Raw genomic sequence first — 276,827 nt, 5'->3', positions numbered from 1 at the left:
TTAGGAGAGCTGCACCCAAGCTCCTCTCCTCTCCCTCTTTTCCCAGTACAAGAGGAAGTCCACCAGTGGGGTCTCCTACTCCCTCTTTGCCCTGGTGATGCTGGGCAATTCCCTGTATGGGCTCAGTGTGCTCCTGAAGAACCCAGAGCCAGGCCAGGGCCAAGGTGATTACATCCTGCACCACCTGCCCTGGCTGGTGGGCAGCCTGGGTGTGCTGGCCCTGGATGTGGTTGTATCCTTTCCCCTGAGCTGGATCCATCCTGCAGGGCCTGCAGGGAGTGGGATTTAGGGCTGGGCAGGAGGGAGGGTGCTGCTGCTCCCTGGGGATCTGTGCTGCTGCTCCTCAGGGATCTGTGCTACTGCTCCCTCAGGGATGTGTGCTGCTGCTCCCTCAGGGATGTGTGCTGCTGCTCCCTGGGGATGTGTGCTGCTGCTCCTCAGGGATGTGTGCTGCTGCTCCCTCAGGGATGTGTGCTGCTGCTCCTTAGGGATCTGTGCTGCTGCTCCTCAGGGATCTGTGCTGCTGCTCCCTCAGGGATGTGTGCTGCTGCTCCTCAGGGATGTGTGCTGCTGCTCCCTGGGGATGTGTGCTGCTGCTCCTTAGGGATCTGTGCTGCTGCTCCTCAGGGATCTGTGCTGCTGCTCCCTCAGGGATGTGTGCTGCTGCTCCTCAGGGATGTGTGCTGCTGCTCCCTCAGGGATGTGTGCTGCTGCTCCCTCAGGGATGTGTGCTGCTGCTCCCTCAGGGATGTGTGCTGCTGCTCCTTAGGGATCTGTGCTGCTGCTCCATCAGGGATGTGTGCTGCTGCTCCCTGGGGAATCTGTGCTGCTGCTCCCTCAGGGATGTGTGCTGCTGCTCCATCAGGGATGTGTGCTGCTGCTCCCTGGGGATCTGTGCTGCTGCTCCCTCAGGGATGTGTGCTGCTGCTCCCTGGGGATCTGTGCTGCTGCTCCCTCAGGGATGTGTGCTGCTCTTCTGGCTGGGAAATGCTCAGCCCCTGCTTTGCACTGAGCTCCCTGTGCTGCTCCCACCTCTCCTGGCACAATCTCGGGCTGCTGACCCCCAGAGCATCCCCAGCTGCCCCTGTGAGTGTGCAGAGCCTTGACCTCTCCCCAGATCTCCTTCCAGTTCCTGGCCTACAGGAAAGGACGGCCTGGCAGCCTCGAGGAGAGGGGGGCTCTCCTGGGGGAGCCAGAGGAGAGCCCTGAGAGCTGACAGAGGGACCTGCCCTGCACGGAGAGGAGGAGGAGGATGCACATGAGGAAGGCACGTGCCTTAGGGCTGGCCAGACCAGCCCCTCCATCCTGGTGGCTCCTGGCAGAAGAGGCCCTGAGCCTGTGGGTGACACGTTGTGCTGCCAAGGTGGTGGCAGAGGATGCTGCTGGGACACCTGGTGCCTCTGATACCAATGATGCTTTCAGGATAAAAGGGAATTTTTGGATACCTCAGCTGCTCTTTGCTGCTCCAGTGCCCCACAGCTGAGCCTGGGCACTGCTGTGTCTGCCAGGGCTGATCTGGAGCTTCCTTGGTGCTGGAAAACGTGGGGAGGGGACAGAGTGACTGACCTGCCACAGACACAGCCCTGTGGCCTCACAGCTGCCCCCCCAGCTCCTTCTGGAGACACACGGGGCTGGATCCAGTGGGGAAGGAGCAGCAGAACCAAAGTGCTCAGTCCACACCTGTTTTAATTGGCACGGCTCACCCATCTATAAAACACATCTTTCCCCACCTGCCTGCCTTGGTTTCATTTTGCTGCTTTGCTTGGCAGCTCCTGCCTCTTTCCTAATGAGTCTCACAGTCCCATTCTCTGACTTGTCATTTTTTGCCTCACCCATGTTTTAATTGCATGGATTCCTTGGGGAAGTTGCTCCATTGCTGTTCCCCAGCAGAAGAGCAGAGCTGCTCCCTCTGCTTTTCAGTTCCTGCCCTCTATCCTTGATGAATTTATCAACCTGACAAATTTATCCTCAGTCTGATGAGTTTATCCTCATTCTGATGAATTTATCCTCAACCTGTTGAGTTTATCCCTGGCACTGATGGGTTTATCTGCCACACTGATGGGTTTATCCCCTCTGGGGGCCCTGAGCTCAGCCAGTGCTCCCTCCTCGAGCAGGGAAGGTCAGGAATCAGGGCTGGGCTGGGCTGGCAGCAGCTGTGGGCCCAGCAGGAGAGAGTGGAGCTGTAGCCAGGCTCCCTCCCTTGGGCTGAGCTCCTCTGCTGGGGATGAGCAGCTCAGTCTGCCTGGGAAAATGAGGAAAAGCAACCAAAGCTTGGAGACCCTTCAGGAAAGCAATCACAGCTTGGCCTTGTGAAAACCAGAACTTTCCTTTTCCTGCAGTTCCTATCAGCTCTTCCTTTTGCTTCCCTTCCCCTCTCCAGTTCCCCTCCTGATACCCAGCATTGTGTCCCTTTTGGCTTTATCATTAATTTATGATTCCTCAGCCAGTCCATGCCATTTGTCCTTCCCAAGGAAGTTGCTCTGCTTTGTCCTCACACTGAGGACACCAATCCCTGGATCTCACATTAAATGGGATTCCAGCTGCTCAGTTCCCCCCAGGCTGCAGCTGCAGGTTCATGGAAACACAAACTGGGCAGTTCTTGGGGCTGACCCAGCTGTCTTCAGAAAGGAAATGTTTTTTACACTCTCTCTGAGCCCTTTGAAACAAGTGAGTGACTTTTTACTGGGTTAATTCACAGCTCCTGGGGATGAGCTTGGAGCAAAGGTGAGCCAGTTCCTAAACCTGGGAGATGGGAGAGAGGTCTGGGTGGGGATGCCCTGCTGGGTGCTGTGATCCCAAAAATCCACCCTGCACCCCACCATGTGTTTTGGGGTCAGGGGCTGTTCCTGTTTTAGGGCCAAATTGTTCTCCAGGAGACTGACAGAGTCTAGGAAGGTGGCACTGGAAAGAGAACTTTTCCAAGATTTCTCCAAAATTCAGGAACAGTTTGCTGCAGGATTTCAGGGCATTTTCACTTCACATTTCAAGCACTTCTATGGGCCTGCTCAAGAGTCAGCAAACGTCACAAATCCCACATCTCTGTTTGCAAACAGCCTTTATCTCAGGTAGCTGCATAGGAAGGACAACAAAATGTGGTTCCTGTGTTGAGGAAATTTGTAGGACCTCTCCCCTTGAATTCTTCTTCCAGTTATCCACATTTATATAAATTACTGAAAATCAAACAAGCAAGAAAGTGCAGCAAGGTAACTCAGTTGGCTGAAACTGAAAGTGGGTTTGCAGGATGGTTTTGCTCTGGCAATAGAAAAGAATTCACAATTCTGCCCCTCCAGATTCACAGGCACAGGGGCTGCTCACCTCATCCTGAAGCAGCAGCATTTCCTGTCCTGTAGAACAATTCAGATCCTGTTTTAATCCAAACCATGAGCAAATCCCTCATCTCTGCCACTCACAACACTGAATAATTATCACATATTGGCTTTTCTTAAAGCTGGACAAAGAACCTCTGCCATAAGGAAGAATTTGTTTATATATACATTTTATATATATAAATATAAACATCATATGGAAGGGGACATCACACCCCCTTCCACACAAACATTTCTGGAGTGAGACCAAAAACCAAACCCCAAGTAACCCTGCAAGGAAGGAAATTGAAACAAGGAGGACACGATCACACAAACATCTTTCTGGGATTTTTTTTTGTTGTTTTTATTGTTTTAGTCTTTTTTTTTTCCTTTTATTTTTTTCCATTTTTTAGTATGGAGGCTCAAGTATCAGATGTAGATTCAATTTAAGCTTTACAAAAAAAAACAAAAAATCAAAACAAAAACCCCTTTTGCATTCCATAAAAATTGACAGAAAAGCGCCTTGGAACCAGGCTATAGAAGAGCAGAACTTTCAGCAGGTCTCGAAATCACCATCTCCTGCACATCTGGGTTACTCAGTATTGTACAACCCCCAGAACACCCTCTCTTCCCTCCCTCCCTCCCTCCAGCCAGCCCCTGTGCCCAGCCCCCAAACATCCGTGGAATAGATTATTTTTCTTTTTTTTTTTCGGTTTTTTTTTTTTTGTTTTTCCAGTTCTTCCTCTTTCACACACCACAGTATTTAATAAATTTTTGTTTTACATTTTTTACACCAATGTAACAAAAGGCAGGAGGGGGTGAGGGAGGAAAAGACATACGATGATCTGTGGTGATGCATATAAATGGGGGAGGGTGGGAAAGGGGGGAGGAGGAAAAAAAAATAATACATGGACTTCTACAGGAACATAGCCTAAGGTCTTAATAGTAAAATGTGGTGCAAAGTAGGCGTCAGAGACTGAAAAAGTTTGTACAGCTTTATTCATGGGGAGAGGATGGCGCTGCATGGAGAGTATTGGATGCAAATCGTGACGTGACCAACAGAAAAGGGCGGGGATGATTCTCTAGGAAAGGAATCTAACGAGTGCATGGCATGGCTGGTTAGCACTGACAGGACTTTAACTTTGCTGCTTCCTCTTCAAAGCCTCCACCAGGTCGTTTTTAAGAGCTTCTTGTTTTGATTTGTCTGCAAAAGTCTGCACAGACCTGTGGGGAGGAAGGAAAGGGGGTCAGAGGCAGGGAAGGGCTGGGAGCAGAACGGGAGGCAGGAGGAAGGAGAAGCCCCTGAGCCAGGCTCAGCTGTGCCTGCTGGAGGCCAGGAAGCAGAAATGACCACTCTGAGAACACAAAGCCAAACTCACTCTGGCAAGGAAGGCACCCAAGGCTGCCCCAGCAGCTCCGCTCAGCCCCGGCTGCCACAGGAGAGTCCCAAGGTTTCTGTCACAGACTGCAGAGCCCAGCACCCCAGAGAGCCAGGGGGGCCAGAGCTCCTGCTCCTGCTGCCCCCAGGGCCAGAGAGAACCCAGCCCCACCCAGAGAAGGGCCAGGCTGGGGAGCTCTGACCCTTCTGGTCACCCAGGGTCACCCCAGAACCCACACCAGCCTCTGCACCGCTGGAAATGGCAGCTGGAGGTTCTGCTCTCAAATCTGCCTTTCTTTGTACCTTCCCTAAGGAATGAGTGATCAAAGCAGCTGAAGAAGAACAGAGACACTGTCACAGGGTTATTGCAGGGATTCCCTTTGCCTGAAGTACAGAGGAACAGCTCCACCTGTCAGGAATCACCTGGGATCGCTGCCCTGGGAGATGCCTGGGGAGGAACCTCTGATTTCAATAAGACAATGAGAAATTCCCACTTTTAAAAAGGCCCCTCTTAAATAAATTGATAGAATGGGTTCTATCCAGGACCAAACTTTTCCAGAGTGGCTACCACAGAGAAGTGGTAGGATGCAGTTGGGTGGAATTTCTCCCCACTTAAATCACATTTCACAGCCTTTACAGCACCTGGGAGAGTGGAAGAGCTCCCTGTCCATGGCAGGGGGTTGGAACTGGATGAGCTTTAAGGGCCCTTCCAACCCAAACCAGTCTGGGATTCTGTCATTCAGAGCAACCTCATTTTCCCTGGTTGCTGTCTCCTGTAAACAAGGCTGCTCTTTGTGGTGGTGATTTTCCAACCATTTTTGTAACAGCATTTCCATTCTCTTGTCTCTGGACACTTCTGCTGCTTTAATAAAAACATATACATTTATATTTGCATTTGTCACAGGCTGAAGAAGTAGTTCTTGGCCACCATCAACAAATAGTGAGTTTCCCCCTTTGTCAGATGAAAGAACATCTGTAACTGGTTAGGAAGGGGAGTGGAAGGTTAAGGAGGCTCAGGTTAGTCACTGCCCTGACACTCAGAGCTCCAGAGCAACGAGCACAGCACCAGATCCCTCTGGAGGCCGTGCAAGGGGAGGCTGCCCATGGCTGAGTGAGCCTGAGCAGGACTGAGCTCCAAGGCAGCTCAAACCCCAGCGGGCTCACGGGGAAGGTGTGTGGGTGAGCACACCTTTACTCTGAACTCATGGCAAGAACCAGAATCTTTTTATTTCCAAACTGTGACACTCCCAGGATTTCACTCTGCAGGGAGCACACTGGGATTACAGGGAATTTCTTCATGGAAGTGGAGAACCAGAGGTGTAAAAACTGCTGGTGCCCAAGGGGGCAGAGTCCTGGGAATGCTGGATGGAATCAGCCCAATCCCACAGCACTCCACATGCTCCTTTCCTGCTCCCAAGCCAGAGTGCAAAGTGGGAAATCCTGCCCCAGTTCCGAGCGTGAGGATTCCATGAGGGAGGAGAAAACACTGAAAACAGAAGCCAGCACTGAGGCAGCCCCAGGAGGATTCCATGAGGGAGGAGAAAACACTGAAAACAGAACCCAGCACTGAGGCAGCCCCAGGAGGCTGGGCTGGCTGCTCCCTGTGGGATTAGGGGTTAGTTCTTCCCGTTACCATGCAGGGGCTGGGCTGGTGAGTCCTGGTTTAGTGCTGGCTCACACCTCACAGGCAGCAGGGGTACCTGGATTGGTTTAGTTATCAGGCTGGATGTAGATCTGGCGCTGGGTCAACACTTGAGAAAGTTCCCTCTGCAACTGCTTATACTTTTGGTTGTCAGGAATAGCATCGATAGATCTACAGAGAGCAGTGGGAAACCAGGGAGCAAACAGGGAAAAGAACAGTCAGAAGAACTTGGTAACACAGAGCTGGGGCCTGGGAAGCTCCAGGGAGGAGAAGGGGACACACACACAGGAGAGAAGGAGCAGGGACAGGCTGGAGGGGCTCTGGGGGGCTCCTGCACACAGGGCCAGGACTCTGAGGGATGGGGACACAGCAGAGATCCAACCACAGCAGCTCAAGGCAACATTCACAAGAGAAAGGTCCTATTACAGATTCCCTCTGGTGTAATTAAAGCTTCCTTTAATTATTAATTATTAATTCCTAAACCCTGCTCAGCACAAAGGAAACTGAGGCTGGTCTGACCTGGGCTTGGGGCAGAACCCAGAACCCTCCCACAGGTCCTGCTCTGCCCATACAGCAGCACCAATATTGAATTAACACCATTTTTTCTCTCTTCTTCCACATCTCAGTGTGTGAGGGAAGAGCAGAGCATTTATTTGTGCCCTTTGGTTATTGTACATTACCACACTGTGCTGGGAGGTCTCTCTGTACTTTAAAATGAAGTGATTTGGCATCACAGTGATTTCCTCTGTGAGCACAAGAATTACCAGCTTGGGATTTCCATGTCCAACTCCTGTCCAGGAATGAGCAGGGGCTGAACAGCACAGCACAGTTTCCCCACAGAAAGGCACAGGGAATTTAATCTCTTCTCATACACTGTATTTTGGCCAGTGGTGTTGAGAGAACAACAGAATTTAAAACAAACTCTAAATACCACAAACCACTCGTGTCATGACTTAATTCTGGGACTATTTTTAAGGACAGTAGAAAAAGAAGACAGAATTTAAGGACTGTGAAGATTAAAACCAATGAAAAATAATCCAGAAATACAAGTGTTAGTTGGGCTGTTTGGCTCCTGGTGAGGAAACAAGGGATTAAAACATTGCTTCAGATTTCTGCAACAGAGGAGTTCCCTGAACTCCACACAACAAAAACTGTCCCACAGCACAGGGAGGGGAAAACCAAGGCTGGGGTGGCACTGCAGGGATGCAAAGGGTCCCCACCCACTGCAGGTCCCTTACCTCAGCCCATTCACGATGTCCTTTGTCTTTCCAAAATAAATCTCATTCAGTGTACTTCTGATTTTGTTTTCCATGTCCTGGAAAAGAAAACAGCACAGCAGCTCTTCAGTGCCCTCAGTCTGCAGGGCTGCTGCAGCACCAGGGCCACTCTGAGCCCAGAGCCCTGGCCCAGCCCCTGCTCCCATCCCAGCACTGGGGCTTTGGCACTGCCACATTTTCTGGAAAAATCCCTTTGCCAGGATTTCTTCTCCTGGGAAGCTGAGGAGCCTCAGAGAAAAAAGGAAAACAATATTATCTGATTGCTCCTCCTGTGTTTTGCTGCTTTGGAATGTGGTTTGGAGATTGTTTATCCAACAGGTGCTTGTTTGATTGGTTTCATGTGAATTGTTTTGACTTAATGACCAATCACCATCAGCTGTATCAGGACTGGAGCATCACAAGTTTTAATTATCATTCTTTGTAACCTTCTGTCTGTGTCCTTTCTCTATTCTGTAGTATAGTTTGAGTATAGCATAATATATAATATAATATGATATAATATAATATGCTATAATATGACATAATATAATATAATATGATATGATATAATATAATATGATATGATATAATATATGATAGGATATATGATATAATATAATATGATATAATATAATATGATATAATATAATATGATATGATATAATGATATAATATAGTATAGTATAATATAATATAATATAATATAATATAATATAATATAATATAATATAATGTGATATAATATGATATATAATGATATGATATAATATAATATATCACAATATATCACAATATATCACATTACATCACATAATGTAATATATTATAATATAATATAATATAATATAATATAATATAATATAATATAATATAATATAATATAATATAATATAATATAATATAATATAATATAATATAATATAATATAATATAATATAATATAATATAATATAATGTGATATAATATGATATATAATGATATGATATAATATAATATATCACAATATATCACAAGATATCACATTACATCACATAATGTAATATATTATCATATAATATATTATAATCATATATAATATAATAATGAATTAGCCTTCTAAGAACACGGGGTCAGATTTCTCAACTCCTCCTTGGTGCTGGGGGCCCAGCAAACCCCTCAGGGCTGTGCTCCTGCTCTCCCCAGCCATGGGAGCTCTGTGCACCACCAGAGGGCAGCTTCTCCCCAGCTCTGCACTCAGGGAAATGCACCAGCCCAGCCTGGCCTGGCCCTGCCAGGATAACCAAGAGCCCAGAGCTCTGTGCTCAGGGTGGCTTGGAATCCTTGACTTGCTCTTTACAGCTGCCCCACAGAGCTCTGAGAGACATCTTGCAACAAAGCAGCTTTTTTTTTTTCATTGCTTTCACTCAAGCAAACAATTTTTAAAAAGGGATTAAAAAATAAGCAGCTGCCTTTCTTTAATTTCCCAGTTCCCTAAAAATGCATCAGAGTTGAGAATTTCCTCCTTTCTTGGCCATAACAATGAAGGAAATCTGGAACACCCTCGGTCAGGATGGTGCAGTGAAACACAAAGTGGTGCTGCACCCTCTGAGCAGCTGCCACAAAACCCAACAGCAAACCCAATTCCAGGGGCTTTCATAAGCACTTGATACACACTGGACTGTCAGCCCAAGGGACAGTGCTGTAGCAACCTGTTAGAAATAATAATTCCCCCCAGAAGTGGCTGCAAAAGCAAATCTGAGGGCAGGAAGTTGTTCACTGGTGCTCAGGAAGGGAACACCCATTCTCTCACCACTGCGGGGCTGAGCAGGGCACAAGGGGCAGCTTTGGGGTGGCTTTGTACCCACAGACAGCTGGGGGGGGATGGAAGGAGCAGCACTGAGCCACCACACACCCAGCAACAACAGGAATCAGTAAGTTATTAGTAACAAAATTCAAGGAATGGGAGCAGCTGTGGGCAGAGAAGCTGCACTCACCTCTACCAAGCGGCCGATGTTGGCTATGTGTGGGGAGGAGTCACTCACAGTCTCATCCTTCTCCATCTGCAAAGGAAAGCACAGATCCATCCATCACAGGGAGCTGGGGCAGGGGGAATCACCACCTCCCCCGTGTGCACACACAGCACAAGGGGCTGAGAAACTCCCCCACAGGCACAGGCTGGCAGGGGAGATGTGGGGAATAACAAACCAGGAATGGGAAGAGTCCCTGCTGCAGAGAGGGCCACGAGAGCCACCCCCTCCCCACCACAGAACAGCCAAGTGTCCTTTGCAGGGGAAATTCAGAGCTGGGACAACTCAGGAGTGCAGAGACAGCATAGCCCCAGTGCAGGACTCCTGAGGCAGCTGAGATCTCCCAGCCCAGCAGCAGCACTGGGAGCTGCAGCATCCCCTTGATTCCATCTGACTGTGCCTGATGGAGCCCCCAGCCCTGCCCTGCCATGGCCTGTGTGCTCTGGGTGCACCACTTCTGGGTTTCCCTGGCTCTGCACTGAAGGCACTTGGGTCAGTAATTCATGTTCACACTCAGGTGTTTATTATAATTTCTGATCAGTGAAACAGTCTCAGTACTGTGAGTTCAGCAGCTTTTCATTAGAAGGCACAAAATGGCCAGCAATCTCTTGGTACAAGGGCTTTTAAGACTAAACTGTCCAATTAAGAACTGACACCTGGATTATTTTCCCTTTTAACCCAATAACTGATCCCACAGAGCTGCAATGGGGACTTTTCTGCCCAATTACAAAATCCCACCCAAATCCATGAGGAAGAAGGAAGAAGAAGCATGAAGAAGAAACCCAGGACAGCACCCTGTGCCCTCCATCTTGCTGCCATCCACAACACACTAAAAACCCCAAACCCTCAATTTCTCACCCAGTGATACACATACACTATTCTCTATAATCTATTTCACACTTTTGTGGATTCCAGTCTATCTTGAAGTCTGGGAAACTTTCTCCATGAATGAGGGTCACAGTCAGTGCTGCCCTGGGGGTCAGGGCACAGACACAGAATTATTCCCTGTGGTGCCCTGGGTTTCCTCAGTGTGCTCAGCAAAGTCCATCCTGCCCAGCTCCTGTGGCCAGGACACAGGCAAGTGCTGAACTGTGAACATCAGGAACCTCAGCAGGATCTGCTGAGACAGCAAGAAAACAACACTGGGAGACAAATGCAGTGGGAAGAACACTCTTCAAAGGGTTTCACTAATCCCACTGAATTCTCTCATCCATCTGCTCCTATCCCTCCCTCAGGGCACAGTTTAAAACCTGGGCCAGCCACAGGTTTGTTCTAATAAGCCAAGGCTGGAACAGGCTTGGGGAAGCGTGGAATTTAACTGGACCCCTGAAGGCAAAGGACAACCTGGGAGAGAGAGGGGGAGAAGGAGCAGCAGGACGTTTCATTTTGCCTTCAGACTGTTCCATGGAATGGAGACACTGCCTGGAGAAGGGTCCAGCAGCACTGCAGGACAGTGCAGACCTGACCCACACAAACACATCCATGGGGAGCTGGAACCTTCAGCAAAGTGCCCCAGTCTGGGGCAGAGGGGCAGGCACTGCCACGGGCTCCCTGCCTGCCTCCTCACACCTGGACAGGCCCAGCTCTGCTTAAGGAGCAGAATCTGAAAATAGATTTTTTTTTTTAATAAAAAAACCCCGTATATTATTACATCTCCATAAAAACTGCTGCCAGAAGGAAAACATTTTTATGTGCTCTGGAAGGCCAGATGTTACAAGAGGCTGTTTAATGGAGTGCAGAGTCAGGATCAGCCATGTCCTACAAACAGTTGGGGTTTGTTGAGTTGTTGGGGCTTTTAAAGGTTCCTTCCTGTGGCTGGCACTGCTCAGGCAGCAGCAGAATTTCTGCTGCTTAAATAAAGCTGGGCTTGCTCTGAGGGGAAATTCTCTCTGCAGGCTGAGTTCAGGAGCTGCTCATCCTCCCAGGAACATCAGCTCATCCTCATCCTCCCAGGAACATCAGCTCATCCTCCCTCTGGCACTGCCCACTTCCAAACCCAGAGGGAGCCCAGGGGGAGCCCAGTCCCAGTCCCAGCTCAGTCCCAGTTTCAGCCCTATCCCAGCTCAGTCCCAGCTCAATCCCAGTCTCAGCCCAGTCCCAGCCCCAGCTCTGTCCCAGCTCAGTCCCAGTCCCCAGTCCCAGCTCAGTCCCAGCCCAGTCCCAGCCCAGTCCCAGTTTCAGCCCTATCCCAGCCCAGACCCAGACCCAGACCCAGCCCAGTTCCAGCCCAGTCCCAGTCCCAGTCCCAGCCCAGTCCCAGCCCAGTCCCAATCCCAGCCCAGTCCCAGCCCAGTCCCAGTCCCAATCCCAGCCTCAGCCCAGTCCCAGGCCCTGGTTCCTCTCCTGGCTGCCCCAGCCCTCTGCTCCAGGCTGACTCACAGGGACCCTCACTACTCTCACTGCTCTGGGCTCCCTGCTCCCTTGGGATGTTCCCTGCACGGAATAAAGCAGCTGCCTGGGCTTTCTGTAAACATTATGTGGAGGAATAATGTGAAGAGGGACGTTTAAGCTGGATAAACATTTTGTTTCATCGTGAAAGTGTCTGAAAAGACCAGCAAAGGTAGAAGGGAACTCATCCTCCATTTTGCTCTGGAAAGCCAACAACACCCACAGCTGCTCTGGCCACGGAGCAGAGTGAAAATCCCTTTAATGAAACACAAACAGCAGTGTGTGCCAGGGGCTCCCAAAGCCACAGGCAGGCTGAAGGCTCCAGGTGGAAAATATGTGGAATTATTTGGATATCAGTGAGGCAAAATGTGGCCTGCCCCTCCAGCACTCATTTCAAACCACAGGCAATAAGTGAAGGCTGTGATCTCTGCAGGGCTTGCAGCCTTGTAGGAATCAGCTGAGGACTGAGCCCACCCCTCCACAGAGTAACCAAATTTCCCATTCCCTTTGCCAAACTGTCCAGGCAAAACCAGGGGCAAACCTGGGCATGCTGCACAACCCTCACCTGCCCCCACTGCTCTGCTCCCTTCTTCTCATTTATTACAGAACTGAACCTCTGTGAGACCCACAGGGAGCTCAAGGCCCCCCAGTGCCAGCCCTGCCATGGCAGGGACCCCTTCCCCTGTCCCAGGCTCTGAGCCTGCCTGGGGCACTGCCAGGGATCCAGGGGCAGCCTGGAGCTGCCAGGGCCTGCCCACCCTCATGATGGAGGCAGAAATAATTCCCTGGACAGCCCCTGGCAGCACATCCCTGCTGTCCCTGCCCTACAGAGACTCCAGGGCACTGCAACTGCTGAGGGGGAGCTCAAGGATCACAAGAAGATCCCAGTGGTGGGAAAACAAAGTTACAACATCTGGAAGTCGGTGGGATGGGCTTTCCCATGATGGGAATGGATGAGTGTCCTGATTGCTGAGCACAGGGGTCTCCCTGGGTGATAAATGGAGAATGGCTCTGCTGGGGTTTCACTGAGCAGCAGCAGATGCCAGGCCAGGGACTGCTCTGTCTTCATCCAGCTCTGCAAAACCTTCTGCCCTCACTAGAGAGAGTTCTAAGTTCAAAAATCAACCTCTGTGCTCCCTTCATCCCAAATGCCAGGCCTCAGGAATCAGCCTCCTCATCATCATCATCCTCAGGAATGGATTCTTTCAGCTCCTCTATTGAGTTCCCTGTGACTCTACACCCTCCCCTTCCCACATCTCCCCATGTACATACACTCCAGGATGGAGCCAAGGTCCTGCTCAGCACATTCACCTCCCCAGGCTCCTCCTGGCCAGGACACCTCAGGAGGCACCTGCTGGTGGTGCTGCTGCTGCCAGGAGGGGCTGCAGAGCCCTGAGCACAGTGCAGGGCTGACAGCCTGCCAGGGAAGGGGAACCCTCCCCACCTCCTGTGCACAAGGGAAGCAGATCCCACAGCTGCTCTGCCCCCCAACAAAGGGCAGCCCAATGAGCTGCAAGAGACACGAGCAGCTCCAAGGTACACACAGGGCCAGGAGCCCCAGAGCTGCCAGGGAACAACATCTGCCAAACATCTGGCCTCAATCAGCAGCGCTGGGAGGTACCTGCAGTCCCCAGAGAACTGCAAGGTAATTGAAAAGCTGCTGGCACGTTTCATTTCCCTGCAAGCCCTGCTCCTCTCTGGCACTGTTCATGCAGAAAGAACAGCATTGATTCCTAAAAATTCCAGCCAAACCCCCTGGGCAAAGGGGAGGCTGTGCCACACTCTGCAGCCAGGACATAATGAGCTTCCAGTGTCAAGATGTCACCTCAGCTTTAACTGTCCCAAAGTTTTCAGGGCAGAATTAATCCATGGATCCTCAGTGCCTGGAGCTGGCTAAGAACTGCTCTCACTCTCTGCAGGTAAGTGAACCTCTGCACACACATGAAGCAATTATGCCAATTATGCCTTTATACAGGTAAATTGTGCAAAGGAGTGGGTGTGACAGCACACAGGGGTCTGTGTTGCACACTCCTGTGTGTGTATAAACCTTTATACAGGTAAATTGTGCAAAGGAGTGGATGTGACAGCACCCAGGGGTTTGTGCTGCACCTCCTGTGTGTGTATAAACACCCATTGCTCTACTGCATCAGGACAGAATCTGAAATTCTGTAATTGAACTGACACAGCCAAAGCCTGAAATTCCAAAATCCACCAGGTCAAGTAAATTAAAGCTACACCAAGGGGAGTTTTCAGCTTCCCAAAACTGAATCCTCTATGTCTCCCCCTTTCCTTATTCTCTCCAATGACAAATGTAAAATGTTCATTTCTTCATAGAAACAGAGACAATTCTTATTGTAGCAGACAAAAACTGCACTGGGGAAACCAAGGGAAAGCAGTTGAAGGCACTGGAAGGGAGATGTCAACTCCCAGTGTATAAATAAAGCAGACACAGGCCAGGGATGTGACCTCTGTACCTGCCCAGGAGGGACCAGCACAGAATCCCACAATCCTGGAATGGTTTGGGTTGGAAGGATCAAATCCCATCCAGTGCCACCCCTGCCATGGCAGGGACACCTTCACTGCTCCAAACCCCATCCAGGCTGGCCTGGGCACCCCCAGGGATCCAGGGGCAGCCACAGCAACAACACAGGGTCTTGAGAGAGGAAAAAATCCTTTTCAAAACTGAGTGCAACATTTAGGAACAGCCCAAGTGGAGCCTTACAGGAAGGAGCCTGGGGATGTTCAAGACAGGCAGAGCTTTTCCAAATGGCCTTGACAAAGGCAACAGAACCCCCTGGTTGTGTGGCTGCAGGGCAGCAATCTCACCTGCAGAAAACAGCTTTTCCCAGAGCCCCACTGCAGCTCCAAGCCCAGCCCCAGCACGTGGCACCCCCTGAGCTGCTCCTCTGGCCAGCAGGTCAATCAATCCTCCCTCAGCAATGGATGGAAAGCCAGCAATGCCCTGCCTGCAGCCAGGAGGCCACAGGGGCTTTGGAGGAACCAAAGCTTTTGGCTCTGAGCAGAGCACTGAGGCTGCTGTGCCATCACCTCAAAAGCTTCCTCCCAAACACAAGCACATCTGCTGCCCTCATTTAGGATCAAAGGTGGCCAAGCAAATGCTGACTTGACCAAAACCGTGTAAATTTACCATGGACAAAGTTTTATCAAAACATCACTGATACCTGTCATAGTGAAACTGTAACAGTTCAAGAGGAAACTCAAACCAGCTCTTGGTGCCTCATTTTGCTGCAGGCTGCATGAAAGGCTGATCAAAAAAGGAGAAGTAAAACTTGCAGAGCTTGGGTGATGTGGCATAGTGGATTAAGAGCCAAGTCCAAGCCCTGCCCTGTCACTACAGGACATGAGAGAACACAAGCTCACACTGCTGCTCTCAAGGTGAATTAAAAAGGGAAGTTTATTTTCTGACTCTAACATTTATAGTTTTCTAAGAGTGACAGTGGATTGGAGGGTGGCAGTGCCACCTCTCCAATGACACTGGACAGACCAACAGTCCATCAACTTCTCCTCCTCCATAAAGGAATGGAAAACAATGAGTTATTTACAGAAAGTGTAAAGTGAGAAAGTTCACTACAAGAATGTCAACTTCAGAAGGCTTAGAAAATCTTCAAAAACCAGAGTGACACTGCACTCAGGAGTTCAGTCCAGCTGCAGGTGAACTTCAGCTGGGGACAAACAGCTCCTCCTCAGCCAGAACAGCTGCAGGCAGTGTGGAGAGGGCAGGTAATGAAAGGTGAAGATTCTGCAGGTAATGGAAGGTGAAGATTCTGCAGGTAATGAAAGGTGAAGTTTCTGCAGGTAATGAAAGGTGAAGTTTCTGCAGGTAATGGAAGGTGAAGTTTCTGCAGGTAATGAAAGGTGAAGTTTCTGCAGGTAATGGAAGGTGAAGTTTCTGCAGTTCCAGTCCCCAGTGCCTGCAGGATCCTCTCAGAGCCCAGGCTGGGATGTGCCCCAGGCCCCTGTTTGTGCATCCTCCCCAGCACTGCTCCTGCCACTGCACCACATCTGCACCCAAGGTTCTGCTGTGCAATGATAGCAGAGGCATCAATCTCCACTGCAGCTTGGACAGGAAAGTCAAACCAAACCAGGGCCAGCACTCAGGCCAAGGTGCACTGAGGACAGCCCTGTGCACAGCCCTTGTTTGCCTTGGCCCAGCTGTGCTCAGGGCCATGGCCAGAGTCAAGCCCTTGGCCTGCACTTCACAGCTCCCATTTCCAGCATCAGCAGGGCTGGGATTAAATATTTGTCCGGGTCACCATAACTGGGGTATAATTACTGCAAAAAGAGTCAAAAAAAGGCTCAAAACTGTCTCCAGATGCCTTTTTTCCTTCACTTGCTTTTCCATCAGCCTCTTCAATGTCAACAACGTGGAAAGAAAAATCACCCAGGCTGGGGCAAGCTGTGCAAGACTAACCCAGCTTCAGTCCCTCTCTGCAATCCCAGACCCTCCTTGGCTTCACCTGGCTCAAACCTGCTCAGAACCAGGAGGTTTTGAACAGAGTCTGCATTGTCCTTTGTATGGAAAGCCCCAGCCTGCCCTGGGAAGGCTCATAAAGGAGTTTCAGCTGCTGCCAATCTCTCCAGTCACTCATGACCTTACAATGTGCCTCCTGTCCTGCACAGTTTATTACTCTGCTCCATCAGTGACTGCAGAGCCCAGAGCAAGCCCAGCTCATCAGCAGGAGGAGAAGGCCCTGGCAGGTGGTGGGGCAGAGCAGCCCATCCAAGGCACCCAGCTCAGCAGATCCTGCCTGTCAGGGCCTGGGGAAACCTCCCTGCTGCAAAGCAGCTCTGAGGAGGCAGACAGAGTCATTAATGCTGGCACAAAACCCCCAGATGTTCAGGACAGACTTATCTTACTTTTTTTAGATTTTTTTAAATCAGTGTTCTGGTACTGCAGGGAGAAAGCACTAAAGGAAGACACCATGTAATTGATGTCCTTAAAAAATCTTACTGTCAGTGCAAAATACAGGTTTGTTCTCAGTGGTTTAGCTGGCTTTTAAAAGAGAGTAAGGAAAGATGCCATGCTGTATTTTTATAGTCCTATTGGAATCTTCCAGTGAGAAAGTGGGCAAATCTTACAGATAAAAAAATCTGCAACACACATGGAAGAATAAAAATTCAGGAACACCAAAAGCCACACTGAGACTTACAAGCAAGCCTGAACTCCTGCTGGATGTTTTGTATTTTTAATTGCAAGCCCCTGTGTGCCAAGCACAGCTCAAGGGGCTCTCTGGCAATCACCCACTGCATTCCCCATTTCACTGGGCTGCAGAACAGCAGGAGCAGAGATGTTGGTGCAGCACCTCCCAAAGCCAGGGCTCTGTGCCTGCCCAGGTGTGAGGAGGACACAGCCTTACCTGTCTGGTGAGGCTCCCCCCCAGGTTCATGGTACCAGAGCCAGTTTTGTTGGTCTGCAGCCACAGCATCACTGTGGAGGTCAGCTTGTAATGGGCAGTGCGGCCACTGGACTTCTCCTGCAAGTGCAAGGGGACAAAGAGGGACAGAGACAGAGGTTAAAATCCCCCCTAAAGCTAAATGGGGGCTGGCACACCCCACAAACAACAGGCCAGGTAAATTTAATCCCCCTCATGCAGCACAGGCTCTTGCAGACAATTCTAAGTGTGCTCATTCCTCTAATTTTCCAAAGCAAATCCAGTTAGAGCAATTCACTCTCCTAATACCTTGTTTTTATTACCTAATTAGTGATATTTATCTGTAGCTCTTTATGTTAAAAAAAACCCCCACATCTCAGGATCACATGCACAGAAAGTAACATACTTTCAATTCTTCTGGGATTCTTTTTGATTACAGCCCTGACTTATCTCTATCCAAATTGCTTCGGGGTATTTTCAAAAATTAACAAGGGAAAGAAGTTTACAGGCCTGACACAGTCCTGCATTGTTCAGTGGAACACCTGTGCTCCTTAATTGTCTGGAATTAACTGGGTTTTGTTTTCACTGGGGTGTATCAGCTCCCCAGAGGCTGTACCTGAACCTCCACCACGTGGATGGAATCCCAGCATCCCTTAATCTTCTTTGATCCATCTCCAGCTTTCTTAATGAGGATCACCCCAGCAAAGCCATGATCCAGATCCCAGAGGTAGACAGAGGAGACTCCACCTTCAAAATACCTGCAGGAGGCAACCCAGAGGCAAGTTAAAAGCAAGCAGGAGAGTCAGATATCAATAATAATCATCTTAAATAAGCAGAATTTCTAAGTCCTAATCCAGATTTGTTTTTTCTTTCAGGACAGCACACTCTCTCAGTTACACACCCAGAAACACAGCACTTCAAATCACTTCATAATGCAGACTTTAATTACAAAACAACTGCACATGTCTCTGAAGGAGAATAAAGGTCTGGGGAGAACCAGAGCTATTTACAGATTTCTACAGGACTTGAGCAAACAATTCCTCTGATTCCAATTACCTACAACAGCTGCTAAAAGCACGAGCTACAAAGTGGGCTCAGAGTAAGGCTTTATTTTACAATCTGGTCTTTTTCCCCTCTTCTCCCTTGCTATTGGCAAAGTCTGGAAGTTCTTTACAGCAAAGTTCACTAATTAAGACAAAAGGGAGCAAGTAAGTAACTTTATGTTGCTGCCTCAAAAGTCTGTGTGAAGCTGACACTGATTTACTGCAAAGGGAGCTGAACTGGAACCAGGGATCTCAGAAATGTAGAGATGCTGTTGAAGTTTTATTATTCCAGCATCAGGTATGGGGAACAAGAGAAAAGCCAGACTGCCTCAATCTCAGGTGTCTTTTGCTGAAAGTAACTCAGGAAACCAACCAAAAATGGGATCTGCAGAGCCCCATTCCCTCTGGGTGCCACTGGTGCAGATGGAAATGCACTTCATGAAATAATGGTAAACAACTCATCTGTTGGAAGAAAGGAGGAATTCTGTCTTCTAGAAAACTGGAATTGCAACCACAGCATTTTATCCCTTCCTTTCTCAATTTAGCAAAGCCATGAGGAGGATGAAGGAAAAGGGAAGAATAAAAACTCTATGGCACACAACTCTCACATCTCAGGGGTGACCATGGCACACAAGGATCATGTGAAAGGGGGAGAGGAAACTTCATAAACTTCATCAACAACACAAAATGTTGGTAGTCAGACTTTTCATTGCCTGCAGGAGGGCAAAATCTCATTATCCAAAGGCATGAGGAGCAGCCAGGAGTGCAGATTAACCTGCATCATGCCTGCCTGTCACACACACCTGGCAGTGACCATCACTCCTGCCACAGAGGAAATCATCCCTCATGAAAAAATCATCAACCCTTCCCACTCCGTGCTTCCTCCTTCCTAACCCTGGGCCTTCCAGTTGGGACTGGTGCTTAAAAGGCAATTTACTGCAATTTGGAGTGCATGGATTACCCCTAAGCACATGGATTAAAGCACACCAACCCCTCCCTTGCCAGCAGGCAGGAGAAAAGGCACTGGAAGTGAACTCCAGTGACACTTCCAGCACATTCCCTGCACCCACAGACCAGCTCAATCCCTTGTTTCCAGAGGGCAGTCACCCAAGAGCCCCAATTCTCTTTAATTGCAGACACCCAAACCTTTACCCAAACCAATGCTGACCTCAAGGAGGTAAATAATTTCCTATAAACTCACCACAGCCTTTTATTTCTAATGGGTGGCTCTGCCTCTCCTGGCCAAGCCCAGCCCAGCCCAGGCAGTTCAGGACCCACTGTCCTGGGGCATTGCCAAGCAATGATAACACAGCACTGGAAAAGCAAAGCCCAGCCACACTAAAGCCAGGCTTCCACCAGGAAACTTCAACCTAACAAACCAACACACACCCTCTTTACACCCCCTGGGGAATTCACAAATGGATTTTGGTTAAATTCCAGTCCTGCAGTGAGCCTCAGCTCCAACCTAAGCCACCCTTCCTTCGGCAGTGGGAATCAGAGGCCAGAGAGAAGCAGCTATTGTCCCTTCTCAGAGGGAGATTGCTTTCAACAAATATATATAATATATCCTTTTTCATACACAGAATCAGTGAATTCACTCCAAATGAGCTGGCAGTCACTGAGAACACTGCAGTGTGCACAGACAGTTTCCCCATTACTCACTTTATGACCTTGCTATGAGCATGAAACATTAATTAAGAGAGGGACCGAAACAAGGTTTTGGGAAATTTCTTCTTACCTACTGTACTTTGATCCTAATGACATGAAACAGGAAAAAATAATCTTTATGTGGTTCACCTTTATGAGATCTTACATAAAGGCTTTTGTGGGTATTTTAAGAATGTGCTAAAATGTTGTCTGAAACCACATGAAGCCGTGAGAGGAACCTCCCGCCAGAACCAACAGCGCACACATGGAAACGCTTTCAGTGCCTTTGGAGATCTAATGAATCAAATATAGAATTAATATTGTTTTAAATACCAACATGCACTTCCAATAAAGCTGCTCTGCCATGGCCAGGCCCAGGAACTGGAGGCTGGAGCAACAATGCCAGTGACTGAATCCAAGGCACGCCAGGATTTACATTATCCAAAGGCTCCCAAATCCCCTCCTCCTTCATGGGGAGGGAATAAATACAACTGATCACTGCACTGCCTGTCACCTTCAAACAGCACTGGAGTGGGATTTCTGAACCTCTGAAAGTCACTGTTGGATATGAGGGAACATTCCTGGTTTTTTTTAAGTAAAAATAAAGAGGTGCCACAGGCTAATTGGTCCGTAATAGAAAACGGGATGATAGATTGGGAGGAATTTAAATTGACATTGGTGGATTTAGATTTGCTGCAGGAGGGCTGGGCTTCCTCCAAGAAACCCCTTCACCATGGACTGAAATGCAGCACACACTAAAATCCAAGCAGAAGAGGAACCAGCTTGGGAAAGGCCTCAGGAAGGCACAAACTGGGACCTTCTCTGGTAAAGAAACAGATGGAGAAGGCAGGGCACAGCCCCAGAGTCACACACAGCTCCTGCACTGAACATCTCCTGCCTCAGTGTCCTGTTGAGATGTCCCTGCCCTGGTCCTCCTGCACAGCTGTGCCTGGAGAAGGCAATCTGTCTCCTTTGGGAGCTGCAATCACAGGATCCTTGAGGCTGGAAAAGCCCTCTGAGGTCACCAAGCCCAACCTTGAGCCCGGCACCACCACGTTCAGCACCAACCCACACTCCCCACAGGTTTTCTGAACACTTCCAGGGCTGGGGACTCCACCACTGCCCTGGACATCCTGTTCCAATGCTTTACAGCCCTTTCCCTGAATTTTTTTTTCCCTAATATCCAACTTAAACCTCCAGGAGCTGGCACAAGCTGGGAGGCCATTTCCTTTTATCCCCTGGGAGAAGAGACTGACCCCCACATGGCTGCACTGACTCTCCCAAAACAACCAGCAGATGCTTTTGGGATGCTCAGGAGGCCTCAAGTAGGAGCAATTCCTGTTGTGGTACCTCAAAAACACCCCAAGGGACAAACCATTCTCACAGGACAGCTTCAGAGCAGAGCAATCACTGCTCTCTGCCTAAGGACACCATCAGCCCAGGATGTTTCAATCAAGATCAATCAGGCTTTACCTACAGACAAAACTTTGTTATAAAACAATGAAAAATTTGTTTTATGGTTGTCATATCCCTTTAGTAACAAGAAAAACACTGATATCATAGTTGATAACTATGATAAATGATATCATAGTTGGGTTCAGTTAGAAGGACCTCAAAAGATCATCAAGACCAAGTGACATCCCTGTCCTTGGAGAGGACAGCCAGTGCTCTATCTCTGGGAAAATAACTTTTATAAGGCTGCCCAGGAAGGTGACTAAAAGGCAAAAGGCCCAAAGCAATCATTCATTCTCTTCACAGAATTCAGAACAGCAGTTCACTCAAAATCAATTATAGTTTTAATGTCATGATCAAACACTGAGGTTTTATATCTGTTACTCATCAACCACAGAACTCCTGGAAAAAGCTGTTTTATACAAAAAATGTCACACTTAAGACTGACCTACTTTACAAATGCAAGAATAAAAGAAAATATTTAAGCTAAGAGTGATCCAAAGCTTTATGAAGTGTTTGAAGTTGGAGCGGGTGGAGACACAGGATGGAAACTTGTCTGAGGAGCAGGAGCTGGACCCATGAAATAGAGGCTGTGGCCAGAACAAAGCTGCAACTTCAAGAGGGATGTGATAGGGGAGGAAATCCCCAGCTCCCAGCAGAGCCCTCAGGGAAGCAGGGCACATTAATCACTTTGGTTCCGCACTGAAGGACAGCCCAGGAAGGCCCCATGACCCTCCTGATAATGTTCCTCCCCTCCCAGCCTCACCAAGAGATCCTGGCCACTGTGTGGAGAAAATGACTTTCCACCACACAGCAATAAAAACAAGCTCTGACTTTCAATTACACCTCAGAACCAAATCGTTCATCCATAAAAACATTTGTGTATTTTCCAGTAAGAAGCTGAGAGCCAGAGACAAAAAGTCTGTGGCTTATGGCTCTCCCAACCCCCTGATGCCAAAGCACCAGCACCTGGAACCTCAGCCTGGCTCGGAAACCTTCCAAAGCTTGCACTGCGTTTCAAACTGGCTCATTTAAAGCAGAAAAATATATTTTCTTTTATTCCCTAAAGGTCACCTAGTTATTTCTTCCAGCTCCAGAAGCTCAGCACAGAAAGGGAAAAGTCTCCAGCTATTTACATCAACAGACTTCCAAGAAAACTGGCATTTAAAAATCCTACCCCAAAGGAAAATACTGAGCATTCAGCTCACATGTTTTTACAAGAGTGACAATGACTGATGTCACAGCGTGAGCAGCTGGTGTCTCACAGCAACCCAAAACATTTCCTAAATGCTGAGGTGAGGAAGCACATTCCAGCTCTCCTGGGAGCAGGAACTGGAGTGCCAAGTGACAACTCCCACCCTGTCACCTCCAGCCAGCACAGGAATCACAACTGAAATATGAAGGAAGTGGCAAATTTGAGCAACCCACCTTTCATCAAACCCCAAACACTGCTCAGGTGTTCAACAAATGCCCTGCAACCTCACACTCAAGGAGGAGGAACAGATTCTTCAGGACATCAGCTGTTCCTCAATAATTGTAGCCTCCATCCAGCTGTGAGTGCTGAGGCTCAGGATCTTTTAATGAGGGGACAGGAATGAGCAGGATGTGACACTGCAAGTCCAGGGCATTTACAGCTCCTCTCTCCTTCCCTGGCCCCAGGAGCACAATGGGGGAGCCCCTCCACAATCCCACCCAGAGATTAAAATGAAGAAGGTAAAATGTCTGTGCACAGCCCAGGGGTTTTACACCCCACTTGATGAACTCAGCCCAAATTATGCTTGGGGGCTCTGTACAGGTATTTTACAGGAATTCTTTCCAGCATACACAGGTGCAAAAATCCCTGGAGCAAACATACCAATCCACTTAGGTATGTGTAACTTCAATGCCAGTTGTACTTAAAAGCACATCTGGACCACGGTGGGATGACTCAAAGTGCTCAGCAGAGCTGTGAAGTGCAGGAACTCTGCAAGGAAGGACAACAGTACCTAAACAATGGGATCCTGAAGGCTAAAAGTCTCCCAGAAGGTCCCAGTTTGTGCTTTCTAGCACCTTTCATTATTTAATGAATGTGCACTGCTCACGTTTTCCTTCCCATCTCACTGCTCCTGGCAGATGGAAATGAATGACCAAATCCCTTTGGAGAAGTCACCTGGAAACTGTTCCATGAGCAGGACAAGGGGTGCCCAAAGGAGGGAGAGCCTCATTACCTGCAGGAATCTCCCACTGATCCCAAACCCTTCTCCCATGGCCATCCCTGGGCAGCACAGACACTGCCCCAGCCACCCCCAGTGTGCCACACTCCACACTCTGCCAGCTGAAACCCAAACGTGGACAGCAGGGAACAGACAGCAGAAATCTTCTGTGCTGTGGTTTAAGGCTGGCAAAATCTTTGGAGGCTGCAGATCTCACATGACATCAGTTCTGTGACACAATTCTGTATCAGGTCTGCCACAAGAAGCCTGCTGCTGTTTAAGTTGCTCTGTCCTCAAATTCCACCATTAAAGCACTGCACATTTGTGAGGGCATGAGGTAAATTTCTGTCCATACAATACTGGTTGTCTCATTATTAGAGACAACCAGTTCAAAAATTCCAGCTCACAACAAACTGACAGTTCAAAATTCCATCTCCTTTTTGAATGTAAGTCATTCCTTCCTGGGGATTTAAAGCCTTCAGAGAGCAGTGTTTGAGGACAGTGCTGCATCATCAGTGCTGACCTCCTAATCCAAGTGTTCAGTTTTTATGTAATTACAGAGAACCCTGGGAACCCAAGGGAAAAACTCCTCCTCCATCCAACATCTCGGATTCAGAAGATAAGAATGCAGTGTGTGCAGAGCTGCTCCAAAATGGAACTCCCAAAGAAGAAAAATCAGATGAAAAGCAACTGATTTCGTTTTCCAGCATGCCAGTACATTTAATTTTCCCCTCTTTCTAAGAAGATTCTCTAATATTTATCAACAACTTCAATATTAATTCTGCTCTGAGCTGCCCATGGGCACGCTGAGGAGGGGATCCCAACCCAAGGAAAAATAATTTCCTTGGGAAAACAGCATGGCTGTGACTGTAAAAGCACACAGACATGAAAGCAGAGAAAGTCTTGGTGGTTTAGACCTGTCTTAGGAGATCTCATCTCACCCTTATTAGGCTGGCCCAAGGCAGGAATCTCCCCTGCTGCCCCAGCCTGTGGTGCACATCCCCAGGCAGTTTCCTCAGTGCTGGGATGCACAACAAACCCATCTGGATTCAATCTGCAGGGCCCTGGCTGTGCAAGCCCCAGGAACCCCCATGCCCAGGAGAAAGGCAGCACAAAGGGCTGCAGCAGTAATGAGGAACAGGGAGCTGATGGCAATAAAGTCACTTCAAAGCTTTGCAGGGGCTCCAGCTCAGGCAGCCCAGGTTTGCATCTGAGCACAGGCACAGGGCTCACAAAGGGCTCACAGCCTAAAGCCCTCAGTGAGCTCCAGCCCCATCCAACCTGGCCTGGGACACTTTCCAGGGGTTGGGCACCCACAGTTTCCTTCTCTGGGCACCCTGTGCCAGGCCAGGCTGGGCTGAAAACCCCTGCTCACACCTCTTGCATCTGCTCTTTACTTGGTGGAGCTGGGGCTGCTCCATGCACAAAGCACAGCAAAGCTGGTCACAGATGGATGCAGCAGCTCATACAAACCCTGGGAGAAGTGCAGAGGAATTTGTGAGCTGGCCCGGGCTCCTCTGAGAGAATCCTGGGGTCTGTCAGGGGAGAACTCCAATGGCACCACAGCAGATCTCAGGAACAGCCACAGCCCAAGGGCAGCACCAACAGAGGTTTCCATTTTTTCTTATCAGGACAAGTGGACTAAGGCAGTGCCAGAGGTTGTTCAAGCACACAATCCAAAATAAACCAGGAAAAAGTTCTTTAGCTGTTTTTACCCTATCCAGCAGTTTATGGGACATGTGAACATGCTCAGAGCAGATGATGGCACAAAATGAGACATCCCTGAGCCCAGCAAAGCCAGGCTGTTCCACGAGATTAAACAGAGTAATAAAAATGAAAAATACACCCAGCCCTGAGCACTCTAAAAACCAAAGGGCCAACTCATCTGTCACTGGGACTTCACTGCCGTACCTGGTCAAAGGCTCCTAAACCCACACATTGCTGAGGCCAGGGCCCAGGAACTCCTCCTCAGAGCAGGGAGAGGCACTGGGTGCTCACCTGGCTGCAAAGAGACATCCCTGGGTTCCATCCACAGGACAGCAATGTCCCCATGCAAAGAGCACAGCCCTGGGTGCCACCTCAGCACTGCTAACACTGTCCAAAACTGGGATAACTGTCCTGGACCAGATTCCAATCAAAATTCAATAATAAAAGGATTACACACAACAAAGACATTTCAGAGGTCAATCCTCTCCCAGACCTCCTTCCACTCCTACCAAATTCCTGGTCCAGAGCTCTAATATAACAAACTGAAAATGGATCAACATCAAAACAGAGACAGAAGCAGAAGTTCAAAAGGTTTCATTCTCACTCTGTTGAGGAAACTCAAAATCTTAATCAATACAAACATTTTCCAGGAACAGAATGATTAAGATGATGTTTTATCTTTTTCTAAAGCTGTTAAAAATCAAAAGACCAATAAATCCAATTTAAGCCACAGAAAAAAGGAGGAATAGCTTTCTAAATGTATGTCAGTCACTAAACCAGTCCAAAGTTGCCAAAGCTCATCCTGTTTGCAGACAGATCAGCAGCATCCTTCCCAGGGGAGGTCTATTTAATCACTTCAGAAATTATTTCTTCCAGACAACAAAGAGCCATTAGATTACTTAATTAAAGGCCTGATTATCTCCAACCCAAAACAAGGGAAGGCAGAATCTAAAATAGAGAGATTTAAGCAGCTGCCCTGGTCCTCATTATGCTTTGATTTCAATCAAGCACACACACGTCAAGCAAAGGGCAATAAATTACAACCATGTGTTGGAAGAAATTATCTTCACCATATTGGAAGTGGAAAGCCAAGGCTCTAACTGAGTGGTGTAAGATATTAGACTTCCATCTGGGAATAATAACCTACTGAACACAAACATGCCAGAGCATTAGCTCCAGGCACTGCTGGAGTTAAAGCTGGCAGCAGGAGATGGAAATGGAACAGTTGTTTTTTGGGAAAGTGACATGGATTTTGGTAAAACAGATAACCAAGAAACATGCTTGTTGTTTAACACAGAGGACAGAGAGGGAACTGAAAACTGGTGTAATTCCTCTTTAACCCAAATAGCTCCAGAAAGGAAAGGTGGGAAACTCCAGAGATACTAAAGGTAGTATGTACACTAAACCAGGCACTTAAGGCCAGTTCAGCACTGGTTCACAGGAACTGAAGGTTCAGCAGAATTATTGTTCTCCATCTTTCATGACTTTATTACATGCAGTACTACAAGACTTCCCCAAACTCAATTTCACACTACAGTCGCCCAGTGGCCATTAAGCTTTTGGGGACAAAATTGAATATTAAGGTCTCTAGCAAGCAAATCTGAGTGGATTATTGCACACAAACTGTTAACAGACCCACGCCAGGCTGTTTCCCTCAAAACACCCACAGCAGCAGGTGCCAGCCCCTTGGGAAATGGCAAACACAATGCAGTGACTCACTGAACGTAGGTGGAGACTTACCACACCTGATGAAAAGAGAAATCTAAAAAGGAAAGGTGTGTGGGCCAAGTGGGACTGACACAAGGAAGAACTGAAGCAATCTCAAGTGCTGGGAGAGGCCTGAGATGAATCCTGTGAGATATCAGCACTTTCTGTGCTAAAGGGGAGCTGATCCAGGGGAGGCTGGGACCACAGGGGGAGAGCAGAGTGGGATGGAGATGTTCCCAAAAATGCTCATTTATCTACAGAGGCTGGGATGAGCTGCACCAGGTGTGTTTGGAAGCTCAGGAGGGAAGTGAGCCCTGTGCACAGCAACTGCTGAGAGACCTGGGGCTGTCCAGCCTGGAGAGAGGAGCTCTGGGGTCACCTGAGTGGGGCCCTCCAGGGCCTGAAGGAGCTCTCAGAAAAGATGGAGAGACACCTTGGACAAGAGGGAATGGCTTCCCACTGCCACAGGGCAGGGCTGGATGGGATATTGGGTGAAATTCCTCTCTGTGAGGGTGGGCAGACCCTGCCCAGAGCAGCTGTGGCTGCCCCTGGATCCCTGGCAGTGCCCAAGGACAGGCTGGACAGGGCTGGGAGCAGCCTGGGACAGTGGAAGGTGTCTAGCAAGTCTGGACACAAAGGAACTACTTGCTTTGAAAAACCCAGCAGAAACTCTCATCATAGGAATAAAAAGCCTGAACAGCCCAGGAAATTCAGGCAGGCTGGATGTGGTGCTCCCTGTGAGTGCTGTGATTAATTTTGTATTCACTGTTACCTCTCTTTCATAAAACAGCAGCTGTGGCTACAGAGGCAGCTCAGGAACATTCTCTGCCCCACAGAGGGACAGAAGAGCCTCTTAAGGGACTGCTGGTGAGGAGCTGATCTGTCAGATTTGAGGCTTCTCCCTCAGCACCATTTTCATCCTCTTCATCTGCAGCCACTGCACTTAAACTGGCATTTTTAAAGAATTTGTAAAGTATCAATTAGCCTGGTGTCCCCAGTGAAGGATCTGTGTGAGCAGGCAACCTCACCAGAGAGAGCAGAAACAATGAAAGCCCCTGCAGGACAACTCAAAATGTAGATTTTCTGCACACTGCCTACAGACTGAGCCCTGTTCCTGGAGGGTGAACCTGGCATAGATCTCCCCATCTAACAGTAACCAGAATTTCCACAAAAAACACAGTCCTGAGGGCTGCCAGCACGCTTAGCTCTGATTAATCCATCAAGGAGCCTGAAGTATCTCCCAGAGTGGAGAAGCTCTGCTGTGCCTGGCTCTGGAGCTGGGAAGGACACTGGCCCAGGATGCCCTGAGCCCTCCCTGCCCAGCTGCAGGAGCTGCCAGGACAGTGACACTGCCAGGACAGTGACACCTCCAGGGACCCTGCCTGGCCCAGCCCCACTGCTGCTCTACAGGCACTGCCAGGGACAGCTGCCAGCTCCAGCAGCCAGGCAGTGACACCCCTGCCACCACAGAGTGACATCCCTGCCAGTGCCAGCCCTGCCCAGGCAGTGACTGCAACCCTGCCACCCATGGGGTGACAGCCCTGCCACCTAGGCAATGACATCCTTGGCACCCAGGGAGTGACATCCCTGCTACACAGGGAGTGACAGCCTGGCCACCCACGGGGTGACATCCCTGCCACTGTCACTGCCAGCCCTCCACCACAGCCCTGCCACTGCCACTGCCATCCCTGCCACACAGGGAGCAACATCCCTGCCACCATGGGGTGACATCCCTGCCACCCATGGAGTGACATCCCTGCTACACAGGGAGTGACAGCCCTGCCACACAGGGAGTGACATCCCTGCCATCCATGGGGTGACACCCCTGCCACACAGGGAGTGACATCCCTGCCATCCATGGGGTGACACCCCTGCCACACAGGGAGTGACATCCTTGCCACTGCCACTGCCAGCCCTGCCCAGGCAGTGCCATCCCTGGCACCCAGGCAGTGACATCCCTGCCACCTGTGGAGTGACACCCCTGCCACTGCCACCCCTCCACCACAGCCCTGCCCAGGGTAGATTTTGGTAAAACAGATAACCAAGATTACTCCAGCAGCTCCAGCAGCCATGGAGTGACAGCCCTGCCACCCATGGGGTGACATCCCTGCCACCATGGGGTGACATCCCTGCCACTGCCAGCCCTGCCCAGGCAGTGACATCCCTGGCACCCAGGCAGTGACACCCCTGCCACCCATGGAGTGACACCCCTGCCATCCATGGGGTGACATCTCTGCCACCCATGGAGTGACATCCCTGCCACTGCCACCTCTCCACCAGCAGCTCCAGCACTGCTCCATGAGGAATTGCTGCAGCCATTCCCCACCCAAGGTGCTGTTGGCAAGAGCAGCACTGAGAGAAGCTGCCATTTGTTGTGACCTCTGAATTTCCACCCTTTGATCTCCAAGTAAAAATTAAGCTTCTGCTGTCAAAATACAAAAATCCAACTGTCTTGTTCAGAAACCTGCAGAGCCCAACTGCAAGAGCAAAAGCCTGTTTCTACATCTCTGTTGGAGGTAAGGTACAAATCCTGATTTTAAGCACAACAAACCCTTCAGACACTGAGGTTAAGTTTCCTTAACTTTGCAAATTCTTTCCACAAATGCCACAATTTTCTTACACTGCTCAGCCAAACATTAAACCACCCCTGTCCTCTTTTCCTCCTCCACTTTTGGGATCACAACAGGCACTGAAGGGTTCTGTGCTGGCACCTGTGCCCATGGTCTGACCTGTCCTCCTGGCTTTGATCCCTCCTGGGTCCCCTGTGACCATTCCTGCCTGTAAAAGCTGCACTGACAGACAGAAAGATGGAATTTGGAACAATCACACCTTTCCCTTCCACACAATACATGGAGATTGTTATATAAAGGTACTGCTGTACCCCACGCTGAGCAGGGCTCAGCAGATTCACCTCAGTCACAAACCTGTCCTGTGCTTGCCTTTCAGCCAATCCAAGCTGTTCAAAGAAGTTTTTGTATCCAGCCATGACTTCATGGTCATCTGAGCAGAGAGGGATTTAAAAAGACAACCTTGGTTCCATAAACCTCCCCATTTTTGTCTCAGGGTATTAAAAATCTTATTGGTACCTGCTCTGTTCTGCATCTGGGAAGTAACTGCAAATTTGCCTTTGCTGAATATGCAAAATTCCTTTCTTCCACTCAGTTCAGACACCAATAACAAGTGTTACTTACAAGACAAGTTGGAGAGCTATGAAAATAATGCATGAAAAGTAAAGATTTGATACCTGTAACAGAAGTGTGATGTTTAACACACTTGGACAGGCTGTATTTACACTGAGCAACAGAACCCAGCAAGGCAAGTCCCTTTTAATGTGCTTCTGTCAGCACTGTAACATGATGAACTACATCTAAGGCTGTGTTTTATCTCCCTTTTCAGGCAACAAGAGCAGCAATGAAGTTTCCTCACTTTTTTCATGGCTTTAGGCACCTCCCTAAGAGTGTGTCCCAGTGAAGGACACACTGGTTCATTTTGCTTTCCAACACGCACTTGCTGTGCAGTTTTAGCATCACTTTCCACCCCAGCACTGCTCAGGAGACCACAGAGCCCACAGCTGAAGCTGATCCCATCCCAAGGATGTGGAGGTAAGTGCAGTGCAGGACCAGCACAGTCCCAATTTACAGAAAATTGTTCAGCTGGTAACTCACCCAGCCAGCTTCTTCTTGCTGCTTTAAAAAGCCACTGCCCAACCTTCATTGACCCCACACAGGATCTGTTAATTCCTTTGTTTTACACCTCTTTCACAGGACAGGGCCTGAACCAAGCACCCTGCAGCAGGAGCAGATCAATCCCTGCCCAGCTGCTGCCCTTCAGTGCCTGTCCTTTCACTGGGACATGTGAGAGCTGCTGCTGCACACAGAGATTTTTTAAGAGTACAGCCTTGAGGGAATGGAAAATGCAGATGGTTTAAGCCAGAACTTAGAGATCAAAGAGAAGCCAGGTCATGCCAGGACAGAGACAGCATCAATCTGCTCAAGGGGGAAGGAGGTGGGAAAGCACCTCAGCACCAGCTGACAGATTTCATCACGTCTGGCATCACAAACCCAGCTCTGCCTCCCCCCAGGGGACACAGACAGACAGACAGACAGGGCCCAGAGGGTAGGACTGACATACAAGTCTCTGTACTGGTCGAAGGCATTGTTGGCTTCCACCTCCAGCTTGCGCAGGCGAGCCGAGGGCATGGCACCGTCCTCCAGGGGAGGGTCGTACTTGTTGCTCCACGGTGACCTGCAGGGACAGAGGAAGGGACAGTCACACCAGGGGACAGTGCTCACAGGGGCTCTTCAGGTGAGGGAAGAGACAAGAATGTTGACTCCATGTTCAGAAGGCTTGATTTATTATTTTATTATATATATATATATATGTATGTATATATATTACATTATAACTAACTAAAAAGAACAGAAGGAAAGGTTTTCTCTTAGAAGGCTGGCTAAGGATAGAATGGAAAAGAATGATAACAAAGGCAGCTGGCTCGGACAGAGAGTGAGAGCCAGCTCTGCTGTGACTGGTCACTAAATCCAAACATCCACAGGAGACCAGTCCCAGATGCACCTGTTGCATTCCACAGCAGCAGATAACCATTGTTTGCATTTTGTTCCTGAGGCCTCAGCTCCTCAGAAGGGAAAAATCCTAAGAAAGGATTTTTAGTGAAAAGATGTCTGTGACACACCAGGGGACAGAAAAACAGACAGCAGTGTCTTGGGCTGGAAATGGGGCTGTGCATTCTATTCCTGTCTGTGGGGCAGTTATCTTCTGTTCATTGGGCAGTTTTAATTTATCTCTCCCACAGCCAAACCTCCCTCCAGGAGATCTCTGCTGTCCATGGCCACTGAGTGTCCCTGCATGGCTGATAAAATTCCATCATCCCATGGGGAGTTGCTCCGCCCAGGGGAGGAGCCAAGCATTCCTACCTGGATCCAATCTGAGCTTTGGGACACCAGGGCAGCCTTTGCCCCCTGCATTGCCAGAGGAGCAGCTTTGTGCTGCCCTGCATGGCCAGAGGAGCCCAGGCCCATCTGCAGCAGCCCTGGAGCTGCAGAGGAAAACTCCCCCCTTGTGCAGGATCCCTGCTGCAGCAGAGCCACAGCTGGCACTGCAGGAGGGCTGAGCCACCATGGAATGGGGCTGGGACACCCCCTGACACACAGGGGGTCAGATCAGATTCTCACTCTGACAATAGTTTTTTTTTTTATTATTTGTATTATAACATTTGTATTTTAAGTTTTCCTAGTAAAGAGCTGTTATTCCTACTCCCATATCTTTACCTGAGAGTCCCATAATTTCAAAATTATAATAATTTGGAAGGAGGGGGTTTACATTTTCCATTTCAGGGGAGGCTCCTGCCTTCCTCAGCAGACACCTGGCTTTCCAAACTGAGACAAGGAGACAGAGCCTGCTCACAGCCCCGAGGCTGCCAGAGCTGCCAGGAGCATCTGGAAACACTCCCAGGGATTGCTGGGGTGTCTGTGCAGGGCCAGGAGTCAGCCTGGATGGTCCTTGGGGGTCCCTTCCAGCTCAGGGTATTCCATGGCTCTGAAAGGTTTAATATTGATGGGTCTGAGCTCATCCACAGATGCTGAACTTCCACAAAAACCCAAAATGTGCCCAGAGCAATCTACCTGTAAGAGCTGCACTCTCCACAGCCATTTCCAACACTGGCAAAAAGGGGGAACTCAGCCCTCAGAACTCACCTGGGGGCCATTCCCTGGCTTCAGGTTTTCTATATTAAAAAAATCAGATTTCAATCTGTTCCTTTGCATACTTATATTATTCAACAACAAGGCTTCAGCTGCTGAACATTAAATATTAAAAACTCTTTTCATGCAAATACAAATTGATTGTGTAGTTTATTTGGGATCTGACAGCATTTGAGCCAAACACTCCTGGCTATGATTAAGGTCCACATTTTCCTCCACTACTCTGCTTTGAAATAAACTCTACCTTTAGCATAACATAAGAAACCCTTTGAACAGTCTGAAGGATTTAACAGGGTTTTTTAAAGCTGCAGGTTTTACTACAATTTCTGCAGGTGTGGAGGAGATTTTTGTGTTCTTAATGAAAGATTGGGTATTAAAAGATTAATGGAACCCTCTGCCCATCTGCTTGAGGCTTTTATAACTCTCATTCTAGAAACCTGCATTTTGCTTTTCATTTCCCCTTGGAGTAACCAACTTACACATATCACACTGCTGGCTCAGAGAAAAGCTCCTCCACCCTTTCTCTCCTCTTTCCCAGCCCCTGGCTGCAGCACCAGGTCCCAGTCCTGGCCACAGGGAAAGGTTTTTTCTCTTTGTCACTCATTTCTCAGAAAGGCAGCGGGGTCTGGTACCTGTGTGATGCAAAGCACAAAGCCCCAGCCTCTGCTTTGCTCCCACAGCTCCTGCCAAACACACTTGACAGGAAAGGGGACACCAGGGAAAGTGGAGGAGTTGTGTCACATCCACCCAAGTGATGCTTTCAGGTCATGGTTCTATCTCATGGCTGTCTCCAGCTCTGGGCCCTCACCACAAGAAGGACCTGGAGGGGCTGGAGCGTGTCCAGGGCAGGGAATGGAGCACCAGGAGAGGCTGAGGGAGCTGGGCAGGGGCTCAGCCTGGAGCAAAGGAGGCTCAGGGGGCCCTTGTGGCTCTGCACAGCTCCTGACAGGAGGGGACAGCCAGGGGGGTCGGGCTGTGCTCCAGGGAACAGGGACAGGAGCAGAGGAATGGCCTCAGGATGGGCCAGGGCAGCTCAGGGTGGACACCAGGAGGAATTTCTGCATGGAAAGGGTGCTCAGGCCTTGGAACAGCCCAGGGAGGTTTGGGGTGCCCATCCCTGGATGCGTCCAGGGAAGACTGGACATGGCACTCAGAGCTCTGAGATGGGGACTGGTCAAGGTTGTACTCAATGGTTTTGGAGAGTTTTTCCAACCTCAGTAATTCTGGGGTTTTGTGATTTTAAACAGCTGCATAAAATGTGGCTGCTCTGGAGAGGAGTCACCAGCCACAGGATCCAGCTGGGTCAGGCTGGGAGGGCCCACAGGGCCTCATCTGGTGCCAGCTCCCTGCTCCAGCAGGGCTGAGCCCAGATGGGTCTGGAGCAGCCCCAGGCAGGGACACTCAGAGCCTCTCTGGGCACTGTGTCCCACAGTGTGCCAAGTTCCTGCTCCTCCTGTTCAGCTGGAGCTCCCTGGATCATTCCCTGCCCGTTCCTCTGGTCCCAGGGAGCAGAGCCTGCTCAGAGCCCTCCCTGCAGACAGGGACACACAGGGATGAGCTGCTCCCTTCTCAGCTCTTTCTTCACTCCTAAAACCTCTGAAATCTGGGGCAGAGTCACATAAACCCCCCCTGGTGCTACCCTGGTGCTCCCAGGTGGCTGAGCTGCTGCACAGGGTGAGCAGGAGCTCCTGCAGAACCCCTGGGAGATGCTCCAAGTGCAAACACCAAACTCTCCCCAGGCTGCAGAATGGCACTGGGGGCAGCCAGAACAGACCCTGCCAGCCAGCAGCTTGTGCCATTTTCATCCCATTCCAGCTGGAGCCAGCAGCAGCTTTACCAACAAAAAAACCTTCTAACACAGCCCTGTATTTTTTATTTTTGTGGAAATGCACTCACAACACATTTAAACACTTAACTGGAGGCTATTTGAAGAAAGACAGATGGACAAGCACTTAAATTTCAAAAGTCAGACCTCTAATTTCCCCAAAAGAGAATGGTTTGTGTTTCAGCTAACAAGTTTCATTGTTGTTGGCCCCAAATTCCCCATAAGGATTCCATTTAACAGAGTGATCAAACACACTTCGAGTGGAAATGTATGGACAAAGTCAGGGACCTTGAAGTCTAATATTAAAAAATAAAATTAATAAAAGCTCTGACTTCACAATGTGGATTCCATGACTGTTTGATATCCTTCAAAAACCTCTGCTATTCCAGGAGCACTCACAGAAGTACCTGTGAGACTCCCACAAGCAGGATTTAATAATATGAAGAAAATAAAAATTATCTATTTATGAAGATTCAAGGAGACTCCAAAATCCACCTTTTAGTCTGATCCACATTTGTCATGGAGCAAACCAAGTCTGTCTAAACATAAGGAAAGACTAAACTGTGATGGGCTAAGCATTAGGATATTCACTTCCCACAGCAGCATTTTTTCCAGGCAAATTCCCAGTGAAATTGCAAAGCCACTGGAAAAAGCCAGCCCTATAAAACTGGAATCCCATGAGGAAGTCTGAGCACCCAGCCCCACCTCTCCTGCTGAAGGACAGTGAGGCTCAGCTGACCAGGGAGTGCTTGGAAATACCTGGATTAAAAATATTTCTTGCTAAAAGAAATGCAATTAGCAATCTGTCCAATAGGAAGGGAAGGTGTTTAGCTGGGAGAGTGCAGGAATTGGGGATGCAGCACGTGTCAGGCAGGGAACAACATTCCCTGGGACTGCTAATCGAGCATGTGGCTCTGGAAAATGGCTGTGGAAATATCAAAAGCTTTTAAAAGCCCAGTGAACTCCTCCTAGACCTTGGCCTAATTGATTAAATTAGTGCAAGAGGCACTTCCCAGTAACAAGTGCAGATTTGATGAGGTGAAGCAGTGTCTGGACACAGGCACAGAATGGGATTAACATGCACAGGGCAGTGCTGCTGGGGTTTCAAAGGCTTCTGCTGTGTGCTGAAGGAAAGAATTTACTCCATGAATCAGAGCTGGGACCAATCAATTCCAGAAGGAAGAATCACTTCAATCCAGAATGCCTGAATCAAAAGCCTTAGGAGCAGGATTCTTCCCTGCCAGCAATTAACACATGGTGCCTGTTCTGGAGGAACAAATGAAAGAGCTTTTCTGAAACCTCATTACTTAATAAGTCCCGAAAATTTCAAAGTGATTTCAAAAAGCAAATTCCTCCTGCTTCCTTGCAGCTATTTAACACCTTCTGAGAAAGAGATGGAGCAAATTTCAGAGGCAAGAGTGACACTGACCTTAGAGGAAGGGCTGTCATGTGCCATAATTAAACACAGGGTTCATTAGTGATTGCACAATGTCCCATTAGTGTCTAACCAGTGCCTTTCCTGTGTCCACATCAGCAGCCTGAGCAGGATGCACAGGGGCTGCAAGAAACATCACAGCTTCAGGGAGAAAGCATCTCTTGAAGGATCCACAAGAAATTCAGGATTTAATTCTCCCTCCTGCCAGAGGGGCTGCAGTTGTGGGTGCATCTCATGGGGGGCAGCAGCTCTGAACTCTGATTTTATTTACTAATTCAGAGCTGATAACATGCAAGTAGCTGCTAATGTGGATCTAACAGCTGGGGCACACAAAATTAATGCAAAATGCTTTTATAGAAGGCACCAGGCTCTTCTGTGGAAGATTGGAATAGTTTCTAAATATGAGATTAGTGCCCTAAAGAATGTGAGTGACACTCCACCTTGGGGTCCTGCTCACTTGCTGGCCCCCTGCAATAGGTTATATTTTAAAAACTCAATAGGATTTACACTCAGCCACAATCCAGAGGCACTGTCAAACTCTGCATCCACTCTCATTCTCCATCTCTTGTTTCCAGGACAAAATGTATCTCAGCATGTTCTCTGTGTAAATCATCCACACACACGCGCTTCACATTAGAGAGGGACCTTCCCTGCAACTCTCAGCAACTGAACCAATTCATCTCAAATGCTCTGCAACCTCAGCTGCTTCTACAGTGATGCCTGAGCCAGAGAAAAAAGATTTGTTGAAAAATATTTTCTGAATCTCCACTTTGAAACACAATTCTTGAAACATTCTGGCCAGATGAATGTAAAATCCTACATCAAATCTACACAGAGCAAAGTGAGAGTCTTCCTGGAGATAATTCCAAGCACTAAAATGTAAATTATGAAAGGAGAGACAAGTGGAAGCCTGAGAATCATCCCCAGAAGCAGCAGGATGGCTGAGCTGGTAATTCAGTGTGGGCTCCTTACCTGACAGCCCAGCACCCTTTGTTAAGGGGAAGAATAAAAGTGCTGCAGGAGTCACAAAGGTTTCTGGCCTGTAAACTCATTATTCTTATATTAAATATCTGGAACTCTGCCACTGTCACTACAGCCATTAAGGAAAGTCAGCAATGTGAGAAAGGGAAGGGGTGATTTTAACATCAATTAAAAACATCATCCTAATGGCAAGGTAGAGGAAAACACATTAAAAGAGAGACTGTGCTCAAAGTGGCAGCCAAAACACTGAAACCTGATTGTACCATTCCAGCACTGCAGTCCCTCCTTCTCCAAAATTAATTATAATTATACACAGCTCATAGGGTTCAAGTATTTCCATTGGTTTTGTCTCCAGTCCTCAGAATATAGCAGCTATTTTGGTAGACGGGGATTCCTTTTCTTTGGTAAAAACTTGGGCCAAGATTTTCAAACAGAACTAATGACACTGAGTCCAAAGTCAGTCAATTTCTTGTAAAATATGGAGTGAAAGAGCCTCTCCCAGCTGGCAAATCCACCCTGTTTTGTACAAGCTGAAGATGATTTTGTTTAAACCCACAGCTTGCATCATTTCTTTTCTGTCATTATCCATTCCAGAGATTTTATAACTTTGCAATGGTCTCATTTCCTACCAAGGCCATTTCTGCTAGAGAATTGACTGGTTTCAATCCAGAATACAGAAAACAAAGAGAAATCCATCAGTCATCCCCTTTAGCACGATAACAACAGCACATTTTGGGCTCTAAATCTTTAAGTGATTGGTATTTTTTTGGCTGAAAAGAAGAGGGAGAAGGGCCTGTCCGTGGGTGCCATTCAGAGAGCAGCAGGCAGCCCCAGCTCTGGGTACTCACCTGTAGGAGTCCCCATCTCTGTTGTAGTCACACAATAGATAATCCTTCCCCACCACCTTGTCCCGTGCAATCTTCAAGGGCTGATCCACAGAGGAGAGGAGATCTTCACACAGGCTGGGGACCTGCAGGGGGGGACAAGCAAAGGGAGGGGAGAGAGGGCAGCACGTTAACGTTGGAAGGCACTGGCACCCCTAAGAACAGATTTGGTTATTTACAGCCCACATCTGTCCCAAAGCCAAAACTGTTCAAGAAATCATTTCACAACAAATCCCTGTTGTGCTCCCATCTCCAGTAATTTCAGGTGTCATGACCAAAGCACTGGTGTGGCCCTGAACACCTGAACACACACAGACACACACACACAGACACACAGATACAGTTGCAGAGACACACAGACAGACAGACAGACAGACACACACACACACACACACATTCTCTCCAATTCACTCTGTGCCAAAGCAGCCAGGGCAGTGGCTGTCCAGGGCTGGTAGATAAAGGTAAATATTTACAGAGCAGTGGGAATGAGGGAGCTGCTGAAGGAATCCACCATCCCCAAGCTCATCTCCCATTTCTCAGAGCAGTTTCCAGTGGCCAAGCACGACCAGGCTGGCTAAGGAGAATGAACTTGTCTCTGTGTGTGCACATGTCAAATCCCACACACCTCCTGCACCCTGCACAGCCCCTCAGGGATCCAGGAGCAGCTGCCCCCCTGCCCTGCCCATGGACAAAGACAAGCTCTGCTCCCAGCCTGGCACAGGGCCTGGGATGCCCTGCAGGGACATGGGGCTCCCTGTCCTGCACACACCTCAGGCCATGTGCACCCTGCGCCCAGCCCAGGGACCAGCACCCATCACTGCTGCCATCAAACACCCAGGGCAGGAGTGAATCCTGCAGGAACACAGCCCAGATCTCACTGCCAGGGAAATGGACTGGAGCAAAATGTCCCTTCCCAACAACTCAACAGGACCACAGTGTGACCGTGTTCACAGGGGTCTGAGGATGAGGGAAGAGATGAGGATCTGACTCCATGTTTCAGAAGGCTTGATTTATTATTTTATTATATATATTACATTAAAACTATACTAAAAGAATAGAAGAAAGGATTTCATCAGAATAAGCTAAGAATAGAAAAAGAAAGAATGATAACAAAAGCTTCTGTTTCAGACAAAGTCCAAGCCAGCTGACTGTGATTGGCCATTAATTAGAAACAACCACATGAGACCAATCACAGATGCACCTGTTGCATTCCACAGCAGCAGATAATCATTGTTTACATTTTGTTCCTGAGGCCTCTCAGCTTCTCAGGAGGAAAAATCATAAGGAAAGGCTTTTTCATAAAAGATGTCTGTGACACCACAGCACAACTGGTAAGTTCCTGAACAGATTGGTAACAATAAAACAACAATTTATTGCTAATAAAACAAGAAAGGAATAAGCAGTGTGGAATGTCCTCTACAGATCACTCTGCATCACAGAGATGAAAACCTGACTGAGAGATGAGCACAAAAGGCAATCAAGGGCAAAATTAATCATGGAGTGATGAATTCACAACTCATAAGAAATGAAAAGGGGAGGGAGGGAGGAATAAAGAAAACATGGAAATGTGCTTTCTTCTCTTCAAGCCACTGATTCAGTGAATGGATTAGCACCATTTCAAAGAAAAGAAGCCCGGAGGAGAAAAAACAAATTTGGGGTGCAACAGCCCCGAAATGATTTTAATGCACCAGACAGGACAGAGGAGATCAAACTGCCTGGAACAAAAACATTCCTAATCCCAAGTACAAGGCAGTAACACGCAGAGGATGACAGTCAGAGTGAGCAGGGACACACATAAACCAATGTGACTATGAAAAATAAATTTAAAAAAAATCCTAAATGGAAATGACAAAACAAACTGTGGCTGCCTCATCCCTGGAAGTGTCCAAGGCCAGGCTGGATCAACCTGGGATAGTGGAAGGTGTCCCTGCCCCTGGCAGGGGTGGCACTGGATGGGTTTTAAGGCCCCTCCAACCCAAACCATTCCAAGGCTCTAAGATGAGACCAGCAAGTGATGCAACACCTGACCCCCACAATCAATCCTTAAACACACAAAAAATCAGAGGCAAAAAAGACATGGTTGGCAAAGTGCTGAAAAAGCTGCAATATTCATCTGAATGTTTTATTTTGGTCTCTACAGGCTGTAACATGGCCATGAGTGAGAACTGCAGAGCCCAGGGCAGGTCAGGGTTTCACTCAGCTCGGGGCTCTCAGAGCTCCTCCTCTGGTACCAGGTCTGGCTGAGGAAGCCTCAAACCCTCAACACATTCCTGGGTAAACACAAGTGGACAAGCAACAGCAGCTTTTAGGGGAATTCCTTCTTTTCCTGAGACCAGACACCCCAAATACTTCCAGGGGCTGATCCAAATCAGCAGTGTGGGCACAAGGCAGGTGAGATGATCAGTCTGTGTCTGTGAGCACATCTGGTGGAATCCCCTCTGTCCCTTCCTTCTCCTCCCCACTGACCATTCATTTTGGGCTGAGAGCATCTCAGTGTGCCTGCCTGGCCTCAGACAGAGCCCAGCCCTGGAGCTGGGTGCAGAGGTGACAGTGGAACATCCCTTGGCCAGCAGCCCCCCAGCACAAGGACATGCCCAGGGACAGACTCTGCCTCTGGGATGAGCAGCTATGATGGAAACACAACTGGGGGAAGTGGCTTTTCCCCAGCCTCTGCTTCCACTGTGGTTCTTTGGGCACAGCCCACACCCCACGTGTGCTAAGGGAGCAGGAGAGCCTCACTGTGCACTCCTCCAACCCCAAATACCCACACAAAGCCTCTCACAAAAACCCCAACCCGAGGCTGAGATGATTCCCCTGCAGAAAAGCTGAATTTACAGCCCTTATAAAAAAACCCTCACAAGTAACTTCTAGATTTAACTCTCTTTTAAGAACAGCACGTGCCTGGTGTGGGGTTTCTGCAGGGCTCAGAGCACAATCCCATATTGACTAGAAGGAACTTGTAACCCATTGTTTTTTTAAGATGCAATCTACTGAACTGAACTTATCTGTGGGTGATTTGGTAACAAATATTTATGAGCAGGGTCTTTCCCAATTTCTGAGGGCCGTGGTTATTCCTACAGCCATAACAGTGACTGCATTATATCACATACTTACTGCAATATAATACTGCTCTGTACTATAACCTCCACTGTAAAACAAGCTGTACACCCCATCTCCTTGTACAGACACTCCACAGGACTTCAGGCAATCTATTCTTTTCCTCTTCTCATCTTTCAGAATAAAACACAAGAAAACCCACTCATCTAGTTTGGAAATATTAGAAAATTTTGACAGCATTTATAAAAAGAACAGATATTCCAGCTGATGGAACTCTTAGTGTAATTCTAATTATTGGAAAAGCACCCAAGTGTGGTACAGTTGCCCCCAGAATGTTATTTTTATACCATTTATTACATCAACTGCACTTTCTAAGAATGAATTTACAATTTATGCCCGCTGCCTTTCCTCTTCTACTCTTGTAAATTGCTTACAAGGCAAAGGCAGTAATTTGAACAAGGTAATTTGCAGCTTTAAACACTTCAGGCTTATGTTCATGAGATTATGATTCCGACTGAATTTAGGTCCTTTGGATTCTTTTCCATGTCGAGTGTTGAATCTTACTAAAACATTTAAACTGAACCTTACTAAAACATTTCAATTACTGTTGTGCACATTCAGACCCTTGCAGGATTCAGTTTATTCTCTGATCCCAGCAAAGGCAACTCTGCTTGGAAGGCATCTGATGCTCTCAGTTTTCATCAACAGTGGATTTGTGTTGTTAATTTTTCTTGTTAAGGTTGTTCTGTGTTAACTGAAGAGCCAGAACTCACTCAGGTGCCTGAGCACTTATCTACAGCAGTCCTTACATGTGGATTTTTGACTTCAATTTAGAAACACAATTAAGCCACTGCTCAGGGCAAACTGAAACAGCAAAGCAGTGATCTGGTTCCATTCATCACTGCACTACAAATAAATGTCACTGTGCTGCCAACACTGGAGGCTGAGGTTCTTTTAAAGCAAAGCCTGGGCTCCCACCTTTGTTCTGACACAATCTGTTCCCACTGCAGGCACTGCAAGGTCACATGCAGAACACAATCTGCACCTTGTATCTCCAGCTAGAGGCCAGCATCGATGTCACCTGGCCCCAGGGCACCCTTGTTCCCCAGATCAGCTCTCAGCCATCTCCTCTGGCTACTCAGGGAGTGAGACCACCCTCAGTGTAAATTGGAAAGAAAAAAAGGAGGAGATTGGGGCTCAGCCTGGAAGAACAGCAGCATCATTCAGAAGGAACAGGGCACAGTGTTTGGGGGATATTTTTTTCCAAGGAGATACACAAAGGGTGTGTAGTGCAGAGGAAAGAAAACCTGGATGAGAAAGTGAGGGAAACGTGTCAAACAAGGATGCTGTTGTCCTGTGAAACCAAACTCTCCTGCAGAGCTGCCCAGGTATGTGGACAGTGTTTTAATTAAGGCAACTGCTCTGCTATCAAGACAAATAATCACTTGTGCCAAGTGGAAACCATACCCTTTTTGGAGTAGCTAAGCTCAGTCATTCCTTCTGAACTCACTTCATGGTTCAAGCAGCTCATTAGCAATTAAACAATTGCTTCTGCATTATTTTTTAAAGTATTTTTAAACAATATCTAAAAACAAATTCAAAGAGGAGTTATACCTCAGTTCTCCACCTGTGACACACAGCCCCCATCCTTGCTTTGACCACAGTGAATTGCATCAAATTCTGCACTTCACACACTCAGGACAGCCAATGTTGGCTGTGCCCACTCCAGCTGAGCACACCCAGGGGCTGTTTTCTTCTGCAGCCTTGACTGAAATGTACCACATCTAGCACTGAAACAGGAACACTCCTGGTGTACCAGTCCTAAGAAAGAGTCTTTTTCCATGTTTATTCAGAGGTCAGCATTACTGACCACCACAGGAACCTTACACACTGGAAAACTCTGCTAAATGCAGCAAAATTAAAGATTATACATTATTTTCCTTAAAGAAGCTGAAGGAACAAGGAGAAATGACTTCAAACTGAAAGAGATTAGGTTTACTTTGGAAATTAGAAACAAATTCTCTGTGAGGGTGGGCAGGCCCTGGCACAGGGTGCCCCTGGATCCCTGGCAGTGCCCAAGGCCAGGCTGGGCAGGGCTGGGAGCACCTGGGACAGTGGAAGGTGTCCCTGCCATGGCAGGGGGACACTGGGTGATCTTTAAGGACCCTTCCAACACAAACATTTCTACAATTCTGGGAAGATGAGGCAAACTTCAATTAGCTAAGGAGCCACTCAGATCCATCCTGTTTTGAATCTGAACCTGCAGGAATCTGAACATGCCTGTGAGGAGAGCAGTTTTTAATAGAAAGCCCCATCCCACCAGGAAGGTGAGGATTTTGATCACTTGTGAATTTTCAACATTAAAGGAAGTCAGAAGAGCTGTTCCTGTATTTGGGGAAACCACTCAAACACAGATGAGCCCGTGGAAGCTCCCAGACCCTCTCACAAAATAACCCTTCTGGCACACCTCCAGCCCAGATCCTTCCTCTAATCCAGCATTATTCTGATGGTTCAGAGTCCTTGCAGAGCCCCAGAGTTTCCTGTTCCTGCAGAAGGCAGGCACAGCCCAGTGAATGCTGTGGGAGCTCGAGAAGGAAGCCTGGCTCCACTCATCCTGGGCCTGAAGCCACCAGTGAAGTCACTCCCACAAATCCACACAGTGCTAAACCTTAATTGGATCCATCACAGGTCCAAAGGCCACACAACCATCAAGCTTTGTTTAGGAAATGGCACTTAAATGGACTTTTGTGTTCAGACAAGATATAATTGATACTGGAAACAGCTCAGTGTTATTATTCATGTCCTTGCATTGAATTCCAGCACTGCAAGAACTGGCAAAACCAGAATTAAACCAAATGAGCTTTTCTGGAAAGACAGATGTTGCAAATGCAGGTTTGTCCAGCTAACTGTGTCATGGCAGACATGTCACATTAATTACAAAATGTTACATTTAAAAAAGGTGAGAACCATTCATAAAACAGGATCCCTGGCTTTCCTCCTGTGCCTTGCAGGATAAAACAGGGCTTTTGCTGGATTGCCCTTGTGAAACAAAGGCAGCCATCTGGCAGGCACAGCTGAGTGCCCTGGGCTGTGCCTGTGACCTGCAGGTGAAGCTCCAGGATCCTGTTACCAGCCCCAGGAGCCATCACAGGGTATCAGTGTCCTGGGAAGTCCTGAGTGTTTGTGAAGGGTCCAGCTGGGGGTGGAGACATCCAGCAACAATTCAGGGATATGCAGGACATTCTTTCTGCAGTATTTCTCTGTCCCAGCTTTCCCCTCCATCCTTCAGAGAGAGGTTAGGGAGGTTTCCATCTTCACACACACTCCCTTCCAATGATATTTAAACTGATATTTTAAGTGTCTCTTAACACCAGCAGGAGCCTGGAAGACAAAAAGGCTTAAAAATAGAAAGAATAAATGATATAAGGCCAGAATTGAAACTCCCTTTTCCAATGTCATGCCAGGAAATGGGGTTGCTAGCTCTAAGCCAAGCATCACATTAACAGTTTACATATATTAATTGCTATCTCCAACTACCATCAAGATATTCAAGGTAATCTTTGCTGGCTGGAAAAGCTCCTGCTTACAGCCACTCACCAAATGGAAAAACTGGCTCTCAACCACCATACATTTATTTAGAGAGCCAGAGCCCCTTTCTTTAGCCAACAATCTTCATGTTAGAAACCTGCCTGGCTGCTGGGAGCTCATCCCACAGGTCAGCAAGTCCAAGCAGAACAGCAGGTCAAAGACTCAGCTTTGAGCCCACAGGGCTGTCAAAGCACTTCTGCTTCCACCACCTCTTTTTCAGCTTTCACTGGATCTGATTTTTTGTTTAAAACATCCTCCAGCCTCACCAGACGCCCAGCTGGCCATCTGCATCCAATTATTTTATCTCTCCCTGCAATGCTGCTCAGTGCTCAGGCTCTTGGACTCCAAACACAAAAAGCTCCAGTCACATTCTCATGTTCTTTATGGTGTGTGCAGCCCAAGCAGTGCAGTTTGCCTGAGGGTAAGTTCTGTAGCTTCATATATCTTCAGTGACTGAAGGCATGCAAGCAGATTTGGGACTTGCCTGGAGCTCACATGAAGCAACAGCCTGAACTGTGCTCAAATATTTCAAAATCATCAGTTTATACATTTTAAGATTCATCACCCCAGGATTTTCTAAAAAAGTAACACATTCTACTAAAAACACTTCAGTATTCCCCTGTGATGAGAAAGGAGAGCTGATCACCTCCCAGATCTTTAACTGCAAACAGAGCCTTCAAAAATAACCAAAGCAAAGTTATGAGTGCTGTGTCTTTAAAGAGCTCTCACTTTAATTCTTCAATGGCAGCATTGCTTGGTTCTGTTCTTCAGGAAAGCTTCCACTTTTGGGAATGACTGCTGCTCCAATACCAGGCTTACTGGGGGAGGAGAGGGAGAAGCTGAGGCTGTGAGCAACTCTCCCTCCCTCTCCTGGCCAGCCTGTCCATCCTGTGAGGACCATTTTCTGTCCCCACTTCATGCCAGGCAGCTGATTTTCCTGAGTCAGCTAGATTCTTCATCTAATTTGCATTATACACACCCAGGCAGACATCCAAATGAAACACTCAGCAGGAAATTTGTACTTGCTAAGGGAACCTGCTTAACTCTCACCAAGACTAAGAGTGTGTCACAGACATCTTTTATGAAAAATCCTTTCCTTGGGATTTTTCCTCCTGAGAAGCTGGGAGGCCTCAGGAACAAAATGTAAACATTGATTATCTGCTGCTGTGGAATGCAACAGGTGCATCTGTGATTGGTCTCATGTGGTTGTTTCTAATTAATGGCCAATCACAGTCAGCTGGCTCAGACTCTCTGAGCCACAAGCCTTTGTTATCATTCTTTCTTTTTCTATTCTTAGCCAGCCTTCTGATGGAATCCTTTCTTATATTCTCTTAGTATAGTTTTAATATAATATATATCATAAAATAATATATCAGCCTTCTGAAACATGGAGTCAGATCCTCATCTCTTCCCTCAATGTGAGACCCTGTGATCACTGTCACAAAGAGTGCATCCACTTCCACACTCCAGTCAAAGCCCCAAGGCAACCCTGTCACAGATCTGTGATGTGCTGCACATGGCCCATGAGGACAATAAATCCACTTTCCTTCCACCTCTGCCCTCAAAGATGTCACTGAAGCTGTGTGAAGAAAATACCCCAAAAGGACTCTGGAGACACCCTCACCCACCTCGTCCTGGGCTGTCCCAGCAAGGGACCCTCCATGGCAGCACTGCCCAGGAGCTGATCCTTCTTTGGGGTTTCTCCTGGAAAGAGCCCAGCTAAAAGCACAGAGGGCTGACCTTCTGTGCAGCTACCTTCAGAGAAGGAAATAGGAGAGCAATTGCCACGGACTGCTCTGACCTTCCAGGGTGAGCTGCTGGCCACTCAAAGTGAGCTCCACCAGGTTCCCTCCCTCAGTCAGAGTGACTCCATGAGCCACACAAACCTCCCTCAGCTGATGCCAGGACATTTCCCTCCCTCACAGTGACTCCATGAGCCACACAAACCTCCCTCAGCTGATCCCAGGACATTTCCCTCCCTCACAGTGATTCCATGAGCCACACCAACCTCCCTGAGCTGATGCCAGGACATTTCCCTCCCTCACAGTGACTCCATGAGCCACACAAACCTCCCTCAGCTGGTCCCAGGGCATTTCCCTCCCTCACAGCTCCTGACACTCACAGTGACTCCATGAGCCACACAAACCTCCCTCAGCTGGTGCCAGGACATTTCCCTCCCTCACAGACACTCACAGTGACTCCATGAGCCACACAAACCTCCCTGAGCTGATCCCAGGACATTTCCCTCCCTCACAGCTCCTGACACTCACAGTGACTCCATGAGCCACACGAACCTCCCTCAGCTGATCCCAGGACATTTCCCTCCCTCACAGCTCCTGACACTCACAGTGACTCCATGAGCCACACAAACCTCCCTCAGCTGATCTCAGGACATTTCCCTCCCTCACAGTGACTCCATGAGCCACACAAACCTCCCTCAGCTGATCTCAGGACATTTCCCTCCCTCACAGTGACTCCATGAGCCACACCAACCTCCCTCAGCTGATCCCAGGACATTTCCCTCCCTCACAGCTCCCTCCCTCACAGCGACTCCATGAGCCACACCAACCTCCCTCAGCTGGTCCCAGGACATTTCCCTCCCTCACAGCTCCCTCCCTCACAGTGACTCCATGAGCCACACAAACCTCCCTCAGCTGATCCCAGGACATTTCCAAGCAAAGAACACCCCAGAGTCCCTTTCCAGCAGGTTTTGAGAACAGATGTGATCCACAGCAGGGTTCCCTGGGGAACACAGTGAATCAGCAGCTCCAGGACAATGTGAGGCAGCAAGGAGGTGACACAGCATTTTTGTGACACATTTAACATCTGAACTAATGCTCCAAGTGCTGTCACTACACACAGAATAATTTAGGTTGGAAAAGACCTTGAAGTTCATCGAGTACAACCTCTGACCTGGAGCATCCTTACAACAAACCCATGGAAGAGCAGAGCAATCACCTTCCTCTCTTCTCTTCTGGGATCTTCCTTTCAGCTTGGACTTGGCCCACAGGTAGCTGCTCCAAGGCTCACAGTTCCCAGAGGAGCAACATGGAAAATTATTCCAGTTTAAATTAGTTGTCCTTAAAAAGGCATGTGCCTGCAGCAAACTTTGTAGAGATTCAGAAGTCCTCTTGCACATTCTGACAGCCTCTGAGCAGGGCATTTACAAATAATGACTAATTGAACCCCGAGCAGAGCATTCCATGCCAAGGCCCATTCCCAGCACCATGCACAGCTTCTTTCAGGCAGACTTCTGAGGGCTGTGATTGACAAGGTCCCTAATGAACTCTAATTGAAGCCTCAGCAGTCTGAAAAACCCAACAACAGATGTGGTGAAAGGGCAAACCACAAACTGTTTTGCTAATGAATGAAAAGTGTCTGGGCTGATGAGGGCCAGTGACCCAAAAATTCTCTTTTTCCACCCACCCTTTTACTTCTGTTCAAGTTTGGGCCATTTCCCTTGCCAGCACAACACTTGGGGGCAGTCATGGACAGCCCTGGATGTACTCCATGAATTCAGCTGGGTACCAAGATGCTCCTGCATGAGCCACAGGCAGCAGAACGTGGATGGAGTAAGAGGGACCTCAGGAAGGGAGCTTGGTGTGGTTATCCTTCCTAGCAGGAACACCAGCCCAGTGTTTTAAGTGATTTTAAACTGCCACGGGGCAGGGTTAGATGGGATATTGGGAAGGAATTCCTTCCTGTGAGGGTCTGGCACAGGTGCCCAGAGAAGCTGTGGCTGCCCCTGGATCCCTGGAGTGTCCAAGGCCAGGCTGGACAGGGCTGGGAGTGAGGTGCTCTCATGGAAGGTGTCCCTGCCCATGGCAGGGGGTGGGACTGGATGAGCTTTAAGGTCCCTCCCAGCACAAACCATTCTGGGACTCTGGGAAGGAGATGCCTGTTCCTTACTGTGTCAGTTTTGCAAAACTCGTTACACACAATGACATTTCTGAGCCATCTTCTCTCCTTTCAGTGGATCTTAAGCAAGCAGCCACCATCAGCTGGAGATTAAATCCTATAAAAACACCATGGCTCACTGAGCTCAGACTTCAAGTAATACCCTAAACTTCACCCCAAATATTGACATGAGCCTCTGCTTCCCACCTCCTGCACTGTGGCAGTGGACTGAGCAAGGAAACTGTTGAAGATTGCAATGCAAGTTGTTTTCCATCACCATCTGTATGGCAGATTACCTTGGTCAAGTGGGCAGTTTGCTTTATCTCTCTCTTTTGAGTGACCACATTCACACCTCCCTGGGGGGGGACATCTGCTGATAACAGACTATTGAATGTCACTGCATGACTGATAAGAACTACAGCATCCCATTGGGAGATGCTCCACCCAGAGGGGGGAGCCAAGCATTGCTACCCAGATATAATCCAGAGATTTTTGAGGCACCAGCACGGCTTCTCCCCAGGATTCCCCAGAGGAACAGCAGCTGCCTCTTCTTCCACTGGATCTTCAGAGGAAGAATACATCCTTCTCTGCAGGACCCCTGCTCCAGCAGAACCACCCCTGACACTGCAGGAGGGCTGAGCCACAATTCCAGTGGGACTGCTGCCAACACCCTGACCCACAGGGTGTCAGGTTGGGTTCTGACCCTGTCAGTGTTGTTCTAGTGTACTGCATTGTTTATTTTATCTTTTTTTTTTTCTTTTCCCTATTAAAGAACTGTTATTTCCCGCTCCCATATTTTTGCCTGAGAGCCCCTTAATTTAAAATTTACAGCAATTGGGAGGGGTGGGGAGGGTTTACATTCTCCATGTCAGGGGAGGCTCCTGCCTTCCTTAGCAGACACCTGTTTTTCCAAACCAAGACAGAAACCCAGCACAAGGGAGCCAAGAAGTCAGGGTGCCATGTTTTACAGTTCTTCCTCTCAGTTTAATGAACCTGCTCATACTCATTGAGCATTTGGAGTCTGCCCTTTCTCCTCAAGGAGGTTCTTGCCTGCTAATGGGACAGGCAGCAAAATCAAAATGACAGATGTAAAGGCTGGGATGAAATTTGCCAAAAAAAGGTCCAAAATCTATTTACTCCAGTCTGGCTCCTGGTGTTTCTGGAGCCTTAGAGGTGGCAGAGCACACACTGCTCTTGTCTAACCAGGGCACACTCCAGGAGCTCAGGCTGAGAGTGGCTGCAGAACAGCTCTACAGGTGTCTCAGCAATAAAGGAACTGTGCTGGATTTAATAAATTATTCCATCTCAGCCCCAGAGGAGGGGCTGCAATGCCTCATGTGGGGGACACAGACCCTCCTCCTAACAGCCCCCAAATTGCTCTGGTTCATGTTACACTGTGAAAGGGAGCCCAGGGAGTGTGTTGCTGATGGAAAGCATGTAGAGCACTAATGAGCACCATCCAAAAGTAATTCCAGCATTTAGAGGTACCCAGCAATTTTCTGAGTCATTAAAAAACCTCAGACCAATTACACATCAAGCTTACCATGGCTGACCAAACAACTCCTTGTTTGGAGTGGTCCTGGGAGCTGCTCAGACCCCAACACCAGCTCAGTCCTCCCAATTTCATCACAAAACCAACCATGTCACACCAGATCAGATCAGAGATTTAGTTACTTGTGTCCCACCTCCAGCCACAGCCACAAAAATGATGCTTTAGGTTGCCAAGGGTTTTGGGGGCACAGATGTAGCCAATTATTAAATGGTTTCAAGAGAGAGAAATAATCCTTTCCTGCAGGGAATAATTTCTTTTCTGACCCCCAGAGCTCTCTTACCTGTACCTTGGCTTACATAAGTAAAAGAAATGTTTGATAAATTGAAGTCAGCCACAACTTTTTGACCACAGCTTACCAACACCAGCTTTAGAAGCACTTCCCAACCAAACCTCTACATGGTGAGCAGCTGCTCTTCTGCACAAATTTAGAAGCTTAGAAATAAGCAATGCATTTGGACTGGACAATAGAATACAGGTTTCCCACTAGCAGACTCTGTACAGATTAAATCCATATTTCAGTAACACCTTCAGTTACTCAGAGGCAACTGTGCCACACTCTGTTTGAAGGGACATTTGGCACTGACCAGGTTATTATAGCCCAAACATGCATCACAGGATGGGCCACTTGTAAGGAGCCTAGAAATCCTTCTTACATCAGTTTTCCTCCCTAGCAGTGTGCAAAGGACAACAAAAAGTTCCAGGGACAAGCAGAATAAAAGATATCAGACACAAAATGGTCAGCCAGGTTTGGTTTTTGACACTAGACTGCAGAACATCTGAGAAAGCACAAATTATAAATAGATTTGGGTGTTCTCCAGATGCCCAGCCCTTCTCAGCAGTGTCTCTGCAGCCTGTGGGGCAGCACAGCCACTGCAGCTCCCAGAGCTGCACACAGCAGGTTGTTTATCAGGAGATAATACCCAGGTGCAAGGCCTGCACCCATCTGCACTCACTGTCCCAAATTCCAACAGCAGCCTCCAAGCTGGCACCTGGGCTGAGCTCATTAGGAGAGCTGCTAATGACTGCTCACACTCACTCAGTGTCCCTGCACACACAGCCCCAAACAACCCCTGCATTCCTGACATTGCCTGGCCAGTGGTTGTTTGCTCAACCTTGCCCAAAGACAAGGGGACAGACACATCACCAGACTGCCACTGTCACATTTTCTGGAAAAATCCCTTTGCCAGGATTTCTTCTCTTGGGAAGCTGAGGAGCCTCAGAGAAAAATGAAAATAATAATGATCTGATTGCTTCTCCTGTGTTTTGCTGCTTTGGAATGTGATTGGAGATTGTTTATCCAACAGGTGCTTGTTTGATTGGTTTCATGTGAATTGTTTTGACTTAATGACCAATCCCAGCCAGCTGTGTTGGGACTCTGGCAGCAGTCATGAGTTTTCATGATCATTCTTTGTAACCTTCTGTAAATATCCTTTCTCTATTCTTTAGTATAGTTTTAGTATAGGGGAAGGGAAGGGAAGGGAAGGGAAGGGAAGGGAAGGGAAGGGAAGGGAAGGGAAGGGAAGGGAAGGGAAGGGAAGGGAAGGGAAGGGAAGGGAAGGGAAGGGAAGGGAAGGGAAGGGAAGGAATAAATTTGTCTTCTAAGAACATGGAGTCAGATTCTCAATTCCTCCATCGTCCTGGGGACCCTGAAAATACCACACCAGACGTTCCAGACGCCCCAGAGAAGTTTTTACATCCCAGCCCTTTGTCAGCAGGCACTTCCTGGGAAGCAGCCAGTACTCACCAAGTCAATGAGGTCACTGAGATTCTTCTCTATCTGCTGTGGAGGCAGGCGCCTCATCAAATCCAAGGCACAATCCAGCTGCTGGTCACTCTGCAGGAACAAGAAAAGAAGAGCCCTTGGTCACAAGGTGGTCAGGAAACACAACACACAGCTCCAGCAGCAGCATGCTTTGCATTAATACAAATAGAATTCTCTACATTTGATGGTGGATTATTGACTTGGCAATTTAACACCGTGCAGTTGATAGAAAGGAGGGCAGTCTTTACCTCACCAAACTCCTTCCAGTGTTTCTGAAAGTGTTTAATGTTGTGTTGTTGTGTTGTTTTATCCACACTATCTCAATAATAACCTGGGTTAGGGAACTGAAAGTTCCTTCTCCCCAAGCAGGTTTAACACTTCCTCCTTTGCACTGATCAGCTTGAGATAACCAGCACCCAAGGCAAACTCTGTTCCACCACAGAGCTCCCTCTGCCCTGCAGCTTTATCAGAAAACCAGAGTGAAATATGTACATAAAGCATTATCATTATTTCCTTCTACAAAGCACACACCAAGAGCTGCCTGTATCTAAGAAATCAGTTATTTATTTAGAGCCAACACAGCAGCTTTCTGCAAAGGGCTCACTGTAGCTGCTCTCACACCAATGCTGACACAAAGAAACAACCTTAAACTCCACTTCAGTGTTAGAAAATGTGACTAGACACTTGAGGAGCTGAACCATGGTCCTGACATAACCTTTAGCTGTCCTTTCCACCAACAGACACAAACAGACCCTTTCCTGCTGACCTAACAGCACCCAAAACCTGCCCAAGTTCCTTTGATCCCAGGTCAGGTGAAGCACAACCAGTTTGCTCTCACTGCTCCCCCCCTCCTTTTTCTCTTCGCCATTTCCAGCCACCCAAATCCCACCAGCTGAGGTTTAATTTCACCCTCCCGTGTTCTGCCAAGCTCCCAAAGTCTTATTTAACAACAGCTCCAATACTAACACAGTTCCATTATCACATTATCCAACAGAGCAGCCCCCAGGACAGGGAGAAACAGGAAGCTGAGTTTCCTGCAATTAAGGCAAACCTGTGGAATGAGGGAAGGGGGGAATTTTGGGGACATCCATTAGGAAGCTGTCCATTAGATGGCCATGGGAAGGGAATTTTTAGCTACTGAACACCCAGACCACAAGGACAGAGACTCTGGAGGTGGCCTGTGCCTGCCCAGCTGGGCAGCCATGCCAGGAGGGATCTCCCTTGCCAGGTACTGTCCGTACCTCCTGCTGTCCCCCCACCCAGGAAGGAAACTGGTGCATTGTCACAGACACTGCCACAGGGTCCTGCTCCTCACTTGTGATCATGGGGACACTCAGGGAAGTGCTCTGCCCTCCTCTGCCAGCAAGAATTGTTTAAAAGACAAAAAAGCCTAGAGAAGGATGTTAAAAACCACCACTAAAGCTGCAACCCCAGAGTGAGTATTTTACAGGGAAGCAAGCTGAAAATAAAGTACACAGCATGGAGGAGAATGCACACTTGCAGTGTTTATGGACTAACCAGGAGAACCTGCAGTGACCATTTTTACCCAAAATATCCAGTAACAGCTGTGAAATACACGAGCAGGATTGTTTAAGGCAGAGATCCTCCAAGGGGTTCAGACACAGCTGACATCCCTGGCTGTGTGCAATGGAAAAACAAAAATATGCAGGCCCATACAGTGCCTGGTACAGTGCATTTCCCTGGTAGCAGGAGGGAAAAGCAAGGCTGAGCCGCAGGACTCCTCAGCTTCTCACAGAGCACTCAGGTAATTAAACAGCTTGCCAGCAGATCTCCTAAAGCACCAAAATAAAGGCAGGTTCTGCTGCAGTTGTGTCCCTAAATCCATGATTATTCAGCCACTTTAATCCAGCATAAATCCAGCTGGAATGGTCAGAAAGGCAACACAAGCTGGCGAATCACAGAGCAAAGTGGTACCTTGGGGTACATCCTAGTTCAGAACTGAGCAGGGAAGTGAAGAACCAGGATCTTTGCTCCTGGTTCCTTCTATGCAGGTGAGGATTTAAAGGCAGGAGTGTGGTCAAACCCAGCCTCTGGCTCAGCCTCTGCCCAGCTGCAGGAGATGGAGGCAGTGACACACAGGGACAGGGAGCACATCCAGGTGCCAGCAGCACACAGTGACACTCTGTGTCACAGAGGGGGAACATCCCAGCCTGTGCTGCCACTGCAGCTCTGAGAGTGGCCCTGGATCAGAGGAGCTGAAACCCCCCAGAGTCCCCCACAACCAGCAGAGGAAGGGGCTCTGGGGAATCAGGACATGTCACACCCCACTGCCACTGACACAAAAATCCTTTCACTAGGATGTTTCTCCTGAGAACCCTCAGAAAAGAAATGTAAACAATAACTCTCTGATGGCTGTGGGATGTGGGCTGCAGATGCTTCACCAACAGGTGCCTCTTTGATTGGTCTCATGTGGATTGTTTTTACTTGATGACCAATCATGGTCCAGCTGTGTCAAGACTCTGGTCAATCACAAGATTTCATTATTCATTCTTTTCTAACCTTCTGATGAAATCCCTTCTCTTTCTTTAGTACAGTTTTAGTATATAATTATTATATTAATTATATTATATTAATTATATTATATTAATTATATTATATTAATTATATTAATTATATTCCATTATATTATATTCCATTATATTATATTCCATTATATTATATTATATTATATTATATTATATTATATTATATTATATTATATTATATTATATTATATTATATTATATTATATTATATTATATTATATTATATTATATTATATTATATTATATTATATTCCTTTCTCTTTCTTTAGTAGTTTTCATATATAATTACAATATATAATATAGTATAGTATTAATATCAGATAATATAGTATAGTATTAATATAGCATAGAATAGCACAGTATAATATAATACAATGCAGTATAATATAACATTATATTACATTACATTATATTCCATTCTCTTTTTAGTATAGTTTTAGTATATAATTATAATATATAAGATATAGTATATAAAATAATATATAATATAGTATAGTATAATATCTAATATATAATATCAACCTTCCGAAACATGGAGTCAAGATTCTCACAAACACCCCACCTACTTCTCTCAACTTCACCTGTCCTGGATTCCCACTTGCTTAATTCCTCTGTAAAACCACATGCTCATCAAGACCAGGTTTCCTACCAGGCCTCCAGACAGAACATTTCCATGGAATTTCTGCCTTTACCCAGGGGAGGCTGCAGCTCTCTGGGCAGGGGATCAGACAGGCTGTCTCCCAGGCTGGGCTGCTCCCACAGCCCAGCTCTTTGAGCCTGCAGCACTTAATGAGCTCAGTGTTTACCTGACAGGAGGTCCCTTTCCACCATTCCTGTTTCATCCAGCCCAGAACCTCCTGTGGAGGAGCAGGGAGTTCAGACAGAAATTCCAAATGAGGTTTTATTACAGCTGAAGTCACTGAAGGATTTAGAGATCATAGGAATCTCAAAAGACTAAAAATATTAGCTTAGATGAAAGCTCTTTAATAAGTTTCCTTTAAAGATGTTTGCCTATCTAGAATCTCCACTTAAGCACCTGTTACAGCATTCCCATGGCACTGCCCCAGGGAAAAAGGTTATGAGGATGTCTGTACTGGTTATTTTACAGCTTCCTTTGTCTGCACCTCCTCTTCTGTTTGGTCTCTTTGCTGTATTTAGCTTATTTACAAAAGGGAAACCCTCTCACAACAGCCACAGGTCATCTGGGCACTGTGTGTTAAAGCTCAAATGTGCTGAAAAATTAATAACAATAATTGTATAAAGGTGCAGTTGTAAAGGAGCATAGCTGTGCACCTTAGTTTTAAAGGCTGAGTGTGGGCAGACGTCATTCAGCGCAGAAAACACAAATAAAAAAATGCCAGGTAGTTACTACAGGTATGGAAATCACAAAAAATGAAACAGGCAACAAGCTGGACTTCCTTTTGACTCCACTTGCCATGTCCAAAGGCCAGAGCTCCTGGGGCACAGGGTGTGCTGGAGCCCCCAGCAAACAGGAGCGGAGCCAACCCACCCAAAGCTGGGAGCAGAGAGCTGCTCCTGGCACCTGCAGCCCTGGCACAGCCCTGGCACTGGCCACGGAGCTCTTCTGCTCCAGGAGGCACATCCAGAGCCTCTCCAGCTCCAGCAGAAGCAGGAACACTTCACTCAAGTGTTCACCTGTTTGCTCTTTACACAGACACCAGCACTTGGCCGAGTTACTACAGGTATTCTGCATTTCTAAAATATTTTTACAAGTGCTTTTGACAGCACACACTTACAAAAACCCACAGGCTCCATTCCCAAGCGTGGCAATGGACAGTTCTCTACTGCCAGCTACCTGAGACTTCACCTATATTCCATCTTCCAGGAGGGCTTACACAAACCTGCAGCTCTCCCAAGGCCATTCCACTTGAAAGGAGGTAAAACACTCATTTAAAGCTCCTGGCTTGGCACTCAGCAGGAATTTGCTCCCTTTATCACAAAGGACTGAATCTCCCTCCACACCTCTGCTGGGACATTCCTGCTCATCTGAGCCTGCTGAGCACAAACAGAGCTGGGCAGTGCTTTCAAACAGAAACTCAGGCTGGTTTCACTTCTGGACTCTATTTCTTACCAGCCCCACTGGCAACGTCCTGAGCCAAGAGCTGAGACAGCTCCGTGCTACAGCAGTGGGAGCTCCTCCCACTTCAGCCCTTCCTGGGAAATAAATAAAATTAAAAATAATCATTTGGGCCACCAAATATTTTCCACCATAAAATAATAATAACAATAGTAACAGTAATAATAATAATAATAATAATAATAATAATAATAATAATAATAATAATAATAATAATAATAATAATAATAATAATAATAATAATAATAAATATATTTATATAATCATATAATATATTAAAATATAATATATTAAAATATAACATCATATGTTAAATAATATAAGATATAATATCATATCATATATCATATATCATATATAATATCATATACAATATCATATATAATATCATATCATATAGTACCATATTACATTATATTATAATTATTATATAATTCAGGCCACCTACTCTTTTCCACCAGCAAACCCAGTACAACATTTCTGCTCCAGGCATGATGGTGCTCCCAACTCCCTTCTCCATCTCTGATATCAGCTGAGAACAACTGAGGGACCCAGAAATTACTCAAGTGAAAAAGCCCCACCCCTGATGTGGCAGATAAACATCTTGGGACAATTCACACCCAAGTTCCAGCCAAGAGCAGCATTTGAAAGGTTACACAAATTCAAAGTACAGGCAGCATCTGAATGTTCAGACAGCAAAAATATAAGGTAAAAACCTCGTGAGACACTGCAACCAGAACATCTGCTCAGTGCCATGCAATTCAGAGCAAGCACACACCAGAGCACTCTGGTCACTGGTCAGTTTGCAGGCAAAATATCTCTGTAAATTAATCCAGGGCCAGAAAGACACAACCAGCAAATGACTCTTTTTCCTTCCTTTCAAGCTGCAGACATACCCAGGATTGTAAATCACATATTTCCTGTCAGTTCTCCCAACAGGAATGTCTGACTAATATTTCAGCTTTGTGGTACTACAGCACTAAGTTTTTTTTTAATTGAAACAGATACCCAGCTTCCCCTCCTGCTTGTCATTTTAATCCCTGCCAACTTGCAGAGCTGCAAGGGCAGAAGATTCCCTTTTCCAATGACACAACTGGACAGACACACAACTGCTAGAAGCTGCAGCAAGGCCTGAATTATTGTAACCCCTGGGAAATAAAAAGTACAGTAGTATGTTAAGTTGCAAGGTTTCCTTTTCAGCTGTCAGCATTCACTTTTTAGGATATTAGATGGGAACTGTCTGACCTGGGAAATCCCAGAGAAGTTCTGCACTCATGACATTTCCATCAGCTGCACATATTCCTCACAATCTGGTTTTCCATATGACTTTTCCCTTGACTATTAACCCTCCTCTGGCAGCTCCTATCTAAAACCATTTGTAATGGACTCATAAATCACAGCTCTGTGACAGCAAGGTGTGCTGGGGAGGACCAGCAATAGCACAGTTAGGAAACAATCAAAGGTAATAAAACCTGAACACAGACTCTGCTGTGGACTGTCATAAAAGGTCAAAGATTATTAAAAAACAAGACACTGATGCAGACCTCATTCTCCTTCTCTCCAGCCACTTTTGCCTTTGTCTGGTTTTGGTTGGGGTGTGCAGTGGTTTTTATTATCTCCAACACGTCTGAGCACATGGAATGCTCAGGAACCAGCTCAGCCCAATTTGCTGTGGTCAAGCCCAAACAGCCCCAAGTGCTGCCACCACTCCTCCCAGGAATACCAAGTGAGAAGGATCAGAGATTAAAATAAAAGCAAGAAGTGATGGATCAGAAGGCTTTAGCAGAGGCTGCTGTGCTCTGGCTGCCCCAGGTCCCCTGTAATCTGTATTTATTTACACGTCACAGCTTCTGAGTCAGCAGATCCTCCTTGGAGATGTTTTCCTGCACATTATTCACCTCATTCTGCAGTGCTCCAGCTTCTGAGTACAACTGAGCAGCACCAGCCCCAGTTAATGACAGAACACACTCTCACAACTTGTTCCCTGAGTTCAGGTGCTGGTGTTGTACACACTGCAAACACAGCCAAAAAAAACCCACAAAAACACTGAGCAGCTTTTGTCCTCCTCTGCTCCAGGAATGGAACTCAGGTGAAGTTCAGAGGGACAAGAGGGACCTCTTTGAAGAGGTTCTCTAGGAACAAGCAGCTCATCCATCTGCCCTGCAGCCTCATGAGGAGGAACTAAAATAATCCATGGGCAGGAGAGAGGCAAGGCAGCTTCACTGTCTTTGGCACCAGTGCTGCTGACACAGGACACTTCTCACCATGCCAGGCTGCCAACACAGCCAGGGCAAGTCCTGCACAGATTAAAGGAGCAGCCATGGGCTTCTAGGGCAGCCACCACAGAGATCTTCTCCTCCTCAGACAAGCTCAAGGATCAGTGTTTTGCCAAATCTTGGTTATCCCTTTAGCCTCCAGCAGCTCTTCCAAGCATCCTGTGTCTGATTTCCCTTCCTCATCCCCACCTCCAAACCAGGCCAGCTCCCTGCCCACAGGACAAGCCCCAACCCCCCAGCCCAACTCTAAAACAATCATCAAGTGGGTTCTAATACACTGAAGGCACTCCCATCTATGAGCCTCTAAATAATCCATAATAATGTTCAAAAACATTTTACACCCAGGGAGGAGGAGCTACAACCCCTGAGAGCCTGGAGCAGGGCACTTGTCTGCAATTCCCTGTTTACCAGTAAGGTTCAGGCATCTCCAGGAGCACATTCTGCAGCTGTGGGTGTTTTCTGAAGGTGTTCTCTGAGCAGATGCAGTTCCTGTTAGCATATCTACAGAGAAAAATTAACAATTCCTTGGCACCTCCTTCCCAGCAAGGATGTATTTCCAGGTGGCACAAACTTGGGTCTACTCTCAAAACTAATGTATCCCTTTAGTTTATACAAATCCAGGGCAGGTCTCCATCATGTGCCCAAGGAAAAGAGGCATCACACACCAACAGGAGAGCAGGATGGAGCAGCACCAAGGCTTTCTGGGAACAGCTTCTCATCCCGACCTTTTGCCAGGATCACTAATGATTTCTGCACCAGCATTTGTCTTCTGGGTAACAGAAACAATGTTTTATTTATTAAACTTGTCATTGAACATGACAATGCAATTTACTGGCTTTCATCTGGTGCCAAGAATTCCTGTGAAGCATAAAGTTTGCAAAAAGTCACTTCCCCATAAATCGTGGCAGTGAGTGACTATGCAACCTGCTAGCCCCACATGAAAGAGGAAAGTGGGGCTGCAGATAAAAGTTGCACAGATTGCAAAAAAAAAAAACATGCTTAACTTCTAATAAATGGGTTAAAGACATTGAAGTTGCCTGTAGAACTGACCAACTTTGCCAACAGGTTTTATGATTAATGTTACTGTACAGTGGGGGATTTTCCCCATTTTCAGTCTCAATTTCACAAAAATAACATTTTCTTTGTTAGCTCTAACTAGAGATAGGAAATCTTAGCTAAACAAAACGCAAATAACCTGTTAGAGCACAGCACTGAGGGACAAGGACTTGGCCTGATTTTGCAAGCTTTCCTGAGGCAGCTGCAACACCTGGTTTCACTACGAGGAGAGATGAACACAAACGTGTTTGTGCCCCAAAATGTTTTGAAATCACCCAATGCAGTAGGTCTGAGTCAGTTCACAAGCCTGGTGACCTGTTTTTCACACTGTCTTCCTGCCTTCCACTCAAATCTTCTGAGGAAGAGCCCCAGTCCATCCCTAGAGAAGGGCTGCCTAATTTTTACAGGGGTCACTTCTTTCATTTTTTTTAATTGAAACCATAATTACTACAAATACAGCAGCTCTGAGATTCAGCACTGCCATTTGCCATCCTGACCATCTGCAAACATGTCATTTGTGATGCTTTCTTTTAATCCTGCTAATGCCCAATGACCTTTTCAAATGCTCTTTTCTTCTATGCACTCCTGTTTGCTTCATGTTCCAATCAGGCTGGTCACAGAAGTTTTAGACCTGCTCAATTAAAATTGAGAAGTTTTTATGTTGTGCAGAAAGAGCAAAGTTGGGCAAGTTGGTTTTGGCCTGGCAGATCCAGGTTCTCCTTGCAGTCAACTGCAACTTAAATGCAGTTTTGTGAGAAATCACATCAAAAACATTTGAGAAAATACACACTATGGAGCAGGCACTGTGTCTGAAGGTGACTGTGCTTACTGACAGCAGAACTAACAGTGTCAACATCCCAAATTCAGGATTTGCTCTATCCCAGCTCTCTGTGGAGCCAACAGCTGCCTGGCTTGAGGTGCAAACTCAGCACTTTGCAGCTCCTGGAGGCTGCAGCCAGGGTTGTAAATTCAGGAGATAACTCTGGCGAGTAACCGGATGCCTGGCAAGGCAGGCAGGGGACAGAGGATCTCTCATTAGCCCTCTTCCCTCAAAGTTCTGCCATTCCTCAAAGGTCAGGAAAGTAGGTTAATATGCCTGGTGCTTGGGTCACACATGAGATGGCTCAGCGAGTGCCCTGCAGGGCTCTTCCCAGCTGGGGAAAGGGGATTCTGCCTCAGGACACCCCAAATATTCTGCAGGGTTGGCTGAGGGCCCTTCCCAGCTGGGAAAAGAGGATTCTGCTGGGTCAGAGCCTCAGGACACCCCAATATTCCACAGGGTCAGCTGAGGGCCCTTCCCAGCTGGAGCAAAGGGATTCTCAGCCCAGTTCTGCCCCAGGAATTCCAGGTTTAAAGCAGGAAGCTCCTGGCTTTGCACACCTACAGCCATAGGAATATCACACCTAACAGCACATTCACAGCTGCCACAATTCCTTCCTCTGCTGGAATTCCCAGACCTGCCCATCCCTGCAGGTTTTTCATGCCTTCCTCATCACTTCTGAACCCACCTGAGCACACAGGCAGCCAGCTCCACAGGCTCTGGTGCCATTCCCAGCAGGGTGACACTTTCTGTGGCAGCAGGGCTCACCTGGCACACCTGTGCCAGCTTCAACCCCCAGCAGGTTTTTCCTGCAGTTAACAGTTACTCCACCTTGTCACTCTGCACCTTCCCAAGCTCTGCATCAGCCCTGCCTGGACTCATGGCTACCTCAAGCTGCTTTTGGCCACCCAGAGGAGCAGCATCAATGCTGAGCCAAGATCACACCCAAACCTCTCTCTGCGGGGTGGCAGCACCTGGTGGATAAATACAGCTGCAGTCAGCACAATGCAGCTGATATTGTACCTCATCCCTCCATTTCATGCCTCTCTCCTCCCTTGCATTAACACCAAAAGCCCCAGCTCTTGTTTCCTGAGGTGTCTCAGGTTGCAAGCCCAGGCTGGCAGCCAGGCCTGACAGAAGCTTTTTAAATCCTGGTATTTACCAAGGCAAAAATGTCCAGGGAAGGCAGGTAACACAACATCACTGTCAAACTCAGCAGTTTGTCTAATGGAAAAGAGAAAAAAAGTATCACCTAAAGAAACACAAACAGAACTCCCTGAGAGAATAAAGAGTATTTTATTTATGGTGGCTTCAGGCAACCACTAAGCTTCTGCCTTCAGTGCAGTCTCAAACATTTTTCCTTCCTCACAAAATCCTCTTACTTAAGTGCTGTTTCCAGCCTTGTTTCAGCTGATGCTGCTAAAACTGAGAGCTCCTGAGTTCTGCTTTCACCCAGGCCCTTAACACACCCACTGCAACAAGGACGTGACTGAAATTCCAAGGGAGCACAGCAGGAAAGGTCTGGGCTCCACTCTGTGAGGAGGACGTCCCTTCAGGGAAGGACAGGACAGTCCCCTTCAGAGGCAGAGAAGGACAGGACAGTCCCCTTTGTGGCCAGGGAGGGAGAGTCCTGTCCCCTTCAGGGCCAGGGAGGGACAGTCCCCTTCAGGGAAGGACAGGACAGTCCCCTTCAGAGGTAGAGAAGGACAGGACAGTCCCCTCCAGAGCCAGGGAGGGACAGCTTAGTCCCCTCCAGAGTCAGGCAGGGACACATCAGGGAGGGACAGTCCCCTCCAGAGCCAGGGAAGGACAGTCCTGTCCCCTCCAGAGCCCTTCAGGGCCAGGGAAGGACACATCAGGGACAGACAGTCCCCTCCAGAGCCAGGGAAGGACAGTCCTGTCCCTTCCAGAGCCAGGGAGGGACAGTCCTGTCCCCTCCAGATCAGGGAAGGACAGTCCTGTCCCCTTCATGGCCAGGGAAGGACAGAGCCCCTCCAGAGGCAGGGAAGGACAGTCCTGTCCCCTCCAGAGGCAGGGAGGAACAGGACAGTCCCCTCCAGAGGCAGAGAAGGACAGTCCTGTCCCCTCCAGAGGCAGGGAGGGACAGTTTAGTCCCCTCCAGGGCAGGACAGGACAGTCCCCTTCAAATCAGGGAAGGACAGTCCTGTCCCCTCCAGAGGCGGGGAGGAACAGGACAGTCCCCTATACAGCCAGGGAAGCACAGAGCCCCTCCAAGCCAGGGAGGGACAGTCCTGTCCCCTCCAGATCAGGGAAGGACAGTCCAGTCCCCTCCAGGGCCAGGGAGGCTCTGCAGCAGGGCTGCAACCCCTGCCCTCCAGTCCCCAGGGGTTAAACCCAGAGCCAGGGCGCCCAAAGCAAGCCTGCACTGGAATAATGCAGCTCCACTGATGAAAAAAAGGAACTTAGTGAGGTTTAATCTGCACAGAGCCAGGAATAAAGAAGGCAACTTCTGAGCAGGGCAGCCAGATAAGTCAAGTGGCTGCAAATCCATTTCCTAATTCTTCAGGCCGGCTTGGAAGGTGTGGCACAAAGAGCAGGAGCTCAAAGCAAGCTGCACATTTCCTTCTAAAGCCTCAGAGAGGGAGGGAGGGCAAAACAGCAGCACCAGAGAATACAAGGAAATGAATCCAGTGCTGGGTGCCAAGGCTCAGACCACCACTCCAGGAAACACAGCACCAGGTGGTACCTAATGCAACTAAAGTCATTCTAAATAGAAGATAACTTTGGGCACAAAACAACAGAATAGAGCCTCGCTCAAAACTTCACTGCATCAAAAACACAAGAGAAGGACAGGGTTCCACTGCATCTGCCATTCCAGGGGAGAATTACAATGATTTAGCTGAGAAACAAGCCAAGCTCCTTCCTTAAATGATAAACCCTGTCAGATAACCAGCAGAGCTTTAAAACTTCCTCAATACCACATTTCCCCTCGTGCCACACCAAGGAAGTCTCAAATGTCTCATCCAGCACACGGCCAAGAGCTGCAACTCCCCAGCACAGCCTGTCTGCAACATCTGCTCCCATCCTGCCTTAGGACGAGGGACTAAGAAGGGAATTTTGGCCTCTGCACCAGGTCCAGGACCCCTGAATTATTGAGGTCAAATCACAAGAGTTTCTCACCCTCCCAGTGTTCCACTCACACCTTAACCAGGTTCCCACCACAGCACTTGGGCACTGCTCAGAGGAACCCCTCAGTCACAGACTATTGAATATTTAAGAAGGCATCACACCAAAGAGGAAGAAAAGGATCAGTTTATACTCCACTCACCCCCACTGCACTGCCCTGAGCTCCTGATCCTCAACTTAGAGAAGCTTTTTAATTATCACAACCTATCAGCAAACATAATTTGGGCTAAAGCCCAACTAGAGAGAGCAGGAAGCCTGGGAAAAGCTTGTGTTGGTCAGATATATTAATTACTCCTTCAGGGATGAAGCCTCTGCTGCAAAGAAATTCAAATTTGAAATCTCATGTTTTTAAGTGAGGTTTTTTTTGCCCTTATTCCTGGAAATGGCAAAGGCTCAGGAAGAACTGAAGCATACACAAGCTTTGGGCCTTTCTCCTTGCATTAAGGAGAGACACAAAAATTTATTTGCTTGAGGCTTTTGAAATTCTTCAGAACTCCCAGCATGAATCAGTGGGAAAGCAGGAAATTTTATCATGCACTTTAAAAATCAGTTTATGAATCACTTTAGAAAGGGACTGACTAAAACATATTGATAAAAACAGAAGATCAGCATCTCCTTTGAGTATCTTCTACTTGGACAATCACCTCCTTCACCTGGAAATAGAAGTTATTAAAGCACATTGGATCAAACCAGGGTAAAACAGGGCTGAGCATGGACCAGCCTGGACCAGATGGCCTTAAAGGTCCTTCCAACCCAAACTATCCTGGGATTTCACAGCCCTAAACCAGGCACAGGCACCTCTCAGAACCTCACATTTCTCCAGTAAAGCTGCTCCCTTCAGCAGGCACTGAAAAGAGTTTTATTTTACCTTGAGGTGGGTCTGTCAGGGTGTGAACCAGCTCAAATTGCAGCAAAACATTTCTCTACAAGTTCACTTTGCAGGGTAAGGAGCTCCTTGGATTTGACCAAACACCCCCTCAAAGGGCAGGCACAAGGACAAACAGGGGCACAGGATACTGCTACAGAAGTACCCTGAGCCTAAATTTGAATTTTAAGGCTTTGGGGTGACCTGACTGGGGCTTTCCAGTGCCTGAAGGAGCTGTGAGGAAGGATGGTGACAGACTATGGACAGGACACAGGGAATGGCTCCCACTGCCAGAGGGCAGGGATGGGTGGGAAGGAAGGAATTGTTCCCTGTGAGGGTGGGCAGGCCCTGGCACAGGGTGCCCACTGGATCCCTGGCAGTGCCCAAGGTCCAAGTGCAGGCTGGATGGGCCTGGAGCAGCCTGGGACAGTGGAATGGGATGGGCTTCAAGGTCCCTCCCACATCAAACCATTCCACATTCTCTGATGCCCCAATCGCAAACTGGAGCAGCAGAGAGCACTGGGCAGTGCTGCATGATGATGATGATGATGAGCACCCCAGCCATCCTTCACCAGGGAAGTCAGGGATGGATGGAAAGCAAAGCTGACAGCTGTGGAAGCAGAAATTGAGAAGGGCAGCATTGTCACTTTTCCAAAGAACGTAATTTCTCAACTCAACTCCACTAACAAGGACTAAAAATAGCCCCCCAAAAGAGCTGAGCTGCACTTTCATTCTGTTTCACTCCCAGATGTGAACTAGCCTCGTATCAGCATGTATATTTACCATATGAGGAAATCCTGTTTGAACAACTTCAGCTGCTGAATGCTTCCCCTGCCCAGCAAACCACAGCTGAAGCATCACTGCAAGGGCAGCATTCCCCCTCCCAGAGATCCCCTCTGACTTGATTATTTTGGGGCATTTGCAGTTTAAGATCACATTGAGCTAAGCTCACACACTTGGCTGGCCTGATCCAACACAGACTCCACAAAAGAGCTGAAGTTGGTGTTTCTCAAAGGCACGAGGTGCACAGGACTTGCTGTGGGTACTGAAAACATCCCCCCACCCTCACAGCACACGGTGGAGGTACAAAAAGGACATGACCAGGTCACAGATGGGCTCTGATTCCACACAAACAAATCCTGTCCTGAAAATCTGAGTGACCCTGAGCAGCACAGGAGGTTTGTGCTGGTGTCACTGTCACCTCACACACCCTGGGCTGGGCTTCACTGCTCCTTATCTGCCTCACAAATCCTACACAGATGATGCCCAGCCAGCACTGCACTAGGCAGCCTGAATTTATGGATGATTAAATCATAAATTTTGCTAAAATTGTCCTCCTTTTCCCCAAGAATTGCATAGCAGAAGAAATCCTTGCTAACATGATCAGGCCAGTTTACATAACCTGGAAATTAAGGGTTTTATTTTTACAAAGAGTAACTGGATCCCATCCATTTGTAACCCACAATTCCAGAAAATCTCAGCAGATCCACTCTCCCAAGTGCTGCTTTGCCCTGAACTGTGCATTCCATTTATTTTTAGCACAGGAGACTCCATCCATCCATCCATCCATCCATCCATCCAGGCAGTTTTCAAGCTCCATGTGCTGCCCTGCCCTGTTTCCCTGAGCACCTGACTGAAATGTGGGCACAGCTCTGAGCTCTCCAAGGAGACAAAGCTCTGCTCTACACAAATATTGGTAACCCTGAGGTATCAGGAAGGTGTTTCACCCAATATCCTGCACCACACCACCTGCTCTCTGCAGTGGAAGGGCCATTCCATCCTCTCAGTGCTCCACTTCTGCTCTCAGAGCACCAAAAGCAAAGCTCCTGGAAGAACCCCAAACACTGGGTTTGCACATGAGCTGAAAATGGAGGCTTGCAGGTTCATCCCTGGAGTCCTTTTAACACTGGAAACCACCACAAGAGTGTTGGAAGTTCTGAGCCAATTTTTCCTATGCCCAGTGGTCTCCACAACTAAACATGAAAAAAACAGAAGGCAGCAAAACCTGGTGACACTCAGGAAATTTCCAAAGGATTTGTGCTGCACCTCCTCCAAACAACTGGCACAGTTACATTTAAACCCTGACTGGATGTTTTTATACCCCTTCAAAGTTAGTACCACTGTTGTTACTTTCCATGAAGCCTCCTTGTTTTCTCTGAGCTCTTTTCCTGTGACAATTTTTTGCAGGGGCATAAGTTAGGAGAGTTTGCTGGAATCCCAGTTTGAGATTCCAAGGCAGGTCCTGCACACACAGATGTCAGTGTGTTAAAATCAGGCCCACAGCTGGAATGAGATGCTCTGTGCTGGACTCAGGTGCAGCACCTGCTCCTGTCTGGACCAACACGGAACAGAACTTTGATCATAACTGTTCTTCACCTTTCACCTGACATTAAAATCTTTATCCTGCATGACACAGCTCGCTCCAGCTCCAGAGAAAGAACATAAGGCATTGCCTCTGGAATTCCTATGGATGAAGGCAAGAAGTGAAGGATTACACTGATGTGGTTAAACTGCTGTAGAGCCAGGCTGTGGGGTGTTCCTTTGTGAGCTAAACACATTTGAACATTGCTGAATTGTCCTGCTGGAAACCCTGACTCACAAATCCCCAGGAGCATGAAGTGATGTGATTCCCTCCAAGTGCCTGAGGAGCTCGGGAACAGCCCCTGAGCAGAGCAGGGCCCGGGCAGCGGCTGGAGGCTGCTCCCTCTGCACAGCACCGAAGGGGAATCGAGAGGGTTCGTGCCCCGGGCTAATCCACTCGGGAAACACAGCGAGACAGATCAGGGCACACGGCTGAGCCAACCGGGGCTTCTCCGGGGGAAGGGAAAGCTCCCAGCCCTGAGGAGGAGCAGCACCCAGGGCTGCAGCCCCTTTGCTCTCCACATTTCACAGCTCCAGGCGAGCCCGGCACACGCAGGGCAGGGGCAGCTCCGGGCGGGGGACACAGCCCGGCCACGGGAACCACGGGCCCGGCGGGGGACACAGCCCGGCCCCGGGAACCACGGGCCCGGCGGGGGACACAGCCGGGCTTTGGGCACGGGAGCCACGGCCACGGGCCGGGGACACAGCCCGGGCTCGGGAGCCACAGCCCTGCTTTGGGCACGGGAGCCACGGGCCCGGCGGGGGACACAGCCCGGGCTCGGACACGGCAGCCACGGGCCCGGCAGGGGACACAGCCCGGACTCGGGCACGGCAGCCACAGCCACGGCCCAGCGCTCCCAGCGCCCCAGGCGGCACCGTTCTCCGCCAAAGCGGAAGCACTGCCCGTGTCATTCCACATCCTTCCCCCTGGAAGCACCGCCCGGTACCGGGACCGGCGGGCTGGCAGTGACCGGGCAGCGCAGCCCCGGGCGAGCCCCCCGCCCCCGGGCCCTGCGGAGCGCCGGGCAGAGCCTCCGCCAGCCCCAGCCCCCCCCGGCAGCGCCCTCAGGCCGGGCCAGCCCTCCCTGCGCCCCGGCGGCACCGCCCGGGCCGTCCCTCCCTCCGTCCCCACCGCCCGGGGGAGGCCGGGCGAGGCCCCCCGGTGCGAGGGGGCGGTGTGGGCGCAGGACCCGGCGCGGGGGGCGGTGCGGAAGGGCGGGGGCCGCGGGCGGGGGCGCGGGGCCGGCCCGCTCTCACCATGTCGGCTGGGCGGGTGCGCGGGGCGGTAGAACGGCGGCGCCTCCCGGTCCGTCCCTGTCGCTTCGACGCCGCGGCCCGTCCGCTTCCGCCGCCGCCCGGCAGTGAACATCCGGGTCAGCGCGGCCGGCCCCGCCCCCGCGCCGCTCCCCGCCAATCAGCGCGCGGCTCGCCGGCCATCGCCAAGTATGGATGCGCGGCGGCGGGGCGGGGGGGCGGGGCGGAGCGAACCACGCCACCGGCGCGGGGGGGACGCGGCGCACGGCGGCACCAACTGCGGCGCGGGGGTGAGCGCGGCGGCCAATCAGAGCCCGGGGGCCGGCCCGGGGGCGGGGCCTGCGGGGGGCGCGCCCGCAGCTCGGGCCCGGCCCTCAGTCGGTCCCGGAGCCTCTGCGCGGGAACATCGCTCCCTAAATGCACTTGTGGAAGTTTAAACCAAAGGCAGCACGAGGCAGGCGGGCTGCACGGCAAACGCCGCCCAGAAAAGATAACGAGCAGCAAACTCGTAACCCTAAAGGTGCGTTTTACACAGGTAAACTGCACTTTACATGCTTGTAATGTATCTGCCAGGTCTGAAGTGATGTGGAAGAATGAGCAACCTCCAGCTGCTTAAGGCCAGGGGTAATTATTAATTATTTTTAAAAGGAAATGATGCATTATTTTAAAAGGAATTATTAGTTATTTCTAAAAGGATGTGTGTTGGATGGGAGGTGCCTGCTGGAAGGCAGGCAGGTGCTGACACAGGCTGCTGTGCCAGCGATAACGGGATCTCAGATTTGTCAGGGCACAAAGGGACCTCAGGGGACACCTGATCCAACCCCCACCAAGGCAGAGTGCCCTGGAGGTGACCTGAAGCAGGATCTCCAAAAACAGGGTATATGCACTAATAAAACATTTCTATTCTGCTCAGACTGCCCCAAAATAAAGCATTTTTTCCTATTACTGGGGTGATTCCCACTACAGTGATTTCAGGTAAGACATCCCAACTGCAGACTCCTGACCTGGCCTCAGTATGGGAATCTCAGAGCTACACCAGACAATGATCCCAGGAAAACATAAAAATCCATTAAGCACCAAGAGCTTCCTCTGCAGCTTCTTTTGGAACAGGTCAGGCCGGGTTTCACCCCAGTTTTATTGCCAGGACCCCAAAAAACCCCATTGGGCCTGTCTGTGCTGCAGATGTGCCCTGGGGAGCCAAAAGCTCTTCCCTGGCATTGCTGCAGGAGCTGGGAGTGCCAACATGGGGTGAAAAATGGCTTTTTGTGGGTGTCACAGACTGGGGTGTCACACAGCTTGTCCCCTGGGTGTCACAGACTGGGGTGTCACACAGGGCTTTTCCTGGGTGTCACAGACAGGGGTGTCACACAGCTTGTCCCCTGGGTGTCACAGACTGGGGTGTCACACAGGGCTTTTCCTGGATGTCACAGACTGGGGTGTCACACAGGGCTGTCACTTGGGTGTCACAGGGGTGTCACACAGCTTGTCCCCTGGGTGTCACAGACAGCGGTGTCACACAGCTTGTCCCCTGGTGTCACAGACAGCGGTGTCACACAGCTTGTCCCCTGGTGTCACAGACAGGGGTGTCACAGACAGGGGTGTCACAGACAGGGGTGTCACACAGCTTGTCCCCTGGTGTCACAGACAGGGGTGTCACAGACAGGGGTGTCACACAGCTTGTCCCCTGGTGTCACAGACTGGGGTGTCACACAGCTTGTCCCCTGGTGTCACAGACAGGGGTGTCACAGACAGGGGTGTCACAGACAGGGGTGTCACACAGCTTGTCCCCTGGTGTCACAGACAGCGGTGTCACACAGCTTGTCCCCTGGTGTCACAGACAGGGGTGTCACAGACAGGGGTGTCACAGACAGGGGTGTCACACAGCTTGTCCCCTGGTGTCACAGACAGGGGTGTCACAGACAGGGGTGTCACACAGCTTGTCCCCTGGTGTCACAGACTGGGGTGTCACACAGCTTGTCCCCCGGTGTCACAGACAGGGGTGTCACACAGGGCTGTCCCCTGGTGTCACAGACAGGGGTGTCACACAGCTTGTCTCTTGGCTGTCACAGACTGGGGTGTCACACAGGGCTTTTCCTGGATGTCACAGACTGGGGTGTCACACAGCTTGTCCCCTGGTGTCACAGACAGGGGTGTCACAGACAGGGGTGTCACACAGCTTGGCCCCTGGTGTCACAGACAGGGGTGTCACAGACAGGGGTGTCACAGACAGGGGTGTCACACAGCTTGTTCCCTGGGTGTCACAGGGGTGTCACACAGGGCTGTCCCTTGGCTGTCACAGACAGGGGTGTCACAGACTGGGGTGTCACACAGCTTGTCCCCTGGGTGTCAAACACTGGGGTGTCACACAGCTTGTCCCCTGGTGTCACAGACTGGGGTGTCACACAGCTTGTCCCCTGGGTGTCAAACACTGGGGTGTCACACAGCTTGTCCCCCGGTGTCACAGACAGCCCCGTTCCCAGGGAAGCACACAGATGGCCCCGGCTCGGGTTACAAAGGCGAGGCAGGCCTGCAGCACACGGATTTGCACCACAATGGAGCCCATGCACACAGAACAGCTCTCAGGGGTGGCACGAATAAACGAGCCCGGAAGGGCGGAGAGAAAACAGGAGAACCATGTCAGGAAAAACAGGAGCTGTATTACTGCACAGAAACACAAAACCACATCCAACTCCATCCAGAGCCACAACCAAACAACCCCAAAGGTGGGAAATTAGGAAATTATCCCTCCCCAGCTGGGAGAGCAGCCCTATGACCTCAGAAGGCTCAACAGAGTCCAAATTCAGTTCTTTGCCACCACTCCTCAGCCCAACCTCCTTCACTCTGCTTTGTAAGATGGAGCAATCCCAAATGGCTCCCATTTTGCAGCTCCCAGATCCTCCTCCAGCCCTTGCATTCCCTCTGAGCTGCCTCCCAACAGTAATTAAGAAAAGCAAACCTGTTCATTACAGGCCAAATTATTCATTCTTTATCCAAGGATCCACACATCTAATGCTCCTCAGGGCTGGGAGGCCAGAACTGATAAATTTGGAAATGCCTGTTGTAAAATTCTCTCTTTCAGTCCCAAAATTCATGCAAAGTACTCCATGACAACTCCACTTGTAGCAGCTTTTAGTTGGAACACAAACAGCTCCTAGCTGCTGGCTGGAGCAGCACAGCAATAGCAGAATTGGGCAGCCCAGTGTATTTCAAACAATTTGAGCTCTAAATGAACGTGGAGGCCAAGAGGATGTTTTTCTTAGTGGAAGAAATACAAGCATCCTGGATTTTGTTCTCCTGCTAATAGGTACAAAGAAGAATAAACAGCTGCTTTTTGTTTTCCCAAAAACATTTGCATTAAGAAGATCTGCAGATTCATTTGGGAAATGGATGTCACATCTTTTTTTTTTTTTTTTTTTTTTCAAATGAGGAGCAGCTGTTTGCTTTGCTTGTTTAGAGCAGGCCAATTTCAGGGATTTTTGGTTGTTTATTAAGATGTAGGGCCAGCCTGCTGCAGTTTGGGGTAGGGAGTGGATCCCAGCAGGCAGAAGGTCCATAATTGTCACCCCATCCCACTTGCTGTGGGATTTATGGAGGGTCAGCACCAAATTCAGGGATATCCCATAATCCAAGCTGTGAGGTGAGTTCCCTGTGCCTCAAGCATTCCCAGAGCTGGAAATGCATCACCCACTCCAGCAAAGAGCTCCCCAAAGAGCTCTGCAGGCACTGCCCTGTCTGAAAGGAGGGTCCATAAACAAAGGGAGCAAACAATGATGTCAGATGACATCTTAAGGGCCCCACAACATCAGATTCATGTGCAATTAATAACAAAGCTTTTGATCCTGCAATCAGCAGCTCTAAAAGCCATGTGCTTTCCCTGTACATTTGATTACATTCGAGGAAGGAAAAGGGTAAACACTTATTAGCATTACAAAGTGCTTTTCACATTCAGCCAGAACTTCCTGAAGCATTTGTGGTCCAGCACGATGTGGTTTTTATTTTATCCTCCTGCATGTGTGGTGAAATGCTATTTGTTTTGTTTATTCCAGCATTTATCCAGGACCAAGGGTGACTGTGAGAACATGCTGAGGAACAGGGTCTGAGAGAAAACTTTCATGCTTCACTGAATAGTCATTTTTTGTAATAAAAAAAGCAAAATCTTGACTTTTTTTTTTTCTTTCTTTTTTTTTTTTTTTTTTTTTTTGGTCAGAATGCCCATTTTCTTTCATGGCACTTGAAAGATAAGTAAACTTTTATTAGGAGTTCTCATAAATTGAATTTATTGCTGCAAGAGTCTTCCAGCAATGGTAAAGTTTAGCTTGCTGGGTTTTATTAGTCAGAGTCAGTAAAACAGCAGCATCACTTGGTTTGAGGCTGAAAACCAAGTGTTTCTTGGAAACTAATATAGGAAAAAGGTACCTCCAACACTACCCAATGTCTTGGAATTCTATGTTGAAGCCACAGATAGTTCTCACTATGGAGATCTCTGTACACAGTGTCAAAATAGCACACAAACAATAAAAAAGTGCCCCATCCTGAATCCAAAGCAGCTTTGCTGAGTGTGTTCTTGGAATTGAAAGTTTTTAGAGTTTCCCCATTTCCTGCACGAACTGATGAGTAACTCCAAATACCAGGTTTAATGAAAAACAACATCTCACCCATTTGGTGGGAGGTTTGAGGCATTCCCCTCCCTGCACTGAGAATGTTGAACCAGACTTTTCTCCACTCCAGCAGCACCCAAGCAGATCTGCTCCTTTGGTTAAGGGAGAGGATAAAGGCAGCAGCACCCAAGGTGTCCAAACACTGCAGGACTGCAGTGTTAGCTTAGCTGCAGCTCCCAGGACACAGTTCATTCCTCTTCCTGCAGCTGCTCCTTTAACTTTGCATTTCCAGCTCAGAAAACTTGAGAGACAAAGTCTTTACCCTGAGCAAAGAGAGGATTGAGGGCATTCTTGTCAAACTTGGTCATTAACTCGCAATAATGTCTGTGGCTTTTCATTAAAAAAGAATCAAGGAGAAGCTGATTAAACACAGCAGAAAGAAACAAAACTTTCCATTCCCTTACTTTTTCCTTGACACGTTGCAGTTCATTTGAAGCCTGCTAATATACCAGCCAAAAGAATTGTAAGGGCCTGCCTGGATTCTTTCTTAATACAATGGTCATGGTTCAGTAGTTAGAATCTGTGTGGAATTAGCCAGAGACATGGAAGAATGGAAAAACATACTGCAAGGCTAAAACCCAGCACTTGTTCATGGGCTGATTCATTAGAAAACCTCATCAATACAGCACAAGGTTTCTCTTTCTGCTATTCTAAAAAATGTCCACGAAATAGTACAGAAAATAAAGACATGAAATGTCAGAGCACTGCTTTTGCCTGGAATTTCAGAGCTGGCAAAAACTCAGGTCAGGGTTTCCATGCAAGTGCTCTCCTGCTGAGCTTTTTGGGGCAAAGCTCATGTTCACAGCAAAAGCAGCCTGGAGCAGAATTAGCACAAGGAGCTGTGCCACATCTTGTCCCATTTCTCCAAGTTCTGCTTCAAGCAGCCACACCTGACAGCTGGAACCATGAACAGCACACACACACAATCCCACAGAGTGGTGTGGGAACGCAGCAGCAGCAGCACAAACTGTGCTCATGGATGTGGTGTGGCCCCATGCAAAGCCTGAGGGTGTGATGGTGTCACAGGGGTCCCAGGATGAGGGGAGAGATGAGGATGTGACTCCATGTTCCAGAAGGCTGATTTATTATTTTATGATATATTAAAACTATACTAAAAGAATAGAAGAAAGGATTCCATCAGAAGGCTGGCTAAGAATAGAAAAAGAAAGAATGACAACAAAAGTTTCTGTTTCAGAAAAAGTCCGAGCCAGCTGACTGTGATTGGCCATTAATTAGAAACAACCACATGAGACCAATCCCAGATGCACCTGTTGCATTCCACAGCAGCAGATAACCATTGTTTACATTTTGTTCCTGAGGCCTCTCAGCTTCTCAGTGTTGGGGAAGATGAAACAGGAAAGCCTTATAAATATGATTGTCTGGCAAAAGATTTTGAGAATATTGAAATTATAAGCGAGATTGAAATGAAAGCAAGCTATGAGATCCCTCAGTTACTGAACAACAAAAAAACAATGGTGTGGCTGGCTGAAGGTGATCCCCTTTTGATAAAATAAGGCCCTCTGCTTGCAAGCAAATCCAAGGCTCAGAGCAGACCCTACAGCTTGGCAGAAAGGGCCCAAAGAGGAGATTTTAGGGTTTAAAATGGAGCACAGTGTGGTAATGTAGTGATTCTTATAGGCTGTATGGAAATGCTGTAAGATTTGTATCTTGTGCTAGATTGGTTAGTGAGAATCAGAATATTCTACACAGAAGATGATTCATGGTATTGTAACAGGAACTTCTCTCCCTTGCCTCTTACCCCGTTTATTCTCTTACCCCTTTTCCTCTCTGATGCTTTTGCTCTCTTGCTGCTCTCACCCTCTCACCCTCTCTCCCCCTCTCCTCTCTCAGCCCTGCTCCAGCTGTGTTTGGCAGCTCCCAGCAGGTCCCTGCACTTGGCCCTTTGCAATGAACCCCAAGATCCAGATTTGGCTGCAGAGATCTCTGCTCTCCATCCATCCCCACCATCCTGCCCTACACTCAGGAGGAAAAACCCCAAGGGAAGGAATTTCCATCCAAGCTGTCTGTGACAGGAGGGATGTTGCACTGCAGCACAGCCTGTCCCTGCTGATGCACTCAGCTCAGCCTCAGAGCATTGCTCACCCCACAGCATCCACGTGCTGCCCACAGAAAATCAATAAGGACAGCACAGGAGGCTTAATGGAGTTGCTGGCACCTTTCCCATCCCAGGGCAAAGTCCTGCTCAGGAGGGGTTTCTTTCTCCTCAGACTTTTTTTGTTGCTCAGAGAGCTAAAAGGTTTTCAAATAGAGAAAGAAGCATCAGTGTCTGTTGGTGAATGTGGCTTATGTTTGGAGGAAAAACCCAACACAGCAGAGTAGAGATTGAGAGCTGGAGGTTCCCACCCAGGTCTGAGCTCTCTGTAACATGAAAGAATTGTTCTGGAAGTACAGGAAACAAGGGAGTGGGGGCCCACACTGAGCCTGTGTCAACCATTACAAGCAGATAACTCCTACACTGCTGCCTTCCTGTGCAGATCTTGGCAGAAAAATAAATAAAAAATAGATGTGTGGGAGGTGATTCATGTTATTTAAATCTATGGGAGAAGCTGCATGTGTACTCTTTGGAAAAGAGGAGAGCAAGAGTGTGTTGGTATCCAGTGGGGAAATGACACAAGGGATGCTTGAAAAAGTAGGATAAGAGGTGATATTCTCATGCTGGGGAAGGTTCAAGATTTACAAGAAACTTGCTGGGAACTTTTGAAACAAAAACTCCTCCTGCTCTATGGACAAACCAGAGGTAAGAGTTGAAAGGAAATGTGTTCTGTGGAAAGGGTTTGAATTCCAGCTGTGCAGTTCCAGAGAGCTCCTCACCTCCAAGGCAGCAATGGAACCACAGAACCCTTCTGGCTGCAAAAGCCCTCCCAGACCATCCAGTCCATGCTGTGACAATCCCCACCTTGTCCCCAGCCCAGAGCACTCAGTGCCACCTCCAGGTGTTCCCTGGACACCTGCAGGGATGGGCACTCCAAACCTCCCTAAGCAGTTCCAAGGCCTGAGCACCCTTTCCATGCAGAAATTCCTCCTGGTGTCCCCCCTGAGCTGCCCTGGCCCAGCCTGAGGCCGTTCCTCTGCTCCTGTCCCTGTTCCCTGGAGCACAGCCCGACCCCTGGGCTGTCCCCTCCTGTCAGGAGCTGTGCAGAGCCACAAGGGCCCCCTGAGCCTCCTTTGCTCCAGGCTGAGCCCCTGCCCAGCTCCCTCAGCCTCTCCTGGGGCTCCATTCCCTGCCCTGGACACGCTCCAGCCCCTCCAGGTCCTTCCTGTGGTGAGGGCCCAGAACTCCACAGCACTCCTCTGCATGGATCTTCCACAGGACACAAGGAAACAGCAGTTTGAAGAATAAAAAGGGTGCTAATTCATCTGAGATCCCCAGTGCTGCCTCTGCCTTATCAAACCCAAGCTGTGCCTAACTCCTAGTGAGCAGTTCTTAAGCCAGGTATTGTTAACAAAACTGGGGATCCAAGGGCTGAACCTGCTCAAACCTGAAGGTGACTTCCACCAGAGAAATCCAGGGCTCATTTTGAACCTTTCTGCCTTCATTTCCTCCATTTATTCCTACACTTATTTACTGGAAAGAAAGGAGAGGAGAGCACAAGGGAGGGAAGGAATCCTGGCCTGTAAAATGCAAGGAAGGTTTTTCAAAACCACATGTTCCAAACATCACCTTGGAGTCCCACAATAATAAATACTTGATATTACACTGCAAGGGCCCCACTGCCAAGTAACTATAGCAATGAAAAGGAAAGCCTGGCCTTGGACACATTCCCTCCTGCCTTAATTTGTCCCTGAGGTGGGGAAGGGGTGCAGAGAATGTGCTCTAGATCCTTCATGGATAACGTTTTCCAGAGCCCCCTCTGATGACTCTGGGATTTGAAAGCAGCAGAATGAACTCTCCAAAGGAAGCTGAACATTCAAAACAATGACCCTGAGCTATTCTCTCCCCTTGGGAAGGTTGAATGCACCAGGTCCTGAGGTGAGGCTGTCAGGATCCACTGAGACACAGCAACACAAGCCTTTATGAAGTGCCTCACAATGCAGCTGCTCAACAGTTCCTTCATCCCAAAAATCTGCATTTTCCAGGCACCCAGCAGCCTGAAAATGAGTAAGTGTGAAGTGAGACTACACTGAGCATTTGTTTTTGCCAACACAAGGCCACATTTCTGGGCTGGTTTGAAACCCTGCCTTCTGGAATTTAATTTTCAGGATGCAAATGAAATAATTATTTTGGAGGCTTCGAGTTATCTTTCCCCTCATGATATTTTCCAGAGCTGTTTGGAAACGGGAGGGTGGAGCTGGCACTGCTGGGGCAGTGGTTTCAGAGAGCACTTCTGGAGCTATTTGGGGAAAAAACTGCTGGATCATGTTGGTATTTTTATAAGGAACTCGATGAGTGGTTCTATTTTGGATACCAACCATGCAGCAATGCAGATTGATTTGAGCAAATTGCAGGGGGAGGAAGAGAAAAGGAAGATCCCCTTTGCAGAACAAGGGCTGCCTTCTCCAGGGAAACCTCCTTGACCTACAGGGGCTCACTAAAACAGTGCCTTTAAATAAATTTATAAAAGCCATTTTGGTCTTGTAAGGAAGAGAAAATAATTAATTGGTTAATTGTGATTGTGATATGTGAAGGAATTGAACCAAACCAATGAAAAATAAAACCTTTCCATCCCAGATCAATTTATAGAAGCCATTTTGGTTTTATAAGGAAGAGAAAATAATTAATTGGTTAATTGAACCAAACCAATGAAAAGTAAAACCTTTCCATCCCAGATCAAAGATAAATTTATAGAAGCCATTTTGGTCTTATAAGGAAGAGAAAATAATTAATTGTTTAATTGTGATTGTGATATGTGAAGGAATTGAACCAAACCAATGAAAAATAAAACCTTTCCATCCCAGATCAAAGATAAATTTATAAAAACCATTTTGGTTTTATAAGGAAGAGAAAATAATGGTTAATTGTGATTGTGATATGTGAAGGAATTGAACCAAACCAATGAAAAGTAAAACCTTTCCATCCTGGATCAAAGATAAATTTATAAAAGCCATTTTGGTCTTATAAGGAAGAGAAAATAATTAATTGGTTAATTGTGATTGTGATATGTGAAGGAATTGAACCAAACCAATGAAAAATAAAACCTTTCCATCCCTGATCAATTTATAGAAGCCATTTTGATTTTGTAAGGAAGAGAAAATAATTAATTGGTTAATTGTGATTGTGATATGTGAAGGAATTGAACCAAACCAATGAAAAGTAAAACCTTTCCATCCTCTATCAAAGATAAATTTATAAAAGCCATTTTGGTTTTATAAGGAAGAGAAAATAATTAATTGGTTAATTGAACCAAACCAATGAAAAATAAAACCTTTCCATCCTCTATCAAAGATAAATTTATAAAAGCCATTTTGGTTTTAGAAGGAAGAGAAAATAATGGTTAATTGTGATTGTGATATGTGAAGGAATTGAACCAAACCAATGAAAAATAAAACCTTTCCATCCCAGATCAATTTATAGAAGCCATTTTGGTTTTATAAGGAAGAGAAAATAATTAATTGGTTAATTGAACCAAACCAATGAAAAATAAAACCTTTCCATCCTAGATCAAAGATAAATTTATAAAAGCCATTTTGTTTTATAAGGAAGAGAAAATAATTAATTGGTTAATTGTGATATGTGAAGGAAGTGAACCAAACCAATGAGAAGTAAAACCTTTCCATCCCAGATCAAAGATAAATTTATAGAAGCCATTTTGGTCTTGTAAGGAAGAGAAAATAATTAATTGGTTAATTGTGATTGTGATATGTGAAGGAATTGAACCAAACCAATGAAAAATAAAACCTTTCCATCCCAGATCAAAGATAAATTTATAAAAGCCATTTTGGTCTTATAAGGAAGAGAAAATAATTAATTGGTTAATTGAACCAAACCAATGAAAAGTAAAACCTTTCCATCCTAGATCAAAGATAAATTTTTGAAGCCATTTTGGTCTTATAAGGAAGAGAAAATAATTAATTGGTTAATTGAACCAAACCAATGAAAAATAAAACCTTTCCATCCCTGATCAATTTATAGAAGCCATTTTGATTTTGTAAGGAAGAGAAAATAATTAATTGGTTAATTGTGATTGTGATATGTGAAGGAATTGAACCAAACCAATGAAAAATAAAACCTTTCAATTCTAGATCCAAACCAGTTGTACTTTTAAGATAAATTAGACCTATACCAACAATAACTTCATGAAATTTTTGCCAACTTCATGAATTTTTCTCTTCTGTTTGTGGCTTTGGTCTGTAATTGACTTGCAAAAGAACTTCCAGTTTTATGAAGCAGCAGAGCCTCCTCCACCTCCATAAAGAAAATTGAACTTGCAGAAATCAAAACAAGTAATCACAGCTAAAAATTGCCTCCCAGTGTGAATGGGGACATCAGCACTCAACAAACACCCTGGGTTTTTTTCACAAGGCTTCTGGAGGATGCCTGCCAGGCAGCCTACACACCATTTGCACCACAAGAATTCACTTTAGGAGGTTTAGAGACAGCCAGAGTTGTTACTGGCCCCACAAAAGCTGTAACAGGATGGGCTGAAGGCCCAGAGGTCAGTGGGAACTCTTCCCACAACTTCCTCCCACAAAATTAGGAAATATTTAGGTACTTATTAGGAAATAGATAGGTATTTATACCTATAGAGTGAAGTTAAAAAATATAAAAATATACCTAGGGTGAAATTCTTCCCTGTGAGGGTGGGCAGGCCCTGGCACAGGGTGCCCACAGCAGCTGTGGCTGCCCCTGGATCCCTGGCAGTGCCCAAGGCCAGGCTGGACAGGGCTTGGAACAACCTGGGACAGTGGGAGGTGTCCCTGCCATGGCAGGGGGTGGCACTGGATGAACTTTAATATTCCTCCCAACCCAAACCATTCTGCAATTCTGTGATTCTCATTATCAACCTATTGTGTGGAATAACTTCTTGCATGGGACTGAATGATCTTGCTGAAATTATTTGGCTCCTTTTCTCAAATAAACAAGAATGTGGGGGGCCCAGATTGCTCTTGCTGGGATATTGATAGGGATTGACACCAGCTGTCACACACCTGCACCTCATTTCAGGCCCTGAAGAGCAGCCGAGGCCAGAGAGTCAAAATCCCTGAATTATTAGGGCTGGAGGGGATTTCTGGAGATCCCTCATTTCAGCCTCCCTGCCAAGGCAGGCACACCTGGGGCAGGTGACACAGGAATGCGTCCAGGTGCCTTTGGAATGTCTCCAGCGAGGGAGACTCCCCGCGCTCCCTGCGCACCTGTCCGGAGCTCTGCCACCCTCCCGGGCTGTCATTGTCCTGCTGAGGGGACACAGGAGCTGTGCAGGACAGGGAACCCCTGCAGGGAGTGTGTGTGTGCAGTGCTGTACCCACCGCTGCAGTGAACACCCGGCCCTGCAGCACGGCCCGGCTCTTACCATGGCTGAGGCGAGAGCCCTGCGGGCAGGGGCGCGGCGGGCGCGGGCCCAGCACAGGCGCCTGCGAGGAGGGAGGGATGCTGCCATAGCCTGAGGGAGGCGAGGGCTAACAAGGACACAGCGGGAGCTCTAGACGGAGAGATGGAGCTGGGGACGTGGCGAGCCCGGTCTTACGGGGGTAAATGGCGTTTGGGCCGGATCCTACGGGGAAAAAGGGGATTTCGGGCCGAGCCCAAGGTCGGGCGCGGCGGCCATGACACCCTCCAGTTGGTTGCCATGGCAGCGACAGCGAAACCTCGCGAGACCTGCCGGTGCGGCCGATAGGTGGAGCACGAGCTCTCGCGAGAGTTGCGCGGGGGAGGAGGTGAGGGGACGGGCAAGATGGCGTCGGAGGGCGACCTGGGCAGGAAGTGGGACCGGTGTGTGGCAGACTCCGCCGTCAAGCTGGGTAAGGGCGGTGCGGACACGGCGGAGCGGGAGGGCCCGGGGAAGAGCGGTGGTGGTCCCCCCGGGCTCCCCGAACCCGCGTGAGCCGCCGCCGGCGTGTCCCCGCGGCGCGGGGCCCGCTGTCCCCCGCCGCCCCAGGTTCGCCTTAGGGCGGTTGTGAGCCCGCGAGGGGCTCGGGGTGTCCGGAGGATCCGCCCTCATGGCTGCCCCCGGCGTCGGGCAGAGCCGGCGGCCGCGGGCCTGGCAAGGTGACCTTGGCCGCGGGCTCGGACCCTTGGCGGGCCCGCTCCCATTGCTGCGCCCCGGCCCGGCCCCGGCTTACCGCGCTCCGGCCGGCTCTGACCTCGGGCCGCTCCCGGTGCTGAGGGCGAGCGGTGTCCGCGGGAATTCGGGATCCGAGGAGATCTGGGCGGAATGAATGAGCGGCGGGCAGGCACCCACGGCTCCCGGCGTGCCCGGCCTCCGGCTCTGCGGCGCCGGTGGCTTTGGGTCGGTGTGTGCGGAGCTGCTCCCCCCGCTCCGGTGGCTTTGGGTCGGTGTGTGCGGAGCTGCTCCCCCCGCTCTGTGTGCGAGGGGCTGCGTTTGTTAAAGACGATAGGCAGCGTGACACGCTGAGGGCTTTGGCACGTGTCACTTGTACAGCGTGTGGAGTGTGACATTGAGAGGCGCCGTCCCTGTCCCAGCCCTGAGCTCTGCCTGTTCGCCAAGCAGGGGAACAGTTCTGGTGGTTTTTTTCCCGTATTTATTTGTCCTTAAAGTGAGAGTTATGTGCCTCAGTTTTCTGCAGCAAAGCATTGCCGAGGTTTCCCCGAGCGCTGTGAGGAGTAGGGGTGGTGGCTCTGGTGGCAGCACCGCGCTCACCCTGTGACCGCCGGCGGAGTGACACCAGGCACCGCCTGTGGCTTCACAAAATGTGTTTACAAAGCCAAATCTTCAAATGCAGTGTCTGACACAACGTGTCGTTCCCTGCTGGTGCAGATGTCTCTTTTAGAACCATAAATAATATCTGGGAAATGGGAATGTTTATTTCTTGAGGCTGCAGGGGCCTTGTGCTTGAAAGCTGATGAGGAGCTCAGGGGTTTTAGTTGCCTAATACTTTTCCATTAGAAAAGATGTTTAATAATTTTAAGTAAACTGAAACTTCCATTGTTTATAGCAGACCTTTGAAAAGTGTCAAGTGCTCCAGAGCAGTGTTTTTCCTTATGAAATTCTACTCAGGTTTGTCTGACAAACATATCTGGACATGTTTATGTTTCCATAGCATTGGTTGCTTTATCATAAAATATTAAGTATGCCAAATTATAAACAAGAACTTGTTCCACGCTGCAGCTGTAATGTCAGGATCCTGTGCATCCTCTGCCCTGGAGGCTGAAGGAAGTGGATGCAGGGTTGATTTCACAGAATCCCAGAGTGGTTTGTGCTGGAAGGGACCTTACAACTCATCTTGTCCCACCCCTGCCATGGCAGGGACACCTCCCACTGTCCCAGGTGCTCCCAGCCCTGCCCAGCCTGGCCTTGGGCACTGCCAGGGATCCAGGGGAGCCGCAGCTGCTCTGGGAAATCCTCCCAGGGAAGCATTTTTTCACATTATCCAACCATATCCTGCCTCTGTCACTGGGAAGCCATTCCCCCTTGTCCTGTCTCCAGGCCCTTGCAAACAGTTCCTTTCCCTCTTTGCTGGCAGCTCCCTTCAGGTACTGGAAGGCTGCAATGAGGTCACCCCAAAACCTTCTTTTTTTCCAGGCTGAACAATCTCAATTCTCTCAGCCTTTCCTCCCAGCAGAGCTGCTCCATCCCTCTGCTCATCCTGGTGCCTCCTCTGGGCTCTCTGCAGCAGCTCCAGGGCCTTCCAGGGCTGGGCTCTCCCCTGAGTGGGGCAGAGGGGCAGGGTCCCCCCTTTGCTGGGCTCTCCCCTGGGTGGGGCAGAGGGGCAGGGTCCCCCCTTTGCTGCTGCCCACGCTGGGGGCTCACCCAGGGCATGAGGAGTTTGTGCCCAGCTCTCACCCACAGCACCCCCAGCTGCTCCTCTCCTGGGCTCCTCTTCATCCCTCAGCCTGGATTCCTGCTGGGGGCTGTCCTGACCCTCCTGCAGGGAAATCCTGCTCATGGCATTCCCATGGGCCCCTCCTGGAGCCTGCCCAGCTCCCTCTGCACAGCCCTGGCCTTCAGGTGTGTGCAGCCCTCACCCTGGTGCCTGTCCCTGCCCTCAGCCTGGTGTCTGTCCCCTCCTGTCCCCTGCCCTCACCCTGGTGCCTGTCCCTGCCCTCAGCCTGCTGCCTGTCCCCTGCCCTCACCCTGCTGCCTGTCCCCTCCTGTCCCCTGCCCTCAGCCTGGTGTCTGTCCCCTGCCCTCAGCCTGGTGTCTGTCCCCTCCTGTCCCCTGCCCTCACCCTGGTGCCCGTCCCCTGCCCTCACCCTGGTGTCTGTCCCTGCCCTCCTGGCTCTGCTGTGTCCTTTCATTTGGATTTGGTGTTTTCCTGCAGCCTGAAGGGGCAGCAGAAGAACGAGAACCTGCCTTGCCTTGTGCTCTGGGCTCTGCTCTGAGCATTCCCAGTGCTGGCATCACCAGGGTGCTGAGGAGGGAGCTCAGTGAAGTTGCTGTTTTCCAGCAGGCTGCCCAGAGGGGTCTGTGGTAGATAGGGAAAAGGCTCTGTGGAAAACCACGCGATGTCACGGAAAGGCAGGACCCTTTGTGTCGGTTTCTCGGCTGTTTAGGTGGCCTGGAAAGGCCCGGGGTGGCCTTGGACAGCCCACGCTTCAAAGGACGAGAAGAGGCTTCAGATCTTTTCTCGGTCTCGGTGTTTATTAATTGTTTATCTAAAAGATTTTCTCTTGGCCTGACAGAGTCTGCACAGCAGCCAGCCATGAGCACACTGAGAGCCCCCGGGGCGGTCACCTATCTTTATACTCGAAATTACATATACAATATTTATCATTTTTCCCCAATACCTTTTACCCTTATTAACCGGTGCACTTTTAGTAATAACCAATCCCAAAGTGCCAACACCACCACAGAAGATGGAGGCCAAGAAGAAGAAGAAGAAGGACAGGACACGCCCCAATTCCTCCATCTTACTTCTTTAGACCCCCCTGTACAGAAATCCTAAACCCTGTGTTTCACTCTAACTAACTTATCCCTTCACCATTCACCCCAGTGAAATCCTCCCATCCTCATACAGGTGTCGTCTCCCGTGCAGGATCAAAGTCCAGCCACCAGACACTTCTGGAACATTCCAGGACTCCCGAGCCCCCCAAGGGTGGTCTCGGTCACTCTGCACATCAGTCCTGAGGTGCTGAGATCCCACACCTTTGTTCCTCTAAGATAAGAGATTACCCTAGGAATGTTGCCCCACTAACAGTAATGCCAATAACTTTCCATTAATTACCCAGTACTTTTCCATTCCTTACTAACCATAGATAAGAAGGACAAACCCCCTTTTGATGTAGAGACCACTTAGACTATAAGACCCCACGAGAAGAAGTAACAAACGCCATTTGACCGTCCACCACATTGGTGTCTGTGTGTGTCACTGGCCCGAGCGGCCCTGGAGAGTGGGCTGTCGTGCTGATCCTCAGAACCAGGTCGCCTGCCTTGCTCCAGAAGACAACAAGGGTCCCCTGTGCTGCCTCTCTTTATTTCCCCACAGCCAGGGGTGGGCTCACACACGTGGTTCTGTTCCTGTGGCAGGGCACATTTCTGGTTTTGTGCTTTTGCAGTGGATCAGTGTTGAAGTGAAGGGAGAACGACCATCCTTTAATGCATCGAACTCCAATTTACTGATCGATCAGCCACTTTAAATAACAGTGTTAACGAACTTCTGTGGAGAGATTTATTAATAATTGGTTAGCTGAGAAAGGCCATACTGACATACTGGACTTGATGATCTTATAGGTCTCTTCCAGTCTTGAACTTGTGTGATTCTGTGACATAATGCCGCTGGTTAAGCTGAAGGAGGAAAGTCAGCAGTCAGCAAGCTGAAAGGAGAGGTCAGCAGTCAGTGACCTTGCTGCAACATGAGGATAGGGAGTAGAGATTATTCCTGAATATATCCTGAGAATATGTAGAAAGTATCAAAAGTAGAACCATAGGAATGCAGAAGTAGGCGTAGTATTGGAAAATAGGCTCCCAATATTCCCAGTTAGATTGTGCCTGGGCCAGTCTGACCCTCGCTGCTGGGCCAAAGGCAGCAACTGCGGTGTGTCACTCCAGAGATACCTTGGCTTGCTGGTGGTTGCAGCTGGGCACTGAACAAGTCCAGGCTTGTTGGAACCCCGTTACCTCAGGAGGAATGGCTTCAGGCGATGGTGAAGAGAAAAAGGAGAGGATTCTGCTGGAGGTTTAATGTCCAGAGGTTTATTCCATGGTTACAGAGGTCTGAACGTGAGCAACTGCTCCAACAGAATCCCGGCCGCATGGTCTGATCACCTTTTTAAGCTCAGGGACAGGGGGAGGGGAGGTACAGGTGAGCCACCAACCAGGTGAGAGGGGCAGGGTCTCAGGGGAAGATGACACCCAGTCAGGCCAATGACCCCTGGGCATAGGGGCATCCTTTGAACTTGACCAACCACACGACGCCTTGCTGGAATGTTCAGCCTGATTGACAGGACTCACTCAGCATGGGGGCAAGGGGGAAGGGAGAGAGGTATAGGCACACCTGGGGGGATGACCTGGAAGGCCAAAATGGGACATTACAGCACACCACAACAGCGTAGGTGCTGATATGTAACTGACCAACTGAGCTCAACTTTTGCAATATGTATGAAGCTCATTATGAACTGTATTTAACCCGCCGTACTGATCAATAAAATTGGGCCTGTGATGATCAAATTGATGTCCTGCTCTCCTTCCGTCGACAAACTTCATGCATATTCCAAAATCCAGGTTCATTATAGGCTAACAGAGAAAACTCTAACCACTCCTTTTGTTTTACAATACCATTAATTGTTTACACAAAACAAAACCAGTGTTCCCACTGTGATATGAGAGGTTCCCAAAACTTCCATATCTGTTCCCAGGGTGCCATCTTTTCCCAGAGAGGGTGTTTCACTTGTTATGGGAAGACTGCCTGAGAACCTTATTGTTTATAAAGTGATGCATGAGAGAGCCTAATTGTTTGTAGTAATTAGCCTGGGAACTGCTTTTGGAACTGCTTTGCAACTACCTTTTACTTTTCTCTCACTGTATGGCTTCATGGCCTTTTTCTTTAAGCCATGCTTGAACTAAACTCCCGACAGATCAGTAGCTGCAGCATTTGTGCTGGCAGCCTCCTGCATGAATGGTGTGCTGACAACACACATTTTTCTGTGGCATCCCAGTGGGAATGATTGTTTTCTCTGCTGGGACATTAAAACTGTGAGTGGTTGGCTTGATTGGTTTTGTAATATTACTGCAAACTTTGCTGGAGTTTCCAATATAAATTACCAAGGGTGGAAAGAAGGAAGGAAAGAAATTAATTTGTTACTTGAGGATTTAGTTGTTACAGGGCTTGGTAAACTTTGTCAGCCTTTCCCTTTGGTGGCCACAATTTCCTTCCCAAACACTCCTTTACATCCCTCCCAAGTGCCACAGCCAGGGAGCAGAAACAATCATTGTGATTAGCCCAGTGTTTCCCATTGCAGATTCTCTAAATAAAGCACTGAATTCCTGGAGCTGTGCATTCACAACATTTCCCAGTGTCTGTGAGAGCTGTGGACAGATAACTCCTGTGGGTTGGTTTGAGGGCTGGTGGGACATGGCAAACAGAAAAGGGTGAGAAGGGGAGGCTGAGCTCCCAGGCTGGCTTTATTTTAAAGCAAAAATGTGCTTTAAATTCCAGCTGGGGCTGTGCTGCCTGTCCTCAGCCCATCAGGATTCCCTGGGTAAGGCAGGGTCTGTCCTCAGCTCTGCTTGGAGTTGTGCAATCCTGTTTTAGTTGGAGACCAGGCTCCTGAAAAAAACTTGATCTCCTGCCACTAAAGCTTCCAAAATAAATATTTATCTTGTGTTGCATCTTTTGAAATGCTGTATTATGGTTTTGAGCTCTTGGTCACTACCTGTGTGGATCTTGTAATTTAGTATTAACTTGTTCCTGTTAGCTCCAAACAGAGGATGTTGTCAGGCGTTGTTAGGACAGGATTTCATTTACAGAGGAGCTGAACCTTTTGATGCCTGCTCAGAACATTGAGCCATTGTTACATGGAGCTGGTGGTCACCTCGTTTTTATTAGCATGATATTTATTTGTTTTGCTAATGAGGAGGCTGTACCCAGGGGGTTTTGTTCCTCTGCCATTCCAGAGGCAGTTGTGAGCTCAGTGTTTGTGTGCAGAGGGCTGGCTTGTGCTTTCTTAGCTGACCTGGAGGTTTCTGATAGCCAGGTCCTGCTGCCTCTGCACCATCCTCAGGGCTTTTCACCCAGCAGTCATTTAAATAATTTAACTTTCTGTTCCTTTTTGTCATTCTGATTTTGATGCAGAAAACTCCTTGTTACTTTCTAACAGAAAACCTGGTTGTTTGGCAGGTGGGAACAGAGACTTGAACTGGCCTGGCTTGCTTTTCCTTGCCAGCTTGCAAACCCTGCACAGTCCCTGTGTCCTCTCCAGCCTTCACAGCCAATTCTTCTGTTGAAGTGAGGGGAGAACGACTAATCTTTTGATGCATCCAACTTGATTTATTGATCGATCAGCCAGCTTAAATAATAGCGTTAACGAACTTCATGCATATTTTAAAATACAGGTTTATGATAGGCTAACAAAGAAAATTCTAACTACACTTTTTGTTTTACTACACTGTTGATTGTTTACACAAAACAAAACTAGTGTTCTCACTATGATATGAATGGTTTCCAAAACTTCTACATCTGTTCTCAAGGTGCCATCTTTTCCCAGAAAAAGTGTTACACTTGTTATGAGAAGACTGCTTGAGAACTTTATTGTTTATACAATGATGCTTTAAAAAGTTTAATTGTTTATAAAAGTCAAGCTGAGAACTGTTTCACAACTACTTATTACTTTTCTCTCAATTGCATAGCTTCATAACCTTTTTCTTCAAGCCATGCCTGAACTAAACTCTCCACATTCTTCCTTTTCCTCAGTAGAGCTCTGCAGAGGAGGCTGATGAAGCAAACACTGCCATGGTCTTCCTCCACCCTGCAGGCTCCCAACCCTGTTCAAAGGGTTGGTTGGTTTGTTTAACTGATTGAGAGTTCATGGCTGTTTATTTGGAAGGACAATTACTCCCAGAAGATTGGCAGAGGTGTTTTTTTGTTGAAAGGCTGTAATTTTGGACAAATTATTATTATGTGCTGTTTCCAGGGGCCAGAGAGGCCATAAAGGGCAGTGTGGAAGAGAGGGAGGTTTATGTGCCCTCATGCCTTGGTTTGTTTTGAAGCTGTTGTTGTTTTAAATGAGTTGAAGGCTGTAATTTTCCTGATACTGGAGGTAATCCTAGGGAAGCTGTTTGCTTCTTGACTTGTGTGTGTGTGTGTGTGTGTGTGTGTGTGTGAAGTTGCTGTGTTGAAGTTCATTTTTTTTTTCAGGACAGAAATGTTTTGATGTATATCTGTGATTGACCAGAATTCAGCCTGGAAGCTTGTAAATAACCCAGTGTAGTGATTTCATTTTCCTCTAATCCTCTGTTTTGACATCTGAAAATAAAATGCTTCTAATTTCCATTTAATAGGGATTTTTTTAAAAAGAAAAGGGCACTTTGAATTCTGCAACTGTTAACATCATTTCTTCTGCCTTTCATCATCTGGTCTGCTTGAATAGCTGTTCTGTTAATGGCAGGGATGAAATTGTATTGTTTGTGTCATTGCACAGATTGGATCTTTCAGAAAGAATCATTGTATGGATTGTAATGTCAGTATTTTTAAATAATCCTTCATATGGTTATGAGTAGGATAAAGTCAGTCTATATAATGATAAAACTTGATTACACTTTCTGAAAACTGGATTAGACTTTGTCTAAATATACAAAAATCCTGAAATTCCTGTTTTGAAGTGTTTCTTTGCTTGGCAGTTGTATCATGGCCATCCAGTCCTGGCTACCAGGCCAGAAGGTTTGTTCCAAACTCCTTTGGGGTTTTATTTTTTTGTTTTTGGTGCTGGAGAACATGGATTTTCTGTGAGCACACAGCTGCGTTGTTGTGTGAGCTTTTCCTGGTCTCACAGAAGATCCAGCTCTGCTGGTTGTGTCTTGCAGCAGAGCCAGTAGTGTAAATATGAGCTGCTCATGGCTCAGGCTGTGCAGGGAGGCAGCACAGACAATAAAAAATGTTTTCCTTGGAAGAGGTGGGCAGTGCTGTTCTGAGAACAGGCTTTTAGTCCAAAATCTGACAGCGATTTTTAGTAATGCTGTTAGCAGAGCTCTGAATGCAATGTCCATTTACAAATTAAGGTATTGTCTTCTGTTGGAAGGAAAGGCCAGGAAACTCTTGAGGAGCCCAGGTGTCCCCTGAGTGCATTGTGCCCTGCTGTTGCCTTGGCTGCCTCTGGGTGTGCCCTGCTGGGCTGTGCCCCTCCAGCTGTGCCAGCCTGCTCTGGGTGGCACTTGGAGCCACCAAGGCAGCCTGAGAGCAGAGCTGTGGCAATGCACCTGCAGCCTCTGCTGTCGCAGACATTTTTCCACAGAAATCCTTTCTTTCAGATTTCTGTGTCTTCTGGAAGGCAGAGGTCTCAGAAGGGAAGGTAAACAATTGTTATCAGCTGCTGTGGAATGCAATAGGATTCACCTTGATTGGCTCATTTCCTATGTTTATAATTAAGGGCCAATCACCAGTGCAAGCTAGGGGACTGAGTCCCTGGACACAACTTTGTTTGGGATTCTTTCTATCTATTCTTAGCTTAGCTAGCAGCTCTGCAAACCTCTCTCTATATTCTATTTAGTATAGTCATAATGTATTATATATAATATCTTAATAAATCAAGCCTTCTGATCAAGATACAAGATTCACCGTCTCTCTATCACCAGCTGCGACCCACTCAGGTGCAGTAATATCCTGCAAAACCCAAACCTGAGCTCTGCTCCAGGGAAATGAGCCCAGAACACCCCAACTTCCTGAACCTCAGCATTGGTGAGGTGCCAGCTCTGCCTTTGGTGGAGGTGGCATGGGGTGGCAGTGCCCAGGGGACAGGTGTCCAATGTTTTACACTTACTGAGGAATTTACTTGCTGTGCCAACTATGTCTAATTATGGACAGAACAGGACAATTTGGACTAGTGACCTGAGACATGCAGTGCTAACAAAACTTCAGTCTGAAGCCTGTTCTTTTTTAACCATTTCTTAAAAACCCTCTAATTTTATGAATTCCAACAACAGGGACTACAGCCAAGTGATATCCTGGAGTTTGCTCCTTGAGAACTCACAGCTCTAGGTGGGAACAAGACTTTGCTGGTTTTTATATCAGAAACAATTATCTGAGAAAGTCCTTTCAGGGCTGCTGGCACATCTTTGGTGACAATAAATGAACAGGGGGAGGTTTGAGAAGGATCAGGCTCCTTTTCCCTTCATGTCAGTTTCTTGGCTGTTTGATGACCTGGAAAGGCCCGGGGTGGCCTTGGACAGCCCGCGCTTCAAAGGACGAGAAGAGGCTTCAGGTCTTTTCTCGGTCTCGGTGTTTATTAATTGTTTATCTAAAAGATTTTCTCTCGGCCTGACAGAGTCTGCTCAGCAGCCAGCCATGAGCACACTGAGAGCCCCCGGGGCGGTCACCTATCTTTATACTCAAAATTACGTATACAATATTTATCATTTTTCCCCAATACCTTTTACCCTTATTAACCAGTACACTTTTAGTAATAACCAATCCCAAAGTGCCAACATCACCACAGAAGATGGAGGCCAAGAAGAAGAAGAAGAAGAAGAGGACACGCCCCAATTCCTCCATCTTACTTCTTTAGACCCCCCTGTACAGAAATCTTAAACCCTGTGTTTCACTCTAACTAACTTATCCCTTCACCATTCACCCAGTGAAATCCTCCCATCCTCATACAGGTGTCGTCTCCCGTGCAGGATCAAAGTCCAGCCACCAGACACTTCTGGAACATTCCAGGACTCCTGAGCCCCCCAAGGGTGGTCTCGGTCACTCTGCACATCAGTCCTGAGGTGCTGAGATCCCACACCTTCACTCCTGCCACTGAGACACCCCTGAAACTCTCCTTGCTCCCAGTTCTGTTTCTGAGCTGGGCCAGCAGACGTCAGTGCTGGCCAGCCTGTGCTGGCTGGGTGTGAGGCAGCAGCACTGCCAGCCCTCCCAGCTGGGCTGCAAAAGCCCTGAGAGTGGAGTTTACTCCTGCTAAATCCTTCTTTTCAGTAATGCTATTGTTTTTATTAGCAGAACGTGTAACTGCAGTAAGATAAGATAAAGTTTCCTGTCAGAGGGGCATTTTCTGTGTTATGAGAAAATTGCTGATTTCTTACCCAGGAGCTTCTAAAGCAAGCACAGCCCTGATTTGTCTAAAAGCTTGGTGCATCACTGATCACAGAATCCCAGAAAGGTTTGGGGTGGGAGGCATCTAAAGCTCATCCAGTCCAACCTGGCCCTGGACACTTCCAGGGATGGGGCAGTCCCAGCTTCTCTGGGAAATCTGTGCCACCTTCACAGGGGAGCTGCACTGGGTGAGAGCAGCTTCCACTCCTGTCCCCTTCCCCTTTTAAAGGAGGGAGAAAACATTTGTGCCTTCAGGTCTCACAGTTCATTCACCAGTCTGTGGTGTGGGGTTGGAGTTTCTGGTGTAGTGTCCCTGTGAGGTGAGGTTGGAGTTTCTGGGGTCACTGTGAGGTGAGGTTGGAGTTTCTGTGCAGTGTCCCTGGGTTGTGAGGTTGGAGTTTCTGTGCAGTGTCCCTGTGAGGTGAGGTTGGAGTTTCTGGGGTCACTGTGAGGTGAGGTTGGAGTTTCTGTGCAGTGTCCCTGGGTTGTGAGGTTGGAGTTTCTGGTGTCCCTGGGCTGTGAGGTTGGAGTTTCTGCTGTCACTGTGGGGTGAGGTTGGAGTTTCTGCTGTCACTGTGGGGTGAGGTTGGAGTTTCTGGTGTCCCTGGGCTGTGAGGTTGGAGTTTCTGGGGTCACTGTGTGGTGAGGTTGGAGTTTCTGGTGTCCCTGGGCTGTGAGGTTGGAGTTTCTGGTGTCCCTGGGCTGTGAGGTTGGAGTTTCTGGGGTCACTGTGGTTCCTTGGGACCTCACAGATGTCCCTTGGTGCTGCTGCAGTGCCCCTGCAGCAGTGCTGGTGTTTGTTACCCAGGGTTTGCCTTTGGGCAGCACTTGACCTGACCCTGAGTGCTTCAGGGTGAAAGCAACTTGGGATTTTTGATTATAATGATATTTGGATATTAATATTTTGTTATTCCAGTTTTTCTCTGTTACTGCAGTCAGATGCTGGTATAAAACAAAACTCTCTTTTTTTCTGCTTCTTTCTTGGGTACTTGGTTTATAATTTCACTGTGTTTTCTTCTCGTGTCCCTGCTCATTTTTCTGTCTGCTCTGCAAACAATCCACACCACAGGGGAGATGGGAATGAAAGCTTCAGAGTTGGTGTTTGAAGAAAATCTGATTCCTGCCACTAAGACCTTGCAGAGAGTCTGCTTAAAATGAATTCTCTCTGTAAATAAGTGATTTCATGGTCTTGGATTTCTGACTGGTGCTAAGTGCTGCCCTGTGAGGGCCCTGGTTATGAAGGCAGCTTCCCTCCACATTTTTACAGAGCAATTCTTTCTGGATCTTGTCAGAGTGGGATTGGAGGCTGAAGCTCTCAGTTTTGTGTTGGTGTGTGTGGAATGACAAAGGAAAAGAAGAGTTTTCATTTTGGGATTAAGTAATTGAAAAGCTTCCAGCTGCTATAGTAACAGCAGCACATCTGCCAGATGTCAGTGAGCAGATTTTAATCCCTCTATTTTAAGTTTCAGGCTGCTGGAGCAGAGTACATCTAGGTGTGGCTGTGTTAGTGGCTGCCTCAGCCTGCAGCTACTTGGGTAGCCCAGGGAAGAACCGTGTAGTATCACTGTTGGAGTGACTGCTGATTCAATTTATAGAAAAAGCTTTTCCCAGATGTTCTTGCAGGGCAGGAGCCCATCCTGAAGATTTGTGTTTCTCTCTGAGACACTTTTATGATGTCCTGTTGGGTATACAGCGTGTGCTCTCCTGCGTGTTAGATTGATTGGAGGCACTGGGAGGTTTTTCTTGGAAGGTGGAGGAGCCAAAAAAGGAGAAAGAAAAAGTTTTGGTGCCTGGGCTTGCTGCCTAATGCCAATTCAAGGTGGCTGTGCTGCATGGGGGGAGCAGGGCTGAGGTGTCCCCACAAGTGTCCTGTCCCCTGTTGACACTGTAAATGAGTTTAGGCTGCAGTGATGAATGTGGGCTGGAAGAGGCTGTTTTTCTAGTTAAACATTTTAAACTGTCAGAGAAGGTGAAAAATGGCTTGTACTCTTTCCTGTGGCCTTTTCCTCCAAAATCTGTCGGGCAAGAAAGGGAGGGAAAATGTGCCTGGTGTGGATCAAGCCCTTTGCTTTGCCATGTTCGTTTGTTTTCATTGTAAGATAAACCTTTCATGTTTTATTGTTGTGGAGTTAAAGGCTGGCCTGGAGGTGCTGATCTCTAGGAGGAACAGCTGGAGCATCCCCTGCTCAGGTGGGAGGCTCTTTGAAGAGACATGTTGCCTCTTTAAGAGGAAATGGAGCATGTGAGAACTTCAACCTGTAAAAGTCATCAGCAGCTCTGCCATTGTTTATCTCTGCTGTAACTTTATATAGAATTAAAGTGAAATGCATTGCTTTGCTCCCGAGGCAAGATGGTTTTGCTCCCCCTTGGTCTTGGAGACACAGGAAATGACCACATAACCACAAATACTTTCTAGTGGAATGAGGATGAGTGACAAACTTCCCACAGAAAGAGGTTCTTAGCCAGACAGGCTGAGGAATTAAATGTAGCTGAAGGCTCTGGTTTTGAGTTAAAACCAGCTCCTAACTGTTCAACACAAATAAAAAAGAGCAAAAGCTGTGCATGCAGTGCCTGGTGTGGGGGGAGAGCTGGTGTTCCTCATGGTCAGGGTGTTGTGATCACAGGCTGTGACCCAGGCTGGTGTTCCTCATGGTCAGGGTGTTGTGATCACAGGCTGTGACCCAGGCTGGTGTTCCTCATGGTCAGGTGTTGTGATCACAGGCTGTGCCTCAGGACAGGGGTGACCCAAGCTGCCTGTGAGTTTAAGAAAGCTCAGGTGCTTTTTTTGGCTTTGTTTTCAAGCTGTTTTCCTGCACAGAAGGCCAGAACCCATTAGCTGTCAGATCTCCTCCTTCACTTCTCTGTAGCATTTTCATTACTTAATGCAAGGTCTTAGCTGTCCTCTCATCATTTTTGGTACTCATTGTTGGTGTAGACTCCTTACAGCTGGAATAAAGTGCAGTGATAGCCTCTGAAATTGCACAAAAATGCATTTGCATGAAGAACAACAATCCTTTCAAATGAGCTGCTTCAGAAAAAGCTTCCTTAAGGCAGAGTAGCTTTTCCTAAGCCAGTGATGCTGGACCACATCTGTTTAGCAGTGGTGTTGGTGTGGGGGAAGGCCTAGTTTGTGTTTTAGACTTAGTCTGAATTGCAGTTGACATAAATAATAAATTCTTCACCTTTTAAGTGTATCCTGCAGCTTCCCCCATGGCCAACAGGAAGCAGCAGTGATGGCAGTGAGTGCAGCCCTTACAGAGGGGCTGTAATGTCAGAGGACATCTCAGGGAGGTGAAGAGAATACAAGATAATGATAATTAAATGGAAAGAAACTGTATTAATTATAGCTGCTTCCTTAGTGCAGGGTTGTGTTAAGGCACAGAGCAGTTCAGCACCAGGCTGGTGAGAGGAGTGTGGGTTTGTCTGGTGACATGGAAAATGTGGTGACATTAGAAACTGCCCAGGCTCTGCATGGAGATGATGCAGGATTTGTCATCCTGTAAATCATTTCTCATTGATTAGCTAAGCTGTTTGGATTGGCAGAGGGGATCTTGTAGGGACAGGAAGTGTAGGACAAGGATTGCTCCCTCATGGCAGGGCTGCTGAGCTGGGAACTTCAGACAGTCCTGGTGCTGTGTGAGCAGAGAGAATCCCCCCAGCAAATCCTCATCAGCCCTGAGCAGCCCAAAACTGAACTGGCAACTTCAGACAGTCCTGGTGCTTGTGAGCAGAGAGAATCCCCCCAGAAAATCCTCATCAGAGGATCCATCCCCTGTGGATCTCTGAGCAGCCCAAAACTGAACTGGGCACTTCAGACAGCCCTGGTGCTGTGAGAGCAGAGAGAATGCCCACAGAAAATCCTCATCAGCCCTGAGCACCCAAAGCTGAACTGGCACCTCAGACAGTCCTGGTGCTGTGTGAGCAGAGAGAATGCCCACAGAAAATCCTCATCAGCTGTGAGCAACCCAAAGCTGGGCTGGCACCTCAGACAGTCCTGGTGCTGTGTGAGCAGAGAGAATCCCCCCAGCAGATCCTTATCAGAGGATCCATCCCCTGTGGATCTCTGAGCAGCCCAAAACTGAACTGGGCACCTCAGACAGTCCTGGTGCTTGTGAGCAGAGAGAATGCCCACAGAAAATCCTCATCAGAGGATCCCCCGTGGATCTCCGAGCAGCCCAAGGCTGACCAGCTCAGGCTGTGGGGATGGGCTGGCAGAGGATCCAGGGCACCAAGCAGGGTGGCTCCTGCAGGATGGTCATTATCTTGGTGGCACAAAGACTGTGAGTGGAGCACAGGGAGGGCAGGAGGGCTCTGCTGGGGGTTGGAGGCTGAGCTGTGCCCGGTGTCTGTTCCAGGGTGGGCATTGCTCAGTGCACAGCTCTGAATCAGCTGCTCCAGGAGTCCCTCACAGTGTGAAAGGCACAAACCCCCGGGCTCTGAGCAGACACCTGAGTACCCCAGGCTTTCCCTGAGCTGTGCAATGATCAGGGTGTTAATGATCACTGCCTGACCCTCAGTGCAGCTCTGGGATGGCTGGGGGGTTATGTCAGGATTGCCTGGCAGGCAGTCAGAGCTCTCCCTGCATGTTTTGTGAGCCTACTCCACATTGTAATGAGCTGGTAAAGCAGTTACCTCTGGCACAACTGCAGATCTGTAGTAAAGTGAAAAGGGTTTGCAACCCTTTTTCCAGCTCTCAGTAAATACAGAGTACAGTGCTAACAGAGTGAAGGTGGGGTGCTTTGCTCAGATCATGTTTGCTTACCTCTGTCCTGATATTCAGGGGTTTATCGTCAACAAAAACCGTGGGATGCTCAGTTAATGTACAAGGTGGTGCATCCTAATTACTGAGGATGTCAAGTATTCTTTGCTAATCTGTTCTTCACTAGAAACTATCAACGTACTTTTTACAAGGAAAAAAAATTGAAGAGCACAAAGAAACATAAAAAAAACCCCAGCATCCTATATGCCATGAGAGTACAGGATTCCTTGGCATTGTTCTGTACTCAGCCCACTGACTAATGCATTCAACAGGACCATGTGCTTTTAGGAATATAAAAAAATGATGTATTTTAATTAGCAAACTCATAACATTTCATTTCTTGTATTGAAAGGAGAGAGTTGAAACTTATAACAGGACGTGTTTGCTGCACCATAAACCTGAAGCTGTTGGTTTGTTTTTTTAATGAGGATGTGCAGGACTGATCTTTTTTTTCTTTCTTCAAACTTTTGTACTTCCGTGCCTTATCTAAAATTCTTCTCTTCACTGGACATAATTAAAGGTAGAATTTGCCCACTCAGCCTGAAGTTCTCACTATGATATTTATTGGGTCTGAGAGGAGTTTTGCAGACTTGCCTGACGTTTTACACAAAATCATTACCTCACCTTCAAGGAAAGTGAAAGATTATTTTTAAATATGCTGAGTTTTTTTTAGTGGTGCTGAATAATTTTGTTTCAACCGCTGCAGTTATTTCTGTGTATAATATAAGGATGTGAAAAGTCATTCATTCCTAATGTGTTTAAATATGCTCCATAATGAATGTTGGGGATGTGAAAGATAAGCAGCCTGGAGCTTTCTTTGTAAGGTATAGGGTAACACAAAGCTTCAAAGTTCTGCTGCCCTGGGGACACACATTGAAGCACTTAAAGGAGTGAGATAAACGAAATACAATGAGATATTCATCTGCACAATGTGAAGCTCAAGGACACAATAAGTTTTCATTTAAAGTGTTTCTCATTTGCTGACAATGAGCCAAATAAATTTTAATTCCACATTGGAGATGGTGACAGAAATTCAGGAACTTTCTCTAGGATGAGAGTCTGTTTTTTTCCCCAGCTATTTCTGATAATGCACTTATTACATATGTTGGGATTCTAATGTGAACTTATTCATATGTTGGGATTTCTGATCATGTACTTATTACAGATGTTGGGATTCTAATGTGAACTTATTCATATGTTGGGATTTCTGATCATGTACTTATTACATATGTTGGGATTCTAATGTGAACTTACTCATATGTTGGGATTTCTGATCATGTACTTATTACATATGTGGGATTCTAAAGCTGCTCACAGTTACTTAAGAAAACAACAATTGGTTTTTTCAGTTTTTTTATGTAAGAACTCTCTGGTTGGGTGTGCTGAAATAACATGTAGCTGGATAGTCATAGTCTGAGATTCCTGAGTTGGAATCTTTACTGTAAAGAACTAAATCATTTTCCATGACTTTGCTTTATTTTTGTCCTCACCTGCTGCATTTCTTCTTACAGGTGCTGGATTTGGACTAGGAATTGTTTTCTCAGTCATCTTCTTCAAGAGTAAGTACCCTCTTAATTTTATTAATTAATCTTGGCTGCCTGGCTTCCCTCTGTCCATCTGTTGGAGGTGCAGCTAGAAGCCTTTGAGCCTTAATAGAAGTTAATCAGCTTGTTAGACCAATTCTGCCATTGTTTGGCCTGTCTTTTCCATGAAATGGAGTTCCCAAAACTTCTGGCTGTTGTGTAACAAGGTTGTTACCCCTGGCACCTCCCTGAGCTCCCCCTGTGCTCAGCTCAGATCCTGGAATGGCTGAGCCTGAGCCAAATCACTGGGGCTGTGCCCAGACATCAGTTTGTGCCAGCCTCACCAGGGCTTGAAAACAGAATCAGTTTCAGTAATACCTTGAATTCACACATTAATTTCTGTTAAATTCTAAACATGTTACTGTTCCTCTTCTTCTGTAGTGGGCTGGTTTGGAGGATTTTAGAACTAGAATGCATCTTCTAGTAATTTGTTTTTTCTTGGTGCTTACAGAACAATATATAACAACAGCTTTCCTTGACTTCACATGTTGCTCTGTGCTTGCCTCTCCCACAGGAAGGACATGGCCTATTGCATTTGGGTCAGGGATGGGGTTAGGAATGGCTTATTCCAATTGTCAACACGACTTCCAGTCTCCATATCTTCTCCATGGTAAATTTGTAAAAGTAAGTATCAGCGTGTCTGGTTTGGCACTGCCCAATGCCAGGCACCCAGGAGAGCCTGGGTTACCCTCCCCTGTCACAGCTGAGACACAGGAGAGAGAAAAACATCACAAAAGGTTCATGAGTTGAGATGAGGACCGGGAGAAAAACACTTCAAGGGCAAAACAAGTTCAACTTCGAGTTGGAAAGTGAATTTATTACTGACATAATTTGAGGAGGATAATGAGAAGTAAAATGAGGCCTTGAAACACCTTTTTTCCCCCAGCCCACTCCTCCTTCCCACTCCCAGTACAGGGGGACAGGAGGGGGGAGATCTTGCTCAGTTCATCACCTGAGGTTTTGTTCCCCTCCCCTGTGAGACCCTGGGGTCCCTCCCACAGGAGACACTTCTCCAGCATGGATCCACTCTCATGAGCAGCAGCTCTCCCAGCCCTCTGCCCTGTGAGTCCCTCCATGGGCACACAGTGCTCCCAGCACTGCTGCAGCCTGGGTCACTCTGCCATGGGTGCAGCCCTGCAGGGACAGGCAGCTCCAGCCTGGCAGCAGGGCCCTGCCCATGGGCTGGAGCACAGCCCCCTCCAGGCATCCACCACCTGCAGGGTGGGCACCTCTGCCAGGGGCTGGGGGGGATTTGTGCATCCCCTGGGGATCCCATGGGCTGGAGGTGGATCTCTGCATCCCCTGGGGATCCCATGGGCTGGAGGTGGATCTCTGCATCCCTTGTGGATCCCATGGGCTGAGGGTGGATCTCAGCATCCCCCATGGATCCCCACAGGCTGTGGGTGGATCTCTGCATCCTCTGGGGATCCCCAGGAGCTGATGGGGATCCCTGCATCCCCTGTGCATCCCCAGAGGCCACAGGTGGATCTCTGCATCTCCTGGGGATCTCTGCATCCCCCAGGGATCCCCACAGGCTGTGGGGGGATCTCAGCATCCCCCGTGGATCCCCACAGGCTGTGGATGGATCTCTGCATCCCTCATGGATCCCCACAGGCTGTGGGGGGATCTCTGCATCCCCCATGGATCCCCACAGGCTGTGAGTGGATCTGCATCCCCCCTGGATCCCCAGGGGCTGCAGGGGCACAGCTGCTCCAGCCTGGCCTCACCACAGCTGCAGAGGAATCTTTGCTCCAGCCCCTGGAGCACCTCCTCCCCCTCTTTTTCCACTGGCCTTGGTGTCTCCATGTTGTTTCCCTCACATGTTCTCACCTCCTCCTCTCCTCTGGCTAGAAGAAAAGCTGTGCACCTTTAGTTTGGTTTCTTCTCAAGTCTGTTACCACAGAGGCATTCCCATCATCTCTCAGTGGCCCAGCCCTGGCCAGCAGCCTGTCCCTCCATCCTCAGAGCCACCAGGGACTGGCTCTGCTGGACACGCTGGAATCTTCCAGCAGCTCCTCACAGCAGCCACTCTGTGCCCCCTCCCTGCTACCAAAACCAGGCTGTGCAAAACCAGCACACAATGCTGCTGCCACTGCTTGGTGACTGCTTTATTACAGGGCAGATTATCCATTTACATGGATATTCCTCTGCCTTTCCCAGAGCAGTGCTGCTAGGAAGAAACTTGTGTTGCCAGAGCTGGAATGTTCCCCTGGTCTTTAATATTTGTGTGTTTAACAGTGGATTTACCACACTGAATAAATGGAATTAGTTTAACAGATCCTGCAGGTAGCTTTTCCCACAACCTGAAAACACAATAAAAACACATGTCAGAAAAGCAGAAAAACTAAACTGGTATTAAGGTTCTTCAGACTTTAAAAGAGATGAGCTGGGAAGAAACTGAGAGTCACATCAGGCACTTCAGGTAGATCTGCCTGTGGAAGCAGATCTTTGATCTTCTGTTGGGTTTTGGGTTTGTTTTTTTTTCAATATGAAGACACTGATCACTTGTAAGTTCTGTGGCTTGTTTGTCTGCACAGTAATGTAGTAGTTGTGCCCTGTAAGCAGGTTTGAAGAGAATCACTTCAATGAGTTCAGTATTAACTCAGTAGTTGTACAATTTTGAAGAAAATAATTTCAATGAGTTCAGTATTAACTCAGTAGTTGTACAGTTTTGAAGAAGATCATTTCAATGAGTTCAGTATTAACACTGAAGTAAAATGTTTTAAAATATTTTACCAAATTTTTAAGAATGGATTAATTTGGAACCATTTGTGCAGTGACAAACTGGCGGCAGTGCACCAGTCCACAAACTGACTCCATTAGTGTTTTCTTAATTTCTTCATGTGTCACAGCTGGGTCTGTTCTCATGGTGATTTATCCCTGTGGCACCTGGAAACAAAGGGAATATGTGAGTCTGTGTTTTGGATCCACAGTGCCATGGCCTGGTTAAATGGTTTCAGTGCCTCTGGTGCAGGGGCATCACCAGCACATATTTACAGTTACTTTAAGGAACTTTAAGATACTTCAGAAAGTACCAAGGTAAAATATTCTGCCAGGAGCTTCTCATGCAGGGCCCAGAGTGCAGAAACCCCTCCTGTGTGACTCCTCTGCCTGCTCAGGAGGCCTCCAGGCATTTCCAGGCTTCTCCTGGTGCTTGTAGAGCTGCAAGTTGAGCCCAGTCCTCCTTGATTTACTTTTTTTGTAGATGAGGTTTTTTACTTTTTTTACAGTCCTCCTGTTTTTACTTTTTTGCAGATGAGCTTTGGCCAGCCTCCTGCAGCCCCACCAGAAATACCTGCTTGCAAATGTTCTCTCCAGCTGCCTGTTAAAGGGAAACAGTAACAAGATTCTCCAACAATTAAAATCTTTGGAGAGCAGTGTAGAGAAACTGCCTTGGATGCAGCTGATCAGCATTGCCAGCTACTGCCCAAAATAAAAAATCTGTAGTTCTTCTGGCTGGATGTGTTAACATTAAAATGTGTTAGTAATCCACACCATCCTGAGGGTGTTCCTCCAGTTCATGTCTCCCAAAAAAAGCTGGAGTGACAAGTCTGTGGCTTCATGTGAGTGCTGAATGCACTGCTCACATGTTCTGAGAGCATCATTCAGGGATGCTTGTTCCTAGGGAGGTTGGGCAGCCCAAAACAGTGTCTGGTCACCCTAGGAAGGGATTTTCTCTGGATTAAGGATCAATCTGGAGCAGGGAGGTCCTTGGAAGCATGAGCTAACTGCAAGGATGTGCATGGCACAGGACAAATAGTTTCCAGTGCACTGTCTCCATGGCTGTCTCTGGCACAAAGAGGCTGAGAGGGAAAACACAGGTGAAGGCATCTAAATGGTTAATGTCATTAATTCCCTCCCAAATGTCATGTCATGGGTAATGGCTCCAGGGTTATTACAACACAGTTATTTCATTTCTCTTGGTTAGAAACATGGAAGATATTGTTGCATTATCACTCATCTGGTTTTTTTCCCTAGACAAATTTGCTATAACTAAACTTTGTAGGATTTCCTTTACAAAGATGAGTTCTGTTCAAATGCTAATTTGTCAAAAAGATAGAATCTGCAAGAAAATTGCCTTTATTAGAGGGAAATGTAACATGGAGTAACTTGGTCAAAATGATTTCTAGTTTTCTGAGCCTGTCAAGGTCACAGGATCAGAGGAGATCTCGAGTTGGAAAGGACTTCAGGGAGGTCATGGTTAGCTGTGAGGTCAGAGCAGGTAACTCAGCTGGGATTGTTGATTCTTCAGGATCAAGTTCTTAATTCTGAGTCCTGAGTCAGAATGAGAGAGGACAGAGCACATTCAAGATACTGAATCATGTCCCAGTGACTTTGCAGCTGTTGTAACTTGGGTCATCACACTGCCCATCCATTGGGTGAGACATTCCACCATGAAACCCCAGCCCCAGTGCAGGAGCCATTCATCTAGACCAGAAGAATACTTAAAGTGCAGCAGAGTTCTAATTTGTGGTCAGAATATTCTGAGGCTTTTTAAGTAATTTGATCAAGTGGTTTTCACTGTGACTTCAGCAGGATTTAAAATCAACATGTCACAATTATTTCAAGGCTCAAAATGCTATGGCTGTGAATTACACAGCCTAGATTTCCTTGCAAAATGGAGAATATCCTATTTTCAGGTTATTTAGCCTGTATTATCACCCAAACCTCACCATCTTGTGCTTTGATAGGAATGTGGATTTATATTGATGTGCAAGAACACAAAAGGCAACTGCAGCCTTTCCTGTTGCTCTTTTGGCTTTGATTTCAGTCTGATTTCTCTTCAGCCTGTGAAGAGTTAACCTGACCAATAATGTGGGGTTTTTTGAAGTATTCAGTTTATCAGAATGGAGGGTTATGCATGAAAACAGCTGCTTAATTCCTCCATGTACAACCTCTTGCTTTAGCAAAGGGTGAAACTCTCCCTTACCCTCTGGAAATGTTACAGAGCTTTGTGACTTGCTTTACATCCTGCAGCACCTTCCATGTAAGGAACCCAAATGGCTTTTTAATAATCTTAAGCCTTCTTGCTTTACAGGAACAGTGACTAATGGCTAAGACTATCCCAGTGGGAAGGAAGGAGAAATCAATGATTATTCCTCAGGAATACTGAAGTGCCCCTGGAATAAGCCAACATTCTTCAGTAACGATCACCAGTAACTCTTTATACTCCAACAAACTGTTTCTGTCTATGAAACAAAGATCTGTTGCTTGTTTTGTATCGTGTCTGAAAAGTGCAAGGAAGAGCTCTTCTGGGAAATAAATAAAAGAAAAATGGCCTTCTCTGGTGTGTTGAGTTTGTATGTGAGTGAGAGAGAGGGAGAATGGAAGGAGAGAGCTTCATTTGGAGTGGCCAGCAGCTGGGACCACCTGGGCCACTGGGAGAGCTCCTCAGCAAAGCCAGCCTGGTCTGCTCCTCCCAGTCCCGAGAGCAACCCCCATCCACATCCAGTTCAAAGAAGCATCCCCACCTCATAAATCACCACTAGACCCCTGCTGCTTGTGTCGCTGTTTGGAGAGGAATATAAATACTCCTATGTCCTGTTTGTACAGTTGCCCTTTAAAATTGGAATTTTGTCCTCTCAGAAGAGCAGAATCCAAACTGTGACGGATGCAGCAAGGCCCTGCTGTCTCTTGTAGCTTTGGGTCATGGAGTGAGCCCTGTTTGAAACTCCCCAGGACAGTGGGTGAGTTGAACACATCCTCGTGCCATCTGGCTCTCAGCTTACCCTTTAGGCTGATTGTTTTTGCACCCCTCTTCTGGGGGAGAGCAGAGAGGTTTCGGTGTCTGGCAATGGGTCACAACTACTTAAAGCTCTTCATTGCCTTGGAAAGACTCTGCTCCAAGCACTCCCTTCTTTACATCCCCCCCAGTCCTTTTTGGCACATTTCTGCTGCTCTTCCCCTGCCTCAAAGCTTGTCTGCACTGCTTTGCTCAGCACCATTTCCTAGCTCTGGAGATCCTCTCGAGGATCTCTTTTCTTTGTCCCACACTGTGTGCTGTCCATGTAGCCCAAGGAGGGAGTGTGTGCCTCCAGAGGGAAGGGCAGTGCTGTAGGTTGGTGCAGAACCTCCCTGCACTGAGCCTGTCGTGCTGAGTGCTGAGAGATGGGAAAGTGACAGAGCAGCTCCTCCTGTTTTGCACAGCAAACGGGAGAAAGGAAAACAAGTTGTGTGATAGTTGTTTGTTAAACCGTGCCAGGAAAGGAAGGGGATGGACTGAGGGGAAAGCTGGAGTTCAGAGGGCTTGAGAAACTCCTGATCTGCCAGGCTGAGGTGTGGGTGCTGCTGCAGCCCTGCATCCCCACCTCTCCTGGGCACTGCTCTGGATCCTGTGCTCTGAGGAACGTGTTGAGCTGTGCCCAGAGTCAACAGAGCTGAGGAGCTCGCCTGGAGCAAAGCACTTGTGAAATCAAAGAGCTCCAGTGCCAGAGCAGCATTAAGATTGTCAGAGCATGATACCATCCAGGACCATTGCTCCAGCATGTCCTTGTTTTTCCACCTCCTCCCTTGCCGGACTGCATTCATCAGTCAGGTCAAAACAGCTTATTGAAAACAGGATATCTTGCTTTCTTCCCAATTTTGAATCATTTTATCCAGCCCCAATTTTTAATTTGAGCTATGTACTTTGGAGCCATAGCTCCTCTGTGGTTTGGAAAGGGGTTTTATTGAGTTCTCTGTGTGTGTGCTGCAGCCTGGGAAGCCATTGGGATCTGCTGGAGAGAGGAGCAGCAGCCTGGGCAAGACCCAGGAGAACCAAAGGCGGTGGCAACACCTCACACAGTGACTGCCAGTGTGCAGAGAGAGCCTCAGCTCCTGCTCTGTCCTTCAGGCTGATGATGAGTTCAGTTTTTATTTGGTGTCCCTGGTAACGAGTCATCCTGCCCTTACATGCTCTGCTCCAGCCCAGATGTGACTTCCCTGAGTTAATTCTTGCTGTGGGCTGCTCTGGCCTGTGAGCAGGTGGTTCTTGTGGCCCTGGAACTCAGAGATAGCCATGGCAGATATCAATTCCCAGTGTGTCCTTTACTGCTAGAGTGAGAACAGTCAGAACAAAGGTGATCAAGTCAACATGGGTGAGTGTGGAAAAAATGCACACTCCTAAAAGTGGAATTTAAATTTGTCATTGCTCTTTAAATAGGGTAAAAGCTTAACTTTTTGGTTTTCTTCACAGCTGCCTTGCTTCTTGTTGTCTGTGTTGATGTATGTATATATATATATATATGTATATGCACATATAACTACCACATGAAGAGTCTGTATTTGTTTTGCTTTATTTAATTAAAGATGTATTATCACAAACCTATTTTTGAACCTGTCTATGTAAGCTGTGCAAAATTCATATTTTTCATATTCCTTTTTCCTTCTGTGGGAAGGAGCCTGTGCCCTTCCCAGCTGAGGCTGGAGTAGGAATGGTTTCCTGCCTCTTAATTTCTAATTGCATAAATGGAAGGGGGAAAAGTGGAAATTCTAAGTACCAAAAGGCATGTTAAATTTAGTATAATACACTCATCTGGAAACTATCACATTTTTCCTTCTTTCTTAAGCCTGCTGAAATCATTGCTTCATCTGTGGCGTGATTTGGATCGGGACCAAAAAGTGCAAACAAGATAGGGCTGAAAAAGGCAGGTGTCCCTACCCAGACTTAATGAGACCTTTTAGGAGAGAACTTGTATCCCAATTGTAATTGGAGTATACAGTGAGTAAGGAAACCATATCACTACCCAGGAGAAGGGGGGAAAAAAAAAGAAGCTGTTTGCTGACTAGAACTGGTTTTGAACGTTTAACAACTCCCCAAGTGCTCGACTGACCACAAATCTGCCTCTTTAACAGCTTGATTAGATGTCTGCTGAGGCTTTGAGATGAATAAACAAGTCACGGAAAAGCAGAGACAGCAGGGAAAGAAATATCAAGCTGCTTTTGTATTGTTTATGCGAGTTGTTCATGTTTGATCAAGATACCGTCATTGCTTTGTGTTCCAGTCCTGCCTGGAGCCGTGGCCAAGAGCAGGACCTGGCTGGATGTGGTGCTGTACACACAAATAAAAACCAGCCTCTGCCCTGGAGAACTTACAAACCAAACAGATGGGCTGCAGGGAGGTAGGAGGGTTTGGAATTCCCATTCTGGAGATGGGAGAAGCTGCAGGCAAGGTCAGGGAGAAGTGGTGCAGGGAATGTGGGGTGCAGCCAGGCCCTGCCTGCAGTCCAGCAGCCCAGCCTGGCCCATCCTTCCCAACTGGTTTTTCACGTGGTGGTGGAGTCTCAGGGGAAGGCTGCCCTTCACAGACTGGGAGACTCCAAAAGTGTTTGTGCCACCCTTTGCTATTTTCAAATCGCCCCAAATTCTTACTGGCAAACCCCTGAGAAAGTTGGGAATGATGTTTTGCTGTCCAGAGGCTGATATAGAATCACTGGTAGGTGTAAACCACTGTGATCCTCAATATTAACTTTGGTGATAATCTGAATCTGATAAACTGAGAAAATACTGAAATGTATTCCCAGTCCTTTGTGCCTCAGGGACACTCCTGTGTTATCAGAACATAAATACAATACCAGGAGGAAGTCAATGCCTTAGCAAATGTAAATATGAATTTAGGCAACAGACTGAGAGAGGGAGGATCAAGGAGAGAGCAGCATTCCAGTACCATTGGATCATGGAGTGGTTGGGGCTGGAAGAGACTTTAAAGCCCATCCAGTGCCACCCCTGCCATGGCAGGGACACCTTCCATAGCCCAGGCTGCTCCAAGCCCTGCCCAGCCTGGCCTTGGGCACTGCCAGGGATGCAGGGGCAGCCCCAGCTGCTCTGGGCACCCTGTGCCAGGGCCTGCCCACCCTCACAGGGAAGGATTTCACCCAGTATCCAATTTAAACCTGCTCTCTTCCAGTCTGAAGCCATTCCCCTTGTCCTGTCACTCCAGGGCCGTGTCCAAAGTCCCTCTCCAGCAGTGGGAACAGAGCAGTGATGGTGTAACCCAACTCTTCCAGAGGGTTCACAGGGATGGTTCTCCAAAGGAGGAGGAATTGGTTTCCTGTTTTTCTTGGGTTCCCTCTGAGTTTGGGAGCAATGCAAAAGAAGTGACAAAGGTGCTGGTTTGCAAATGCAAACAGTGGGTGCACAAGTGGACTGAAGGTGTCGGGTTGTTGTTGGTGGTGATGCTGCAGCTGGAAGGGAGAGGCTTGTGGAGCTGGGGAGCCCCTGATCCATGAGTGACCTGCTGGGAAAAGCCCATTTTCCAGCAGGTTCTGACCCTTCTTCCACTCTGAGCTGGCAGGGTTTGGTACCTACCCCCACACCACACACACCCCCAGTAAGAAATAAACTTTCTCCTCCTCTCCCACCCCACTCCTGCCTTTGGAAGTAAGACTGGTGCAAATTTTGGCATGGCAGCTCTGTAGGCAGCTGGATGCAATGTGCAGTGTGTCTGTAGTGCTCTGAGAGTCCAGCCTATAGCCCACCCACAGTGAAATGCTTCCCTGAGACTGAAGCTAAATGGGAGCACAGTTTATGGAAATTCAGCTGTGGATGGCCGTGCTCTTGTGCCTTCTGGCTGTCAGCACTTTGCTGTACAGCACTGCAGGCTGCTGGAGCTGCATTTTCCTCATGGTGCTGGATACCCACTCCTGGAGCTTATAAAGATGCTTAGAAAGTTGCTGGTGACTAATAAATCACTCTTCATCTCCAGGCTTTATTGGTGGTGCTTGTAAAGCCTCCAGCTCTGCGTTAGGAGTGGATGCCCCTTCCTGGAAAAGGTCACGCCCTGATCAGTTCAAATTCAGTTCATAAATCATGCAAAGGAGTGTGTTTCTTTTTAGAGGTTTTAGAGGATATTCTTCCTCCCCCTCAGTGCTGCACTTGAAGTTGTTAGCGGTGATAAACAGCTAAACCCAAAGCCATGGCTGCTCCCCTGAGCTCTGCATTCCCTCTGGATTTGGACTGAAGGACCTGGAGCTGCTGGAGGGAGCCCAGAGGAGGCACCCAGGGTACCAGAGGGATGGAGCAGCTCCAGTGTGGGGAAAGCCTGGGAGAACTGGGATTGTTCAGCCTGGAGAAGGCTCCAGGGTGACCTAAGTGTGACCTCCCAGTGCCTGAAGGAGCCAACAGGAAAGATGGAGAGAGACTGTGGGCAAGGGCCTGGAGTGCCAGGACAAGGGGGGCAAGGTTAGGTGGGATTTTGGGAAGGAATTCTACCCTGTGAGGGTGGGGAGGCAATAGAGCAGGCTGTGTTTGTAATTTTAACTAATTATCTGGAAGTAAATGTGAAAGGGTGGCAGATAAATGACTGCTGTTGGTTGGGATGCTGTGTAAGTGGAAAAGAAAGTGGGGCAATGTAGGTTTTGGCCCAGACAGATGTGAAGTTCAGCATCCAGGTGCAACAAACACTGATAATACCTGGAGATGGCACAGCCTGGGGGTTATGGAACCCTGGGAGCTGAAGGGATTGCTGCAAACAGGGAGAGCACAGTGAGAAGCAAGGATGGAGGCTGAGGCTTGACCCCTGCAGATGAGCAGTGAGGCACTGAATTACAGACTGGGATGAGCTGGGAGAGCCATGGGAAGATTTTCCAACTCCCAAGGTCTTAAATGGAAGTTACTGAGCTCCACCTGGGAGTGACTGGGTGAAATCAAATGGCTGTAACACACATGGACCCAGATCTGATGATCCGACTGTGTTTGTTGGCCGTAAATTCTCCGAAACTTGTAAGGCCACAAAGGTTGCCTGCAGAATTCCTGCTCTCTGTCCCGTGGCTTAATCTGAACTAAAGGCAGAGTGATTTTAGCTGGAGGACCCTGCTTGTTAGACACTCCCTGAAGATGTCCCTGCTGTGGACCTCAGAGGGAGCACAACCTATTTCTGTGCTGTTCTTGCTGCTTTGTTCCTCAGCTCCTCCCTTTTGGACTGTTTTCCTTGGGTTTGTTTGAGGGAATGGCTGATGGTGCGAGCTCCCCTCGCTCCTTTTTCCAGGCACAGGGCCCATTTTCTGTTTCATTCTCTCTGAAGATGCCATGGTTTCCTAGATAATCTCACAAGAGATGGCTTTTTCATATGTCAATAAATACATTTTTGGATGATGGATGGAGGCCTGGGGCTGGAGCTGCAGGGGGTTATTGGGATGGGAGTGGAGGTGCAGGGAAAGCCCACAGTGTCCTGCTGTTTGCACACAGGCTGGGCAGGCAAAGTGACTGCACCGGGTTCTTTTAAGGCCTGAGAAATAATTCCTTTAAATCTTTGGGAGCATCCTAGCAGGCCACATGCTTGTGGGAGGCTCCAGTTTACTATCTGCAGAGTCATGGATTTTATATCCATATTAGGTATAAATAGAGGTAGGCTGGCAGATTGAGGCAAGGTCACTGTGACTCCTCCGAGCACCGGATGAGCCCACGATTATTTCATTTAACTCTTGTCGTGCACTGCAGCAGCCACTGCTGCCACAATTCAAACCTGAATCATGCAAAGCTGGTCTGACACAGATGTCTCAGCCTGTTCAGGAAAGCTGGGATAAGCTGAGAACTCATGGCCACTTTCATTTTATTCCTCATCAGCTGCAGTTATAGTATCAAAAATCCCAATCCTGCTCCAGGGCAGGAGGAGAGGGAGGCAATAAGCAGATTTCTCAGGGTCACACATCTCTGATGTTATGAACCAGACCCTTTAAATTATGAAAATCACATTTTCACATAGTATTTGCATTTGTACTTGGAAGGTGGGGGAATTGTGAGCTGAGGGCTTTAATCTGCTAACAAATGCAGATATATTTTTTTCTCAGTCATCCTAAGTCTAAACAACACTGACGCATTGCCGTAGCAGGACTTTTAAAAACTGGCACTTTAAGGTCTCTGGTTTTGGGTGCCTTTCTTCAAGGCCAGGGAGTTTGTGCATGAGGCTGTTCCCATGCAAGAGCAGTGCAATATTGCTCTGTGAGTCACCCCCTTTCAGGCGGGCGCTGGTTTCCTTTCAGTAATGTGCAAAATGTTCCCTGCACACATGTGGATGTTCTAAGTTTGTCCTGCTGGTTGACAGTTTGGAGGAGCTTTGGTGCCAGAACTGTCTCTGAACACACACAAGCACCTATTGTGATGAGGCCTGAGCTTGGCTGGGGCCTTCAGGCAGTGCTGCAAGAAAAATAATTAATATAATAAGAGGTTCTGAGTGATTGCAGCAGGGGGAAGTTGTGCAGCAGAGAATAAGATGGTTATCAGAGGGGATTTAACTGGTTGCAATGGAGGTGGAGGAAACTGGTTATTTTTGAAGTAGAAAGGAAAAAAAGCTGTTTGAACTCATAGGGATGAGGGCACCTGCAAATGAAGCCCAACAGCTCAGAACTGCCCCTGCAGATGTGAACTGAATGAGAGGAGGATTCTGCACGGCCTGAGCTGCTGGGGAAGCAAAGGAGAGAGGGATGCAGGGGCCTGGAGTGCCTGGGAGTGCTCGGGCAAGGTGGAAAATGGAGTGATTGAACACACTTGGACATGCTCTGGATGGGAGGGGAAGGTTTTTACTGCTGCCCCAGGGCCCCACAATGCATTGGCACAGCACAAGAGAGAAACCATGAATGGCAGCGACCAGGGGAGGGAACGGGACTCTGCAGAGGGGAAGGCAGGGCAAGGCAGGGCTGATGGGATTAGAGGAAGCAGCTGGCTGGAGTCGCAGCTGCAGGAGCTGCATTCCCGGCCGGGCAGGAGAGGAGCACCCCGCTGCCCAGCCGCATTCCAGGGCACTGCCGAGCCCAGATGTTTGCTGATGGCCCGATGAGAAACCTTGTCCTTCACTCCCTGGCAGCCAGGTCTGCCCCCAGCTCTGACCCTGCTGCCCAATGCAGCCACATTCCCTCAGGGCTGCTGCCTTTCCTCTGCTGCACGGGGGAACAACACAGAGCTCCAGCCTGGGCTCCTCAACCTGATGGAGGCTGCTCCACAATTCCTGCCCTGGCTGAACCTTCCCTGAATGGCTCCACAATTCCTGTCCTGGCTGAACCTTCCCTGAATGGCTCCACAATTCCTGTCCTGGCTGAACCTTCCCTGAATGGCTCCACAATTCCTGCCATCCTGAACCTTCCCTGAATGGCTCCACAATTCCTGCCATCCTGAACCTTCCCTGAATGGCTCCACAATTCCTGCCCTGGCTGAACCTTCCCTGAATGGCTCCACAATTCCTGCCATCCTGAACCTTCCCTGAATGGCTCCACAATTCCTGTCCTGGCTGAACCTTCCCTGAATGGCTCCACAATTCCTGCCCTGGCTGAACCTTCCCTGAATGGCTCCACAATTCCTGTCCTGGCTGAACCTTCCCTGAATGGCTCCACAATTCCTGCCATCCTGAACCTTCCCTGAATGGCTCCACAATTCCTGCCCTGGCTGAACCTTCCCTCCATTACTCCCCACAATTCCTGTCCTGGCTGAACCTCCCCTCCAGCCTCTTCTTCCCTCCCTGCATGCTGTGAAGCTCAGGGAGTGCTCTGGGGGTCTGAAGGAGCAGTGGGTGATAAAAAGGAGAGCAGGCTCCTGGTACTAAAGTGATTTCAGCATTTATTATAAGAAAAAGAAAGGCCCAAAGCAAGGGGGCCTGGGCCAAGCAGGAGCATTCCCATGGAGGATGGAGCAGCACTGGTGCTGGGGCTGCTCAGCAGTGATGGGCCCGATGCTCCAGGGGAACAGCACAGCTTCCCTGGGTCAGATGCCCCTTTTTATCCTGTTTTTAGTCCCTTTGGATTGGTTTCTTTTTATATCTTTCATGTGCATGAAGGTTTAAGGTGCTTGGTTGCCCATGACAGTTCTGTCCAGGCTGGCTCGTGGTGCACTTTACTGAGGTGTGTAATGGCCCACTGAGTACTGGATTTCTTATAACTACCCTTTAACTCCTTTTACAATATAACAACCAATATATATTTTACAATATAACAACCAAACTACCAGTACATGCTGAATGATCTATCAACTATTTTACAACAGTTTCTAATCCATTTTTACAGTGGGGGCTGTTGTACCCACAGGTTTTGGGGGAAGCTCAGGAAGCAAGAGCTGTCATTGGGGCTGCACAGATGGGAGGGTTTGGGCTTGCAGCACTGAGAGGATGTGGCCCTCACACCCTCCCTGCCACCACTGTCCCTCTCTCCTCCGACCTGAGGTGGAGATGGGAAAACAACCCTCAGCTTTTTTGGTTGTTAAATCTTTGTGTCTCTCTTCTGGCAGGAGTGCTGCTCCATTCACCCAGGGTGTGTATGCCCCTACACACCAGTTTGGGGCCCTGGTATCTTGGAGATGGGTTCTTGTTTATTTAGGAACCAAAAAGCTGGAGTTTAACCCCAGCAGGTGATGGTGTGGTGAGAGAATCATGGAATGGAATCCCAGAACAGCTTGGGTTGGCACAGACCTTAAAGATCATCTTGTTCCAGCCCCTGCCAAGGGCAGGGATGCCACTGACACTGAATCAGGCTGCTCCAAGCCCTGTCCAGCCTGTCCTTGACCAACTTTGATCCAACCTCCCTCAGAAGGGAGCTGATAAAGAGCTGTCCTTATTTCAGGGAGCAGCTGCACCATTCTGCACCCATTTGCAGATCAGATGCAGAGGTGAAAGGAGCTGCTCTGATGTGGGCAGGGTGGTCCATGGCCCCCAAATCCCTCATGGGTCATGCAAGGGGCTTTATCCCCTGAGAGCCCTTCCTTGGACCCTGTGTGGTTCCTCTCAGGGATAGTGAGCAAAGCACCAGTGGGGAGGAGCTGGAACTCAGGCCCAGCTGTGGGATAAGTGCAGGGCCATTGTCCCCACCCTGCAGCCCTTCATGGGCACACACACTCTGTCCCCCCTCATTTCCCACCCACCTTCCCCCCATGTGTTTTCTTGCCTCCCACTGTGGGAGCTCTGGGCTCTGCATTGACACAAATAAAAGAAATGGTTTTATTTTTGACTTACACATCCACCCTTTTCATTCTCACGCCCACAGTGCCAGGTCCTGTCCTGACAAGCGGGAGCCCCTGGCGCTGTGGGTGTTTGTCAGCAGCCCAGAGCAGCAGCAGAGGCTGAGGAGGGACATCCAGGCTTTCTGCTGTGTCCTTGGTGATCCAGCAACAGGGAAGGGGCTGAGGAGGGGAAGGCATGGGGGGTGTGGATGTGGGGCACAAAATATCCTGTACAGTACCTGGGGGAAAAGCAGCATGGAATGGGCTGTTTGTGAGGGAGAGAGAGGAGCTGTGTCACTGTGGGAGAACATCACTGTGCTTTGGCTGTTCAGGGGCAGGCAGCAAACCCCCCCAGCCTGAGGGGAGTGGGAGCTGGTAAAACACTGGGTGATGTGTGGAGCAGGAGCCCAAAGCTGCTGCGGAGGGCAGAGCCCTGGCTGGGGAAGAGGGGCTGAGCTCGGCTCCTGCCCTCCCTGCAGAGCATCTGCCTCTGCTCTGCACCTCAGTCTGTCCAAATGACATCTGCAGGCACCAGGTCATCACTCCTGGTTCTGGCTGTGATATCACATTGCCAACGAGAAGGGAAAAGTCTTGGCCCAGGGCTTTGACAGCCTTTCAGCAGCTTCTTTCATCCCCCAGCCAAGCCGCTCTGTCCTACAGCACCTCTGCTTGTTCCTCCTGACACCAGAAAAGCTGAACCCTGCTCCTCCTGCCTCCCCACCCCCAGATCCACTGATTGCTGCTTCCCTTTCATGCTGTTTACAGAACTGGAACAGGGATGAATAGTAGGAAGCAGTGAATGAACAGCACGCTGGCTCACAGCTCCTTGCAGAGCAATCACACCCCAGTGCTGAGGATCCCACAAATCCCATCCCCAGACACTGAACCATGCACCCCTAACACTGAGCCATGGACCCCAAACACTGAACCACAGACCCCAAACACTGAGCCATGGACCCCAAACACTGAGCCACGCATCCCTAACACTGAACCAGGGACCCCAAACACTGAGCCATGCACTCCTAACACTGAACCAGGGACCCCAAACACTGAACCATGCACCCCTAACACTGAGCCATGGACCCCAAACACTGAACCACAGACCCCAAACACTGAGCCATGGACCCCAAACACTGAGCCACGGACCCCAAACACTGAGCCATGCACCCCAAACACTGACTCATGGATCCAAACACTGAACCATAGGCCCCAAACACTGAACCATGCACCCCAAACACTGAACCATGCACCCCAAACACTGAGCCATGGATCCCAAACACTCAGCCATGGACCCCAAACATGGAACCATGCACCCCTAACACTGAGCCAAGGGACCTCAAACACTGAGCCATGGACCCCAAACACTGAACCATGCTCCCCAAACACTGAACCATGGATCCCAAACACTGAACCATGGATCCCAAACACTGAACCATGGACCCCAAACACTGAGCCATGGACCCCAAACATGGAACCAAGGACCCCAAACACTGAACCATGGGCCCCAAACAGTGAACCATGCACCCCAAACATTGAACCATGCACCCCAAACACTGAGCCATGCACCCCAAACACTGAACCATGGACCCCAAACACTGAACCATGGACCCCAAACACTGAGCCATGGACCCCAAACACTGAACCATGAGCCATGGACCCCAAATACTGAACCACGGACCCCAAACATTAAACCACAGACCCCAAACACTGAACCATGGATTCCAAACACTGAACCATGGATCCCAAACACTGAACCATGAGCCATGGACCCCAAACATGGAACCATGGACCCCAAACACTGAGCCATGGACCCCAAACACTGAACCACGGACCCCAAACACTGAACCATGGGCCCCAAACACTGAACAATGGACCCCAAACACTCAGCTGAATTTCACCACAATGCCCATGGTCTGTTGCTGTGTAGCTGGTTGCAGCTACATCTTACTTTTCCTTGTGAGAACTTGCTTCAGAGTCTCAGATGTCTCTTATTTCACTCATATTATTCAGAATAAAGCAGTAGTTTACTGCTGGTCAGGCTGGCCCTGGGGAGCAGGTAGAGCATTGGTCAAAGGCCTGGGTTCAGCAGTGGGTGAAAATGCTGGGAAAACAGAGTGTGTGCTCATGGCTAGAGGCTGTTCCTCTTGTTGGCCCTTTTGCAGTTTAGCAGTGCAGTACAGTTCAGGGCTGGGTAGGTTGCATTTAGCAGGATAAGAAAGTGATATTGGAAGCAGTTTTTTGCCACCTTGTTTACAAATCCTGTTATCCTGGAGCCTGAAGGAACTGGGCAGCAGGAAACCATTCCTTCGTGGCAGCCTGCAGCCTCCTCCAGCAAACAGGCAGCCCCAAAGCCTCTCCCCACAGCTGCTGCCAGGGCACTGCCAGCACTTCTCCCAGCACAGCTGCTGCTTCTTGCCATCTCCCCTTCCTGCTTCTCTGATCTCTATGCAAATCCTCGCACCAACAGCAGCCAGCAAAACCCAGCCAAGCCTGGCAGGTATCTTTGATTTGGGTAGTGTTTAATGTGGGGGCCTCTTCAGATTAATTGTGCCTTAACAGAAACAGAGCCCTTGGTCTCCAGCAATTATCCTATCTGAAAGAGCCGTGAATGGGGCTTCACTGGGGTTTGGCTGTTTTTTAATGGGAGAGGAAAGAGGGAAAGAAAAAAGAAAGAGAAAAAGGGGAGAAAGAGGAAGGGGGAAAAAAAGGAAAAGTAAAAGAGAAAACCGTCGTCTCTAGTGCTGGAGACCTTTCCCAAAGTCTTTTCTGCAGCCGGGACTCTGCCCCACGAATTCTCTATCACGAATTATGTTTCAATAAGAGTTGCTGGCGTTCAGTGAGCCCAGTCCGGACTGTTTTTGCCACCGCAGGAGCAAGTGCTGGGACATTCCCGTGGGCTCTCCTGGCTGAGAGAGCCCCCTCGTTTCGTGCCCGGGCGTTTCCAGCGGGCTCTCCCCGTTAGCTCGAGCCTTTGCCGGGGTTCCACGGCCCAGGTCGGTGGGTGAGCTCCGTGCCCGTGTTCCTGGGGTCCCGGCTCTGCTCTCCGCGGGGCTCTCGCTGCGCCCGGAGCCCGGCGGGGCGGGCGGGCGCTGCCGCCGCCGCCGCTCCCTCCTCCCGCCGGCCGTCCCTCCCTCCTTTCCCCTCCTTTCCTCTCCCTTCGCAGCCCGATTGTGCAATCGCGAGCGGCGGGGCCGGCGGCACCGCCCGGAGCCCGGCACCGGGGGGAGGGAGGCGGCCGCTCCCGCCCGCCCCGCGCCTCCTCCGTGGCCGCCCCGCCGCGCCGGGGATGCGGCAGCCGCCGGGCACCGCCGGGCCCCGGACCCCATGGGATGCGCCCGCCGTTCCCTGGCTGGTGAGTAGCCCTTGGCTTTGTGTGCCCCCCGCCCCCGCCCCGGACCTGCCGCTTTCCCCCCGCACCAGATTTTCCGTCTCTTTTCCTCCCGCTCCTCTTCTCCCCCCCGCCGGTGATGGATGGCCGGGAGGATGAGGATGTTGCCACGGGCAGAAATGGGTTGCAGATGAGGCGGACTTGGGGGGATCTGCTCTGCAATCGTTAAACTATTTCCACCGCCGCTTCGGCTCGAGTAGAATAAAAGCCGGGGAGCCGCGCTGTGTCGGTCGCACATCTGTGGTACAGAGTCCTTCCCTCCTTCCCATCCCTGTCGGGTTTGAAACAAAAGTGCCGAGGGAAGAACGGGAACGCTCAGTATCGATTAACCACACCACAGCGGACGCAGGGTAGTTCAACGATCATAAAAGGAAGAAGTTTTCCCGATGGCAAGGCAGTAAACTTTTGTTCCTTGAAAAGTTCATCCCGGGGATTAATTTACATCCTTGTTTCATGGAAATACTTTAGGCACTTACTGTAAAGCTTATATCCGATATATCCCTACCTGTTTTTTGAACCCCAGCGTAGCATTTCAATTTGTCTCAGTATTTGCCGCAGTTTTTATTTGTTCCGTACAATAGTGTCTGCATTTTAAGATCAGTGGGGATTTCTCTTTTTCTCTGGTAGGTGTTTTGGAAACAGAACATGCTTTAGCTTGCTTTCGGGCTGCATTACAGTTGATCTGGACAATCCCTTATTTCCTACTAACATTTCTCTTACAAGGACACCAGCAAGTTCTGCTCCACTCCACAATCTAACTTTTACATGTAGGATTAGCCAAATCAAATTAAAAATGCACCCTGTGTGTGAGAAGTGTTGGTGGATTTAGGACATGGTAGCTTTTCCATGTAGGTTTTTTTTGGGAAAAATCTGAACCCTGTTTAAACAAGTGGGAAAGATCCTAGCGAGATGGAGAGACCCAGATTTTCCCTTGTGTTTTTAGCCGAAGAACTCGGTGCTTTCTTTGCAGTGTCCAGCCAGCCAAAAATCAGCTGCATCCACTGGGCACTTCTGCCTTTTGAAGGCAGGCTCCCATCTCGTAAAAGGCTGCTCGCCTCAAATTTGCAAACCGCAGGATGGGAAATGGAATTTGCCTTCAGTATAAAAATCCCAAGTGTTTGCAAACAGCCCTGAGAAGAATCCGGGCTCTTGGCGTGACCTCCCAGCGCCGGATTCCAGCTCGGGGAGTTTGCGGTCTCACAAAAAGGGCAAACGAGCAAAGTCCTCCCGAGTGCCCGCTCGTCTTTCCGGAGCAGGGAATACAGTGGAGCTGGAGGGAATTTTGGGTGCTCTGGAGGTGCAGGATCAAGCCCTGAGCCAAAGTGCTTTTCAGGGAGCCTTGAAGAGCTGCCCGTGTTGGAGTGACTTTGCTTGCGGCGTGCGTTGGCATTGCGGATCAGGCTGGTGCCGCCATGGGAAAGCTGCCCAAGGAGCAGAGGAAACTCCCGGGCAGTTATTCCTGCCCAAACTCCATGCTGTTCCCATTACAGCTTTAGCAGCTCCTCTGCCAGAGCCCATATCCGGACCACGGGGCGGGCAGAGCCAGGTTCTTGCTCCGTCCTTGGGCCTTGCTCCTGCTCTTTTTGTTTTGAAGTCCGCTGGAAAAATCCACCCTCCTCTGTGGTTGCACGGGCTCAGGGAGCCCCTGGGACAAAGCAAGGAGCTCAGTAACAGGGGTCCAGCATGGCTGAGGGCAAAGAAACTTCACACACGCTCAAACCAGACTCTTAAAAACCCGAACAGCTGATAAAATTGTCCTTCTGGGGGAGTTGTGCAGTGAGAGCCAGGGGTGGTCTGTCCTCTGTTAGCCCTGGCAGGGCTGTGCTCGCTGCTCTCCAGACCTTTGTTTCTTGTGCAGCGCTGTTTAGGGAGGGAGGGCCGTGGGGGCCAGGGCTTTCCTGGACATAAATTAGCACCGAGGGTGGGAAGGGAACAGCCCAGCACCCATCACAGCAGTTGTGGATCTGGGCTGGGCTGGGCTGCTTCCCTGTTCCAGGATCGCAGCCCTGCGGAGCTGAGCCTTGGAAATGGCGTCAGGATGGAGCCCTGGCCAGGGTCACTCTTAGATGTGGTTTAAGCCTCCTTCTTCTCTGACACAGAGCTCAGGCAACCTGTCCAGAGGGGGGAAGGGAGTGCTATTGGGGTCACAGTGGGATTTCTTTGTGGGCCCAGTCCTGAAGTTTTTGGAGAAATGGTCTAAATATCAAGTGTGAGGTCAGCCCTGGTAGTGACTGAAAATATCAGCTGGGCCATGGGCTGTTGCATTACCTCCAAGCCCCTCTGGCCTTGCACTTCCTTGTGTTTTTCTGCTTTGGCCAGTGCCATGAGTAAATAACACAGACATTGGGTTTGTGCCATCAGAACTGAGGAGGCTCCTGTGGTGTAAAGCAGAGACTAAAAGAGGGCAAAAACACATCAGGTCAGTGAATTTCTGCTGCTGTGACCAAGATATGGCCTGAACGGGTACGAAGGGAGAGGGAGACAGCAGGGAGGATCCTGAAAGATCCACAGCTCCATCCACAAGCTCTTTTCTCCTTTGCTCCTTCCCCTTCTTGCTCCAGCAGCTGGGAACCTGATCCTGCAGGCGCAACCCCGCTGCGCTGGGATTTTATGCAAGTTTGGTAATGAATGACCGAGCCAGGGAAAGCCAGCGTGGTTGGCATCTGAGACAGCTCCCCTCGCTGCCTGCAGGAATTAAAAAAATCATCATCCTGGTGGCCACTCTGCACTGGAACTGGTTTTATCTGGTTCCAGTTAGGCTTGTTTTGAGTAAGACGAGCGGTGCCAGATTCTGATCTCATTTGCACCAGTGGAGTCATTTGGAGGAGCCGGTCCCAGTTTACCTCACTCCAAGCGAAAGCAGAACGGGCCCTGCTGGGAGAAGCTCTCCCTGCCCGGGGCAGTGCCCGGTGCCTGCCCGCAGATCCACCGGGGAAAAGCCGCGGCTCCCGAGGCTCCGGGGCTTTCCTGCCCTCCTGAGAGCTGGGATGGGCCAGCGGGGACCCGAGGGACCGAGCCCGGTGCTCTGGGGGGTGCTCCGGCTCCCCATGGCGGGGATGTGCTGGGGAGGAGGAAGATCCTCCTGTCCACGCTGGGTGGGGAACTCACAGAGGTCGGGGATAGCATTGGAGAGAGCAGCACAATCCCTGTTACCCATGGGATTTCCGAAGGAGCTGTTGGACACCCTGGTGCCCGTCGGGCTGCCCTCCGCCCGGGCTGGCTCCGGGCTCGGCCCGGCTCTGTGGAGAGCACCAGCCCCAGCACTGTGGGAGCACCAGCTCCGGCTCTGTGGGAGCACCAGCCCCGGCTCTGAGGGAGCTCCAGCCCCGGCTCTGAGGGAGCTCCAGCCTCGGCTCTGTGGGAGCACCAGCTCCAGTTCTGTGGGGAGCACCAGCCCCGGCTCTGAGGGAGCACTAGCCCCGGCTCTGAGGGAGCACCAGCCCCGGCTCTGAGGGAGCCCTAGCCCCGGCTCTGAGGGAGCACCAGCCCCGGCTCTGAGGGAGCCCCAGTCCCAGCTCTGTGGGAGCACCAGCCCCGACTCTGAGGGAGCCCCAATCCCAGCTCTGTGGGAGCACCAGCTCCAGTTCTGTGGGGAGCACCAGTCCCGGCTCTGAGGGAGCCCCAGCCCCGGCTCTGTGGGGAGCGCCAGCCCCGGCCCTGAGGGAGCACCAGCCCCGGCTCTGAGGGAGCACTAGCCCCGGCTCTGAGGGAGCCCTAGCCCCGGCTCTGAGGGAGCACCAGCCCCGGCTCTGAGGGAGCCCCAGTCCCAGCTCTGTGGGAGCACCAGCTCCGGCTCTGTGGGAGCACCAGCCCCGGCTCTGAGGGAGCTCCAGCCCCGGCTCTGAGGGAGCACCAGCTCCAGTTCTGTGGGGAGCACCAGCCCCGGCTCTGAGGGAGCACTAGCCCCGGCTCTGAGGGAGCACTAGCCCCGGCTCTGAGGGAGCCCTAGCCCCGGCTCTGAGGGAGCACCAGCCCCGGCTCTGAGGGAGCCCCAGTCCCAGCTCTGTGGGAGCACCAGCCCCGACTCTGAGGGAGCCCCAATCCCAGCTCTGTGGGAGCACCAGCTCCAGTTCTGTGGGGAGCACCAGTCCCGGCTCTGAGGGAGCCCCAGCCCCGGCTCTGTGGGGAGCGCCAGCCCCGGCCCTGAGGGAGCACCAGCCCCGGCTCTGTGGGGCACCAGCCCCGGGGAGAGCAGGAGGCAGCTGGGTCCCGCTCAGGCCCGGGCATGCGAGCGAGCCCGGGGCTGGAACGCTGCTCCCAGCTGGGCTCGGATCAGCTGCACCGGGCCCGATCCGGCTGGGAACGCTCCAGGCACGACTCCAGACCAGTCCTGGCCCGTGCAGGGCTTGGGCAGAGCCCGGACCCCCTGCCCGGCCAGCTGGGGCTGCCCAGCCCGCTGCTCCCGGAGCCACTGGAGGCCGGTACCAGGCTCGTTTTCCAGCTCCCCACACAGCTGATTTAGTCCCAGGCTCGTTTTCCAGCTCCCCACACAGCTGATCTGGTCCTGGGCTCGTTTTCCAGCTCCCCACAAAGCTGATCTGGTCCCAGGCTCGTTTTCCAGCTCCCCACACAGCTGATTTAATCCTGGGCTCCTTTTCCAGCTCCCCACACAGCTGATCCTTGTTCCCATCCCACTCCTCCAGCTGCTCTTGGGGGCTGCAGAGCCCCCTATGCCTCAGGAAGAGGGGCAGTGCAGGTGTGGGGCCAGGATGTGCTCCTGAGCTTTAGGTTGATGCATTTTCCTGGCTGTGATTGTTCTCAATGCTGAAGAAATGGAGCAATTGAAATAAATGGCCAGAAACTGTTTATATGACTCTTGCCTCTTCTACAGGCCATTAGTGGGTCCCTTTTCCAGCAGAGCTCCTTCAGGACCCCATCCTAAGCCCAAGTCCAGAGGTAGCTTTCCAATGAATTTTGTAGGTAAAGCATCTTGGTGATTTTTTTTTTTTTCAGCTGCAAAAAATGAGTTTCCCAAGAGCTCAGTGCATGGATGAGAAGCCAGATTAAAACTCCCAATGTACCAACATCTTTTCACATTCTGGCCAATGTGGGGAGGGCAGAAGGCTTTAAAAATGCTGCACTGCTTTTCTTTATTTCTGCAACTTGCCCAACCATGCTTGAGTGGAAATTAATATGTTACAGAAAGGGAAGCTCTAACATCTGCTTCTGAAAGGAGCAGACACAGCCAGGTCCACAGTGAGAAACAACACAGCTTTTTCTCCACTATCAAAAAGTTCTTAGGATGGATTCTTGTGGTTGTTAAATATCAAATGTCTTCCTGTGGTGGTTCCCTGTTTATTTTTTTGTAATTTCTCCCCAGATTTTGCAGCTCAGCGAAGCAAGACTGGGGCTCTGAGCTTGGAGAGATTTCTGTGCTCAGTTAAGCACTCTTGTGTTCTGCTGTCCTGAAGAATTCCCTCCAGACATTCTCAGTGCAGAGTTCTCTTCCCTCTCTCCTGCTCATATCATACCTCAATTAGATTCTTTTGGGCTGTTACAGTCACTACAGTAAGAGTCCCCAAAACTGTAAAGTTTTAGCTAAATGCAAATTTCAAAAAGGGGGAAGTATTTAATAATAGGTATTAAATAACATCTGTTGTTTTGATAGATGTTTTTCAATACACTGTGACTTCTCCATTTTTTGCAGTTGAGATTTAAGCTTTCCCTCTTAATACTGCTGGCTTATAAGTTGTTTTGTTCCATGTAAGCAAATATTATTTGAGTTGAGTTTCCTAAGAGCCAGTCCCCAGTGGTGTTCAGCAGTTACAGACCTAATCCTGCCCCTGAGGAGAGCCGTGTCCTGGATCTTCCTGGCATGTTTCTTTCCAGCTGCCACCAAGCAGACACTTTACTCTGGCTTTGCATCCTTTTAGGTGCCTCAATAGTAATTTTCCTTTGAGCATTCCCTGCAGTGAGAGCAGAGATCCCACAGAGTCCCTGCAGCGCTCCCTGCCCTGCCTGCAGCGCCGTGTCCCGGGGTGACTCCCCCACACCTGGCTGTGCCCACCTGGCTTTGCCCACCTGCCCTGTGCACCCAGGGGTGTGGGCTGAGGGCTCTGGCACCAGCCCAGCCCTCCCTGCTGCCCAGGCAGCCCCTTCTCTCCAGGGGAGTTGGGTCTCAGACACCTCCCTGTGCACCCACCAGTTCCCCTGCTCCTCCTGCAGCCAGGGAAACTGAGGCACAGAGCACCTTTGGGCCCTCCTGTGCTCCGTGAGGCAGCTCTTGTCAAACAGCGCAAATAACCAGAGGAACACAGAGGGCTCCTGTCCCACACCAGCCTGGGGTCACTCCTCAGCCCAGCGAGGGCACAGCTGGGTGGGGAGCTGGAAAGGAAGGACAGCCCTGTGTCCAGGGGAAGGAATCCCAGTTCTGACCCAGACTAGGAGCCCAAACCTTCCCTCTGTCCATCTCTGCTGAGAGCTCGTGTGTAAGGGCTGGGATCCCTGAGGCACAGCATGGAATGGACCCCTGTGTCTGTGCTGTGCTTACAGCCTGGGAGCCCCAGTGGTGTTTGGAAAGCTTTGGGGGTTCTTGTCTCTCAGAGCCTGCGGTGCCTCGTGTGTGGCCCTGAGCACAACCTACCTGTGTTTGTGGTTCTCTGTATTTGGCAGCATTGCAAGATCCTGGATAAGAAAAATACCTATAAACACATTAAACAACTCGTGAAACATTCCCCATGTCCACCTGCAAGCCTGTCTTGTGTTATGGTGTAAACTTCCCACTGGAAAAAGAGGGTAAAACTGATTAGATCTGTTTTATTTTCCTCCAGAAGTGTTTGGTTTCCAAATGTCTGGGAACAGCTGTGGGCTGGATGGTGGGAACGTGGCCTCCGAGGTAATTCCAGGGATTGTCCTCCAGCCCATGGAACGATGGAGATTTTCCCAGCTGCTCCCAGGCACTGGTGTTGTCTTGCTGGGGGAACTCCTGAGAGTACTGGCATTGCTGGGATGGGAGGAAGGAGCTCCTCTAGGTGACACAGAACATCTGAGGTGGCGCCAGGAGATCTCCATGCTGGGAAGCTGCCGGTGGAACTGGGGTGGAACCAGTTCGGGGGTGCTGGGGTGGAACCCCGGTCCCAGCCGCCCCTCAGCTCCTCGGGCACGGCTGGAAAAGGCTCCGGAGCACGGGGCTGCTGCTGTGCTGCGCTGAGCGGTTGTTTGTGCCGGGAGCCGGGATGTGCCAGGTTCAGGGCTGAGTCATTTCTTTCCCAAATGCTGCCGGAGGGATGGAAGGGAAGCTGCCCTGGGCTCCCTGCAGAGGGAGCGGGGGGAGCCCCTCACGGGCCGGTGGCTCTGCCGGAACTGAGCTGAACTTTCTGCTTGAAGAGCTTTGACTAGCGGGGGAAAAAAATGTGCCTGGGTTCGGGGGAGAGAAAGAAGCCCCTGTGTGCCGGGAAGTGGCTGCTCCCGCCGGGTCAGCCGGGGAACACACTTGTTCCTTTGGGCTGCAACGTGTAATTTAGCTTGTCACGGAGGAATGTGCTCAATGCCTTTATTTAATCGGGAGTTTGCAAACCTGCTCGGGTGCCTCGTCTTCCTTTTTGCCTTTCCTTCCCAGGCGGGGGGGAGAAGGAACACGGAGCTTTTGTCTCCGTGGCCGCTGTCAGATGAATGGTGCTGGTGGCAGCTCTGTCCGCATGACTGCTTTGAGCTATGGACACGCTGCTCCCAGCCCCGGCTCCCTCCCAAACTCAGCTGCATCAGATGTTTTCCTAGGCACTGGCATAAACCTCGTTACTTACTAGAAAAGTAGCCCTGCGGGTTCCAGGACATTCCTGGGAGAAGGAAAACACCATGTGCAGGGGATGTGGTGTGCTCAGGGCTGCAGGGCATTGGGGGACGGCAGTGCTGGGTGCCCTGAGCAATGGGGGACTCTGGAACTGCTCCAGCTCCAAAGGGGGTGCCCCCTTCCCCTGCTGGGAATTCCCCAGCTCCTCCCCACCCCTTGCACAGGGACAGCGGCCGTGGGGCCCTGGTTACAAACACGCCCTGCTCAGGAAAGGAGAAGCTCAGCACATGTTTAAGTGCTTTCCTGAACCCAGGCCAGGTCCTGTGCTGGAGCAGAGCACAGCCTCACTCATCTTCACAGGATGCTGGGAGAGGATCCCTCATGCCTGTGGGTCTGTTCTGAGCAGCAGAAACACCTCCATGGAGCACAGACCCCAGGAAACAGGACCCCAGCACTGACAGGAATTTTGTCTCTTTGCAGCTGGCTAGAGATGCACAGAAACCTGGAAAGACCCCACCTTTCTCAGGAAAGAAGGAAATTGCTCTCTAATCGGGCATGTGGAAGTGAACTTGTGTGCTGGCTCCAGAGGAATTTGGGTTGTTCCCCGGGGGATTGAGATTGCTCTCTGGGTCACATCCCAGCTCTGATCTCGGACTTGCCTTTGGGAGCAGGATTCCTCAGCACAGAGCTGCTGGCATTTGAGGAATGAGTGATGCTTGTTTCAGAAAGCAAACCAAGCGTGTGTGAGTCTGTGTGTGCAGCTTAGCCATGTTCAGAAATTGCAGGATTCCCCCACTGAAATGAGAAAAAACCTCAGGCACAAGAGTCCTCTTCGGGACAGATGTATTTAACCCCACAACTCTCATTAGTGGCGGTGCAAGCTCAGGAGTTAAAACCCTCTGCTTATCTCCAGCCAGCACCTGCAAGGTCTCCTTTGTGCAGGTATTCCCACCAGGGAGCCATGGGATCCACATCCCACAGCTGCTGGGAGGATTACAAAGCCAGGGCTCTGCAGGTGCTGCTGCATTGTATTACTGTGGTTCTTATATCACCAGAAAATGAGGAAATTTAGCAGAGACCCCACAAGATTCCTCCAGAGATCCCATGAGTGAGGATGCTCTTTTCTGTGTGCCATGGAGTGGAAGGCAAGGAGGAATCTTTTTGGTCTGTCTCTTGATTCAGATCCAGTGGAGGGATAACAGGGCAAAATCTCATAACGACCTTAAAATCCCTGAGTGCTCAGGAGGTGTCTCAATCATTTGGATAAATCTGATGGTGCTGCAGCCCAGGGGGTGTGGATGAGGGCTCCAGAGGAACGGGGCATTTTTCCTTTCCTCCCAGCAAGTGTTAGAGGGCTGGGCCCAGGAGCCATGGGAATCAACAGCAGTCTTTCCAGTGTGGGCTGTGCATCATCGTCTGGATAAATAAATAGAAGGAAATAACAAATAACATGGTTCTAGCAAGTATTTTAGGAAGTATAAATGCCTTTAACCATGACTCCATCCAAACCCCACACAGGAAAAAAATCTCCCTGTTTCTGTGCTGCTTTTCCATCTGCCTTTCCCCAGCAAATTGGGGGTGTCAATTCAGGAGAGCAGAGCAAGGAAACCTCGGGGGGATTTCCTGAGGGTGAGCAGCGACCTCCAAACCCACCACCTTCGTGTCCTTGTGACAAGGCCCCCCTTGTGCCGTCCTCGGAATAACCCTGAGCAGAATTTGAGTGCTCTGTGTAAATAAACGCTGTATTGTTCCTCCCTGCGGGTTCCCAGCCCTGGGCTGAGGTTTCCCCGTGTCTCTGCTGCTGCCTTGCAGCGACACCTGCTGCGCGCTCCCAGGAGGAGAGGGGACCCCCAAGGCTTCCCAGCTGCGAGGAAAGGAAGGGGGAAAGCTCGTGCCTTCCTCAAATAAAAACATTTTTGTGCTGTGGGACTTCCCCAGCCCGGCTCGGCTCGCGGCGGTGACACTTTTGGTTTGCAAAGTTCTCCCAGCCCAGCTTTGGGAGGGACATGAGGAAAAGCCTGGGAGAGGCAAGGCAGGTCCCTGACTGGCCCAGAGCTCCTTTGGAAGAGGAAAGAGGCAGAGCAGCACATCCCACTCTGGGCAGAGGTCTGGGAGCTGTGGAGGGGGATTTTAGGGACCTATCCAAACTGCCTGTGAGAGAGTGCATTTTCCAGATCCCAGCTGAAGACATTAATTAAGCCTTCTGCTTAAACCCCCAGGCAGGCTGACAAAAGAGCAGTGCCCTTGGCATCATTAAGGCAGGGAAGCAAAAGACAGTGAATAGGTTGATTAGCAGAAGTGAGAAATTGGTTATACATAGTGGTTATACATACAGCAGTGTGATCTAATTACAACAGGCTTTTACAATGAAACTTGCAGTGCTGAGGACATAGCATTAGGAAATAGCATTACTACTGTGCAGGAAGAAATGCAGTTTGCACGCTGCAAGATCAAACCAGTGGTTTGATCAAAACCACCACCTGTGTTTATAACACCCAGGAACTCCCTGGGGTAGGGAAATTGGGCTGCTTGGCCAGTTTTGCTTGCTGCTAACGCTGTGCTCTCCGTGTGCAGGTGTAGGATTCTGGCAGAGCTGGCCATGATGTTATGGTTCCTGGTGGGGGCCCTGTTCCCAGCGCTGCTCCTGGCTGCCCCACCGCCCATAAACAAGCTCGCCCTCTTCCCCGACAAGAGCGCCTGGTGTGAGGCCAAGAACATCACCCAGATCGTGGGGCACAGCGGCTGCGAGTCCAAATCCATCCAGAACAGGTACAGAGCTGCCCTCGGGCAGGGCTGGAGGCGCTGCTGGCACTGCAGTGCCTCTGGGCTGTGGCTGGCACCAGGCACGGTGTCCTGCTCTGTGCCAGGGAAGGTCACACCTCTGCCTTGCCTGGGAAGGGCAGCACCTCCCTGAGCCCCATCCTGCTGTCTTTGCAGGGCCTGTCTGGGACAGTGCTTCAGCTACAGCGTCCCCAACACCTTCCCCCAGTCCACAGAGTCCCTGGTCCACTGTGACTCCTGCATGCCAGCCCAGTCCATGTGGGAAATCGTGAGTATCCATCCTGCTCTGCTCCATGGGGCCCAGCTCTGCTCTGACACCCCCTCAGGGCCACTCCTCCTCCTTCTCTGGGCTTTTCCCACTCTGAGTTTCCTCCCAGGGCATCTCTCAGGTGGCTCTACCATGTCCTGAGATGCCTGGGTGGAAGGAGCTGCTGGAAGCTCTGCTGGATGATTTATTATCCTCTATTTGCAGAACCATCCTGTCAGTCCCTGCATTATTCATCCCTATGCTTATCCACATTCCTGCTGTCTCCACTGCTCCCTTTGTCCACCTGCACCCCCCTGGGAGATCTGGCTGTGTTTGATGTCCAGCAGTTCATCCTTAGACCTCACAGTTCTGTGTCACCTCTGATCCTGGCAGAGCCATAAACCCAGGTCCCAGAGCAGCCCAGAGCCAGGGAACTGGCTCTGCCCTCTGCCTTCCTTCCAGCTCACATTTGATGAGAGGGTTTAGCCCAAACTGGGCTGCTTGGCATCACCTCTTGTGGGTGGCCTTTGCTGTCTCATGGACACTCCAGTGCCAGCAGTGCCTGGGAGCTGAGTCCTGCTGGAGTTGTGCTGAAGGGTGGGAGTGAGAGGTTGGTCTCTCCTGCCATGTCTCAGGTGAAGGAAGGAGAGGAAATGGCCTCAGGTTGCACCAAGGGAGGTTCAGATTAGATATAAGAAAAAAAATTTCACTGAAAGGGTGGTCAGGCTTTGGAAAAAGGTCCCCCAAGGAGGTGGTGGAGTCCCTCTCCCTTGGGGGTGCCCAAGGAATGGCTGGACAGGGCAGTCAGTGCTCTGGGCTGGGTGACAGGGTGGGGATGGGTCATAGGTTGGTTTTGATGGTTTTGGAGATCCTTCCCAATCTTAATGATTCCGTGATTCCATGGTTTAGAGGTGACTGTGGTGGTGCTGGGTTGATGGTTTGACTTGATGAGCTTGAAGGTCTCTTGATAATTCTGAGATTTTCCATGAGTGTCTGGAACGAGACATTCCCAGAGAACTCTCACCGTGCAGACTGACCAGGGGTTTGTTTCTATGGATAGAAACCCATCACATGTGCCCTAAAACTCCCCAAATCTGCAGGGTCTGGGGCAGGTCACAACTTCCACCACAGGAGCCTGAGCGCTGACCTGCTCTGTCCTTGTCCTGCTGCCCAGGTGACTCTGGACTGCCCAGGCAACGAGGAGATCCCCAGGGTGGACAAGCTGGTGGAGAAGATCCTGCACTGCAGCTGCCAGGCCTGTGGGAAGGAGCCCAGCCACGAGGGAGCCCTGTTCAACGTGTACCTGAACGCCGAGGAGAACATGGCCCACGAGGGGCCCGCGCCCCACCACTACCCCCACCACCAGCAGGAGCTGGAGGAGCCGCCCTCCAGCCACCACCACCACGAGGAGGAGGGCGAGGAGTGACCCTGTGGACTGTCCTGGCAGGGCTCTGAGGGCTGGGCCGGGCTTTGGGGAGGGAGGGGGGTGCTGGAGTCTTTCCTGTCAAATCGCTGCCCTCGCATTGTCCCCAACCCTGGGGGCACAGCAGGGCTGAGGCTGGAGCTGCAGGCTGAGACACGAGGGCTCGGCCTTCCCAGATGCACATAATAATGATGATGATGATGATGATGATGATGATAATATATTGAGAGGAGTGGCATAAGGGGCTCTGGCTCAGAGCAGGGGCTGGGGCTCTCCACAGGCTCCTGGCCCTGGGGGGATCCCTCTGAGTCCTGCTGGGTTCTCCTCATGCCCAGCATGGAGGAGGAAGGGAAGCAGCCTCTCCACAGCCCCAAGAGGGACCCACATCTCTCTGGGGTGGTGGGACCAGCAGCACCCTCCTGCCTCCTCTCCCCCTGCCTGCCCACAAGGGCTCAGTGTGGGCACGCTCCTGGCACCCACGGGCTCTTGGTCCGAGCCCAACCCTTTGTATCAGGTGGCTCCTGGGGAGGGTTTTGCGCCAGGAGGTGCCTCTGGGGGCATGGGAGCCATGGTGGTCACAACCCTTACCTTGCTGTCCCCAGGGCCACCACGTTGCTCCCTGGGAATGAGGGACTTGGATTGTGAGCACTGGGACTTCACATTTTGGGGCTGCAGGGGAAGGCCAAGAGCTGAGCGGGGTCTGGGGGAGGTTCCAGCCCTGTCCCCCCTCTCCCTGCTGCACTTTCATGGTGGTGGAGGGAGAAGGGGCTGAGGGCTGGAACGTCCCTGTGCAGGGAGTGCTTGGGCAGGGCTGGGGGTCGGGGTGGGCACGGCCTCTGCTGCCCCTCTCTCTGCTGTATAAAGCTGATTCCTTGGCATTGTCCTGACAAGAGCTTCCAGAGCTTGTAATCGAATGCCTCCCCCTCCTTTTGACAAGTTTTGGGTTTTTTTTTTTCTTAAATAAATTAGTTCTGACTTCCACTGCTCAGTGCTGTGCCGCCTGTCTGGTTTTTGGCGGTGCTGAGGCCAGGACAGGCAGGAGGCTCTGGGGCAGGGGAGAGCCGTGGTTCCCACAGCTTCGAGCCGTGTTCCAGCTGGGAAAGGGAGCAGAGAGCTGCTGGGAGGAAAAGAGAGCCCGAATACTGAGGGTGTGGGCTGCATGTGCTGGGGGAGCTGCCCGGGGAGCTGTGGGAGCTGCCTGTGCATGAGTGTGACCGTGTTCACAGGAGTCTGAGCATGAGGGAAGAGATGAGGAACAGACTCCATGTCTTAGAAGGCTGATTTATTATTTTATGATATATATTATATTATAACTATACTAAAAGAATAGAAGAAAGGATTTCATCAGAAGGCTGGCTAAGAGTAGAAAAGAAAGAATGATGACAAAGGCTTGTGGCTCCTTCCCACAGCTGACTGTGATTGGCCATTAATTAGAAACAACTCTATGACATCAATCCCAGATGCACCTGTTGCATTCCACAGCAGCAGATCATCATTGTTTACATTTTGTCCCTGAAGCCTCTCAGCTTTTCAGGAGGGAAAAAATCCTAAGGAAAGGATTTTTCCTAACAGATGTCTGTGACACACGGGAGCCTCCGGGGCTGCTGTGCCGCAGGGTGACAGCCGGTAGGTGACAGCCACTAGGTGCCAGCCTCGCTCCGCCGTGTCCCCGGCATCCCCGTGCTCACGGGATGCTCCAGGAGGCCGGCTCGGACAGGACAGGACAGGACAGGACATCCCTTCGGGGCACGGAGGGGCACCGTGGCTGGAGCCAGCGGGTTCTTCCCACGGGGGTTTGGATCGGGCATTCCCTGTGCCCATGCAAACCTCTGGTCCCACAGGTGCCAGCGTGGATGTGCCCTGAGCAATGATCAGGGGAATGGATGTGCCCTGAGCAATGATTAGTGATGCTCCTTGCTCTGAGCCTGGCCCTGGGGAAGGTCCAGCAGCTCTGGAGGGGCCAGAGGCTGTGCTGGGCCAGCAGAGAGCTCTGAGTGTCTCTTTATTGAGCTCAGCTCTCACTGCCCCTCACTGAGCTCAGCTCTCACTGCCCCTTTATTGAGCTCAGCTCTCACTGCCCCTCACTGAGCTCAGCTCTCACTGTCCCCTTTATTGAGCTCAGCTCTCATTGCCCTCACTGAGCTCAGCTCTCATTGTCCCCTTTATTGAGCTCAGCTCTCATTGCCCTCCTCTGTGGGGCTCTGGGGGCTCTGCAGAGGTTGGGAGAGCAGGTCTGTGCTTTGGGAAGTGGGAGAGGCTTTGTGTTAGGCAGGAATTGCCACAGCAGAGGGGCTGGGCTGACCAGGGAGGGCCTGGCAGGGCTAGAGGTGCTCTGGGTGTTACTGTGATGTTTTTAGGCTGTGAGGTGTCTTCCCAAGGAAGGGAGCTTTACCTGAGAGCCTGGCAAAGGTGGAGAAACCATGGTGGTCACTGAGCACCATCATGGGGCCCCTTTGCTGGTGTACAGTGGAAACATGCTGGATTCAGCAGGGGGCTGTTCCTGTGAACTCCAGGAGCTGCAGTTCCAGGTGTTTGGAGCAGGACATCTCCACCTCCATTCCACACAAGCTGAACTCCAGCAGGGGCAGGCAGTGAGGGCTGCTGTGCAGATGAAACCATAAACTGAGGTAGTTAGCCAGGCTCTGCCCAGATTCAAACCCAGGGAGCCACCCCAGTTACAGCCTGAAGGACATCTCGAGACAGCATTGTAGGGTTGGATGTTTCTGTGCTCAGCCCTGGACTGCTGGGGACTCACTGAAGTCTCTCAGCTCCCAGTTTGACTCTCCCTGTCTCACCCTTTTTTTTTTTTTTTTGCATATGTTGACACTTGGGTGGCTGTTGACAACCTGGTTTTGCTTTCCCTGCTAGTGGTGCTGGAGAGCAGAGCTGGTGGAGTCCATGATCTCTGCAGATGTGTCCAGAAATGCAGCACAGACAGGCCAGGAGAGCTGCCAGCACAGAGAAGCTTTTGCAGGGACAATGGCAGGATTTGGTCTTCATTTCAAGGCAGGTTTTTTTAAACACATTTTGTTTCAATCAGTTCAGATTTGCTGCCCCAGCAAACACATCCAAACCAAGTGTACAAAGCCTCCCATGCGTGGAGGATGTGCTGTGGGTGTTGGGAAGAGGCTGCTCAGAGCAGCTGTGGCTGCCCTGGATCCCTGGCAGTGCCCAAGGGCAGGCTGGGTGAGGCTCAGAGCACCCTGGCACAGTGGAAGGTGTCCCTGCCATGGCAGGGGTGGGAATGGAGTGATCTTTGAGGCCCCTCCACACCCAAACCATTCCAGGACTCCATGATTCTGACCCAGTCGCCCCCTCAGAAGCAAAAGCTCTGCAGACAATCTGGGGTGTTCCTGGTGAGCAGCAGGGCTGGGAAGGAAGGCTGGCCCTGCACTGGGACATCATTTCCTCCCTGTGCATCCAGCTGGGATAAATCTGAGTGCTGCCTTCCCTCACCCTGCCTGGGGAGGCTGCTCAGGGTGGAGTTTCTCTCTGCTCCAAGCACAGAGAGGCTTTCCTGGGGCAAAGGTTTTTCTAAGGAAACCTCCTGCTGCAAACAGAGCCTTGCACGTGGTGCTGCCCTGGGGCTGCTGCCAGCACACTGTGACACTGAGGGGGACAGGGAGGTTGGGTGGCAGCATCCAGGGGAGGGTCCTGGGCAGCAGAGCCTGTCCTGGCACAAGTGGCAGCAGCAGTTTGCCAGTGGCAGCCTGACCCAGAGATCTGGGGGGATAAATCTGTGTGTGTTTGTCTGGGTCCCTGCCTTCCACCTCCCCTGCCTTGCTCACAGATGGTTTCCAGGCCTGGAATGCCCATTCAGGCACTGGGAAAAGCACAACAAATGTGTTGGAAAGGTGACTGGAAAAGCAGGACGTGGTGAAGAGGCTGATTTCTGTCCCGGGGTGGTGGCTGGGGGTGTGGTGTGCACAGCTGGCTCTCACCCACACATCTGCAGCACAACTGCCCAGGGAGGCGTGCCAAGGAAAGCTCCAGTGGGCACTTGGGGAGGGCAGGGCTGGCCCTGGGAGCACAGGATGGGTGCCAGGAGCACACCCTCAGCTCTGGCCTGTGCTGGAGCCATTGCCCTCAGTCCTGGTCTGCCCCAGCAGAAATCACAGCCACTGGTTGGGGAAACCCCACCTTTGGGCAGCTGGGTAAGTAAAGAACCCCAGGCAGTCCCTGCCCAGCCCCCTGAGGTGTTTGCCCTGAGCATGGAGGTGGCAGCACAGAATCCCCAGAAGCACACAGAGACTCAGAAGGGTTTGCTGAGCTGGGTCCTCTCCGTTTTTGCTGTGGGGCCATCCAGGACTGCCCCTCAGGCAGGGAGCTGGGCTGCCCCAAGCCACTCCAAATAACCCTGGGGCAGAGGGGCCAGGGTCTCCCTTGTCTCTGCTTCTCCATCCCTGGCTGCAAATTGCTGCAATATCTGCCAGTGAGTCCTGGGGCTGCTGCCTGGGGGCTCTTGTGGGCAGCTGTTCGCTGTGGTTTTATTTGACTTTGCAAAATTTTGCTTTTTCCTGCCCAGTGTGGAGGGTGGAGCCTGGAACTCGGAGCTCCCAGCCGGGTTTGGCCGCTGACCTGCTGGCCCAGGTGCCTCCAGCAGGGATGGCAGAGCACGGGGCTGTCTCTTTAAGGCAGAAACGGGAACTCTCTGGCCGCCACTTTGTGGAGTTTAGCCCAGATCCCTGTTTTCATTAGCGCTTCCATTTCATCTCCTCCTCTCCCCCCCAGCCCCACCTCCTCGATCGGCATTTCTGCATCCTTTGTGCGCATCCAGAGCAGCAGGTGAAAGTCGGGCTGGCACCTGCACACACCCACCGCCACCGCTCCCTGTGGGCTGGACGCTGCTGTGCCGCGGCAGAGATCCCTTCCACACCCCGCACCTTCCTCCTCCCGGGCGGGCCCGGCCGGGAGCATCCCGGTCCTCCTCGCCCGAGGCTGCTCTGCCGCTCCCGACGCTCCGGCTGCAGCAGCGGAGGAGCTCCGGGACCCCGGGCACAGAGCTCTGCAGGGCGCCCAGCTGAGCCTCGGGGGGCCGGAGCATCCCCAGCATCTGGAGCATCCTGGAGTCCAGAGCATCCCCAGCGGCCAGGGTACCCTGGGTACAGAGCAGCCCTGGCACCTGGGATATCCTGGGATGCAGAGCATCCCCAGCAGCTGAAGTGCAGAGCATCCAGGGCATCTCGGTGCTGTATTATTCCTTGGTCCAGTGCATCCAGAGCATCAGGGTATCCAGAGCATCCTGCCATCCCTGGCACCTTGGGAACTCTGCCTTCCAGCTCGTCCCCAGCGTCCAGAAGCAGCATCCAGGGACACCCCAGAGCAGGGGGATTTACAGGAACTGCTGTGAGTAATGGGGAGGGAACCTTGGTGCTGCTGATCGGCTCCTGGGAATGTCAGCCTGCCCTGAGTGCCAGTGAGGAGAGACAGTGGGGGAAGAGAGGGAGAGGAGGAGGAGAGGAGGAGGGAGGACAGACACAGAGCAGAGAGATGATCCTCCTTCCCCAGCGCTGGTGATGATAACGTAGCACGGGCCACGCTGGAGAAGGTGCCCAGCCCAGAGCCAGCCCTGCCCCTGGCTCCTCATGGAGGGGGACCTGGGGGCCCCCAATGCCAGCGTGCTGGGAGAGCACTCCCTGCTCGTGGGCAGCAGCTGGGTGGCCGCCTTCCTCTGCTTCATCATCCTGCTGACCACGGCGGGCAACTTCCTCCTCATCCTCCTCATCGTCAGCCAGCGCTCCCTCCGCAACACCTCCAACTATTTCCTGGTGTCCCTGTTCATGTCGGACCTGATGGTGGGGCTGGTGGTGATGCCCCCGGCCATGCTCAACCAGCTCTACGGCCGCTGGGTGCTGCGGGGCGACTTCTGCTCCCTCTGGGCCTCCTTCGACGTCATGTGCTGCAGCGCCTCCATCCTCAACCTGTGCCTCATCAGCCTGGACAGGTACCTGCTGATCACGTCCCCGCTGCGCTACAAGCTGCGCATGACGTCCTGCCGGGCGCTGGCGCTCGTCCTGGCCGCCTGGGCCTTGGCCGCGCTGGCCTCCTTCCTGCCCATCAAGATGGGCTGGCACGAGCTGGAGTTCCAGGCGCAGCCCCTGAACGTCACGGGGGGCCGGGGGGACGAGGAGCAGTGCCGGCTGCGGGTCAGCCTGCCCTACGCCCTGGTGGCCTCCTGCCTCACCTTCTTCCTGCCCTCCGCCGCCATCTCCTTCACCTACTGCCGCATCCTGCTGGCGGCGCGCAAGCAGGCCGTGCAGGTGGCCTCCCTGGCCTCCAACGTGGCCACTGCCGATGAGGCCACGCCACAGGTAAGGAGCCCACAGGGATGTGATGCCTCTGGCAGATCCCACAATTTGGGTGCCTGGGCTGTTTCTGCCTCCTGGATGGCCTCGGGGCTGGAGCCAGCTTTGACAACTGCAGGGAGGGAGATTTTGGGCAGCATCCACCTCCCTGACATCCTCTGAGGTGTCCCGTGCCTTGTCCCAGCAATGGAGAGCTCTGAAGCTGCTCATGAGCACAGAAAGAGCGTGAGCACAAGCAGAGAAATAAATAAGATTCAGGCAAAAATGCTCAGCAGTGCAAAATAAGCGCAGTTTCCCCCCTCTCTTGGCTGGCGTCATCCCCGAGGGGTTTAATCTTATCTGACTTTCCACTCACAAATCTTGGCCGTGGTGGGTGTGAGACATACGGGGGAGAAGGATTTTAACTAATAGCAAATGCCAGATTCCCGAGAGCACCTTATTTTGAACAGAAGCTTCTATTTTTGTTACCTGCTCTATAACAGGAGCTGCCAAAGCCCTCCTCGTGTGCTCGCCGGTGGAACCGGAGTGTGTGGGTTTTATAACAAAAACGTGGCTGCACTTGTTTGTATTTCTCCAGGAGAAGGTAATTGCCACTAAATCTAACAGCTTTAATTCCCTGTAATAGGCTTTATTGACCTCATATCCTACAGGGAAAAAGCAAACTTAATTGCCTTTAAATACCTTGATTGAGTTTATTCTCTCCAAGAGCAGAGCCAGAACTCTGGCCAGCTCTCCCACATGTGATAAGCTGCACCAGACGGTCAAAAGGAAAAGGAGAATTAAAGAATAAACACACAATATCATAAATTGTTTATTTCCTCGCAGGCTGCCAGGTTTTTGGACTCCACAGAGTCAGGGGATGTTCAGGGCTTTGCTGTGCCATGCAAGAGCAGCATCCATCCCCCTGTCATTCAGCTGAGGCCCAAAACGTTCCTTGAAGACCCAAATTGGCTGAGGAATAAGGTGTCAGCCAGAGAACCCTCAGATTCATCTGTTAACCTTTTTCATCTTAATCTAATTTTAGAGATTTTTGTTCTCTTTTTGGGCTGGAAGCTGAGTTGCAACAGGGTATCATTTAATTACAGGGGAGGGCTGAGATAATCACTTAATTTTAAATTGCAGGAGGGGACGGAGGGCTGGGTTATGGTGTTTGGAGGCTGAAATGTTTCATGTCCTCCTTTTAAAACCATAATTAGTTTGCTGCTGTAATCAGCAGCTGGAGCTGCCTGTTTAGGGCAGGCTTCATCCTCACATGGACTGAGCTGGGTTTTTCTCTAAAGAGCAACCTAATGACAAACACACTATTTTACAGTAAATAAAATCATACCCTTAGTGTTGAGGGTTTCTATTGCTTCCCCTTCCTAATTTGTGCTTCAGGGCTCGTGGTGTGTGCCCGGCTCGTGGTGTCTGCAAAGCCCTGAACAGAGAAGGGAATTACTGGCAGGGGTTTTGCAGGATCTGGAGCACCAAATGCCACTTTTGTTGAGCAGAGGGCAGTGCTGGTGCCAGGGAGAGCTGCCCACCCCTGCCTGTCTCTGGCCGCAGGTCCCACGTGCCCCGAGCCAGCCCCTGGCCAGCAGTGAGAGCAGGAGGTTCACCAACAAGCACAGCAAGAAGGCTCTGAAGGCCAGCCTGACCCTGGGCATCCTCCTGGGCATGTTCTTCGTGGCTTGGCTGCCCTTCTTTGTCACCAATGTAGCTCAGGTAAGAGCCTGTGAGGGCTTGATGTCGGGTTTCCAGAAGCTTTCCCTTTGGAATCCAGCTGGGTTCAATTGGAGGCACCGGAAGGTCTTGCTGGACCTCTGGGACCAAGGATGCAATTCCCCAGGGAGCAACAGCAAGGAAAAAACCCTTCAAAAAGGATTTGAAGGTTTCCTCTGAAAGGGGAATGTTGGTGTGCCTGGGAAACCCCTCTGGGTTGGTGAAAAAGACCCACAGGTCCTCAGATTAGGCTTAACCCCGAGCAAGGCAGTCCTGTCTGGATAAATCAGTCCCTTCTGGACACAGAGTGCCCAAATGCTGCTGGAAGCCGTGGCTACCTTTGGCAAGCTAAGTGATTTTCAGCTCTTTAGTGATTAGCAGCTCTCTTAGGATTTCACCAGAGGGCTGGAGGTAGAAGCAGAGAGAGAGGAGGAGGAGGGTCCTGGTGGTTCCACAGCGATGGTTTATTGAGGTGTCTGTGAAGGGTTCCAGTGACAGCTCTTCTTCTCCTGAACGGGCTAAAACAGCCCCTTTTTATAGGGTAAAGGGGGATCTAAACTTGCCCAGTAGTAAGGATTAGGGGAAAAGTGGCCTGTGGGGTTACAGAGATAAGCTAGGAGCCTATTTTGCTGTCTCAGCAGTTCCTACTGTTAAATCTCAGCACGCCATGGGGGCCTAGCCAGCTCCAGCTCCCTGGAGTCTGCTACAGGCTGGGGCTGAGGTGGGAGGCTGCTGATCCCTGCTGTGTCCCCCAGGCAGTTTGTGACTGTGTCCCGGCCGGATTCTTCGATGTGCTCACCTGGCTGGGCTACTGCAACAGCACCATGAACCCCATCATCTACCCGCTCTTCATGAGGGACTTCAAGAGGGCCATGGGCAAATTCCTGCCCTGCTGCCGGCGCCCGGCGGAGCCGCGGCCCAGCGCCATCTCCCTGTCCATGAGGAACTCCAACAGCGCGGCCCGCGCCGCCACCTCCCTCAAGAACGTGCTCACCCTGCAGGCGGAGACCGACTCCATGGACTCCGGGGCTCCGGGCAGCGAGCCCAGGCTGCCCCCGGCGCCGCGGGGCCCCGGCGCCCGCTCCGTCAGCCTCTGGGACACGGAGCCCCCGGGTACGGAGCTCAGCACCCCCGTGGCCTGAGCGGGCACACGCGGCTCTGTGCGACAGGAGGGATCCCAGGGCCCAACACTGAGGGATCCCAGGGCCCAACTCACACCCTGAGGGAGCCGATTTGCCGCAAGCCATCTCCCCAGATCCCTGGTCCGGCACACGGTGCAGCTCATGGAGGGGATGGTGGCCCCAGCACTGTCACAGGGAGGATCAAACCCTGCAAAGGCAGGTGTGGCTGCTGAATTAACCTGCTTTGTCTCTCTCTCTTTCATCCCTCCTGTGCTCACCATCACCATGCTCTAACCCTTCCTGTGGCCTTTCCACCTCTGGGGAGTCTGAACCTCGGATTCCAGACTCTGTGTCTCCCTAACCTCAAGCCAAGGCTTGGCTGTGCACACACAGAGCTCAGCAGATCTCCTCCAAGTGCACTGGGGGGAATGGTAGAAAAACATCCTGTGGCTCATGGGCAAGAGGTTTGGGGCTGCTTCAGCCCATGAACATCACATCTCCCTGGAGCTGGGGCTGGATCTCCTGCCTGGAGCTGGGGCTGGATCTCCTGCCCAGAGCTGGGGCTTGATCTCCTGCCCGGAGCTGGGGCTGGATCTCCTGCCTGGAGCTGGGGCTGGATCTCCTGCCTGGAGCTGGGGCTGGATCTCCTGCCTGGAGCTGGGGTTGGATCTCCTGCCTGGAGCTGGGGCTGGATCTCCTGCCTGGAGCTGGGGCTGTGTCTGTCTCAGGTTGCTGTCACACAGCGCACTCCAGCTCAGCACACCGCCGTGGTTTGTCACGCAGAGCTGCACTGTGGGGGCTGAGCTTGGTGCAGAATGTCCAACACTGATGTCTGGGTGTTCAGTGGGGGTGTGGGGTGCGACTCACAGTGGCTCCATGTGTGTCTCGCAGGAGCAATGGGATCAGCTCCATCCCACAGCTGCCCACTCCTGGCACAGGACCATCTCCCTTCCCTCTGACAATCCATCACATCCTTGATGATGCAGTTAGAAAATACACTTTTTCCCCTCCTTCAGATGAGAATCTAAAGGAAAATTGTATTTTAAATGACAATGCCAGCCCCCTCCCCCAGAGCCATAAGCAGAGGGAACACTGAGTAAATGTGACAAGTGGGCACTTAAAAAAATCAATAAAAGAAATTATTTTAGTAAATCCTTTCTCAAGTGCCTTTGGGCTGGCAGTTGGCTGCTGTGCCCTCCCTGGACCCTTCACTCCAAGCCTTCTGCCTAATTCCAAGACTGTTCTCCTCGAGCTCCCTGATACCCAAATGGACACAGAGCATCCCTGGATACAGGATGCTGGAAGAAGCCAGGCCACTTTCAGTTTTCTTTCCATGTTGCCCACAGGTGTTCCAGAACTGAACTGGAGTTTTTATGACCAACCCAGCATTTCTTTGCCACAAATCCCTTGGGATGAGTGACCAGGACACGCTGAGGGCCAAGCACAGGCTCAAACCTCAAACTGTTCAATGAATTTTGCCACAGATGGAGCTTGGGGCTGGTGTTGAGCACCCAGATCAAGATGTGCATCTTCCCACAATGGCTTAATATAAATACAAGCTTGGACTACAACCTGAGTTAAAAAGGAGCAGAAAAAGGTACTGTGGAGTCTGGAAGTGTGTTAGGCACCAAATCAGCCTTGGGAGATGGACAGAGAGAGAGGGAGAGTCACCTCTTCAAGCCAAATGTTCAAAAGCAATAATTCTTTCCTGTCTCACGCAGGCAGTTCTGTGTGATTGGGTGTTTGCTTGTGGACAAAGCCTTGGATGAGCAGAGAATCCCATCCCAATCCTGCAGCACCAACAGCAGCTGGCTGAACAGCCCCAACCCCGTGGGATCCCACAGCCAGTCCCTCCCATCTCCGCAGCAAGGCACCCCTCAGGGCAGAGCTGGGCAGGTCTGAGCCCCTGGGGTGATGGATTTAGGGACAGGAATTGCCAGGCACTGCATCCAAACCACGGTGCTTTGCTGGCTCACAGCATCACCCCAAACCCAGCTGAGCCTGACTCCACGAGGAATGATCTGCAGGTAAGGTCTGCAGGAAGCTGGGAATGGGAGGGGGATTAACATGGCTGTTGGAGAGGAGGAGGGGGAGAGCCCTGTGTCAACCAAAACTGGAAGGTGCAATCCCAGTATTTCCCTCTCATGAGTCTACAGGACCCCCAGATGGGGATGGAAGAGTTTGAACCCTCCCTTGTGGCAAAGCATAAAACCCCAGAGTGTGATCACCCTCCTGCCACACTCCTGCCTGAGGCACTTGCCTGGGCTCAGCAGCAACACTGGCCAGAAAAGGGGCTTTTGTGGAAGATGTGCATCATTCCCACATCTTCCACATGATCCACATGATCCACATGATGTGGATTATTCTGGAGCTGTGCTGGCAGGGAATGTAGGGCTGGGTCCTTCCCTCTGCTCTGAGACTGGGGATGAAGAGAGTGGAGCCAACTCACTTTTATGGAAGGAGGTAGAAATCAAGCAGATCCATGTTTATCCTGTGCCAAGTATTGGTTTTATTCTAAGCCAATTAAAAATATGTCTGGATGGAGCTTTTAAGGCTGGAGACATCTGTGGGACACAAAAGGAAAGTCTCAGTGGGTTGCTGGCTTGGAGAACCCTGGATTTTCATAAACCATCCAAAACCCCCCTGGTTTTCCTGCTGCTTTCCCCCAGGGTCCCAAACATGTTTCTAACAGGGCCTCCAACACCCACCAACCTCAGCCTGGAGACAGGGAAACCATCTTGGATTTGGGAAAGTGCCTGAGGCCTGGCAGCAAACCTGCAGCAGGCAGGGAAGGAAGCCTGGCAGCCCCAGCCTTTCCCCTCCTGGTCAGCAGAGCTGGTGAGCAGATCCACATCTGTCCAGAGTGGGGCAGGTAGAGCCTGGAACACCCCTGAGATCCTCAAACCAAACTCATCTCTAGTGGAGAATTGTTTTTAATTTCCTATAATGAACCTTTCTCTGTGAAATGTTTAAAATCCCCTCAGAGCCACCTGCTTCCCCCAGTCACAGCAGGGACACGGTGCCGAGGGGCGCAGCTGCTTCCCGCGAGGATTTGGATGGGATCTGGCTCGGATTCCTTGGAGCAGGGCAGGCTGAGGCAGGAATGTGCCCTCTCCCGCCTCGGGGAGGTGCCGTGGGCGGCTGCTCCGAGCCTCTGATGCGGTGCCACGGCAGTGCCACACTTTGCTCCGGAGGGGCTGCCAACTGCAGCTGCAGCTCCATCCTCTGGGAATCCCGGAGCCACGGATGTGCTGACAGCGGTTTTTGTGCTGGCTGAGCTGCTCTGCCCTAGTTTGCTCCTTCCCCCACTGCCTGGTCCTTGCTGTCTGTGCTGTGTGAGCAGTCTGGGCAGGGAGCAGAGGGCTCTCCCAGGGCAGAGCTGGAGGAATTCTGTCGGTGAGCACAGCCAGCTGGGAGAGCCTCACTCCCAGCCTCATCCTCCACCTCTTTCCTGGCGTTTTCCTCTCCCCGAGCCTCGCTGCCAGCTGCCCGCTGGGATTTCCTGGCTTGAGGGGAAAACAGACTGCCACTGCCCCTCTCTTGCAGCTGGCAGTCCTTGGTTTTAATGCCCACGGCTTTTAGGATCGTGTCCATCTGCTTCATGTAGTCCAGGTGGCCGTTTACCTGCAGGGAACAAGGATCCTGTGAGGGGGAGCCTGTGACAGTGGTCACAAGGGTTTTCAGGGTGAGAGATAGACGAGAATGTTGACCTCATGTTCAGAAGGCTTGATTTATTATTTTATGATATATATTACATTATAACTATACTAAAAAGAATAGAAGGAAAGCTCTCAGAAGGCTGGCTAAGCTAAGAATAGAAAATAATGATAACAAAGATCTGTGTCTCAGCAGAGAGTGAGACCCAGCTCTGCCGTGAGTGGTCAGTAAATCCAAACATCCACAGGAGACCAATCACGGATCCACCTGCTGCATTCCACAGCAGCAGATAACCATTGTTTACACTTTGTTGCTGAGGCAGAAGGGGGAAAAATCCCAAGAAAGGATTTTTCACAAAAGATGTCTGTGACAGGAACCCACAGGGATCCAGCTCAGCCAAGCCCTTCATCCCAACAGCCACCACCACCGAGAGACTTGGGTTTGGCTCTGACACATGGAAAGAATGAGGCTGGAAAAAAATCCCAGAATCATGGAATTGTTAAGGTTAGAAAAGATGTTTGTGGCCATCAAGTCCATCATGCTGAGGCCACCACTAACCCATGTCCTCAAGTGCCACATTCACGTGTTTTATGTTTCCAGGAGTGGTGGAATCACCACTGGGTAAGTGTCCATCAACCAGCCTGAAGTGGCTGCAGTGTTTGGGGCACTTTGGTGCTGGATGAGTTTTCCTCTGAGAGGTTTAAAAGCTTTTCCACCCCCCAAATCCTGGGTGCCAGGGGGTAAAGGAGGAGCTCTGCCATGGGAGAGACACCCAGGCAAGAGAGTTCTCTTAGCTCAGTTGCCTGCTCTTGCAAAAGGTGTCCTCCAGGTGCCTCAGCTCCCTTGCAAAAGCCAAGGTTATCTTATTTAAATTAAGGCAGAGTCATTAAAGCTCACACAACTCCCAAGCTGAGGAATTGCACTGATCCATCCTGCCCTGTATAAAACTGGGAGCCCGGGAGTTATGGGTTCATATACTAATTAAAGGTCAACAGTATGTGTAAAAACCCAGACAGTTTTACTGTAAAATGAATTCCACGACAAGATAACCCCTTCTGAGATGGATGTTGTAAAGTTTCCTTCCAATCAGGGCACAGGAGGAGAGGAAATCTCCTCTGCACGTCATTGTTCTTGATACCAAAGGCCACGTGGCTGGAGAGGCTGAAATTCCTTCCCCATTCCAGGTGTCCCAAGTGCTGATGTACCAACAGCATCCCCAGATACTTCAGCCTCTCTGGTAAATCCAGTTTTTAGCAGTTTAAATCTTCCTGACCCAGCCAGAGATTTGTCTTGGCCTTTTATTTTTCCAAGCCTTGCTGGTAATTAGGGAATTTCCACAACAGAGAATACCCATAACCTCAGTCCCAGGATTCCTGCTTCTCAACACAGGGATGACACCCCCAGGAAGGGATGATGATGGTAAGAGCTTTTCACAGAGCTCTGTACAGACCCCAGCCCTGGGCCCTCTGCTCATCTCCTGCCTGGTGCCAGAGCAATCCTTCAGCTGCCCCTGGATCCCTGGCAGTGCCCAAGGCCAGGTTGGACAGGGCTTGGAGCAGCCTGGGATCATGGAAGGTGTCCCTGCCCATGGCAAGGGGTGACACTGGATGGGCTTTAAGGTCCCTCCCAGCCCAAAGCACTGTGGGATTCAGGGCTGTGCCAGCACCAGGGTTCCAGCACACCTCTCCCAAAGCTAAAAACAACCTTTCCCCCACAAATCCAAGCCCCAACCCCCTGAGCTGTTTGTGTGAAGCAGCTTTGGAGGGGCACATTTGGCTGCACTGAGGCCTTGGAGCAAACGGAAGGATTTAATCAGCACATCAGGAATACAAATATGTGACTTGAATCTGTCCAGATGGCTCAACGGGCTCTGGATGTTTTGAACAGATTAGTTAATTAAAATAATTAACCATGGAAGGGCTGGGAGCTGTAGAAAAGTACAACCCTTTTACTTCTCACTGAGGGGGCTGAATGAGCACAGCCTTGGGCAAAGTGGGCAGAGACAGGAAGGAACTGGAGTTACTGGGAGCAGGGGCTGAAGGCTCTTGGTGTGCTGCACTCAGAAGCTCTCCAGTCACACCATCTGCCTGCCCTGCCTTGGGAACGATCAGCCTGCTGTTACTGACTCATTAGTCAGACACAACAAATTTCCTCTGCCACCCTAAGGACTGATTTTCATTACTCCTCAGTATCCAGCAGCTTCCACTAAAACAACAGGGAATTCCTCTTCCCTGAGGGATGCTGGGTGTGAGCCATTCTGAGGAGCTCATGCAGCTGAAAGAAAAGCTGAGACCTCCTGAGAGTCTGTCCCTCTTGCAGCTCTGCTCAACCTCTTCCAAGGACACTCACTGCTGTCTCCAGGATAGCAGGGGAGAGGGTTCCATAAAGCTGGACCAGAGCAGCCCCTGAGAAGTGTGAGAGGAGGGAGGACTCTTCTCTGCTGCACCGAGCCACCAGCAAAAGAGCAGCAAACAAACTGCCTTGCCTCTTTAAAGTGGGAAACCCCAGCAATTCCACTTACTAAAGCCTGTTTTCATCTTCAGTCTGAAAGGCTGAATTCCTCTGCTGGGCAGGTGGTGCTGGAGATGGGAGGGGAACACCGACAGCATTGTCAATAAAAACTTAAAAGGCAAATAAAGAACTACATTTATATTTGTCAGAACAAAGTGCAGGGGGAATTTAGGACAAAAGGAAGTGTGCTTGGCACCAGAGCAAATACATTTTTGCTTGTTTTAAGGAATGCAGTGGGGTGGATTCACTGGGATTGTTTAGGTGACTTGCCCCAGACATATTTGGTTGACTGATCCCAGTCAACCATTTGACTTTATGGTTGTTTTGACTCACTGGGAGCCACGAGCCAGCTGCCTCTGGCACTGCTGCTGCAGGACTCCAGTGCCACACCAGGATCTCCAGGGGACAGAGCTGATGGGGATCCACCAGCCAGTCAGCTCAGCATGTTTGGAAAGGTTTTCAAGTCCAAATACACCCAAAAGTATAAAAAAAAAAATCCCTGAGAACAATCAGTTGTGACGATGAAACTGCCAGGGCAGTGTTGCTGTTGGATACAGAGGATTAAGAATTCTGGTTTCTCCCTGGTTTCACTGCCAGGAACCTGGCGTGTCCTGGAGTGGGTGCTGCCAAGGGAAGGGCAGAGGAAGGGCAAGGAGAGAGGAGACATTGCCCAGAATGCCAAGGGAAGGGCAGAGGAGAGAGGAGACATTCCCCATGATCCTGGGACTCCACTGACTCAGGGACAGGCACAACTCAGTCACAACACTGATACCACAACTCTGATACCACAACTCTGATACCACAACTCTGATATCACAACTCTGATACCACAGCACTGACGTCACAAAAATGACGCCACGGGGACAAGCTCAGTACAGCAAGATAACGCTTCATTGCTCGCTCCAGAGTCAAGAATCTTCAGCTCCCATCCAGTGCCCTTCAATAAAAGCTCCTCCACCCATCCCAAGCAGCCAGCACAGGAGTGCACATGGCTCCAAATGCTCTGCAGGGCTGTGGAACTGCCAGAGCTCAGCTGAGTGTCCCTCACCCCTCTGCTCCCTGTGGGCAGGGCAGCTCAGCTGGGCCTTCCTCCTGCTCCCCCTCACCAAACCCCCCTGGATTCACAGGGAATCACTGTGGAGGCAGCAGTGTGCTGGGGAATGCACAGGTCACTCATACACCCGAGAATTTCACTGCTTTGATGTGTTTTAAGCCCATCAAATCCTCCGCAGAGCAACCTTATTCCACAGCAAAAGATCCCCTTAAGTTCAAACACCTCTGCAGAGCTTGGTTATTTCAGCAGGAGCAGCGACAACCTTGGGGGGGATCCTTCAGGACTCCCTTTTGGCTAACACTGTCTGTTTTTCATAGCAAATGGTATTTTATGGGGGCTGAAGGAGTTCCTGGAGTGAGCTGAAGGCTCTGGAGCTCAGTGGATAATCACAGCTCACCTCCCAGGAGCCCTCACCTGCCCTGGCTGTCACACTCAGCTCAGCCCCTCAGGTGTTGCTATTTTCCACTCTCCCTTTCCCAAAGCTACAGTGAAGGTGATGTCCAGGACAAGCACTGGAGTCCAGCCCTGCTCTGAACTGAGCTGCCACGTCTGGGAGCTGCTGGTGCACAAGGGAAGAAGCTCAGATGTCCCTTCCCAAAAACTCCTCAGTTCTGTTTGCTGCCTCAGAACCCACACAGCCCAAAAGGTGGCACAGGCTCTGCCAGGCTGTCCCTCAAACTCCAGTCAGCTGTGCCAAGCTGGCAGGCTCCCCTGGTCACAGATATTCCCACATGTCACTGAAAGCCTTAAGTGAGACTCTGGCTACATCCTGCATCACAGAGGGCATCCACAGAATCCCAGAGTGGTTTGGGCTGCAAGGGACCTTGAGGATCCTCCAATTCCACCCCTGCCATGGCAGGGACACCTTCCACTGTCCCAGGCTGCTCCCAGCCCTGTCCAGCCTGGCCTTGGGCACTGCCAGGGATCCAGGGGCAGCCACAGCTGCTCTGGGCACCCTGTGCCAGGCCCTGCCCACTCTCACAGGGAACAATTCCTGCCCAATATCCCATCCAGCCCTGCCCTCTGGCAGTGGAAGCCATTCCCTGTGTCCTGTCCCTCCATCCCCTGTCCCCAGTCCCTCTCCAGCTCTCCTGGAGCCCCTTTAGGCCCTGGAAGGGCTCTGAGCTCTCCCTGGAGCCTTCTCCTCTCCAGGCTGAACAATCCCCATTCTCAGCCTGGCAGAAAATGTCCTGGGGTTCCCCACAGTTTTCTGACAGCTCATGGCAAAGCCCTGATGCTGCCTGGGCAGAGGAGATGGAAAATCCAGAGACAGCAGGAAACAGAAACCATTCCACACACCTTGACACAGGCTGTGCTCAATGAAGTTAGAATAGGAATAAAATTCTTCTGTTTGCATCCTCAGGAAACAATGTCAAAGTGAGGACAGTGAATGCATCCAATAATTCAGAAGCTACAATTTAAATGGATTTATTAAAAAATTGATTCAATTTGGCACCTGCAGCAATGGTGCATCCTGGGCACCAGCAGTCCTTGAGAAACTAATCAAAAATATATTTGAAGAAAAATTGATAGAGCTGAATTTATTTTGGAAATCCTGACAATGTCATTTACATTATTCCTCTTTAATGTTTCTATTTCTGCTCTGCCAAATTGAGGGAATAAAGAATTATTCTGCTGAGGCTCAGAGGCTTCGCTTTCACATCATCCCTTTGCACAATCACAGTCCTTGTGGACAGAATAAGTCACTCAATTCTTATTTTTCTTCTCATTTCAAAACTCACTCGACTGGTAAAAGTTCTCCTTTCATTGCAGTGATATTTTTTGAGCCAGACTGTAATTTTTCCTGCAATCATCTTTCAGCCACAACAGATTGATCCAGTCATTGTCACTTCTGGGCTGGTAATTGAGGGATGCTTCCCTCAGACACCCTCAGGCAATTCTACACCAAGGCAAGAGTTTTTTCCAAGAGTTTTTTCCCACCAAACTTTGATATGTTTTGTGATCAATGTTGAAAATTCTGAGTAATCATTGGCTTTTGCTGGATTCATCCATTGCTGAAAATCTCTGCCAGCTTTATGCTCAATTTACTTTCAGCAATTCCAAGAGGAAGATGGAGAAGAGTAAAATACAGAATATCACAAGAAAACCCAGGGAGCAAATGGAGGAATCAAGTTCTGAAGGTCTAAGGGACAAATGGAGAGCAGCTGTACATTAGTGACAACAGGCAGCACAAAAGTGGGAATTAATATTCTGAATTAGTAAAGGAGTCCTTGAAAGAATTTCAAGGGAAATGTGCCTTCAGAAATGTCCCTCTGTAGCCAGAAATGCACTCCAAGCCATCCCCCTAAAGGAAACAGCTCTTCCATTGATTTTTCAGCTGTTTGTGGAGCTGCTGTTGGCTGTTTTTTGTTGATGCTCTTCCCAACTACTGCCATTCATTTATAAGGTAGCAACAATTAAATACTCGTTTTTTGGTGCTAATCCAAGTGGAAATTATTTCAATTCAATGGTTTAAAGAGTGTTTTAAAAGACCCAGTATAAACTGTGCATATAATTATCACTGGGAAACAATTTGGACATAATGTCTTGGGCCACGGAGGACAAGAGATCCCAAAAATAAAGACTGGATTGATACACTGAATTGGAGTGATCCTAAAAAAGAGCTTTGGGGATCCTGGTGTCTGCCACTAGAAGCCACAGCAGGCCATTAGTGACCCAAAATACTGGACATATTGATCAGTATTTTTATGGAAAATTATGGAAAATATGGAAGATTATGGAAAATTCTTCAGGATTCCACACAAGAACATGAGATGAGGTTTGGTGTCCATAACCAGAGGGAAGTATGAGGACCAGCCTGAAGCAGAGGATGGCTCCTGCAACACCCAAAGGGGCTGTCACCCTTCCTCTCCCCATCTTGCTCCAGGAATACACAAGATTTGGCAGCTCAAACATCACCATCTCTGCTGCTTTCAAACGAGTTCTCAGCCCAACTCCACAAAACAAGACCACCTGAGATTAACTAAAGGAACTTTTGCTGATTTTGGGGACAGTGACCTGTTCTGACTCATCCCTCATAAGCTGATGGCAATCATGTGTCTGGGCAAGAAGTCTTGGGCATTTGGAAATTCCAAGAGCTGTGGAGCAGTGCCATGTCTCTCCTCAGCAATGTGATGTCCTATAAATCCACCTCATGGGGTTTTGCAGGAGGTTTAAACCCTCCCCTTCCCCCAGTGTCACCAGGGCAGTGACACCTTCGTGGCATTTCAGTGACATTCAGCTCCTATCAATAATTCAGCTGCTCTAATTGCAGCATCTCAAACCCTTGATGTGCACAAGGAGTCAGCAGAGTCAGCCTTCCCCCTGATTAACACTTCTAATTGCCTGCTGCCCTGGGATTTTGTTTCCATGTTAGCTGAGAAGGTCAGAATGGGAGCTCAAAGGGAGCAGAGAAATAAAACAGAATCAGTGTTGTGTTCCAGCAGAAGACAGGAAATGAAAAGCTGAATTTTCTATCCTTAATTTTCTATCCTTAATTCACCTGTCTGGGCTCTGTGTGGCCATTCCTGAAGATTCCAGCTGAGCAGCACTTTGGGACAACTCCCACAGCTTTGCTCCACCAAGGGCTGGGATGGGGAAAGCTGCCTGCAAAGCCAACAGCTACAGACCTGCCCACTGCAAACCAGGAAAGAACAGGGATGCAGTGCAAACTGTCCCATTTCCACATGCAAAGTGCTCTAAGGGGGAACAGAAAATCTGCCAAAGGTGATTTGTGATGCCAGTTCTTATGTTCCAAAAGAGGAAGATGTGCTGGCATCACCACTTTGCTGGCTCTGCAAAGGAGCAGTGAATTTCCTCTGCTGGGCTGGGTTTGAGGGCAATACAGACCATCTGTGAGCCACTCAAAGGTGGCGCTGGTGCCCTCAGCTCTTCTGGAGCTGGAGGAGAAGCTGCAGTGCCAGGAATTCAGCCCTGCCCAGGGTGGCTGGGGGCTGTGAACACTCTCCACACACCCCACAGATGATGTGGGAATCCCCTGTGGAAGGATACACACCTGTTCCAGGCACCAAGGGGGAATGGGAAAATCCCTCCTGTAGATCTGCAGGAAACTGTGGCTCTCTGCTTGTTCCTGGTTGTGGGAATTCATTTGGGCACCAACCTTATGAAATGTGAGTCCTGTAAAATGGTTCTCTCTGCCTTTAGAAGCAGCTGAGCACCCCCAGGCTCCCACAAAGCACATCCAGCTCGAGCAGTCTGTGTGAGGAGTGAGGAGGGACAGCAGCCTCTGAGGTTTGTCAGCCACAAAGCAAAAACAAACTGCAAGTTATTAATGGCCTCCTTTGCACTTTTCTTTTGGAAAAGCTTTTTCAGTTTCTTCCTCTGTTCTAACACAGTGACACTGCCAGCACTCTCTGCTTGTGTCCCAAAGGGAAAAAACCATATTGAATATGTATTTAATGTGGGATTCTTGGAGCTCCCAAATCATCAGCAGCGAGGAGCACAGAAGATGAAGCCACTGATGATTCCAGGGCTGTGGAAGCCATCCCTGTGACCTCACAGCCCAACAGGCAGATGGAATTGTTTCCACAAGGCCCTGCATGTTGCCCTGAGGGGAGAGGGGCTCTCCCAGCTCCTCCAGGCAGCTCCCTGAAGCCAAGCTCTGCTCCAAGCTCTTGTTGCTCTGATCCTGCCCTTGGGGAGGTGGCACTGCTCACTGCTCACAACTCAAACAAAGGAGCAGTGACACACTGGCAACCTCTTTTTGCCTTTCCAACTCCCCAGGGTTCTTAATTAATCCATATTTTGTAACCACAATTATTTCTTTGCTGCAAGTCTTGGGAATACAGTGGGAAAAGCCACAATTTAATGTGTTTGGAGAAAAAAAAGCCTGACTCACAGAAGTGCCAAATCAATTGGATTTCATGAAATTCAGACTTTCCATCTGCTAGTGGTATTGATGTACCTGACTGCCTTGAAGCTGTCTTCCCTCATAATGGGAATTTTGGTCCCTTTTCTGAGAGCTGACAGGAGGGGGGATCCAGGGGGGGTTGGTCTCTTCTCCCAGCTGACAAGTGAGAGGACAAGAGGAAACAGCCTCAGTCTGTGCCAGAGGACATTGAGATTGGATATCAGGGATATCAGGGAACATTTCTCCATGGGAAGGGCTGTTCAGCCCTGGCCCAGGGCAAGGATGGCATTCCCTTCCCTGGAGGGATTTAACAGCTGTGTGGATGCAGCACTTGGGGACATGGGTCAGTGGTGGCCTTGGCAGTGCTGGGGGAACAAATGGCCTCAAGGGTCTCTTGAGAGCTTTTTCCCCCTCACCAATTCCACAATTCTAAGATCCAGCCCTGCTCTCCACTGGACTTGCAGCCATGCATTCTCATTGCTTCTAAACCTGAAAGTTCATCCCCAACTGCTGCTGCTGCTGTGGAACTGCCCATTCCTAACTTGTTGCTGACTCCTGAGCCTCCCTGAAGGTGCTCCTTGAGCAGTTCTGCAATATTCAAATATTAATTCAGATTGCACTGAACAAACTCCTCTGGGAACAAACAGCAATCAGGATAATCCCCTGCAGCTCCACAACTTCCTTGGTCTCTAACAGGTGCTGTCAAATAAATCCACAGAATAAATCAGCCCCTTTGTAACCACGAGGAAGGATTTTCTAACTGCATTTGCTGAGTGGGAGGATATTTTTCTCTCTGCTTTTTTACTGACAGTCAGATAAAATCACACTAATCAAGAGAGACATGAGATGGAGGCCTTGGAGGTGAATTGCTGTTTATACTGAGGGCTCCTAATCCTCCCCTCTTTTGAGGATTCTGGTGCTGCAGCAATGAGAACCAAGCTGGTTGGATACAGACCAGTTTTCATTATGGATGGACCAGGAGATGCCAAAAACACTGCTGGTGCTTCATAATATTTTCATGCTGAGCACCTTTGCATCAATACTTTATTGTTCTTTCACAGCTTGTCCTTCTCCTGGCAGGGCACTCACAGGGACCTCCAACAAGGGCAACTGCAGGGGTGGAGCTGGTCCCCATAAAGAAAATACCTGTATCTCTACATATCTCTGAATATCACTTTGTATTTTTCTGTTCTGCTAATGCACTGTACTTGCAGCAAAATCCATCTTTGCTTTCTTGCCACTTTAAAAAAATATTGCCTGTGGATATTTCCTTCCCCATTCTTGCTCCTTTTATTTCTAAAATGTTCACCAGAATGCACTGTATTTCTTCCCCTGCTCTGGAAAATGGATCAAGGCAATGACACCTACTTAACATACATTTTTCCTCCCCAAAGCTTTGCAGTGAGATGAAGGAAGTGTCAATTCCTTCTGAAGGAGAGCAGCACTGGGACTGACTGCTGGCAGCAGGCAGCCAGGATGCAGACACAGAGCCCTGGGAGATGAGCAGAGAGCAGCTCTGCAAACCTTTTTCATTCAGTGAAATGTAAATCCTGCTCCTCTGAGGGGAGTGGAGAAGCTGCTGTGATCCAGGCAGGATAAAGTGTGCAGGGCTTCAGGGGGTTTCATTCTTCAGGAGGCAGAGGGGCATGAGAAGGAGGGTCTCTGAAGAGAACTCAAAAAGAGAGGGGTGGCATGGACTGACTGACAGGAAATGTCACCCCTGTGCCACCACTTGGCATCTTGGGCCATTTTCATGCCAGCAACAGATGCCAGAGAGCAAATGAGTACTGGCAGCTCTGGGATGGTGAGAAAATGGATGTGGGAGTGTGGAAATGCTGACAGCCCAGAGAGATGCAAAGATGCATGGGCCATGTGTAACAGCCTCCACTGAACCCCCTCCTCCTGGGAAGCCCCTGTTTTGTTCCTCCAAGGCTCTGTTCTCTCTGCTCAGCACCAAGCCCTGCGTGTGCTGCCAGGGGCTGTGCAGAGCTCAGTTACCATGAATGAAATGAGCTGAGAACAGTTGGGTATTTATAGGCTTAGCAAGCTGGTGCTCCAGAAAATCTAAAAGCTCTTCCAAGTGCCTTTAGCTCCAGAGCAGCACTGATGGTCCCTGCCAGCTTGTGGGGACACTTGGGAAGAAGAGATCACCATGGAAATATCCCAAGCTTTGTGTTGGGCATCTTCCAGTTTGCAGAGAGTAAACAATAATTAAAACATTAAGATATGAAAAAACACAATGGCATGGCCAAGATTTCTGTGGAAATGGATGCACAAGATAAGCCCTGCCTGGTTTTCTGTGGAAGAGCCAACAACGTGGTGATGAGTGTAAGATAACTGAGTTGAATATTGCTTAGATATATTGCCAGATGTTCTAACAGTGGCTTATCACTAATGACACCAGCCAGCTTTGAGGAAGTTAAATGTTTCCCAGATATAGCAGTGAATCTCTCCCTGTTTCCTGGAGACACACTCTGAAAAGGCAGCAGGACCTGGCAAACCAACCATTGCTGTCACAGAGCTTCTGTAATTCCCGAGCAGTTCCGGCTCCTGCAGCCCTGGGGACCAAGGTACAAGGGCCAGGAGCCTGTACCAGCCTGAACCTGAGCACTGTGGAGGCTCCACCAAGATAAGATAGTGGCTGGCACCTGCCATGTGCGTGTTTGAGATCCACGTTTTCCAGCTGCTGATCCCACCTCCCCAGGACCCACACTCACAGGGCCTGGCACTCAGCTCCTTCCAATCCAAACCTTTCCATGATTCTCTGACAGCAAGGCCCTTCTTGAGGAGTGACAGCATTTTCTATCTCCACTATGAGATATGTCAGAACCAAAAAACCCCAAACATATCCAAGAGGAGAGGCAGATTCTCATTGTTTTGCTCAGTGTTGAGCGCTAGTTGGGCCAACAAAATCCAGAGGGAAGTGTAGAAAAGAGTTCTCTCAAACCCAGGAAAGAGGGACAATGTACCTAGAGGGGCTCTCTTCAGTCCCCAGCTTCTCCAGGGCAGTCACTGTGGGGTTACAGTGCTGCAGGCAAAGAATGATGGAGAAAAAATGAGAATATGAGAACTTACCACAGAGGAAAGGTCCATGTTCACCATCCTCCTGTCATCCAGGTCGACTGGCTGGAGGCCTGCAACGTTGAGCTGGACAGAGGAGGTTCTGTAAACAAAGCTCAGCAGCCAGTCCCCCCTGGAAGCAGAGAAGAGTGGGAATAATCTTGTTGTCCAAGCAATGCCATGTGGAATCAAAGAATTCCAGAACAGTCTGAGTAGGAAGGGACCTTAAAGCTTATCCTGTTCCACCCCCCACCATGGGCAGGAGCACCTTCCACTAGGTCAGGTTGCTCCAAGCCCTGCCCACCCTGACCTGGAACACTTCCAGTGGGTTACTGCTCAGACCATGAGGAGAGTGGAAGTGCTGGGAAGCACAGTGATGTCTGGACCAAGACCTGCTGCAGGTCTGTGTGATGCAGCAACCACACAGGAATGACTTGCTGGATCCAGGGCAGACCCCTGGGACACAGGGCTGTAAGTCTGAACTGAATCCTGATCCATGGCTGTTGTGTCTTTACCTGCAGGGAGTTTAAAAATCTGACCCTTCTGTTTATTTCTATGTTTGCTCAGGGTTTGCACATTGACATATTTCATCTTTTTAACGTACTGCTATGTTCTCCAGGCCATAAAGCTGTAAAAGTAATGAGACCTCCAACACTGATGTTGGGACATAAATATTAACTGTGAAGCTCCTGGGAGTGCTCCTGATTTATAGGTGCTGTAGAAATACATGGCTTCGGTGACAGAACTAGGAAGGGTTTGTTCCCACTCTAAAGCAGTGCCATAAGTCACTGTGACAGTTTCAGGGTAGACTGTAGCATGAGGAGAGAAGGAAACACAAAACTCTTCTGAGCTGAACAACAACATAAAATCTGGGTACCAAAATGCCACTGTACTCTACAGAGCAGATTTAAGTGGGACATGAGTGAGATTTGTGCTCTGTGATGGCAGCAGGTGAAGTGCTCCTGGCAAAGGTGCCCATTCCTGACTACTCCCAAATACTCCATACTGGGAGTTGTAAGTCTATGCAGAGCCCTGCAAAACCTTATAACACATTCACACTGCTCAGGTGTTGGTTCTTTCAAAAGCTGAGCCAGTCCAACTGATTTGGGTGAGGTTTCCCACTGGGAATTTGCAGCCCTGCTGTTTAAGTGGAAGGGGACAGCTCCAAGGGCTGACAGGGCTCTCACTCACCCTGTCCCCTCATATTGCAAAGCCAAAGGAGAACAAGGACTGAAGCTCAGCAGCTGGGCTCAAATCTGATCTCACAGGAATTCTATTCAGTGTAATTCATCCAACCTAAATAGAGTTACTTCTGAAGTGACAGAATGAGGCCACCCTTTGTGCAAGCAAGAGACCAGAGAAATCAGAATCAGGTGAGGCCTTACCACAAAATGTTTGTAGAATCTTTCTCTCTACCTCAATCCTCACAGAAATTCCCCAAATCTCTCAATTCCCTCCTCTAGCTGCCCCTCAGGTTGCCTGAATAACCCTCTGGACACACCCACACTGTATTTTATTCCAACAGCACAGGCAGGCTTAGAAACTGTAAAAATCTTTTTTGTGTCTGTGTGTGTGTGTGTGTGTGTTACAGGAAATGGATACACTGAGCAGTGATACAGTGAAATTTATTTTTGTAGAACACAGACAGGAACAATATTTTCTGGGTAAACTCAGTTATATGCAATGATTTCTATGATTTATGATTTCTTGGAGGAACTCACAGCACTCCCAGGCAAGCAGCTTTTCCTTATGGCACAGGAAGAAACACTGCAAGAGGTGTTTACATCTGGCATCCCTGAAAATCCTGGGATCCAAAGAGGACAAAAGCAACAATTCCCAGCCTAGCTGAGAGATAGGACTGATAATTTGTTGTTTTAACCTTGAAGACTTTAAATTAATTTATTTAATTATTCATTCTAAGTTAAAACACTCTGTTAGAATCACAGTAACACAGCACTTCCCCACGTTCCATGTATGTGTGTAGGCATCCATATGGATGCATGCATGGAAAACACCAGCAGCATTTTCACCTGTCCTTGACGTGAGGGCTCACAGCTTTATAAACTGTCTTGACTTGAAGATTCTTTGTTAATTTTCTTGCCTGGTTATTTCTCAATTTATTTCCCCATGTTTTTAGTCTTCCCCGCTTATTCCTTGGTTTTAATTTCCCCTTATCTAATTGTGCTGGTAAGCAGTGTTCCTGCCACAATTATCTTCCAAGACACAGTCATTAGGTTTGAAGCTGTCACTTGATTACTTAATAGCTTTTCTGAGATTCCTTCAGCTGTTTCAGGCCTCTGAACCTCCCTCCTCTCACTCAGCAGCTCCCATAACTCTGCCCAACAGTTGTCTGCTTTTATTTCTAAAATGTTTTTCAATGTGGTTTTAAAGGGCTGGTATTTGTTTTGAAGGCAATCTTTGTATTCTTTCATATCCTTACTAAATTTAATACAGCTATTCCAATTATTCTTCCTTTGCAAGTTAAATGTCTCGTTCATGTGGACTATCTTGACCAGAAACTCACTCCAGATATAAAACCCTTCAATTTGCTTGAGCTCCTTCCATTGTGATTTTCACATATTTTTCCCCATAAGCAGCCCCAAGTGAACTGCATCTTAAAGCTTTTATAGATTCTAATTCCCAATCTTTAAGTCAGCAAACTTAACTGCTGTATTTACAGTCCTTCACACAAAGCTGAGATTTAAAGGGCCTTCAGAATACATCAGATTACACACACAAACCCAGGCACTTTAGGCTGTGAGTGGTAGAACTCTGTCCCTCTATGAACACAGGTTTCCAGTGGCACAAAGAGCCAAAGAGCTCTGTCAAACAGCTCCAGCTGCCTCCTGAAGCTGCCATCTCAAATGGATCTGAGGCAGAGGCCTGGAGGGACGAGGCTCTGACACTGCTCAATGTCCTCACCAGCATTCACAAAGTGCTTGAAAGGGATAAATGCCCCAAACCACTTCCAGGCTAACAAGGCTGGGCACTGAGCTCACACTGACCTGCAGAAGCCATTTATGATCCTGCCTGACACCACTCTGGTGAGAGCTCTCCAGTGCTTGGCTTCTCCTTCCACTGGAGCTCCCAGTAAGACAACGTCTTCAATGATCCCTTGTGAGTCTGTCAAGGTGAAAGCACAACAGTTCAGATTCAGAAGATGGATCAGAAAATATTCTCATGTGAAGTGTGTTCAGATGTGCACAAAAATCACAATTTAGGTGAAAATCAATTTGCTTGAAAGACAGAAACAATGGAAAGGAGGATCATAAATAAAACTTTGCATACATCTCAAGTGTCCACAATTCACCTGGAGTTAGTAAATGTGAAAAACTGAGATTCTCAGACAGTGCAAAGGACCAAGCACTGGGAAGGAGAAGTGGGCTGGCCTCTGCCCAAAAAGGTGCTGGAAACCCCTAGAAAGGTCTTTCTGCAGACTCCCTGATGTGGGTTTGCACAGAGCTTTGAAACAGGTGAAGGGGTCTGAGATCCCACAGAGTGAGCAAATGTTGTTCTACGTGAAGCATGAGGAGCTCTTCCCACAGCTGATTCTATGAAAAACATGACCTGAACATGCAAGGGGAAATCCCAATTTGTTAATATTGATTCGGAAGTAGCAACAACTTGCCAATACCCAGTGAAGATCCATCAAACTTCTTTGATTTCCTTCTCCTGTAACATGAAAGCCCAGGGCCTGATTTGCTGAACAGCATGTTAACTTTTTAAGCATAATAAATCCTCCTCACTTACCAAAGAGCTGCAGCTGGGCAATTTCAGGAGGAATAATGATTGAATGAGAAATATTGGGCAGCCCTGCTACTTTCCTAAACTCCTGAACAATATATCAGTATCTTCCATAAATCTTTGTAAAGAGAGATGAAGGCTCTGATGCCACAGCAGTTAAATGGAAGACTCATGAGCAGAACATTCCAAATCCATCCTCAGCACCTGTGGCAGACCAGGCTCCACAGACCTGAGCCAAACCCAACATTTGAGGGAGAGGTTCTGCCTGGGCACTTTTCAAATCTAAATCCCTTAGCTTCCTTTCCCTGATAGCAGTAAAGGATTGGAGCTGCCTGCAGTGCCTGCCTCCTTTTCTGCCGTGTAAATCCCGTGCCTGACAAATCCAAATGAGCTCTCCTGGAATTATTTCTTATTGCAGAGCAATTTTTGCACCAATCAAAAAGAGCAAAGAGCAATTCAATTTTGTGAGTGTAATCTGTGAGCAATAAAGTCCTGTTCCCATAATTATGGGCAATGAAAAGGAAGCACAGAGTCTTGCAGGAAGCTTGTCCCAACCAAGGTTCTAAATTCCATGTCTGTGGTGTGAGCCAAGTGAATAAACAAGCAGCTAATTCATCAGGATCCTGAATATTTGGGCAAAGTGTTGGAAGCTTTTGTTTGTCCAGTCCTTTGTCCAGTTTATTGCTTGCTTAGAACAAAAAAAAAAAAAAATTAGCCTTGGCTGAAAAATGTTCATTTTCTTTGAATGTTGACAGGATAGAAACCTGGGAACAGATCACTGGCCTGCAGAGCAGCTGAGGCTTATGATAAATGAAATCTATTTCACAGTTTGTAAATCTTTTAGATGATGATGAACAATAAAGTCTGTAAAAGCAGTGGAAAAAAATTACTTAATTAACCATTTACCCTCATAGAGAGTGGCTAATGAATAAGGAGTTTTATAAAGGAAAATTTCCAGTTAAGTCCAAGCAGGTGAGAATGGAGTGAGAATGAGAGGCCAAAATTCAAACCTGATTAAGATGACTTCTCCAGAAAAGGTGTGGAAGAAAGAAGCTGTCCCAGACACCATAACCAGTCCTGGGAGCTGGGCTTTGCTGTGCCCTAGGGATGGAACTCACTGGGAAAGGGAAAGCATCTCAGCACATCAGTCCTGACTGCAGGGAGAACAGCACTGAATGCAGCCCTGGCTGTGTACAGATGTTCCATTCCCAGGGCTGAGCACAGCAGGGATCACAGCCCAGTGGGATAATGGTCACAGGAGCTGTGATCAGTCCCAAACACCCAGTGTGTGACACCTCACCCCTGTCACACACAGCTGGGTCTCAAGGTTTGGTCTCTGGTGGTAACAGCTATTATCAATTTGCATTAGTTTGCTAATTGCTGAGTATTTACTGAAAGGCATGGGAATGACGATGAAGAAATCAGAGCAATGATCCTCCCACGTGTCTCTGATGGCTCATTGACTCCAGCTCCTGCCATAATGGCATTTTCTGGAAACCTGCTGAGCTCTGGCTGCCGGAGTGATCCGTGCTGAAGTACCCCAAGGTTGTTGGATTGCTTTGCAGAGAAGCATTTGAACAGAATCTGTGTTCCTGCCATGGTGTTCCACTGGCCAATCCATCATTAGCTCTCTGTCCTCAGAAATGCCAGTGCCATCTGGATGCAGAGCCTGCATGACGAGGCCGTGTGTTCCTTTCATGTGAGGCATCCAAGTCCAAACCCAAATCAGTCTCAGCTGTCCCAGGTCCCAGCTCTGCTCCTTCTGTGGCTTGCTCTGGAATGTGCCTGTGAGAACGCCTTGGCAATCTGTGCTAAACATGCTGCTTTTCATCACACAAACAGCTCAGCTTGCAGAATTCAATTAAGGAGCTGAAAAATCAGTGTATGGTGGGAGCTGCTCTGATACATCACCACAGTACTTGGATTTCTTTGCAGTGGCAGCCAACCTTGCAGACCCCTAAGGATTTGCTCCCTAAGCTATGGGCTCGTGTCATTCCAGAGCCTGCAGACTGCAATAAAAACCTGGAAATTCCTCAGCCCTTGGCATTCTCAGGACACAAAATGTGTAGATCTAGGGCCAGATTAGGATCTGGGTTCTGGCTCCGGTGTAACTCACCAAGGATTATTCTGGATTTGATTATATTTATTTTGAGAACAGAATTCCTGTATTTGAAGACTTTTATCTTAAATCAGAAGTGAAGTTCTGGCACACAGCTGTCAGTCCTGACCTTCTCCATCCTCACTTGACTCTGTTCCCACCTTCTTGGATTTTACTGGACATTTTCCTTTATAAAATTCCCTAGTTATGATTTATTGTGAAGTAAGTGGTTAATGAGTTAAATTGCAACGTGGTGGGAAGGCAGGCTGCACACACTCACTGCTGACTCAACTCCAAGATACAATTTTCATCAACTGATCATAATGATTTTACTCTTTTTATTTTTTTTTCTAAATTAAAAATAGAAATCTATTAATAAACAGAACCACAATGGGTAATAAATTGGCAGATGGTTTTATACTTGACTTTGGGGGAAAATCACCATGAAAATAGCAGATGACAGTGGCATTTCAGAGACTTAAATGGAAGGCAGGACTCAGGGAATCAGATGCAAGAGCTGCAGAGAGCTCCCAAGAAAGGCAAAGCATCCTCTGCTGGGATCAGGCAGTGCAGGGGCAGCTCCAGACTGATCACAAATGTCACATTGTTGTTCACAGACCAAAATGCCCCACTGAAACCCCTCAAGTGAATACAGTGGATTTTTTCTGCTGGACTGGGGGAAATGACAGAAGAATTTGGCTCCAAAGGCATTTAAACCTTGGGGTTTTTTTTGTTGTTGTTTTTTTTTTGTTTGTTTTGTTTTGTTTTGTTTTGTTTTATTCTTATCCTAAAAGAGCCAAGCTGTATTCTTCCTCTTGGAACAAAAATTTCTCCACCAGGAGTAAGGAAAATAAAAGAAAAATGGTTAGAAGGTGAATGTTACCTTTTTCCTGAGCCATTTCCTGCAGGCAGAAGTAAATGACTCTGGCACCCAGGCTGAAGCCAATCAGTGTGACAGGTCTCTGGCCCTGAGAAAGAAGGAGAGGAAAAAATGCCACCAAATGGTGTTTTCTCCAGAAGGAGATCAGGCTGGAGATCCCTGAGAGCCTGAGACACAGAGCACCTGCTTGTGCATCACCTTTGAAATAGTGGAGCAATTTAGTTGGTTTCAAAGGGATCAGGTCTCCTCAAAGTTATGCCCAATTCAGTATGGAGAATGCTACATATTTGTATTTTGTATTTTTCATCTTTAGAAAATCAACTGAAAACAATCTAGTGATCAGAAGTTACAACAAAGGGGATGTTTCAAACAGAACCAAAACAGACACTGCCCTTGGTTTGAAATTTCCAAATGAAAACCTTATTCAAGGAACAAAATTTTCCTAGAAATGTTTTCAGTACACAGAAGAAGAAGCTGCAATACAAAAATACTGACCACTTCCAGATTTCAGGCTGAGTGACAGCAGCATGTGATGGTTATAAAAGATGAGGTGGCTTTTAAGCTTTAAGCTTTTATTTTGAACAGCCTAATAAGATTTTCTGTAAGATTAAAGGGAGCCTAATCCCAACATCAATGAAAAATGGTCTTTGTAATATCCAGGGAGCAGGTGTGCAATGGACACCCCAGACATCTCATTAACTGGTTTTAGACTCTCCAGCATACTGGAATGTGTGTTTTCACAACAGCAAATGCTTAACAGGCAGGAACAAATGCCCCATAGCAAAAGAAAGGGCTTGTATGAAATAAAGTTTATTGAATTTTCTAGGATTGGGTTTTTATGAGAAATCAAGTTTGTCCCTCCTCTGCTGTTCCACCTTGCTGGGACACACAGCTCTGGGGCCACAGCTCCCCTTGGGCTCCTCTGTGATCAGCAGTGACTGGTGTGAGACAAACACATGGGCAGAAAACACCAGCTCTGGCCCAGCAAATGATGGCAGGCTCCTGGGGGGCAGAAATGCCTTTTTTTGAGCCTTTTCAGAGAGACTTCTGTTACTTCTGTCAAGTACTAGCCTGTTCCCCTTCTCTGCAGGCAAAGCCACAGAGCCACTGGGCATTGGCTGCCAACCACCTTTCTCTCAGGTAGTTTTGCAGGTGCCTCTGAATGATCCATAAATATTTTTAACACTTTGTATTCTGCTTTCCTTTTCACCCATCCTCACCTCCTGCTCTCTGACTTCCACTAGGTGAGTGGGCCTGGCTGTGTTGTGACATGGTTTGGCCATAGGTCATTTATGACCTGGATCTCCTCTTCCTCATTGAGAAAAGCTTTAGCTTAAATGGAACAAATCTCAGCAGGATTTCTCTGATCCACTTGGGACCTCCTCCTTTTCCCCAGTAAGCCAAATATCTGCTGGTCACCTTCATGCAGCACTCTCTGTGTTTTTGTTTTATTAATTTTTGCCCCCTTAGAAAGATGCCATTTCACCAGCATGACTATAGAACTTCACCTCCCTGGGCCAGTCCCTTCCTGCTGTTACTCCTGGATAATTGTGGCCACTCACCTGCTGTCTGCTGAGCAGGATGTGTGCAAGGTGCTTGCCCACCTCAGCAGAGCGATGCAGGCACACTCCCCAGGGGTTGTCAATGACACTGGACACAGTCAGGAGGGATGCTGGCCAAGTCAAGGCTGTCACAATCCCTGCAACACACAGAGGTTCCTTAGAAAACATCAAAAGCAAGAGAGTTCACTGAAATTAAAGGCTAAGCCTAGGAGCTTATGTCATTTCCAGCTCTTCTTTCTTAATAGCTGTGCTGAGAAATGCTTTGCTGGACTAAAGATAAGAAAGAATTTGATGTTCTGCCACAGGGGGAATGCATGCAACCCACGTGTTGGGCTGTTTCTGTAGAGCAGTAAATGTGTAATAATAGAGGGAAATGAAGAGTCCCAGGTGAAGGAAGGTGTTTCCAGCTGTAACTTTAACAGAATGATGCAATGTTATGGTGGCTCAGCAGTCCAGGAAAGCACAGCTAAATTACAGGTGTGGTAGAGGAGGTTCTCAGGTCACTTCTGGGCAATGCCAGCACTCCCCCCTCCAAAACATTCCCTCTTTGGGAAAGCTCCTTTAACACTGAAACTGCACAAGAGCTACTCAAGCAGATCTAAAAGGATTTAGTTTCTTACCTGACAAGACAGTGAATTTTAGGGCTTCTTGAGCCATCATGTTGACAAAGCCATTCAGCAGGGAATCCAAGGCATTGCCAAGCTCCATCAAGTACTTGGATTCCCAGGCCAGGCAGTACTGCTCACTCGAGTGCAGCATGCTGCTCCACGGGGCTGTGAAGCTCCCTGGGAAAGGTTGCAAAGATGGAATTCATGTTGGGAGAGAACACAATGGCAAGAGGAGCCCAACAGAGGATCAGAACAAAACCTGCAGGACACTGGAATATTCTAGCAATGCCATGAATGACAGATCAACACTGAAGGGCAGAGCAGAACTGTCATCTTAATTAATTAAAAGCCTTCCCACAGTGTTTCTTCCCCAAACAATTCAGGTCAGGTTGAGGCAGCTGCTGAGCCAAGTGTCACAAGATCCCCATCATGGTCTGTCTTATTTGAGGACACATTGATTTGCAACTACTTGCAGCTCCAAAACCACAAGGTGGCAAATTCCATAAAACTCCTGTCCTCAGTCCTCAGTCCCTCTGTCTGAAGGAGTGGGTGCACAGACAGATGTCTTTTTCCTCCTGCTGTAAGGAGGAAAATGGATGACAACCCTAGTTTTGTTCTTTAAAACATTCTAGCAGATTGCTAGTTATGGAAGAAGAATGTGTGTCATCTGGAACTCCCTTTTACGGGCAAACAGACACAAAATGTTCCTGGAGGGACACACTTGCCTCTCTAACCCTGCCTGGGAGCCTCCAGCTCTGAGCATTTGGACCTCTGGCAAGTGAAGAGAGAAGCCAAAGCACAGCACTGCAAAATGAGAACTTCCCTGTGACAGCAAGCTGCAGCCTGGGAAGTGACAGGGTGAGGCACCCTTCTGCATTAATGATATCCAGAGTTAATTATGGTGCTTCTCAATAAACTGGCAGCTGTTCAGTCAGCTGAAGCTGAGCACATTAGCAGACAGGTGACATATTTTATATGACAAGCTGCACTGGAAAACAAAGCACTACAGACCTTTCAAGGTTTCCCCTGTAAGTCACCTCCAGAGTGCTGTGCTTAACAGGATTTACTTGACAGAACTTTCTTGCCAATAAACCTCATTAGCTGGCAGACATGGAGAGAACAAAACCACACTATTTTCTGTTAATTCCTGGTGGATAAACATAAGGTCTCAGAGATACTTTGTACTAGTGCTGGCAATCATCTTCCAGACAGATCTTTTCTGGCAAAACCATGCAACAGTTCCTACCAGAAACAATCCTGCTATGGCTGCTCCCAGTCCTGCTACCACCACCAACATAATGCCCTCTTTTTTTTTCCTCTCTTTGCTTGGGATTGCAGATTGAGTTGCAAAGTCTTATGGTGAGAATTGATGTGGCTCAGTTACCATGCCATGGAAATGTGGGGTAGATATGGTGCTTTGTGAGCACAAACACAGCCTGGAGCAGGATACAGCCACAGCTCTTGGAGCTCCTCTCAGCTTCTCATCATGCTCTTACCATATTTGCCAGTGCACAGCCATCCAGTGATTGCTATGGTGATGTGGAGCTGCTTCCCTTCCGTAAGTGGGAGGAATTCAAACTCTTCTATGGCTCCCACACGTTTCTTCATTTTGTATCCTACACAGAGCCAGGAAGAAACACACAGCTCAGAGAAGGCACAGAAAGGACACCCTCTGCTAACAGCAGGAGTTCGTTAAGAAATTAATTGGGTAATCTGGAGAGGGTTTTTTTCCTTTCCAAAACCCTCAGTCAGCCCATGCATTACTTATAGCATAGTAAGGAGCCAACATGATCTTTCTGAGCTTATGTGATCTGAGAGAATCCAGCAGAAGGGTTTTTTTTGCTGTAACAGCTGTTTTTCTCCATGGCAGCATCTTTCGAACCCAAAGCAGGAAGTTTTCATTTCCTTCATTAACCACACACCAAATATTCCTTCCCTATTTGGTCACCAGGGGCTACACAGTACCTTAATCAGCACTGAGACAAAAATCTCATGGATTCCACCTCAAATCGCTTCCCTCACTCTGCAGAGAGCTCAGTGGGGTCATTAACTGTATTTACAGATGTGATCCTGTGCCCCAGTGGCTGAGAATGGTGTGGTCACTCTCTTACCAGTAAGACCAGCTCCTGCTGCTCCAAAAAGGGATGCCATGACAGCAATCCCAGCAGTGGATCCCAAAGCAGCTGCTCCAGCACTCCCGATGATCGCGCCAGCTCCCGCAGCAACCAGAGGGGCAGCCAGGCCCCCTGTCAGACCTGAGGATGCAGTAAGAGATATCACCAAACTATCATCCCTTAAAAACCCCAGGCAGGCATTCCCCTGTGCTGGGAGAGTGCTGCTGCTGCTGCTGCTGGAAGAACTCTTTGCATGTTCAATAAAGAGGCTTTCTGAGACCCTCCCCAGGCCCTGATTCCCTGCCCAAATTCTTTGACTGACTTCAGATAAAGGAAGAATAATTTCAAAGTCAAAGGAAGATTTTGGGGTGAGCTGTGCTCTGTTTGCTCAGGAAACATTGATCTAATCTCACACTCTTGATTTCAGAGTTGAAGATCTGATCCTCTTATAACATGAGAGCAAAAAAGGAGAAAACATTTTTAAGGGGTGACAACCTCAGTTTAATACTTCCCCTAGCTAGTAAAGCTACACTGGGATAACTTTTCCAGCTAACTCTTTCATGTTTATTTTTGTGGGGCTGAAAATACTTTTCTTGGAGTCAGACCCCTCTCTGTCCCTGGGCTGTGTCCCCAGAATGCCAAGGGCAGCCTCACCAATCACTGTTCCACCCCCAACAGTTGCCAGACCGATCAGCAGGTATCTTTTCAGCTTTTTCCTTTTTTCCTTCTTTTTTCTTGAGACTTCTGCAGTTCTGTGGGGGGATTAAAAGTACAAAAACAAAGGGAAAATTCCAATGCTGCATCAAAATCTGCTTTTATTCTCTTCAGTGTAACTTCCCTCCCAGGAGCAGTAAAAAGGAACATGCAGGTGTGGACTGTGACAGCACAGTGAGATTTATGAGCATGGATTTAGAGATTTAAATTGAATGGATTAAATGGACCACAGATTTAAATTGAAACAATTTAATTGCTGACAAAAGCCAACAGATATTACTTACTCAGAAAACCCTTCCTAATAGGGCTGAAGCTTGTGAAAAAAAAAAAAAAAGAAAGAAACAAAAAGTCAAAAGCATTTCATTAACTATATGCTGCCTAAGTGTCTAAAAAACCACAAGAAAGCTAAGAAGAAACAGGGAAAAGTGTTTGAAATAAAAGGGAGTAAGGGTGATTTGTACTAACAAAGATGCAATTAAACTGTTTTGCAAAAGCAGTGTTTACTACAAGCTGCTTTCTAATTGCACATCACAACATAATAATATAATAGGAATTAAACACAGTCATCAGTGTGCATTTAAGCTGTATTTTAACAAGCTTATCAGAAAGAGGTAAATAAACCAAAAAGGAACAAATACCAGTTATTAGCCACTACTTTTGATTTCTCTCCAGCGTCTTTCTCTCTTACAAGAAGTGACTCCATTTCAGAGGAAAGTGGGAGAAACAGAGGATACTGGAGTAAGTTGTTTCAAGAGGAAGGTTCCTTCTGGCCTGTTTACACAGCAGTTAATCCAGGCCTTGAAATGTAACATTTATCTTGCTTCCAAACTTGGATATTTTCCCTGTTAATCCTAGCCTAATTTTGGATTTTCATGATCCATATAATTGCCTAATCTTTCCTGGAACCCCCTAAGCACACTGTAATTTTGATTAACACAATTTTACACGAGTCCCAAACAATATGCAGCTTTGTGAGGCGCAGCAGGAGGGGAATGGAGCTCAGTGGGTGAAATCCCTGAGTCACTGCACTCACTGGCAGAACTCCTATGGACCTGCACGTCATGGAGACTTTGTCTCCACAGAGCCCCTCCAAAAAACCATTGCTCATTACCTTGTGCAGCTGCAAACGTGGTGTCTGCAGAGAGAATCACAAGGTTGGAAGAGACCTTCAAGATCATCAAGGCCAACCCATTCCCTGACACCTCAACTAAACCCTGGCACCCAGTGCCACATCCAGGCTTCTTTTAAACACATCCAGGGATGGTGACTCCACCACCTCCCCGGGCAGACTATTCCACAACTTTATCACTCTTTGCATGAAAAACTTTCTCCTAATATCCCACCTATATCTCCCTGATACAGCTTGAGGCTGTGTCCTCTGGTTCTGTCAGTGCTGCCTGGAGAAAGAGCCCAACCCCACCAGACTACAACCACCTTTCAGGGAGTTATAGAGAGTGATAAGGTCACTCCTGAGTCTCCTTTTCTCCAGGCTGAACACCCCCAGCTCCCTCAGTGGTTCCTCAGGGGTTTGTGTTCCAAGCCCCTCTCCAGCCTCGTTGCCTCCTCTGGACGTGTCTCAACGTCCTTCCCAAACTGAGGGGCCAGAGTTGGACACAGCACTCAAGGTGTGCCCTCACCAGTGCTGAGTACAGGGGCAGAATGAGCTCCCTGCTCCTGCTGGCCACACCGTTCCTGATGCAGCCCAGGATGCCAGTGGCCTTCCTGGCCACCAGGGCACACTGCTGGCTCATGCTCAGCTGGCTGTCAAGCAGTGTGACCCTGTCACAGGGGTCTGAGGATGAGGGAAGAGATGAGGATCTGACTCCATGTTTCAGAAGGCTTGATTTATTGTTTTATGATGTATATTATATTAAAACTATACTAAAAGAATAGAAGAAAGGATTTCATCAGAAGGCCAGCTAAGAATAGAAAAAGAAAGAATGATAACAAAAGCTTCTGTCTCGGACAGAGAGTCCGAGCCAGCTGACTGTGATTGGCCATTAATTAGAAACAACCACATGAGACCAATCCCAGATGCACCTGTTGCATTCCACAGCAGCAGATAATCATTGTTTACATTTTGTTCCTGAGGCCTCTCAGGAGGGAAAATCCTAAGGAAAGGATTTTTCAGAAAATATCATGGCTACAAAGCAGTACCCCCAGGTCCCTTTCTGCCTGAGCACTGTTCAGCCACACCATCCCCAGCCTATAATGTTGCTGGGGGTTATTGTGGCCAAAATGCAGAACTCAGCACTTGGATTTATTAAACTTCATCCTGTTAAGACTCAGGCTAATCATTCCAGGTCTCCCTGCAGAGCCCTCATACCTTCCAATCGATGGACACACACTCCCAGCTTAGTGTCATCTGCAGATTTACTAATGAAAGACTCAATCCCCTCATTCATGTCATCAATAAAAACATTGAACAGGGCTGGCCCCAGCACAGAGCCCTGAGGGACAGCACTGGTGCCTGGCTGCCAGCTGGATACAGCACAATCCCCACCACTCTCTGGGTTGGCCATCCAGTTCTGAGCTCAGCACAGAGTGCTCCTGTCCCAGCCCTGGGCTGCAGCTTTTCTGGGAGTGTGCTGTGGGAGACAGTGCCAAAGGCCTTGCTGGAGTCCAGACAGACACATCCACAGCCTTTCCTGCATTCACTAGGTGGTCACCTGGTCATAAAAGGAGACTAGGCTGGTCAAACATGACCTACCCCTCCTAAACCCCTGCTGGCTGGCTCTGATACCCTGGCCATCCTGTAGATGCTACATGATGACACTCAGTATAAATTGCTCTATTATCTTGCCAAGTACTGACAGCAACACCTCTCCAATTTCTGCACAGCCACAGCTACTTCTACAGCCCCACAGACAAAGCAGGATTAGGCTATCAGAGAATCATGGAATCACTGAGGTTGGAAAAGATCTCCAGGACCATCAAGTCCAAGCTGTGTCCAATGCCCACCCTGTCACCCAGCCCAGAGCACTGAGTGCTATGTCCAGTTGTTCCTTGGACACCTACAGGGATGGGGGCTCCACCACCTCCATGGGAAGCCCCTTCAATGCCTGACAGCCCTTTCCATGAAGAAATCCCTCCTGATTTAACCTGAACCTCCTCTGGCACAGCCTGAGGCCATTTCCTCTCATCTTTTCCAAATGCTCTACTTTGTGCCTTAGTCACCAGTCTGAATGCTTGGCTTTGGTTAAAATTGCTCCTGGAGTTCTTTATACGAGTGCTGCAGCCAGGCTGTTCATACCTAAGCTGGCAATACCCAGCAATTTCTGTTCTACATGAGCTTCATCAGCTTTCACAGTCACTGCAGTGTGTCTCAGGCTGACAATAATGACAAGAGAGCTGGAACATGCCTAACTTGGAGTCAGTTGGAATAATGAGCAGTTAGAGTTATGTGGGGACAAAGAGAGTGGCAGCTAAATCCTGCCTGCTGATGCAGTAAATAAAAGGAGAAGTTCTGCCTGTCACTGCTCCCTAATGGCTCCTCCATTACCATTATCACTGGATTACCAGGCTGCTTTTATCCACTGTGGTAATTAACTGCTGCTTCTGGTATTTCTCTACCCTCACTGAGCTCAGATGTGCAGCTTCTTGCCTGAATCAAAATTATATTCAGAGAGATTGTTATGGGGAATTTCAGGTGATTTTCCAATAAGGAAAGGTGCAGGAGCACACATCAGCAAGTGAATGTTGTGATGTTTTCCAGTTTCTTACAGAACTGTGTACAAAAGAAAGGTTTCTCACCTGCAGGTCAGAGCACACTTGGTTTAACTAACACAGTTTAAGTATTTTGAGCATTATTCTTTAGAGTATTGTACATTTAATCTCATAGGTTCTGGGCCTCAATCCAACAAATCCACATCAGCAAAGGCAGGAGCAAACCTCCTGTTAACAAATATCAGTAAAAACACCTGTACAGGAGCTGCCAAACCCCTGGTTGGTTATTCCTTGTTCAAAACCTCTTGCTGGTCAAAGCTGGAAGCATCCCAAGCACATAATGGTATTCCTAGCCCCAAAAACTGTGAGGTCAAGGTGGTGACAGGTTTATATTTTACTTCCTTTCCCCATTGACTCCTGATTTCAAACCAAAGAAAGGGTCATCAGTTCCCCACAAATCTCAGCCTTGTTTAAGCAGAGCAACAAAACTGTGTTCACACTGTGGTCTTGGGCCCCTCTTACCAAAAGGATTTTTCTTTTCTTTTTATCCAGTAGATATTTACTCCCATGGCTGCAATTTGTGCAGAGGACAAGCCAGGAACCCCACGGCAGACACACAGGAAGCCCACAGGGCTGGCAGCAGGGTTTGAAACCCACACTGTTCTTTCACTGTTATCAGACACAGCTTAAAGGCCCAGCACTGAGTCTGCTTGCACACACTACAGCAAAACAGTCCCCATTAATACCAACCCTTGCTCCTGCACACCAAATGTTTAGAAGTCCACGATCTTTGAGATTATTCTGACTTTTCCTTTTTACAGTGTGCTATAAAGTTAAGCATTATTTAAACACAGCTCTTACTGGAAGATACCCATCACATGCTGGACCCCATGGCAATCATCTGACCATGGCAAGGGTGTTGATTAAAAACTTTATTAGCATTCAGGGTAATCTCATAACCTGTTTGCTGAGTTGACAGATGAAAATATTTCCCTTGAAAGTCCACTACAGACATGTTTACTGCCTTAAGTATTGCTAAACTGTCATACAATTCCTGCCTGATGAGAGGAATATAAAGATACTACATTTCTTATAGATACCAAGAATTATAAATACTAATTCTATGTTAATAACATAGAATCATGAGCCAGGTCTGTACATATCTGAAGATTCAGCCTGTTGCCCTCAGAAATCTCCCTTCAATAGGAGTTACCCAGCTGTCTCTTAAAGATGCTTAAAGAGAGATCCAGAGACAATGAACAGCTGAGGATCTAACCCTGATTATCTGCAGGAACTTCATTCTGTAAGAGGCAGTTCTAGCTGAAGGATATTGGGCCAAGAGACAACAAGATCTGTGTGAGGTATTTATACAAAATCTACAGTCTCTGAGAAGCAACTGGAAAAAGGAAAGGAGGCAGCCCAGAGCAGAACAGCCTTTACCAGTGTGCAAGGCCAGATCTCAGCTCTGATTTTAAGAATGCTGAGCTTTTCTTCTTGTCAGTGCTGTGAGGGCTCTGCAACCCTAATCAAGCCATAAATGATTACAGCAAAAGCCATGTGGGGAATAATCAGAGACTGGACTTAGGCACAAGTAATTACTGCTAAGTTTTTGAGCACTTGGCAGTGTTTTTTGATCCCCTATCAACCCAAACGTTCTTACTCTGACTCTTCCTCTTTTTGTTCCTTCAGGCTCTCAAGCAGAGATTCCTCCAGGACTTCCAGATCTTCCAAGGGAATTCTCAGCAGCCAGCTGACTCGGCAGATCAACACCCTGGCTCGAGCATCATAGGATCCTTGAGGAGAGAAAAGCCCAGGAAATCAGCCTGATCAGTCTGATGCCACAGTTTAGTTAAGGAGCAGAGTACTCAAGGAATGTGTCACAGAGCAGCTGCTTCCCCCAGGTCCTCCTTTTATTCCAGGAACATGAGAAGAGACTGATAAATGGAAAATCCTTCTTCCCTGCAAACAGAGCCACCACACCAGGTAATGCCTCTGTGGCACAAAAAGGATCTCAGATCCTTTGGTCTCCATCCTCTGGGGTAGAGGCCTGCTGGCAATTTTGCAACAGGGAAATGCTGCAGCAGGACCACTGCGAACTGGAAATATGAAACATGTCTGTGTGGGTAACTGGGTACAGCCCACCTCAACTGGCATTTTGTAAAAATGCAAAAAAATCCATGCAAAAGCTTTGTCTTCTCCTTTGGTGGCAGCAAGAAGCACTCAGGAGTGTAAAGCTGCACACTAGCTCCCCCAGCAGCACCACGGACAAATGTTTGCTTTTACACTCCCTGCTGGAGATGCAGGAGTGCACTCAGACAACAGCAGATAACTGTTGTTATCTGTTATACTCAATACTCCTGGTTTTGTAAGCAGGTGTTCTTCAAGAAAAGACATCTTAGAAGAAAAAAATATCTTAAATGCTATAGATTTTAAATTATTTGTGCCAACTCTTGCTTTTTTAATGTGTTTCTCTCAGCAGCATCTACTACTTCCTGATGTTTGGCTTTTATAAAGAGTTCTTGGTGCACACTGGGATGGAAATTTTTCTCAAGGTGGGTGAAGATACCAGCAAGACGCAATTACAAAGAGTGTCTGTGATACCCGCTGCACGTAGATCAAACAGGGCATTGGGCAATCTATTAGAGTTGTTTATTTATTACCATCATTACCAAGATACCAAATCAATTCCATAGCTTTAAATGACACCCTTGGTCAGGTTTGTGCGTAGTTGAGAAACGAGGACAGGATTTATCTTCACTCCTTCCCGACATGCGGCACGTCCCGCAAGGCCAGGCAGGGGGAACGAGCCCCCTTCTTTTTTCTGTCTGCTGACACTGCTGGGTTCTTCCTCACCAGCCTGGTGGGAAGGCAGCAAGGCTTGGGAAGAGGTTGCTCCTAAATTCCAGCTTCACAAAATAAGCAGTTTTGCAATAACTGACTTGTCAATTTTCCATTAAAAATAAAGCAAGAACAAAACTTGTTTTGTTCTGCAGTGCAACAGGCTATCAGCAACCAGTGAGTTCTTTCCTGTGAGGACATGTTAAAACACTGAGATTTAAAAAATGCAAGTAGTGATAGAATCCAGGCTTCTTTTAGAAATGAACATTCTGTTCAGCAGACAGTCTTTATTTCATTAATTTTATCAGACTAATCCATGTAATGGATTGCAAGCCAGAGAATTGTTTTATGTGTAATATAATATATGAGGAAAATCACATTTATTTATAATGGGCTTCACAGGACACTCTGGAATTTATACCCTGATATTTTTTTTTTTTGTTCTTTTAGGCAACCAGCAGAAACTATTTTAGGCTGAGATTTTCATAACAGCTTTACTGCCTTCCTAAAGGAAGAGATCACCTGATTCCCTGGAAACACTGGAGAAAAACCACCCCACTCCACCATCATTTACATCTGCTTGGCAATGGATGGTGGGTGAAGGTAAGGAGGTGAAGAGCTGTTCAATTTTCAGTGGCTATTATGAACCATTCCTAAAAGAAGAGTTGTTTTTCCTGAAGGGGATGCAGGGAAGGAGTGTGCAGCTTTTGCCAGAGAGGAAGCTGAGATGAAATAGGATAGCACCTTTTTGAGCACTTCAAAGTATCAGATGTAAACTCAACTATATTATTTTTACAAAGAAAAAGTAAGCTTACCATCTTGAAGAGAGAACGACAAAAGGTCCTAAAGAGAGAGAAAAAACAAATAATGTTCAATTTTAAATTGATGATGTAGGTCTGGAGGGATCAAAATTGAGGCATAAAACCCATCACACTGACTGAATTACTGCAGCAGCTCAGTTCATAAGAGGGAAGCAGAAAGTTCCAATTCAGTGAGGCAGCACAGAGCAAAAGCAGTCCAAAATTCTCTGAAGGCCAGTACAAAGGGCTGGACAGAAGCAGACAGTGCTTGGTATATGCTAAGGCATCCTACATTATTTTTATTTTGTTATGATCCTGATCTTACACCAGACTTTAAAGTTTGGAGGAGCAGGGCTCTAATCCTCCCACTCTAATGCCTTCTGCTCCCTACAGCCACATATGCATCACTAACAGGTTTGAATGTTCCTCTAATGGCCCCTATTTTCTTTGGCATTCTGGGAACTCACAGCCTTAGGCAGTAAGGCTGAACTGGCATGAAGTTCTTCTGGATTAAGTAAGTTAAAAAACTCAGAATTTATGGACATCTGTCAAGATTGAGGGACTTGACTCCTGTGTTGGCTCTTTACCATAAAAAAATGGAAAAACAAATCAATTCAATAGATGGTTTCTATGGATAAATCCATGAAAAAGAGGCCAGTATTTTTACAACTGTGTTCTCCTCTTTTATTGCCACTGGACAAATTCTAAGCTCTTTATGTGATTACATTAAGCACCAGCTCAGTTGAGCTGCTTCCCTCTCCTACACACAAACACAGCACAGCTGAATTTTACACAGAATCCTTTCAGCCCTCTGGGAACACAAAAAATGCAGCCAAAGATGTAGGAGGCTGCCAAAGAGTTTATGATTATTAGTCCTGTAAGCTCCCAAGCACAGTTTGTATAGTAAAAACGTCTCTAACCTGAGAGTCCTACACATGAGGAGTGCAGAATGCAGAACAAACCATCCTGAGCCAACCAGAAGAGGGACAAACTGCAGGCTGCTCCCCAGGCTGGCTGGTGGGGTGTGGGAATTGGAGGCACCAGTACAGAGGGAGGGATGTAACTGGTTTCCCAAAGCCTGAATACTGGGAATGCCCAGGGATCAACTATGTGGGCACCATCACCTCCTCCTGGGGGAAGGGTTGGCACAGAGGTTTCAAAGCCCAGCAGAAGGTGCAGGGCTGGGAGCCTTGAGCAAAAAGCTGACCAAGCAAAGAGCCTTGAGTCTGGAATAAGGTGAAGCTTGTGACCTTGTTGCCATAATTTTCCATGGACTGCCATAAGCAGCCTCTGGAAGAAGTTATTGTGGGGTGCTGTAATGTCCCATTTTGGACTTCCAGGTCATTCCCCCAGGTGTGCCTATACCTCTCTCCCTTCCCCCTTGCCCCCATGCTGAGTGAGTCCTGTCAATCAGGCTGAACATTCCAGCAAGGCGTCGTGTGGTTGGTCAAGTTCAAAGGATGCCCCTCAGGCCCAGAGGTCATTGGCCTGTCTGGGTGTCATCTTCCCCTGAGACCCTGCCCCTCTCACCTGGTTGGTGGCTCACCTGTACCTCCCCTCCCCCTGTCCCTGAGCTTAAAAGGTGATCAGACCATGCGGCCAGGTTCTGTTGGAGCAGTTGCTCACGTTCAGAGCTCTGTAACCATGGAATAAACCTCTGGACATTAAACCCTCCAGCAGAATCCATCTCCTTTTTCTCTTCACCATCGCCTGAAGCTATTCCTCCTGAGTTAAACGGGGTTCCTAACAAGCCTGGACTTGTTCAGGGCCCAGCTGCAATCTCCAGCAAGCCAAGGTATCTCTGGGGTGATACACCGCAGCTGCTGCCTTTGGCCCAGCAGCGAGGGTCAGACTGGCCCAGGCACAATCTAACTGGTAATATTGGGAGCCTTATTCCAATAGAAGTGATGGCTTGTGGGCAATAAACTCTCCCTGAGTGAGGCTGTGACTGAGGTCCTGCCTGCCCAGTATCACCTGTGGCACCTCATATCACACCAGCCCACGTAAATCTGGCCTAAGCATGTACACATGTGCCTTTCAAAAGGTCAGGGAGGCACGTAAGTAAACAGGTGATAAACAGCAACAACTGTTTTTATGGCACCTGTGCCAGTTAGCAAACTCAAATTTAGGCTGCAGTTTAGGCTGTGCTCGTATTGCACATGCAGGCAGCTGGAATCCTACCAGCAGTGATTAGGTTAGTTCACAACTGGTTTGTTTTCCTCCCTAAGCAGCAGTTGTTATATTGCAGCCTTACTGTGAAGTCAGTGTTTTGAATCTCCATGAAAACTCCATGACAAGACAACCACCCATATGACTGAGAAGCCTTACAAAAGAAGGGAGTCTTTATTCAGTCTTTGCCAGCTTTTTCTGAGCTGATGCAAGTTCAAAACCCACTTCCTTAACAACAGAGAGGCCCAAATCCACATTACAGTGAATGTGGGTAGGAAACCACTGGATTATGGGCATTCCAAGTATGCTGAGAGAAAAAACATATTTATAATAAGAATTTTCAACATGTAATCACCTATCACAGCTTCTACACCTCTTTTATTACATTGCCTTCCCATACAACACCCATAGCCTGCTATGACTACTATCTTGAAAGGATTCAGTTCCCACCATCTGCCTGTGTGTTAGTCATCTGCAATGACACAAAAGACACAAAGATAACAATCCATAATCCTCAGATATTCACTGAATCAATGGTGAGCTCACATCTAATCCCCTGACTTCATGGATCATCTCTTCAGCTCCTTTGACATGAAGAGCTTTCAAAAAATGCAGCATTAGTGCCAGCAAGGCCCTGCACTGAACATGCTGAGCAATTAAAGCAGATACTTAATAAACAGTAAATATTGCATCAGCAGCTGCTGAATACAAAGGAGCACTAGAACCATAAAGCAAAAGATCAATAATTCATAAAGTTTTGTCCCCTAGCTTGTTTATTTGCAGGTAAGAAGGAGAAAGCTGATCTCAGCTTATCGTTGATGTTTGCCACACACCAGGGTTTTTTCCAGACACACCTCTGCTGCCTTGCTCTACTGAAGTCTTTCATTCTGCCTCTCCTCTTACAAAATCAATCATCTTGCCCACATGCAGATGACTGTGTTAGGCATTGCTGCTGTGGCATTAAACTGATAGTTATTCCTTATCTTTGCTTTCAACTGATCAAAGTTGTCTATGGTTTCTGTATTCCACCAAAATCCAGGGGATATCCTCAGTTTCCTGTCAGGGCAAACTCCTGTGTGCTCCTGCTGATCCAGAGCCACATTTGTACAAGCACATGGAGCCCTCATGCAGCACAAGCTCAGAGCAAGCACAAGCTAAATTCCATCCTTAATAAACTCAGCAGCAAAGCAGGAAAACCTGCCTCAATGCAGGGAATCCATCCTGAGGCAGAGAGAATGAGGGAAACTGCAGGAAGCACATCAAGGCAGAAAGAATGAGTGTGGATGTATTGAATTTGAGGAAACAGCATCCAAAGAAGCACTTTTATTTCAGAAGATCTGCTCTAAATTATTAAGAACTCTGTTGCTGTCCTTGTACTATTGTAGGACTTTGGGCACTGGAACATTTGGACCAGGAGCAGATCCTCTGAGGCATTTCATGGACTGACAGGAGAGAGAAAAAGGTGGCTGAGGAAATGGGAGCCAGTCAAGGTGACCAGAGCTGTTCACTGCTCTCTTATCTCCCCATGCACAGCCGAGTTCTCACATCTGCTGTTCTGCCAGGCCATTGCTCAAGGTGAGTGTGTGATAGCCTTACTCAGCCAATATCAGAGCACTGGGTGCCCTTGGGGTGTCTGGCCCAGGGTGACAGTGCCCACGTTCCATGTGACACCAGCAGCAGCCTAATGCTCTCTTCACCCTGCATGGCATAACATGAGGTTGGATGAGGAGAGATCTTCCCCAGCAAAAGCAAATGCTGCCAAAATGCTTCACCTCTTTTACCTTTCCACCAGCTTTTACAGCAGAACATTATGGAGCAGTCCCAGTTTCACTTCCTCAGTAAAAGAAAATAAAGTCACAATAATTTCCTTCTGGTCAAAAAGTACTCTGGGAAAAAGACTTTGGAAATTGTGCTCTTGGAGCATGTGTGTGGAGGTGGTTTGTGATACATATAGAGTGAAGGGGCTTTCAGAAAAGTGAGAATCGTGTCTACTGTGTTCAGGGTGTCACTAAAATCTGTACAACACGTGTATGGATGGAGACCACTGCAGTAACACAGTCAAAGTAAAAACTTTCTCAGTTCTCTGTTCTGTAAAGTGAAACCATCAAAGACACAACTCAGCAGACAGTGATCACGCTTCATGTTCATAATTTCCATGAAGTCTTTATGGATAGACTGCCAGTTCTCCCTACAGCTGCTTATAAATAAATGCCTATCAGAAATATTGGTTTTATTTCCCTGACTGCATAAACATCTTCAGCTGCAAACAGACAGATATGACAAACCTCTTTTGCAAAGCAAACAAGGGCGAGGGGAGCACATGGACTTACCTGGGTAATGAGAAGTGGATTTTCTTTCAAGATGGGATCCTTCAGCAAAATTTCAGTGAAAGTTTCTGTGCCCTCACCTCCCAAGCCATCAGCAAAGGCTGTCATGGCAGGTAAGACAGCATCAGGCAGGTCCAGCCACTTCACAAATCCCTTGATGAATTCTGTCCTGAAGGAGCTGTAAGGCAACAGAAGCAGTTAAGGCTTCACAATTGGGTATTTCAAGGCTTTACAACTGGGTATTTTTGGAAGTTTTGAGCAGTCAAATCAAAGCATCAGGAGTCAGATGAAGGTGAACTGCTAAACCAACTGGCTAAATAAACAAGGAAATAATCTGAGTGGGACTAGACCTTGCTTCAGAACATGCTTTGATGTCTGCAGTGTTAACAGATCTGTTCTGTGCTGAACTGTAAAAGCCTTACAGGTGCCAGAGAGAAAGGCTCTTCCACTCCCCGCACAGAGTGTGACACCAGCTCTGGCTGAGCCACCACCCAAACTCCCCCTGGCCTGCCCAGGCCTGCCTCCAGCTGTACCTTTGCTCGTTTTCAGGGAACAGCCAGGCCAGGGAAATCCCGCAGAGGGCGGCGTACGCGAACCTGCCGGCCTCGGGCAGCCCCCGGCCCAGGACAGCGCCCGGCTCCCTCTGCCCGCCGGGCTCGGGCTCCTCCCGCCGCCTCCCCTTCTCCTCCGCAGCCATCTTCACCGGCAAGGTCAAGGAGGAAAAGGCAGCAGAAAAAAAACCAACAACAAACAGTTAGAAACCAGGAAGTGAGCAGACAAATTGCCGTTGTTTTCACTGCCACACTTGCTGCTGGAACACCAGATCCAGCCTGTCTGTTGTCCCCAACACACTGCTGGGACCAAAGAAGACACAGGAACAGGACACAGATGAACAATTCATCCAATTGTTCATCAATTCTCAAACTTTGCACAAAATTAGCTGACAAGAAATATCTCAGCCTGCAAAAGGACAAGTTCCCTTTGGGATGCAAAAGGACTGGGCTCCATTCAGGCCTACCAGTCCCACACTTACTGCAAAAATAACATGAAAATAAAAGTTCTGCCCCTGGTGCAGGGACCAGTACAGCTGCCTGGGAAATAATTTTCTTTTTCTCATCCTCAGTCCTGCTCCTGTTTGTTTTGCTGACAGCATTGGGAAAGTTGAGTCCAGCTGCAGCCTCTGAGAAGGACTTGGATGTGTCCCACAGTCATTGCTGAGCTTTGTTTGTAATATTCCTCCTCTATACAACCTACCACTGCTCTTTCCCTAAAAATAAGATCCCTGCACCACACGGACTGTAAGCTGGGCCAAGGGATTATTTTTGAGACCGTAGATGTGCACACACTTCCAAGTGATGGGCTCCCAGCTGCTCCCCTGATGGTGCCAGCAGCAAACTGAGACCTCAGACAGAGGTGACAACACTTAGCTCATTTCAAATTCAACCTGGGTAACAACCTGGTCCGGGGCTCACTTCCATCACCTGAAATTTCTACTGATTACCTTAAGATCCAATCAGTTTCTAAGAGGCCCAAATCACCCATTTCATTTTATAGTTCAAATTAAAATGTTTCCTTTCTTGCAGACCCTGGCTAAATAGGAATTAGGAGCCCGTGACACTACAAGTGACTCCCAGGGGATGCCGATGGATCATTTTAGAGCCCTAAAAGAAAAAAACTTCAACAGGAGCTGCTCTTTTTAAAGAGAATTTATTATCTGCCTGCCATCTGTCATGGTCCTTTAGGAAAGGTGTCTGTCCTGCCTTCACACTCAGAAACCCTAAACATCCAGACTTCCAGACCAATTTTCCCAGGAATAATCTAACACTAAAGTTTCAATAATTTTACAATTATTTGTCATGTGTGCTCACCTCTGGTCACATTATAGGAGACAGCACTGAAAATAAAACCCCCTTCCCTGACAGATTTATTGATCTCTTAACTTGGGCTCGAAAAGTGAAGCAGCTAAAAAAGATCTGTGAGCAGTACAACTGTTTAACCTAATTTCCTAATAACATCAAATATGGAGCAATAATGGAGCAACACCACAGTGGCTCCTGGCATGCAACAAATAATTCAGAGTGCTGAGTAGCTAAAATACCCAGAGAAAGTTTCTGGAAGGCTTTGCTCTGAAGTTGTTCTGATCAATGTACTTCCCTCTACACAGGTATCTTTTTCCTTATAAACAGGTAGGAAAAAATGGCCTTGGGATTTTCAGACATACAACATAAAAAAAAGGGCAGTGTGTGATTTACTAAAGAAAACTTGGGCCAAGAAGTTTTGCCACAAATCCAAGATGAGGGAATTGAGAGTTAGAAACATATTCCAAAAGTTATTTATTCCAAAAGTTTTTAAGTCTCATGGCACTGGAATTCTGATTTCTGCCTCAAACAATGTTGTTCAGCAATCAACAGCATTGCCATAATCTGTCACTTGAAAGAGAATTTTCTATCACTTTCAGCTCTCATTTTTCAAACAAAGCCCTTTGTTTTCTTGAGAAATTGTGTATTTTATACAGCAAATAACACAATCCTGTTTGGAAAGCTGAAAGAGAATTCCTTTGGAGATCTAAAGCTTTACGATACACGTGTTCCCTGCAGCTGAAAGAGGAAATAGAGACAGGCTGGCATCGTGTTTGTACTAAACTGTGACAAAGGCAACCAAGCCATCATCTCCACAACCTCCCAAAGTTAATGAGGCATCTCATTAACTCCAGAGGAGCGGTTGTAGGTAATTATTCAGACGGGGCTGGCCAAAGAGTTCTGTGTAAGACACAGTGGGGACAGCACAGCCCAGCTGTGGTTACACATCACACACAACGCTGTGACTGTGGAAACATTTGGCCAAATGAGATTTTTTGGTGACCTGCACACGGCTCCAGAGGTGCTGGGAGCACCACAGCCTCTGCTTTCAATCTGTAGATACGAGGTATAAACACGGAATGCCGTTAATTCAGTTCTGTCTCAATGCAAGAACACATGAATGCGTTATGGATGGGCCACAGGATCAGAGCCCGAGGGGACAGGGACATGGAGAAGCCCAAAGCTTAAGTAGTTGGAAAAGTGAGCGTGTTTAATTCAGTTAATCCTAAGGCTGGCACAGCAGCCGCTGAGAAGCGATGTCCTCACAGTGAAGTGAGCAAAGCTGCGGAGAGGGAACAGCACATTGAGAAGCGAGAAGGCAGCACCTCAGCTGGGGAAGCTGTGAGGGCGGACACCGCCACAGCCATGCCTGTGCTCACATTTACCACAAGTCCTTCACGTCTGAAGTCTCTGCGGCTCCACTTATTTACGGAAAGCGGCGCTTCAGGCTACGCTGAGGGGAGGGAAGCAGCAGCCACAGCAAGGGAGCGGCCTGAGGGAACGGTCCCGCCCGCTCGCACCTCAACCCGCGCCGCTGCCCCCGCACAGCCCCTCTCCCACCTGCCCGGTCCCGACCTGCCGCCGGCCCGGCCAAGCACCGCGAACCGGGAACCGAGCACCGCGAACCGGGAACCGAGCACCGACTACCGCCGCCAGCGCCCGCCCCTTCCTGCCCGGCCCGGCCCGGCCCGGCCCGGCATGGCCGCCGGCGCTGCGCCATCGGCCTGGGGAGGGCGGGAGCTGCGCCGGGCTGAGGGCATGGAGGGCACTGAAGGGATCGGGGAATATTCTGAACTGGAAGGGACCCGCAGTGAAGCCCAACTCCTGAAGTGAATGGGCCACAGAAGGGATCAAACCCACTATCTCGGTGTTGTCAGTACCATGCTCCAACCAAGCGAGCTGATCCCAGGATCGCCTGAGGGCATGGCGAGGGATAAGGTGATGCTGCCCAGCCCCATTTATCTTTATAATTCCCTCTCTGTCAGGGCACACTGTATTACCCAGTCACTGTCCGAAATCAGGAGCTAGCTGGGTAAGGTAAGCAGGGCATGGGACTTCAGAGCTGAAATTTTCTTAACAAAATGACCAGCATGAATTAAACTTGAGTGCAGGCAAATCCTTTACATTTTGGAATAGGATCATATTCCCATTAGCCTTTTCTCTATAAATGTAATTGCCGCTCAGAGTCTTGCATGGTTATTGAGCCTAATTATCTTGTCCGATGGGAATGTGTTCAAAAGATAGCAGGTTCCAGAGCCTCATGACTGCCACCAGCACGGGTGAACTCTGAATCACCTGGTGTTAATGGCTCTCAGGCTGAAAAACATTTCAGTGGAACTGCTGAAGGAAAACTTGGAAGGTGCTGCACTAGAACTCTGTGGATCCATAAGGATTCCTTCAGAGGGCCAGTCTCATCCTGGAAGTCACATTTCTGCATGCTGCCCTTTCCTGTTGACCTTTTTTTTTTGGCTCTGTAGAAAGTAGTGTAATAAAACAATTCTTTTGGAAGTGCAGGGTGAAGAATAATAAAGAGATTTCACTGGGCATGTTCATTCTGTTTTCATTTCTTCACACCCATGTGCTGAAAACATACATGGGCTTGCAGGATCCCTTGTGGCTGATCTGTTCAGGCCAATATAAATCAATTTGTTACAGACCCTTACAGTACCAGTCACCCACTGGTGTTGGTGAAAGGAACTCGACAAGAATATTCTCTGTGAGCTTTAAGACTTGCCCAGGGTTTCTAAAATTATTTTCAGTGCAGCTAAATATCCGATCCAGTCTTTATATTTGGAATAATACAGTATTTGGGTTTAAAACTACCTGCTTTTTTTCTGGTTGGTTATTAGCAAATGTCATATATATTCTGCAGTAAGCTTGTTGCTGTCCAAAGAGATGAGAAAATCCTAAGGATTTGTATCCCCTGAAGGCTCCTGTTCCTGGCAGAAAACAAAGCTGTGTTTTCCAAGACTTTAGCTGCACAAGAGCTCCTACCCTCTTAGTCTAATCTGTTTTATCTGCTGTGAGACACTCTGTGTATTTATATACTGAGCAACTGCAGGACATCAGTTTCCATTCTTATCAAACACAAATATTTACCTGATCCAAGGTCTCCTGAGATCCTTAACACTCTTAAACATGCAGTTTAACTAGAGAAATCTATTTTTTCCCTCAGTTTAATTTTAGTTGGGTTTCAGGGTATTTTCTTAGCAACTAAGTATTTTTTAAATGAAGGAACACTCCAACACTTTACTGCTTTGCTTTACTCACCAGCTCAGCTCTGCAGACTCTCTAATACTGTCAATAAGGAAACTAGGAATTGTTTTGACATAGTCAATGAGGAATTGAAACCAAGAAGTCAATGAGCAATTCATATTATTTAAATTTAATGGAGACATTCCATTTAAAAATATCACACATGGTGTGGCGCAGCAGTCACGGGATTTCTGTTTACCTCTGTGAGCATCTTCAAGGGCAATGTAAAGGGGGAAAGAAGAGAGGTCCTGCAGGTTGCCAGATAAAGGAATTCAGGTGAGAGGAACTATTTCAGTGCTAAATAATGTGGGGAATTTGGAGGGTCATGAGGTTTTTGAGCCTTGCCCTTTGCAAGCCACAAACCAAGATCAGGAGTGTTGATTTTGCCTCTTCCTCTCCAATTTTGTATGTAACTTCAAATGACATCAAATGACATCCCCTTTCCCCATCCCTGCCAGGGACTGAGGTGATAATCTGGGTTGAAAAAACTCTTTTCCAAACACCCACTCCCTGATTTAGCAGCCTTATTTCCCACTCTGTCCCAAAGAAAGGTGTCCTTGTTTTCAGAGTGGGAGCAGCAACCCCAGGGTTTTGCAGGACATCGCCTCCCAGGTGTCCCAGATAACATCCTGCAGGGCTGATCAGGAGGGGACACAGACATGAACAAAATAGCAAAAGCAAACCAACACAATTACAAAAAAAAAAAAAAAAAAGTGTGAAAATATAAATATCAACATATAAATAGTTCATTTTGTTTGCAGTAATGAGATTTAACAACAGTGTGCACTGGCATTGAGCCAGCTCAGCCAACTGTTGAATTTATTCTCTGAGAGATTGTTTTTAGGTCCAAACCTCCCTGGTGTGCCCAGCGTGCACCCTGGCCCAGTCCCTGATCTGTGGGACAGGCAGGTTAATTGTCTCAGGCCACAGTAACAATGTGGATCTCCTTGTCACAGGAGGCAGGGGAGTCCTTCCTGCACCTGCAGTGGAATTTAGGAGTGCAGCAAAGCACCATAGACATGAGCAAGCCCAAAGCAAGCAGGAGACAAATTACCCACTTCACCCTCCCCGAGTACATGAAGGGGAGGATGAGCAGGGCGAGGATCACCCCGAGCAGCAGGAGCAGCAGGAGTCTCTGCACAGCCAGGCTGCTGTGTGCTGGGCTGCTTTCCTCTGCGTTCAACACGTCCTGGCTGCTCTGAGTCCAGCTGTTGTTGCCATCCAGCCCCACGGCACAGATGTACACCTCAGGGTTTGAGTCCAGGCTCTCCAAGCGCTCCAGGATGTCTTCTTTGTTCCGGAGCGTGCGGATGAGCCCTCCTGACACGCAGGTGGCTTTTCTGCAGAGAGGGCAGGTGATTGTCCAGGCGCTCCCCTCTTTCCTGAGGATCAGCTTGAGGCAGACGGCGCAGAAGTTGTGCTGGCAGTCCAGGAGCTTTGGGACTCTGTAGATGCTGTACTTGTTGAAGCAGATCATGCAGTCCATGTCTGGGGTGGCTGTGTCCGAGCACCGCAGGTTCAGGTCCAACGTGCTCATTTCAGGAGAGTTTGTGTCCGTTAGCACAGCAAGCGGCCGTGAGTTTGGAGAGTCTTGTTCCAAACCTGCTGCTTTAAAGGCAGCAGGACTGTCTCTCTCTGTTCCTGAAGGTCTCTCCATTTCTTCAGTACACTCTTCAGTGAATCCCACTCTCTTTTCATGTTTTGAGTTTTGTGTTACGGATCCTGCTCTGCTCATTTCTGCAGCACCTCCTGCCACGGGCGCTGGACGGTCTGCCTCAGCCTGCAGTGCTCCAGGAGCTGACAATCTGTTTTCCTTGTTTGGCTTGTCAGTGGATTTCTCCATGGAGATAAACCTTGGTGCAGCTTGTCTCCCCTTAGCTGAAGGATTTCCCGAGTCTCTGGCTCCTTTTATGTGTTGCTGTATTCCTGCTGTATGCCTGATTGATTAGTGTGAGCCTTAAGCCAGTCATGCTCTTACAATATGATGTTTTTATGACATGGGGAGCAGAGTTAATGATTGACTTCCCAGCCAAGACAGTTTACAATGACTGATAATATCAGTGGGCAATTCCTGTCCGGAAGCAGACTCCATGGCATTAGCAGACCACTCTGACAACCAGACACGACCATGATTATTAAATTAGAACTCTCTTAGATGAAAGCAATTTCATTGTTCTCCAAACAGTGACAGGCCTGGGGGAATTACCTGTTTCTGACATTGGTGTGCTGAATGCAGTGCTTTGATTAAAGCATATGTATCAACAGCTTTGGGCTCTCTGGGTAGGAAGTTTGCTCTTGGTTTAAAAACACTACCTGAAAGCACCAAGTGAAGAATGAGATTGAAATGACTAAATTGACTGTTGAATGTCCAATTGTTATTAGCTCTTTTATCCTAGGGTATCTCTTTTTTCAGCCTAGGATAACTCGTTTGTCCTGTTTGTTTTAGTAATCAGAAGGTTTCCAGTACAAACTGAAGCATGACTGAGGTCCACAAGGATCTCTCAGAGTCCATGAAAGAGATCAGAAAACTAAAAGCAAGAGCAGTGTCCTAGAGGGTGGGACCATCTTCTTTCCTGTGGTGTTCACCAAACAACCTCGTGCACTTGGGAATGCCCTTCTTGAGTGATTTTGTGGATATTCATCTCATCTGAAAAAAAAAGCCTGAACAAAATCCCTCAGTCTCTAATTTCTTTCTGCCTTTTAATTTGAGCAGTAAAATACAGATGGTTTCTCGGCAAGAATCTCATGGAAGGAATGAAAGAAGGAAGGGAAGGATCCCTAATCCCAAAAAGCCAGATGAGGTCAGTGTTAGCAGCAGAAGACACACAGTACCACACTGGCAGCCTCAAGTGCACCTGAATGCTCACACTGCCCGTGCCCCCAAGTCCCAGCCCCTCCCTCCCAGAGAGGAGCAGCAGAAAGAAATGAAACACTACAGATGAGGAGGGCAAGGAGTTCAGGAAGGCTCTAATCTCATGAACTCGCTGGAGGGGGATGAGGTGAGAAGAACTTGTTCTTATTTGCTGAGAAATAGAAGGTTTGTCGTAAGCAAACTTCGTCAAAGTGCCTGAGCCCTTCTGTGTTTCTGCTGATGTGGCATATGGTGGTGCTTGATGGACTTTTGGATTGCCCCAAATTTTAGGAGCCTGAGTATCTCTCAGTTGCAGAAGCTGGTATCAAAGTGCAGGAATGTCTGGAAGTAGGCTGGTGAACTGCAAGACTCACTTATCTTTAAAAAGAAAATTTTCTTTTGCATTTCAAATAACTCTTTGTCAGCAAGTTCATGGTGTTAAAAAGATCTGGGAAAGCAGAAAACAGACTTACCATTATTACAATAGTTTAGAAACTTCAGATTTTCCCATGCCAAAAATGGAAATGTCTTAAAATCTCCTGATTTGTAATTGCTAGAAAATTATAAAAACACCTTGCAGATGTTGGAAGTTGGAACAGACACCAAGAGGGACAAATACACTCCCAATATAAAAAGTTTAGAACTGGTTGGGATGAATCTATGCTCCATGTCTATCTGCTCTGTGTTCTACCAGTGGGTGAGGGTGACTTGGCTGTCTTTTGTGCTGGAAAAACAGTTTTTTGTTGTCCTCCACTGACCAAGTTTTCAGCCAAGCCCTGATTCTGGCTCCGCTTTGTCTCTGGTGTCACGAGTGATGCTCCCTGGCTGGCATGTGCCTTGTGCTTATCTGAATTGCTCACAGCCCATTAATGCTCCTCTGGCTAATTACTGTCTCATTAATCATTTGCAGTCAGTTTATGTACTCACATTGTTTTCCCCTCTTTTAGTGTGTTTGCATAACAAAATGTGTTTCTATGAAATGCTTTATATGGAATTGTTTATAGCAGGAAATAGATATAAAAGAGCAGTTGTGTCATTGCCAGTAAAATCCTCACGTGCCACAAGCCAAACATCCCAGAAGATCCTGGGGATACTCCCGTGAGCTTCACCCTGTGCTGAGCTGTGCTTCAGGTGGACAAGAGGAACAGAAAAATGACATCCAGCTTAGAAATCGCTGTGATGTGAAGCCTCTTCTTGCATTCCTGGGACTGTTCTGTTAGCGTTCCTCACAAAGCTGTTGGGATGTGCCCTCTGAGCTGGGAATTGGAGATTCATCGAATCCCAGATTGGTTTGGGCTGGAAGGGACCTTAAAACTCATCCAGTGGGATGAGCAGGGACACCTTCCACTGTCCCAGGGTGCTCCCAGCCCTGTCCAGCCTGGCCTTGGGCACTGCCAGGGATCCAGGGGCAGCCCCAGCTGCTCTGGGCACCCTGTGCCAGGGCCTGCCCACCCTCACAGGGAAGGATTCCTTCCTAATATCCCGTCCATCTCTGCTCTCTGGCAGTGGAAGCCATTCCCCCTTGTCCTGACACTCCAGGCTTTTTTTCCACAGTCTCTCTCCATCTTTCTTGTCAGCTCCCTGACGAGAAATGTACTGAAAAGCTGCAATTAGGTCACCCTGGAGCCTTCTTTTCTCCAAACTGAACAATCCCAATTCTCCCAGCCTTCCCTCATGGGAGAGGTTCTCCATCCCTCTGCTCATCTGGGCCTCTTGCGGACTCCACGTGCAGCAGCTCTGACAGAACCAGGCAGTTTCTGTCACGATGCCAGCAGATAAACCAGAGTCACGGGCACAGCGATGCCCTGGTGGCTGCTGCTGCTGCTGGGTGATTCCTTTAACCGGGTCCTGTGGGACACGTGGGAAAGCCAAAGAGCAGGAGGCTGGCAGGGAATCCTCCCCAAGAGCCCTGCTCCAGATAAATCACCCATTTCCAGCATCCTGTGAGGCGTCTGCCTCAGTGCTAGAGGAAGCAAGGCGCGGAGCCTCAGTTTTATTACACTTATCACATTTAATTCATCATCGCTGTCTCGGCTCCTGCCCTGCCGCTGCTGTCAGCCCTGCTCTCCTGGTGCCACCTCGCGGGTACTCCTTCTGCTCAGCTCCCCGTTTGCTGGGGGTGCATTTCTGGGGCTGAGCAGCAATGATTTGGGATTCAACAGCGGGACTGGGGCTGAGCAGAGGTGATCTGGGATTGAACAGCGGGATTGGGGCTGAGCAGCGGGATTGGGGTTGAGCAGCAGTGATTTGGGGCTGAGCAGCGGGATTGGGGTTGAGCAGCAGTGATTTGGGGCTGAGCAGCGGGATTGGGGTTGAGCAGTGGGATTGGGGTTGAGCAGTGGTGATTTGGGGCTGAGCAGCGGGATTGGGGTTGAGCAGCGGTGATCTGGGCTGAGCAGTGGTGATTTGGGGCTGGGCAGGGGTGATCTGGGACTGAGCAGTGGTGATTTGGGGCTGAGCAGGGGTGATTTGGGGCTGAGCAGCGGGATTGGGGTTGAACAGCGGGATTGGGGTTGAGCAGCGGTGATTTGGGGCTGAGCAGCGGTGATTTGGGGCTAAGCAGGTGTGATTTGGGGCTAAGCAGGGGTGATTTGGGGTGAGCAGCGGTGATTGGGGTTGAGCAGCGGTGATTTGGGGTGAGCAGCGGTGATTGGGGCTGAGCAGCGGTGATTGGGGTTGAACAGCGGTGATTTGAGGTTGAGCAGCGGGATTAGAGCCCAGCAGCGGTGATTTGGGGTGAGCAGCGGTGATTGGGGTTGAACAGCGGTGATTTGGGGTTGAGCAGTGGGATTAGAGCCGAGCAGTGGTGATTTGGGGCTGAACAGCGGTGATTTGGGGTTGAGCAGCGGTGATTTGGGGTTGAGCAGCGGTGATTTGAGGTTGAGCAGCGGGATTAGAGCCGAGCAGCGGTGATTTGGGGTGAGCAGCGGTGATTGGGGTTGAACAGCGGTGATTGGGGTTGAACAGCGGTGATTTGGGGTGAGCAGCGGTGATTTGGGGCTGAGCAGCGGTGATTTGGGGTTGAGCAGCGGTGATTTGGGGCTGAGCAGCGGTGATCTGGGGTGAGCAGTGGTGATTTGGGGCTAAACAGGTGTGATTTGGGGTGAGCAGCGGTGATTTGGGGCTGAGCAGTGGGACTGGGGTTGAAGAACGGTGATCTGGGGCCGAGCAGACGCGGTGGCGTGTCCAGTGCAGAGCGCCCACCCGTGAGGTCAGGGCCGGGAGCTGTGCTGGGCAGCAGGGAAATGCTTTCGGGCGGGGGCAGTGCAATTAGCAGCAGAGGCCAATTAGGGGGAATCCGGCAGCTTTTGGTACAACATCGGCGACTGTGGCGCCTCCCCAGCCCTTCCCCACGCACACGCCGCTCCCGGCGCTTGGCTGCGCCATCCTTCCCTTCGCCGCTCCTGCTTTTCCATCCGCAGCCTCAATTTCCCCCCGGGACCTCTCAGTGCCCTCTCTCCTTCCTCCCCATCCTCCTCCTCCTCCTCCCCGAGGCTCCCCGGCGCTCACGTGACCGAGTCCCGGCGCCGCGGTCACGTGAGCCGCGCCCGGTTTTGGTCACGTGGCGCGGCCGGTGTCCGGTGCGGCGGCCCCGGCGGGGATGTCCCGCAAGCAGGCGGGCAAGGCCAGGCCCGCCGTTCCCGCCAACAAGAAGGGCCGCCGGCCCCGGCAGGCCCCCGCCGGAGCGGCCCCGGGCCCTGCTGCGGGCGGCGGCGGCGGCCTCGCCAGGCAGCTCCGGGCCCTCGGCCTCAAGCTGCGGGAGGTGCCGGGAGATGGGTGAGCGCCGCGACGGGTGTCCCCCGCCACCCCGGGGACTCTCCCGACATCCAGCCCTGAAGGCTGAGGGCTTCCTCCTCCCAGGGCGATGTGAGCCCGTGTCCCCGGGGCCGAGGGCTTTCATGGATCCCGGGGTGGGAGCCCGTGTCCCCGGGGCCGAGGGCTTTCATTGCTACCGGGGTGGGAACCCGTGTCCCCGGGGCCGAGGGCTTTCATTGCTACCGGGGTGGGAGCCCGTGTCCCCGGGGCCGAGGGCTTTCATGGATCCCGGGGTGGGAGCCCGTGTCCCCGGGGCCGAGGGCTTTCATTGCTACCGGGGTGGGAGCCCTTGTCCCCGGGGCCGAGGGCTTTCATGGATCCCGGGGTGGGAGCCCGTGTCCCCGGGGCCGAGGGCTTTCATGGATCCCGGGGTGGGAGCCCGTGTCCCGGGGGCCGAGGGCTTTCATGGATCCCGGGGTGGGAGCCCGTGTCCCCGGGGCCGAGGGCTTTCATGGATCCCGGGGTGGGAGCCCGTGTCCCCGGGGCCGAGGGCTTTCATGGATCCCGGGGTGGGAGCCCGTGTCCCCGGGGCCGAGGATTTTCCCCTTCCGGTTGAAGTGGGCCCTGCGCTCCACAGGGGTGGGGATTTCCCCGCTGTGCCCCTCAGGGATCTCTGCTGTTCTCTGCGGTTCTGCAGGGCACGACGGCTCGGCCAGTGCCAGCCTTGGTGCCCAGGGACCAGTGTCCAGCGGAACTGAGCCCCCGGGTCAGTTCCAACAATGGCCCTAAGAAGGGCCATTGTCACAGACATCTTTTATGAAAAAGCCTTTCCTTAGGATTTTTCCTCCTGAGAAGCTGAGAGGCCTCAGGGACAAAATGTAAACAATGGTTATCTGCTGCTGTGGAATGCAACAGGTGCATCTGGGATTGGTCTCATGTAGTTGTTTCTAATTAATGGCCAATCACAGTCAGCTGGCTTGGACTCTCTGTTATCATTCCTTGTTTTTCTATTTTTAGCTAGCCTTCTGATGAAATCCTTTCTTCTATTCTTTTAGTATAGTTTTAATATAATATATATCATAAAATAATAAATCAAGCCTTCTGAAAAATGGAGTCAGATCCTCATCTCTTCCCTCATCCTCAGACCCCTGTGAACGCGGTCACAGGCCATAAATGCTCTTATAGAATACTTTCACCCCCTTCTTTTCTAGAAGGTGAAAAGGTAGCAAACGTTCCTGCTGAGTAGTTGCTCAGTGGGGCATTTGTTTGTCCTTTGGTGCTTTATGTCCCTTGTGTAGTGTCAGTGTGGGACAGTTGGGCCCAGCAGTTTTACCATGACACGATCATTCAGGGCACAGGGAATGAGCAGGAAATTCAAAGCACAGGGGGAGCGAGCGCTCCTCTGCATTCACAGCCTCACTAAACGGGGCAGAATGAGCACAGCCCCTTTCCCTGTGCCCTGCATTCCTTCTGCTGCCCCCGGCACTCCCTCCCCTCATTCCCTCCCTGCAGGAACTGCTTGTTCCGGGCGCTGGGGGATCAGCTGGAGGGGCACTCCCGCAACCACCTGCGCCACCGCCAGGAGACCGTGCAGTTCATGGTGCGGCAGCGCGCCGACTTCGAGCCCTTCGTGGAGGATGATGTGCCCTTTGACAAGCACGGTATGGGCTCCCTGGGAGGCATCCTTGTGTCCTGCAGCTCCTTACTAAGCTGTTCCCCCTCCCAGAACTACCTTAGGGCTCCTCTCTAGTTTTTAGAAACAGGGGCTTTATGTTTAGGGGTGTTGTGGTGCTGTGGGAATCCTCATTGAATTTGTCCTGGACATTATTTAAATTTAGGAGGAAGTTGGAGGAGGAAGGAGAGACTAAAAAGGCGAGGAGTAAAAATTGTGTTAATCCCCATTGAATTTGTCCTGGACATTATTTAAATTTAGGAGAAACTTGGAGGAGGAAGGAGAGACTAAAAAGGCGAGGAGTAAAAATTGTGTTAATCCCCATTGAATTTGTCCTGGACATTATTTAAATTTAGGAGAAACTTGGAGGAGGAAGGAGAGACTGAAAAGGCGAGGAGTAAAAATTGTGTTAATCCTCATTGAATTTGTCCTGGACATGATTTAAATTTAGGAGAAACTTGGAGAAGGAAAGAGAGACCAAAAAGGCAAGGAGTAAAAATTAGGTGTTTGCAAAAGGAACTTAAGAAAAATTGTCTAGTTTTCCTTGAATATTGATGGGTATTTGGCTGTTTTGGTGAGTGGCTGATTTCTTTGGGTTTCTTTCTCCTTGGCACTCAGTATTTCCTCCTGGGAAGCGAGGGGAGGATCCAAACCAGAGACAAATACAGCTTTTGATGTATCAGGAACCATGGAGGTGATGCACAAAGGTAGTTTGGTCATGCAGTACATGGCACTCCTCCTTCTGAGGCCTTACTTTGTCTAAGGGTGGAGTGCCTTTTTTAGAGATTTCTGTGGTCCTCTAAATGCATCCCCTCATGTTGCAGCCAAGTTCTTGTTTCACAAGTGGGATTTCCCTTCCAGAATTTCTTGGGCTCATGTTCAAATCTCACCCCTTTTTATCCCTCCACTGCTTTTGGAAGTATCAGAAATCAGGTTCCAACTCTTGTGAATGTTTTTTCCTTTAGTTGCCAATTTGGCCAAGCCTGGTACTTTTGCTGGCAATGATGCTATTGTGGCCTTTGCAAGGAACAATCAAATGAATGTGGTTATTCATCAGCTCGACACTCCACTGTGGCAGGTGAGACACAAAGCTTCTACATTTTTGCCTAATTTTTACCTGAGGGCTATAAATACTGTGGAAAATTCCTGATTTATTAAAAAAGAGCATTAGCTGCAATGATCTGGGCATGGTGCAGAGCTATGCTTGGTCTTTGAAGAGGGGGAACACTTGAGATTTTGGTTAGGGGGAGAGGGAAAGAAAGAAAACAGTGAGTGCATGAGAGATGGGTATGTGGGGGCAGAGCAATGTGTTGGGTTTTAAGCTGTGACCTTCAGTGCCATGCTCTGTCTCCTGAAGCTCAGAGTGCATTTGAGCTGAGTTTTCTGCCAGGAATCCCAGAATGGGTCAGGTTGGAGGGGACCACACTGGATCATCTTGTCCTGTCTCCCAGGCCCAGCTTCCTCAGCCTCTCCTGGGCAGAGAGATGCTCCAGGCCCTTCCTCATCTCTGCAGCCTCCCCTGGCCCTGCCCCAGGAGCCCAGGCCTGGACACAGCACTCAGCTGTGCCCCCCAGGGCTGGGCAGAGGGACACAGGGGCAGGGTCACTCCCTGACCTGCTGCCAGTGCTCCTCCCAGTGCACCCCAGGGCCCCCAGGACACTCTGCTGGCTCCAGGACAGCTCAGTGACCGTGGGACCCCCAGGTCCTCCTTGCAGAGATGCTCCAGCAGGTCACCCCTGCCTGTGCTGGTGCTTGGGGCTGTTCCTCCCCAGGGGCAGGACCTGCATTGCCCTTGTTGAACTTCAGGTGGTTCTTCCCTGCCCATCTCCAACCTGGTGAGTCCTTCTGAAGGGCAGCACAGCCCCTGGAGTTTCAGCTAGGCTTAAGGAATCCTGTGCAATAAGACTCAGGAAGGTGGAAATGAAGGTATAGCAGGGTGTTGTGTTCACTCACTGTGTTGGAGTGAAGCTCCATCAATTCTGTGTGGGATGTGGAATGCCAAGGTTTGTGACAGATAGAGAAACAAGACTTTAAAATAATTTTTAAAACCTTAAAGTGTTGTTTAGTCAGCTCATGAAAAGAACTGTGTGGTGTGGTTTCCTCTGACAGGGACACTGAAACAAGTAATCCATCAGGTCCCTGGTTTTCTCTTTGTTGTTGTTTTCCATGGCAGATGGAACAGGTCCATGCTCAGTCACCCTGCTCGTTGAGCACGTGAGAACCTGTATTCAAGCCAGGATTGTTCCTGGCCTCTATTTACTGACAGAACCAATGAAGTGTATAGATTAAACAGGGCAATAAAGATAAAAAACCAGATGAAAGCTGTCAGTGACTTCTTAACTGCATTTAAAACAGCCTCACGTGGATTCCTGAAATCAAGCAAGTTTAAACTCTCATTTATGGGCAGCCATGGGCAGAGGCACAGGTGGGTGAAGTACCTGCAGGGGAGGTCACAGGGGTGCTTTTCATGTGTTGTTCCTCAGTGCAATTTTGATGTCCTGGATTCTTTTATCTCCTCTCAGTGACCATGTCAGGGTGTCAGTACAGAGTTTGTGATGAGGTTCTGTCCTGCCTGAGCAGTGCTGTTAGTGAAGGGTTGTCTCAGGCCCTTGGGAATGGTGTGGGTTAGGAGAACTGTGAGTAGTTGTACCATCATGAAAAGCTCTTTGCAGGTGGACATCTCTGCATGGAATTTTTTGGTCTTTGAACACCCCTTTTTTATAGTGACTGTAAATTATAGAATTGTTAAAGTTGGAAAAGACCTTTTAAATCATGGAGTCCAACTGTGTACTCAAGTTAACTGAGATTTGTAGGTTATTTGTTGGCTTTTTGGATAGCAGGCTGGCTTTTTTTTTTCTCTCATTTTTTAATCAGCAGCTCTAATTTACTTACCAGTTTCAGTGTATTCATAGAATGAGAGAATCCTGGGTTGGTTTGGGTTGGGAGGGACCTTAAAGCTCATTCAGTGCCACCCTTGCCATGGCAGGGACACCTCCCACTGTCCCAGGTTGCTCCAATGCCCATCCAGCCTGGCCTTGGGCACTGCCAGGGATCCAGGGGCAGCCACAGCTGCTCTGGGCACCCTGTGCCAGGGCCTGCCCAGCCTCACAGCCAGGAATTCCTGCCCAATACCCCATCCAGCCCTGCCCTCTGGCAGTGGGAGCCATTCCCCCTTGTCCTGGCACTCCAGGCCCTTGCCCATAGTCTCTCTCCATCTTTCTTGTCAGCTCCTTCAGACACTGGAAGGTCACACTTAGGTCACCCTGGAGCCTTCTCCATACTGAACAATCCCAATTCTCCCAGCCTTTCCTCACAGGAGAGCTGCTCCATCCCTCTAAATCAATATGGTGACCTCCTCTGGGCCCACTCCAGAGTGGAAAGAGGCTTCCCTAATGAGAGCTAAATTGGCTCATTTTCAGATCTTTCAAGAGCTTTGGGATTTGTTAGATACCTATTCAAGCTCTGGCAGAGGAGAAATGTTTAAAATAAATCTTACCAAGTTTCTACAGTGCAATAATTTCATAGAATAGAAAGCAGGAGTTAAGTGTAACCAGTTGTTGAGTTGGAACCTGAAGGTGAGCAAGTGTAAAATATAAAATAGATGAATGGGGAATTACTTGTTGGAAAACCTGATGTCATTAGTGCAGCACAGACTGCAGGCAGGGCTGAAAGGTGCCTTGGTGTGTGGTCTGGGAGCTGAGATAAGGCAGTTCACAGACGTAAAAGGGTTGGGAAACTCTGGAGCACTAAGCAAGGAGTTCTGGTCCTTTGCTTGCTGACGTCTGGAGAGCTTTGGGTGAACTTGGGCTGGCAGGTCAGGCCAAGCTGGTCTGCAAGTGCAGTGGGACTTTCTGCATTCCTGGCAGGAGCTGGAATGCTGTGTAGCTCTTATCTAATAGTTCAAGACACTGATAATCAGGGTAGGAACTATTCTCACATCAGTACAGATAATACTCAGAGCAAGAATTTTCTGTGGAAATTGCTGTAACTTGGTGCTGACGAAGCAAAGCAACATTTGGTTGTTAACAGTGCTCCTGAATGGAGTTAATACATTTTCATGGGTTTGCTTTCTTTTAAAAACAATACACAGCTGCTTGGAATGCTGTTCAAACAGCATCTTGTCCCAGCTGCAAATCAAAATTTACTCTGTTTCCACTGTTGCTGTCACTTGAATGGCCATGGCCTCTCTTCCCTCGTGTTTGAGAGTAAAATGACATGGTCCGTTTGTGTTTGAGAGTAAAATGACATGGTCCATTCATGTTTGAGAGCAAAATGACATGGTCCATTCGTGTTTGAGGGTAAAATGACATGGTCCATTCGTGTTTGAGAGCAAAATGACATGGTCCATTCGTGTTTGAGGGTAAAATGACATGGTCTATTCGTGTTTGAGAGTAAAATGACATGGTCCATTCGTGTTTGAGGGTAAAATGACATGGTCCATTCGTGTTTGAGAGTAAAATAACATGGTCCATTCGTGTTTGAGAGTAAAATGACTTGGTACATTCCTTGGGACCTCTTGCTGGAGCTGGTTCTGGGAAGATGATCAGATAACAGATAGCTCCAGTGGAAAGTTCAGGAAATAGTTCTGAGCTTTCCACAAAAATATTTTCATTCCACATTTTGTTTGTTCTGATGTAACTGCCCAATGTTTTACATCTGGCTTTCATACTTCTTCTCTTCCTCTTTCAAATGCTCAGCAGCCACATACTTACCTTCTTCCCATCGCTGCAAAAAAACGAATACCCTGAGAAATCAGGTGCTGGAGCCGATTGCAGATGCTCATTTGCGGTTTGTTTCTTTTGTTGAGATCCGGGGCACGGACAGGGGCGGCGCCAGGGAGCTGCACATCGCCTACAGGCACGGCGAGCACTACGACAGCGTCCGCAGGCTCAGCGACGACTCGGAGGCGCCTGCACACCTTCGGATGGAGGTGGGTTCTGGTGGCATGGGCCAGCTGGGGTGGCACACAGCGCTGGGCAGTGCTGCCTCTTCGTTTCCATCCTTTGTGTTATGAATAAGAAGCTTGACTCGGCCAATATTCAAGCAGCAAGCAATTTATTGTTTAATGTGGTAAAGTATGAGCAATACAGCGCTGGGTACAGTGGGGGAAGTTTTTCCCTCCAGCTGCACACCAGTAATTGATGGTTACAGGTATTTATAGAGGTACTCATCAGCTTTTTTCAGCAGTTTCTATTTCCAATCTTTTACTCATCAGCAATTTTTATTCCAAATTTTTACATCACAATTCTATACACTATTGTGATTTTAATTTCTCAGGATGTATCTCAAAGGAATATCCCCAGATGGTGATGGTCCAGTTTTGGAAAGAAGGAAGACCAATCCCATCTGGTGGGGTCCAGCTCCCCTGATGTGGGTCCACCTTTTAATTGCAGAGACTCTAAATCTCATAACAGTGATGTCCAGCTTCCCTTTGGTCGAAACCATAAACCCTTGAGGTGATGTTCACCTTCCTTTCTCAAGCTGTTTTTCTCTGCTTCAATAAGGCGTGAGATAAGCATATTTCCTTTATATATATTCCAAAGCTATAGTTTCAAGGATACAAGTAATATTCTAAAATTATACTTCAAAAGGTTATTATTGCAGAGCTCTTTATGGATTAAATGCAAGCAAAAAACAGCATCTTTAACACCTTAATTCCACTGCTCTTTATGGATTAAATGCAAGCAAAAAGCAGCATCTTTAACACCTTAATTCCAATGCTCCTAAACCAACCAGGGTTAATTGCAAACAAAAGATAGGTTCAAAGGCCTTTTTCTATGCTTTATTATCTTCAGTTATTATTAGAATTTGCAACTATCCCATTGTCAGTGTCCACACATTTCACATTCGCAAGTACACACGTCGCCTGTTTGTACCTGACACAAAACACAACTTTGCATCTCACATTTGGGAGGGAGGGAGGAGCTGGGTTGTGTTATGCTGGGAGAGCAAAGCCCTGAGGGTGTAGCTCATGCTGCTGGCTCTCTCGGAGGGGCTGTGAAGGATTCAGCCTCTGGGCTGGAAATGAATTCAAAGCTGATGCTCTGATGTGGGCTGTCTGGAAGCAGCCTCATCTAAATGGTGTAATCATGCACCTCAAATGGAAAAACAGAGGGGAGGGAGGAAAGAGCTGGAAATGCAACAGCTGGATGTAGTTGTCTTCCTCCTTTTTTGATGCTGAGGAGTAATTGTGCTGTGCTTGAGTTTCTCTGCACACAGCTGAGGTGTGGTATTGATTTATTAAAAATATGGATATTGATCTAGTACTGATATCCAGCTGTGATGGACAAAGACTCTCTAACAGTTTAAAGTTAGGAAGTGTGTGTTTATTGTGGGATAGCTCCCAAATACACCCTGTGACTTACAGGTGATTACAGAGTCCTTTTATCTATACAAATATTGAATACCCAAAATACAAATGCATATTCATAACTTTGGTACATCCCATTCCCCACTTCTCATGGTAATTAGTTCCAAAGCTATTAAGCATTCATAGTTTGTTCCTCAAAATGAGTCGGTGGTCCCTTTCATGGGGAGGGGTCCCAAAATGAGGAAGTAAGTGAAGTCTTCCTCGTTCTGACCTTTCTGCCTTTTCAATGCAAATATGACAAATGAGCCCTTGGTAGAACTGCTCCCTGTCTTCAGTTGCTTTCAGAACAGAGGAGGCCACAATTGTCTTTGTTCCTAAAAGCTATTTATCAGTTTCTATATTCTTCATTATAAACCCAGCTAACCAAACATTGTGCTGACAAGCAATCAATTCTTAGTTAACTACTAACTCTTAACTTCGTCAAGGCCTACCCATTTATTTTAATTAACTCCAATAAAGCTTATCTCTAACTTAAACCTCAGCTCCTCTAAAATCCCTAAATTCTTTAAAGTGTATGTCTCAGTATTGTATTAAAAATACTCAATTTAAAAGCTCATTTATTGTGATTCATGTTGTAGTGCACTGGAGTTTGTTCAGCAGTGCAGGAGATGTGGGAAGCTCTCAGCCATGGTGGAAGTTACAGTTTCCAAGAGGGTTTGACACGGATGTTCCCAAGAAAAGTGTGCCTTGATAATTACTGCTGTTAGGATGTCAGACTTTGTTGGATTGCATGCTTGTGTGATCTGCTGGGTGTGTGATCTGCTGGGCTTTGCTCTTCTTCAGATGCTTTGCAAGGACGATTCCAATAAGGCAGAGGAAGTGAAGCCACAGAAGGGCAACTCTGAAGATGAGACTGAGGTGGAGATAGAAGATGCTGTACAAAAAGTGTGCAGTGCAACTGGGTGTTCAGTAAGTATCAAGGAGCCTTTCTGGGCTTAATGTTCAAACCTTGATACATGGAAGTAGTCCTGGGAAAAGTTCTAAACTCTCATCTTGTACAAACTTGAGTACCATGGCCATCAGTCAGGGTGCATCTCATCCTAGAGTCAGCCCTTTAATGCAGGTGAAATGCCAGCTTTTTTGTGGATGCCTGATAATTTTAGAAAGTTTGTTTTGAGGCTCTCCTAAAAATCCACTTGGAAACAAATCCTGTAAGTTCTGAAATCCTTTGGGGGTATTGAAGATTCCAGATAATTGGATAATCTGTGACTTTTGGCTGTTGGCACTGTGCAGATGCACAGAACAGAAAGGGCCAAGAGGGAAGCTTACACTGAAAACAGCATATTCCTCTTTCCTGATAGCTTCAGGAATTTAAGGTTTTCCCCCTCACCCTTTCAGAAATGAAGCACAGACCAACTGAATGATCATAAAAGCAGCAGCCCCCTCTCAATGGTGCAGGTGTTGTTAAGTGTATGTGGGTCACAGATTTGAACTTCTTCAGTGTTCTCCTTCCCCTCTTGTGGACAGGACATGGATTTAGTGAGCCACATTCTTGAGGTGGAGGACTACAACGTGGAGTCTGCAATATTTGTCATCTTGCAGATGAAGGAAATGGAAGGAATAGGTGAGTGCACAGTTTGTCCCCTGGGGCTTTGGGTGACCATGATGTTGGTGTTGGGGACAGGAGCAGGAGAGGTGGGGTTTGTGTGCTGCCATTTCAGCCTCCTGTGCTCAGGAAGGTTGTTAGTGAGGGAAGCTTTGATCCAGCTTCCAAAAAGCCCCAGGATTTCTGGGGAAAAGAATTGGCTGACAGTGCAACAGCTCCTGGGTAGAGCATGTCTGAGGAAACCTCTGCTGTTGGCAGGTGCTGAGGAGCAGCAGGAGCCCCCAGGCAGGGAGCAGAAACCCTGCAGCAGCACACTGTGGGAAGAGAATGGAACTGGTTCAAGAGTCTTTGGAAATCAGAGCTTGCATCAAGGTGAAGCAGAGAACAACAAGGGACAAGGTGGATCCAGGGAAGAGACCCGAGCCAGCAGGAACCCAAAGGTGTGTGAGGGGTTTGGCAGCAATGTGGGCACCCCTCAATGATTGGGGGATGCCTTAGCACTGCTTACCCAGCAGCTCTCTTCTCCTTTCAGTTTAAAAGAGCTCCTGCTTGCTGCAGTTTGTCACTGCTGCAGTATTACCGCGCCTGAGTGGGCGCTGGCTGGTGAGAGAGGGACGGTGAATCTTGTTTCTTGAATCAGAAGGCTTGATTTATTAAGATATTATATATAATACATTATAACTATACTAATAGGAATAAAGAGAGGTTTTGCAGAGCAGCTAGGCTAGGCCAGCTAAGAACAGATAGAAAGAATCTACAACAAAGTTGTGCCCAAGGACTGAGTCCCTGGCTTACACTTTGTGATTGGCCCTTAATTATAAACATGGGAACATGAACCAATCACCAATCAAAATAGGTGCCCCTGTTGCATTCCCCAGCAGCTGATAATAATTGTTTACCTTGTCTTCTGAGGCCTCTGGCCTCCAGAAGATGCAGAAATCCAAAAGAAAGGATTTCTGTGGAGAAATGTCTGCGACACTGCAGCTGTGGGTGCTCTGCCACAAACATTTCCTGGTGACATGCAGCTCGGAATAAAGTCCTGATAAATAGTCAGGAATGTCCTCTGGCAGCTGCCTTGCTATCTGCTTGTCTCCTTTATTACTTTTCCCTGGCTGAGCAGAGCACGTGTGGTTTGAACTTTGTGTTTTCGTCCTTCCCCTGCAGGGGGCCAAGAGGCAAAGGAAGGAGCAGCAGCGGCTGGAGAAGAAGAAGCGGCAGGAGGAGAGGCACAGGCAGAAGGTCCTGGCCACCAAGGGGGACAGTGCAGACACCAGCACAGAGACAGAGCCAGCCAGCCATGTCACCCTGGTCAAGGCCATGGCTGCCCTGAACATATGACTCAGTGCTCTGATGAGAAAAGCAAATAAAACTGATGAAGACAAAATTCCCCCAGGAGAATTTCCAGGCACCCGTGTTTATCTTGAAATCCATCTCTGCTGGGATTTCCAAACACAAGAGAGCTTCCTCTTCCTTTGCTTGTGGGGAGGACAAATGCCCATTGATTCTGCATCAACCTGTGGTCAGAAGAGCTGTTTAAACTTAACAGGAAGTAGAGACTTGGGTCTGTAATCTTGGAGTTACATGAAGGTCAGGACCTTTTCTTCACACAACGGTGTCAGATTTATTTTGACATCTCTTGATGTGCCTGATTTTGTTTTGGTTTTTTTCTTTTATTTGGTTATGCCTGGAGGAGCTTTATTTTACCTCACTGTCAGGGTGTCAGACAATCTCTTAACAAATCTCAACTCAGGAATATCTCTAGTGGATCTTTTTCTATTTAAATTCAAATAAAGTAAGAAAACAGAGTCCCAGAATCCTTTCCAAAGCAAAGTGTGTCAGCCAGCACTGCTGTCTCAAACATGACATTCCTGTTTTGTTTGCCATGCAGGAACACAGTGACAAGTTTTAATCTCACTGGAACTGCTGGCAGTGCACTGAGCAGATTCAGAAGTGATGAATACATGGAGGGAGGTGGGAATTGCTGCATCCATGCTTGCTGAGGTTTGGGATCAGCTCCTTTATGATGAGACCTGTAGGAGGGAAAAAAAACCCCCAAAACAATAATCCCAGTTGACTCATGAGAATGCAGAGCTGATTCTTCTGATCTGGTAAAATGTGACAGGAACAGGCTTCAAGTTTCTGATGAGTGGTGTTACTTGGACACCTGGAATCTTGTCCCCTTTGCCCTGTGCCAGAGCTTTTGGGCTACTCCAGGGCTTTAGTCCAAGTCAGGAGGTGTCAGTCTCCAAATGAAATTAGTATAGCCAAACAACCAAGAGTCCTGGGAAGAAGCTCCCAAGCAGCATTGATCCCAGGAAAACCTGCCTATTTCACTTCATAGATCAAGCTTTTTTTCCAGGGTAGGTTTTTTTTTCCTTCCTAAATTCCATTTTAGTGAGGTCACCAAATAGGATTGCACAGCTTGACTCCTGTGATGTTTTCCACTGCAGGACTGAGAATTTGGATTTTAGGTGAAAGGACTGTGGGATTGATCAGCCTTTGATTTATAGCTCCCAGTGTTTCAGCTCCACTTTTTGGGTTTTGGGCTTGTAACAAGCACTAAGCTTGAGGAAAGCACATGTGCTCTTACACACTGAGACACCTCATCAGCCAGGGCAGAGGTGAGAGGGATTTTTTTAAAGTAGGGAGTGTTGCATTTGAAACACTTGTCTGTGCTTAAAAGTTTATAAATCAGCATGGAAATATTAATGGGTTTTTTACTGAACTGCCAAGAACTGGGCTGGTACTTGAAGAATAAGAAGGAAGGACTCTCCTGTAAGAACTGGTGGTGTAGGAATTCCTTTTTCTCCAAGACAGTAATTTTTACAGTAGTGGGAAGGGAGGTGAGTCACAGCTTAGTGGGGAGAAAGTGCAAATTCTTTCAGGGGGTGATAAATTGTGACAGCAGGTTTGGCAAGGCAGTGCAGGTGACTGTGTCACCCGTGTCCTGCCCTGTCCTGTGTTTTGGTCTGAAAGGCAGGTGTGTTCTGAGGTTTGAAGAGATAAGAAATTGCAGTTGTGCACTGTGAGTAAGAGGTTTGATCTCAGTGGTTTGGGTTTTGTCCTGTGGAGCCAGAGCTGACAAGGCATTCGTTGTTGCCTGGAGCCTGAGAGCTGTGAAGGGAGTTGGTGTGGAGGGTGAGGAGGGAACCCAAACCTCACCCCATGGTGTGCAGGAGGAAAGGAGGGTCTGCAACAGCAGCACCACCAGCAGAGGGAGAGAGTGCCCCACAGCTCATGGCCTCGGATACATGAACAAAATCTGGGGCTGAAAATGCTTTCATTTCCAAGTGTAACGTGATTAAAATAAACTCTTAATGTGCTGGGCTCACAAATCTTGACAAACCAGTCAAATTCCCTTTATCTTGCCAGGGTAGCTTTGTGCCTGCACACCCATTCCATATCCAAAGATGTTAAAGCTGATTTTGTCTCTTTCACATTTTTCCTGTTGAAATCTCCACCTTCCCAATGTATGTTTTTTTCCCTAGGGAATCTTTGTGCAACATTCTTCACAAAACCCAGTTTATGCAGTGAATTTGCTCTGCAAACTGATGGTGGGTTTTCCTGGGAGGAGGAAGGGAGGCAAGAGAGCAGAGCAGGACAACACTGTGATTCATGCATGGTGTGTGTTTACTCCTTGGTGGAGCTGAGTGCTCCGTAATCCACGGGCCAGGGGTGGACAATGAGCCCTGGATGTTCCCCTGGGCTCTGAGGAGCATGACTGTTTGTTCTTAGCAGCTGGCTGACACATAGCAGGGTGTTCTGGCTGTTGCTGCAGCAGGGTCACTGTGAGCCTCTCAAGGGCAAATACACAGCAGGAAGATGTAGAAAACCACTGTCCCTGCCTCCTGTCTCCCTCCATCATCTTCCCTGGAGTTATTTTCCCAAATCCTGCCCCTGCAGGTCAGGAATTCAGTTGACCTGAAAGTTTTAAGCAGGTTCTGGCTGAGCTCCACAAGCATGGCTGTGGATGGGAAGGGTTTCTGCCTGTGCTGCTCCGTGTCTCCTTTCCCTTGTTCCTGCTTAGGAGCTGCCTTGTGGTTTATCTCACAGCTCTGCCCCATCACCCATGGCCTCCATGCCTGCAGAGCTTTGGGAGCTGCAGAAAGGGAGAGAAATTAGGCATGAAGAATGATCCACAATCCAGTGTGGGATAAAAGAACAGGAAAGGGAGAGAAATTGGGGATGAAGAATGATCCACAATCCAGTGTGGGGTAAAAGAACAGGAAAGGGAGAGAAATTGGGCATGAAGAATGATCCACAATCCAGCATGGGGTAAAAGAACAGGAAAGGCAGAGAAATTGGGCATGAAGAATGATCCATAATCCAGTGTGGGGTAAAAGAACAGAAAAGGGAGAGAAATTGGGGATGAAGAATGCTCCATAATCCAGTGTGGGGTAAAAGAACAGGAAAGGGAGAGAAAGGGAGAGAAATTGGGGATGAAGAATGCTCCATAATCCAGTGTGGGGTTAAAGAACAGAAAAGGGAGAGAAAGGGAGAGAAATTGAGCATGAAGAATGATCCATAATCCAGTGTGGGATAACAGAAGGTGGTTTGTGCTGGTGTTGAGCTGTGGGGTGGTTCTTTGGAGCTTCCTGGGTGCAATCACCAGCCTTAGAAGGCAGCATTGGCTCTGTCTCAGCTTCTAGAATCCTCATTGCCTGTAGAAAATGAGAAGAAATGGGTGGTTTGGAGTTATAAAGGTACCACATTTACTGTAGGAGCTTGAGGCAGGGATGCTGTTGCTTGTAGTGAAACACTTAACCAAGGCAGGAGCCCTCAGCATTGATGTGGAAATCAAATAAATTACTCTTAGACTCCTTTATTTTAGGCAGATCACATCTCAGAGGCAGCATTACAGCTGGAGGTGCCTCCATCAAGGCCCAGGGTGCAGCCAGCCCTGGCTGGTTAGACTTAATTAGGGCTAATTTGGGATCATGTGCAGCTGTGATGTGGGACAAGGTGGCTGCATGGAGCATGAGGAGACATCTGTGTGCAAGAAAGGGCCACGCAATCCTCTGAGACCCCACCACTGGGCTGCTCTGTGCCTTCAGTGAGCATTAATTGCTGTAACAGTCATTAGAGGTGGGATGGGGCTGGACTGTGGATTGAGGCTGAGCTCCTGGAGAGAAGCTGGCCTTGGAGCCTGCTTTGGGGTTAGGGTGCAGCAGCCACTTGCTGTGTCTGTGGGCTTTTTTTTTTTTTCTCTGGAGCTCTTAAGATTTACTGGTTGGCTGCTAGAAAGTCACTTCTGATAATTTTAAAAGAAAAAATGTATGCAGGAAGGAACATTTCTTCAAAAAAATCAGCCCTCAATGTCCATGCTGTTACCTACCCCCTCCACCACTGATTCCCAAAACACAACACTGGCCACAATTTTGAAACATATCTTTATTTGCAGGCTTTACCTGATTTTTATGAGTTAGGCAACCATGAGAAGCAGGATTTCCCTGTGCTAAGGCTCTGGGGAAGGGCACTGGACAATTCTTCCGTGCCACGGGGAAGGCAGAACCCGCCAGTTGTGATGGTTCCTGGCAGGTTTGGAGCTGGGGCATGGCAGAACCCCCAGTTCTGATGGTTCCTGCCAGGTTTGGAGCTGGGGCATGGCAGAACCCGCTGGTTCTGATGGTTCCTGGCAGGTTTGGAGCAGGAATGCTCAGCAGGAGGGTGTCCTGCCCCTGCACTTGGAGTTGGGGTAGTTGCTGTAGGATTTGCGGTAGGAGCTGGCTGCCCTCTGGAAGCACTCCACAGCCCTCTTGTCGCACTCACACGCCCGCCTCTGGCACGGCTTCCCGTTTCCTGGAAAAAAATTTTGGGGGATGGAGGCAGGGGAAGGGTGTGAGGGTCAGGGGGTGTTTTCTGACCGTCCCCACAGCCCCTGTGTTGAGTTTGGGGTGTCTCAGGTGGTGTCGTGTCTGGGGTGTGGAGCATTCACATCACTTTGTGTCTGATGTGTCTGTGGGTGTTTGCCTGCATCTCTGGGATGTGCTTTGTAACAATGAGCACTCAGGGCAGCTGTGCCAGGTCCCCATCCAGCATGGGAGGCTCCTCTCAAACCCTTGGTATTTGGCCTCTTGGGAAGTCTCCAAGCTCTGAAACTTCACCATAATCCAGCAGATACTTATTTGCCTTATTCCTGGCACTTTTCCTCTATTTCCACCCACTTCCCTGTGTGTGATTTCCAGGCCAGGATGATCTAAAGGGGATGTTGGAAGCCAGGCTCCCCGGGTGTGGGTGGCTCCCCGCTCTCACCGCAGGTGATCTGGTTTTTTCTGAAGCTGTATTTGTAGGTGGTCGTCTTGGGGCTGCAGCCGGCGGCCACCAGTTTCTTGTAGCAGCAGTCATGGGCGTGGCAGCACCTGGGGGCAGAAGAGGTCAGGGACAGGTGGCAGGAACCATCAGAACTGATGGGTTCTGCCATGCCCCAGCTCCAAACCTGCCAGGAGCCATCAGAACTGATGGGTTCTGCCATGCCCTAGCTTCAAACCCATCAGGAACCATCAGAACTGGCAGGTTCTGCCATGCCCCAGCTCCAAACCCATCAGGAACCATCAGAACTGGCAGGTTCTGCCATGTTCCTGCTCCAAACCTGGCAGGAACCATCAGAACCGGCGGGTTCTGCCATGCCCCAGCTCCAAACCCATCAGGAACCATCAGAACTGGCAGGTTCTGCCATGCCCCAGCTCCAAACCCATCAGGAACCATCAGAACTGGCGGGTTCTGCCTTCCCTGTGGCACTGAAGAATTGTCCAGTGCCCTTCCCCAGAGCCTTAGCACAAGGAAATCCTGCTTCTCATGGTTGCCTAACTCATAAAAATCAGGTAAAGCCTGCAAATAAAGATATGTTTCAAAATTGTGGCCAGTGTTGTGTTTTGGGAATCAGTGGTGGAAGGGGTAGGTAACAGCATGGACATTGAGGGCTGATTTTTTTGAAGAAATGTTCCTTCCTGCATACATTTTTTCTTTTAAAATGATCAGAAGTGGCTTTCTAGCAGCCAACCAGTAAATCTTAAGAGCTCCAGAGAAAAAAAAAAAAAAGCCCACAGACACAGCAAGTGGCTGCCTCTCTGCTGCTGTGCCACTTCTACAGAGACTTTAAGGACGAGCAACAATTTTCTCATTGCTGCTTCCACCCTCAAGAGCAGGAAGGAGATTGCAGCGCTGCACCCAGGGTGGGGAGGAGGGCTGGGGGCTCTGCCTGGTCCCAGTACCTGTCAGTGGCATCCAGGGGCTGCTTGGAGCCGCCCCAGCCGCAGTAGCAGCCGTACCCGTTGTACGCCAGCGCCGATTTCCCCGTCTTCTGCTTAATCATCGCTGCAAACTGGGCCAGGTTGCAGCTGGCAAGGGCCAGTCCTAGGACTGCAGAGGGTGGGTTAAGAGCACCAGGAAAAGCAACCTCCCGTCCCACATCTCCACAGCAAAAATGGGCATCTCACCGTGCCCACCTGGCCGTGGGCAGGGCCTGGGAGCTTTCCTGGGGGATACTCACAGAAGAGGAGCAGCGAGAGGAGCTTCATCCTGGCAGAGGCAGCTCTGGGGTTTGGTGAGCCCAAGGTGCTGCTGGTCCCACCTTTTATGGCTGTGCACCCTCAGCAGGGCCCCTCCTCTGGGGAGCCCAGAGTGGGCAAATATTGACAATGCTCGCCACGCTGGTCCCGCTGCTGTGCAGGTGTCCTGGCACTGCTGGAGGCTGTGGGGTGCCTTGTGTGGGAGAGGTCTTGGCAGGAGGTTTGGGATGTGTGGAGCAGCCTGGGGCTGAGTCTGTGGGTGTCTCAGCATTCCCGGTGCTTCCCTGAGTGAAATGAGAGAACTTGAGGGAGAACAGGAACCACTTAGCATGAGGTGTCCTTGCCCATGGTAGGGGGTGGAATGAGGTTGTCTGAAGAGTCTGTGATTCCATGATCCACCTTCTTCCTGGGTGACAGGTTTTTTAATGCCTTGGCTAGAAAACACCATTCTGTGTCTTACTGTTTCCATCCTGACTTAGCTGGGCAGGGGGAAAATGCAGCCAGAGCAAAGATTCCTCCCCTTCCAACTTACCAGAGTGGCTGAGATGCAGCATTTTGAGGGGAGGAAGGTCCCATGGTCTCCAGAATGGCTGTGGCTGGAGACAGAGCTGAGCAGAGGCCATGGTTGGTGGCTTTCTTGCTAGTGGGGCTTTCTGAGTGCCCAGATGCTCCCTGCATGTGGGGATGCTCCATCCCTCTCCCCATGTGTGCTGGGCACTGTTTTACTCTCAAACATCTCATGGCATGAGGTGTGTGGTTCACCTTTATTTAGAAGCAAAATAAGGCAAGTGGCAGAGAAGAAAAAATGCAAGTGATGATGTATGATGGAAGGTGAGGGAAAACAGGCTGCTTGTGTCTTTTGCTTGGAGAGAATCTGATTAAATTTGTGGTACTGAGCAATCAGTTAGCAGATACCTGCTGGCAGAGATTGCAGCTGCTCTGTGGTGCTTTTTGGGGAACCCCAGCATGGGCTGGCCCTGAGGCAGGGGAGGAAATCCCCCCAGGGCTGGTAGGGAAACTGAGGCAGGGAACAAGGATGCAACTTGTGTGGGAATCAGAGAGATGCTGAGAGAAGGGAACTCAGCAAAATCTCTTCCCCCCCTCTGCCATGGGCCCTTTACCTCATCACCTCTCTGGGCTAATTTAAGTTGTCCCCTGGGGTGGTGTTGAGTTAATTGGCTAAACCAGGATTTGCTGTAATTCAGGATTTTCCAAGTCCACAAGCTGTTTTATCACAGGGAATAAGGGATATTCTTGTCCATTAAACTGGCTGAGCTCCACTGAGAGCCTCTGCACCCCACTCCCTCTACCTGTGGGAGGTTTGCAGAATCCCTTTTCCAAAAGGGAAATAAGCCCCCCCAAGCCAAATGCCTCCTGGGAACATGTGGATTTTGTTTCATAGTATGAAAACCACAACTCTTGCAGCCCAGTGTATTGCAATGCTCTGAGGGGCTGCAGCATCTGAGCCAAACCATCAGCATCTGGAGGATTTGTATGAATGGGTTTGTACAGCCAGATGTCCAAGCAGGAAAATTCAGGGATGGTTAAAATTCACCCAGAATTTACAAAGGGAGAGGGGGATGCAGTTTGTCCCAGCCTGCAATCTGTCTGGGCTATCCATGCTCTCGGTGAGGGTTTGATCCTTGATTTATGGCCTGCAATTATCAGCTGCTGGGCAGAGAGCTCCTTCCTCCTCTCCCCCGGGATTGCACAGGAGATTCCCTGTCAGCATCGCTGATTTCAGGGCTATTTCCTGGTGCCATTGACTGCAGCTATGGGGCAACCCAGGGTGGCAATTCCAGCTGGGCATCAGCCCCTGGAGAAAGTGTTTTGTTGCTGTTTCTGTGGCTTTATTTCCTTGCTGAGCCCCCCTAAGGCGGTTTGGAGCCAGAGGCCTGCCGGGGTCAGCACCCCGAGGCACAAATCCTGGGGATGCTGAAGTGGGGGGAAGCAGCCGCTGCCTGAGCTGCCTTTTTTCTAAGGAATGTGCTCAGGGTTGTTGCAGAATCGGGCCAAAACATTCTTTTCTGGTGAGAACTCTGTTTTGCTCAGCGCTGGGTGTGACGCGAGCTCCCGGCCGTGGTGTCACAGCAGAGATTTGGGGGCTCACAGAATGTCTCGGGCTGGAAGGGACCCACAAGGATCCCCCCGGTCCAAGCCCGGCCCTCCCACGGCACCGTGCCTGCCCCCAGCCCTCCCACCAGCCCCATTCTCCCTCTCTCAGGAAAACTGGGCATTTTCAGAGCCCCAAGGTTTAGAGCTGAGCTGAGGCAGTTCAGGGGTGAATGCGTCACCTCCCAAGTGTCGTTTTTGCGGGATACCTCAACAGGAAACCTGTCTGAGAGCGAGGGGTGCTCGCTGGGCTCAGCCGAGTCACTGCACGCTGCCAAACGCTGCTTTGGGCTCTCTGGTTTTATTTTGGAGCGACAGGAGGGAATTTGCTGAGAAGCAGAAGCGGAGGGAGCGGACGGGCTGCCCGGGGGACGCTCCCCATCCCGGGGCAGGGCCAGGGGTCCCCTCCTCCCTTGTTTTGCTGTGCTGCACCTCGGGGAGCGCCGCCGCCCCTGAGGGCTCCTGTCCTCGCCTGGAAGCCCAAAGGCCCCGAGGGGGAGACTCGCCGGGGCCGCCCCTCGCCGATCAGCCCGGAGATGGTTCCGCACTCGGTTCAGCAGCGCCCGGCTCGTCCCCGGCACCCGGCGCGGCGGCGGAGCTGAGCCCGGCCCAGCCGAGCGCGGCCCAGCCGAGCCCGGCACAGCAGCATCGCCCTCTCGCACCTGCAGGCGCCTCGCTGGCAGCGCGTCCCCGAACCTGCGGGCACCGACAGCGGGCTGGGAGCTCGGAGCAGCCCGGGACAGGGGCCGCGGACGGGGGATGGTGCGGGAAGGGGCGTCCCGAGCACTCACTGCAGGCGGGGATCCCTGCCCGGGGCGCAGACAGCGGCTGGGCCGGTCCCGCTGGGCAGCGCCGCGCTGCCAGCCTGGCATAGCAGCAGGCTCGGAGCAGGCAGCACCTGCGGGAGGAGCAGAGCCCGGGCTCGTCGGGAGCCTGGCACCCGGACAGCCGAGAAATCCATTTCCTGCGTGCGGCACCGGCTGCTGGCACAGGCTCTGCCAGCTCTGCCTCCTCCTGCTCTGCATCGCCCAGAGCCTCCTCTGTCCTGCCCGTTCCCTGCCTCTGCCTCCCCCTGCAAGCCCTGCCCCGCATCCCGGCTCCAGGAACGTCCCCCTGCTCTGGTGCCATCCCACGGACCGGGCGCTGTCCCTGGCACCGCCCTGCCCTCTCCGGGATGGAGTTAGGGGTGAGCCCTGCATCACCTTTCCTGCTTCCCGAAAACCTGATGCCTTCCTGCTGCTGCTGCCAAGCATCCGGTCTGCATTTTGCAAAGCTTCAGCGGGGGCTGCTGGGGTGATGCAGAACCCCGGGGTTACCCAGCGTTATCCCTCTGGGACCAGCCTGAGCCCTGTGGGGCAAGTGTTATCCCTCTGGGGCAGTGTTAGCCCTCTGGGGCAGTGTTAGCCCTCTGGGGCAGCGTTATCCCTGTGGGGCAGCGTTGCCTGTACCGATCCACCGAAGCCCTCGAGGTGCCCCATCCCCTGTAGCATCCGTGGGCAGTCAGGTTTCCTACGGTGCTTCCCTCGAGTCCCGGTGTGAACGGGCGTGGGTGCTTCCCGTGCGCTGTGAACACACCTAGAGTGACCGTAAAATGTGATTTGTTTTTTGTGAGTTATGTGCCTGCTGTGAGGCCTAGGGAGCTGGGGAGGGAAGGAGGCTTTGATGGGAGTCCCCCTGAGGAGTGCACAGGAGTTTGGGGATGAGCCTGGCTCCGGTCTGTGGGTCGGGGATGCACTTACTGCAGGCAAACAGCATCATCAGCACCAGCAGGACCTTCATCTTCCTCTCACCTGGGCCTGGGAGGAGAAACAGGGCACAGGCTCAGCCAGGCAGCGTGGAGTTTGATAGGAGCAGCCGTGCGAAGCTTCCTCTGAAATCGGATCAACCCTAAAATCTGGAGGGAGGAAAGCAGCTGCGCCCCCTCGCACCAGCGTTGCTGCCTCTTGGCCGAGAGCGAGTGGTGTCACCTGCTGAGCATCCCCAGCTCCTGTCCCACCCCTCCAGCACCTCTCAGCTCCTGTCCCACCCCTCAGCACCTCTCAGCTCCTGTCCCACCCCTCAGCACCTCTCAGCTCCTGTCCCACCCCTCCAGCACCTCTCAGCTCCTGTCCCACCCCTCAGCACCTCTCACCTCCTGTGCCACCCCTCAGCATCCTCCAGCTCCTGTCCCACCCCTCCAGCACCTCTCACCTCCTGTGCCACCCCTCCAGCACCTCTCACCTCCTGTCCCACCCCTCAGCACCTCTCAGCTCCCGTCCCATCGCTTTTGGCACCCAGCGCAGCTCTCCCCGCTCACCGCAGCCCCGCACCGTTTCCCTTTGGAAGCGATTTCACTTTTCCCACCGGCACGGGCCGCTCTCTGCCTCCTCCCAACATCCCCCCCGGATTTTTCTCCCCACAGCAGCGGAGCTGGGGAGCGGGTTGCTCACCGCTTGCTCGCTGTCCGTCTGTCCTGCCGGGCAGAGCCTGCCCTCCGTGCGCAGCCCAGCTGGAAGCTCCAGGAGGACTCGTCTGTCCCAAGCCGGGAGTGCTACGCCCCTTCCCCGGCCAGCCCCCTCTGCCGCGGGTGACGCAGGGGCCGAGCCCGAGTTCTTGGAAAGTTTTGGGAAGATGTTGATTATTTACGGGGATTTCTCTCCCTGCCCAGCAGCAGCTCTCAGAGGACCGGGGATGTTGAACAAGAGCACTGTTTATTTCCGCGCTGGTTTAATTTACAGCGGCTCTGGTGTGGCCAGCACAGGCGGAGGGATGGAGGGCGATCCCAGCTCCCATCACGGGCACAGATTGTTGGGACAGAATCGGTAGCGTTTCTGGTGGCTCCTGGCGTTTCGGGGCCGCATCCCAGCTCCCATCACCGGCACAGCCAGTTGGGGTAGAACCTGTAGCGTCTCTGGTAGCTCCAGGCGTTTCTCCTCAGGCACAGCGCCAGGCTGCGGTCGCACTCGCAGGACAAGAAGTCGCACCGGGAGCCCTGACCTGCGGGACAGGGGGAGCCCAGGGTCAGCCCCGGCCTTGGGGGGATGGCACCCCCTCTTGCAGGGCCGTACTCACCGCAGGAGAGCCTGCCGTGGTGCCAGCTGTAGTAGTAGGGACGTGCCTTGGCATCACAGTCGTGCCTCAGGAGGCTGCCGTAGCACGCATCGTGCAGCTGGCAACATCTGGAGATTGAAGCTTTAGGGAGTGGCATTTTCTCCCCCCCTCACGCCACAAATTTAAAAATATTCAAGAAGGTGTCCGTGCAGGGGTTTTTAAGTGGGTTCTCACCTGTCTGTGGCATCCTTGGGCTGCCCCCTGCCCCCCAGCCCGCAGTAGCAGCCGTAGAAGCCGTAGTACACAAAAGCGTTTTTCCCTGTCGCCTGTGAGATCATCTGGTGCAGCTGCAAGAGGCTCCCGTGGGCTGGGGACAAGCCTGGAGGTGGGAAATCAGGGAGACCACACTGATTCCCTGCCCCCCAACAGCAGCTCCATCCCTCCAGCCCCCACACTGGCGCCAGGGTGGAGATGTCTTAGGAATTATAACCCAACAAAGGGGAAATGTGCTCCCAGCTTGGCATGGGAGAGTTGTGGCAGGTCTGGAGAGCTGGTGATGGGGAGAGGTGGAGAAATCACCAGCCTGATCCTAATTTAAATGGTTGTAACTGCGCAGAGAGCCTTGGTACTGAGAGAAGACACTTACCCCACACAAAGAGCATGGAGAGGCCGAGGAGAGAGTTCATCCTTCTGACGGCTCTGGGAGAGGAAACCAAACCATTCTCTGTTACACCAACCCCTTCTTTCTTTCCTCATCATCCAGAAGCAGAGGTTCTCCCTCTCTCTGGGGAGTAGGAGCAACAAGGGGGTAAAGATGCTCTTGTTTCAGCACAAAGCATCAGGGATGGGAAGCGATGGGAATCAGATGGGGGAGAGGTGGGAAGAAGCAGAATCAGGAGAAAGGGAGAAAAATTGGAGGGATGTTCAGCCCTCAAGGGCTGCACCTACTGTTCCTCTTCTGGACTGGCATCTCAGCAGCATCTCCTTCAATCCTGCTTCCCAGCATGGCACTTGCACAGCTCCTGGTGAAAGGAGGAGAAGAGGGAAAGCAATCCTCCATCCCCACTTACCCTGGGAAAGCCCTGCTGGCTTGCAGTGCCCTGCAGCCAGCTCTGCTTGCTTTATATAGCTTGCTCCCCTCTGCCTGAGCCAAAACTGGCTGACTGGGCTTCCCTGCAGAGGAGAAGGTGCCATCCTTCCCCTTTTGAGGAATGCCAGAAATCCCCCGAGGCCCCAGCCCCGGACCCCACGCACGGGTGGGTGCTGGGTGGGATGAGGTGGAAAAGCAGCGTCACTTCCAGCCCGAGGAGGAAGCAAACACACTCTGCACCTCAGCCAGAGATGCCTCATCCTCTGCCCTGCCCAGCACCAGGGAGCCACAGCAGGGGGAAAAGAACAGCTCTGGTTCAAGCTGGGCATGGACACAGCAAGTTTGGGGCTTCCAAGGAGGTGTAAGGTGGCTCAAGGAGAGTTGTCACTTCTTTGGGCAAAGTCTGTGGGCAATACTGAAACCATCTCTAAATGTGCAGTTCCCAGAGTCACGGGGCTGGGCAGACACCGGATGATTCTCACTCACCATGAGAAAACAGAAGCAAAATTAATCTTCTGAGGTGAGAAAGCCCAACTTCCCTTTATTTCTCTCCTTGAGGTTTTCCCGCCCCCTCATTACACCCTCCTGCAGAAACCATTCAGTCATCAACTGCCCTCCTAAATTAGCACTTGTCTAATGTATGTGGTCAAGGCTTTGCAATCTTCCTTCCTCTGTGGATGATTATTCTTTAACCCTTATTTCCAAGAGTTATGGAATCCCAGACTGATTTGGTTTGGGAGGTGACTTAAGGAAGGAAGGTGACTTGTCTGTGTCTTTTGTGCTAGAAAAACAGTTTTTTGTTGTCCTCCACTGACAAAGTTTTCAGCCAAGCCCTGATTCTGGCTCCACTTTGGTGTCACAAGTGATGCTCCCTTGTTGGCATGTGCCTTGTGCTTATCTGAATTGCTCACAGCCCATTAATGCTCCTCTGGCTAATTACTGCAGCATTAATAATTTGCAATTAATTTATGTACTCGTGCTGTTTTCCTGCTTTTAGTGTGTTTGCATAACAAAATGTGTTTCTATGAAATGCTTTATATGGAATTGTTTATAGCAGGAAATAGATATAAAAGAGCAGTTGTGTCATTGCCAGTAAAATCCTCACGTGCCACACGCCAAACATCCCAGAAGATCCTGGGGATACTCCCGTGAGCTTCTCCCTGTGCTGAGCTGTGCTTCAGGTGGACAAGAGGAACAGAAAAATGACATCCAGCTTAGAAATCGCTGTGATGTGAAGCCTCTTCTTGCATTCCTGGGACTGTTCTGTTAGCGTTCCTCACAAAGCTGTTGGGATGTGCCCTCTGAGCTGGGAACTGGAGATTCATCGAATCCCAGATTGGTTTGGGCTGGAAGGGACCTTAAAACTCATCCAGTGGGATGAGCAGGGACACCTCCCACTGTCCCAGGGTGCTCCCAGCCCTGTCCAGCCTGGCCTTGGGCACTGTCAGGGATCCAGGGGCAGCCACAGCTGCTGTGGGCACTCTGTTCCCCAAACTTCTAGCTCCACATTGGGATAGGTGTGTGAATTACACCCCTGTTGGCAGTTTTGGGGTGTCAGGAGATGGTGTGGCTGAGGGATGCAGAACTGCTCCCCAAACTCAGCAGCCACCATTGCAGTGCCTCAATCTCAGCAGCCCTTACAGAAAAACACCATGGAGAACCGGTTTGCATCCCTTTTATTGTATCTGTTATCTTTGCTGGGAAATGAAATCAAGAGAGGAGGAAGGGACACAAAAGAGGAAGCTGGTGTGACTTTCCAGGAACTGGTGGCTCTCCATCCATGGTGTGTGCGCTCTTCTCACCCTGAGCTGCACTCACAGGGGCTCTGCCTTTAGTGAGCCCCCAGCCCAAGCTTTTCTTGCTGGGGAAAAGCAAAACCTGGAGCTCTGTGTGCAGATTCGCCCTCCTCAGCACTGGAGCTTGCTGCCTTGGCACTTGAGCTTGAAGTAGAAGCGGTAGGAGTGGTTGTAGGAGGGCAGGGAGCTGGCGAAGCACGAGGCCACGGCGGTGTCGCACAGGCAGGTCTCCCTCTGGCACCAGCTCTGCTCGGTACCTGCGGGGGCAGCACGGGGCCCTGCGGTGCCTTTATCCCCCCGGGGCAAGGGGAGAGAGCAGCGTGTGCCGGGACTCGCCCTGCACACACCCTCAGTGCCCGTTTAATCAGCACGGCCGGGCGGGACGGGGATGGATTCAACCGGGGATGGATTCAGCCGGGGGGGAACGGGGATGGATTCAGCCGTGGGGAACTGGGATGGATTCAGCCGGGCGGGAACGGGGATGGATTCAGCCCGGGCGGGAACGGGGATGGATTCAGCCGGGCGGGAACGGGGATGGATTCAGCCCGGGGGGGAACGGGGATGGATTCAACCAGGGGGAACGGGGCTGGATTCAACCGGGGATGCTCCCGAGTGTGCCCTGTTCTGGGATGGGGATGGGATTGGGATGGGGATGGGGCTGGAGATGGGGATGGGATGGGATTGGGCTGGGAATAGGATTGGGATGGAGATGGGGATGGGGATGGGGATGGGGATGGAGATGGGGATGGGAGACTGGGATGGAGATGGGAACTGGGATGGAAACTGGAATGGGGATGGGGACTGGGATGGGGATTGGGATGGGATTGGGAATGGGATAGGGATGGGGCTTGGATGGGGATGGGGATGGGTTGGGGATGGGGGACTGGGATGGAGATGGGAACTGGGATGGAAACTGGAATGGGGATGGGGACTGGGATGGGGATTGGGATGGGGATGGGATGGGATTAGGATGGGGATGGGGCTTGGATGGGGATGGCGATGGGGATGGGACTGGGATGGAGATGGGGATGGAATGGGGATGGGGAGGGGATGGGGACTGGAATGGGGATGGAGCTTGGATGGGGATAGGGATGGGATGGGGGAGGGGATGGGGATGGGGACTGGGATTGGGATGGGATTGGGATGGGGATTGGGCTGGGGCTGGGGCTGGGGATGGGGCTTGGATGGGGATGGGGAATGGAATGGGGATGAGGCTGGGGATTGGCATGGGGATGGGGCTGGGGATTGGGATGGGGATGGGATGGGAACTGGAATGGGGATGGGGATGGGATTGGGATTGGGATTGGGTTTGGGATAGGAATGGGGATGGGATGGGGATGAGGCTGGGATGGGGATGGGGATGGGGACTGGGATGGGATTGGGATGGGTCTGGGGGCGGTGCTGCTGCCCGCTGCCCACTCCGTACTCACTGCAGGTGATGTTCCCGTCGCTGGAGGTGAAGCTGTACGGGGTGATCAAGGGGCTGCAGCTGCCCTCCCTCAGCCTCCTGTAGCAGCAGTCGTGGGCTTGGCAGCACCTGCGGGGACACCAGGTCAAAGCGCGGCCCCAGAGCCCCCGGCACAGCTGGAGGCCGGGGGAAGGTCCAGCCTCAGACTGAAGGCGCCCAGCGAGAGGAGGTGGCGGGGAAGCGGTGCAAACCCCCCGGCGCTGGGGGGCAGCCAGCTAGCGCAGCCTCGGGGGCTGGGGGCGGTGGGGCCGCCCGGTACTCACCGGTCCGTGGCATCCACGGGGCTCCCGGAGCCGCCGATGCCGCAGAAGCAGCCGTACCAGCTGTAGGAGAGCAGCGCGCTCCTGCCCGTGGCCGCCCGGATCATCCGCTCCAGCTCCAGCACGGAGCCGCCGGCCCGGAGCAGCCCTGGGGGCACAGCGGGGCTGGGCAGGGCAGGGCAGGGGCCCGCGGGCATCCCTGCACCGGGCACGGGCATCGCCCTGCGCTGGCACTGCCCAAACGGGAGTGGAACCATGAGAGGCTCTATCCTCTCCTCCAGAATTGTGGAATCATGGAATGGTTTGGCCTGGAAGGAACCTCAAAGCCCATCTGGCTTTGTTCCATCCCCTGCCATGGGCAGGGACACCTTCCACTGTCCCAGGTTGCTCCAAGCCTCATCCAGCCTGGCCTTGGGCACTGCCAGGATTGGGCCACAGCCTCCTCTCAGCCACAGCCTCCTCTCAGGGAGAATGGCTTTTGCAGTCTGGCACTCACAGCCTCTGTGAATGATATTTTGCCCCCTGGACACAAGATATTTTGCCCCCTAGACCAGCTCTGTCATGCTGCAAACTGCAATCCCCCATCACCAGGATCAGCCATGGGCATGGCACAGGCAGGAAAGGTGACAACAGGCTCCAAGGGCCTCCCAAAAGAAATCTGGACATCCCAAAGTCTCCCCTTCCCCAGCCCTCCAGGACTGCAGCAGCTCTGCACGAAGCACCAGAGAGAAACTGCCAGATTTAAACAAAACCCTGAACTGTGCACAGAGGCTCGGGGGTTGTGGGTGGATTCTGGCCTGGCCAGGCACAGCAGGGCACTTACCACAAGCCAGGAGCACGGCAAGGAGCAGATTCCTCATCCTGGGCTGCCCTGGGGAGGGAACAAGGATGGGTGATGATCCAGGAGCTTCTCCAGAGGAGCTGGGTGCCCCCGGGCAGTGCCTCAGGTGACACTGCTGTCCCTGAGGGTGCACAGCCCTGCAAGCATCCCCAGGTGAATCCTGGCTGCTCTGTACCCCAGTTTGGGATGTGGGGCTTGGCAGGGACACAGTGGTTTCTCCTGCCTGGGGCTGCTGGAGCAGCTCAGGAGCTGCAGCCTTCCCCCCCTGCCCTGAGCAGCCTGAGGAGCACCAGGGCAGTGAAATCCCCTCCTCTCACCCTGCCTGGACCCGCAGTGCAGCGCTGCCAGCTCGGCAGGGTGGGTTTATATCCCTGCCAGGCCCACCCCCTCCTGGCTGTGCTGATGGTGTCAGCTGTCCTAAGCCAGGCTTGCCTGGAGCAGGGAGCTGATTCCCATCCTTCTCTTCCCCAAAACCCACGAGTTTTCCCACTGCAGTGAGCACCAACTCTTCCTCCATCATCCTGCTCATCACTGGGCATGAATCCATCCCCATCCCTGAATGAGGCCACTCAAGGCCTTGGCCATGGCTGTGGTTTTAAAATCCATGGGATTTGGTGGCTGGAGAAGTGGGGCAGAAGTGATTTGTCACCTCAGAGGCCATTGAATCCTTGTTCCAGGTGTGGAGGCAGCACTTTGGGCTCAGTATTTCCCCAGTTTTGCCAACTCACCCCCTGAAGCCCCAAAGATGCTTTCTCTTGGCTCCTTCCTTGAAACTGCCCCCCAGATCTCCTAAATTGCAAGGGAGAACAGCAAACACCAGGATTGCAGTTCCTGGGTCTGCAGTTTTCCTGTCCTGCCCTCAGGTTTTCAAGGCGAGGGGTCTGTGAAATTGTAGCACCAGCAGCAAAGGCTGGAAAAGCCATGAAAGGAAAAGAAAAGCCATGAAAACCCGACTTGGGATGCTTTGGGAATGCAGTTTATTTAATTACCACAGCCCAAACATGATACAGAGACACGGGGGAGACAGAAAAGCAGAGAAGATAAGGAACAAAAGCTGCTGTTTTCCCTTGAAGCCGTGGGGCCAAGAGCAAACACAGACACAAATGCAAGTATCAGGCAGGGCCCCACCCTCAGGGATTAACCACGCTCCTGGGGAAAGGAATCTGGGGCTGGGAATTGTGAAGAAATGACCTCCAGACTGGTCTGGAATTAAGAAAAGAAACCTTTGAAATTCCTGAGAGCCACCAAAGCTGGCCCTGAAGGGATGTCACCTCTCAGCTGCCCTCCAGGGTGGCAGAGCTGTCTGTCCCAGGGTTTTCCTTCCCTCCAACCCTTTATTTCCTGCTGCAAGTGGAATAAAACCCCATCCCAGCCTGGTAAGGATGGGGGGTGACATCTCACCGGCCTCCCCACTCACCTGCACAAGAAACCTCTCCAAAATACCCCAACCCCTGCTTTCCTCACCTGGCTTTTAAAACCAGGGCATCCCTAATAATGAATTAATCAATGCCTTTGCCCCGTCCTCCACAAAATATTTCCAAAATTGCAGAAGGTTTTCCCCACTGTGGTAGTTGCTGTCTGTGCTGCTTCTGCTTTGCCATTGCAGGCCCTTGGATTTGGGGGGGAAATCTGGGGTTTTGCTGTAGAGTTTTGATAAATCTGCGTGGAAAGCTTTGTCCAGAGACATAAATGGAGAGCAGAGAGCTGGGATCATGTGGATTGGGGATCCACACCTGGTTTTAACCAAATCCCCTCGTTTTAAGCTCTCCCTCTCTGTGGAGGACCCATTCAGGGGAGTGCCCACATGAGGCTAAACCCTGTCTTTAACTAACCCACAAACTCAAGGGCTTAAAAACCACCTGTAGAAGTTATTATCCCATTGGAAATGTGGAACTTTTCAGCCTTCCTATGGAGCAAGGAGAGCAGGGTATCTCCCACCCATCTGTTTGCTCAGGCCCTTACTGAAGTGCAAATACCCCGCATGCTTTGATCTGCAACATTGCTAAACATCCTGGGCTGGGGTGAGCTGATAGCAAACTAGTCCCCCACTTATTTTATTTCTTTTTAGTGCTCAGGTTGGCCTTGATCCTCCCACCCTGCAGGGTGGAGACCCCAAGTTTATGGTGGAAATTTATTGCTTGTGTCTTGCTGCCTTCGATGGGCATCTGTCAGTGGGAGCAGCAGCTGCTTAAGGAGGAGTGGGTTTGGAAAGGGATTAATGGGGGGAGATGGAAAAGGTTGGTGCTATGTGGAGTGTTCCCAGAAGGAAATCTGGGATGTTTCCCAGAAGGAAAACTGACTCAGGGATCATTTGTAGCCGGGGGAGATCAGGAGGACTCCCCCTCCCTCCCAGCTGCAGCTTTCCCAGCACAAAGAAACTCCCCCAAAAAAGTTGCTTTAGGTCCCCTTGTGATCTTGTGTGTGAAGTGTAATTTTAGAAAGGTGTTTTCCTCAGAATTCATGAGTTTGGGGTTATTTGTCTGGCTTGATTCAGTGGCCACTGAATCACAGGGAGGTTAAAGCCAGTCTTGTGCTGCTATCCTGCTGCCTTTGCTCAGGAGGGGCTGTAGCACCTTGGTTTTAAACTGTTGGTGCTAAACCCCAAAGATTTGGGTGTTTGAGTAGGGTGACACCGCTGTGGTTTTGCTTTGGCTGAGTTGGAGGAATGGGAATTCCTGCAGGAGGGCTGGGACACCCCAGTGCCAGGGTCAGCTCTGGCTGGGGTTTGTGAGAGGCCCCGAGGCACCCTCTGCTCCCCCCACTCCATGTCCGGCAGGACAAAGCTTCCAGAACCTTCCCAAAGCCACGGGGCTGCTCCTGTGCCACGCCAGGCCTGGGGCTGTGTCACAGAGCCCACAGTGGGTCACGGCTGTCCCTGAGCCTGGGACATCCCCTGGGACAGCACAGCCCTGGCTCCATCCACCCGGGGCAGCCCAGTTGCCCCATCCCTGTATCCACACTGGGACATCCCAGCCATTCCCAGCCCTGGGGCCACCCTGGGACATCTCAGCTGTCCTTCCCCCTGGATGTCCCTGGATCCATCCCAGGACATCCTGACCATTCCTCCCCCTCTCCCCCCGATCCCAGGATCCGTCCTGGGACATCCCGACTGCCCCACTCCTGCCTGTTTCCATCTCCATCCCCATCCATCCCTGTTCTGTCTCGCATTCCTATCCCTGTACCCTTTCCCATTCCCATCGCCGTTTCCATCCATCCTGGTTCCCATTCCCCATTCTCATTCCCCATTCCCCGTTCCTATTCCCATCTTCGTTCCCATTCCCCGTTCCCATCCCCATTCCCCATTTCCATTCCCTATTCCCATTCCCATTCCCATTTTCTGTTGCCATTTCCTTCCCCATTCCCTGTCCCTGTTCCTGTTTTCATTCCCTGTCCAGGTTCCCATCCCCATTCCCTATCACCATTCCCTTCCCATTCCCATCCCAGTTCCCGTTCTCATCCCCATTCCTCGTCCCTATCCCTGTTCCCCATTCTCCATTCCCATCCCTATCCCTATTCACTGTCCCTGTTCCTATTCCCATCCCTATCCCCATTCTCCATTCCCATTCCCTGCTCCCATTCCTGTTCCCTGTTCCCATTCCCGTTCCCTGTTCCCATTCCCCATCCCCATTCCCCATATCCCATTCCCATCCCCATTCCCATTCCTATCCCCTTTCCCATTCTCATTCCCTGTCCCCACTCCTGTTCCCATTCCCTTTACCTGTCTCCGTTCCCATTCCCTGTCCCCATTCCCATCCCTATCCCCGTTCCTGTTCCCATTCCCTGTCCCCATTCACCATTCCCATTCCCCATTCCCATTCCCCTTTGCCGTTCCCGGTCCCCGCTCCTGTTCCCATTCCCATTCTCATTCCCGTTCCCGTTCCCATTCCCATTCCCATTCCTATTCCTATTCCTATTCCTATTCCTATTCCTATTCCTATTCCCATTCCCTTTCCCCATTCCCATTCCCTGTCTCCATTCCCATTCCCATTCCCATTCCCATTCCCATTCCCATTCCCATTCTCTGTCCCCATTCCTCATTCCCCATTCCCATTCCCTGTCTCCATTCCCATTCCCATTCCCATTTCCCATTCCCCATCCCCGTTCCCCATTCCCCATCCCCATCCCCGTTCCCATTCCCATTCCCCATTCCCATTCCCATTCCCCATCCCCGTCCCGATCCCCGTCCCCATTCCCATTCCCATTCCCATTCCCATTCCCATTCCCGTCCCCGTCCCCATTCCCATTCCCATTCCCATCCCCATTCCCATTCCCATTCCCCATTCCCATTCCCATTCCCCATCCCCGTCCCCATCCCCATTCCCATTCCCATTCCCATTCCCATTCCCATTCCCATTCCCATTCCCATTCCCATTCCCCATCCCCATTCCCATTCCCATTCCCCATTCCCATTCCCCATCCCCGTCCCCATTCCCATTCCCATTCCCATTCCCATTCCCTGTCCCCATTCCTCATTCCCCATTCCCATTCCCTGTCTCCATTCCCATTCCCATTCCCATCCCCGTCCCCATTCCCATTCCCATTCCCATTCCCATTCCCATTCCCATTCCCATTCCCATTCCCATTCCCCATTCCCATTCCCTTTCCCCATCCCTGTCCCCATTCCCATTCCCATTCCCATTCCCATTCCCATTCCCATTCCCATTCCCATTCCCATTCCCGTTCCCCATTCCCATTCCCATTCCCCATCCCCGTCCCCGTCCCCATTCCCATTCCCCATTCCCGTCCCCATTCCCGTCCCCATTTCCCATTCCCGTTCCCCGTTCCCATGGGCGGTGCCGGGGGCGGTGCCAGGGGCGGGGCCGTGGGCGGGGCGTGGCGCGCGCGCGGTGGCCGCGGTAACGGCGCCGTGAGGCGGGCGCGGGGCAGGTGAGGGGCGGCGGGGCCGCTGCGGGACCGGCACCGGCACCGGCACCGGCACCGGGGGAGGGAGCGGGGGCGGCTTCTGGGGCTCTGCAGCCGCGCTACAGCGCCCGGCTCTGCCGGCGGGGCTGCGCTCCTGCCGCGGGCCCGGCCGTGGGCTCAGCCCCCGGCCCAGCTGTGGGCCCGGCCGGGCCGTGGCACCGAGGGCTCTCCTGGGGCTGGGCCAGCCCGCACCAGGACAGGGGCACTGGGCAGGGAGTGATGCCCAGGAGGTTCCAGCTGAGCATGAGGAAGGACTTCTTTAAACACCTGGAACACATTGCCCAGAGAGGCTGTGGAGTGTCCCTGCCAGAGGTATCCCAGACCCATCCGCACACAGGCCTGTGCCCTGTGCCCCATGCCCTGTGCCCTGTGCTCTGTGCCCTGTGCTCTGTGCTCTGCGCTCTGTGCTTTGTGCCCTGTGCCCTGCGCTCTGTGCTTTGTTCTGTGTTCTCTGTGCTCTGTGCCCTGTACTCTGTGCTCTGTGCTCTGTGCCCCATGCCCTGTGCCCTGTGCCCCATGCCCTGTGCCCCATGCCCTGTGTCCTGTGTCCTGTGCCCTGTGCTTTGTTCTCTGTTCTCTGTGCTCTGTGCCTTGTGCTCTGTGCCCTGTACTCTGTGCTCTGTGCCCCTGGCTCTGTGCTCTGTGCCCTGTGCCCTGCTGTGCCCCGTGCCCTGTACTCTGTGCCCCGTGCCCTGTGCCCTGTGCTCCATGCCCTGTGCTGCGTGCTCTGTGCCTGTGCTCCATGCCGGGTGCCCTATGCCCTGTGCCCTGCTGGGTCAGGGAGGTGGCACCCCATGAGCTGCCCTTGTCCCTTGCAGCCTGGCCCCGCTGGGATCCTGTGGGTCAGGGTGTGCAGTGCCCACCTCCCGGGCCCTGGGGGCACCTGTGGGCACGGCCCTCCCTGGTTGTGGTTCCCCGTGCCAGCCCTCAGCAGACCCCATTTCCAGCCTGTCCCCTCTGTCTCACACCGTGCTGGGGCAGGGCAGGAGGGCCCCACCAGGGTTCTGCCAGCTTGTTTGGCTGGGGGTTCATTCTTGGCGGTGCCAGCGTTGCTGGGATGTTTGTCAGTGCTCCCTGGGAGCTGTGCCTTGTTGCCGTGGAGTTTATTTGTTAGCAGCAGCAAGCGGGAGGCGCGGCCCCTGTCCCTCCCACGGGCTCCTGGGAAGCCGGGCTGAGTCACCTGGGCCCTGTCCCTGTCCCCTTCCCCGGGGCCTCGGCAGGGACGGGTCTGGCAGTGTGACACGTCTGTCAGCTGGGGCTGGGCAGGGTGTGCTGGGACTCTGCCTTGGCCGTGCTGAGCTGCAGGAGAAGTGAAATGTTAAATAACAAACACATCCCTGGCAAAGTGCCACAGGGGCTGTTCTCTCTGTTTGGTTTAGAATGGAGTCCCAGAAGGGTTTGGGTTGGAAGGGAACTTAAAGAACATCTTGTGCCACCCCTGCCATGGCAGGGACACCTTCCACTGTCCCAGGTGCTCCCAGCCCTGTCCTGCCAGGCCTTGGGCACTGCCAGGGATCCAGGGGCAGCCACAGCTGCTCTGGGCACCCTGTGCCAGGGCCTGCCCACCCTCACAGGGAACAGTTTCATCCCAAGATCGCATGTTACCCTGTCCCCTGTCAGTGGGAAGCCATTCCCTGTGTACTGGCATTGCCCAGCCCAGCTGTGCCTGGCATTGCCCCAGCCAGGTGTGCTGGCATTGCCCCAGCCAGATGTGCTGGCATTGCCCCAGCTGTGCCTGGCATTGCCCCATCCAGGTGTGCCTGGCATTGCCCATCCCAGATGTGCTGGCATTGCCCATCCCAGCTGTGCCTGGCATTGCCCATCCCAGATGTGCTGGCATAGCCCATCCAGGTGTGCTGGCATTGCCCATTCCCTGGGGAGCCTGGGCAGTGCCAGCCCCTCTGGGGGAGGAACCTTTCCCTGATACCCAACCCAAACCCCCCTGGCAGAGCTCCAGCCGTTCCCTCAGGTAAATCATTCTCTGTCAAACAGAGAATTTTGGACACTTTTGGTCTCTGGAGAGCCAGAACAGGTTTCTGTGTTTTGAATCAGGGATTTTCAATCTCAATGGTTCTGATACCTTTACAATATGAAGTGAAATCAATCTTATCCCCAAATCCACAATGGGCACTGGATCTGCCCCTGCAGGAACAGTGCAAAGGCCAGAGTGTTGTGCTCTGAGCTTCACTCCTCTCCCGTGTGTGCTGAGTTTTCAGCTTCAGAAGAAAGAAATCGTTATTTCCATCCAAAACTGGCATTCAGTGGCAAAGGGCACAACTCCCCAAAGCTCTGGGTCAGCTTTGCCCAGTCCCTGCCAAAGCCAGTCCCTGCACAGAGCACAGCTCCCCCCCTCTGGGACCCGGCCCGTACTGCACGGCAGGGCTGCAGTGGTGCCCAGTGATACCCAGTGATGCCCACTGATGCCCATGCAGTGATACTCAGTGCTGCCCACTGATTCCCAGTGATACCCAGTGCTGCCCAGTGGTACCCAGTGATGCCCATGTGATGCCCAGTGATACCCAGTGCTGCCCAGTGCTGCCCAGTGATGCCCAGTGATACCCAGTGATGCCCATTGATTCCCAGTGATACCCAGTGCTGCCCAGTGATATCCATGTGATTGATTCCCAGTGATGCCCATGTGATACCCAGTGATTCCCAGTGATACCCAGTGATGCCCATGTGATTGATACCCACTGATGCCCATGTGATGCCCAGTGATACCCAGTGCTGCCCAGTGATGCCCAGTGATATCCATGTGATTGATACCCAGTGCTGCCCAGTGATGCCCAGTGATATCCATGTGATTGATACCCAGTGATGCCCATTGATTCCCAGTGATGCCCATGCAGTGATACTCAGTGCTGCCCAGTGATGCCCAGTGGTACCCAGTGATACCCAGTGATGCCCATGTGATACCCAGTGATTCCCAGTGATACCCAGTGATGCCCATGTGATGCCCAGTGATGCCCATGTGGTATCCAGTGATGCCCATATGATACCCAGTGATACCCATTGATTCCCAGTGATGCCCATGTGATTGATACCCACTGATGCCCATGTGATGCCCAGTGATGCCCAGTGATGCCCAGTGATGCCCATGTGATTGATACCCAGTGATGCCCATGTGATTGATACCCAGTGATACCCAGTGATTCCCAGTGATTCCCAGTGATACCCAGTGATGCCCATTGATTCCCAGTGATACCCAGTGATGCCCAGTGATATCCATGTGATTGATACCCAGTGATGCCCATGTGATACCCAGTGATACCCATTGATTCCCAGTGATTCCCATGTGATACCCAGTGATGCCCAGGTGCTACCCATTGATTCCCAGTGATACCCAGTGATGCCCATGTGATACCCAGTGATACCCAGTGATGCCAATGTGATTGATACCCAGTGATGCCCCTGTGATACCCAGTGATACCCACTGATTCCCAGTGATTCCCAGTGATGCCCATGTGATTGATACCCAGTGATGCCCCTGTGATACCCAGTGATACCCAGTGATTCCCAGTGATGCCCATGCAGTGGCACCCCAGGTTTATCTGGCATTACCTGCCCCAGAGCCCAGTGTGGGAGCCCCAGGGAGGCTGAGGGCTCCTGCCCAGTTCCTGTAACTTTTCCCTCTCTCCCCCCCCACAGGTGCCATGGCCACAGCGGCTTTCCAGGACTCAGCACCAGCTCAGCTCCGCTCCCCTCTGGGCACAGCCACTCTGCTGTGGGCCAGCACCATCACCATGCACGTCTCCAGGCCCAAATCTGCCAAGGGACAGAGGCCAGGCTTGAGCCACCGTCAGGGCACGGAAGGCTGTCCATGCCCTGTGCCAGGCTCCCCGCTGGCACCTTCTCCTCGGGAATTAGGAAGGAGCCGGAGAGCGCCGCTCACAAAAGCGGCGTTCCCACCTGCCCAGGTGTCTCCTGGGAAGATCCCGAAGCTCCTGCAGCAGGTGCCTTTGAAGACTCCCTCCTCCTCCTCCCTGAACAGGTACCGGGTGCTGCCCTCCATCGGCCGGAGGGGGGCGGGGAGCAGCGCCGTGGAAGCCTTGGCTGAACGCACCAACCGGCTGGAAGTGAGCGAGGGCCAGGAGGATGCTCCAAAAGCCACCAAGGCTTTTTCTGGAGGACAGGGATGTGCCAGCACACTGTCAGGAAGCGGCACTCCCACCGAGGAGAGCTCACGTGTCCTCCGTGCCCCTGAGCAGTGGGGAGGGCAGGGGAGGCAGGAGAGCCCCTGGGTGCTCCCTGCAGGCCTGGAAGAGCCGCAGGTGCTGCTCGCTGTCCGCTCTCCCTCTGGGCAGAGGTTTGAGCACCACTTCAAGCCCTCTGACAGCCTCCAGACCGTCCTTGCTGTGGCAGGACAGAAACTGTTGGCCAACTACCAACACTGCAGCGTTGAAACCATGGAGGTGCCCCGGAGGAGCTTCTCTGACCTTACCAAGTCCCTCCAGGAGTGCAGGATCCTGCCCAAGTCCGTGCTGTGCATCCGACAGCACGAGCAGCACGATGCAGCAGCAGATCTTTAGGCACACAGAGACACTGTGGTGCTTCTGCTCAGTGAGCTGCATTGCTTCTTCCAAAATACTGAGAGTCTGATGCTTCCTGCACCTACTTCTTAATCTTCTGTCTCCCACAAAATCCTCAGGAAGCAGAGTTATGGATATGTAATAGTACTTGAAATAGTATTTCAGAGAATAGTATTTCAGATGGATAAACCTGATTCATACAGAACAGCCTGTGTCACCTGTGCCATCACAAATTTCTGCCTCAGCACCACCAACCTTCAGCCTTTCTGGTTTGTTGAAGTTCCTGATGTTCTTTGAAAACTCAGGTTTCCAAGACCTCTCCTCTTGTCCTTTTCCATGTTTTGGGAAGGTAGAAACAGAACTGGTTTAGCTACAGGACCATTCCTGTGTTACCAGTAGTAACACAGGAATGAGTTATTGTGAAGTATTAAATTGCAAGACATTGTAAAATAGCTGTGAGGACTCAGGTGTTTCTGGATAACCTCAGTCCAGCTCTAACTGTGACTAAATCATCTTTTTAAGAAGAAATAATTATTAATTTGGCTGTCTTGGGGAGCAACAGGATTTTCTCCTTAGTTTTTCTTCTCTTATTTGGCTCATGTGACCCATAGGTAAGAAGAGGTGGATAGTTAAGAAGGGATGTTACAGATAATTCCATTTAACCCCTTTGCACTCAAGTGAGTTAGTCCAAGGAGCAAGTGCTGCTTTGGGAATTTTAAATAAGATATTAATGGGATTTGATTGGGATCTGGCTCAAGGAGTAAGCCATCTTTGACTGCACCATCATTAAAAGGCTGGTTGGGTGACTTGGCAGGTTTAGGCAAACACAATGTCCTTGTGCTAAAAAGAGAAATATCTCCTAGTTTCTAATGGAATTTCAAAGGCAGTAATTTTTAATCTCCTTTAACAATGGACACTTGCCACACAGATGAGTGAGTTTAAATGTTTTGAGGCAAACCAAATTTGTTTTGAAGTTCAGTGTAAGTGCCAAACCAACTCTGCACAGGAGCACAAACACAAGAGGAGCAGAAAGCTGATTGCTGTGCTGGCTGAGTGTGGTACCTGATGCTAAATCAAGTGTTCAGAGTCCAACAGCTTTGTAAAACCAGTGTCTGATGGAACAGTGGTCCCTGCTGCTGTTGGTGATGGGAATCACTCAGCAGCAGTCCTGGATGTCGGGATATATGGATGCCTTCAACAAGTATTTCACTTGGTTTCAGGAAAAGGGACCATTTTCCAGGTTTCCTTCAGAGTTAGGTAGTTAATTCCCTATTTCTGCCTGTTGTGGGTACTGTATTACTCCTGTATTTCAGAGTATTTCCATCCTGTGTTAAATAAAACCTTTTAGGCTGAAACTTGAACTTTAAATGATTTACATGAGCTGAGGTTTATCCATCACACCTGCTCTTCAGAAACCTTCAGTTAGATGGCAAATACCTCAGGGGCTGCCCAAATCAGCCTTTGGATGGTCAGCTGCCCTCCACAGCACCCTCCTGAAGTCTGGATCTGCATCCTGTGCTCAGCACTCTCCATCAGTGACAAGCTGTGAGCAGCAGGCAGCTGTGAGAGCACAGGGGCTCTGAGCAAGAACAGAACCATCAGACAATTCAGAGTAACTCGGCCCACGGTGGATTTCTCACACTGCAGGATGTTCCTCCTGGTAAAGCTGGATGAGTTTGGTTCTAATCACCTCACCCAGGCTACAGCATCTCCAAAGATGGGCAAAAAGTATCAAGTCTTGATCTAGGCAAGCACAGCACAGGGAAAACACCTCTTTTCTCCCTCAGTTCTTCTCTTTCCTTCAGAACTGTTCTGGGGAGATTTTAGCAGCAATTCCAAGTCCAGCACAAGAAGCACAGGAGGGAAGAACAATATTTATCTGACCTCATTTATTGTCTGGCATCATTTAACAAACTTCTTAGTGGGAATCTTTTAAGAATTTCAGCATTAAAGTCACAAATATAAAACTTATCAGGACTTTTGGCTGAGAATGAATGTCCTTACTGAGGCTTTTAAACACCAACAAAGTATTCAAGCAAGAAGTCAGCAAAGGGATTGTTCAGTATGTGTTCTTTAATTCCAATTAAAAGTACATTAGAAACAGCACACAGGACCAGCAGCAGCTTCCATGACAATTCAATCCAATACTCTGCTGTCACCAGGTCATTCAACTGTACTAGGAAAGTAGGTGATTAAATCAAGTCTTCCACTCCACACGCACTCACGCACCTGCCACTTTAAATAGGATTCCAACAGAATAAAAATAGATACACCCCAGAATACAAAAAGTTTAATTTTAAGCTGTTTTTTTTTTTTCTTCACTAAAGCCTTTATACAAATTGATAAAAGGGTGCACAATTTCCTAAAATTTTAGGTACATTTTAAATGAGCCTTTTTTTACTTGGTAAAAGGATCCATATTCCTGTCTTTGAACAGAATATGATGGCCAAAATTGCAAAGAAAACAATTCAGTTTAAATTTACAATTTATACACTTGTTTTGACATGATTCCCACGCTGAGTAGCAGGCCCATGGCTGCTCATGCATGTCCCATTTCCCCCCCAACAAAGAGCTGTGCACCCTAAGTTCTGGTTCAGGAGCCTCCTTCTCCTGGAGACTGGGCTGGGGGACAGCCCACAGTGTCCAGCTGTGTGCACAAGAGTGGTCCCAACACACAGGAGGCATCTCCTTCCTTCTCCAGGAGCTGTGAATCCTTCCTTCTCCATGGAACACCCCGGGGCAGGGAACAACAACCTATTTTGCACTATGGAGCACTTCCCACCTGCAATTTGGCTGAGCAATTTGACTCAAAACTCTGGTACTGAAACCTACTGCAACAGGTAAATTTGGTGTACTAAGGGTACATGTTTTTGGTCAATCCAGGCTATCATGATTTGTTGGTTCTTGTAATCCTGTATCTGATGGGTGAAGCCCAACAGCTCTGCACATTACCCATGCTGAGCTTCACAGCACGGTGCATTTCATCAGATGGTGAATTTCACTCACAGAGGTGAATTTAATCAGGCAATCCATTAGTACAGTTCTCTTCATATTGCCCCTCCCAGCCAACCCACCCACACCACAGCCAGGTTAAACACTTGGGATGAACTTGTGTAGTGTCACCCACCATCACAGAGAGTGGCCATCCCAACAAATCCAGGACAAAGGAAAAGAAAATGCTGCCCAGCAAAGCCACACTGCACCTGTGCTTGCGAGTAGGAGCTACTGGAGACATCCTCAGGACAATTTATGGAAGGAAAAGCAGAGCAAATCCATCAGAAAGCCAGAAATGAGTCTTAAAGAGCTCAGGGGAGTGACATCCTAGTTTGTACAAGTTAAGTATTTAGCCAAAAACCAGCTGCCTTGTTTGGGGTTTTTAGGTTTTCTTTTTTTAAATTTTTTTCCCTTTCCTTATGTCCGTTATATATTCAGCTGTTGGATTTAAACTGACCAGGTTAATGCTGCACATTATCCCAATTAAAGATAATAATATTTTTTTTTCCTTTTAAAATTTTAGGTATTCCCTATTGCCTCTCTTTTGGCAAGTGTATTTCTCAGAATTCCAAAGATCATCCCATTTTAAGGCTAAACTAAGAAATGTTAAAAGCTTCTGTAAACATTTCCTCTTCCTCCCCATAGTTGCACAATTTGAAGTCCAACTGCAATTTTGAACATGAGGTAATTTTTGTGTACTCATATCTTGAAGAGTCCTTTTCGGGACGAGCCAAGAGGCTGTGCCAATCCAAACGTTGATCCAATTGTAGTGGGAGAACTTCCACAGCAGGGCACACACCAGTTCCAGCAGCTATTTCAGTTATTTATCTTCTCAATTTCATCCAAGTCATCGGTATCCAATTTGTTTATCTTTTTGTCTGGGAAAGAAGAGAAATAGGTCAGATTTCTTAACACTGAGCAGAGAAGGGAACGCTGCTCAGCTGGACTTGAGTTTTGGTTTATCAGTGAATAGTCAGTCAGGTTTTAAAAATACAAATTAAAACTGTTTCCTTTTATCAGAGGCCCTTTTGGGTACTCCAGAACATCCACTTCAAGGACTATCCATGCAGACAGCAAACACAGCCTGATTTATTCTGCTCCTGTCCCAGGCAGCAGGTCACAATCCCAAGTGATGCTACACCAAACACTCCCGCTGTGCTCCTCTGCCACCCGTTTAAGGCTCAACAAACACCCTGAGACCTGCTCAGCATCCAGCAAGTCAAATTCTGCAGTGATTCAACAGCTTGGAGAAAGGCTGAGGGTACGTACTGAAATGTTCCTGGATTCTGTTGAGGATGTTCATGCTGTGCTTGCTGTCCACCATGTTAATGGCCAGCCCTCGCTTGCCGAAGCGGCCGGTGCGGCCGATGCGGTGCAGGTAGGTCTCGTTGTCTGGATTGCCATCCTTATCCACAGGCAGGTCAAAATTGATAACAACAGACACCTGCTCTACATCAATCCCTGACAAAAAGAGAGCATCAGGTTATACAACTTCACTTAAATCTTTCTGCACTCCTCACACTCTGAAATGGAGCTTTTCCACAGTACCCTCATGGGGTGGAAATATAAGCTATTGAGTTGTTAGGGCAGAGAGTCCCACTGAAACAGCCAAAGGCACTGAAATATTCTGGAAATTCTACCAGCACTCAAGTATGCCAGAAACTCTCTCCTTCCCTGCAAAGCTCTAAAGACTGCTTGTTTTTTTCCAAGTACAATCCTGTCTTAGCTGTTCTAGGATGTCAAATTACACCACAAATTCCTACTGGGATAGTGAACTGGATTTCACTGGTTTTTAGTTTTCTGTGCTTGGGGACAGGTTCACTGCAAACTGGCTTGGTGCCAGACTCTCACAGGATGGACTTTTCCACCTCAAGCAGCAGGAAGCCAACAAGCAATCCCATGTTTGCCCACAGGCACACAGTGTAAAGACACCAATTCCTCCCAACTGGAACACCTGAGGATGTGAATTCTCCCTGTGAGCTGGCCAGGGGTATGTGTTATCTTAGGAAGTGCTGCTTGCAGCCTCCCTGGGATGCCTTCTCAGGCCACCTAAAAACAGAGGCCAGACAAAATAAAGGGAATAAAACGTGGGTGTATTTATTGAAGGACTTTCAGGTACATCTCAGGCAGACAAAGCTCCCCAGGGGCTGAACCCAAAAATGAACCACGGGGTCAGGGGTTTTTACACTTTTATAACTTTGGTTCATTTGCATATTGGGGGTTAATCCTCCAATTACAGCTTCAGGTAATGAAATAATTTACCCCAAGTTTGCTCTCCCCAGCTCCCTTTTGTTTAATTTCTTGGAGCCTGAGGCAGTGAGATGTCCTTGAGTGCCAGGCCTGGAGAAGAATTGCTGTATCTGCCCCAAACGGGAGAACAGCAGCTGGCACTGTGTGTGGGGTTTGGAGTTACACACTAAAGAACTGCAGGGTTATAGTACAAATTAAAAATTGTAAATGCAAATTATAAAGAATATATTAAGTGAATATATGAAATCCTGAGGCAGTGAGGTATCCTTGGTAGCCAGGCCTGGAGAGGAATTGCTGTGTCTGCCCCAACGGGGAGAACAGCAGCTGGCACTGTGTGTGGGGTTTGGAGTCACACACTAAAGAACTGCAGGGTCACAAATACATGAAAAGTAGGAAAGCCAAAACCCTGGAGCATCACCTGGCCCCATTCCTCCACATCCTACCTCTGGCACAGACGTTTGTGGTCACCAGCACCTTCTCCTTGCCCTCGCGGAAGCGCTCGATGACGGCCGCTCTCTGCTCCACCATCATCTCCCCGCTGAGCAGGGCCACCTGGTGGCCCTCCCGGGACAGCTCGGCTGCCAGCCACCCCGCCGTCTTCCGAGTCTGCAACACACAGCCAGCCCCACGGTTGGAACGGGTTCTAATGCTGGAAAGTGACAATGAACCTCCCTGGGGGCCCACTGGAAGCTCCCTGGCTGCTCAGTTTTTGTCTCCCTTACAAACTGTATCAGAGAGCACAATACACCTCAGCCACCACAGGAGCCCCTGATTAATAAGACAGGTTTTCTTTGTGCTCTGCTCCTTGGGATTTCACTCTGCTGGAGACTGACACTACATGTGTACACTGAAAATTCATGAAACTTGTCACAAAACCACAACTACTCAGCTTGGAAAATGGCAGGGTCAGACCTGAATGTGATTGTGAAATCCCACAGAGCTCTGAACAGCCTTGAATTAAACAGTTTTCTGAGCTCCAATTATGTCTTGAGACAGCCTAAAAGCAAACTGCTGCAGCAGATTCCAAACACTCTCATCCTGTCTGGGCTCACTTTGCCTGGCTGTTTGGTGCTGTCAGCACTGATTTTTCCCTAAAAATTACTATGGCAGCTTCCAGAAAAAGAAGACCAAGTCAGTATGATTCACAGTGAGATCCAGAGGTGTATCCTCAGTTACCCGAGAGAAATGAAGTCCCAGGAACAGCTCTGTATCAGCTAGAGAAGCAAAAGACTTCCCAATCCCTCATTATGCCCTATTTTCATCCATTTTCCAACCCTACTTCTTTTTCTTTTCAGTTCAGAGTTTTGGAATAATGTGCATTACTCTGATCTTTCCTTCAGAGGATTTAAGAGATAACAATGACCACTGAGGAATAAAAAAGTCCAGTGTTGTCTCTTGGATGAACAAACCCAGGAAATCAAACCAGCCAGTATTAATGTGGCTTTCAGGATTTCCCTCAAAGATGGAGCCAGAGAAGCCATAAAGGGCAATTTTGTTCTCAGCTCCTTTCTGGAAACGCTGTCTGGCTCGGTTTTAGCACTTGCAGACTCTGAGGGGTCACCAGGACTAACACTCCCTGGAAGCACTCACATGGCAGAAGATCATGGCCTGGGCAATGGTGATGGCCCCGTAGATGTTACAGAGAGCCCGGAACTTCTCATCCCTGTTACTGCACAGCACATAGTACTGCTTGATGGTGTCCAGGGTCTCCTCCTCACGCTTCAGTTTGATAATGTTTGGGTCAGGAACAACTTTTTGAGCAAACTTCCACACAGAATCCTCAAAAGTGGCAGAAAACAGGAGCATCTGGCAGTCCCTGGGGAGCATTCTGAAAGAGAAAGAGAAATAGGTAAGGTTCCCATACAACATGGTCATCTCATGATATCCTGATGGAATGCTACAGGCAAAGGAAAACCACAATGCTGGAACCAGTTATTTCAGTTATTTCCAGGGCTGGAAAGACTAAAACCAATCTTATCCACCCATGATCACTCCCTCATGGACCACAGCATCCAGACATACCTTCTTAAAGAGGAATAAACCCTGCTCCAGGGACAGGATTTTTATTCTGTAAGGTGGCCAAGAAGGCCAATGGCATCCTGGGCTGCATCAGGAATGGTGTGGCCAGCAGGAGCAGGGAGCTCATTCTGCCCCTGTACTCAGCACTGGTGAGGGCACACCTTGAGTGCTGTGTCCAGTTCTGGGCCCTCAGTTTGGGAAGGACGTTGAGACATGTCCAGAGGAGGCAACGAGACTGGAGAGGGGCTTGGAACACAAACCCCTGAGGAACCACTGAGGGAGCTGGGGGTGTTCAGCCTGGAGAAAAGGAAACTCAGGAGTGACCTTCTCACTCTCTATAACTCCCTGAAAGGTGCCTGTGCTCAGGTGGGGTTGGTCTCTTTCTCCAGGCAGCACTGACAGAACTTTAAGCTGCATCAAGGACCTTAAGAAGACACCTTAAGGTTAAGGACACCTAACCTTAAGAAGACACAGCCTTAAGCTGCATCAAGGGAAATACAGGTTGAATAATAGGAAAACAGTTTTATATGGAAAGGGAGATAAAAGTTCTGGAATGGCTGCCCAGGGAGGTGGTGGAGTCACCATCCCTAGATGTGTTTAACAAAACCTGGACATGGCACTTGGTGCCAGGGTTTAGTTGAGGTGTTGGGGCTGGGTTGGACTCGATGATCTTGAAGGTCTCTTCCAATCTAGTGATTCTGTGTTATCCTGTGAAATGAAACTGCTTGTCATCCCCTGACACTGTGCCTCTGTGACCCCCTGGACTAGAGCGAATCTGTCATTTCAATCTTGTTGCTTCACTGGTGAGGACACCAGTCCTGACTGCAGCCCCACTGTCCCTGTCCCTCCGTACCTCTGAATGCGGATGCTCTGGTCCTGGTGGCCCTGGGTGGCGATCATCACATCTGCCTCATCCAACACAAACACCTTGATCTTCTTGGGATCGATGAATTTCAGTTTGGAACACCAGTCCAGCACGGTGCCGGGCGTGCCGATGACGATCTGCTCCGAGATCTTCTGCCCTCTCTCCACTGCCGAGACAGAAGGAAGGGCTGCTCTAGGGGGGCTCTGCACACAGGGAGATGTTCCAGCCCTCTCTGACCGAGCCATTTCACCCCCTGACTGCCCTGGTGCACCTGAGAGAATCATTCCCTCATTCCTGTTTGTGGTGTCTCCCCTTACTCACGTTTGTTGCCTCGGACAGCATATGCAAGTTTCAGCTCTGGGTAGAAGTTTCCCATCTGTTCAATCACTTTTCCTGTTTGAAGTGCCAGCTCATATGTTGGGGAAAGGCACAAACACTGGAGGAACAGAAGGATAATGAGTGAGGTGATCAACATGCAGGGCAACACTATCACACTTGCTTTTTAAAATCCTTGTTGAAGTTTTCTTCAAGACAAATATGCAAGTGGATGAACAGTTTCTCAACCATCTTATGAGGAAATCTGATTTAAAAGTCCCTCTCCAGGCATTTTCTGTTCTGTTGTCACAGTTACCTTCTCTTCCACCCCAAAGGTACTTCGCCAATCTTCTTCAGCCTGCACTATTTCCCTGATTTAAGTCCTCCCAGAAAAATTTAACTCCTCACATGTGGGAAATGGATTTGCAGAAAATTCTCAAAGTTTGATAGAAGGTTCACATAGTATACATTTGTATGTAAACATACATTACTTAAAAATGTTATGAAGTAGGATAAACATTGTTGAGAGAGAAATGGAACAAGAAAAAAGTTTTAAAAATGACTTTATAAATAAGAGTAGATATTTTGGAGAAATAGAACTATGAAAGATATATGGTAGTAAGACTTATGAGGGGTAATTTTAGATTATTAGTTATTTGGTATTTGGTTATTTGGTATTAGTATAAGGTATTTGTAGTATGGTGTAATATAAGCTGGTAAGCTAAGAAATGCTTATAATGTATTGTAATTAAGAAATAGCTTCTGATTGTGATAGTGTGAATTATAACATGTGTATTATCTCACCCTTCACATACTCACAGAGCAGTGGCATCCTGTGTGATGCACAGGAAGGACTGACAGGAACAAGTTTTGAGCAAAATCTACATCTTTTGCACTGAATTGATAAATCCCCAAACCTCCATCCCCTTTAATCAGCTTGAAGAAATAACACCATGGCTCCATCAAGCCATGAATTTACATCTGAAGGCCTCCAGCAGCTGAGGTTCCTCACTAGATGGCACTGCACGGCCAGGGTGAGACAGCCCCATGCCAGGTTACCTGTGGATACTTGTTCCCGGGCTCAACCCTGCTGAGCATGGCCAGCACGAAGGCAGCTGTCTTGCCGGTACCGGACTGCGACTGCGCGATGAGGTTCTGCGGGCTGGGGGCACAGCAGGCACAGCTCAGAGGGTGAGGCACCACGGGGGCACCTGAATCCTGTCACATCTACCCCTGCTCTGCATCCATGGCCAACCTGACCAGCTATGCTCCGTGGGGCAGGGATTTCTTCCTGCCCAACACCCTCCTTCAGCGTTTCTCAGTTAGGGAGATTTGGAAGGAGAGCTGTGGTTGTCTATCAGTAATTTCCCATTTCACACTTCTTCCCCAGTGTCTCAGTACCTCACATGTTCCAGCTCAGGGTTGTAGAGAGGAAAATCAGCACCTCAGCTACTCCTACCCACCCAGGATTTCTGAGCCATTTCGTATTATTTCTTCCCAAACTAATGAGGAAAATGGCAACGACCTCCCAAACCCCACAGCACTGCATGCTCAGTACCAGCCCTAGGAAAAGGACAAATCCAGGGCTGCTGGCACATAGTTAATAACCACAGAAACACTGTGACATGGGAACCCTTTCTCCATACCCTGAGAGTTTCTCATCACCCTCCTCCCACCCAAAATTCAGGAGCAGTACACTGAATCTTTCAAATCCTTCTATTCTGGTAGAGAGTAGGAAGAATGTGTACATACGGTTCAGCAAGCATCATGGGCAGGGCATTCTCTTGGATTTTAGATGGTCTGTTGAAGCCCATGGCATAGACTCCTTGCAGGAGCTGTGGTTTCCTGAAAAGAGAAATTTTCATATCATGACCTATTTAAGTCCATTTAGTTTTCATTTGTGTACAAAAAGGTGAGAAAAACCCTCAAGAAGACATCCTAGAGCAGTCTCTGGTACAATCTCACCTGTGAAACAACTGTGGTCAGCATCTGGAACCATAAGTGACAGCAGGAAGTCTAGACAAGGAGCTTTGCAAAAACCCCTGGATTTAATAAGTCAGCCTGCCTGTCCCAGCTGTGTCTAAGGCCAGCACTGCTTGTTCCAAAGCAGCTTTTCAGACAATCCAGGAATCACAGAGCAGAAAGTGTTAATCCTGCCCTTCAGGCCAGTCCCATTTCCTCAGCCAGGCCTAATCTTGGTGCCAAAATTATCACTCCTTGATGACTCAAACGTGGGACAAAGCGTGAGGAACAGGATGAAGGGATCATGAGATCCTTGCAAGGACTTCAGCAGGTTATGTGGATTCTGTACTACAGCTGAGCAATGCTGGCTCAGGTAAATGACTGATAATTAGCTCAGTTTGCTGTGACTACACCTTGTGATCTGTGGCTGCAAGCCAGCCCTCACACCCAGAACTGTGTGCTGACACTGCTGGCCAGCAAACTCTCATCTGCTGCTTTCTCTCCAGGGAGCCTTCTACTCTCAGCAGACACTTGTGTAGACAACGAGACCCCAGAACAACCTAAACCTGGCTTATGGTGCTGGAAATTCTCAGCTGATGACCCTCAAGTGCTCCCCAGATGCTGTGAGTGCTCTCAGAAGGGCTCTCCTTTCCAAGCAGGTTACAGCTCTCCTGCCCACATCTCCCACTGCAGTAACTTCCCATTCAGCACAACATAATTTTGCAAAAATCCTGTATTGCTTTCCAATGATGGCTGGAACAAAAGCCCTTTGAAAACGTAACCTTGTGCTGCTCCAAGCAAGGACAGACAAAGCCCAACTCTGCACCAGTTGCCAAGGATACCCCGAGTCATAACAAAATGAAGACTCAATTAGGCTGGCTGTCCCTGTCATCAGCTCCCTGGGATTGTTTGCCTTTTGAAACACAGGAATGAATTAGTCTAACAGGCACTGCAGGACCTCAGCTTCCTTTTGCAGACACTCAACCACAAACACCAACAAAGCAAAACACCCTGGCATTTCATGGGGAGAAGGCTCTTCAGCTCCCATTTTGCTGCAGAGCTTGTAGAGCAACAAACCTGAGATCAACACAAGCACAGCAATCCCAACAGGATGCACTCTTCAGCATATTAATACGTATATCCATCAACCATGCCCTAAACACAGTTATCCCTTGAAAGCTTGACTGGTAGAGGTTTTCAGGGGAAGGAAGTCAGAAAATACTGGTGTCTCCAGTACATAAATCCAGTGTTGCTGTTAAAACAAGCTGTTCCCTTTGTGCTGTTCACTGCTGTTGTTTCAGATGGAAACCCCCATCAGGCACCCAGATAAACCAACTCTCCTTGCACTTAAATAATACAAATTACACACTCACTTATTGATGACAAATTGGCACTAACCTGATACACAAACCCATGTACTTTTAAGTGGTATCTCCTATGCCACCAGGGAATTTCTCAGGACATGAGGGAGAGGTTCCAGCTACCTGATGGGCTCCAAACTCATATCTGCTCTGGCAGTTACAGCAAAACTTCTCTCTCTCAGAAGTTACAAATAAGGCTCCCCGTGACAAACTGAAAAACCCAGTTATAAGGGAGCCTATTTAATATATCTGATCCCAGGATTTACAGCTCCATGCAGAGAAGGCTCTGGCTCATCCCAGCAGGCACTTACAGGCGCAGCTCCTCGAAAGACTTGACAGAGTAGAGGGGTGATGTGGGGTCCCTCTGCAGCACCTCCACCTGATTTGTGGTGTCAACCAGGTTACTGCGGATCAGCTTGTTCAGCAAGGACTGGGCAGCTCTGTCCTCTGGGAAAGGAGGTGGAAAACATCAATCCATCAGTCACAGCCTGTTCCAGCCCTCGCTCCCACTGAACTCCTGAGCCACTTAAAAGGGACAAAATCCCTCCAAATACTGAAATTCTTCATTAGAGTGTGATGGCTGGAAGAGCCCAAACCTCCTGGATGAGACATTGAGAGATCCCAGAGATTCCCCCATTTAACACCCAGGAAGACAAATCAAACAAGCACTGTTCTAAGGGGGACTTTAACACATCCAGATCTCTGCTTATTAAGATTCTTTGAGCTTAGCATTTACCTGGGACAGGATAAGGCCTCCTCAACCCTCACTCTGACATGTGGGCAGACACCTCCCAGGGTTTTATTTTTAAGGAAGGTTTGAGGGTAAACGGTACTTTAAAAGATTTCAGAGCTGAAACACAAGGGTTGAGGATAACAGAGATCAAAATGAGGTTAAACTGCTGCACTCTGGGGTTTTGCTACTAAATCTGTTTCCTAGAGCCACCTTCTGAAAGAACGTGAGCCTTTACCCACCTCTGAGCAGCCACTGCATAAACACAACTCGTTGGTTGCTACAGCAATCCCAGCTCCAGGTTATCCAACTGCTCCTGTATCCAGTCCTGCCTTGAGGACACTGCTATCCCCTTATTTCTCTCCACTCTAATCCAGGAGTCTCCCAAGTTATTACAGGACACAATGCCTTTAAAAGTGTTATGGAGGAAGGACATGTCTTACAATTAAGTCCTTGGGGCAGGATACAAGATCAGCGCTCCTGAGACACAAGGCAGACTTACTTTAAGTATATATTAAATCAATATAATTAAAATTAAATTTAATTCATTCCCTTGCCAAAGCTTTTTTCAGGAGGGCACTTACCCTTCTCCTCATCCTCCGTCTTCTCCACATTGTCATCTGCCTTGACAACGGCACCTGCATGGGAACAGGTGAGGGGGGCACAGGTGGGCTCAGGGCGTGGGGGCAGCCCACACCCCAGAGCTTTGGAACATCCTGAACATCTCCAAACAGCTCATTTTCCTGAGGAGCTGTTTGGAACATCCTGAACATCTCCAAACAGCTCATTTTCCTGAGGAGAACTGCCCTGCTCCACTGCTGTGCACAGGAAACCCAAGCACCACCCCCAAGTGCAGTTTAGCAACCACACCAATGGATTTTGCTCACCCAGCTCCCTGAGACACCAAAATATTTAGTCTGTGTTGCTGTTTAGTCTCAGCTCTTCTGGAATCTCATGATTTACCAGGAATTTACTTTGGCAGCAGTGCTCTGAAGCCCCACAGGGAAACATTCGCCCCTTTCCAAGCCCATCTGAGCAGCTGGGACTCACCATTGGCATCTGGTTTGGTTTTTTCATCCTTCAGGTGTAAAGTGCTCAACTAGAAATGAAGAAAACACAAAATCAGAGAAATTCAAATATAGCTCCATATATTCTAATTCCCCAGCCAGGAAAACCTGAGCTTTGGATTTATCAAGTATTGCACAAACCCTGCTCAGCTGGAAGGGATGAAGACACAAGAGGAACTTGATTTCAAGAGTTTTAATACAACTATTTCTAAGCAGGAGTTTAAACAAAAATACAAATTTTTTAAACTGTAATGACAACACAGAGAAAGGGTTGTTTTGTGTCCTGTACCCTCCACTCCCCCAATAGCTCTGCTGATGGAAAATGGAAGAAAATCAGAACTCCAGGATGGAAATAGGATCTATGCCCTGTCCTGGCTGGCACAAGCTGCCCCAGGATGAATTTGTTTCACCACCTGAAATGTGCAGGGGGAGCAGCCCTGAGGATCTTCCCCACATCCTCAGTTAGTGTTCTGTGCCCAAGCACAGAAAAAACAGAAAACATTTTTTTTTCTGAGGTACTAAATTACATCTTTTCATTAAAAAACAATACGAGAGAAAGAGGAATTTTTTTGGATGCTGGAGGACAGAGGTGAGGCTGGGTGAGTGCCTGAAGCGCTGTAGTGTCTGGATGGAGGGCGAGTGGGATCGCAGGGAAGTCTCTGCCCTTCGGATAGGCGAAGAAAATTTTAAAATAATGGTAAGTAAATATATAAATAAATAAAAATTGGGGGTTTTGCTTATAAAGGAAGAGCCCAAGCCCAGGGACAATCGGATACCCCGGGCCCTCCCTGCCCCCACGGCAGAAAATGGGGCGAAAAGCGTTTCTCGATCGCTGCTTTCTGTGAGGAGGCGGCGGGGGCCGCGCGGCCCGGGGGACCCCGCGCCGCTGGACCGGGCCGGGCCGCGCCATCCCGAGCCCCCGCGGGCCCCGGCGCGCACTCACCGACTCGGCCGCCGCCTCCTGCTCGTCCACGGCCAGGGCCCACGAGTCGGTGGCCATGGCCGGCCCGGGGTGGCCGCAGCAGCCGCGATGGCGCCGGGCGGGAGCGGCGCCTGCGCGCCCGCGGCACCGCCCCGGCACCGCCCGGACCCGCGAACCGCGGCCGCGCACCGGCGTTCCGGGGACTGCGCGTTCCGGGGGCGGCGGGAGAGGGGACGGGGGGTGAGGAGTGACAGCGGGGTGCCTGCGGTGGGGAGGGGTGACACGGGGTGAGGAGTGACAGCGGGGTGTCTGCGGTGGGGAGGGGTGACACGGGGTGAGGAGTGACAGCGGGATGTCTGAGGTGGGGAGGGGTGACACGGGGTGAGGAGTGACAGCGGGGTGTCTGAGGTGGGGAGGGGTGGACACGGGGTGGGGTGAGGCTGTGACCCTGTGAGCTGTGTGCTCTGTGGGGCTGTGAGCGCTGTGTGCAATGTGGGGCTGTGGGGTGAGGCTGTGAGCCCTGTGAGCCCTATGGGGTGAGGCTTTGTGCTCTGTGGCTGTGGGGCAGTGAGCCCTGTGTGCCTTGTGGGGCTGTGACCTCTCTGGGGCTGGGAGCCCTGTGTGGGGTGAGGCTGTGACCCTGTGGGGCTGTGAGCTTTGTGGGGTGAGGCTGTGGCTCTGTGGGGCTGTGAGCTTTGTGGGGTGAGGCTGGGAGCCCTGTGGGGCTGTGAGCTTTGTGGGGTGAGGCTGTGGCTCTGTGGGCTGGGAGCCCCGTGAGCTCTGTGGGGCTGTGAGCCCTGTGTGCGGTGTGGGGCTCTGGGCCCTGTGCTTTGTGGAGCTGTGAGCCTTGTGGGGCTGTGAGCTCTGTATGGGGTGAAGCTGTGAGCTCTGTGAGCTCTGTGGGGCAGTGTGCCCTGTGTAGGGTATGGCTGTGTGCTGTGGGGCTGTGAGCTCTGTGCCCTGTGGGGCTGTGAGCCCTGTGCAGTGTGGGGCTGGGTGCTCAGGTCCCCTGTATGTTGAGGGGCACTGTGTTCAGGGGCTGAGGTCAGGACCCCACTATGATCTGGGGGTCAGTCTGTGTCTCACATGATGTGGGGCTCAGTCCCCTGTGTGATGTGGCCATCTATGGGGGTCAGGTCCTTCATGTGGGGTGGGGCTGTGCCCCATGTCTGGTTTGGGGTTGTGGGTCAGGGCCTCCATGTGGGGTGGGGTGGGGCTGTTCCCCCTGTCTGGTTTGAGTCTGAGGGTCAGGCCCTGCCGTGCCATCTGGTGTGAGACTGCAGCTCCTGCAGTTTCCCATGGAATGGAGTCCTTTTGGGAGCCAGGGCTGGGGGAGAATCACGCAGACACTGTGACATTTGTGAGGGAACCGCAGCTCCGTCTGTGGAGCAGGGGTGGAGGTGAAAACAAGGTAGGAGAATGAGTCATGGAGGTCTAGAAGTGACAGGAGCTGCAAGAGTAATTTCCGTCCTGTCTCCTGCTGTAGGGCAGGAGCCAGCTTAGACCTGGTATCAAACCTGTTCTTTAAAGGTCCTGCAATAAAGAGGAGTAAAAGGGAAAGTAGAAATGAAAGAAGTGTGGGAAGAGCCTGTGGGATTTCCTTGCTGGGCTGCTATTCCCTTCCTTGAGCCTTGTTTGACAATGCAGCTCTCAAGGACAGTCTGAATTTGTGTTTTTATTCCATGCAGCAGAACCAGCAAAATGGCCAAGCCTGCAGGCATGAGCCACAAGTTCCCAAACCAAGGATTATTTCCCTGACTCAGTATTCCCCTTCTCCTTTAATGGAGGCACTTCATTTGTTCTCACAGCCTAAAACTTCCAACTGAGCTGTTATTTCTTTCTGTGCTGAGAAATCTTATCCCAGGTGGGGCTGGACCCTTCACTGTTGCTCTCTTCACACCAACCATGGTTGGTTTTTTCCTTAAAACTAAACCCTGTTCTTATCAAATATTATAATCTGATACTTTTCCATCTAATTCAGTTTCCTGCATGGCGGTGGTGGCCCCATGTCCCTCAGTCTGTGGGGATCCCTCCCCAGCCCCACACGTGAACTTTGGGGTCTGTATTTGGAGCTGTATTTGTGGAGGTGACATCATGGCAGTTTTTTCCATGGCAACAGGAGGATGCTGAACACTGGAGCTGAACACAAGGAGATTTTCAATGGCAACAGAGCCGGCAGCCAAAGGCAAGTCTGAGATGTTAATTAGTTAATTAGGGTAAAAATAAAGATGAATGTGGGAAATCCCAGAGGCTGACAGGCTCATGCTTTCAGTTTAATGTTTTCTTGCTGACACACCTCCCATAAATACATTTAATCAGGATTAGTCCCATTTTAGAGAGGGGAAAACAGAGGTACTGAGAAGAAAACTGTGATCAGACAACATTGGCTGGGGGTAGATCCTTCCAACACCTCCTTTCTGCTCCTTGGCCTTGGCTGCAATCATTCCTTGGGATTTTCAGAGCTGTGCAGCCTGTCAGTGTGACTGTGGTGGGTGTTTCTCTGTTCTGCCCATGAGGAAGGACTTTCCTCCTCAGTCTCTGGAGCAGGGATGGGCTCCTGGAGGTGTGGGCTTCCTGTGGGTTCCATGCAGGGCCCTTGAATTTTCTGGAGACTCTGCTATCATACAATTACATATTTATTCATTTAAACGTGAGGTAAATATTCAGATTTGTTTAAATAAACGCTTTTTTATTTAAACCAGCAGACTTTGGCTGTGCTGGAATGAGAGAGCTCACAATGGTGGAGGTTGGATGGTGGAATTTCATTGAAATTATCTCTGGTCCTTACACCCCAAACAGGTCAGTGTTCCTTGCCCGCACACAAACCTGCTGCAGGGAGGAGGAAGAGGAAGAAGAAGAAGAGGAGGAAAAGGAGGAGGAGAAAGAGGAGGAGGAGGAGGCAATCCCTGCCCAACCCTATATTATCGCTTTTTAACCATCAGTCTCCCTACAGAGTGATTATTTGTTTCTTCAGAGCATTCCAGGCTGAGGAAAATGGCATTTACATACAGAACACACATGGAGATCATGGGAAGTGCTTGTTGCTGTCCATCCAGCAGGAGATTTGGTTTAGTATTAGTTTTTTTCTAGTTTTGGGGTTTTTTTGTAAGTTTTGAGCCCATGTGAATCTCCCAGCACAAGAGCACCACACGAGCACACTTGAGTGAGCTGGTAATGAGCCTGGAAAACCTGTTCTGTGCTTGGCCAGTCCCAGAATCCACCCAGGCATGAACCAGGACTGGGAATATTCCTCTGTGGTGGCTGGAGGTGCTGCTGTTGCCTGGCCCCAGGTGGGTAAAGCCACAGGCATTGAGATGGCACTTAGGTGACCTCAAATGTTACTTTTAGCTTGTCCCCTCCCTGGTTTTGCCTCATTTACACCCATCCCATTCCCCACTGCTGCTCCCTGGGAGGGGCTGGCCCTCATCCATGGTGGAGTGTCTTGAGCAGAGCCAGCCTGGAGAGGATGAGGAGGAACAAACACCTGTGAGCTGTTCTGGGCAGCACTTTTGATCACTGTGGTGATGCAGCTTCAGCATCAGCACTAAATATTAATTCCCCCCAAACAACTCCATGTGTGTCTTCCTGAGGTCTCACACTTGCCTCATCCACCCTATCAGATGTTGCTTTATCTTCTAAACAAATACCCTGCTGCTACCACATTTGTTGGTTTGAATCCCAGGATTTCTCCTGGCATATGTTATTTTCTTCCCAGAAGCCACAAGCTGTGGTAAACAAACATTTACAGGCGCTGGGAACACGGGACCTGTGTTTTGCCATGGCTGACTTATTTGTCTGGCAAGAGCCATAAATTCTGGAGGGTCAAGGCTGAAGTCAGCCCTGGGAGCTGGGCTTAGGAAAAAATTCTTGATCAGATATTTGTTTGTGGAGTTTCTTGCCATTTCCTCCAAAACACATTGTTCTTGGGGGAGAGGATGGGTCATTAGGGGTGCCACATGTCTGGTTATGCCAATCCTGCAGTGTGGATGTGTCCTTGGAGGCCAGGGGGAGAAAGAGGAGCTTTACCTTCGGTGTGCTGTGACCCAGGCTCGGTGTCCAGCTCTGCTTTGGGACAACGTCCGAGTCTGTGTCCCTCCAGCTGCCTCAGTTTCCCCTTTCTACAAGTTTTTCCAGGGTTTAAGTGTAAGTTGCTCAGGGCAGGGACTGTATCCCACCAGTGACAGCATTGCTCCTGTGGGGAGGGTCCTTGTGTACCCCCATGGGTGGGGGCTGTGCTTGAGGGGCTTTGGGGGTTCCTGGGGGGGAGAGGGTGCAGGAGCTGAGATTCGAAGGGGGGCAACAGCAAGGCTGGAAGAGACATCCAGCCTAGGGCTGCACAGGAGGCCAGTGAGCAGTGATGCACGCTGATTTTGGGGGGCTTTAGGGTGCTTTCCTTCCTTTGAATGAGAAAGGAGATGACAAAGGTGAATGCGGTGGGTTCTTCCCCTCCCGGCAGCTGCTGCGGAAAATCCCAACGAGATAAATCGTGGGCATGGTTGAGGGGAGTTTCAGCCTCTTTTCTCCACCAGCCTGCCCAGCTCAGGGGCATCTCCTCCGCCCGGATGGGCTTCGCCCCTCGCCCGTTGTCTCCCCCGCAGCCCCCGGGCTCAGGAGGCGAGCGAGGGGAGGGGGAAGCGCCGGGGTGTTCGAGGGGATTGTCATGGTTACCTCCCTGACAAAACAAATGGCTCCACTGGGTGATGATGATGATGATGATGATGGTCACCCAGACAGCTCCGGACACTTTGAGCCAGCGGCGGGGGGCAGAGCCCCACCCTGGCGGTGCAGAAGCCCCCCATGCCAGGGGAGCCGGACCCCTCCCGGCTCCGGGCACAGCCTCCCCGCCGGGGCACATGTTGCTGCAGCCCGTTCGGTAAGACCCTTCCTCGCCCCCCCGGGACCCCCGGGCTCCCCGGCTTCCCCCAGCCCCGCTGCCCCCGCTGCTGGGGAGGGTCCGGGGGGTGCAGCCACCGGTTGCTGAGGTGGTTGGTGGTGCAGCGCTCCCCCACCCCAAGCCCCGGCGCTTGCTCCTCTCTCCCTCTCTCCCTCCCTTTCCCTCTCTCCTCATCTCCCTCTCTCCCTGTCTTCCAGAGACAGCGCTCCGCAGCCGTGCCTGCCGCCTTCGGGATTCCTCCTGCCCCTCCTGCCCTCCCCAGCCCAGCCGCAGAGGGGCTGCAAGAGTGGGTGAAGTTGCTCCAACCCCCCCATCCCTTTCTTCCTTCTCCTCCTCCTCTCTCCCAGGAAAGGTAAGAAAAGCAGTGGCTACTCTCCCGTTGCTCCTGCACCTTTTTAGCTCCGCAGGGGTGGGTGTGAGGGGTGTGTGTGTGTGTGTCACTTCCCAAGGCTGTGCACGATCCCAGCACAAAGCTGCTCACTGTAGAGATCCCTGTCATAATATTTGTGCAGGCACAAGCCCACACTTTGCAAGCTGCTGCTTCCCAGCCTTGCTTTTTTCCCAGCTGGATGCTGAGTCCTGGAACATCCCATCCCTCCCCGAAAATTGTACAGACTTTAGTAGTGACTGTGTCCATCTCAGTGCAGGCAGAGGACAGGGATGGACGGGGGGATGATGCTGGGGGTGATGGGCTGTTGCTGTCCTGGGCAGCCAAGTGGGATAACCCATCTGTGGACACACTGCTTGGGGAAGGAGGAGTGACCTTGGCAGAGTGAGGAGGGCTGATCCCCCCCCCAGAAAGGCTCAAAACACTGAGACCTGGCTGGAATCCACCACACCGGCTGGGGCAGGGCAGGACAGGGGTGGATGGAGAAGGGCTGTGCTGCTCCTGGGGGCCCTGAGTGTCTCCTTGGATCTGGATGCACCCCAGGCAGGAAGCAGCCTGCCTGGTCGGTTTAGGTGGTGTCTGGGCCAACACCTCCCCTCTAGCTCAGCCCAGGGATTTTCCCCCCAGCTGTGAGCCTGGCAAGGTGGGGGTTAATTAACCCCTGTGTCAGAAATGTGTGATTAACAGCTCTAGGAAGGGGCCTGGGACAGGAATCCAGGTCTGTGACACCCAACTCTGGGGCCAGACTGGTGGTGCAAGACACTTGCTGGGGTTATGGCTGACCCAAAGTCTGTCTCTGCCAGGGCTGTCAGTCATGGCCCAGCCTGGCACTGTGTCACCTCAGGAAGGGGCACCTGGCTGCTTCCACTGGGTCCTGGCAGGAGAAGTTGCTTCCTAGCCTTTCCTCAGTTTCCATATCTGAGGCCTCAGGGTGTCCTTGGGGCCAGGGTGTCCTTGGGGCCAGCAATCCTTGTCGCTGCTGTGGCAGTGGGGGCCCTTGCTCTCACCCTCTGGGGGCCTGCAGTGGCTGTTTTCCTGGTTTACCATTAAGTGGGATATTCTGCTTGCAGTTTGAGGCAAGGGGAGGCTGGAGATGGGAGAACAGTTCCTGTAGCCTTTGCTGAGAGTGTCTCACAAGTCTGCCATGGTGGATCCAGGGCTTTTCCAGATAGGACAGTGCTATGGGTGCTCTTTCAAACCCCATTTCCTGCTCTTCCTAGAGATATTTAGGGGGTTGATCCCAGTTTCCTGGCCAGGTTTGAGCCTTGTGCTTTGGAGGAAAGCATCTGGAGGACTCCTGCATGTCTTAGTCATGACCTGCAGTGATGTGGATCGGGTAGGTGAAGTCAGGGGTGCCTCAGCATCTCCCTGAGCCTTGAGGCCCTGAAAACCAGGGAGAATTCCCAAGGGTGATTCTACTTGAGAGCCCTGACAGTTTGGGAAGTGCAAGGCTTCTCCTGTCTTGGATTTGAAAACAGTGGGGGTGTTTTTTTCCCGGTGGAGATTGTCCAGGAATGCTGATGGGAGGCTGTGGTGCAACAGGCATCCCTGGCCAGCTCTGTCCACCTGTACATCTCCACAGGGCGCTCCGGCTGTCGTCATCCCGGCGAGCCACTGGATGTCAGTGTTGATTGAGACAGACGACGTGGAAGGAATATTTTACCTAGCTGCAGAAAGCCAGGCGTCCTCTGAGCAGTGGGGATGTGCCCCGCGTCTAGCTGGGACCTGGAGGCGACATCTCCAAGGGAACCAGCTTGTGGTCGTTCAGGGGTTACAGCAGGGCGGGGCAGTGATTCAGCTGCTCAAAAATGCGTTTGATGCAAGGTGTGACACCAGGGCTGAGCCTGACACGGCAGCCTGCCTGTCCTGGAGGGCAGAAGCAGCCGGGCTGCCACTGATTTCTGCCCTTCAGGCAGCAGGGCTGGGTGGAGCTGTGTCGGGTTTTATCCCAGCTCCTGCTTTGACTATCCCTATCCTGTTGTCGGCTGTGGATGCCACCACAGCTGTGGTGACCCCAGCCCACTCCTGGGAGTCATGTCCTGCCAGAAGCCAGGCTGTGTGCTCACAGTTTTGCTCTGTTTTCCTTTTCAATGCATGAAAATTCACCTTAGAGGAGCATTACTCTGCCCCTGTCTTTACTCCACGGGCTCAGACAGAGTTTTTGAGGGCTCATCAGTGCTTAGAGACACAGACGGACACCCAGGAAGCTCCAAGCAGTGCTTCAAGCCCCACCCCCATTTTCCAGGCACATTAGCACTTTTTCCTATCCCATAAAATCCAGCCCCAGCCTCTGGGGAGTGCTGGGACAGACGCTGCAGCCCTGTGAGGGGCTGGAGCCCGTGCTCTGGCTCCAGTCCTGTGCTTCCTGTGTGTCACGGGGATGTCACAGCAGCATCAGCCCCTTCCCCATCAGTGGGGCACAGGGTCTGGTTGAGGGTATTGCCTGCAGTGGGATGATCACACTTCTGTGTCTCCCTCCCCTCCATGGCCAGGAAGAGCAGTGGATTGTCATGGAAAGGAAGTGGGGAAAAAATGATCAATCCAGTAGCAGCTGGTCCAGAACGCAGCTGGCCAAGGGACAATGTCTGTCTCTCCCCTGAGGTGCTCCCCAGTTGATGGGATTACAGGTGTATTTTGAGGGCTGAAGGTGGTTTCCCTTTTTCCTGGGATGCCAGATGAAGTGCGAGGTCGGGAGGCACCTGGCCAGGTCTGTGGGATAGCCCTGTGCCTGCTGTGTGTGACACGTTTGGTGGCAGTGAGGGGACACACTGAGGACTGAGTGTGTCTAGGGGTACTCTGTGCCGCATTAACTGTTGGTAATTTTTTTGGGATGCAGGGTCCTGCTGTTGGTAATTTTTTTGGGATACAGGGTCCTGCTGTTGGTAATTTTTTTTGAGTGCAGGGTCCTGCCAGGTCCCATCCTGAGAGTCCAGGCCCCATGGCCTGAACGGAGACTGGGTGCACATCCCAGAGCAGCAAAGGCAGGATGGGGAGCAGGCAAGGGGCCAGTGCTGAGCTCCTGAGTGGCACAGGGGAGAGATTCCAGCCTTCCCACTGCTCTCCCTCACTTCAGCCTTTCTGCTGCTCTCCCTTTCCACGCTGCAGTCACTTGATGGCGTTGGTGACACAAGCTGTGTGGAGCAGCCCCACGGCTCAGCTGGCAGCATCCACTGTCAAAGGGTTTTTGCTGGGAAGAGCCCTCTGAGCCCCCCCTGTCCTTGTGGGGCCGAGTTTTCAGCTAACACACCAGTGAGAGCTGGTGCCAGGCTCTGAGCCACCTCAGAGGTGCAGCTTTCCTGGCTGGATTAAACAGGAGATGGCACAGGGCTCTGCATCTCACCAAGGGTCCCTTAGTGCTTGTTCTGGCCCAGGTGATGCAGAAATCCCTGCTGGCAAGTGGCTCCCATGGGGGCTATGTCCCCAGTGTTCCATGGGTGCAGGAGATGTTAGAGGCTTGGATCTCACCTCTGTACCAAGTCCCCAGTTCCAAGCTGAAGTCACGCTCCTGGAGCCCAAATTCACCCCTCTGGCAGTCCCATAATGAATTCCTGTGGTGCCAAGCTGTTAGAGAGCTTCTTCCTGTTATTATTTCTTCCCTAAGGTAAAATAATTCTCCCTCCTTCCTCCCCCACCTGGCATTTAATCACTTCCCCATACCTTGGTGGCCTCTGCCACATACTGAAGTGGGGGGACCTTCACTGTGTCTCCCTGTGGCAGGTGAACCCTTGCCAGCTCCTGCCTTCCCAGGCCCTGTTGGCATGGCTTGGAGCATCCTGCTTGGATGGCCTCCCCTGGCTCGGCTGGGACTCCATCCATCCCCTGACTGTGGGGGCTGTATCCCCATGGATGCATCCCCAACCTCCCTGGGCAGCTCCTGGCATGAGCAGCGTTTGTGCTGGAAGGAGGGGTGGATTAAATCGAGAATTTAAGGTTTTGGGCCGGGATCCAGGGGCGTGCCTTGGGATTACTGCCCTCCATCATCATCTTCTCTGCTGTTTCCTGTGCTCAGTTTCCCTGACTGCTCTCCCCCATCCTGGACAGCCCTTCTTGCTCTGCCTGGCTCTCCCTTTGTCCTTTCTCAGCGCCGTTTTCCTGCCCGAGCACTCACCCAGCTCGTGGCTGTGATGTCTTCTGTGGCATTTGCATATAAAGGTGGGTTTTAATAACGCAGGAATGAGAAACTGATGTATTTCAGTGCTGCTGGCTTCTCCTGGGCCTCGTAAATCACTGCATAGAGCGTTGCAGAGCCAGCCAGGGAGAACTGCTGCCTAGCAACTTCTCCTGGTTCCCTGGGGGAGCAGGATGGGGCCCTAAAATCTACCTGAAAAGTCTCCTTTAAAACCCTGAGGCCTGGGGGAGAGGAGATGTAATGGAGGAAAACCTGCTTAGGGAAAAGAGTTGGAATGTAATTGGCATAAGGAGTCACTTTGCATCTGAATGTGTCGGCTGAGCACAGGGAGGAATGAGTCAGCCTGTGCAGGAAGGATCTGGAGATGCAGGACAGCAGAGCAATGGCACTTCCCTGTAATCAGCAAGGATGAGGATGGGCAAGGGCATGGGAGGGCAGCAGCGTGTATGGCTCTGCCTGCCTACTCTTCCTTCCCCAGGAGAAAGGAAAACTCTCATGATCATAGTCTTATCCTGGAGAAAGTTGTTGGTTTGGAGGATAATGAGGAGAAAGAAGGACAGGAAAAGATGTTTGCTTTTTCTGCTCAGACTCCAGCAGTGTGGGAGGTGGGGACTATGCACCTCCAGGGCTGTGTCCCCAGCCCAGGAGGTTTCATCTGCACCTCCTCACTTGTGCCCAATGGGGATTTGGGGCAAGGGTTTGCCTTGTCTTCCCATCGGGGTCTTGCTTCATCCCCATCCCCATCACTGCAGTCATCAAACCCAGGTCTCATCCTGTCCCAGGTCACTCAGGGTTTCAGAATGAGATGGCAGAGCCATGCAAACATTTTGGGCACTCAGGGCTCCACAACCATTCTCACCTTTCTCTCTCCAGCTCCCCACATCACCCAGAGACCCCCAGGAAGATGCCAGGGCTGATTGACCGTGGGACCCTCTCCCGGCTGCCCCTCCTTGCGTCCGAGGTGACATCCTGTGTCAGTGGCTATGCCTTTGGGATGACAGCCCTGCTCACCTACCACAACCCAGACCCCCAGGCTGTGGAAGGCAAGTTTGAAGGAGTGAAGCTTGGAATGGGAAGTTTAAAGCCAGGATATGGCAGTGCTGAGTTTCTGGGCATGCCTTCAACCTTTAGATGCTGGTGGGAAGCACAACCAAATGTATTGTGTCCAAGTGTACAACTTTTTAGGTGTGAAAAATCCCACAAGTGGGACTTTTTTCCTGCTTGGGAAGTGCCAAGAGGGACCTGGCTGGTGGGTCCAGGGAAGAGGTGGGTGTTGCTGACACCCTTCCTGGCTGGCAGGTCTCTTTGTGTACCCCTTGGACGAGGGCACAACTGTGGTGGGCTTCGAGGCGGCCGTGTCCCGGCGCACCGTGACAGTGCAGATCAAAGACAAAGCCAAGATGGATGACACCTACTTCAACAGCTGCAGCCTCCCCCCTGGAAGAGCTGGTGATGGAAGTGGTGAGGGGGCTGAGGGTGTTTTAGGGAGAAAAGGAGGGGAAGGTGAGTGGGGAGGTGATGGGGGTGGCTGGCTGGTGTATGCTGCTGCACCAAGGGGGCTCCTTTTGGGAAGATGGGGGGTTGTGGTGCTCATGCCAAAAGTGTCAGTCTTATCCATCTTGGAAAGCACTGCTGCTTCTGGGCAGCCAAAGGAGTGATGCAGAAGCTGGGGCTTTTTAGAGAAAGCTGATATGTGTGCATTGGTGGCGGCTTTGGGTGTTTGATACAGGGCTGGGGGTTGTGGGAGGCCTGGAAAGGAGCATTTTCCATGGTTGCAATACCTGGCATGGTCCAATCTCTGTGCAGGAAGGCTTATGATGGATGAGGACCTGGAGAGGATTGTTTTTGTGGCCAACCTGGGCATGATTCCTCCCCTGGAAAGTGTCTCCATCTTCATCAGCACTTCTTCTGAGCTGCAGACACTGCCCAGCGGGGTGGTGAGGGTCCTTCTGCCAGCTGTGTGTGTCCCCAGGGTCCCCCAGCCCAGCCTGGAGAATGCCAGCAGCTTTTCCAGCCACCAGCTCCAAATGTATGAAAAACCACGGGGTGGGCTCTGTCTGGGATTGATCCTGGAGAATGCAGGGCTGAACAAGCAGGAGCTGCAGGAGGCTGGAGAGTGGCTGCAGGCTTTACCTCTGGCAGACCTGCAGTTCCTGGGGGCATAGAACATGTTGACAGGGTTTATTTGGATTTATCTCACCATCAGGGACAAGCACCCCTGTGGATTGGGGAGCCCAGAGCAAGGGAGCAGGTTCTGCCTGACTCAGCTGCTGGACAGTGAGCCCACCAACCCCTTCGAGTATGAATTCAGCTTCCACCTGGAGATCCGGGGGCCATGTCTGCTGGCAGGTAGGAGCACTGGGGCTGCCCTGCTGCACAAGGCTGATTTATCACCTCCCTAAGGCAATGTCCACACTCCCCCTCCTCCTCAATGTAAATCTGTGTTGGCAGCTTAACTGTACTGGGGTGGATTTACCAGCACAGGATTGATGCTAACGTGGGTTCCTGTCCTCTACTGCCTTGTCATCCTTTCTCCATGGTGTCCCCCACCCTTAATCCCTACTGGCACCTCGTTTTCCCTGCAGGAGTTGAGAGCCCCACACACGAGATCCGAGCAGACGCCGACCCCTCGGCTCGCTCTGCCAAGAGCATCGTGATCACACTGGCCAACAAACACACCTTCGACAGACCCGTGGAGATCCTGATCCACCCAAGTGGTAGGTGGGCTCTGCTTCCCCTCTGCTGCTCTTGCCCCTTCCTGGGATCTTCATCTGTAGCTCTGGAGACAGCTGGATTAGTGCTGGTTTTGCAAATATTGTCAAGGTTAGGCTTCCCAATCCTGGCCTCTCTCAGGGTTTTCTGAGCTCTCCAAGCTCACAGATACTGCTGTTTTCCCAACCAAGGCTGCCTGCATCTCTGCCAGACCCAAAGTGTAGCCACAGCTGTTTTTCACACAATTGTCTGCATTTACAGAGCCCCACATGCCCCACGTCCTAATGGAAGAGGGTGACATGACCCCTGCAGAGTACGAGCGACACCTGAAGGGGAAGAATGATTTCATTAAAGGCACTAAGAAAGACCCCAGTGCCAAGAAAAAGGTGAGAAACACAAGCTGCAGGTGTTAGCTGAGGCTTTCCATGGACTGGAGCTGAGCTAGGAGATGATTCCATGTTTCCAGCATCAGATATTACATTGTCCCAATGAGACCTGCAGCATCCTCCCTCAGAGAGGGGCTTGTGTGGAGGAAGAGGGGGAAATTCAACAGTGCTGCTGATAAACTGAGAGGGGAAGGAGCTCTGAGATGGTTATTGTGTGTATAATTAGTGCTAGTCTAGCATAGCATAATTAGAGAGGTGCATTGTGATAGTATTAAGGGTATTATAATTATTGCAATGACATAGAAAAAATATTCTTTTAATTGCTCGGTAAATGTTTACTGTTTCTGGGTAGCTGTCAGAGAGAAAGAAGTGATCTTCCTGGGAATAATGAGCTGAACTGAAGACAAGGTAGGAGAGACTTCTCTTTGTTCTGCTGAGCAGCAAAGAGAAAAATATCTGTGCTGGGATTTGTGCCTTGTCTTCCAGCAGTTCTGAAGGAATGAGTGACAGCCCAACTCTTTGGTGTGTCTGGGATCAGCAGAGAGGAGCAGACAGCTCAGAGCCCTCTGGATTTCCAGGGTGGGCGTCTTCTCCTAAGGGACAGGTTGTGCTTGTGTGGCCACAGCTGGGGCTGACAGTGTCAGCTCCTGTTTTACACAGCCAGGCCTCTCCTGTGTGCCCAGGGATGCTCATTTCCCCCTAAACTCCTTCTCCACGTGTCTGATCCTGGGTCTATCTTGGCAGAGATCCCTGACCTGCTGCAGGGGTGTCTCCCTGTGCTGCTCAGATTTCTTCTTTCACCAAAGACTTGTCAACCCTCCTCTCCTCCCTTCCCTTTGCCCTCCACTCTCTCTGGCAGGGCTGGGACTCTGCAGGCGTCTCCTCTAATTGTGTTCAGTGTGTGGCAGGTGGAACGAGATGAAACTCCCACGCTACGCCTCGGATGGCTCCCTAATTATTTCTGCACATTTAGCATGTCAAATTATCTAAGGGGGGATCATTCTGGAGACATTTCCCTGCAGGAAAGCCACCTGTGCCCCAGGAGGACTGGGAAACAACGGCAGGGAGCAGAGAAAATGCCTGGAATACCTGGGGTAGATGATGGGCTGGAATTGCTGCTGCCTAGATCAGGACATTGGCCACTTCTTGGCTTAAATTAAATTAGCCCAGAGATTTCAGCAGTAAATGATAAGTAATTCTCTTCCCTCTGTTTGTTATGCAAAAGGCTTGGATGCTGTCAGCTGCAGGTTGGTGGGGATGGATGCTCACTGGAATCAACTTTACTCAACAAAATCTGATTAGTTTACTGTAATTGGATAATGGGTGAAGGGGAATGGAAGGGAGGTGAGGAGATGTTTTCTTTTCTGGCTAACCTGTAGCAGCTCCACTGAAGCTGTTTATTGAAGATTTGCCTCTAAAATTCCCTCTAGTCAGTGAGAAATCCCAAAGTATGGGTTCATCTTGATTGCACAGGAAATTTATGTCATGGATATCCAAGAGCTTTCCAAGAAGTTCTATGGATAGGTCCAGGGCCACGATTCAGTATTTGTACAGAGGCAGCCAGGACCACTCTAGTCTGGAATGTGATAAACTGGAAAAATTGTGAAAGAAAATAATGTCATGTGGCTGGAGGAAAATGGAAAGGGAAGAAGCCCTTTGATTTCTCAGCAGCTGATTAATTTATGATTTCCCTTCTACCCATAGCATAGAAGGAAAAGGCAGGAGGATGAATGGGAGCTTGGCTTATTCCTCTGAGTGGGACCTGTCTTTTCACTGGGTCAGAGAAGCTTTGCTCAGGCAGAGGAGCTGAAAGCAGAGCTTGTGTGTGTGTGTTGAGCCACAGGGAGTTAGTGAGTTTTAGAAAACAAAGGTTGGTCATCAGCTCATAAACTGAGGAATGTGACTCATGGCTGGAGAAAACAAGCCCAGTTATCTGGGGTCTGGTTTACTCCCTGTGAAACCAACGAGAAAAGCAGCCAGAAAGAGGAGAAAAGAGGCAAACAAAGCCCCTGAGGATCGAGCTGCTGTTGAGGAGTTTTTTCCCCACTCAGACCCCGGGATGAAAGGCCATAGCTGGGCTGATGTGGGGTCCTGGAGCTCCCTGCAAAGCAGCTGAGGCCATGAACCCGTTATTGCTTGATTCACACGTAACAGCACATTATAAACCCAACACAAGAGGTTTTCACCAGTTTTATTTTATCCCATTTGTAATGAATACTTGAAATAGAAGGAGAGAAAATGCAGAGAGCAATTGGAGCTGTGTGCAGTGCAGAGATCATGAAGGTTCCTATAGAGCCATGGCCAGAGCAAACGGTTCAGCTTTCCAAAGCCTTTCAACCCCTACAAAGAAAAGTGATAAAAGAAATGGGCAGAAAAAGCAGCAAACCAGGAGCGGCAGGAATGAATTGGAGTGCTGAATGCAGCAGATCAATGGCTGCATCTCACACTTCATTAGTGAGTGACCATGGAGAAAACCTCTGGTGTGCCTCGGTGGGATGCTAAGCTGTGCTAATGAACCAGGTTTTCGGGAAGGATCTAATGAAATGTTTGGAGAATCAGATTTGCAAGGTGCTGGGTAGGGCGAGGTCTTTTGATTTCTTCTCCAGGCTTTTATCTGAGTGTACAGTTACTCCATATAATCCCTGAATGGTTTGGTGGAGAGGACCTTAAAGCTTATCTTGTCCCATCCCTCCCGTGGGCAGGGACACCTTTCAGTATCCCAGCTTGCTCCAAGCCCTGTCCAGCCTGGCCTTGAATACTGTGGGTATGATTGGAGCAGGACATCTGGATATTGGCCCACCCTGGTGTTGTCACCTCTGAACAAGCAGATTCTGGCCCACAAAAGGCCATGCAGGCATTTTGAGCCCTGCTCTGATTCCCCTCGAATTGAAATGGGGTGGAGAAATCAACCTCTCAAAATCAACCTCTGGAGCTGTCTCCTGCTGTCTTTCAGACGGAAATCATCAGGAAGAGGCTGAACAAGGACATCCCCCACCACCCTGTCATCATGCTCAACTTCTGCCCTGACTTGAGGACTGTGCAGCCAGGCCTCCGGACAGCCCAGGGCGAGTTCATCTTCCTGGTGGACCGCAGCAGGAGCATGAGTGCTGTGAACATCAGCCGTGCCAAGGTACCTGCAGGAGGGGAAGCACCTGCCTGTCAACAGGGATGAGTGAGAGAGAGCAGTGGGGCTGCTGAGAGCATAACTGTTCATTATCAGGGCATGGGGGGTAATTATAGGCTGCATTTCAGTCATCTCAACCGTGGTGCTCCTTTGGTGCCTGCAACAAAGGTGACTCTCCCCTGTTCTCTTCTGCTTCCTCCTATCAGCACATAAAATGCAAAATTATTTTCTTTCCCTCTCTTGCTGGCATGTTTTGTGCATCCTTTTTCCAGTTCTTCCTTTATCCAGAAGGGCTTTGGGTGATGGCTGCCTAGGAGGAAACCTCCAGGGAGCTCCAAGGCGAGCAAGGTGCTGACCATGCATTAGGAGAGGTTTTTCACATCTCTGTGAACATACAGAAATGATTTAAATATGAGACATCCCTTTTCCAAACACAAATGGCCACCAGCAGCCTGGTGGATAGTTATGGGAGTTGTGTTGAGAGCTCTGAATACAAAATAGCATTGTCAGGATATTTTGTGGGTCTGAGGTTCCCCTGTCAGATGTGGCTCTTAGCCAGAGCCAGCCCTGGTGCAGGACCCTGCACTTGGTCTGCTGAACCTCATGAGGTTCCCACAGACCCCCTCCTGAACTTGTCCATCTTCTAGCACATCTCTTTTCCCATCTGTCTCCTGTTTCCATGGGAACTGCTGAAGAAGGACAGACACCTTCAGCAAAAAGGATTGGGATGCTGGGGAGCCTGCAGATGGCTGCAGCACATCCCCTGGGATAGGGAGGCTGTTCCCTGGGGGAACAGGATATCTCTGGGCTTGTAACCCCTTCCCCCAGCATCTTTAGGAGTCTGAGAATCTTTTCCCAGCATGGATTTTTGCATTCCAACTCCCAGCATGGCTGGGTTTGGGCACCACAGTCTCTGCAGCCTCTGTGGAAGCTGGATTATCCCCTAGGGATGGGGACCTGCAGGATCAGAGCCCTTCTCTGATTGCTTCTGAAATGGAAACCCCATCTCAGGAGGGCTGTAGAAACAGGAAAAGGACGGCTCCCCTTCAGGAAAAAATATTTTGAGGGAGATTTTGGAGGCGATGCCTCAAGGGAGAAACCCACTGTCCCTCCTTTGAGTGTCCCGTCCTTGTTTGTCACTCGCAGACACCAGGGACCTCACAGCAGGATCTGTTCTGAGAGGGTTTGGGTGGGTTTTGGTTGGTGGAACCTCCTGCATCATCCTCAGCTGGCTGGATGCATGGCATGACAGGTCTTGGAGCTGTGCAGCCTCAGGATGCACTCAGGGATGGGGTGGAAGGGCCTGTGCAGAGCAGGGGGGCACCCGTCCAAAGCAGCTGGAGTGGAAAATTCAGGGATTTAAATTTCCTGCAGCCAGCTCCTTTCCCACCCTGATGCAGCCAGGGAGAGGAGCCAGGCTGTGATGGTGCTCGCTGGCAAAACTGCACTAATAACTGGGAATTGACTTTTCTAGAAGCAAACATCCCTCCTTATTGAGTTGCCATAAAGCTATGGAGTGCAACAGGATCAAGATCAATATTTACCATAAGAAGCAATAAATCTTTCTGCTTGCTGAAATAGCAAGCAGGCATCGGTTGCCCATTTTGGGAAATGCTTTAAGAGAAATATTTGGAAATTTGTATTTTTTCCCTTGTAATGAGTTCCAAGATGGGATGTCAGCACTGAGATCTGGAAGAGCCAGCATCCCGGGAGCCATCTGGGAGCAGTGGTATAAATATATCCTCGTAGGTTTGAGATAACAGCTTGCATTCAAGTACTCCAGAGCCTGTTAAAGGGCAGCCCTGCTCTTGTACATTATTCCACTGATTTTCAGTGCTCCAACTCTGAGTTTTTTGCTGAGTCTTACAGGCTTTGGGAGCCTGTAAGGAGGAGCTTTTGGGATCCCTGCTGGACCCAGGCAGGGAGTTCGCTGTGTCCCTCTGTGGTCACTTGGTCTTTGCCACTGGTAGGACAACTCAAGGAGGCAATTCTTGCTCATTTGACCTTGGCAGCTCCTCCAGGGGCTGGCTAGAGGGTTTCTGCTGCCCTGGCAGACTGGCAGGAGTCTGCCTTGATCAGCATTTAAATAGAACTGAGCTGCTCCTGAGCACTTTGCTTTACATTTTGCTTTAAATAAACACTTTGCTTTAAATGGGTCTCCTCTCCTGCCACATAATTGCTCCTACAAGTTCAAGAGCTCCTTAAGCAGCTCTTGCCCAGTTCCTGTGATCACAAGCTCTGTCCTGGACTTGTCCACAATACCACTGTGACAATTCAAGTTGCTCTTGCCTTATGTAAAGCCCAGGAATAGGCACATTAGATAACCACCTCTGGTAAAGAAAATAGCTTAAATCTGTTGTCTCCCAGTTATTTTAATTGAAGCCAGCTATGAATACAAGAGAATTGGGGATGGGGGAGGCTTTTCCTTTTGTGTAACTTTAAGCTGTTTGTTTATTTTCTGCAAGTTTAGGCATTGAGATGCATTGCGTGTCGCACTTCTCAATTTCACACTCTGCTTCTCACCCACCAGCTCTGTGCTGCAGCACTGTGTTGCCAGCACAAATTGAATCCCTTAAAAACAAACAGAAAAAATTGTTCCGTTCTTTGTTGTCCTTTTTCCCAAAGACTCCCCATTTTCCTCACTGCTTCACATCCCAAATATCATCAAGGGACTTTGAAAAGAGCTTGGTCATATGGAGGCATGGGAAAGAAGCAGTTGGTTTGTTGTCAGGTGAAAGTGGGAATAAGATGGGATGGCTCTGGGCAGAGCTTTTCCTGGTGAAGTTGGGGCAGCCAGGGAGGATCCAAGTGTCCTGATGTCTGTTTGCTTTCCACCCCTCAGGATGCCCTGTTGGTCATTCTCAAGAGCCTGATGCCAGCGTGTCTCTTCAATATCATCGGGTTTGGATCCACCTTCAAGACCCTCTTTCCTGTCAGCCAGGCCTACTGTGAGGTGGGTGAACCCACAGTTCACAGAATCATAGGCTGGTTTGTGTGGGGAGGAACCTTACATGCCATGGGCAGGGACACCTTCCACTATACCTGGGTGCTCCCAGCCCTGTCCAGCCTGGCCTTGGACACTTCCAGGGATCCAGGAGGAGCCACAGCTTCTCTGGGCAACCCGTGCCAGGGCCTCACCATCTTTAAAGTAAAAAATTTCCTTATAATACCAAATCGAACCCTGTCCTTCTTCAGCTTAAAGCTATTCCCCCTTGTCCCATCACTCCAGGCCCTTGTCCAAAGTCCTTCTCCTGCTCTCTTGGAGCCCTCTTATGCACTGGAAGGGGCTTTAAGGTCTCTCCAAAACCTTCCCTTCACCAGGATGAGCATCCTCAACTCCCTCAGCCTCTCCCATGGCTCTCCTTGGTGCTCGGAGGGTGCTGGTGCTGACAATTCCCCTGTTCCTTTGGGCAGGAGAGCCTGCTCATCGCCTGCCAGAGCATCAGGAGGATCTGGGCTGACATGGGCACCACCAACCTCCTGTCCCCCCTGAGGTGGCTCCTCCGCCAGCCCCTCCACAGGGGCCACCCCCGGCTGCTCTTTGTGCTGACAGCCGGGGCCATCAGCAACACGGGGAAGGTTCTGGAGCTGCTGCGGGACCACTCGTGCTCCACCAGGTACAGCTCAGCCCTGCAGGGCCAGGAACTGGCACAGGCTGCCATGTGCCTCCCCCTGAGCACAGCTCCCTCTCACAGACGTCCCCACTTCAGAGACAGAGGCAGGAGAGATTGCTGCTATGAGCCATGGGAGAACCTCAAAGGGTTTGGAACGAATCCCAGAAGTTCAGATGCTTTTTAAACAATCAAAAGCAGGATAATTGAGCTGACAACTTCACAGCTCTCGGCTGATGCTTCCTGCTAGGAGAGATTGACACGCCAACAATCTTCCTCGCTTTTTTTTTTTTTTAATTTTTTTTTAAAGCACATCTGGGGCTGGCCCCAGCTGCTTCCAGGATGGGGCTGTGCAGAATTGAATATGCTGAAAGGCAGCAATGTAAAAAGCAGCTAATTGTGCACAAGCTCCCAGCCTGGCTCCCCAGCCCTGATCACAGGCTGTTCTGGTTTCTCCTCTGCCTCTTTAAGGAGCACAAAACATGAGAAAAATGTAAGAAATCCTGATTCCTCTTCCATCTCTCAGACTTTGGAGTTATCAGGGAAGCTGCTCTGTGGGTTTGTAACTGCACAGAGGTCTGGTTGTTTCCCACCCTCCCACCCCTGGCTCCTGCAGGGCTGGAAGGGTTAAATCAGAGCTGGAGCGTGGTCTCAGTGACCCTGGAACAGAGAGTGCTGGGCATGGCCCATCTTAAAAGAAGATCAGAGCCTTATTTAGGAGGGGTGTGAGACTGGCCTAGGATTTGCAGGCAGCTGAGGATTAAAACTCTCCAAGAGAAAAGCCCCTTGTGCAGATGCAGTTTGCTGCTGAAGGTACTTTCTTTCTCAGCAATCCCCTGCCCTGCCCAAATGCCATATCCCACCCATTCCCATCCTCCTGGCTTCCTGGCACATCCATCCCCACCTAGCACTGCCCTCCCTGCCTGCCAGGGCTCCAGCTCAGCTTCCAGCCTTCAGCCCAAACCAAATCCTGATTCACAGACCTGGCAGTGGAGGGGGGAGCAGCCTCACCTGGCTTGATCATCCTTCCTTGAGAAAATGTTTATTTTCATTGCAAGCAGAGATAATTACTGGATCTTTAGTGCTATTGACCACAGCCAGCAGGGAAAAGAGCTGAACTGAGAGCAAAGCAGCTTGTTTGTGTTTGCAGAGGAGGGGAAGGCTGGAGGTCCTGCTGGGAACCCCTGAGTGTCACTGCTCAAGGCTGCTCTTTGGGGAAGGGGTTTGGGGTCTGCTGAGAGGAGGGGGCTGGCAGTTCACAAACCCCAGGATGGTTTGGATTGGAAGGGACCTTAAAGCTCATCTCATTCCACCCCCCTGCCATGGGCAGGGACCCCTTCCATAGCCAGGAGTGCTCCAAACCCCCTCCAGCCTGGCCTTGGGCATTTCCAGGGATCCAGGGGCAGCCCCAGCTTCTCTGGGCACCCTGTGCCAGGGCCACCCTCACAGGGAAGAATTTCTTCCCAATATCCAGTCTAACCCTGCCCTTTTTTGGCTTTAAGCCATTCCCCCTTGTCCTGTCACTCCATGACCATTTCCAAAGTGCTTCTCCAGCTCTCTTGGAGCCCCTTTAGGCACCGGGAGGTTCTCAACCTTCCTGCCACATGCCTAAAAGAGGGGCTGGTTTATTCTGCTGGACACAGCAGTGGCAAAAAGCCAGAGGGAGTTTCTGCCTGAGGGAAGTGTGTGAGTACACGGGGCTGGTGGATGGCTTTTCCTTTGTATCCTGATTCTGTCCCTTTGCAGGTGCTACAGCTTCGGCCTCGAGCCAAACGCCTGCAGGAGGCTGGTGCGGGGTCTGGCTGCCGTGTCCAGGGGCGTCTCCGAGTTCCTGGAGGAGGGCGAGAGGCTGCAGCCCAAGGTACAGCCCGGCTCCTCGGGGCTCGGAGGAGGGCGAGAGGCTGCAGCCCAAGGTACAGCCCGGCTCCCCGGGGCTCTGAGGAGGGCGAGAGGCTGCAGCCCAAGGTACAGCCCGGCTCTCCGGGGTTCGGAGGGGGACGAGAGGCTGCAGCCCAAGGTACAGCCCCGCTCCTCAGGGCTCGGAGTGGGGCGAGAGGCTGCAGCCCAAGGTACAGCCCCGCTCCTCAGGGTTCGGAGGGGGACGAGAGGCTGCAGCCCAAGGTACAGCCCGGCTCCCCGGGGCTCGGAGAGGGGCGAGAGGCTGCAGCCCAAGGTACAGCCCCGCTCCCCGGGGCTCGGAGGATGCTCTGCCTCAGCGAGGGGGAGGCCACGGCTCCCGGGGGGCTCATTCCCCATCCTGGCCCTGTCTGCCCAATCCCCCCGCAGCAGGTGGGCCAGCGGGAGGGGATGAGAGCGCACCTCGGTGTCCGGAGGGAGCGGAGGGTGCGTTTGCCTCCGCCTGGGGCTGGGGACCGCGGTGCTGCGGCTCTGCCTTCAAAGGCAGCCGTGCCTCACATACGGCGAGGGCAGTGGGACCGGCATCAAAGCAGCCAATTAGTTTTGAAGTCGGGCTCAGCCCTGGCGTTGCTCAGGCGAGAAGGACTCGGGGTTGGAGCGAGAGGAATGCGCTGTGATGGCTTTGCTTGTTAAGCTGGCTTTAAAGCCTCTCCATTCCCTCTCTCCCCATGAAGAGTAAAACTGCGTGCTTGAAATCTGGCATAGGGATGGCTCTGTCCCCTGGTGAATGCAGAGCCCAGCCTGTCACCTGCTGCTTGACTAAACCCAGAGAGAATTGGGTCTTTAGCTCCTAAATATCTCCAAAAAGCCAGCTTCTACCTTCTTGATCTCTCAAGGAGGAGTTCGGCAACTCCACCCTCTGCAGGAGCCTGGAGCACACAAAAACCTCTTTAAGACAGAATGGCATCAACATTTCTGATGTAAATTAAAAGCAGAGACAGTGAAGAGAGAGGTGTTTAATAAGAGCTATTAATAAGAGCTTTGCAGGCTGTGCAGCTCGGTGCCTTCAGCAGTCTGAGGCGTCAATTAATGGCCTTATAAAACACAGCCTGGTGTGTCTTCCCGAGCCTGTGAAAAAGCAGGGAACAATGGGGAATATTTGAGCTGTTCTGTCTCTAAATCTGGTGTTCAGTTCCCTTGGCATGCAGGGAAGCTCATGTAGATGGCTCCATGGGAGATTTGCCCATGAGGTATTCATGAATATTGGTCTTCTCCACATGTGTAACAGGCAGAGCATTGCTGATCTCTGGCAGTGGCTTGTGCCAGCAATGAGCTGTTCCAAAATTATCAGTGTGTGAGTGCTGGGCTTGGGACAAGGGCTGGGGCTGGGGCTCAGACCAGTGAAGGCTGACAGCATATCCTGGGTGCTAGAGGGGAGCAAGGGATGCTGCCTCACATCAGAGAAAGATCCCTCAGGCCATAAGCACCCACCTTGCTCTGGGCTGGCAGTGTGTGTGTGAGATCAGCCCTGTGCCCCATCACTATCTGCTCATGGTAAAAATCATGGAATCGTGGAGTCATTTAGGTTGGAAAACACCAACCATTAACCCTGCTCTGTCAAGTATAACTGTGCCAAGGAGATGGGGGTGCTGGGATGGATGTCAGAGTAGACTAACAGGAAGCAGACTGTCAGGAGAGGGTAGGAATCAGCTGATGGGACTGTTAGAGGGAATGTTCCCCTTCCCTGCAGCACATGGCATGTGCACCATGGCTCCCACTGTGTCCAGCTGGTGTTGAAGCTCTCCCCTGCCCTTTGCAGATGATCAGGTCACTGAAGAAGGCAATGGCTCCCGTCCTGAGCGATGTGTCTGTGGAGTGGGTCTTTCCTGAGAGCACTGAGGTCCTGGTGTCCCCTGTCAGCAGCAGCTGCCTGTTCCCTGGTGACCGCCTGGTCAGCTACAGTGTCATCTGTGACACCTCCCTGTACCTGTCCAACCCCAGAGCTGTGAGTCTGTGCCAGGAGTGGGGGTGTTGGGGTGTACACAACACTCTTGGCTCTCTGCATGGTCAGGGGGTGTCCCCTGCTTCCCAGCTGTGCCCTTAAGGGAGGTGATGGGAGGGACTTTGGGGGGCAGTAGTGGCTGAGGGTGCTGCTCTCAGCTCAGGTGGACAGAGACTGTGGTGGGAGCTGTTCCCTCTCTGTGCTTCCCCCCAGGACAAGAGGCGGCAGTACAGCACGATGCATTCCCAGGAGTCGGGCAGCTCTGTTTTCTTCCACTCCCAGGAGGAGGGAGCAGGCTTGGAGAGCTGGAACCACTCCAGAGACTCGGAGGGGTCCTGCCCCACTGAGCGCTCCCCCGAGCACCTGGGCGTGGGCAGAGACCCCGGGGGAGAGTCAGACACGGACACAGGTCAGATTTCCCTCTCTACACGATGCCCTGTCTCTCTAATCAAGCTCCTGTCACTGCTCCCCCAATTTTTTTTGCCTGATTTACACATGTCTTCAGCTGCAAAGAGCTGGAGGAGTTTGCAGGAGAGATGACAGATCTCCTGAGGCTTGAGCAAGTCTGTTTGGTTTGGATGTTTTATCCAAACCTGTCAGGAAATCAAGGGAAGCCCTGGTGAGCTGTGTTCCCTGGAGATTTTCAAAGCATCTTTAGCTTTGGCCACATAATTATTTACAAGCTTCCCAAGCAGTGTGAGGAGGAGTGGAGTGAGCAAATGGGTAGCTCTGCTAGACCATCCCTGTACCTGCAAAGCAGCTTCCCAGTCAGGAGAGGGGGAGAATGGGTCCAAAGCCCTCTCCCCAGGGTGTCACTCCTCCCCACCACAGCCTGCCTGGGTGTTTGTTTCAGCAGCATGTGGCATGAAGCAGCTGGTTGCACCCTGGAGGTGGGGAAACCTCTGTTACTCATGGGATGTTCTTCCCTTTTGTTCCAAGAGGATCTGTATTGTGCATCCCCTCAAACTTGTCAAAAGCAATGAGAAATCGTGTCTTTCCAAGGCAAATTTCAGTCTTGCTCTGACAGGAGCGTGTCTGCACTAATTAAATTTCATTAGTAAACCCTTTGTCTTCTCCGGGGAGGTTTGGGGAAATGCAGTCAGGCTTTTTTCGGCTGAAAACTCCTCAGACAAAACCTTCCCAACCTGCTCTCTTGACATTCCCCAGGAATTTCGCGTTTCTGTTTCCTTCTGTGGTTTCGTTGCTTTGCTCAAAACTCTGCAGGGCTGAGTGTGGCCCCCTGAGCTTTGGCAGGACCTTGGTGAGGGCTCCCTGCCTCCCACTGCTGGCTGCTCCCAGTGTGGAGTGGAGCTGACCCTGTCTCCCACCGTTCAGGAATGGATGTGAAGGCTCTGTCCAGGAGACGGGCGTACAGCACCACCCACATCTCCGAGCACGAGCCCCGCAGGAAGGTGCCCACGGCCAGCGACCCTGGCACTGCCCTGGTGAGGAACCCCCTGAGGAAAACCCACCTGCAGGACCTGCAGCAGCTCAGCCCCGAGCCCTGGCAGGTGGATTTCCAGGTAGGTGAGGCTTTGCCTGCAGGTGGAAGCCAGCAAGGAGAAGGAGGAAAATATCAGGTGGATGAGAGCCTGAAGGAAAGGGCCTGACTCACACTAGCCCTAAAATATTGATATAGATAATAGATAGAGCTCTGCAGCACATCCCAAACACTGGGGAAATGAGCTGAGCAGGGAGCAGAGTGCCATCCTGATATCCCTGATATCCCATAGCAGTCCCTCCCCATGGGAGCCTGCTTTTTCCTGCTCCCCTTCTCCTTAGCAGCCTGTGCTGCTCCTCTGGTCCTTCCTACCTCCCTACAATTTAGGATTCAAACCTGCCCATGGCTGTGGCACTTCTGTGCCTGGCAGGGAAAAGGAATTCAGTGCCAAAGGAGATTCCCAGCTGGATCCATTGCCTTTCACAGCATTGGGATGAGATGTGTACCTGTGTGATGATACATCTGCTGAACAGGGTTTTGTCCCCTACCTGCAGCAGGTGGAGTCTGGGGAGATTTTTCAGCTGATCTTTGGGAAGGATAGGAATAGTTTTCTCTCATCCTTGGCATTGCTGGGATGTTCTGCTCTGCAATCAGCATCTGCAGGGCTGGGAGGACCAGCAGCACTTGTGTTCCCATGGAAACTCAGAGCAGGGACTTTCATTTCCCCTCTTCTCTGGGTTTAGAGATCACTGGGTGAGGGCTGGGAGGGGAGATGAGGGGGCAAAGGGGAAAGCAGGGCCAGGGCTCCAGAGGGAGGGATGAGACCTCTGCCCTCAGGCTACAGCAGTGAGGGTGGTGAATAGCATCAGTGACCAAGAACAAGCAGCTTTTAGGGGTACTGGCAGCATTCCCTGTATTAGGAAGGTCCTCAGAGCATCCTCCTGCCCTTGTTGTGCAGGCATGGGTGGAGCTGACTCCCTTCTGGGGGGCAGTAAATGCTTAACAGCATGCAGCATGCTCTTAATTAAATGCAGCCTGGTTTTGCTATCCCTCCTGCTGCCAGGGCTCCCAGCAGCTCTCCCAGCTCCCAGTCCTGCTGCCAGGGCTTGACATTTTCAGGGGTGTGAAGCCGAGCCCTCAGCTCATCTCCACGCTTGCCATGCTGGGAAGGAAAGGTCAGCAGCAGCCACAGGCAGCTTAAACCCCCAGCTCCATTCCCAGCTGGCTTCCCCTGGCTGGGAGAGAGCTCAGGCAGGAGAAGGAGCAGGTTTGGAACAGAAAGGGTCTGGCAGGATGTGTCAATATTAGCTTGGTAAATCCTGCCTGGAGCCACCTGGCTCCCGGTTTTGCTGGTGGTGTCACAGAACAACAAAATTTAGGTGGTGGTGGAAGTCATATATGTCTGTCACTCAGAGACCACTCTCCATTCTTCCATCCACTACTTTCTGTCACCTCTGTTCTGTTCTTTGCTGGTGATGTCCTAGGAATATAGAGTCTCTCTGTTAGATGGATCTTCCCACCACCCTGGGGACAGGGATGAAACCCAGATCTTGCACAGGGGAGCATCTCTGTGGAATGTGGCACCAGAGGTGCTGGAGTGGGGGATTCATGTCTCCTGAAAGTGGAGAAACAGTCTCATAAAAAAAAAAAAAAAAAGAGATAAAAAGATAAAAATTCCTTTCTCCCATCCCCTGCACCTCTCTCCTTTCGTTACTAAGCAACTGGTCCTTGATCTTTCTGTCTCTCTTCTTTTCTTTGGTTCCCAAGCAAAGTCATTAAAATGTCTGGAGGGATGAAACTCATATTTCACCTTCTGTATGTCTGGGGAAAGAGCCCCTGGGGCCAGGGTCCCTTGGGGACACCCCAGGGTCTGGTGGAGAGCTTTGTCTGGGCACAGATCCCAGCCAGGGGTGGGCAGAGGGAAGGACCTGGGTGGTGGCATCCCTCACAGGGGTTGGGTGGGGACCAGATGGGATCAGAGGGGACAGAGCAGATCCATGCACGGAGCAGTCAGGATCAGAGCAGGTCCGTGCATGGAGCAGATGGGATCAGAGGAGACAGAACAGGTCCGTGCATGGATCAGAGGGCACAGAGCAGGTGCATGCATGGAGCAGACAGGATCAGAGGGCACAGAGCAGATCCATGCATGGAGCAGACAGGATCAGAGCAGGTCCATGCATGGATCAGAGGGCACAGAGCAGGTCTGTGCATGGAGCAGAGGGCACAGAGCAGGTCCATGCAGGGAGCAGAGGGCACAGAGCAGGTCCATGCATGGAGCAGAGGGCACAGAGCAGGTCCATGCACGGAGCAGATGGGATCAGAGGGCACAGAGCAGGTCCATGCATGGAGCAGAGGGCACAGAGCAGGTCCATGCATGGAGCAGAGGGCACAGAGCAGGTCCATGCAGGAAGCAGACAGGAGCAGAGGGCACAGAGCAGGTCCATGCATGGAGCAGAGGGCACAGAGCAGGTCCATGCATGGAGCAGATGGGATCAGAGGGCACAGAACAGGTCCATGCATGGATCAGAGGGCACAGAACAGGTCCATGCATGGATCAAAGGGCACAGAGCAGGCCCATGCATGCAGCGGAGGGCACAGAGCAGGCCCATGCCTGCAGCAGAGGGCACAGAGCATTTTGTGCCATTGCCTGCAGCCAGACCCAGCTCTAACCCCGCTCTGCTCCCAGCCCCTCCCGGCCGTCCCGCCCGGCTGTGCCGGCAGGATCCGCGGCTCAGGCGCCCGGCGCCCCGCCCTGCTCCAGCACAGCTGTGTGTCCTTCTGCCACGGCGCCACCGCCCCGGACGGGCTGCAGGAAGCCGTCAGGAGCCTGCACTCCTCATCGGACAGCCGGAGCCCCGGGGATGTGGGTGAGTGGGAGAGGGAGGCATGGCCAGCCTCACCTCACCCTGTCCGTGCCGGGGTCTGGTGCCGTTGCATCGCACCCCGTGCCACCGTGTGACAATTGGGGAGCATTAATTATGGTTTTGTGGTGCCAGTGGGGAATTCATCTCCCGGGGAGGTGATTGATGATCTGCTTCTCCCATCCCTGCAGAGGCTGCCCAGCATCCATCCCTCACCTGTGAGACAGAGACCTCCTCCGACTGGGAGCCGCAGGAGCTGGAGATGGGCGCTGCCTGCGGCTCCCCGCGCTCCCCCAGGGCCCTCTGCAGGGCACTGGTGAAGGGGCTGAGGAACAACGAGCCTGTGCAGTGGGAAGTCACGTTTGACATCCACCCTCTGTTCCGGGAGCGGGAGAGCCACGAGGATGCTGACACAGACCTGTGGAGTGAGACCTTCCACCACCTGGCAGCCAAGGCACTCATCCAGGACCTGGAGCAGCTCGCTGAGAGGGAGTGTGAAATCGAGCATGGTAATGCACAGCTGGCTGCAGGCAGACCCTGCTCGGCCTCGGGAGGGCTTTCCAGCAGTCTCAGCAGCCTCTGGAATGAAAACAAAAGCTGCTGGTGGTAAAATATTAGGGAATGTCTCGCACAACTCCCAAATAACAGCTCCCTTCAGCTGCCTTGTGCTCTTCTGCTTCTGCAGCCTTGCTGCACATGGTCATTCCTGAGTTCATGTTCCTTCCCACTCCTCAGAAACAGGGGTTGGACTTGATGGTCCTTGAGAGTCCCTTCTGACTCAGTATGTTCCACGATTCTGTGATCCCTCTGCTTCATGCATGAGGTAACATGGTTACTTTTAAGGAGTTGGTCACTTGGAGCTGGGAAGTGGCATCCAACTCCAGCAGCAGCCACACATCACTGCCATGGGCCACACATGTCAACCCTGTCCTCCATGAGGTGCTCTGGCCTTGTAAAATAACAGCAGGTGCAGCAGTAGGCAGAGTATAGAGAGATAAAGGGATGCAGCCCTGCTGGGCATGGATCCCCAGGCATGGGGGTGGGTGTGGGAGCTGGGTGTTAGGGGTGGGGGACCCTTGGGGACCCTGGACTCTGACCCTGCTGTCCCTCTGTGGCAGGGTCAGGGCGCCGGTTCCAGCTCAGCGCTGTCCACACCAGCAAGGCCTGTAACATCATCAGCAAGTACACAGCCTTCGTGCCTGTGGACCTGAGCACCAGCTCCTACCTGCCCACCCTGGTCCAGTACACCCACACAGGTAACATGGAGCTGGCACAGGGGTGGGACTTTGTCCTGGCAGGGAAGGTGTCACTGGGAAACTTCTCTCAGGGCAAACCCTGTGAAGCCACAGCAGTTTGGCACCAGACCCATACCCAAGGCTGTGGTCAAGCTCTTGGTGGCACAAACCTCTTCCCATGGCCAGAGAAAAGATCTCCTCTGAGGTCTGGATACCCAGGGATGACCAGAGAATCACATAATGTTTTGGGTTGGGGGAGACCTTAAAGCTCATCCTATTCCATCCCCTGCCACAATCTCCACTAGCCGAGGCTGCTCCAAGCTCTGTCTATCCTGGCTTTGGACACTTCCATGGAGGGGGCAGCCACAGCTTGTCTGGGCAACCTGTGCCAGGGCCTCACCACCCTCATATCAAAGAATTTGTTTCCAATAGCCTATCTAAGCCTACTCTCTTCCAGTTTGAAACCATTCCTCCTTGTCCTGTCACTCCAGTTCCTGACCAAGCTCATTCTGTGGTTTCATTGCCATCATGCAGTGCCAGTCTGTCTCTAAAACTGGTCATTCTCTTCTCTCATGCCAAGGGGCAACATCCAAGCAAAGCAACCAGAGGAAACAGAAGAGCTCAGGACACAGAAGGCATCGTGGCTGTTCCCCGGGACATCCTCAGTCAGCATGTGGCCAGAATGGAGACCTTGGATTGAGCAGCATGAGTAAGATTGCCTGGGGGTTTATCTCTGTCTGTTTCTCGGCTGTTTTAATGACCTGGAAAGGCCCGGGGTGGCCTTGGGCAGCCCGCGCTTCAAAGGACGAGAAGAGGCTTCAGATCTTTTCTCGGTCTCGGTGTTTATTAATTGTTTATCTAAAAGATTTTCTCTCGGCCTGACAGAGTCTGCACAGCAGCCAGCCATGAGCACACTGAGAGCCCCCGGGGCGGTCACCTATCTTTATACTCAAAATTACGTATACAATATTTATCATTTTTCCCCAATACCTTTTACCCTTATTAACCAGCGCACTTTTAGTAATAACCAATCCCAAAGTGCCAACACCACCACAGAAGATGGAGGCCAAGAAGAAGAAGAAGAAGAACAGGACACGCCCCAATTCCTCCATCTTACTTCTTTAGACCCCCCTGTACAGAAATCCTAAACCCTGTGTTTCACACTCTAATTAACTTATCCCTTCACCATTCACCCAGTGAAATCCTCCCATCCTCATACAGGTGTCGTCTCCCGTGTAGGATCAAAGTCCAGCCACCAGACACTTCTGGCAACATTCCAGGACTCCCGAGCCCCCCAAGGGTGGTCTCGGTCACTCTGCACATCAGTCCTGAGGTGCTGAGATCCTACATCCTCCTTCCTGCTGTTAGAGATCTCAGTTGTAGCAGGCCATGGGCTTGCTAGGGCCCCGTGGAGAGCAGAAGCCTAAAGATAGGAAATGCCAAGTCATGGCAAGTTCCTGTCTTCCACCTTTCAGACCCCAGCTTATCTCTGTGTAACCCCATAGGTCACTTTCCCTTAACCCCTGCTATTGGACAATTCTGGATACCCCTATACCCTATGTAATGGGTTGTTTTAACCCATTCTGCTTAGAAGAGCTGTTGCTGCAACCCTTCACAGACCCCCAGTACAGACATCACTGTGGTACTCCAGAGCTCCTTCTGTCTCTCTCTGTGTCTGCCAGCCAGCCAGCAATGCCTTAGCAAGCAAAAGAGCTGAACTCAAGAGAGCTGATAATCACTAAGGAGCTGATATCCCTTATGCTTGCTAGAGGTAGCCAGGGGCTGAGAGCTGCTCGGGTTTCAGGCAGTCTGTCCCCATAAAGGACTGAGCCATCCAGCCCGTGCAGCCTGCTCGGGGGCAAAGCTGCTCTCAGCAGGAGGCTGGGACACTCAGTGGTTTGGGGACACCTTCTCTGGTCCTTTTTAAATCCTGCCTTCCCCTTTGCATACGGTGCTCACCAGACACGTGTCAGGCTGGGGCTCATCTCCTTGAAGGGCGAGGAAGCTTGGATTTCCCCAGAGCCCTGGCAGGGCAGGGGTGCTGCTGGCAGCGCTCAGGAGTTAATTGGCAGCCGTGGCGTGGGCAACACGAAGGATGAAACGAGTGTAATTAGAGGCAGGGGGGATGTGAGACACTCACTTGTCACCAAATCCTCCACTAATGAAGACGAGTTGGATCGGGCCTTGTCTGGCACTGTCAGAGCTGGAGCTGAGTTGCAGAGCCCCAGAGAGCTCATTAACCCCATCGTGCCGTGGGAGGGAAGGTGCTGGCTTTGGCTGGGTGCTGATGTGTTTCCTTGATTGCAGATGCTGAGGAGAGGAGCCCCTCACCCTCCAGCACCCCGTCCTTGTCTGCCTGGGAGCGCTGCCGTGGCCCTGAAGGTAGGGGAAGAGCTGCTGACACCTCGTGCAGCTCCATCAAATCCATGCTTTGGGCTGCTGCTGAGTTTTGGGGAATTTTATACAAATTGATGACCTAAAACTAGGCTTGTGAGCACAGGGCCTGACTCATTCTGAGGTGAGAAGGATGGAACTTGATGTGGGTTTTGGTATAAATCTCCCCCAGGTACATTTTTTAAAGGTATAGGAATTTTTATTATCCATATAGGAAAAATGAGGCAAGGGGAGAGGAAGAGTTTTGCCAAAGATTCAGCAGCCAAACAAGCCAGAACGTTGACTCTGCTCCCTTTTGCTCCCCTGTAGCACCTTGTAACCCCAGCACTGTGTTTCTCCCCAGGGCCTCTCCACAGCCTGTCTGCTTCCTCTGCACAAGCCCAAAAATCCATTGAGAGGCTCTTTGCTGCCAGGTATGAGCCAGCTCGACCTTCTCTGACCCCAGCAGGTGCCTTTCACCTGTGTGGGTCTGATGTGAGCACAGGCCAGGGGGAGGGGAGGGACCCCCAAGGACAGCAGCTGGAGCTGGGACTAAGCATGGTGCTGGTGTCTGGGGAGCAGGGATGGTTTGGAGGGGAGGGTGGGTGTCAGGGTGAGCACAGAGGTCACAGATATCTTTTCTTCCTTTCACAGGCTGACCCTCAATAAAACCATGCTGCTGGTTCGAGCTGCCAAGGGCTTCATGGGTAAATCTCCAAGCAGAGGGAGCAAAGCCAGCTCTGAGGGTGACAGTGAGAGCATGGACTACCTTCCCCTGGTGAGCAGCTCCTCCCTGGGCCTTGTTGGGGTTGTGTGGTCACTGCAGGCGAGCAGAGGAGGATCCCCCCCAAATTTTCCTCCTGCTGCTTCTGTAAACCACATCCAGTGACCTGCTCAGAGATGGAGAGCTGTTTCACCCATACCTGCCTTTTTCCTGAGCTACTCACAAGTGGTTGGTGCCAGAGCTTCCCTTTGTGCCCACCATCCCTTGCAGGTGTCCCTGCAGCTGGCGTGCGGTGCCTTCCTTCTGAATTCAGCCTTCTGCGGCGCCGTCAACATCCCCATGGAGAAGCTGAAGTGGACATCACCCTTCGCCTGCCACCGCCTGTCCCTCAGCCCCTCCGGCTCCTACAGCAGCAAGAGGAGCAGCTCCTCCTCCTCGGAGCCCAGCGCCCCGAGCTGCCCCCGGCAGCTGCTGGTGCCCAGCGGGCAGGGCAAGGGCCCCACCGCTGCAGACCCGGCTGGGGGGGCAGTGCTGAGCGCGGGCCGCCCTCGGCACCTGTCGGGCAGCGCTGCCGAGAGCATCTCCAGGGCGCTGAGAGCCCAGCAGGAGCAGGAGCTGCGCCCCCCGGCCATCACCATCCGCAGCTTCTCCTCCCCCGCCGACAGCCGCGCCTGGGACACCGAGGGCGGCCCCGAGCTGCAGGCTGTGCTCTCAGACGTGGAGCTGCAGCAGCAGACGGAGCCCGAGGGGATGCTCTGGGCCACGGCGGTGGCCCTGGCCTGGCTGGAGCACAGCTCAGCCTCCTACTTCATCGAGTGGGAGCTGGTGGCTGCCAAAGCCAGCCTGTGGCTCAGCGAGCAGGACTTCCCCCAGGGATCCAGCCTGGCCACGGTGAAAGCTGCAGCCCAGCAGCTCTTTGTGCTGCTCCGGCACTGGGATGAGAACCTGGAGTTCAACCTGCTGTGCTACAACCCAGGCAGTGTGTAAGAGGAGGAGGAGGAGGGAGGCTTGGGCAGATTACTGAGGGCACAGGAGCAGGGATCTATCCTTAAGGAAATGCCTCCAAGGAGCTCATCTCCTCTGCTGCAGGGATGTGTGTGTTTATTAGAGCAATCCCTGCACACAGCAGCCTGGGCAAAATCCTGCACTCAGCAGTCAGGATTTTGCCCTGGAAGGGAACCCACCACTGCCTGCAGTAGATGCTTTTTATTTTCAACTAGATCAGCACTTCCAGCTACAGCAGTTCCCTCTGATTCTGGTTTCTTCTGGTCCAAGCCCAGTTTCCAGGGCAGATCTTGTGGCCTGCTCCACTTTCCCTGTCCTTGCTTAGATGCCTCTTCCCAGCTCTGAATCACTGCCAAGCCCCCACTGCAGCCCCTCAGCCCCAAATCCCTGCTTTCCTGAGGCTCCTGCCTGGCTCCTGCCATCTCAGATGGCTTTCAGAGAAGGCAGAGGTCTGACAACATGCTCATCTCATGGATAAAAGGGAATCTGGGCTGGGGATGAGCATGTGAAGAGCAGCCCCGCTGTTACAGCCACGAGGATCAAGCCCAGCCAGGCCAGTTGGAGGCTGGGACCAAACCCCATCCCATCCACACAGTGCTGGGCTCCTTCAGGCTCTCTGCAATCCCAGCAGGAGTTTGTGAGATCCCTTGCAGCCAACGTGTGCCTTTGGAGCTTCACAGGCAGAGCCAGGGTGCCCGGGATTGAAGGATCAAGTGCCTCCAGAGGGAGTTGTGTGCCACTGTCTCCCGTGGAGCCCGCCTGGAACCCCCTGCCTTCTGCTCCCTCCCTTGGCATGTAGCAGCCTTGCCTGTCCCAGCAGGCTTCTGTCTCGTGTCTGTGTGTCTGGGGGTGACACAGGAGGGAAACCTGTGCTGGGGACCATGAGCACCCCTCTGGCCTCTGCTCTGGTGTCACCTCTCCAAGGTCCCCAGGACCATGAGCACCCCTCTGGCCTCTGCTCTGGTGTCACCTCTCCAAGGTCCCCAGGACCATGAGCACCCCTCTGGCCTCTGCTCTGGTGTCACCTCTCCAAGGTCCCCAGGACCATGAGCACCCCTCTGGCCTCTGCTCTGGTGTCACCTCTCCAAGGTCCCCAGGACCATGAGCACCCCTCTGGTGTCTGCTCTCAGTGTGGCCTCTCCAAGGTCCCCAGGACCATGAGCACTCCTCTGGTGTCTGCTCTGGTGTCACCTCTCCAAGGTCCCCAGGACCATGAGCACCCCTCTGGTGTCTCTGCTCTGGTGTCACCTCTCCAAGGTCCCCAGGACCATGAGCACCCCTCTGGTGTCTGCTCTGGTGTCACCTCTCCAAGGTCCCCAGGACCATGAGCACCCCTCTGGTGTCTGCTCTGGTGTCACCTCTCCAAGGTCCCCAGGACCATGAGCACCCCTCTGGTGTCTGCTGTGGTGTCACCTCTCCAGGGTCCCCAGGACCATGAGCACCCCTGTGGCTTCTGCTCTGGTGTCACCTCTCCAGGGTCCCCAGGACCATGAGCACCCCCTCTGGTGTCTGCTCTCAGTGTGGCCTCTCCAGGGTCTCCAGGATTATCCTTCTGCTCCCTGCTCTGGTTTCACCTCTCTCGGGTCTCCAGGAGCTTCCCTCTGGTCTCTGCTCTCCATGTCAGCTCTCTGGGTTCCCCAGAGCCTCGAGCACCCCTCCAGTGTCTCTGATGTCCCCTCTCTGAGGTCCCCAGTGTGGCAGTGCTCAGTGCTGCTGCGGGTTTGCCGGCCGGGCACCTCGGCACAGTTGTGTTCTCTGTTGTTGCAGAAATGTTGTTGTCCCAGTAAATCACAGCCTGCTCTACTTCCCAGTGTGAATCCTTTGTTTTGGAGTGGGTTCTTGGTGGGTTTTCCTGGGCCACCCCAGTTGCTTGGAGCACTGTGTGACTGTTGAGTAAAATACCCCTCAAAAAAACCCCGTGATGATTTTAATATGTGAGTTTTGGTCTAGGTTTTAGAAGGGATGAGGAGCTTCCTTCCACTTTTGGGGAGTTGTGTTTTGCAAACCCTGAATTGCACAGCATTTGGTAAACTGATGCATCCAGGATTTTAAAACCCAGGGGAAATATGATTTGATTATTCTCTGAGGCAGAGATGGAGCTGAGAAATCTGCTGTCTTTCTCTGCATAATTTAACCTCTCACCTTGGTCAGTGCAAGGAGACAGGAATCCTGCCTTCATCCCACACCTTGCTTAATTAGTGTTGTAATTTCAGGAATTGGTGAAGCAGCCATTGTGTTTTCCAATCCAAAGCAGGACATGGGAGCTCTGCCATCCCTTATTTTCCCCTTGGCAAGCAAGGATCCCCTCGGATGCCCTCCTGCTTTTGGTTACCTCTCTATCTATACATACATCACATAAAACAGACACTTTTAGCCCAATTTCCTCCCTCTGGACTGCATCTCCGGTGATGGAGCAGGTCTCAAGAAGAGATTTGGTGTCTCCAGCCCCAGCATCTCCAGAGGCCCCGTCAGAGCACCCTCTTGGCATCCGAGGGGATTTCACCCCAGTAAGTATTTTCCTTAAGGAAGGGCACTCCGGTGCTGTTGCCGGGGTGACCGCAAGTGCCTTATTAAGAGAAATTAATTCGAATACAGTTGTCAGCCGTGGCTTAATAAATAACCCCCTAACGCCGTGTAAATAAACATTCGCGTGCAGCGCCTGCACGGGGAGGGAGAGACGTCCCATCCCGGGCAGCCTCGTGCCAAGGGGGTTTTGGGGAGAGAATTGGCCAAGTTGGGGCTATGGTGAGGCCCCGCAGAGACCCCTCCGTGTCCCCCTGCCCGTCCCACCGCGCCGGGGAGGTTCGGCTGCCGCGCTCCGCTCCTGCCGCGGCCGCGCTCCTCCTCCGCAGGGCTCATTAGCCGGCAACCGGAGGAGCCTTTTCGTGCTTTGAAGGGTTATGAAATCTCAGGGAGAGGGGGAGGACAGAGGGAGAGCTTAAAAAAGAGCCGTGGTGTCCCCCCCCGCCCCACGAGCCAGCCGCCGCCTGCCGAAGGAAAAGGGCTGGCAGCCGCTCCGGCACAGATTGCGCCTCTGCCCCGTCCCCCGCCGACGGGCGATGCCGCGGGGTGCAGAACTCGGCTAGAAAATGACATTTTAATCAGAATTTGCCATGTTTGGTGTGCCTGTGTCCCAGTGCTGAGAGGGGAGCGCAGGGCAGAGGCCACGCTGCCATCCAGGGGCAGCTCCAATGCCTTCAGCTCCCGAGCTCTGCAAATTGGGGCAACATCCACCTGCAATGCTGGGGAGCAACCCTCACCCCCAAAACCCGAACCAAGCCTCACCCCCAAAACCCGAACCAAGCCTCACCCCCAAAACCCGAGCCGGGGAGCAGCGTGGGGCTGTCTTGTGTTAACTACAAAACAGTTTTGCTTCGGGCATGTCTTTGGCATTGATTTTCCCCATCCCAGGACCCCGGGCATGCCGGCGGGGGATGCAGCCAGTTGGTGCCGTGGGCTCCATCACTCCTGAAATAGAGCCCAGGGGCAGCTTTTGGGTGTCGGAGGCATCTGAGTGAAGTCATGTGGATGTTATGCAAGACTTGATGATAGGTTGTAAACAGCTATTAAAGTGATTGACAGGCCCAGGACGAAGTTTTGAGGGGGGGAAGAAAGGGGAAAGATGAGTAATAATGATTAAAATAATTATCAAATCGAGACGTTCCTTGAATAAGGGAAAGTTTTGCGAGGATGGAGGAAGATGAAGAAATCACATTTGAGCATTTCCCTGAGCTGGGAATTGGGAGGATGGGGCAGATACTGAGCACATAAAGTTTGGAAGGGAGGGTTTTGCATCTTTAAAACCAGCTAAAAAAGCAATTTCAGCAGAAATTCGGTGCATTTGGGTTCACTGAGAGCTGCTGGGTGCTGGCACCCCCAAAACCCAAGGGCTGAGCAACCCAAGGAGAGCAGCCCTGAGTTAATTAGGAGAAACAAGCAGATTATGGGGAAGACAGCTTCTATTTATATATAAATACTCCAGTAATCAGCAGTGAAGGGCAAGGGAAATCCAATAGAAATATGTGAGTGTTTAAGAAGCTTTCTGAGCAAAACGTTACACAATCAGTTGCATTTGCCTGGGTCTCGCTCCAAGTCCCAAGAAATTACGGGGGAAAAAACAGTGACCCCGAGCAGAAGGAAGGAGAAGGGATTTGTAGAAGCTTCTGCCCATCAGATAAGGGGGAATCTCAGGAGCCTAAGTGGAGATGTCAAGGATGCCAGCAGCTCCTGCCACCCCAAACCCCCCAGCTTTGCCCCCAGAACCAGCCAGCTCCACACCTCACAGTGCTGGGGGTTCATGGGGAAGTGCAGTCATGTACAGGTGAATTTCACTCAGGAAAAAAAAGCTGCCTGGAGCTTCTGTGTGTTCGCAGGGTGCTGCTGTCAGTGGGTGCTGACACGGAGCAGAAATAGCTGTGGCCGCCCCTCGATTTCACACATCGCCCTCGCTCCTCCCGCAGCTCTGCCTCACCCCAGCACAGCACAGACTCCGGGGCTGCCACACGTGTCCTCTGCTGAGAATCACCTCAACAATGCTTTCCAGAGGCAATCAGGTGGTTGGATGCTCACCTTGGGGCTTGGAGCTCTCTAAGCACCTGGGGCTTGTGTCCTTTTGTGTTGTTTCCCCTCCCGGGGCAGCTGCGCTGGGATTTTGGGATTTGTTATCCTGAAGGCAGTAAAAGGCCTGAGGCAGAGGTTTGGGGGTTTCTCAGGGGAGGGATGGGTGCAGAGCTGGGGTATCTGACTCTGCCAGTGAGCTGGTTGTCCCAGTGTTGTGCCTTTGGGGTGGCTGCTGTCCCCATAGAGTCATTCCCTACACAAAGAAGGAGGATGGAAATTTTTCTCCTTGCCTGCAAGGAAGCAGCATCACTGCCCAAGGGTCACTGGTGAGTGTTTGCTGCAGCTCTGGGTGT

At 50.2% G+C, this 276,827-nt stretch overlaps 15 protein-coding genes and 1 pseudogene across 19 annotated transcripts in view; 8 read left to right on the top strand and 8 right to left on the bottom strand.

Annotated features, from left to right (window-relative positions):
- SLC66A1 (solute carrier family 66 member 1) overlaps positions 1 to 1,688 on the top strand; it is a 6,600-nt gene extending 4,912 nt beyond the window's left edge. The window contains exons 6-7 of the mRNA XM_058039548.1: positions 47 to 232; positions 1,118 to 1,688. Of these exons, the coding sequence (XP_057895531.1) occupies positions 47 to 232; positions 1,118 to 1,216 (285 nt within the window). The 3' untranslated portion in view covers positions 1,217 to 1,688. The remainder of the gene's footprint in view (positions 1 to 46; positions 233 to 1,117) is intronic.
- A 1,956-nt stretch (positions 1,689 to 3,644) lies between these two features.
- Positions 3,645 to 68,352, bottom strand: CAPZB (capping actin protein of muscle Z-line subunit beta). The gene is made up of 9 exons (XM_058039547.1): positions 68,242 to 68,352; positions 51,798 to 51,887; positions 37,924 to 38,045; positions 31,249 to 31,362; positions 17,986 to 18,127; positions 17,355 to 17,471; positions 9,556 to 9,621; positions 7,564 to 7,640; positions 3,645 to 4,529 (listed from the first exon to the last, which is right to left on the bottom strand). The coding sequence occupies exons 1-9, from the start codon at positions 68,242 to 68,244 to the stop codon at positions 4,442 to 4,444; spliced, it is 819 nt and encodes a 272-aa protein (XP_057895530.1). The 5' UTR covers positions 68,245 to 68,352; the 3' UTR covers positions 3,645 to 4,441.
- A 12,362-nt stretch (positions 68,353 to 80,714) lies between these two features.
- Positions 80,715 to 102,837, top strand: MICOS10 (mitochondrial contact site and cristae organizing system subunit 10). The gene is made up of 4 exons (XM_058039546.1): positions 80,715 to 80,813; positions 97,488 to 97,535; positions 98,074 to 98,183; positions 102,598 to 102,837. Exons 1-4 carry the CDS (start codon positions 80,747 to 80,749, stop codon positions 102,604 to 102,606), a joined length of 234 nt encoding a protein of 77 aa, XP_057895529.1. The 5' UTR covers positions 80,715 to 80,746; the 3' UTR covers positions 102,607 to 102,837.
- Positions 102,838 to 115,728: 12,891 nt separating this feature from the next.
- NBL1 (NBL1, DAN family BMP antagonist) lies at positions 115,729 to 128,960 on the top strand. The gene is made up of 4 exons (XM_058039545.1): positions 115,729 to 115,806; positions 126,146 to 126,340; positions 126,509 to 126,620; positions 127,774 to 128,960. The coding sequence occupies exons 1-4, from the start codon at positions 115,784 to 115,786 to the stop codon at positions 128,023 to 128,025; spliced, it is 582 nt and encodes a 193-aa protein (XP_057895528.1). The 5' UTR covers positions 115,729 to 115,783; the 3' UTR covers positions 128,026 to 128,960.
- Positions 128,961 to 133,285: 4,325 nt separating this feature from the next.
- On the top strand, positions 133,286 to 139,690 carry HTR6 (5-hydroxytryptamine receptor 6). Its single transcript, XM_058039543.1, has 3 exons — positions 133,286 to 134,333; positions 135,873 to 136,031; positions 136,784 to 139,690. The coding sequence occupies exons 1-3, from the start codon at positions 133,608 to 133,610 to the stop codon at positions 137,168 to 137,170; spliced, it is 1,272 nt and encodes a 423-aa protein (XP_057895526.1). The 5' UTR covers positions 133,286 to 133,607; the 3' UTR covers positions 137,171 to 139,690.
- A 103-nt stretch (positions 139,691 to 139,793) lies between these two features.
- TMCO4 (transmembrane and coiled-coil domains 4) lies at positions 139,794 to 179,316 on the bottom strand. 2 transcript variants are annotated; one of them, XM_058039542.1, is made up of 14 exons: positions 179,256 to 179,316; positions 176,355 to 176,518; positions 175,825 to 175,999; positions 171,341 to 171,368; positions 169,348 to 169,480; positions 163,962 to 164,059; positions 163,305 to 163,448; positions 162,690 to 162,809; positions 161,206 to 161,370; positions 160,586 to 160,722; positions 159,027 to 159,111; positions 155,307 to 155,424; positions 152,317 to 152,434; positions 139,794 to 140,773 (listed from the first exon to the last, which is right to left on the bottom strand). In XM_058039542.1, exons 2-14 carry the CDS (start codon positions 176,516 to 176,518, stop codon positions 140,438 to 140,440), a joined length of 1,821 nt encoding a protein of 606 aa, XP_057895525.1. In that variant the 5' UTR covers positions 179,256 to 179,316; the 3' UTR covers positions 139,794 to 140,437. The 2 variants fall into 2 exon arrangements, with proteins under 2 accessions (XP_057895525.1, XP_057895523.1); XM_058039540.1 differs by lacking the exon at positions 179,256 to 179,316 and having other exon boundaries at positions 176,355 to 177,100.
- Positions 179,317 to 181,776: 2,460 nt separating this feature from the next.
- On the bottom strand, positions 181,777 to 183,014 carry RNF186 (ring finger protein 186). Its single transcript, XM_058039544.1, has one exon. The coding sequence runs from the start codon at positions 182,776 to 182,778 to the stop codon at positions 181,855 to 181,857; it is 924 nt and encodes a 307-aa protein (XP_057895527.1). The 5' UTR covers positions 182,779 to 183,014; the 3' UTR covers positions 181,777 to 181,854.
- A 4,373-nt stretch (positions 183,015 to 187,387) lies between these two features.
- OTUD3 (OTU deubiquitinase 3) lies at positions 187,388 to 198,944 on the top strand. Its single transcript, XM_058039539.1, has 8 exons — positions 187,388 to 187,563; positions 189,055 to 189,203; positions 190,180 to 190,292; positions 194,022 to 194,144; positions 196,368 to 196,493; positions 197,052 to 197,148; positions 197,389 to 197,570; positions 198,295 to 198,944. The coding sequence occupies exons 1-8, from the start codon at positions 187,388 to 187,390 to the stop codon at positions 198,466 to 198,468; spliced, it is 1,140 nt and encodes a 379-aa protein (XP_057895522.1). The 3' UTR covers positions 198,469 to 198,944.
- A 3,560-nt stretch (positions 198,945 to 202,504) lies between these two features.
- LOC131092703 (basic phospholipase A2 caudoxin-like) lies at positions 202,505 to 204,669 on the bottom strand. Its single transcript, XM_058039537.1, has 4 exons — positions 204,620 to 204,669; positions 204,342 to 204,489; positions 203,383 to 203,489; positions 202,505 to 202,929 (listed from the first exon to the last, which is right to left on the bottom strand). The coding sequence occupies exons 1-4, from the start codon at positions 204,645 to 204,647 to the stop codon at positions 202,787 to 202,789; spliced, it is 426 nt and encodes a 141-aa protein (XP_057895520.1). The 5' UTR covers positions 204,648 to 204,669; the 3' UTR covers positions 202,505 to 202,786.
- Positions 204,670 to 207,303: 2,634 nt separating this feature from the next.
- On the bottom strand, positions 207,304 to 209,335 carry LOC131092468 (phospholipase A2, membrane associated-like). The gene is made up of 5 exons (XM_058039145.1): positions 209,180 to 209,335; positions 208,490 to 208,546; positions 208,199 to 208,325; positions 207,542 to 207,648; positions 207,304 to 207,446 (listed from the first exon to the last, which is right to left on the bottom strand). Exons 2-5 carry the CDS (start codon positions 208,527 to 208,529, stop codon positions 207,304 to 207,306), a joined length of 417 nt encoding a protein of 138 aa, XP_057895128.1. The 5' UTR covers positions 208,530 to 208,546; positions 209,180 to 209,335.
- Positions 209,336 to 209,423: 88 nt separating this feature from the next.
- LOC131092702 (phospholipase A2 group V-like) lies at positions 209,424 to 210,934 on the bottom strand. Of its 3 annotated transcripts, XM_058039535.1 has the most exons (5): positions 210,851 to 210,934; positions 210,427 to 210,479; positions 210,015 to 210,159; positions 209,802 to 209,908; positions 209,424 to 209,726 (listed from the first exon to the last, which is right to left on the bottom strand). In XM_058039535.1, exons 2-5 carry the CDS (start codon positions 210,464 to 210,466, stop codon positions 209,602 to 209,604), a joined length of 417 nt encoding a protein of 138 aa, XP_057895518.1. In that variant the 5' UTR covers positions 210,467 to 210,479; positions 210,851 to 210,934; the 3' UTR covers positions 209,424 to 209,601. The 3 variants fall into 3 exon arrangements, with proteins under 3 accessions (XP_057895518.1, XP_057895517.1, XP_057895519.1); XM_058039534.1 differs by having other exon boundaries at positions 209,424 to 209,908; XM_058039536.1 differs by lacking the exon at positions 209,802 to 209,908.
- A 1,843-nt stretch (positions 210,935 to 212,777) lies between these two features.
- Positions 212,778 to 215,254, bottom strand: LOC131092705 (phospholipase A2, membrane associated-like). The gene is made up of 4 exons (XM_058039538.1): positions 215,218 to 215,254; positions 214,398 to 214,542; positions 214,097 to 214,203; positions 212,778 to 212,923 (listed from the first exon to the last, which is right to left on the bottom strand). The coding sequence occupies exons 1-4, from the start codon at positions 215,252 to 215,254 to the stop codon at positions 212,778 to 212,780; spliced, it is 435 nt and encodes a 144-aa protein (XP_057895521.1).
- A 4,834-nt stretch (positions 215,255 to 220,088) lies between these two features.
- On the top strand, positions 220,089 to 225,057 carry UBXN10 (UBX domain protein 10). Of its 2 annotated transcripts, none has more exons than XM_058039533.1 (2): positions 220,089 to 220,122; positions 223,807 to 225,057. In XM_058039533.1, the coding sequence occupies exon 2, from the start codon at positions 223,812 to 223,814 to the stop codon at positions 224,685 to 224,687; it is 876 nt and encodes a 291-aa protein (XP_057895516.1). In that variant the 5' UTR covers positions 220,089 to 220,122; positions 223,807 to 223,811; the 3' UTR covers positions 224,688 to 225,057. The 2 variants fall into 2 exon arrangements, with proteins under 2 accessions (XP_057895516.1, XP_057895515.1); XM_058039532.1 differs by lacking the exon at positions 220,089 to 220,122 and adding an exon at positions 220,385 to 220,470.
- Positions 225,058 to 226,748: 1,691 nt separating this feature from the next.
- Positions 226,749 to 239,302, bottom strand: LOC131092700 (ATP-dependent RNA helicase DDX19B). Its single transcript, XM_058039531.1, has 12 exons — positions 239,194 to 239,302; positions 238,234 to 238,282; positions 237,768 to 237,821; positions 236,765 to 236,900; positions 234,883 to 234,975; positions 234,190 to 234,292; positions 233,137 to 233,251; positions 232,804 to 232,981; positions 231,522 to 231,759; positions 230,375 to 230,537; positions 228,951 to 229,142; positions 226,749 to 228,559 (listed from the first exon to the last, which is right to left on the bottom strand). Exons 1-12 carry the CDS (start codon positions 239,248 to 239,250, stop codon positions 228,498 to 228,500), a joined length of 1,440 nt encoding a protein of 479 aa, XP_057895514.1. The 5' UTR covers positions 239,251 to 239,302; the 3' UTR covers positions 226,749 to 228,497.
- A 4,530-nt stretch (positions 239,303 to 243,832) lies between these two features.
- On the top strand, positions 243,833 to 249,768 carry LOC131092467 (proline-rich proteoglycan 2-like; annotated as a pseudogene).
- Positions 249,769 to 249,895: 127 nt separating this feature from the next.
- Positions 249,896 to 273,063, top strand: VWA5B1 (von Willebrand factor A domain containing 5B1). Its single transcript, XM_058039530.1, has 20 exons — positions 249,896 to 250,032; positions 250,390 to 250,612; positions 250,790 to 250,932; positions 251,169 to 251,300; positions 251,557 to 251,681; positions 254,635 to 254,811; positions 257,648 to 257,758; positions 258,220 to 258,422; positions 260,163 to 260,277; positions 262,093 to 262,278; positions 262,489 to 262,684; positions 263,611 to 263,798; positions 266,403 to 266,583; positions 266,769 to 267,086; positions 267,696 to 267,833; positions 268,393 to 268,521; positions 270,120 to 270,194; positions 270,550 to 270,619; positions 270,840 to 270,963; positions 271,180 to 273,063. Exons 1-20 carry the CDS (start codon positions 249,984 to 249,986, stop codon positions 271,894 to 271,896), a joined length of 3,600 nt encoding a protein of 1,199 aa, XP_057895513.1. The 5' UTR covers positions 249,896 to 249,983; the 3' UTR covers positions 271,897 to 273,063.
- Positions 273,064 to 276,827: the final 3,764 nt, after the last annotated feature.

Source organism: Melospiza georgiana, chromosome 22 (genome assembly GCF_028018845.1).
Source record: "Melospiza georgiana isolate bMelGeo1 chromosome 22, bMelGeo1.pri, whole genome shotgun sequence".
Classification (NCBI taxonomy): Eukaryota; Metazoa; Chordata; class Aves; order Passeriformes; family Passerellidae; genus Melospiza; species Melospiza georgiana.
The sequence above is the reverse complement of the archived record's forward strand: the minus strand, read 5'-3'. Positions and strand labels throughout refer to the sequence as shown.

Excerpts from the sequence above, each read along its gene's own strand:
- VWA5B1 (XM_058039530.1), top strand. The coding sequence starts at position 249,984 with ATGGATGACACCTACTTCAACAGCTGCAGCCTCCCCCCTGGAAGAGCT. Across the intron at positions 251,301-251,556 it reads GATCCTGATCCACCCAAGTG|AGCCCCACATGCCCCACGTC; the intron begins GTAGGTGGGCTC and ends CTGCATTTACAG. Across the intron at positions 270,964-271,179 it reads GCATGGACTACCTTCCCCTG|GTGTCCCTGCAGCTGGCGTG; the intron begins GTGAGCAGCTCC and ends CATCCCTTGCAG.
- LOC131092468 (XM_058039145.1), bottom strand. The coding sequence starts at position 208,529 with ATGAAGGTCCTGCTGGTGCTGATGATGCTGTTTGCCTGCA. Across the intron at positions 208,326-208,489 it reads GATGATGCTGTTTGCCTGCA|GTGTGTTCACAGCGCACGGG; the intron begins GTAAGTGCATCC and ends CGGTCACTCTAG. Across the intron at positions 207,447-207,541 it reads GGCAGGGATCCCCGCCTGCA|GTTCGGGGACGCGCTGCCAG; the intron begins GTGAGTGCTCGG and ends CGGTGCCCGCAG.
- LOC131092702 (XM_058039534.1), bottom strand. The coding sequence starts at position 210,466 with ATGAACTCTCTCCTCGGCCTCTCCATGCTCTTTGTGTGGG. Across the intron at positions 210,160-210,426 it reads CTCCATGCTCTTTGTGTGGG|GCTTGTCCCCAGCCCACGGG; the intron begins GTAAGTGTCTTC and ends TCCCACCTCCAG. Across the intron at positions 209,909-210,014 it reads CCCAAGGATGCCACAGACAG|ATGTTGCCAGCTGCACGATG; the intron begins GTGAGAACCCAC and ends TTCAATCTCCAG.
- TMCO4 (XM_058039542.1), bottom strand. The coding sequence starts at position 176,518 with ATGGCTGCGGAGGAGAAGGGGAGGCGGCGGGAGGAGCCCGAGCCCGGC. Across the intron at positions 176,000-176,354 it reads TTCCCTGAAAACGAGCAAAG|CTCCTTCAGGACAGAATTCA; the intron begins GTACAGCTGGAG and ends GTTGCCTTACAG. Across the intron at positions 164,060-169,347 it reads CAAAAAGAGGAAGAGTCAGA|AACTGCAGAAGTCTCAAGAA; the intron begins GTAAGAACGTTT and ends ATCCCCCCACAG.
- MICOS10 (XM_058039546.1), top strand. The coding sequence starts at position 80,747 with ATGGCGTCGGAGGGCGACCTGGGCAGGAAGTGGGACCGGTGTGTGGCA. Across the intron at positions 80,814-97,487 it reads AGACTCCGCCGTCAAGCTGG|GTGCTGGATTTGGACTAGGA; the intron begins GTAAGGGCGGTG and ends TTCTTCTTACAG. Across the intron at positions 97,536-98,073 it reads CTCAGTCATCTTCTTCAAGA|GAAGGACATGGCCTATTGCA; the intron begins GTAAGTACCCTC and ends CCTCTCCCACAG.
- RNF186 (XM_058039544.1), bottom strand. The coding sequence starts at position 182,778 with ATGGAGAAATCCACTGACAAGCCAAACAAGGAAAACAGATTGTCAGCT.
- NBL1 (XM_058039545.1), top strand. The coding sequence starts at position 115,784 with ATGCGCCCGCCGTTCCCTGGCTG. Across the intron at positions 115,807-126,145 it reads CGCCCGCCGTTCCCTGGCTG|GTGTAGGATTCTGGCAGAGC; the intron begins GTGAGTAGCCCT and ends CTCCGTGTGCAG. Across the intron at positions 126,341-126,508 it reads TCCAAATCCATCCAGAACAG|GGCCTGTCTGGGACAGTGCT; the intron begins GTACAGAGCTGC and ends CTGTCTTTGCAG.
- LOC131092700 (XM_058039531.1), bottom strand. The coding sequence starts at position 239,250 with ATGGCCACCGACTCGTGGGCCCTGGCCGTGGACGAGCAGGAGGCGGCG. Across the intron at positions 237,822-238,233 it reads AACCAAACCAGATGCCAATG|GTGCCGTTGTCAAGGCAGAT; the intron begins GTGAGTCCCAGC and ends GTTCCCATGCAG. Across the intron at positions 233,252-234,189 it reads CCGGGAACAAGTATCCACAG|TGTTTGTGCCTTTCCCCAAC; the intron begins GTAACCTGGCAT and ends CTGTTCCTCCAG.
- CAPZB (XM_058039547.1), bottom strand. Across the intron at positions 7,641-9,555 it reads ACATCGGCCGCTTGGTAGAG|GACATGGAAAACAAAATCAG; the intron begins GTGAGTGCAGCT and ends TTTCTTTTCCAG. Across the intron at positions 4,530-7,563 it reads GACATCGTGAATGGGCTGAG|GTCTGTGCAGACTTTTGCAG; the intron begins GTAAGGGACCTG and ends TCCTCCCCACAG.
- LOC131092703 (XM_058039537.1), bottom strand. The coding sequence starts at position 204,647 with ATGAAGCTCCTCTCGCTGCTCCTCTTCT. Across the intron at positions 203,490-204,341 it reads CCCCTGGATGCCACTGACAG|GTGCTGCCACGCCCATGACT; the intron begins GTACTGGGACCA and ends TTCTGCCCCCAG. Across the intron at positions 202,930-203,382 it reads AAAAAACCAGATCACCTGCG|GAAACGGGAAGCCGTGCCAG; the intron begins GTGAGAGCGGGG and ends ATTTTTTTCCAG.
- OTUD3 (XM_058039539.1), top strand. The coding sequence starts at position 187,388 with ATGTCCCGCAAGCAGGCGGGCAAGGCCAGGCCCGCCGTTCCCGCCAAC. Across the intron at positions 190,293-194,021 it reads TCGACACTCCACTGTGGCAG|ATCCGGGGCACGGACAGGGG; the intron begins GTGAGACACAAA and ends TCTTTTGTTGAG. Across the intron at positions 196,494-197,051 it reads GCAGTGCAACTGGGTGTTCA|GACATGGATTTAGTGAGCCA; the intron begins GTAAGTATCAAG and ends TCTTGTGGACAG.
- HTR6 (XM_058039543.1), top strand. The coding sequence starts at position 133,608 with ATGGAGGGGGACCTGGGGGCCCCCAATGCCAGCGTGCTGGGAGAGCAC. Across the intron at positions 134,334-135,872 it reads CCGATGAGGCCACGCCACAG|GTCCCACGTGCCCCGAGCCA; the intron begins GTAAGGAGCCCA and ends CTCTGGCCGCAG. Across the intron at positions 136,032-136,783 it reads TTGTCACCAATGTAGCTCAG|GCAGTTTGTGACTGTGTCCC; the intron begins GTAAGAGCCTGT and ends TGTGTCCCCCAG.
- LOC131092705 (XM_058039538.1), bottom strand. The coding sequence starts at position 215,254 with ATGAGGAATCTGCTCCTTGCCGTGCTCCTGGCTTGTG. Across the intron at positions 214,543-215,217 it reads TGCCGTGCTCCTGGCTTGTG|GGCTGCTCCGGGCCGGCGGC; the intron begins GTAAGTGCCCTG and ends CTGTGCCCCCAG. Across the intron at positions 214,204-214,397 it reads CCCGTGGATGCCACGGACCG|GTGCTGCCAAGCCCACGACT; the intron begins GTGAGTACCGGG and ends GTGTCCCCGCAG.
- UBXN10 (XM_058039533.1), top strand. The coding sequence starts at position 223,812 with ATGGCCACAGCGGCTTTCCAGGACTCAGCACCAGCTCAGCTCCGCTCC.